At 36.8% G+C, this 226,317-nt stretch overlaps 11 protein-coding genes across 17 annotated transcripts; 6 read left to right on the top strand and 5 right to left on the bottom strand.

Moving 5' to 3' along the window:
* Window positions 1-34,673: 34,673 nt before the first annotated feature.
* On the bottom strand, window positions 34,674-42,383 carry LOC574954 (aqualysin-1). Its single transcript, XM_011683552.2, has 10 exons — window positions 42,282-42,383; window positions 41,355-41,483; window positions 40,679-40,801; window positions 39,677-39,812; window positions 38,826-38,935; window positions 38,227-38,365; window positions 36,990-37,174; window positions 35,854-36,025; window positions 35,379-35,491; window positions 34,674-34,861 (listed from the first exon to the last, which is right to left on the bottom strand). Exons 2-9 carry the CDS (start codon window positions 41,460-41,462, stop codon window positions 35,379-35,381), a joined length of 1,086 nt encoding a protein of 361 aa, XP_011681854.2. The 5' UTR covers window positions 41,463-41,483; window positions 42,282-42,383; the 3' UTR covers window positions 34,674-34,861.
* A 6,281-nt stretch (window positions 42,384-48,664) lies between these two features.
* On the top strand, window positions 48,665-51,491 carry LOC115924049 (HIG1 domain family member 2A, mitochondrial-like). Its single transcript, XM_030985649.1, has 2 exons — window positions 48,665-48,900; window positions 50,162-51,491. Exons 1-2 carry the CDS (start codon window positions 48,729-48,731, stop codon window positions 50,341-50,343), a joined length of 354 nt encoding a protein of 117 aa, XP_030841509.1. The 5' UTR covers window positions 48,665-48,728; the 3' UTR covers window positions 50,344-51,491.
* Window positions 51,492-58,333: 6,842 nt separating this feature from the next.
* LOC115918639 (ADP-ribosylation factor-like protein 3) lies at window positions 58,334-63,439 on the bottom strand. Of its 2 annotated transcripts, XM_030985647.1 has the most exons (5): window positions 63,229-63,439; window positions 62,944-62,955; window positions 61,404-61,572; window positions 60,744-60,925; window positions 58,334-58,597 (listed from the first exon to the last, which is right to left on the bottom strand). In XM_030985647.1, the coding sequence occupies exons 1-5, from the start codon at window positions 63,379-63,381 to the stop codon at window positions 58,430-58,432; spliced, it is 684 nt and encodes a 227-aa protein (XP_030841507.1). In that variant the 5' UTR covers window positions 63,382-63,439; the 3' UTR covers window positions 58,334-58,429. The 2 variants fall into 2 exon arrangements, with proteins under 2 accessions (XP_030841507.1, XP_030841508.1); XM_030985648.1 differs by lacking the exon at window positions 62,944-62,955 and having other exon boundaries at window positions 63,229-63,437.
* A 6,203-nt stretch (window positions 63,440-69,642) lies between these two features.
* LOC579119 (SET and MYND domain-containing protein 5) lies at window positions 69,643-85,646 on the top strand. The gene is made up of 12 exons (XM_030985646.1): window positions 69,643-69,719; window positions 72,979-73,227; window positions 74,215-74,336; window positions 75,116-75,185; window positions 76,167-76,271; window positions 77,077-77,139; window positions 77,723-77,793; window positions 78,764-78,870; window positions 80,975-81,031; window positions 81,379-81,473; window positions 84,166-84,236; window positions 85,409-85,646. Exons 1-12 carry the CDS (start codon window positions 69,672-69,674, stop codon window positions 85,542-85,544), a joined length of 1,194 nt encoding a protein of 397 aa, XP_030841506.1. The 5' UTR covers window positions 69,643-69,671; the 3' UTR covers window positions 85,545-85,646.
* A 2,264-nt stretch (window positions 85,647-87,910) lies between these two features.
* Window positions 87,911-98,719, top strand: LOC115924046 (WD repeat-containing protein 54-like). 2 transcript variants are annotated; one of them, XM_030985644.1, is made up of 9 exons: window positions 87,911-88,168; window positions 89,010-89,072; window positions 89,748-89,814; window positions 90,218-90,271; window positions 92,369-92,401; window positions 93,651-93,858; window positions 94,450-94,612; window positions 96,054-96,122; window positions 97,434-98,719. In XM_030985644.1, the coding sequence occupies exons 1-9, from the start codon at window positions 87,926-87,928 to the stop codon at window positions 97,563-97,565; spliced, it is 1,032 nt and encodes a 343-aa protein (XP_030841504.1). In that variant the 5' UTR covers window positions 87,911-87,925; the 3' UTR covers window positions 97,566-98,719. The 2 variants fall into 2 exon arrangements, with proteins under 2 accessions (XP_030841504.1, XP_030841505.1); XM_030985645.1 differs by lacking the exon at window positions 92,369-92,401.
* Window positions 98,720-102,610: 3,891 nt separating this feature from the next.
* LOC115924045 (coiled-coil domain-containing protein 125-like) lies at window positions 102,611-120,424 on the bottom strand. Of its 3 annotated transcripts, none has more exons than XM_030985641.1 (13): window positions 120,310-120,424; window positions 118,971-119,530; window positions 117,519-117,589; window positions 114,873-114,959; window positions 114,313-114,321; window positions 111,268-111,339; window positions 110,271-110,356; window positions 109,478-109,560; window positions 108,415-108,530; window positions 107,023-107,133; window positions 106,018-106,228; window positions 105,185-105,348; window positions 102,611-104,215 (listed from the first exon to the last, which is right to left on the bottom strand). In XM_030985641.1, exons 2-13 carry the CDS (start codon window positions 119,341-119,343, stop codon window positions 104,108-104,110), a joined length of 1,491 nt encoding a protein of 496 aa, XP_030841501.1. In that variant the 5' UTR covers window positions 119,344-119,530; window positions 120,310-120,424; the 3' UTR covers window positions 102,611-104,107. The 3 variants fall into 3 exon arrangements, with proteins under 3 accessions (XP_030841501.1, XP_030841502.1, XP_030841503.1); XM_030985642.1 differs by lacking the exon at window positions 120,310-120,424 and adding an exon at window positions 120,164-120,221; XM_030985643.1 differs by lacking the exon at window positions 114,313-114,321.
* A 222-nt stretch (window positions 120,425-120,646) lies between these two features.
* Window positions 120,647-131,990, top strand: LOC574566 (synaptobrevin homolog YKT6). Of its 2 annotated transcripts, none has more exons than XM_030985638.1 (8): window positions 120,647-120,855; window positions 122,357-122,655; window positions 123,098-123,180; window positions 123,695-123,795; window positions 124,972-125,076; window positions 125,575-125,640; window positions 126,974-127,075; window positions 128,234-131,990. In XM_030985638.1, the coding sequence occupies exons 2-8, from the start codon at window positions 122,552-122,554 to the stop codon at window positions 128,267-128,269; spliced, it is 597 nt and encodes a 198-aa protein (XP_030841498.1). In that variant the 5' UTR covers window positions 120,647-120,855; window positions 122,357-122,551; the 3' UTR covers window positions 128,270-131,990. The 2 variants fall into 2 exon arrangements, with proteins under 2 accessions (XP_030841498.1, XP_030841500.1); XM_030985640.1 differs by having other exon boundaries at window positions 120,855-120,962.
* A 1,836-nt stretch (window positions 131,991-133,826) lies between these two features.
* LOC115924044 (mitotic checkpoint protein BUB3-like) lies at window positions 133,827-142,150 on the bottom strand. Of its 2 annotated transcripts, none has more exons than XM_030985636.1 (7): window positions 142,113-142,150; window positions 139,070-139,295; window positions 138,437-138,506; window positions 138,106-138,257; window positions 136,768-137,031; window positions 136,018-136,190; window positions 133,827-134,074 (listed from the first exon to the last, which is right to left on the bottom strand). In XM_030985636.1, the coding sequence occupies exons 2-7, from the start codon at window positions 139,265-139,267 to the stop codon at window positions 133,951-133,953; spliced, it is 981 nt and encodes a 326-aa protein (XP_030841496.1). In that variant the 5' UTR covers window positions 139,268-139,295; window positions 142,113-142,150; the 3' UTR covers window positions 133,827-133,950. The 2 variants fall into 2 exon arrangements, with proteins under 2 accessions (XP_030841496.1, XP_030841497.1); XM_030985637.1 differs by having other exon boundaries at window positions 139,070-139,291; window positions 142,113-142,134.
* A 4,789-nt stretch (window positions 142,151-146,939) lies between these two features.
* On the top strand, window positions 146,940-160,847 carry LOC105439037 (putative pre-mRNA-splicing factor ATP-dependent RNA helicase PRP1). The gene is made up of 12 exons (XM_030985635.1): window positions 146,940-147,081; window positions 150,756-151,071; window positions 153,430-153,629; window positions 154,148-154,349; window positions 154,770-154,946; window positions 155,477-155,731; window positions 156,265-156,523; window positions 157,237-157,428; window positions 158,172-158,294; window positions 159,102-159,292; window positions 159,731-159,900; window positions 160,474-160,847. The coding sequence occupies exons 1-12, from the start codon at window positions 147,017-147,019 to the stop codon at window positions 160,574-160,576; spliced, it is 2,253 nt and encodes a 750-aa protein (XP_030841495.1). The 5' UTR covers window positions 146,940-147,016; the 3' UTR covers window positions 160,577-160,847.
* Window positions 160,848-164,290: 3,443 nt separating this feature from the next.
* On the bottom strand, window positions 164,291-169,876 carry LOC115924043 (BRCA2 and CDKN1A-interacting protein-like). Its single transcript, XM_030985634.1, has 7 exons — window positions 169,720-169,876; window positions 168,804-168,878; window positions 168,312-168,392; window positions 167,795-167,893; window positions 167,052-167,239; window positions 165,661-165,832; window positions 164,291-165,139 (listed from the first exon to the last, which is right to left on the bottom strand). Exons 1-7 carry the CDS (start codon window positions 169,861-169,863, stop codon window positions 164,969-164,971), a joined length of 930 nt encoding a protein of 309 aa, XP_030841494.1. The 5' UTR covers window positions 169,864-169,876; the 3' UTR covers window positions 164,291-164,968.
* A 1,897-nt stretch (window positions 169,877-171,773) lies between these two features.
* LOC586365 (uroporphyrinogen-III synthase) lies at window positions 171,774-179,392 on the top strand. Its single transcript, XM_030986382.1, has 7 exons — window positions 171,774-171,864; window positions 172,430-172,610; window positions 173,504-173,653; window positions 175,032-175,115; window positions 176,535-176,620; window positions 177,548-177,643; window positions 179,155-179,392. The coding sequence occupies exons 1-7, from the start codon at window positions 171,805-171,807 to the stop codon at window positions 179,287-179,289; spliced, it is 792 nt and encodes a 263-aa protein (XP_030842242.1). The 5' UTR covers window positions 171,774-171,804; the 3' UTR covers window positions 179,290-179,392.
* The last annotated feature ends 46,925 nt before the right edge of the window (window positions 179,393-226,317 follow it).

Here is a 226,317-nt window from a genome sequence, read left to right as displayed (position 1 = left end):
TACGCCATCAGCGTCTGCTGCAGTATTACTTTTTGTCCAACTATGGTCCAACGATTTGTCCAACGATCGTCAATGTGGATATTCGTAAAGGTGAAAGAGAAGGGGGAATCTGTTTATCTTACATTGCAAGACAAACCATGCAAACTCGATAATATCGTATTGATGTTTACTTCGCTAAAAATATTTTTTCACCATCCCCTCAAAAAAAAAAGAGAATTTCATATTTCCAGACAAGGGTTATGAAAAATCTTTTAACAAGAAAATTGTATGAAAAGGTCCCCTTTTCTTCAGCAGGCATTTATAATGCCACCATTGCAATATCGGGGGGGGGGGGTGGTGGCTTGGGGGCTCATGGAGGTCGATGTCACTCCATCGGGCCCCCTCATTCCTCTAGCAACGCCGCAGTATCAAAGACTTCTTGATCTATCAAACTTTGACAAAATGGAAAATCTAATAGGCTAAACAAGGTCATCGTTGAATATTTTCCATTTTTCATTTCAAGTTTTTTTTTCTTGGAATGTAATAATTTTACTCTCAGTGATGGTTCAAGAAATATTTATAAATTATATTACGATTTTTTTGTTTTCCAGGCTGACACGTTTATATGCGCGTAAATTAGTATGGTTTAAAGAAAATATAAAAATGTATGTAACTTTTAACTCCTTTCCAAACATAATTTCTCTGTCTGAATGCATCATACTTCAACAATTTTTTCCCTCCTTTTTCTTGTTCATCTTGACTCTTGTTACTGGAAAAGTTCAACTGAATCGTCGATCTGTGGTTTTGTTTCGACGCAGAATAACTATACAAATCGCGCTCAAGAGATGGCAGCAGAGACATTTCTAACCATGTATTTATTGACTACAGAATGCAACTGCTCTGTCATTCTCTGTCAAAATCGTTTATATATATTTATTAAAGAAACGGATTGAGAAGGTAAAAAGGAAGGAGAAGAAGAAGAAGAAAAAGAAGAGAGGGAATCGTGAATTTGTATGAAGAGGAAGAAGGTAACTGTTTTGAATATAATAGGTTACTTGAAAACAGTGACGGCTCGAACAAGATCACAGAGTCATATTTAATTTGATTAAGTATGTATTTTTTAAATTTATAAAATTAGCTTGTCAGAAGGGGAATATAGTTTTCATATAAATGAAATATGCATGGTTATAATCATTATATACTTCTCAGTCTATGAATATGGTGCATGTGCGTACTTAAATCAGTTACTGATTAATCTGATTTTACAAATGCTATATTCTACGAGAATACGTATTTCCCTTTCGTAAAATTCTGTATGTCTGCGATTTCATATGCAACGTTTATTCACTACGCCTAATATTCAGTCCAAATTAACAATCAGGGAAAAGGGAAAAGACCAAAATATCAACGCCCATGACGATTCTTTTACTTTTTTAAATTAAGTTGTTGATTACAATTGTATTAACGTGAGTCCATTAAGAAAGGCGTTTGAAAGACGATACCCTTCGCTTGAAGCTTTCAGTAATGTATTCTAAAATATCTCATCCTGTTTAAATACTAAAAAATAACAAGAGCGTCTTAACCACAATGCACTTCACTTGAAAACGTCTAATCTGCATTCTAAAGCCTCTTAATATTACCATTTCAGACACTTTCAATTTCCCTTGATAAATAGGTTACTATGCTGGAATGTATATGAAACTTGATTTAACAAGTATGTCTTAACCACCATACACTGCACTTGAATATTCAACAATGCTTGAAATTGAACAATGCATTCTAAAGCATCTCATCATATCCAATTTAAAACATAATACATTTCCGTTTAAATCAATGCCCATTTACATTTTATCTATCACACTGATAACTAGGAATATTTCAAATATAAGTTAAAATATTACATTCTTTTCTTCTTCTTCTTCTTCGGTTGCAGTCTAAAGCATCATCATGTTTAACAACAATGTTATTATCAGAATATTTAAAGTAAAATTTCTGTGTTAACTCTTCAGTCTGTATCATAATGTTATCTCTTCCTTCATTCGAATCATGTTTGTTTGTTTCTTTTTATTTCCGTATAAAATCATCACAACATACAAATACACGGCGGATAGCCCATTTCAGGCGTATTAACAAAATACGCCTGTTCTTCCATGGGGTCCTCATCATCATCATCATCTGCATTGTCAATATCATCATCCTTATAATTTGTATTTTCAATTACTTATCCATTCTGCTTGATAAATGTGTTAATCTATTTCATAAGATTTGGCTGGGGCTGTCTTATTTTAAAGCAATCTGCTTACAATGACAGTCCTTCTTCCGCAAATAATTGTATAATGTTTAATGAAATTTAGTATTTATGACAGTTTATGATTTCGTTTTTGAAAATAACAATTGTTATATATATTTGCTTATTTATGATGCACTGTCAGAAAAATACTTAATGTACTTTATATTACTATTGTTATCGAAAAACTGTGTACTTATATGAATGCAGAAGAAAATCAAATCAAATCAAATCAAACCAAACATCAAACAAACTCAAATTTCCATCGACAAAGTTAACGGTTACCTTTAAAATACATGACACTTGATAACAAGAGCGTCTTTAACCAGGGTGCTTTTGGCATCAACGCTTTATCTTTAAGGATAAAATGTGTCAGACGAAAGACATCCACTTCGAACGTGGTAATATAATAGACCTGATTCGTGTCGTGGCGGAGATATTGAAAATGTCACATGTAATACGTCTGCTTGCCATAAGAAGTGGGTTCTAATATATGTGATTCTCTTCAGCCTCTTTCGTGCTGAAGGAGAAACGATATCAAGATGCAATGTCTCCTCATCATGCAGAAACATGCATGGCCTAGGATATTGAAACGACCTACATATTTTCCATAAGGACATTTCCCTCTTAGGTATCAAGTCTCCATGTATGTTAAGCCTGCCTTCCTTTTCAGCTTAACGTTCTTTTTCCATACAGACATGTATTTTTATTTGATTAAATTAATGGCTTCCGTACGTTTTTCCCCCGCAAAAATAGATTTCCATGTGCATGACTGTGAATTAGATTGTACATTACACATGAAGAAAATGCATGAAAATCAAATTAACATGCTGGATCCATCATAATTTATGAGATTAGGGAGGGCTATTATAGGCTACAGCGTAAAAGTGTGTAAGAATCCTGCATATCTGAACAGTAAGAACACCTTCATACCTTTTTTTTGGGGGGGGGGAGGGGGGAGGGGGGGAGGGGGGGGAGAGGGGGGGGAAGAGGGGGGGGGGGGTGATCATAATTTTATTGGGTCCCGTGAAGAAGAAAACAAATCCTTGTACTTTCTTAAGTAAATATAATATATTCATGTATATTCTACTCGAACACTAAGAGAGTGAACGGGTCCATTATGTCAGTAAATTGGGTTCTTTCAGACTTTGAACCCCGATACTCCGTTTTCCAGACCCTCACTACATCATCCTCAGAGCATTATGCCAGCTATTCTTCATCGAGCCATGAAAGCCTGTTTATTCCATTTTCTTCCGCACGTTTCACGTTTTCCTTCCGCAATAATCCCAAATCTGACTGCAATATGCGTCCACTTTTGCTACTTTTTTATTCATATAATTTCTCCTTTTTGTTTGCCCTTTTAACGCGAGCATCCAATACATGGTGTATACTCAACATATGCAATTCCATCGTGCCAATTTGGGTAGCTCGGAGTTATTGAAGTAGTAAGCTGAGTATATTTGCTCACATACCCTTGCCATAATTATCTGGATAGCTACCATGGAAAACTAAGATCAATCATCCTTTATAGCAAGCGGAGAGGAGGAGGGTGGACATGGGAGAGAGGGAGGAGAGAGAGAGAGAGAGAGAAAGAAAGAAAGAGAGAAGAGAGAGAGAGGGAAGAGAGAGAGAGAGAGAGAGAGAGAGAGAGAGGAAGAGAAAGGGAGGCAGGTCTAGGAAATATAACGAAAATGCGACTAAGAGGGAAAAATAAAATACAAAACATGTTTGACCGAGCGATAGAATAGAGAAATCGAGGTTGTTACATGAAGACTATGGAATGTGTTTCCAACCAATCAGTCTGACAAATAAATACATGTAATTGAATAATCATCTCCGCTTGATGCCTAACATCAGTATGTATATGAGAGATCACATTGAATCTGAACAACAATAGCCTCTATACATAAAGAAGAAGAAAGATAAAAAATAACCACAAAATGAAATGAATGTTATATTACTACTACACAGCAGATATAGGTACATGGAGAGGGGGGGGGGGGGCTGACATGAACCAAATGTTGTGCTATTTCTTTTCTTTTGTTGAATTGGTGTAATCAAGTTGTTGTTTTTTTTTGCTGGCCGGGGGGGGGGGGAAGTGCCCTATCCCCAACCCGTAGCCCCCTCCTCTTGATTTGCCGCCACTTATTGAAGTTATAATACAGATAAAAAGCGGGTAGAACATTCAAGGAACGTTAACTTATAAGCGTTACTTATAATGTAGTGAGCTTTACCCATTACACCATCAAATGCCAGGTAGTTATCAACACTGATAAGTGGCAACACTGGAGAGTGGCAAATTTTGATTAATGTCTTGCCAAAGGGAGTTCGTGCCGGGCTGGGATTCGAACCATCAACACTTGGGTGGAGAGTGGCAAATTTTGATTAATGTCTTGCCAAAGGGAGTTCGTGCCGGGCTGGGATTCGAACCATCAACACTTGGATTGAGAGTCACGTGAATGAACCAATGTATCTTAATTGCGTAAATTGAATAAAATTAACAATTATAATTTCATACGAATTTATATCTGTTTAATTATAAAAGAGTAAAAAAAAGGATGTAATCCAAATTAGATGAAAACATGTTTCAGCTAAACAAAAAGTGACATCAGAGAATGTTTTACCTTCAAAAAGTAATCCACATTAGATGAAAACATGTTTCAGCTAAACAAAAAGTGACATCAGAGAATGCTTTACCTTCAAAAAGGCTAACCATGTTTCAAGTACAATTTTTTTTTATCAATTATTAAGTGATAAAACATACGCAATTATTTATTGGCATAAATTGTGATATAGAATTATACAGATAATACTCTAAACATTTGGAGCAAATGATTGTTATAACAAACATTTGTTTTTCAAAATGGCCACTGTATGTTACGAGCTAAACATGCCGCAGTGGAAAGTAATTAATTGGATTACAACCATGTACTGGCTGCTCTAATTAAATCTGTGGAATGAGCACGATATAACGGGCTGAGAAAGGATTTTATTGAAGGGATTGCGATAACCGATAACTAAAAGTAGGTTGGACAAGGACATTGGAATTTAGGGAAAGCTTGTGAAGAGACTGATCGTTATCTGTATGTTGAAGGAAAGGGGATGAAAATGATGGAAGCTGAGATTCTCCCTCGTGGCGAAAAGGGTGTCATGTCTCGAGGGCAAGCCACTTAGCGCAATTGTCATTCCTGAGTTATAATATCAGCATACTGATTAAGGCCAAATAACAACAATAACGTGTTTCTCGTCCCCACCCGCCTCCCTTTTTTTTTTTTTTTTAACATTAAAACAAAATTACTATTCACTATTTAGAAAAAGTCCCCCAAAGCAAAAAAAGTCCCCCCCCCCAAAGGCCGTGATATACATTTTGTATAAATAGCTTCTAAAATGATACAATTCATTTGTTTTGTCATACATTGCATCAGTATACAAACAAAAAACACGATAAAAAGAAAAACAAGGAGAGGGGCAAAGGGACGTGAACATTTAATTTTAGAACCCTTTCTATAATATCCCTACTTCATTATCGTTCTCTCGTATTTCAATAAAAAAAAAAGATAGTGCGAACTATTCAGAAAGTACAATTCATTACTCCTGTGTGGATTATTAATTATATTAACGATTACTAACGACAATGGACGTAATGGTAATCAATAATGGACCCTACACAATATGAACAGCGTTAACGTGGAATTGCTAATGCGTTATCCATGTAACATGCTTAATTAATTAGCTAGAATATTGTACACTTCTCTTATCCCTGTTGTTATCATTCTGCATTTATTTCTTCTTCGTCTTTTCTCCCTCTGCTTTTCCATTTGGTTTCTCCTGAAGTTCCGCTAGAATCCCATTTCAATACAGTTTCTTTTTGATCTCGATTATGATTATTATTTTCCATTCTCCATCTACCCTTCCTCTAACCTAAAGAGAACCTCTGAAAAGGACATTATAAATGCACTTACTTATTGCCATATTGCATTGTTATGTTACACTGGTTCCATGCAACGGTTAATGGAAGCGATTTAGATTCTATCCGTCTCTCTCTCTCTCTCTCCCTCTCTCTCCCTCCCCCTCTCTCTCTCTCTCTCTCTCTCTCTCTCTCTCTCTCTCTCTCTCTCAATCGTGTATGGATCTTTGTTGAGTATCCATTAATACCCTCTCCTGTTGAGTTTCTATTAATATTCTCTTTATTGAATTAGGATTTGGAACGATATATATCAATACAAAGCTGTACTATATAGCCTTGGGTGGGGATCAACCTGTAACAAATTGGATAAGATTCTTGGAATAAAAAAGAGATAATGTTATGTGCGCTCTGCAGCTCAGTATGAGTTATAGTTGATAATTTGCCTGTGCTTAATTAGCAAAATAACATAGCCACTGACTTAATTATCTTACGTCAACTCTAATAAAAAGGGCGTCCCACGTACCCCTGGATTTCGCCTATAACCACATCCTGCATTTGTATACATCGTTGACAGTGCTACAATCTGATTCTAAACATAGGCTGTATCGCTTTCAATTTAGAGCCATCGCATGCAGCTTTATGAGTGCTCAAACAATTCAATTACAGAGACATCTCCGTAATAGATCTCTGACGTCACTCCAAGTCCATACGACTGGCTTTTAAATCTGAGTTTACTTAATGCCCAAAAAAGACATACACGTATATTCATAAATTATGTTACACAGGAGAGCCTTTAAAAGCTTTCAGCGTACTATAGTTCTGTGTAAACCAAACATGGCATGCCCTTGATATCGTGTCTCACGCAATCTAAGTGAGAAATATATAAATACATAATGTTCTTTGCATTTTAGCAGTGTTGAAACACACACTAATCCATGGATCCATAACAAAAGCTGTCATTGTTGACCACCAAATTTACTCTGTAGATATCTTGCTTTTTACGAGCATTGATTGGATGATGATCCAAATCATGATTTTAACACAGAGAATAAAAAGAAAAACAAAATGTAAAAAATATATAGAAACTAAAAATGGTGTTTTAAACGTTTGTGCATGTACAAAACATATTTCAAATAAATTGTCAAGAATAAGTACCACGTGACCTACACACTCCCATCATTCAAATGAAATGGGCTATCCAACCGTTTGTCTATACTTTACACATTTACTTACTTTCTTATCGTTTGAAATGTGTTTTATATGTATGTTTTTTTAAAACTTGTATGTATATATGGATTTCGGAAATAAAAACAAACAAACAAACCTTATTGATTTGGTATTTTTGGATACAAATGACAGCTAAGGGAGGGGCATGGGCCAGTTTTCCTAATAAACGGGCACAAACAAATTGGAAGGGAAGACTGAGGACAGATTTAGGGCAATAAAGTAAAATGAAAAGAATTAAAAAGAAGTGATGAAAAAGACGATGAAATATCTCTAATGTAATGTAATTGATCTTTATTTATTTTATCATAAAACATATAAAATACAAAACATAGCGTACAAGGTAAAGAGAAACATTAACAATAGAATACAACAACAACAAAAATTTCATATCAATGAGGAGACAGCTAGGAAAGCCAAAGGCTATTGATTTTGCCACCTAAACAGTAATACAGTATAATATTGTTGTTTAAAAAGGTGATAAAAAACATAATAGAGGGGGAAAAAAAGCAAAAATAAAAGCTGACCATGTACAGAATCAATCTTTATTTATATTGTTGGATGAGAAACAGATTTTAAAGTTATATTTAGTCTTATTTTATATAAATGAAAATTAGAAGAATTTCGAGTATTATATGAATGCATTGCAGAATTAAGACAAAATTTGCTGGAAAGACTAATTGGTATAAAATTATTAAAACTTAAATAAATAAATATTGCAAAACTGTAATTACAAAGATCTAAGCCATTCAAGAGTTTTAATTTTAGAAATAAAGGTTAAGTATGAGCAAAATAATCGGCTTGTAAGACTAAACGAATAGCTCTTTTTTGTAAGCACAATAATCTACTAATTGCATGATCAGTTGAGGATCCCCAGGCAAGGTTACAATAATCAAAATAAGGAAATATAATAGCACTATAAATCGTAATCAAAATATTTGTTCTATTAGACCATGGACATACTATGGATGTTAATTAATCCCTCGCATTCTATCCTTGTTTGCACCCCTCCTCCTCATCCCCCCCCCCACACACACATACAATGACAGGTCTAAGATACGCCGCTGCTGCAGTGCATACCACATTTAATACGACACATTTTTTATCACAAAAATCGTGTTCGGAATTGCCCTGGGTTTAGTAATTGTACCTTTTGTTTATTTGATCTTGTCACTGTACGCATCTCTTATTTTTTTATTCGTAGGATCATCGCTCAACTGCACTTAATCAAATGAAGTAGCCATCCTATCAAGCACCTTGCTTGGGGCAATCTGAGGAAGCTTATCACATCTATCACTACAGCACATCAGCCTTTTTTTAAAGAAGTATTGTCTGGATAAGTTGCTCTCTTCTCCACATTTAATTACATTTATATTAAAAAAAAAAATCTAAATTAAAATAATTACCGACTAGAACATAAAAGAAGGCCGATGAAACTTTATGTTCATCTCCACTTTTATTTTGTTGCGCACAGTTGTCTAAACGAACGAATTTTGTTCCATGACGTGGATGAAAAACATATTTTATGCCAGTACTGCAAACTGGAACTTGTGTTTGGACAAAAAATGATTATGACGTCAATTTATCCAGCTTTCTTAGCATTTGACGTGTGAATTATATACGTTACAGTGTCCAGCTATTGACTGCACTTATTACTGATAACAATTATAATTATAAAACATAATGGGTTGTTCTAGGCGAGGCATTAAGGGAATAAAAAGATGTTATGACACAGGCAACTTCCCTCAGAATAGTATACATATTAAAAGGCATGTGTATTTGAATATGACCTTATATACTATACAAACTCTTCCCTATGAAAGATGATACTCTGTGACAAAATCCTAAATGTGACAGTCTTGTGCTGTCGAGATGAACAAAGAAAAAAGAAATAACTGTGTCTTGTGCAAAGAAGATTTACAATCATGTCTAATTATAACTTAAAGATAAACTTTAGTACTGGTAATGCGATTGCATTGTGAAAGAAAAGGTGTGGAAAGGATCAGAAACAGTTGATCATGTAGCATGTAAGTATTGGTGTGCACTGCAAGGTTCTGGAGTCATCAATATCATAATAAATTTGACCGAGTCTTGGTAAAGTAACAAGCACTCACATAGAAAGATATATATGGGACAACACACATGGTGTCGGGGCTAGTACTACCTTGATTTCCTTGTCTTTCTATGCTCATAACTCAGCCAGTATACATTTTCTTCCAAAATTGTTTGGCACATGTCATTTATTTGTAATCTTGAACATTCAGTGTAAGTTTCGTTTGATTCTGTGAGAATTATTATTTTTTTTTTTACCAGTACTGGAGTTTATCTTTAACTTTAGGCATGGCATCATCTAATATAAAACAATATCAACACTATAGCGTACCATAGTCAATTGTGTAGTTTCTCATATTTCGTGTGATAAAATGCATAACTTTGTGAGAAATCAGATTAGATATTCACGAAGTTGCCTTGAGCAGCACACATTCGACTCATTGAAACACTCGGGTGATGGCGACGGACAGTGCCAGATTGCAATCGCAAATGGGGAGGAGATTTCCGATCTGTTTTACGATAAAGCTCGTTTTTATCTACAGAAGGTGAGAAGAAGGAGAAGTGACAAGTTCATTTAAAGGCAATGCACACCAGTTTTCTTGTGGGGGGGGGGGGCGGGGCACAACCGACCCGCGCCCCTAATTTAAAAAACAAAATTTACCCAAAATAAATGTGCGATCAACACGATCACCAGGACTATAAAGATTAAGTTTAAACTATTTATAATTATGACTTACTCGGTGATTAGTAAGTAATATGTAATTTGAAGTGTGTTCAATTGACCTAACCATGTGAATAAAAGAATTTCCATTTATGCGGACAATAAATCAAACCAATCAGGACATCGAGTAATAAATTAAAAAACAAGTTTCAATACTCGATATATTGTTATTTACAAATCATGTTCGGATGACGTAATACGTCATTGTAATATTCGCATATTTTATATATTTGTATTTGTATTTGTATTTATCAACATTTATTTCCTTCTCAACAGCACAATATAAAACACAATGTATATATACATGATATATGTAACAATTATTTCAACATAGAGTATACAGTAATTAATTCAGATACGGAAGGAGGCGAAAACCCGGAAAGCGTAGCTTGAGTTGGGAACGCCCATAATAAAGTAACACAGTTACCGAAAGAACATTATAGATATTATTATGAAAATTACATTGTATATAACAGAACGTTGATAGGAAAGAAAAAATAGTGAAAGGAAGAGAGGAGAGAATTAAGTATAGGAAGGCATGTTCACTTATAGAGAGAAAGTTACATCAATTGGGCTGTACATGTGTCTGCGATTACATCATAAAGATAACGAAGTACAATTGTAAAATAGACAGCGGGTACATATCATTACAAACAAGCAAAATCATCAAACAGACAACAGCTTTATCCGACAGCATTGTCCTGGGAATATACAGATGGTACTAACAACAAGTTATCAAAGTAAATAAATAATCGGTCATACAAACATGTCATTAAATTCCACAAAAGATCATTTCACACATAAATACAAGAGAGGGTATCAATATCGAGCAATTAAATACATTTTTGCCTTACGGGAAAAGGTCTGCAAGGAGAGCGATTTGTGTAGAATAGTTGGTAAGGTGTTCCAAAATTTTGGCCCAGAGTATCGAATGTCAAATTGAAATCTTCGGGTTCTATGTTTAGGGAGACGAATGTTGGCAGCGCTTCTCGTATTATACGTATGGGTTTCCGAGTTGCATTTAAAATTGATAAAATCACTAAATTGTGATGAGAAGATGTTATTCATGCTTTTATACATGAAAATACCCTGTTGGTGCAAGTTAATATCACTGAATCTCAAGAAAATAATTTGTTTAAAGATGGGACCAGTATGGGAACGATAGTGCATTCCGGATATTATACGAATAATCTTCTTCTGTATAAGCTTTTGTATTTTGTACTTGCAGGAATTCGCCCAAACAAGATTACAGTAAGAAAAATATGGAAGTATAAGAGCACAATATAACATACGTAGAATGTGATTGGGCAAGAGATGTTTGAGTCTGGATATAATGCCAATGTTTTTGGACACCTTACTTTCAACTTCGTGAATATGGTATTTCCAAGACAAGGAACTATCTAAATAAACGCCAAGAAATTTGACTTTATCTACCCTTGGCAATATGACATTATCAAGAACAATATTGAAATCATTTAAATCTACATTCTTTCCATTGTGAAAAATCATATAATTACATTTCTTTACATTTATAGATAATTTATTAGATTTGAACCATTCACATATATATGTAAGACCTGCATTTACTGCATCCATAAGAGACTTCAAGTTTGAATCTCTGTGAAATATGTTTGTGTCGTCTGCATACAGTATAAAAGACAATTCATCAGCAGATTTATAAATATCATTCACATATAATATAAATAACAATGGCCCAAGCAGGCTACCCTGTGGAATTCCGCATGTTATTGTTCTAAACTCCGAAATAGAAGATTGATATTTGGTACATTGTAATCGATTGTTAAGATAACTGGTGAAAAATTTAAGAGCTACACCACGTATTCCATAACGATATAGTTTAGATAGTAAAATATTGTGATTAATTGTGTCAAATGCCTTAGACAGATCTATAAAAACTCCAATTGCAAATTCGTTCGCCTCAAAGGCGTCTATGACTTTACTAGAAAGACTGGTAAGAGCCATACATGTTGAATAATCCCTACGGAAACCATATTGATGTTTATTGAAAATAGAATGTTTGTCAAGGAATTCAATAGTTCTTTTATAAACAATGCGCTCGAATAATTTAGAGAAGACTGACAGTACAGAAATGGGCCTATAGTTTGTAAATTCACGCTTGTCACCAGATATTGATAGACAAAGCTTTTGAAATTAGCTTATCTTGATTTTTTTTTTTTGAAAATCTTTTCGGTCCTGTTTCTCTTTCACCATGTTTTAGTGTCCTGTCGAGTCGATATTTTCAAAACGCACCTGATAATAATATTTATAGTATTGACAAAGTATCATTATTGATGTTTTCATCGCTGATGTTGGTTGTCATTATTACTATTATTGAGATAATTATTGGTATAACAATATTACAATATTACAAGCTATATAGCGATCAATACGCCAAGGTCGAGAGAAAACGATTCCAAGGTCTACAGCTAATTTTGTTTCATTGACTGAAGTTATCGTTTAATCCATTGCCGTGACAAGCTCGTTCATAGGATTCCCGCGAGTAATTAAATTTAGTGCTCATGCTCCTTTGGTAATGTACTGACGAAAAAGTACCATGCATAATGGAGTGACATAGACGGACGACCCAATTGTAAGAATGTACTCGACTACAAATTATTGATCATGAAGACAGAAATAAAACACTAGCAGGGGATATGACGATACATGTAGTTATTTGAATGATACATTATCACATTCATCCTAAGTCACACTTGCGTACCACCGGCTGCCGATTTCTGACAACCAATTTGGAATAATTTGAATTGGGCGATCAGTTGCTAATCTGTTGTATTGATGTTGCCTATCAGTTGCCGTATATTTTGCCTTCACTCATGGAATTATTTGCGAACGTATGCTGGTTGTTCGGCGATTGTTCGTTGATAACAAACAACTGGTCGGAGATCAAAGGACGATGTTCTTACGACGGTTAGCAAGCTGTGTAATTGGGGAGCGGTATAATAACTGACGCAAACATGTATGGAGAATTTAGAATTCTTGGTCATTATCAGCAAATGTATTTGATTAGCAGTGGTATGATTTCATATAGGCATAATATATTTTCACTCTGTGATTTTTGTTGTAAATTAATAACTATTTTGCATTCAAGCCCATTATGATTTGATCTTGAAAACGGTAACCATTGTCATATTAAGAAAAGGGAGAGGTGGGGGGGGGGGGGGTACAGGAAAACGATGAAAACAGGATTAATTATTAATAAAGTACATATGTAGCAGTAGTAGTAGAAGCAGTAGTAGAAGAAGGAGTAGCAGTAGTAGTAGTAGTAGTAATATTAATAGTAGTAGAAGTAGTAGCAGTATTAAAAATAGAGGCGGTAGTAGTATTAATAGAGGCGGTAGCAGTAGGCTGTACGTAATATATTTTACACTGAAAGTAATTAACCGGGTCGAAATGGTATAAATTGTTTTAAATTCGTATATCTTTCAATTCAAGGGATTTAAAAGTGGATTACATCATTATTGATTATACCCATTATGCCGAAATGATAATAAAGCCGATTAAAGCCAGTCTATCACCATTCTAATAGTCATTAGACAAATAAGAAATAACGATTTAATCGCCTGAAAACGGTATACAGTGTCTTCAGCACAAAAACATATAAAGGCAGATTGAGAATGACTTTCCTGACGAAGGGCTAGTTCGTATTTATAAATGGGGATAATCCTCGAGAGGGCTGCAGGGCACGCATTTAGAAATAGTAAAACGAGATTTATGCCCAATATTGTTGCTAATATTCTACCTAAAGAGAGGATGCCCTTCTTTCCTTTACTTCCCTATATTGAATTGGAATGCACCAGTTGGATACTGCATATTTTAAGTTATTTGACAAATAAAAACTATGATAATGTACTTTGTTTTTAAACGAATAATAATCACAACAACTATTGCAGTATGGAACACATTAAAGATCATATGCTCGGTACGTGTATCGTTAAATGCTCACCAGAATTCAATTTTGATAGATTAAAACGAGATAACAGAGAGAAAATAATGAAGGCCTCCAGTTACGTTTACTATAATAGACACAAAAGAACATAAAGCAACATTTTTACTTTATATTTCTAAAAACAATTATTCAAATGTTGAAATAAATGTATATATTGTTTCACGCAAAATGGTAATGTATGTGCCTCATTTAAATTAAGGCGTGCCTTTTGCGTCGATTTCTTTCTCTAGTAATACACCCTCATGTATCTAATCAGTTACCGCATAGCTAATTCTGCACGAAGGCCCTCCCCTCTTGGCCAGACAAAGTGCTTTTGAAGCTGGAATCTATCGATGTGAATTTATCATGGGCATGTGCCCTCCTGATCTTAATTGCTCGACCCACAAAGGTTATGTTTACAGCTATCAATCAAACCGGTGGAGCGATCTACCTTTTACCACAAGATTGTTTATAGATGGGACTATATACGCGTCTGGGATCCGTATGGTACAAAAACGGACGTTACATACCAAATTGTAGTGCCAGTGGGAGGTCGAATGTTTGCTATGCCCTTTACTGGTGAAAGGAGTGTGTTTCTAAATTTGTGTAGCAACTAAAAGCAATAAGATTTAGGTAGCCTGGATGAAAAGAACCGTGATCAATCAAACATTGAGTACGTTAATAACTTGTTTCAAATGCCTTAATTTTATAATTATAACTGAAAGAGGGAGATGTGAGTGTTTTTTCCTGAATGAAATGTTGATTAATGCATGAACATTAAAAACGTATTTAGTTTTATACGACTAGGCCTATGTCAATTCATCTTCTTGCAATAAATGTTCTGATTATAGGTCTCTCAACTACAAACTACTTTTGTTCAAAATGTCAGGAGGGGGGAGTGGAGGGGGGTAGCCGACCGAGATCAAACACACTTTCTATCAAATTCAATGAAACTTCTTGACATTAAACGCATATCCAACAATAAAGACCCAACATTATATTTATATTCATCTTAAGAAATAATCTGTCATGAAGACCATGTAGCACTAATGTAACGCCTGTTTATCAAGCATCACGTTTTTTCAGGATTGCCCCCACTTTGCAGTAGAGATGAATTGACATCTTTATAAAAATAAGTCCTGTTAATCTTTGCTTTTGATTTCAATCTGCTATCTCCAAAGGTTACACGTCCCTCTAAAAAGTAACAACAACACCAACAAGTTGACTTCATACACTACAGTACCTTAAAAGTGACTCGGTAACATTGCCTCAGATTCTGAAACAAAATCCTGGATTCAGCTCATGCTGCAATGGTAATTATAAACCTTTCATAAGTCAGTCAGGAAACCAATGACTTTTACAAGCCGATCGCCTGTCTGATTATCAAGATATTTATGATTGGAAATCGAAATTTCATTTTCCGAAAGTTTTTTTATATCACTAAAGTCTATTGTGGGAAATGAGTATGGTAAAACCGGTCACTCAAAGATTTTTTTACTTTTTTCGGCACTTCATGATCATTTTTAAGCGCAAATTTGTTAGGGCTTCAATATTACACCATATCACAGACACCGACAACACGTATAAGGCTATGCATCTTAGATTTAACTTTGTTAAATGATGTCTTTAAAAGTCATAATTATGACTCTGCTGGAGGTTCTTTGCTTGAACACAATTTCAGGTAGGGCAACCATACCATTGATATTTCTATACGGAGTAAGGCAGAGTAAACTGTAGACTTGAAGTTGGTTTCATGTAAAAGGTTGACGGCGTTCTTTGTTAATAATGCATCTGTCCTTGTGGCAGTTTTCTCTGGGATCAATGAAAATAATGATCGTCATATCATCATCACCGTCGCTTTCCACAATCACTCTCTCTAATAGTCCAACACTGCGAGGAAGTACAGAGCATAGAGCATTAACTGATCGTGAACATGAGTGGTGGCCTTATAATGAAAGTTATTGATCCGCGTTAAAGACTAGACTAGACTATATCATATTTGAAGGAGAGGCAGGGGGTGGGGGGGGGGGAATCGCCCCTCCTGACCGATTTTTCGACGAAGAAAAAGAAATGCAGCTTCAGTAGGAAGCAGAAGAAACCACAGGAAGTCAAGAAACGCACAAAATGTAGGCATTATATTATAATATCATGTTAACAACTGAATTATTCAGAACCTAACCAGATCTGTAAGTACTATGTGAAAAATGGATTTGTCCCGATTTCCGTTTCTTGAAAATGACATATTGAATCTTAAAGTATTTAACAAAGACCCCAATTAAACCAGTCCATCTTTCAATTTTGAGTTACGAAAGAAACAAAGAACATCAAATTTACAAGGGGTATGAACAATTTAGTTGTTAGCTGTGTACTATCGACATAATTATCTAAATGCTAAGCTTTTCTATCTCATATAAGACATTTCGGGTGACCCCCCATCATTAGTCTAATTGATTTGCCCCCCCCCCCCCCCGAGACCAAGGCACGTTCTACATGTGACCCCATTTACATCTTGTGCTGGGGTCGCCATATTGCACGTACAAAATTCTGTCAGTGGTTGGGAAAGTATTATTTATTTGATTCATTTTCATTGTGGATGCCCGGCAAAGACTATTCTTTTGGAAATGGGCCAAAGCAAAATAGCAAGTAGTGCGCAGAGTTTTAATTGTTGAATTTAGGCAAAATATGTTAACTTCAAATCATCATCGAAATACGACAATTTATTATTACTGCAGTTGATATAGCCCATTTTGTTGAACAATTAAAACAGTTTCATGGCTAAAACCAAAGATACATACTTAAACACAGAGGCCACGTTCCCAAACTGGCAACACAACTCTACACCTGGGTCGTAAGAGTCAACAACATACAAAATTAGCCTCGTCATAAACGACACAATCACTGGACTACGAGTCAAACGCTCAACGTATTAGCCTCGTCATACGACATAACCACTGGGCGGCTACGAGTCAAACGCTAAACGTATGAGCCTCGTAATACGACATAACCACTGGACTACGAGTCAAACGCTCAAACTGCGCTCAACGTATTAGCCTCGTCATACGACATAAGCACTGGCCTACGAGTCAAACGATCAACGTATACTGGGTCAAAAATATAAACCTTTTCCCTGATGTGGTTGGAAAGTATTCTAACGGTGTTTATCATTCAATTTTAAATATTTACACGATACCCAACACTAACGGTTAACCAAATTATCGCAATCTAATTCTTTTCATTGGCAACAATAATCGCGACATAATTATTCTCTTCATACTCTTGGCGATTCCCAATGACAAAGACCATCCTTCGTAATTTTCAATTTTTTAACACAAACCCCTGTAGCACATCACGTGTAATTCCATTACTCATCATTTTCTACAGTTATGTAAATAATTAACATTCGCAGTCGCACCAACGCAGACTAATGAAATTAGAAACGATCTAAGTAATGAACTCTATTGTTATGATATTGAGTGTATGCGAGTCGATCCCAGACGGGTGTCACGTGGTATGCTTGATGACGTATAATTTTGTTCATAGTGGATTTCCCGCGCGATTGAACAGTGATGTAATCATGTAGTTATTAAAAGCATAAAGGGTTTTGCTAGGATTAAACAAAAGCATATTAAAGTAGTAGAGCAATGATACGATGAAAAGCTAAATAGATCATCAGTTCTGAAGATGCATTCAAACAGAAATCCTGGATACTATAGGCCCAGTGCTTGGCAAACCCTATGTATTAGATTCAATATTTCCGAGGTTGAGTAGAGTCAGTAGAACATTATAATGATTAACATCATTCTGATTTACATGACTTAAAGTCGCAAACATTACAAGACCCCTGTCTGCGTACAACCATTTATTATCAAGTGGCGGAACTAGGTTTTTTTTTCTAACGGGGAGGGTTGGAAAAGTAAGCGAAGAAGAAAAAGGAAGAAGAAAACCAAGAAGAAGAAGAGACAGAAGAAGAAGAAGAAGAAGAGGCAGAAGAAGAAGAAGAAGAAGGAGGAGGAAGAGGGGAGGAGAAATGAAAAAAAAGAAGGAGAAGGAGAAGAGAAGGAAAATTGCTACAGTTGCTGCCAGGGGCACAATTCGGAAGCATTTGTTTCTTTGAAGGGGGGGGGGAGGGAGGGGTACTTGTCACATAGATTAATATTGTTGTTGGGGTGCTGGGGCTCTTTGTGACCCTGGCTCCGTCACTGATAATCTACAATTTTATTTGAATATCTCTTACTTTAATTTGGAAATCCATGCACTACACACACAAAAAAAAATCTATCTTACCTCCTTTATATTCATTCCGTTCATATTTTTTTGATCAGGGTCAACCCAAATATTGATTGTTTCTGAAAATCCTCCGCTAGTGAGAGTATGAGAAAAACGACCTTGTATATAATTACAATCAACCTTAGCCCACGATGTACTTTAATTAGTATTGATCGTCCTTCGCAGTGACTGACTTTTTTCTTCAAAATACAGACATTGATTTTACTACTACTTTTATTATGGTATAGTGGATACGGCAAATAAATTCATCTCAATTAGTGCTTGTTTTACTTCGTTTTATCGTACTGTCAATAACGGTATGTATTGAATTTATGTCAGGGCCTCCCTCCCTCAAAACGGTTGATAATTTATAATCGGACACGATACATCGTAGACTATCATTATAATATCTCAGTCGGGAAACTCTTATTTTATTTTATTTTATTTCATTTCACTTTTTAGTGCACGACTGTGTAGAGAACAACAGTTTATTTAAAAATGCACACAGTTCAATAATCCATGCCGACAAAATTGAAGATTGATATAGTACACGATGTAGCAATGAATTTGATAAAGAAAAGTAAATCTATATTGCACATCGTTATCATCATCTCTTTTTTGTGGTGAAAGTTCATTGAATAGTTTGACGCTCCAGCTTTGATGTATAAAAAATCGGAGGTAGTCTATGTCCATTTGCTAGCCACCACCTTAAATTGGATAAGATTTCAAGCATGACGTATGTAGCCATATGCCATACTGAATAGATGAGAAAGCCAAAGGGTCCCTCGTGTAAAAGGCTATGTAATCTCAGTTGAATGGAACACTGCACAAAGGATAATGCTTCCTCAAAATCGAGAGTCTGCGATGCAGATGCGTTTTCTAAGCAATATGAAATCCTTTTAGTGCATATATACGACCCGGTGAACTTCAGCTACCCTTTAAAGGTGGGTGCGTGATGTTGAAGTATTCCATTTTGTAAGGTTTTTTAGTGTGAAAGATTATGTCTTTGTAATGAAGATTAATATATCTTGATACAGCAGAGGTTAAGAGGTGCGCGGCATTATTGTCCTATGGCTATGGCGAGACATTACTCTAAATTTGCCATTCTCCACCCAAGTGGAGAAGGAAGGAATTCCTTGAATGTTGTGAGCATCGAAAACGGTATAGCTCACTCGCTTACACACACATACACGCACAAACACACGCACTCTATTCTCTCTCTCTCTCTCTCTCTCTGTCTCTCTCTCTGTATCTGTCTCTGTCTCTGTACTTTGCCCTCGCTTTCTATTTCTGGCTCCACTAATGTAACAGTTGTCTGTGTCAAGTGCAAGTGACGTAAAATGGATACCTGGTAGGCTGGAATCTCCTGCATACATCCCATCCCATCGCCGCACTGTGATGGAGCCATGCTAAATCAATTATAGAAATATTTCCCAGCGCATGGCTGGAATCAGTGATGTGTTCTGCACCATACGAATCAATGTAAGAAAGGTCTTCTAATGATAATTTTAGCCTTATCTATTTTATAAAATCCACTTTCATTCAATATTAAACCAGTCCGACATGCTTCATAAAATGATCCTCTTATTGTTTCGCAAAGCCGAATATTCCCTATTGTTTTACAATTATTTACGTAAAGATGAACCAATTAAAAAAACTTACAAGATTCTCGGAAACTTGAGTTTGATTGACATTATCTCTCTGATTACCGGATAAATTATACCTTAGTTGCGATCATTAGAAAGAAATTTTGCATTGATTCCGCCTTTGTAATGATAAGGATGAATATGATAATCTATAATTTCTTAGCTACAGATTTGTTTTATTTATTGATTTTCTAAGCATACTTTGTTCGTGTTATATTGTAAAACAGCATCTGAGGAACTAACAGTTCAACAAGCTCTGCTTCTAGCCAGTTCCTCTTTTCTCGCGCTTTTTCTATTATTATATCTGTCGGTTCAGTACATATTTTTGTAATATAATTATTCATTGTATTATGTTTTGCATGAGAAATAAAATAATTTGAATTTGAATTTGATAATAAATAGGACCAAAAAATCTAATATTATCGGAACAAGAGTGGAGAGATAATACTTTCGATCTGACTCGACTTTTCGAACATTTTTCGAAAAGATACCATTTTGACACGATTTAGCATCTTAGGCAATCAAACATACCACACGATAACTATCTTTAGTAGATGTGGAAGCACACGATGGTTTCTACACTATTATGTTCTTATCATGACTTTACAGATAGGCTTCTTGTATCTCAGGTATGCTATACATGGATTGACAGCAATGTATAATAAGAACTGAATTTGCTCCCTTTCACCATCGAAGATTGAAAGAAGTATATCCCCATACGATATAGGCCTATATGTATGTTTGTATGTGTGTGCGTGTGGGTGTGTGGATGTGGGTGAGTGCTTATGTGTATGTCTATGTGAGAGAGAGAGAGAGAGAGAGAGAGAGACCAATTCAATTCTTTTCCCCTATTTTAACAATAGAAATAATGTACTTCAAAATGCCTTTACTCCAGACCGCTTTTTTTTTGCTCCTCATTATTTTATTAGACATTATGACTGATTCCGCTGACACACGTCATGAAAGTACTCATGCGTCTCTGTCAAGCCGGCTAAAGTAGACGGTTAATCAGCGAAATTGAAGTGCTAATAAAAAAAATGCTTTCCCCAGTTCATTGCATATTGCACACACTGTTAATTATTTTTCGGTGAGGACACTGTTCGTTCTGTTCATGGTCAACTAATAACGTAGCGTGACGGACATACTTACGCAGCGGGTATTCGTTTGCTTTCAGCAGGGGCGGTTTCAGAGGGGGGGGGGGGGGGGGGGGGGGGGCGAGGTGCGGGCACCCTCTCTTTTTTCAACAATTTAGCATGTACTTATAAGCTTTTACGCACAGAAGAAAAGACAATTTTATTCTTTGTACAATTCCTACGAGCCTGAACGCATGGAATTTGGGCACCTCCCTTTTCACAAAGTCCGATAACCCTCGCCATTTATGTTAGTAATTATATGGTTAATGGTATCCAAACTAATACAGTAATCTAATATAATGTGAATGTAAACAATTCACCTGTCTTTTCGGGGATGCAAGTTACATTAATGATGCCAATAAAAGAGTATTTAAGAAAATTATTTGCTATATAGGTCAGCATAATTCTATACTCCCGTTTCTCACATCTATTCATCTGTCTGTCTTGTTTAGTTTTTGTCTGTGTTTCAGTCATGTTGCTCGTAGTATATTCCTGTTCCTGTTGTTTATAGCCAATATTTAGTAGTCAGTATATTTTATTGTACTTATTTATGTTTAATATTTTCTCAGTTGTTTAGTTAGTTTAGTTTTGTAAGCATTTAAATGTACGTATTATTTTTATTTGACGAGTTTGTTCTTTTAGGACATACTCATAAACTACTCATGAGGGACCTTAAATCCACAAGGCTTGCTTTCAACCAAGGTCACCTCATCTTTCTATTGTAACGCCATATTCTGTTCACTCCTTTATATTCATGTCATATTTGTAATGTGTGTTATGAAAGAAAGATAAATAAACTTGAAACTTGAAACTTGAAACTTGTATTACCATGAGGGACAAACAAAACAGAATCGCCTCAAGAAATAAAGTTGATATTTAATGTCTGGGGTAACAAATTTTGATCTGATGCAATATACAGGCAACTATGACGCTAAAATTATAGCGAGATGAAATTACAGTCACTATAAGTTACAGGAACTGAAAATATAACAAAAACATATACGGAAGTCGATACAAAAACTCTGACTCTTTAAGTAGTCTCTGGCATAACTGGTCATATCACTTCTGGAAGACTATAACAATGGAAGTATCAACATTCTTTGAAGTACGTATGCTTTATTATTCCACTCGTTCTCGCTCTTTTGAATTCCTGTTATGGAGGAATCGTTATCATGGTTATATACTCATGTTTTAATGTTCAAAGCGTTCCAACTTAATAAAGGATCGGTCGATACCAGACTACAGATGTTTATTTAGCTACAGGTTAACATTATCATATTTTGTCTCGGCAATGCTACATCATTATGCTCAATGGAAAACCCCATGCCCTTGTGAATCTTAATACATCATACACCACCCACCCGCTGATGGGGTTACATATGAAACTCTATACAAAGATGTTAGGGCATGTATGCTGTTACCATTATGAGAGCATACACAGAAGATGTAGGGGAGAAAGCGTTACAATCTGGAGTCGAGTTTCATGTTATTGGGTCGTGTTTTTACTTGAGAATGTGATTCCAGGGTAGGCCTAATTTAAAATTTAAATCAAAACGTTCAGTTTGGATTTGTGAAGATTTTTGAAGAGAAAGATTTCAAAATTCCTTTTAGCTACGTCACTGTTCGGAAGTTTTGTGAAATATTGTTTCTATATTGTCCCAATAACGCTTACTAAAGCGTGAACAAGCCGCTTTTGAACAGCGTATCGTTTTCCTCTGTACGTGTATAATTACATCTCCTTCAAATCCTTTGTTACAGTTTACTCATTAGATATCAAATAAGACTTTTTAGAAACATTGATTATTCTTCTATAGTATGAACAAGATCGCAGTATAAATTACCTAGTTATGGTGTTACTTGTCATTACTACACATCTAGGTATTTGAAATGTTTATGAGTATTCCTGCTACCTAAACATTCTCATAATGTTGAAATCTTCCATATTACGGGAATATCAACTCTTACTTCTTCAGAAAGTAAAGTATATCACTTTAAAAATGTTTCATTATGCCCATAAAATCAAGTAAAAAAACTTTTATATGCGGCTGAAAAGCCATTTCTATTTATCGGGTCTTTTTTTGTCAGAGACATTTTTGCAGAATTGCCCCCCCCCCCCGCCCGCCCAACCTTTTGCGGAAGATTTTTCCGCCCCTGTTGTTGCAGTAGAGGTAAATGATATCTGATGGAGATATCTGAATTTTACAAAGAGCTTGATTCCATATGAGATCGGACTCACTGAACGTATAAATACGATGCTTATACAAGACAAAGTAAAGAGGAGGGGTGTGGGGTCGTGACACCCTCACAAATTTCTTTCAAGTGTGTTGTTATCTTTGTAAAGATTTGTTGTAATAATGTAAGATCTGAGAGACTTGTTCTCTTTGTACACTCAAAATGTTTCACTCCACCATGCCCTTCTAGGTATTTCCCTAATAGAACACCATTACCTTATTTCTCTCCTTGTTAACGGGTGACAACAACTACTCTAAGCGAATTTTACTTTGAACAAAGAAAAGAAAAAGTACAAAAAGGCCTACTCGCTGCCCAGAGATGTAGAAGGAACGGTTTCCAGAGTATTGATAGTGACTACAAATGGCTGCAACCCCACCCCCTCCTACCGATTCGAATGACTGTGCCTGTAAGACTAGAAAGCTGTTTCTCTGTTGATGCTTAATTATTAATACAGGCTTTTGTGTTTGTTTTGATTTTACACTTGATATATGTTAGATAATACCCATGGGCGCACATGAGAGAATGTGATATCAAACAAGTTAGTAGGTCAAAGATATTGATGCTCATATCGAGTGGTGGTACACAATAATACGTGCAAAGGCGTTGACTGGGAAAATGGCGTGTGTGTGTGTGTATTGGGTTTTTACAGACGTGTATCAATCAGATATGATTATTTACGTCTGGGACCGACCTTTAAACGTCACCATCCGAAAGACGTGACTCAGTTTCGAACCTGTGTCCTCGGCTGAATCAGTTTGTAACTTCCACTTTTTAGCTGGATTACAGGCGCACGCCACAACGCCTAGGAAAATGGCGTTCACGTCGGGGCTTTAAAAAGTTTTCACTTTCTTTTATTCTTATGCGAATGTCTTAACAATGAAAGAGCGCCACATCAAAAATGTTATTGAAAATCATTGAAAATATTTTAGGCAGAGCCCCACGTACCCATATTTGCGTACAGTGCTTTTGATTTATTGTAATTTTCAGAACAGATTAAGTCGTTGATCTAACTAGGAAGGCTCCTAAACCTACTGGTATACATAATCGATCTTATTCACTCAATAATCAACGACTTGACCGGTACCTTTAATTGACATCGGTGTCTAAGTTGTTATTCGTCAATTAAAAAGTCAAATCACTCTGACTGATTATTGTATTAAAGGGCCTTTCCAACAAGGCATGTGCTTTAATTTCAAGAATGATACTCCGAAATCCAAGAGACGTGAATATGTCACGTAGCCATCGATAATTAAATGTCATCTGTTACCCGACCGCTCCCCCTTTTCTTACTCATTCACCCCCTTCCCGCGGAGAAGATTTAAAGGAGGCTATAGCCCTACAGTACGGATATCCCCCCTCTATAAACAAGTACTCCGTCTTGCTCATCCCGCTTTTCTCTTCGAGCAAGCACACTTGATAATAGTATGGCTCCAACCACAGATTCGTTCAGATAATATTTATGTCGAGATAAACCTCCGCAAAAGAAGAAGAAGAAAAAAACGCCGCAGTTTTAATGCATGTATATTGAATGGCAACTGCGCGTAATAAATTTCAAAAACCGTATTCCCAACGGTTTTTTTTATAACACTAGTCTATTGGGGAAAATGAGTATGGTAAAACCGGTCACTCACAGATTTTTACCTTTTTAAAGCACTTCATGATCATTTTGAACCGCATTTTTTTGTTTGTTATGGCTTCAATATTACATTATATCACAGACACCGATAACACATTTCAGCTGTGTAAAACTGGAAATATTGTTAAACAATGCCTTTAAAATAAACTTTAAGAAAATGAGGTTGATTAAAAGAATATTGATAGAATCTGAACATAATGAATCGTAAATCTGAGATCTGGTAATGCCGAAATATGAAATAACCATTGAATTCAACAAAATTAACATAACACGTTCGAGGTCACAATATTTGTTGAAAATGTCTAGAATAATTGAACGAAGAGAGATAACGAATTCATGCTGGTATGACTAAATGAACGTCTTATACAGTTGCTCTTACATGTATATGATTCCCCCTTTTTTAGCTTTTAAAAATATGTTTTCAACAAGTTTTGAAGGGCGTTTAGGGAGAACAATCATTGCAAACATAAAAAGTCACACACTATTTATACTTCTACCTCTCGAAATGATGGTCCGTAATACAAAACAAATACGGCTACCTTTAAACCGAACCGCATAAACCGAGTAAACAATGAGAGTCGTAGCTTACTGCTGTGAGTGAGTCTGCCATCAGATACATCACATATAATTATCTCTTCTCTCTGCCAATTCATTAGGCATGCTTTAAATGGCTCACTTGATTACTTCGCATGGTGTAATCGACATTTCTCAAGTTGTTAGTTGATTAGAAAGCGTCTCAATAAAGACAATTGTCTGCAATGTATCACAACGTTCATGGTATAGTCGATGAAATGTATTATCATACATACCGTATTATTTATTTGTTAGATTCTTTCTTCGGTTTATATTTTTGTTATATGTTAGCAGTTCAGTCAATGGATGGTAAATACGAAACACATGTGTAGTATTCATACCAGAATGAATCAAGGCTGCAAAAATGAAATGGTTATAATATCATCATGATGGGAGAGGGAGATGGAAGAGATGGGAGAGAGAGATGGAAGAGATGGGAGAGAGAGATAACAGAAGAGTGGGATGGTGAAGGGGAGAGAGAAAAGGGAGGGAAGACAGGGGAAGTGCGCGGGAGAGAGAGAGAGAGAGAGAGAGAGAGATGGAGGGGGAGGGGGGGGGGATGGAAGATTCAGAGGCAAACAAACTAAAACTGGCGTGTGGATTATGCAGATATATTATGAAGATATTGATTACAGAAGTGACTGTTCTTTGAGGTGATAGAGCTACTATGTACATAGGTGATAAGAATGGTGAACAAAATAATGGCTATGATTATGTGTAGCACATACACCCACGCTCACAACTTCACGCACACCCATACCCAAACACGTACACACACGCACACAAATATATATTTAATAAATATATATAAATATATACATATATATACATATATATATATATATATATATATATATATATATTCATATGACACTCTTATATTCTATTCAAAATTATTTGTCATTTTAAAAGAACTTATTTAGACACGCAAATATACATTACAATCTGGACACCCCCCCCCCTCCATCTCTCTCTCTCTCTCTCACGTGCACTTCCCCCGTCTTCCCTCCCTTTTCTCTCTCCCCTCCGCCATTCCACTCTTCTCTTATCTGAGATGATACCGGTTAGTGTAACGATGAATATGAGATGATGTTGTTAATGTTTGCATACACTAAAATACCTCTTTTGTGAGTCGTAGCCCCCGCAGATCGAATTCCCGCAGCCGCCATTTTGTGCAAATTCCGATGATCAGCAGCAAATATTCTGATAGTCCAATTTAAAAGTCCTTTAACTCCGCAAGGGTCACCAGTGTGTGCCAGGGTGCAGCGAAAAGTCATGAACCTGTTCCTACTGCTACCAGAAAGAGTAAATGACTAGATGCTGGAGATCCTATAGAACACCATCAAACCTGGCTTGAGCGGCGTTTTAAGGCGATGACATCTGCAGTACGATGTTCAAATTGATCAAATTGGCGGGAGTTGCTATAGAAACAACGAGATGACATCAAGCGAACGAAACACCCCGACCAAAAAAAAAATGAGAAATAACTCCACGCAGTTCCGCAAAAGTGCCAATGTATGCAACCCTTCGTTTGTAAGTGTACTCCGCCGTTTGGATTGGCGTGAGGCTGAGAGATATATTTGGAAAGGAAGTAGGTGGCGGGTGTTGTGACTGCAAATAGTGCGCCAAATTGAAATGGTATGCCAGTCAGTGGTATGAGGCGAAGAGTGAATAGCTTTTCCAAAAATGAGTGGTCGAAGAGAAGTCAAATCGCCACATGCCGAGATTTCAACTCTTACCTGAAGCCTCAATTGAAGTGCGCGGGAACGAAAGCTATATTATCTAGGCCTGCTGGATGGGAAGATCGCATGCGATGTATATGCAGCGGCATGGAATGGGTAAAAAAAAACATGAACAGACGACCGATTCGTGCATTCTCCGCGGCTGAAAGCAGAAATAAAGCAACGGCTAATACTCACTCCTCCATTACGGTTAGCAAACATTGACGAGTGACCTCATTCTTCACTAGATCTCCTGAATCGTTTTAAAGGTCGAGCCAAACTAAATATGTTAACACATTTTTTGTATGCTTTAAATCTCCTTACCAATTCCGAAATAGATGGATGCCAGATACCAGAGACTTTATGAAATATAATTCTTTCCACAAAATGGCAAATAGCAATGTTATAAATCAGTCTATGAAGGTGGTTACATGCACTAAATTGATTTATAGCATCGCCAATAGTCAACGTTTACTGGATAAATTATAATCATCGTGAAACTATTTATTAAAAAATATTACTCTTTGAAATTATTTTACGCAGGCCAATACATGATAGTGTAGGTTATTGCTTGAGTACTGGGCAAGGGCGATGCTAGAAGGAGGGGCGTGCTAGGGTGAACTTTTTCTGTACCTGAATTTGGGATATCTGACGGATAATTTGAAAGTCTGAGTGTTTTCTTTCTTCTTCGTCGTCATCGTAGTTTTTTGATTTTTTTTGTCTTCTATTTATTGCTATAAATTTTGTTCCTTCTTCTTCTTCTTCTTCAAAGGCCTTTGCTGAGGCAGCAGACCGATCAACTACTGTCTCGAGTTCTGATTCACAGTGGGCCAGAAGGGAGCGATCATCTGCAAAGAGCAATTTTATTCTAGTATTAGCCCTTCCCCTGTCTTGGTGTGTGCAAACAGTCTTCGGAGGATGAAAACACTTCCTTCAGGGCCCTCAGTCCGGAAACTTTAGAAAGGCCTTCTCCTTGGCGTCCCTGTGCATCATCCAGGGCCCCGTTTCACAAAACTTGTCATCAGTGACAAACGACAGTTTTTGATATAAGCTACTGAAATCCTTGCTTCTCATTGGTTATCAGCAGATTTGTCACTGATATTTGTCATTTGTCATCGAAAAAAGTCTTTGTGAAACGGGTCCCTGTAGCAGATGGCAAAGAGAGCCCGGGCAAGGACGCATCTCTTTTTCACTCCGTTCTTGATGGGAAATTGTTCTGACCCGTTTGCGTGGTTTTTCACCTGTCCTGTGTGTTCTCCGTATAGCTGTTTCACGACAGTAAGGAGTAAAGACCAAGGAGCTTAGACCAAGGAACATCCAAGCCAAGTTGAGAGGATTTCCCAGAGGCCTTCCCTGCTGGAAAGAACACACTCATTCACACTCATTCACAGTGTGCTCCACAATTTTAAATTGGGGCGTTTTCACATTGTGGTCGATTCGTTTCACACTGTGGTTCACACTGTGAATAACCGGAAAAGGAAAGAACACACTCATTCACACTCATTCACAGTGTGCTCCACAATGTTAAATTGGGGCGTTTTCACACTGTGCTCTATTCGTTTCACACTGTGGTTCATAGTGTGGATAACCGGAAAAGGAAAGAACACACTCATTCACACTCATTCACAGTGTGCTCCACAATGTTAAATTGGGGCGTTTTCACATTGTGCTCGATTCGTTTCATACTGTGGTTCACAGTGTGGATAACCGGAAAAGGAAAGAACACACTCATTCACACTCATTCACAGTGTGAATCACACTGTGAATCACAGTGTGCTCCACAATGTTAACTTGGGGCGTTTTCACATTGTGCTCGATTCGTTTCACACTGTGGTTCACAGTGTGGATAACCGGAAAAGGAAAGAACACACTCATTCATACTCATTCATAGTGTGAATCACACTGAGTTTCACACTGTGTTCACAGTGTGAATGAGTGTGAATGAGTGTGTTCTTTCCAGCAGGGTTCTCTGCTGACAGTTCAAAGGCATTCGTCAGATCTATGAAAGCTGCATACAATCCTATATTGTGTTTCCTGCATTTTCATGAATCTGCTGGAATACAAAGATCATGTCTGCTGTTTGTAATTATTCTAGTTATTCTGTCCAGAATGACTCTGGCAAGACTTCGTCCTGAAGTGGAAAGCAATGTAGTGCATTGTGAAATTGCATTAGGCTTACAGTATCCTTCATGTACAGGCCAAATAAATTGACTTTGCTCACCCTAGCCCTTTTTGATATTATATCTCTCTCTCTTTCTCTCTCTTTCTCTCTACGTTTCTGTCTTTTAAATAATACTTTTCATCTTCTTGCTCTGGATCTCTGTCTGCCTGCCAGCGTTTCCTTTATTGTAAATCTTGCTATAGAAATGCTTGGGATATTATTATTGTTTACTGATAATGTTATTTTTAAAACGTCGAATGACCACAGAACCCTTTAAACATCTGTGTATTTATTCCGATGGATTCCGGTGGATATCTCATAATAATTATCTCCGATATTATCATCGTCAAGTTTCTGTTAATTGCTCAAAATCTAAATGTTACTAGAAAAGGCAATGAAATGCTTTGTCCATTCTCTCTTTTTTGTCTTCTGTTTTTCCCCACTCATCCATTTAGGCCTATCTTTAAATTCGATTTATTTTATGTGAGATGTGCAATATATTGAAGTTTCCATTATTATTATTGTTAAGTTGTTCCTTGAACTAATTTTTGATTGTTTTCCATACTGATGTATTTGTAATTTTTCTTTATATCCTTGAACTTTGTAATCTTTGTTTGTATCAGTTTCCCGACTGTTTCAACATGGAATTTTGACTCAATAAACCGAAATGAAATGAAATGAAATGAAAATAGGCATCGTGCACATTCTCGAAAAACGGTGGAGCTTTCATATTTCAAAACAAATTAAATCAAGATTATGATTAACATGGGAGATGCAAAATTTGCTCAGTGGTAGATTCGTGATTACGTACCCGGGAGGTCCTTGGGTGGTCACATTGGCTTTTTTCAATTACTATTTTAGTGACTGAATTAAATATATACTGGCGTAGCTACGTGGGAATCACATGGGGTACGTGCCCCTTGAGTGGTGAAAAGGGGAAGGAGGGGGTAGAAAAGGAGAAATATAAATAAACAGAAAAAAAATATAAAAGAGAAAAATACAGGGAGAGCGGAAGTGCAACGTAAAAAGAAGATGAAACGTCACCGTCCCCGCACTCTGTGATTTTATCTTCTCGCATTTCATTCGTTTGATATTTTAGGTGCCCCATTATCCCCTCAAGAGCTGAATTCACGCTACGTTACTGTAAGTAACTAGAGGATTAAATCTTAGGAATATCACCCCATTGTCCCCACATAACCTTACTTTTCATCGTAATTTTTACACTGATTTTTTTTTTCAACATTAATTCAAGGTACTTTCAGTAGTACATAATTATACAATGTACAATGAAAACATCAAGCCTGCATCTAAGTTTCGATATGCACAGCACATGAGACTCTAATTGCAAATCGATTTTCTGCTGACACAATAGTGAAATGAGGCTTGAAATTACGTTTTGACTTGCAAAAAATATTGCTGCAATTTCATAATTTCTTTACCTATCTAATAAAAACCTGGTGTAAAATTAGTGACCTATATCATGATGCACGCTCGCATGATAAAATCCACATTTGAAATTAAACTATAGAGGACAGACAGGCGATCGTTAGTGTGTGAATATAGTAGTAATATTTTCGTGCAAAGAATTTTTTAGATAAATGACATGTTTCATTTTGACTGCACATAATGAACTGATAAACCAGGGAACTTACCAAGTCCCTGGATAAACATACACAATTCCCAAAGAGCCGTAAAGACCCACAAGTCACCCACTTTATAGCAACTTTCAGCTTACAGTACTTTGTCAAATTTTGATTAAAAACCGTAAAAACGAACTACACTCACAAACAAACTAGAAAGAAGTAATTACACGGTTTAGTGAAGTGTTTTCTGTTTGTTTATCTATTAGTTCCAATCAAATGCAACATTTTTTGGTTAATTTACTTGATTACCTACTACATGATGCAACTGGCATTGAAGTTAACAAGTTTCACAAAATATGTAACACTTAATACAGAACGAAAATCATAATCTTTTCTTTGGGTATCTTTTTACATTTCCATGTCTTTTACTTATCCTGACTTTCTGAATTAAATTCGTATATGGTAAGAAATTTTATTCTTTTGAATTCAAATCATTCCAAGGCTCTCGAAAGAGAAGAAAAGAAAAGTACCCTGAAAGGTATAAAAAAAAATATATCAGCGATGATGCCATATTGGATGGCAACAATCGGGGATGCGCTGAGAGACATTATGAGTGTGTGTGTGTGTGGAGGGGGGGGGGGAGGGGGAAGGGGGATATAACCCGCTCCACCCACCTCTGATGACACCCAAGACACATGGGATAGTATTATACGACGGGATTATGATGTCAAAATCAGCGATGTGCGATGGGGTTATGATATAATGCTCACTCTTAATGCAATTACACGCAATGCAATGACGTCATAATCATGCTTCAGGAGCCTGGTCGTTTTGAGCAGGAAATCGTCAAGTAGAACACGACCTTCTTTCTTTCCTTTTCTAAAACGCAACGCACGCTTTTAAGATAGCTTTAGCAGACCAGCAGCAGCGTATGTGGCTAAACTTGACATAATCCCCGCTATACCCCAACCCCCCCCCCCCCCGCTAGCAGCTCAAAAAATAAGATCAATGATGTCCCTTATAACATTATTATCTTTAAGCGGGACTGCACTATACTTGTAGCTACGTGCGCCCTCTACATAGCAAACAATGCCTTAAGCGGTACCCTTTTGTCCCCATGATTCCCATTATTCTCATGTTAATTGAGAGCTGATTTGATGAGATAACCACCTCTCAGTGACCACGCAGGGAGGTCTAATCCCTCCAGGTCAAACTAGTGCAGCTAGGCCTATTATCCTCATTTCCGTCTTCATGAATTCGGTTATAAAATGCGTTAAAAAAAATAAAAAAAATAAAAATATGTTCCAAAACTATATTCTCATGACATCTGCATGATTCTTTCGTATTTAATTAAGGGTTAGGGTGTTTTCAATCGGATGGCACTCGAAATATTGATGATATTTATGCCTAAGAGGGCACTGGCTAGTTTCGAAAAACTTGCGAAAATTTGTTTGCGCAAAAACGTCTTGAATTGGAGCAGAGAGCATAATTATCAGGCATCCATTGCAGTTGCTGTGTTTACTGTCAATAATTGATTTAATGATAATTTTCAACAAAGGGGGAATTAGGGTACCCCCCGGGATATGTTTAAAATCCCTGCATTTCGGCAATCGTCTCTTCGTAACCCTCACCTCACAATCGGACAGGCAGGAGGAGGTCCAACTGTAATATTTGTTGTTGTTTCAGTATTTAATAATAATAATAATAATCGTTCGTCCTTATATTATAGCGCATTTCAGGACCGCAGGCCCTCTCAATGCGCTTTACATATATATATATTAGGCCTAAAATAAAAACTTGTTGCGTTGCCCTGGCCCCTTTGGGTGCCAAAACATGGGTCGGTCGGTCGGAAAAGATTTTTTTTTTTTAAACTTTTTATTTGTCGCCCTCTTTGGGCCGATATTTTTCAGATTTGAATGTTTTTTTGTAATTTGTACTGCCCTCTTTTGGCTGATATTTCTCAGTTGTTAATGCTTTAATACATGTGTTTCAACGTCATCATTCCATAGATATCTTTTTCACCTCATAATCATCCATAGTTAATCTAAAAAACGGTTAAAAAAAAAACTTTTTTATAATGCCGACCGTAGATTTTAAGATTTGTGGGTCGGTCGCAAAGGGCAATGCAACAAGTTTTTATTTTAGGCCTTATTACCCCGGTCATCGGATTCATGCTTACCAGCACACAAGGTATGCACATTCTCTACTCCCTGGGGAGCATTCCAGCCAATCGCATTTTAAAAGCGCCATTGCTAATCAAACCACATTAGCTTTCGCATCCTACCGGGTACCCATTTACATATCTTGTTATAAAATTCATTTTCCATGAAGAAAAATAAAGTGTAAAAATATTGTGCGCCCACACGATTTGAAGCCTAATACTTCAATATTTGGATGTTTCTTTCCAAATTCCATTCACAAATGACAGGTTGTGATTTTTGTCATGGTATACAAATCCAGCTTTGGCACAGAAAGCAAGCAAGCAAGCAAAGCAAAGCAAAGCAAACAAAACAAAAATCCCCAATTCTAAAACCTACCCAGAGAATTTTGAAAATGAGTTGACGAGGGTGGGAAATAGTTTTGAATGAGGAGGGGGAGGGGGCAAATGTCACATTGCTATCAAGTGTAGTGGAACCGTGTTATTCCAACTTCATGCTATCATGACTACAGCCAAGGGAGAGAAGCCAATTAACACAACAGCACTAATTACTTAAGTATTGACTATATAATGAGAAATACGAGCAATATTAATTAAGTGATGACTTAGCAGTCACTGAAGGGATAAAGTAGGAAATCAAAATATGTATAAATGTGTGCAAACTCTCTTTCTCCCCCTCTCTCTCTCTCTCTCTCTCTCTTCGTGTCGTTTTTTTTCCTTTCTCTACTCTCTCTTTCTCTCTCTCTCACTCGCTCTCTCTCTCTCTCTCATTTAATTTACTGTATTTCCCTCTCTTGGTCGATCTTTCTTTCTCCTTCGTCTCTATTCCTGTCTCGATCCTTAGGGCCTGATACAGACACACACGCACACGCACGCACGCACACACACACACACACACACGCACGCACGCACACACACGCACACACACACAGACACGCACGCACACACACGCACCCACACACACGCACACACACACACACACACACCCTCCTCTCTTTGCCATTATTCGCTGTCTTTCCTAATTTCCATCCATTATTAAGATTCTATTTCAAATTGAAATAATGGTTGTTTCCATAATAGACTACCCTTTTATTGCATCTTACTGAAACGTCTCTCTCATCACATGGTCCATGCTCTCATACAGTCTTAAAGATCCTTTTTTTTCTCTCTATCTCTCTCCCTCTCTCTGTGTCTCTCCCTCCCCTTCTCTCTCTCTCTTTCTCTCTCTCCCCCCCCCTCTCTCTCTCTTTCTCTCTCTCTCCCACTCTTCATCTCTCAGTCGAAGAACACAGGCCAGCTAGTCAAGTTGTAATGCTTTTGATCGAAATTTATTGAAACATTAAAAGATCTCGTGTCTTATAAGAATACAACACTACCAGTTAGGATTATGTCCCATTAAATGAAATACATTGAAATTATATAAATGTTTATTGTGAGTCATTGTTCTGAAATTCATTTCCAAGTGTGTGATGTTGAAGCGACTGGTCAAAAACTGCCTTAGACACTTAAAAACTAACCTAATTAATTAATATTGTCACGATTTTTTTTTTCGTTCTACGGTTCACGTTTTCTGTTAGATCCTCGTTGTGTAGGTTTCAGGATCGGTCGGTTTCATCACCTGCAATTCGAACGAAACAGAAATAAATCATCATCAAAAGTCATAATAAACAGACTTTTTATAGCTTGGTGTGTCAGGATGTTTTATTTCCTCTAATTATCGCACTGTGGGAAAGCATAATATGAACAAGAACAAAATACTTCCCAATGTGCGAGGGAGTATTTCAAAGTGCAAGAGGGTATGGCATGCTTTTTAAGTTTGTAAAATAAGTGTTGTAAAGGAGAAATAAAATATTACACTGATTGAGCGAGCCAAGTATTAGTCTCCCATGCTTTATAAGATAATAGTTATGATAAGATTTAATATCCATTTCACTGAAATCTATGTGACTAATATTTGGGTAGTCAGATACATAATTCCATGTTACTTTATTTTTTGTCTTCATCGAAGTGTAATTCTTTACAGTCACACAAAATAACAACAACAAAAAACAAGCAGTTTGGGAGAAGATAATAAAAGTTAATAAATACATTTTATTTAAAGACATGAGGTAAGAGCAAAGAAGAAAGATACGAACCTATACGCGAAGGAGAATGTTTGGAGACCCAGTTCCGACGTCGCTGAGGGCGTTCTGTGTGCCAGCGGCAATCAAATCACCGTCAGTGCTTTTGCCGTAGAGGGCGAGGGCACCTATGAATCACGACAAAGAATAACAGTTACTAAAATCGCGATCAGTTGTGGGTAATTTTATTGTAAATAACAACAGGAAACAAGTTGTAGTTTTAACACTATGTGCACCAATCTCACCCCTCCCCCGCCACAAAATAAAATGGGGAAGAGAGAGAAGTAGAGGGAGAGAGAGAGAGAGAGCGGGGGGGGGGGACAGTAAGACAGGAGTAGCCTTGATTCTATCTGTTATATCAACTTCAAACGAGATAAAATAATAAAAGGAGCAAATAGAGAAACAAACTGTGGCAAGTCATTACATACAAAATAAGCCGTTTCCCCAATCTTAAAAGTAATGTAGAAGATATTTCCTGCAAGCGCCTTACCAGCGACGTGGGGGCAGGCCATGGAGGTCCCACTGATGGTGTTGGTAGCACTATCACTACCGATCCACGTGGAGGTAATGGATGTACCTGGGGCAAAGATGTCCACACAGGTTCCCCAGTTAGAGAAGGAGGAACGTGAGTCTAATCTGTTGGTTGATCCTACAGTGGTGGCCTGTAATGTAGTTAATTGATTTAAATGTTTCCATTTTATCATTTTATTGTTTAGCACAATAATAATACTAGTATAGGACATTGGAACATCATTATTGTACCTTAAATGATTACAGAAGGCGCCCTAGAAACAGACGAGACGCATTAAGTAGGAAATGTCGATGCTTTGAAAGGGGACAATGCTTGTGCTCGTCAAAGTGTGTATGCGCGCGCGCGTGTGTGTGTGTGTGTGAAGGGGGGGGGGCACCCAACGCTTCACTGCTTGACACAAGTGGTGGTACTAGGGAATCTGTTTTTCTTAAAAAATTATCGATTTCTTCAGAAATAATAATATTTTAGTTCGACAAATGGGCACATTACGTAAGTGAAAAGGGCATTTATTAAAGGGAGGGGAAAAGGGTCACTTATCAGAAGCGAATAAAAGGAAAAGGGACACTTACAAAAAGTCAGTAAGGGCAATTTTCGGAAACTCAAGAAAGTGGGGGACACTGTGTCCCCCCCCCCCCCATGCCGCCTCTGCGTTACCGCTGAAGGACCAATTTAGCAAGTTGAGAAAATTCCGTCAATTTAAAGTGGCATTCTCACTCCAACGAATTGACTAATGAATATTCACAGAATTCCCGACAAATTTCCGGGGAATGGACGAAACAAAACAATAACGATCTTTTTTTCCTAATCAGTTGTGCACGAAGCATTTCTTACGCTAATCAACCTATCAGGGCATTTTAATAGTAACTCCACGCAGTTTTGTACTATTTATTTTGCAATCTCTTTTTGTTGGTATAATATGATGGTACTTTCACAAGATGGTTTCTCAAAGACAGCTCCAATCGCTAACGCAGTCCTACGTCCCTAAAATGGCGTTTGGCGTGCAAGAGACTTGGCACTCATTCAATCTTTATGATTGAATTGGAGGATCTTCTATCATTTAAATAAAAGAACTCACATAAATAAGTTAAACTTACCAATTCAGCACGGGCTGGAGAAGCAAAGCAAGCATTGATATCGCTATTACCGGCAGCCACTGCGCAGGGAACTCCTGAGCTGACCAAGCTGTTGACAGCATCATCCAGAGAGCTTGATGGGCCTCCTCCAAGAGACATAGATGCCACAGAATTTCCAGGAGCGTTTGCCTGTACATATTCGACTCCTGTTTAGAGGAATGACAAAAGTTACCATCGTTATTAAACGGATCACGGAATGTACTGTGGCAGTTATACTGGTTACTCGTATAACCTTTCTTTTAGAAAGGAGGAAAATTATTACGATAATGGTTCCAACTTGTGCACATTAATACGGTGTTAATAATGACCCTGATGACACTGTGATGACAGTATTGGTACATCTGCATAATTATGAAAAAAAAAATACAAAAATAATATCATACCAATAAAAGGTTTTCACAAAGGTAAGACAAATCATGGTCTCAGCAAGGGTTTAAACATTAACTTAATTTATTTAATTCGAGAAAAAAAATGGCAACAACGCGAACAAATAATAAGACTGTGGTAGATTATTGAAAGCTCTTGACTCTCATACGAAAGGTCCTGGGTTCGATTTATCTTGATTCTTTGATTTACCTCCATATTTTCAAGTGTTTAATTATATATATGTATTTTTTCTTGTGTTTCATTCGTCACATTTTATGTAAATCAAATATATTATATACTATTATTGTTGTTTGAATATTATTGAATTTATTTTTCAATAAATGCACAAACTGCTTTAAAAAATGGTTATGCAAGGAAATCGAACCTCCGATGTGGGACATCCGAAACCTTTCGCTATGCCATTGCATCTTCCATCAACGGGTGATGTATGTGCTTAGAGATTGCGTCTGGACGTGTTCTGAGCATAAAATGTGCCTAAAAGTGTACGGATGGTTCAATGGAAATAACGCCTTGTGTACACGGGCATAATTTGAAACAATCTGTGCATTCACAGTACAATTGTGTACGATGTCACGCTTGCATTAGGGACTTTTATAGATCTGCACGACGGAGAACGTGGACTGCCCTTTTAAGGCAATGTGGCGTCACTGCCAGTGCCTTAAAAGGACGTCACATTGCCTCAAAAGGGCAGTCCACGTTCTCCGTTGTACAAATCTAAAAGTCCCTAATATTGCGTCATAGACCACGTCAGCCGACTGGCATATGACGCCAGATATGCAGCGGAAATAAGAAGACAGGGATGATGTGTTACCTGCAATGACTCCGGCGGTGGAGCCAGAACCTGCGCAGTTCAGAACCTTGACTCCATAGATATTGACTCCTGTGGCCACGCCATATGTTTGGGAGCCGACTGTCCCAGCACAATGGGTTCCGTGTCCGTTGCAGTCTTCCTGAAAGAAAAAAAATAGTGTGTAGTTCATTTCAATTCAATTGCTTCATTTCAAAACAAACGGAACGTCAATTTTATTTTCCAATATGCCATCAACAAGACATAAATGGGGAAAATTATTTTATTAGTCTAATTTGACGTGAGTAGTCCATGAATTAATGGTGGAAATTATATCTTGACAGGATAACAAATGGGACATTCTATTACTTGTATCGCAAAGCAAATACATAAAATATGAAATATAAAAGAAAAATGATCGATGGTTTCCCTCACTTTTTAAATAGAAGGATTGGGAAGAAGGTATCGGGCACAAATTGGAGTCAGTGAATTTCATAACGCCTATTTTTATTGTTTGTGTACAGATATTATTATCGTAGTCAATCACGGAGGTATTCCCTTCATACAAATCGAAAAAAAATGCTCTATTTTGTAATGAATCCTGATTCTGGATCTATACTTACGTCTTCACCGTCACCGGCATAGTTTACAAGTTGAGATGTACGCCTTGCGACAAAATCGTTGTGGGATGCCATTACACCAGTATCGATAACGTACACGCTCCATCCAGAACCTTAATGTAGAAGCAAACAAAAATCACTAACCACATTTTCTTCAAATTTTAATCAATCATGAAATTCACCTTTTGATAATATTATAGACCCAAAAAATAAAAGACAAAATGATAACTGCTATTATTTCTGTTACAAGCATTAAGAAATTTCGCAAGGATCAGTGTTATACCACAAAAATAACGCGTATACTCACCCTATATACAGTCATAGCCCGTAGAATATGTTTTTAATGAATGGAAAAGAACAAGAACAAGAACAAGAATAAGAGAAAAAGAGGGAGAGAGAGAGAGAGAGAGAAACAACACGTTGATGCTGATTACAGGCCGCTAAGTGGAACGCCCCAAAATTATTATATTAGTGCAGGGCTTCTCAAAGTCCGGACCGCGGAGCATGTCAATCCAGACTGCCCGGGAGTCTCTCCTTTTTTCTTTTTCTTTTTAACCCTAAGCGTACCGGGAACAGAATCCACTTGGTCCCTATCTTTCGATACCAACTGTAATTGGTATTGCATAGCGTCAAAAATCTCCGAAAATGAACATTTCCCTTATAAGGGTGTATTGTACACAACGCAGAATTGTCACTTCGCGGATTAGTGAATAGTTAATTAGTGTTTTTTTTTAAACATTTGAGACATAGATATGAAACTTTATTAATATTCATGAGATACTCTATCAATATGCCCTTTCACTTTATTGCCGGCTAAAAGAAATATTGTAAACGTAAAAAGTTCTATCCATTACCGGTCCCGGATGGGTTATATTGGTCATTGAGTGGCAGACTGGCTTGGTCGATACGGTCCAGGCCCCAGGATTCGACTGCTGTGGCACGGTATACACCTTCCTGTTCTACGTACTCTACAGCATCCAGAGTGCGGACCTATGTCATAGATACACAAAATACAAATAAAATGATAGTACCGGGAGCCGAGAATCGAGGATCCACCGTGATGTACTCCATTGATTCAATATAAATCTTAGTTTTCACTAAAAAATAATCATTTTCATCTGTGCAATATATATATATATATATGTTTGTGTGTGTGCCATTGAGTAGCATATAGTCTCTTATGCAGAGTACATCGACAACGACGACAATAACGACAACAACAACAACAACAATAATAATATTAATAACAATGATTAGAATAATGATGATTATAATATAATATTATTATTACATGTACTACTAGGCCTACTACTAGTACTACTACTACTACTACTACTACTACTACTACTAGTACTACTCCTATACTACTACTAGTACTACTACGACTTCAACTATACAACTATTATTATGAACTAAATAAACAAATAAATAAATAGATAATTGCAAAAAATGAATAAATTAATGAAAAGATGAATATTGATTTAAAAAACATAATAGATCGGTAACTAAATTCCATTATCCGAGAACTACCGCTCTCCCTCCCAAGATCCCAGCGCCCCATTGATGGCTGGACCCACGTTACTAACCGATTATTAATTACTTGATAAAATCCCAATAGTTTTCCTCTAATCATTATAGGACTGCATTAATTCAAGGACTCCAGTCTAAACCTGGGACCCGTTTCACAAAGCCTTCTTTCTATGACAAATGACAAATATCAGTGACAAATCTGCTGACAACCAATCAGAAGCAAGGATTTCAGTAGCTTATAACAAATATTGTCGTTTGTAACTGAAGACAAGTTTTGTGAAACGCCCCCCTGGAAGCTTGTGGATAGTCATTGCAAGCTGACTTACAGCATCGAGCACTCGGTCTGAGAGATCGGCGGCGAATCCGTTGAGAGCGTGTCTGTAGATGTTGCGGACACGGCCACCTGAGAGACGGACAGTAGCGGAAATCTCATCGACGTTGATTCCATCCTGTGGGAGGTGATTCCAGATGACATTTTGAATAATTTTGAAACAAGTAGCAAAAGAATCCTTAATGACGAATATATGCACAAAGAAGACGAAAGACAAGATGCATGGCTGATGGTCAACGAAACGGAGTTACGTCTTTTGTCAACTCTATTTGTTGCTACGCCAGGCAACCAGTGAAAACGAATTAGTTTAATCAAATTATGGAAATGCAAGCATTACTTTAAACAAATAGAACTTTGTTATTCCTGGCTCATTTTTCCTGCTTGAAGTGTCATATATAAAGGCAGAAAATGAACTTTCTAAAAGTGTGATTTTCTCTTTGAAATTCAGATACCGTCCGCCAAATGACTTGTTGGTACACACTCTTCAAATTGTTTTCAATCACCCATGCGTGAAATTTGCATCATTATGAGTTGCATCAAAATGAAAGAGGAGGATCTAAGCTTAACAAATATGTGTCTTAAATTATGATAAAACATCAATAATTCTCGGTTTTGTTTTTTCTGGGTCGCATTATATAGAACTCGAAAGTTTTCCTTAAGAAATAACTGACCTTCAATTTAATGATGTACTTTCCTGGGATAGGCTCGATGTGTGTCAAGAGCGGGGCCAAGTTGGCACTGGCCACAGCCACGAGAAGAAAGGCGATGAAAGCACGCATATTGACTGAAATGAAATAGGCCTACAGATTTTAGAAGCAATATAGTACTGATGGTATTAGAAGTGGAAAACGCTTTCATGAATGAAGAATTCGATTCTAAAGCAGGTTGTCTCCATTTTTCATAAACCTTTTGTTTTTCTTCTTTCACTACTTTACGATACCCATGCAGTATCCACATACACTAACACTCCTCAAAGTAATAGAACATTAATGGGAGAGTATAGCCAACCGTGTTTTTTTTTTTAAAGTGATTTGATCCAAAAAATACTTTATACATTTCACTTTGGTTCTAAAAAATGCTATTTTTGGTTCATTTGAAAAAGGCCTATGTCAGAAACTGAAACCATAGAAATATGCTGCAATTTACGAATGGTTGATTAAGATTTTATTTCCAAAAAATGTTAAATTCCATTATTCCACAGATCTTTTTGAAATATTCTTCAATTGGACAGTAACATGGATTTTAAAAGAGTTATTTTATTACCTCAATCATGTCAAAAAACAAGGCATGATTTATCCTTAAATGGCTCATTAATATTGCAAAATTACAGATTTTTTTTTCAGGACTTGATAGATGAATAATAATGGGATGTTTTGGATCCACAGTCTTAAAATAAAATACCCTTAGTGGAATCACAGTCCATAAGCACAACACATAAGCACAACAATTGTACATTCAATTTTGAAATATTCCTACAGCTAATGCTTATCCCACTATCAATATGTCATATAGAATTGCAGAGCCTATTATACACATCTACATATTTAGATGGATATGCTGAATTATCCTTAATCTTCAATGAAAGATAATTGGATTACCTTAGATCGGGAACTGACGGTAGAGAGCTTTAGTATATCTTCAGATTGATGATCTAGTTGAGAACTGGACAGATCTGGTGATGAGCTTGGCGAAACGAGCTCTACTTAAAGTGTTTTTGGAGGAACAGATGGAACTTTCCCTCGGCATTGCGTGCCAAACTCTGATGCTGAAGATTGGGCGAAGGTGGGAGAGAGCCACGCGAACGGAAGTGCAACAAACTTTATGTTGTTTCCATTGTTATCATTCTCTTACCTTCATGAGTCAAAATAAAAAGTTAGGTAAAGGGCGAAGGAAAGGCATGCATGGGGAAACAATAACCCCTTAGGGTTTGATAAGGAGTTGATGACATAATAATATTATTATGTCAATCCCCATTGGAGGGTATATATTATGTAAAACAAAACGCAGTTTCATATTCTATGTAATGTATTTGATATTTATACATTGACAAATATTTATTGAGGATAATAAATTATCAGCAAAGCTGTTAACGTAATGGTCTCTTATTATGACAAAAAACATTTAATGTAATTGTGAGAATAAAAGTGGGAGCATTTGCACCAGAAATTAAAAATAAAGAGGTAAATTCTTAATTGAATTATAATGACCCGAATTCACAAAGCAATTAGGTTTGAGCTCAGACCAAGGTTTGAGCTCAAACCTTCTGTTTCGCCAAACCTCCTTTTGTTCTTTATAAACCAGGTTTGTAAAAAACGCGTAAAACGCGTCATATGACGTACTAAAACCAAGGTTTGTCGACAAACCTCCTTTGTGAATTCGGACCTGTATGTTTGGTAAACATTGGATATATTCATTCTGTCTACTCAATCTACTTTATTATTGGTGATGATCATCAAAATGACCATGATAGCCTATACAGACTGATGCACCCGAGGCGATATTTCACCACCAACAATTACTCCACATGGTTTTTTAACCCGTTGACTCTTGAATTATCTAATTGTCATAAGCTTAATACAGGGACCACCCGGTTACCATAGACAAGGGGTTAATAGATCAGGACAGCGTTTCACGAAACTGTCATAAGTTCGCCGACAACCCATTATAACGCTGGTATTAAATTTAACACGCGTTTCATTGGGATGTCGGTGAAGTTGTACTTGTGACGGTTTTGTGATACGATGCCCAGTTCGTAGGTAGCTTTGGTACCAAAATAATGACTATAAATATCCACAGATCTTTTACACATGCATGAGACGTCCCATTTTGTACATTTTAGATTAATCACTGCCAAAGTGAAGGAGGTGCTTCATGAATGCCTGTTTTTTTGCCCTCTTGAGAAGACTACTTCCACCTGTGTATCAGAGGATGTACCATCAGTGAATGAGTGAATAATGATTACATTCTTGAGCACAAATCCAGTATTCGTCTCAACGTTTTCTTTTTAATACAATTTTGTTACAAATCAAATGACCATTTATCTGCCCATGCAAAGATTGCATTTACGAACTGGCTTATTCAATATAATTCATGCAACGGGAAACAGTGAACAAATAGACCCTATACAGATAATGATGACTGCTCCCGGAGTGGTTACATCAATGTTCTTTATATAATTATCTCTTTGTGTAAAAAGTGCCAAAGGGCTATATTCGGACTATTCCGACACCTTGCACAAGGTCATTGCATCCTGCGTCAAGGGTTGCCTCTGTGGCTAGAAATTGCGCCTGGACCTATTATATATGCATTTTGTATGCCTGCAGATATCCTTGAGTGCATGGCGCAATCAAAATAACGCCTCGTACACACTAGTCAGACAAAATGTCCCAGTGAAAGAAGGGTGCATGATGCCTCTGTTCACCCCTCCCCATTAATCCAATCCCAAGACATGCCTCTCATTATGCTCATCGATTTTCAAAAGTTCGCAAGTCCAACACACGAGATGCTGATTCATTTGCAATGTTAACTTGTCAAACAAAGATACTTATTTTTGTAAATGCATATCTGTTATTATATTCATAAAGTTAAAGAATTCATATCCGGAACATCCTGAGAACATGAACAGATGCTTGAAAGACGTCCTTGTCCAACGAGTGATGCATAGACATGAATACGTGTCAGTGAAACACCATTTTGTGAATCGGTGTAGGTGCTGATGTTGATGTGATATGTTACAGTCTCTGCTTCTGAGGCTGCGAATGAGTGTGTTCACCTTCAAAACCAATAATGCAAGACTGTTCGGTGTTTATGTTACACCCAATTGTGATGCATAGACATTTACGTGTCAGTGAAACACCATCTTGTGAATCAGTGTAGGTGCTGATGTGGATGTGATGTGTTACATTCTCTGCTTCTGAGGCTGTGAAAGAGTGTGTTCACCTTCTAAACCGATAATGCTAGACAGTTCGGTGTTTCTGTTACACCCAACTGTGATGCATAGACATGTACGTGTCAGTGAAACACCATTTTGTGAATTGGTGTACTAGGTGCTGATGTGGATGTGATGTGTTACAGTCTCTGCTTCTGAGGCTGCATGTGAAAGAGTGTGTTCACCTTCTAAACCGATAATGCTAGACTGTTCGGTGTTTCTGTTACACCCAACTGTGATGCATAGACATGTACGTGTCAGTGAAACACCATCTTGTGAATCAGTGTAGGTGCTGATGTGGATGTGATGTGTTACAGTCTCTGCTTCTGAGGCTGCGAAAGAGTGTGTTCACCTTCTAAACTAATAATGCTAGACTGTTCGGTGTTGCTGTTACACCCAACTGTGATGCATAGTCATTTACGTGTCATTGAAACACCATCTTGTGAATCAGTGTAGGTGCTGATGTGGATGTGATGTGTTACAGTCTCTGCTTCTGAGGCTGTGAAAGAGTGTGTTCACCTTCTAAACCAATAATGCTAGACTGTTCGGTGTTTCTGTTACACCCAACTGTGATGCATAGTCATGTACGTGTCAGTGAAACACCATCTTGTGAATCGGTGTAGGTGCTGAGGTGGATGTGATGTGTTCAACAGTCTCTGCATCCGAGGCTGCATGTGAAAGAGTGTGTTCACCTTCTAAACCAATAATGCTAGACTGTTCGATGTTTCTGTTACACCCAACTGTAACTGTTATGAAGGAGGCAACGAACTTTTGGTATTGCTTCTCTCAATGTTTGTTCATGGGCCATGGTTTGAGATGAAACTAAAGGTGGTTGTAAAATTGAGACTCCATATTCTAAAAATTGGACAATCTCATACATAGAAAACTCTGAATTCGATACTAGAACGGGCTTATTATACAAAGATAATGATGTGCTGGGTTCTGATTTTATAAACAGATTCTCCTCTAGAGAATGTCGTAGAGATGTCGCGGTCGAGTGGATTCGTCGCCGACCTGTCGATCACAAGGTTCGTGGTGCGAGTCCCGTCCTTTGGCAAGACATTGATCTACATTTGCCACACTCAACACAGGTGATGTAAATGGGAACCTGGCAGGAATTAATTCCTTGAAATGCTAGAGCGCCGTAATGGCAACCGTGCAAAAGCCAGGGTATCTCCGTCTGCGCCTCAGAAGAGTTTATTAGATCGATGGCACATAGTATTATATCCTATATTATGATATTATGATTATTGTGTAATTTATAATTATGTATCATGTTATGGCGACCCCACAAAAAGCCGAGCAGTTAGCGCAAATTGAACAAAAACGCATGCCATTGATTAGATCACGGTTAGTACCAGGAGCATCTAGAATGGATGTACATTTCACGGGTCTTATGATTGACTCAGGGGCGGCGAACTTTTGGAAATTTACATGCCAAAACTCGGTACTGGGACGCGCTGACACCAATAAACAAGAACAGATGTCCATTTCTCAAAATTCCCCAGATATGAATTTTTTAACTCACCGAATTTGATAACCGAGATAAACGCGATATGCAATGACAAAAATATATTTCTTTGTTTGTATATATTGACGAGCCATCCATCTTGTTTGACACCCCACAAACAAACGGAAAAGATACGGAAAATTATTATATTGGCAATTAAAGAGTTGCACATTAATAAACAAAAATGTACTTTAAACTCTATCATTCCCCTCAAGTTGGATGAAAATGAATATTATAAAATGGATCATGCAAATTTGAAAGAAAATTACTCAAAAAGCATTATATTGATTGCAATACGATTAATTTGAAGAGCATCAGAAATTGACAGCGATTTTTTTTTCGAGGGACGGGGGGGTCGCAAACTGAGTTTAGTGGGGAAGATTCATATCGTTGAAATTATCGTATCTTGTTGTAGAGGGAGAGGGAGAGGGAGAGAGACTAGAGAGAGAGAGAGAGAGAGAGAGAGATGGGGAGATAGAGTGAGAGAGTCTGTACAATGCATTTTACTGAATAGTATATCTTATTACTATTAGGCCCATCAGATACAGAAATGAAATTAAGAAATGAAATTCTGACGATATAAACAGATTTAGGCCTTTTGTGTTCCCCTCAACATTTAAATTCCATATCTTTGTGAGTATGCTGTACATTCTCGTGATTTTCTTTACATTTTACTTCACCATTCACCGCGGGAAAAGCTATAGCGTTTTTCCAAGGATAACAAAATAATTTTTCATCATGCATTTGATTGAATTGAATATGTAATTTCCATCATAGCAAATGAGATGAATACCTTGACCGTACAAATCGTTTTATAAGCTCACTGCATTGAGCTGTATGATACTGTATGGGTGCAAAAATCAACCATGGCGATGTACAATCGACACATAGAGATAATATAGATGAGGGCGCAAACACACTCAAGATTCAAATTTCCAAATTAATTCCTATACATGTCACACCGCTAAACCGACTCAAGACCGACTGTTTTGGGGGGCATTGGAGGTGTCAAGTAATTTTTTTAAATGTCTGTAGAGTCGATCTGGTTTCGGTTTCGTTGGTGTAACTTGGGTAGGCCTACAAGCGGTGTAGGCCTGTGTAGCACCAATTTTTTAAAACGAAATACTAACTCTTTTGTGCTAATTAAATATTGTTTCAAACTTCAGAAATTTGACTAAAATTACAGGCGAAAACTTTGGGGCGACGACACCAATAAACAAGAACAGATTTCCATTTCCCAAGATGCTCCAGATACGAGTTCTTTAGCTTAGCGAATTTCAAAAACCGACTTAAACATGACAAAAGTTTATTTCTTTGTTTGTATACCTTCAGGAATTATCCATCTAGGCTTATTTCACACTGCACACACAAACGAAACAGATACGAAAAATTATAATATTGCAATAGAGTTGCGCATGAATATCAAAACGTGTTCTTCAAAGTCCATTTTCTGTTGTTTTCCTTTGGAATGAGATAATTATTGTAAATAGATCATGCAAATTTGAAGGAAAGTTGAACAAAAATGCATTACATTGACTGTAACAGGGGAGAGAGGAAGAAAAAGAGGGAGAGGGAGGGAGAGAAAGAGAGAGAGAGAGAGAGAGAGAGAGAGAGAGGAAAAGGGGGGGGGTCGATGGAGGGATCGAGGGAGAGAGAGAGAGAAAGAGAGTGAGAGTCTAGCCGTGCGTATCACAGATGTTAATGGTTTCTGATACTGATGTAATTTATATCAAAACTGCATCATTACAGATTGAAATGATGGTTAGCCTTACATTACATGAAGTCTCAGGGCCTATAAACAGGCCTACCTCCGATTTCTCATGGAAATGCGAAATAAGGGGATGGAAGTAGGATGTTTTTAATTTGTAATTTATTGTTTGTGATTAATTGTTCCCGGGGGATTTGTTTTGTTTTATTTTGTTTTTTGTTTTTCAACTTTTGTTTCTGCATGTGTTCTGATAATTATTGTTGTGGGCCCGGCTGAGCATGGGGCGCTGTGTGGCCGATCTTTGGGGCTTATCTTTCTCTTTGCCCTGTTTTGTTTTATTTTGTTTATGTTTTTCAACTTTTGTTTCTGCATGTCTTGTGTACGTGTTCTGATAATTGTGGGTACGGTTGTGGGGCGCTGTGTGCATGGCTGATCTTTGGGGGCTTATCTTTCTCTTTGCCTTTTGCAAAAGCTCCCTGATATTAAACTGTAACAATGTGTCAAACGGGGTGTCAAAATGTAGCTCTTATTATGAGCTCCATGATATCACGGGCCATGCATGGTAGCTCTCTCTAACTTTGTTGTTGTTGTTGTTGTTTGGTATGTTAAATTTGTCCAGGCGTTTGACTATTAGGTATGTTATCCCTAAAAATCATGAATTACGTGTTTTCTGTAAAAAAAAAAAATGTCTCGTAGCTTTGATGAATGAAGAAAAGCCATCGAGTAGAAATCATTAAAAATGCATGTGCTCTATAGATACAGCGTTTATGGAGCGATTATAGTTTAGCAAAACTACCAATACAACCCACTCCTTGAACTCAGGCTACGTCCGATCGACCCCCAAAATAAAAAATAGAAAAAGTAGGCCTAAAGCAAAGTACAACAAAAATACGAGAAAAATGGCAGCAATCAAGGAACCTGCAGTGCCCAACGGGCCTAAAGAGATGAGGAAATCATTTCAATATCCAGGCGATATACCCCTTGAGTTATATGACTGGGTTCCAGCTCAGCAAGAAGGATTCAGAGAAAAATTGATCAAGAAACTGAAGCAGAATCCATTCGTCCCAATCGGTAAGTTACGCAACCTGTCCATACTCGCTCATTACGCACTGGTATAAATGCACGTCCATCGTATGTGTGAGTGTGAGTATTGTATGCACTCACCCGCTAGTTACGGCTGCAAGCTGCAGGCGGTTTACATTCGCGTTCCATTTGCTCATGTGCGGTTATTTTTACCCAAGAGGAATGGTGGAAGGGCCTAAAACAGCGGGTTGGGTCACAATTTTTTCGCAATTTAAAGAGGTTGACTTACAATGTTTTTCGACTCCTCTGGGCATCTTTCCAACCACTTAAAATTATACTTCAAAAATGTCTTTAATGGGGAAAAAGGGTGATTCTTCGTCCTAACCCGACGATTCATTCATGTTGTATCGTTGAATATTCGTGATATAGAACGCTGTTCACTCGAAATTGCTGAATATGCAAGAGGTTGAGGAGAGCTTTGTCTCTTCGTTCACAATGTTGGTTCATCGGAAATGCAAATCAATGCAGCCTGCAGGTACAGTTTGATACTTTTACAACAGTAGTGGTTAGTGTAAAAAGGCGCATGCGGCTTACAGGGAGTGTTGCTTAATTTAGCCTAACAGGGAATTACTCAATGCTTGCGCATGCCTGCTTAAAAGCTAAGCTAATCGCTATTATTGATCGACAATATAAAAGAAATAACACATGGAAAATGTCAATGTTGTAAATTTTTGGAATAGAGCTCCAAAATAGTTTGAAAGTGTACAAATCGTGGCCCATGATCATTAAAAAAAACAATCATCCTTTGAATGTTAATCCTAATCCCTATTCCCTGAACAATCCCAATCTTGATCCGATCTATATCCTGCATTCAATATAAATAAACCAACTATATTGTACTAACCTTGCCTCTATCCTATCTTATCCTGGGATAATGATATGCTGTGTGTCAGGGTGAGATGCCATGGTTTATAGGGCTTACTTTGAATCATTGGCTCATTGCGTCCGGTCAGGTGGTCATGTCACATAACATTTTTTGAAAACATACCCCTATATTCACAAAACGTCTTGGCTAATGTTTGTGAAATAAACCTCTCTCATCTACAAATGGTCTGGTCCAATTAACCTGACAATTTGTGAAAATATCTATGAAAGGTCGCCTTATCTTCTTCTTTAGTTTCATGACAATGTGTGTTATGCGGCCTCCCGACTAGACGTGATGACCTGATGGTTCGAAGTAAGCCGTTTATAGCGCATTTGTAGTCTTGTAGATTAGCTTTTGACTCTTTATTTTTACTCTTATGTCCAGGTTGCCTGGCTACTGCGGGAGCCTTGACGTATGGACTGGTCATGTTCAAGCGAGGCAACACAGCCAAGTCCCAGACCATGATGAGAGCTAGGGTGGCGGCCCAAGGATTCACCATTGCTGCCATACTGGTAGGCGTTTTCATGGGAGCTGGAAGGACAACGCCCACTGAGGGACCAAAGTAAAGGACTCACTCAAAATTTTGCCATAACTGTGGAGATTGAAAGTTGGACAGCGTGAAGTAATTGTGCTTCCTTATAGACTGATTGACTTTTAAGAACATGTCGACCATCGGTCCTAATTAGGGGCTAAATAAGGGCTCCTATACGGTAGTATAAAGGTGATACAGTAATTGCCATCATCCACAGACCTTTTGCCATCATGTGTGTCGACATTTTCCTTGTTTTTATTCAGTAATCTAATACAAATGAGAATGAAGAAGAAGGTATAACTTCAGTGTTGCACTTATTTTCTTGACTATCACACTTCAATGCACCTTTTACCAAAGCGGATAATCTACATCTAAAGCTACATGTATAATAGAATTGGAGACTTTTAACAACAGCCAAAGGCAAACTCCAAATGTGTTTGGTCATCTTAATGTTAATACCGGTTAAGGTATCCTTTTGCCAGAGTTGGACTTCAATTGAGTGCAGCAAAGGAACTCTATGGATGGATGGTGAATAAGTGAGACAATATTACAACACTTTGTGATTTCAGGGCCCTGTCTTACAGAGTTGCAATTGATCCAATGTATTGCAACTTAACATGATAAGTATTTGGCATCACCTGTGCAGGGGAGAGGAAAAGCATACTGTTATCTTGTTTCTGATGGGAATACAAGCAGAAAAAGTACTTTACATTGAGTGATAATCATGCATTCATAAATTAAAAATATGTTGAACTGACATGATTTGGCAAATTAGATAGCTTTTCTTTTTCCTCAGTGCTTTCTTCCTACATGGGAGTCATTGTATAAAGGATGACAACAATTACAATTATATGTAAGGGACTTGCCTTGAACAGACAGTTAAATAGGTAACTTTACATTTATGAAGTGTCAAACTAATGTTTTGTACAAGAGCATTTCAGATTTTGATTGTACAGTACAAGAGAGATCTATCTACTATAATCTGTATTTTCTTGCTGTGAAACTTACATAAAGGTCTAGCAGATCTACATGTACATTCAACTCTGTTGTTCCAGCTGTGTCATTGAACATTTTAACGATAATGACATCTTTGACCTGGACTGATGGTGGTCACATCTTAAACTCCAATTTAAACCTGGCTTAAACCCTGCACTGTTGTGAGAATGGAGGCACAATTTTTATATTGAGGTTTACAGCAAAGTTTTTCCACCCATGTATTCACTTTAGAAAATCTGTCCGGTCTTTACAGTAGGGCGCTTTAGTAACGAGACGGTACGCACAGGAGACGGAGCGTTTAACCAACTGTGACGGGTCTCGCACTCTTGTTACCGTTGTGATGTTTAAGCGCTTTCGCTGTCTGCTAAAGGCGACGGGGACGCAAAGCCGCGCTGAACTGCACACCTGCTGCATTTTGGTGCTAGTGCTCTTGGGCCTCGAGGCTTGTCCGGAGCGCCGGGGCAATAGACCCGGCGGTGGGCTGTAGTGCGCAGCGTGCAGGCACGTCATGCATAACGATGAAAAAGGGCCCCCAAAGTAGGCCTAAACGGCCAAACCATCAATTTATTGTAGATTGAGGTATAGATACCGAACAGACATTGGAAACACTAGTAGATTCCCTGTTTTTATCTTCAGTAGGGCCCTGCATTGTTAGATCTAGATACAAATTATTTGTCAGCTCTCTCTCTTACGTCGTGTTTAGGGAACGAACGCTATGTTGGCCGATAACCGTTCCGAAAATCGACGGGACGGAGAGAATTCAGAATCGCGCATGCGCAGTTTGTTTTTTTCGCTCGCATTACCGTCTCCTGTGCGTACCGTCTCGTTACTAAAGCGCCCTAATATGCATGCGAACGGGTCACTTGTGTGTTATATAGCAGTATTTTTAAATATTAATACATGTCCTGAGACTACATAAACAAGTACCTTAATAACAGCGAAAGCTTAATCACGTATCACGGCAGATTTAGTGAACTATACACTTGATCACTTACATTTGTAGAGAATAAGGAAAGAGGTTCATGTCTATTTGTATGTTGCACAAATTTTTAGTTAAATGTTATTTTTTAAACATTATTTTTTATTTTAATATGGTGACAAATTGTTTTCATGCTACTTTCATCTAAAATTTCGTCTTTATTTCATCTTCGGTGGTTTTGTGTAGATTTACCTATCCAGGATGTACATGTAGCTACAGTGTAGTCAGGGGAGGCATGCACCAGAAGTAATCATTTGGGATCAGAAGTATGTCTGTCCCAATTAGAGAGATCATTCGAAGAAAGGTGAATATTGCTTGGCAAAGTGCAGTCCATTGTTAAAAAGCTGCAGTTTCATTTGCCAAGTACAGTTTTTTAGCTACCTAAAATGATCAAGACGTTTATTCTTTGCCTATGACTGTATTGGATCAATAGATATAGAGAGCAATAGACCATTTTTATAATGTAATCAAATTGAATGCAAAAATCAATGTATGTTAAAAGCCTTGTTACAAATTATTTTATTCACCTGTTACAAATAATTGCATTTTTAATAGTCAGAATGTGGATAGAATACATTACGTGTTGTTAAGTAGGACTAGCCATTATGTTTGTCCAACCTAGCAACTATTAATGTATGCAATTTGCATTTTGACTACTGAAATGCAATTATTTGTAACAGGTGAATGAAATGATTTGTAACGAGGCACTTTACAAAGATTTGTGCATTAAATTTGATAATACATGTATTACGAAAATAGTCTATTGGTTAACTTAATTCTCCCATCATTTTAATACGAGTGGATAGCAGTGAACATACATGTACCATTCACATGGAAATACAATTGTGTCTAAAATGATGTGCTACGTGTGTATTTTTAATGTAAATAATGTATGATTGTAAATGAACATTATCATCGGATTTATTAAATGTCACCTCCGTGTCGAGTACGACAACCTTTACTTCTCTGAATTTCTAACATGATATAGTCGTTTGTTTGTTTGGAATGAATTGTGATTGACTTTGGATGATATTGAGCTTTGGGGAAGGTGTGATTATGGTCTCAACTTACTAATAAGTGCTATACATATTGTCTTTTCAACTGTTGAAGTGTACCAATCACCTAAAAAGTATGATTTGTGTCAATTAAAGCCCCACTGCGCTACTTATAGCTACTTGCGCCTCTATATAGCAAACAATACCTAATCGGTTACCATTTGTCTCCCATGATCCTCTTTTTCTTTTAATTGAGAGCTTATTCGATGAGATAACCACCTGCCAGTGACCATGCAGAGAGGTCTAATCCCTCCTGGCCAAACTAGTGCGGTGGGGCTTAAAATGTATAAAACCGACCTAAAAAATCTTTACCGGTACTCAGCAATATAATGGGCTAATGTATAAGGAGTATGAAGAAATTGAAAGATATCATAAAAATGAAACCCAAGGCGGACTTTGGTTCTGTGCAAGTCATATCCTATGCAAGTGCATATATGGGTGCATAGACTACTCTCTTTGCAGGTTGCTCTTTTGTAACTTGAGAGGGTACTTAAATTTGCAATAACTCTTTCTGGAATTAATATTTTGAGTTTAGTACAGCAATATGGATATGGAACCCTTTACATCCATGTACAGAGCAAAAGGTTGTCGGGTGATCATACACTTAAAAGTAGTTTAAGTACATTGTATATGGATCAATGCCCTTCTGGCTCCAGACAGATGATATAGTGTAGCATACTGATGAGGTAATGTGTGCTGTAAAGGTATAATTAAAATTGACTACCGGTTCCTTGTTGAAACAAAAAGATACCCCAAAATATATGAAGATAACCCTGTTGGTGTCGTGTGTTTGCACAATTCAACATTATGTTGCGAAGCACGGTTGTTGTTTTTTGTTGATGAATATTATTTTGAATCTGTTTGGAGCCAAGAAGGCATTGATTCTGTGTGAAATCACATGATTTAATGCCATTTGGCTCCAAACAGACGATGTATTCTCGTGTCCTACAGTAAACAACTGATCAGGTTATGAACCCTCCCTTTCCCCCCCACCCACAACAATGCTACTTATTTACGGTGCATATCTAGGTCTAAATTTTGCCTCTCGGTGGTGCATTTTTGCTTAACTGCCTTACATGTATGTGGCAATAAGGCTTTTGAGGAAATTCTGAATTTAAACTTGTGTGTGTGTGTGTCATTTCTTAAAACCGTTAAACGGCAAGATCTGAAAATAATTTTGTCCAAACACCCCACAGTGCTTTCAAAGAGACGTGTGTATAGTCAAACTAACTTCTCTGTCAGAGTGCCATGTAAATATCTACATGTACATGGTTGGGTTCACCATAATGAACAACTTTTTCAGAATGCTATTTTTAACAAAGGTTTTCTACTTTTACACTAAAGTTAATAATTTAAAAGACGCAGAGTATGGTGTACAAAAACTAGCACTAGGATAAATGAAAAGGATTCATTGTAGGCTGATTGAAAGTTTAGTAACCTTTAGTACATGTACAAAACATCAAATAGACATCTGATATACATATGTAGTTTCTACTTCTTTTTACACTCACTGAACATTCTATTTACAAGATTCACAATACTTGGATACAACTCTATTTATCAAGATATCTGTTTGCCTACTAAATGGGAATATTATTAGACCTTCAAATGAAGATCTTGTAAAACAATAAACAAGACCTATACATGTACTCAAGATCAAACAGAACTATTTTCCGTTCTATCAAGAAAAATGCATCGTCTTCTGTGGAGAACCAGAAAGGCCTTAAAGAGAAGGTTGAGTTCTGGGAAGAGGTGAAAAATAATTTGTGAGCGTTACTCATTCTTATTATGCAAGTGTGGAAGAACATCAGATAAGATATGTTCCCTGAAAAGCATGGCTCTTCAAATGCCTTCATATTCTAAATATGCATGTAACATCGTAAAAATCGGGGGGCCGGCTTTTTACGCCACGTGTTCGTGTAGTCCCATATACATCTTTCTGTGTACAGTGTTTGTAACTTTACCAAGACTTGGCCAAATTTCTTATCATTTTGATGATTCCAAAACCTTGCAATACACACAAATTCTTATATGCTAGATGATCAACCTTTTCTGATCGATTCCACACCGTTTCTTTCACAATGCAATCGCATGACCAGAACTCAACTTCATCTTTAACTCAATATCCCTTTGCATTAAGTTAATGCCTTTCTGGCTCTCAATAGAAGATACGTGTAATTACTAATTAATGTGGTTTTCTTCTAATCTTACACTTGCACCTTGCCATTTAAATCAATACGGACTGATTTTAACTCACAGTCAAACTAAGTCAGAGTACTGTTCAGGTTGAGAGAGACGTGAAGAAAAGTACTCTTGACATAAATAACTGCAGGAAAGTACCTAAATCAATACTAGAAACCTATTCAAATAATAATTCCCTGTCACATATCTAAATCTGTCACAGAAAAAACTCACAAATGTGCACAATATATAGATTAAGATCTGGTTGTAAATGATATGAACAACAACTTCTCCTGAACATACTTTTACACATAACTTACATGTATGAACATCTCCAACTCATTTTAAATAATCTATTAAGGTTACTGATCAACTATTGATCTGTGCATCAGGTTAAATCTGGCAAGTGACAATGGTGGGATTTCATAGATTCCTGTTGGTACTCTGGATATATCTTAAAGTCTACCAGTCACCAACAAAACACAATTTGTTTTGCATGTTTGGCTTTCCTTGTTGCTACTATATACTAAATAAAATGAGCTTCAAATATTACTTCTGTAAAGAGATATTACAACTTTAAATAATAAATATCCTCTTGGTTTAAACATAAAAGCGACTTGTTAGAGGAATACATCTGAATGAGCTCACATAGAATAGGGCCTGACTTGGGTTCTGTGTGTACGGTTTTATGCTATTCTTAATTTTCGTCATAATTCTTATCTGTTGGTCAATAGAAAGTGAGGTAAAGTTTTTAAAGGTTGACTTTACACATTCTAGCTAGCTGTACAAAAAGTGTTTTTAGATGATTCAAAATGATTTAAATTCACTGACAGGTGAAATTTACAAGGGAGGAACTTCCAAATCAATTAAACATAATAGAGAGAAAACCAGGAATGTTGTAATGTACAGCACTAAAAACAATGAACTTAGGGAATAAAGGCAATTTAATTCACAGAAATTAGAAGTGAGTGCAGAAAGCAAAAGGACGAAATATGTCTACAGAAGAGAGATATGAAAAATTAGTCAAGTTAATCAGGGGATAGTGAAGGTTATAGGGGAGACAGAAAAACTGAGAAGGCAGAGGATCATACCAAAAAGAAAAATACAGTGAGAGGGGTCAGGGAGAGAAAGAGTGAGAGGTAGAGGGAGAGAAGGAGTGAGAGGTAGAGAGATACATGTAGAGAGCGAGAGCGAGAGCGAGATATAGATATATTTGGGTTCTTAAATGGACATGTGTGTTCTACAGCATTGAACGACTGAGTACACATGGATAGACTTACAACATGTACTCAATAAAGCAAGTCAAAAACAAATATAGGAATGCAATTTCAATTTTTAAAATGACATCAAAATTGAATTATTACCATTATTATGAATTATAAATGAATACAACTTAGCACAAATACACAGAAATAAAATCATGCATATCTTTTTCCCCCTCCAAAGTCACCTGAATCAGATTCAGTTATTTCATTTCCTACATCATCCTTACGTTATCCATATCAAGCATCATCAACAACAACAACAGCAATAGCAATAATAACAGAAAACTCTCTGTACAAAATAATTACAGGTGTATTTACATCGATGTGTTACACACAAATATCAGGTCACACAATATTTGCTCCAGCAAAAATTGCTCTGAACTATACATCGTCCACAATAAAAGGTTTAATAGATTAAGGATTGCAATTTGGTATGTAGGTTAGGTTTAGAGTTAAGGTTGGAGTAAGGTATAGTGTTGGGTCAATGGTTTAAAGGCCAATCCAACCTTTGTAATAAGTTCATTTGTATGAAAGCAGAAAACTAAGAAAAACAGAGTGGCGAAAGTTTGAAAAAATTGTTGGAACAAATGGGAAAGTTGTCTGGCACTACGTCAAAGTGACATTAACCCTTCAGCCAAAAATGCCCATACAGTGATTACATCTTTCAAAAATTCAAATTTCTAATTTTCTGTCCGATTTCATTCAAACATTTACCAGTCTGCTTCTCTGCTTTTTTTGCTTTCGTTTAGAGTACTTGTCTGTTAAAGTTGGATTTTCTTTTAACCCTATTTAGCCCGGGGGGGGGGCTTGAGAAGCCCCCCCCTCGACATTTTTCGCGATAATTTTTTAACGCAAGAAAATCTTGCACTGAAATTTTGTGACTTTTTTCTTTCGAGTCTTGCGCAACTTTTGAAAGAAATTTTTCGAAAATCGGACCTACCATTACAAAGTCACGTGTCCTTTTGTCTTCGCATGTCAGCCCGAAAATCGCTCATTTTTGTGATTTGTGTACAAAACATATGGAAATCTCATTTTTCAAATAAAGAGGTAAAACATTGGTTATTTGGTCTTGTTTAGATTTTAGGTGTTTATTTTGGGGTCAAAATAGTTGAATTATAGTTGGAAATGAAATAAAACAACAAAAACTATAAAATACATAAGTTAAAAAAACAAAGAAATACATAAGAAATTATCAAAACAATAGATAACATAAGGAATAACCCTGGTTTTTCAAATTTTTGTGTTGTATTATTATTCCAAATGGTCTAACAAATATATGTAGTGAGAAAGAATGCTTAAATATGAATAATGTCTGATTTATGGGCAAAAATGTGAATTTAATGACCTTATTTGCATAAATTACCATAAATATGCAAATGAGTGAATTTTTCAAAAAAATTGAAATTACCATAGTATTCTATACACTTCACTTGACATGTATGCAAATTTTCGCGGCGATCGGGCGTTTCACGGCCGAGATCACAGGGGGGGGCCTGAGAAGCCCCCCCCTGGGCTATGCAGTTTCAAAATAGCCCGGGCTAAATAGGGTTAAGTTAAAAATTTCCCTTGAAGAAATTGACCGCAGACAATAGTCGCTGGAGCATGCGTTATTCAATCAAATGACGATTGGATTCAAATGGAGTACTAGTTCTTTGAGAGGACGGACATGAGATCTAAGACTTCAGACATGTTGGCGCTCTTTTTCTCTGCTGAGGAGCTCACTTCAAGCAGATGGACATCTCTACCCTTGAGGGGTAAGACCAGGTCTAAGCTGGCCAAGAAAGCACCTCCTTTCTTAGCTCCAGGAAGATCCTAACAAAACAAATAAAGAATGAATGTCATCATGATAATAAAAATCATCGGATTCAGGCTTACCCGCACATAATGTATGTAAATTCTCCACTCCCTGGGGAGCATTCCAACCAAGCATCATTTTCACGATCGCACACTTGCTCATCTAACCACATTAACTTTTGCATCCTACTGGGTACCCATTAAACACCTGGGTAGAGAGTGGCAAATGCAGATCAATGTCTTGCCAAAGGAAATTGGTGCCGGGGCGGGACTTAGACTGCGGACCTTGTGATCCACAGTCAGGTGACATGTCCATTGGACCACGACACCTCTACATCAATTCCTCACAAAGAGTTGTCATGGTCTAGTGGATACAGTACCTGCTGCAGCACTAACGTCCTTTGGCAAAATATAAATCTAGATTTGACACTCTCCATCCAGGTGTAGGAAAAAATTCCTTGAATACTTGAGCGCCTTATCGTGGTAGCTTGGCTAAAGCAAGGGTAACTAGATGGAATTTTGACTGCGCGCAGTCGAAAATGATGCCTCCGCCATAGAGCAATTTAAACAAGTTTGGAGTTTAAATCTCCAGTGGTTCTTGAGATATCATGATAACAATCTCAATGTATGGAATTTCATAAGTTGACCTCTGTGACCCTTGACCTTTGACCTACGTGCTCCAAAATCTAATCAGATTGTCTTCCTATGGTGATACACACTATCATTAAGTTTGAAGTTTAAATCTCCAGTGGTTCTTGAGATATTATGATATGGTGATACACACTATCATTAAGTTTGAAGTTTAAATCTCCAGTGGTTCTTGAGATATTATGATAACGATCTCAATGTATGGAATTTCATAAGTTGACCTCTATGACCCTTGACCTTTGACCTACGTGCTCCAAAATGTAATCAGATTGTTTTCCTATAGTGATACACACTATCACTAAGTTTGAAGTTTAAATCTCCAGTGGTTCTTGAGATATCATGATAACAATCTCAATGTATGGAATTTCATAAGTTGACCTCTGTGACCCTTGACCTTTGACATACGTGCTCCAAAATCTAATCAGATCGTCTTCCTATGGTGATACATACTATCCTTATTAGTTTGAAGTTTAAATCTCAAATGGTTCTTGAGATATCGCGCTAACAAACTCAATACAAGGAATTTCATAAGTTGACCTCTGTGACCTGTGACCTTTGACCTACGTACTCCAAAATCTAATCAGATCGTCTTCCTATGGTGATAAATACTATTCCCGAGTCTTAAGTTTAAATCTTAAATGGTTCTTGAGATATTGTGATAACGGTCAAACGGGACGGACGTACGGACGTACGGACGTACGGACGTACGGACGGACAACCCGAAAACATGATGCCTCCGGCACCACCTTCGGTGGCGGAGGCATAACAATATGATTAAAGGGGCTCTTCAGGAGAACATTATAAATACTGATGAGGATAACCTTGGTAAACAAGACTTATTATCATTATTATTATCATTATAATTCAAATTCATCAGTAAAATGAACTATAACAATATGTCGTCATTCAAGATTCCCATTCACTTAAAATAGACTCTTAATAATAATATTCAGCTTTTATAAAGCGCTTAATACATCTCCAACGTCTCTAAGCGCTTTACAGATAAAATATAACCCTGGTCATTGGATTCAGTGCTTCCCCACACACACTGTGTGCACAATATTGCATATGGTTCAAAGGAGAACACTCATATTCCTCCATTTTGTTGATGGCAAATCAAAAGGCAATAGCCCCACAAGCGCTAATTTTGCAAGATACTTTGAATGTAACAAGATAGCACCAAATCTACAGTATCCTGAAAACTACCCCCAGGATGACTATATCCAGAACAGCCACCCCAAAAATGCCGCCCCTTGAGACAATTGCTCCTCAGAACACTTACACCTAGCCAACTATCCTCCAAGATAACCTCCATTTGAACAACTATTCCTTACATTATACTAATACCCATATTTTTTAAACATGTATTATACTAGGCAAGGCTCAACACTAACAGGTTTCGGGAACACATTGAGTATTCTTCCTAGAATATTTCCCATTTTTGTTAAGTTAAGTTTAGAAATCTTTTGTTGGCACTAAAACTCTAAAAGGGTTTACATTGATCTAATGTTCTTACCTGTTTGTTGGCAACGACCAAAAGTGGGACCTTTTCTAGGCGTCCGTCTTTGAGGAGTTTGTGAAGCTCTTCTTTAGCTTCAGGAAACCTGACCTCATCGGCTGAATCTACCACAAAGACAAGGAGCTCTGTGCCCTGCAAGAAGTTATCCCAATATGACCTCACATTCTTGGTTCCACCAACTGTACATAAAGGAAGATGAAATAAATGCTTATAATTGTGAATGGTTGTGAATGGTTGTTACTGTAAATCAAAAGATGTGGATAAGAAAAGCATTCACATCGTTGGAGCAAAATACCACATAAATTAAGAATGATGTTCATTCTGTTACTTAATAGAAACATAACATATTAGTGCAATGCTTAATTGCATAAATCTTTGCAAATATTAACCAATTATTACTAAACAATGGAATACAAAACAAATGGAACAATACTCCTTTACTTAAGTATTGTTCTTCAATGAATGTTTATGAATACAAAAATTATTGACTATCGGTACTTGGAATGTAACATTTCTTCTATCTAAATGAAGAAATCTGAAGTACTGGTACTGTAATTAGTAATTACTGTACTAGTTTTAACCAATTTACTACTCTAACCCTCTTGTACTTTAAACTGACAAGGCAATCCACGATAAACTATGGACTCTTGAGCATACCTTCCCAGACGTTGAGAGTTGTATTCTTGGCTTGAATGCACATGACGTTGAAGCCTTCTGTTGGCTCCAGCTTGCCATCTCCCTCTTGATGACTCAAACATTTTAGTAGACTGCTTTTCCCTGCTCCATCCAATCCAAGAACAAGGACTCTTTTTTCAGGATTCGCCGTCTGCCAAGGCAAGAACATCAATTCACTTTTGATACACAAAAGTCCAATGATTCAATTTTTTATATGTTGCAGATGATATATTCATATGACTTTGAGAAATATAACAATTTTGAGCAAGGTCAGATGATGGTGACCATGTTCATATTGAGGCAGTGTAATGTCTATGGCAATGAGGGAATTGACGTTGCTTTTAATAGAAGGTGCTAGAGATATTCATATTTCCCAAATTCCTATGAATATATCATCTGAACCATATAAAAAATGGAATCATTGGATTTCAATGAAATTATACATAGAAGATTCAAGAATCCCTTGATTCCCTTCATAACTCACTAACATAGAATTTGTACATTAATCTATTTCCTATGTTGAGGCCTGTTTACTGTCGAATTTGCAAAAACCTGCATGAAATACTGCCCTCTCAATGGGAAGCGATAGAAATGAAAGAGTGCTGTTTTTATTATGATTTCAAACTCTTGAAAATCACTGAAGAAACGGCCTGATTGGCATTTGGCAGAATAATGATATAAAATGGACAATGATATAAAAAATAAAAAAATAATTACATGAACGGCACCTGTGCTCAGTATTTAATAATTACATGTAGCTATGAATATACAAATGAAAGTAAAAAATAGGCCTACAGGGATTTGGTGAAAGATGTACAGTACCCCGACTTTGAGGGAAAGTAGTTTGAAAACTAGCCAATCAGACTTGAAACACCAAATAAACAATTTAAAGAGTGAACAATGGACGATTGAATTAAGTTAATGAGAGTATACCGAGATGTTGTGAATCCGGACAGTTGATTTAAAACAGCAATTTAATGAAGTTAACAAGCAATTATTATATTTCATAAATCTTCCAAGACTTAAATATGTTGGATATATTATTATAAACATGATAAAGGACGAATATTCAGGGAGGGAAAGTAGTTTGAAAACTAGCCAATAAGACTTGAAACACCAAATAAACAATTCAAATAAAAAACATAAGTAGTCTATACCGAGACGTTGTGTATTCGGACAGTTGATTTAAAACAGCAATTTGAAGAAGTTAACAAGCAATTATTATATTTCATGAATCTTCCAAGAATTATGTTGGATATATTATAATAAACGTAATATTAAAGGACAAATATTCATGACGGTTAGTTGTTTATTAGGCAGTAGGCCTAGATTCTAGAGTAGAGGCTAGACCCACTCCAGCAAAGCATAGAGAGTCAATGATAGACCCTAGACAGTGCTATTTGATAAATATATTCTGTTGAATTCGAAGGTAAAAGAGAAGTCCTTATGTTTGTTCAGTCAACTTCAGAATCAGTGTCCAGACGGCCAATCCCCCATCATAATTGACAAATAGTAGAATTACCATGGCAACCAACTGAAATTGAAAAGTGAAATGAAACAATAATTTTACATTTTTACATAAATTTTACTATTTTTAATTTTAGGAATCTGATTGATCGCAAATTAGAAAAGTAATAACTTTCTCATGTTTTGGTCGGAATTTGCTCAAGGTTTCACTGACCTATTCCTCTCATTTTCTGCTTCTATCAAAACTAACTTAACAAGTCTTGAAATCGCGGTGGACTTCCCCTTTAACAAACTTATAAATGAACATGTGGGGCAATATAATATAATTTAGTATATTTACATCTGCTCGAGTACTTTCCCCAGGTCCTGCAGTGCCACTAACAGCTAATCTTTTGTAGAGGATATATGTTCCACCAATTAGAGATGCACTTGTTCCAACAACAACGGCAGCTTTTGATAAGAAAGACAATTCTTGAAACCACGATAACGCCATTGCTGATCCGCTGAAATTAGACCTCTGAGTTTGTGGAATTACGCTTTTACGGTATCTTAGAAAATGCGGATAAATTAACAACTAATTTTGTTTAGAGAGGGACCGTGATACGCCGATTCTATCTTTAGTTAAACGGGTGGGTGATTTTTAGATTCCTTGACTCTGTTGGACCATCATTGAAAGAAAATCAATGAAACAATTTCAAACTTAAATTTAAAGCATTCACAATTAAATATAGATGATGTAGTCAGAAAATCACTGGAATGAATTTCGCCTTATTCAATGAATTTCTTTTTAAACAACCCTGAAAAAACAAATAATTCAATCTATTTCGTTTGGAGATGTGCTTCACAGCGCATCAAGAGACAAAATACTTATTTTTTTATAATCCTAAAAGCAGAATTTTTACCGTCTTCCCCATAGAGATGAAATCGTAATATACATTGTATTTCTATGGTCTACACAGGGGGGGGGGGGGGCTTCTTTCAAAGTGGGGGTGCCCAAACAAAAAGGCATTTTCTGAAAAGAAAGGGGAATCTACTAAGGGTAAACTCCAAGTGAAACAGTATTAGACGTTCCAATTAATACATTATCAGATGATGACCTTTCACATTATACTATATTTTGAAGTTGTGTGTGATTGTTGAAGATTCATTTGCAAGCGAGCAAGAATTAAAAGATTTATGAGGTCGCATTGTAAACAAAAAAGATTTTATTATTTGAATAAAATCATCGATCCCGATCGGGATTTTAGCACAATAAAAGTATGAAAGAATAAATAACAAATTAAACAATTACTTTATAAGCTTAGTGTTATCCTAGCTGGCGTAGCCTACCGAGTGAGCTTGAGAAAAAAAAAATTTAAAAAAAAATGCTTTCAGTCGCTCCAGGCTAAAGGAGAAATCTGTTATTTCGGGGAATGTGGGGTAATAAAAATATCTTATCATAGCATACCGTATACGTAGTCTTAACAAACAAAAAATGAGTGACTTTAATTTTTATAAATGCAGTTGAATGGAGAAAACCCCTTCATTGCTTTAACCTTTACATATTTAGGGCAATTTATCAGCTTGGTACTATTTCTATGATGGTCAAAAGGTCATGGGGTTTACAAGATGAGAGATCGGAAAAATGCCTCCTTAGCAATATGCTGATAAACTACTTGTATCCCTTTGTTGAGGAGGAGGGGGTGTCCCCTAAACAAACAAAAAAGAAAAACATGATTAAAAAACACAAAGTAGAAAGGCATAGCAGCGAATCGAACCGAGTACATCTGTATTGTCAAGCGATGTCTAATCCACATGACCACTGTGCTTCACTGATATTAACTTGTTCGGTTCAAGATGTTAACACTTTCTGATGTAAATGACTATAAAAAATATGCTGATAAACTACTTGTACTCCTTTGTTGAGGAAGAGGGGGTGTCCCTTAAACAAAAAAAAGAGATGAAAAAAAAAAGCGAGGTAAAAAGGCATAGCCGAGAATCGAACCGAGTACATCTGCATTGTGAAGCGATGTCTTATCCACATGACCACTGTGCTTCACTGGTATTAACTTGTTCGGTTCAAGATGTTAACACTTTCTGATGTTAATGACTATAAAAAATATGCTGATGAACTACTTGTACTCCTTTCTTAAGGAGGACGGGGTGTCACTGAAACAAAAAAAGAGATGAAAAAAAAAGCGAGGTAAAAAGGCATAGCCGGGAATCGAACCGAGTACATCTGCATTGTGAAGCGATGTCTTATCCAGATGACCACTGTGCTTCACTGATATTAACTTGTTCGGTTCAAGATGTTAACAATTTCTGATGTTAATGACTATAAAAAAAATATGGTGACGAACTTCTTGTACTCCTTTGTTGAGGAGGAGGGGGTGTCCCTTAAACAAAAAAAGAGATGAAAAAAAAAGCGAGGTAAAAAGGCATAGCCGGGAATCGAACCGAGTACATCTGCATTGTGAAGCGATGTTTTTTCCACATGACCACCGTGTTTCACTGATATTAACTTGTTCGGTTCAAGATGTTAGCACTTTCTGATGTTAATGACTATGCTGATGAACTACTTGTACTCCTTTGTTAAGGAGGAGGGGGTGTCCCTTAAACAAAAAAAGAGATGAAAAAAAAAGCGAGGTAAAAAGGCATAGCCGGGAATCGAACCGAGTACATCTGCATTGTGAAGCGATGTCTTTTCCACATGACCACCGTGTTTCACTGATATTAACTTGTTCGGTTCAAGATGTTAACACTTTCTGATGTTAATGACTATAAAAAATATGCTAATGAACTACTTGTATTCCTTTGTTAAGGAGGAGGGTGTGTCCCTTAAACAAAAAAAGAGATGAAAAAAAAAGCGAGGTAAAAAGGCATAGCCGAGAATCGAACCGAGTACATCTGCATTGTGAAGCGATGTCTTATCCACATGACCACTGTGCTTCACTGGAATTAACTTGTTCGGTTCAAGATGTTAACAATTTCTGATGTTAATGACTATAAAAAAAATATGCTGATGAACTACTTGTACTCCTTTGTTAAGGAGGAGGGGGTGTCCCTTAAACGAAAAAAGAGATGAAAAAAAAAGCGAGGTAAAAAGGCATAGCCGGGAATCGAACCGAGTACATCTGCATTGTGAAACGATTTCTTATCCACATGAACACTGTGCTTCACTGATATTAATTAGTTCATCAGCATATTTTTTAAAGTCATTAACATCAGAAAGTGTTAACATCTTGAACCGAACTAGTTAATATCAGTGAAGCACAGTGGTCATGTGGATAAGACATCGTTTCACAATGCAGATGTACTCGGTTCGATTCCCGGCTATGCCTTTTTACCTCGCTTTTTTTTTTCATCTCTTTTTTTGTTTAAGGGACACCCCCTCCTCCTCAACAAAGGAGTACAAGTAGTTCATCATCATATTTTTAAAGTCATTAACATCAGAAAGTGTTAACATCTTGAACCGAACAAGTTAATATCAGTGAAGCACAGTGGTTATGTGGATAAGACATCGCTTCACAATGCAGATGTACTCGGTTCGATTCCCGGCTATGCCTTTTTACCTCGCTTTTTTTTCATCTCTTTTTTTGTTTAAGGGACACCCCCTCCTCCTCCACAAAGGAGTACAAGTAGTTCGTCAGCATATTTTTTTTATAGTCATTAACATCAGAAAGTGTTAACATCTTGAACCGAACAAGTTAATATCAGTGAAGCACAGTGGTCACGTGGATAAGAAATCGCTTCACAATGCAGATGTACTCGGTTCGATTCCCGGCTATGCCTTTTTACCTCGCTTTCTTTTTTCATCTCTTTTTTTGTTGAAGGGACACCCCCTCCTCCTCAACAAAGGAGTACAAGAAGTTCGTCAGCATATTTTTTTTATAGTCATTAACATCAGAAAGTGTTAACATCTTGAACCGAACAAGTCAAAATCAGTGAAGCACAGTGGTCATGTGGATAAGACATCGCTTCACAATGCAGATGTACTCGGTTCGATTCCCGGCTATGCCTTTTTACCTCGCTTTTTTTTTCATCTCTTTTTTTGTTTAAGGGACACCCCCTCCTCCTTAACAAAGGAGTACAAGTAGTTCATCATCATATTTTTAAAGTCATTAACATCAGAAAGTGTTAACATCTTGAACCGAACAAGTTAATATCAGTGAAACACGGTGGTCATGTGGAAAAGACATCGCTTCACAATGCAGATGTACTCGGTTTGATTCCCGGCTATGCCTTTTTACCTCGCTTTCTTTTTTCATCTCTTTTTTTGTTGAAGGGACACCCCCTCCTCCTCAACAAAGGAGTACAAGAAGTTCGTAAGCATATTTTGTTTATAGTCATTAACATCAGACAGTGTTAACATCTTGAACCGAACAAGTCAAAATCAGTGAAGCACAGTGGTCATGTGGATAAGAAATCGCTTCACAATGCAGATGTACTCGGTTCGATTCCCGGCTATGCCTTTTTACCTCGCTTTTTTTTTCATCTCTTTTTTTGTTTAAGGGACACCCCCTCCTCCTTAACAAAGGAGTACAAGTAGTTCATCATCATATTTTTAAAGTCATTAACATCAGAAAGTGTTAACATCTTGAACCGAACAAGTTAATATCAGTGAAGCACAGTGGTCATGTGGATAAGACATCGCTTCACAATGCAGATGTACTCGGTTCGATTCTCGGCTATGCCTTTTTACCTTGCTTTTTTTTTTCATCTCTTTTTTTGTTTAAGGGACACCCCCTCCTCCTCAACAAAGGAGTACAAGTAGTTCATCATCATATTTTTAAAGTCATTAACATCAGAAAGTGTTAACATCTTAAACCGAACAAGTTAATATCAGTGAAACACGGTGGTCATGTGGAAAAGACATCGCTTCACAATGTAGAAGTACTCGGTTCGATTCCCGGCTATGCCTTTTTACCTCGCTTTTTTTTAAATCTCATTTTTTGTTTAAGGGACACCCCCTCCTCCTCAACAAAGGAGTACAAGTAGTTCGTCAGCATATTTTTTTTTATAGTCATTAACATCAGAAAGTGTTAACATCTTGAACCGAACAAGTTAATATCAGTGAAGCACAGTGTTCATGTGGATAAGAAATCGTTTCACAATGCAGATGTACTCGGTTCGATTCCCGGCTATGCCTTTTTACCTCGCTTTTATTTTCATCTCTTTTTTCGTTTAAGGGACACCCCCTCCTCCTTAACAAAGGAGTACAAGTAGTTCATCAGCATATTTTTTTTATAGTCATTAACATCAGAAATTGTTAACATCTTGAACCGAACTAGTTAATATCAGTGAAGCACAGTGGTCATGTGGATAAGAAATCGCTTCACAATGCAGATGTACTCGGTTCGATTCCCGGCTATGCCTTTTTACCTCGCTTTTTTTTTCATCTCTTTTTTTGTTTAAGGGACACCCCCTCCTCCTCAACAAAGGAGTACAAGTAGTTCATCAACATATTTTTTATAGTCATTAACATCAGAAAGTGTTAACATCTTGAACCGAACAAGTTAATATCAGTGAAGCACAGTGGTCATGTGGATAAGACATCGCTTTACAATGCAGATGTACTCGGTTCGATTCCCGGCTATTTCTTTCTACTTCGTGTTTTTTTAATCACTTTTTTTCTTCATATTGATTGTCCTTTTCTTTTTTTTGTTTAGGGGACACCCCCTCTTCCTCAACAAGGAGTAAAATTAGTTCATCAGCATATTTTTTAAAGTCATTAACATCAGAAAGTGTTAACATCTTGAACCGAACTAGTTAATATCAGTGAAGCACAGTGGTCATGTGGATAAGACATCGCTTCACAATGCAGATGTACTCGGTGTAAAAAAACACGAGGTAGAAAAGGGGTACTAACAAGAAAAAGCGGTAGGAGAGTCAGAGAAAGTAGGGCACCTATCAGGTCTGAATATTGGCAGTTATGAGAAGGGGGAAGTGACATTCAGAAAGGAAAAAAGGCCCTTATCTGTAGTAAAAATGGGCAATTTAATGGTACTTGAAAAGTGGAGGCCGGCACTGCACCCCTTGCCCCCCTTGCCCCCCCCCCCGGCAACTTCGCCCCTGGCCCTGAGTTATGTAGTTTTACCAGAAAACAAAATGTTGTGTGCATTAACTTGTTACGTAGGTTATGAGGAACGCCGTACTTATTTAGTAGGGCTTCAACCCGGCCCCCCCACTCAGTGTTATTTAGGGTACGCATATGCTCGTTCCCTATTTTTTAAAGCACCCCCTATCTGAGGACTGCCAACATTTTCGAACCCCCCTTTCGCGGGCTTTTCGCGGCCTTTTCCTGCTTTGGAGACCCCCCTTAATCAGGAAAAATGCTCAATGTACCCCCCTAAATTCGGAATAATTTCTCAGGAGTCCAAAGAGATGAGAAAAAAGAAGAAAAAACACCCCTTTTTTGAAGAAATCTCCGGGTGAAAGTCAAATACACCCCTTTTTTTACAATTCTCGGGCCGGACTTTGTCGCACGAAAAGTACCCCTTTACCGGACATTTTGGCAACACGCATGTGGTCATTCCGACCCCTGAGTGGGGGGGGGGGGGGGGTGGCCGGGGGCTTCAATGGTCTAGCAAGGTCACCTTGGAAGCTTATCGGCCGTCAGAATTAAATGCACCCTTATTGAGCTAGCTCGCGAGGCAATGTCTGTCTTTTTTTCTTCCCAGTTTGACTTTTCGAAGACGCAATGCTGCTTGTTTTGGCGACAATAGTCAAATCACTGACTAATCGCCAATAACTCAAAACACAACAACATTTTCCTTCTGCTACGTCGAACTCGAAAACGGTGCCATGGCAAACGAATCTATTGTCAACGTTCGCTTTATTGATGAATTAAAGGTAATAATTGACATTTGATTTTTACTATTATTGCATCATCATCGTTATTGAATTCGAAATATTAGCTGTGTCATTAGTAATGACAGCGCATTGACATATTTATGGCTTATGTCCCATCTTCATCTGCGCGCCTTGGAGATACACACGCAATTGCATACCTTTATGTGTAAGTAAGCGGAGCTCCGCGCTCACTTGGAGGCGGAACTCAATTTTCGATACCAGTTATTTTTTGGGCGCTTGTTCAAGATTCAAGATTCAAGATTCAAGATTTTATTGTCCATAATATAATACAGAAATTTGTTTTCCATTGGTATAACATGTAATACATAAAAACATAAGACAAAAACATGGTGTTGTGTGCTGAAACAGTGAAAGCCAGAAGGGCGTCAAGCAGGTCTAGATCTATATAAGAAAAAGTCTAGATCTAGAAAAAGCCTAGATCTAAGAAAAAGCCTAGATCTAGATAGGCACATTCATGGGGCACTAGAGGGCGCTTCGGTCGCGTACGAAAATCTGAATGGCCTTGCTGTGGTGGGTCGGCAATAATCAGCCCAAAACTTGGATAGGGTCTATGGGAGGTTGGAAGTAGGTATGTGACTAAAAAAATAAAAATTGTGGGATTACATTGTATCTTATATCATTGGAAAGGGCTTGACAAACCATTTAAAATGGTATATAAACCATAGCTCTAGGACAAATATTTAGCGAGTTATGATTTTTTTAAGATTAAAAATCTGATTTTATTATCGCCATTGTTTTACCATTGAGACCTCTCAAAATCTGTGACCGACCATGACCAATATAAAGGATGGTCTTATCAAAAATGTAAAAATTATTCATTTTTCTAGATAAAACCTTAAGGAAAGAACATGTGATAGGGGAAGAAAACCAATATTGTATTATTTGATGTACTATAGACCCTTCTATAATTAATTAGTAATTAGCAATTAGCAAATTAATTAGCTAATTAGTCGTTAATGAACTCACTGCCACAAAAAGACAGACAAATTTCCGTAATTTCCTGACAATCAATTTTGAGGAAGTAAAAAAACAATGATTGTATGTTCCGATTTGATTTATATTCATCAAGTAACGAGAAAAATGTATAAATAAACAAATTAAATTAGTTTTAGAACTATTAAAACTTATCTTCAGGGAAGATTACGATGGTAAAGATGACATTGAACTTTGACTTTAACAAAAATGCACTTTCACATGTCCGTTTCTGAAAATTCGAAGTCGAGGCGAAAGGAAATTTTTCCAATGACGTCATCAGACAAGCAAGCCAAATCTGGCGAGAAACCGCCGTTTCCACACGCAATCAAAGAGGAACCCTGCAGAGTAACTCGTATTGGGCGTGAAACCGCTGCCGGGTGCGCTGAAACCAAGCCAATGTGCGCGATAGTCAAATACCTATTGGAAGGATATATCTTTTTCATAATGTTATCCGGTCTTACCCTTAACCATCCTATGTTTAATCTTTGTAGGAATAACATGCGAGTATGATAAGAGAAACATCGGGACCATTACTGAAGTAACTTTTAAAATATTAGCCTAGAAATGACCACCAAACGGAAAAAATTGACATTTTTTCCTGACAAATCTTCATAAAATCTGAGTTATAAACAATTCACATCTAGGTACACTAATACAAATACGATTTTCTGAAAATTCAGGTATAATTTTTTAAGTTTCTTTCAAATATATTTCTGCGCATTGCAGCGCCAATATTCTTCACTGCTTCAAAATCACCCTTGATTTTTTTTTTTTGCAACGAATTTGATACGAGGTCCGCGAGTGTTCCCCGTTCCTTGCGTGTTGAAAGTTTGGTAATACCATAGAGATATATACTATGGGTAATACATAGTTTGCATTGACTCGCGCACGAAAAAATTGTCAAAAACAAAATGTCAAATGAAGAAATAAACAAGCTTTTATATAGTTATAAGAGTTCTACCGAGGTTTCTTTGTCGATTTAATTTATTATATAGTCTCAATTAGAATTCAGAATTATCTCACTGAAAAGTTAAGAAACCGACGATGTTCTCGATCGTAGTTATTTTCATTTTGCCAGCAGCCGATCTAGCGTTGTTTGGGCAAAAAGCTAGGCCGCTGCCTTCCCACCGCGAACCTTTCCGAGTCCCGCTAAAATGGCGCGCTGCGGAGCTCCGAAGCTGCGTTGATATCGCTGCAAACTCTCAGCCGGCTAGCTCCCCACGACGGACCATTCGCGGTATGGTGAGAGTGTGTGTGTGAGGTATGATTTTGGATTCGAGAACGCACGTAACGCAACCGTGCGCGTCATTTAGAGCTGTCGAATGTGTACGACCAATTTTACATGTACGATTTTTAGTACAGATACTTGGTCAGTTTTCTTCTTATATCTTTGGTTTTACAACATTTAAAAATATAATTTCTTCAAATCTGCTCCTGACTCAGTTCAGACTAATTGTCTGATGTGTTTTCAAGTCAATTTTTTGAATATATTTTTTTGCATGAATTTGCCTAATCTAGATCTATCCAAAATTTGACCCGTAACTCCAGCGTGGAGATACCCTACTAAAACATACCCAAAATGAAGTAAATATTCATTAAATGTCCAAATAAAGATCAAGAGTTAAAAGTCGTTATGTTTATTACCTGTTTCGTGTGAATTTTCTAGACATTTTCCATTTTCAAAGCCAAATCTTGACACAAATCATATCTCATAAATATTTGATAAATAAATGTTAAAACTATCATAGACCTCTATAATATATTATTTCATATTATTTTCTTAACTTGAAAAAAGTTAAAGGGTCTTACTTGCAAATTTCTGTTCGCTTGTCGCCAAAGCAACCTTGAGTTTCATCAATTTTATACATTCGTACATATCATTAGTAACACATGTTTTCATGCGAATTGGAAGTTTGTGCTACTGGTCAGCCTACCAGTAACTTAGACTTTTGATTTTTTAACAAGTTTGAGTGAAATTAAGCCTCATAATCTTATTTGGTAATTTAGGATAAAATCTGACGGATCGTGGCAAGGACTATATATTTCTTCTAGCCGATAGTATAGAAATAATTAATTTGTCGCAGATCATGGTTTTGTGGTACGGTTTATCCACTTCCTGACATCTCCGTAGGTTATGACTGTCATGGAGTTAGTTTCACCTAGCCATCTGAGTACTCAATGCCGTCCTATTCTGAGTCCTGTAGAAATATGCTGAAACATATTGGGTCACATGCTACTTTTTTTTCTAAATTCATTTAACTAGGGAAGAGGTCTGTTTGCTTCAAGAGACATAGCAGCGGGGACCGTACTTTTCGAAGAGAAGCCTCTCGTCTGTGCACAATTCTTATGGAACGAGTGCTACCACTATGAGGCATGTGAATACTGCATGAGGTCGATGGAAAATGCTGAAGAAATGGCCAGACGTCTATCGGCCAACCCTTCGCTGGTGCTTCCCTATATGGAGTGCTGTCAGGCGGAGAAACAGAACTTTGTGCACTGCCCCCATTGTCGGGTAAGAGTTCTTCTTATTTTATCTGCTGTCTGGGGGGGGGGGGGGCGACAGAAGAGTCGGGAGAGGAATTGGAACAAGATGATTAGAAAGAATAGGAAGGTTTAACAAACTAGAGTTCCAACAACTTCTTTGTCACATGGAGTGCTGTAGGGTGAAGAAAGGGAACTTTATTTGTTTGCTGTGCTGAAAATGGAGAGGAGAAGAGTCCGAGTAGGAATTTGGACAAGAGACTTGAAGAATTCAATGGCAACACAGTTATATAATTAAGATCTTGGATCCAGTTCTTTGGCTGGATTTCAATAGCACCAGTGCACGTATCATGTTCTTCTATCCAAGACCTGCCTACGATCAGAAATACCTGGAGAGGTTCATCGGTTTGGTGATGTAACTTTAGAGCTAGCTCTTCTTCTTCACTACCACCCAGAATAATTACCTATGCTTTTGGTAAGCTTTCATGATCGTACTGCATCAGCAATAGCGCCCCCTATGGCATGGTTCTGAAGAAGCTTGCAGCGCAGAAAGGGAAAGCTCACTGAAACAGGTACTTTCACTACTGATTGTGAAGAAAGATCTAATTCTCATTTAGAAATAGCAAATCTGCCCTTCAGCAGGCTTGCCTGAACTTCAACAAATTGCCTGTACGCAATTGGAAAGTTGTAATATGTGATTATTATTAGGGTGATTAAAGTTACTATGTGTGCATGGCAATATGATATGGTCAGAAGACAGAAAATGTTTTAGACTTGCTCTTAGTACTACTTGCCTTAAATGAATTTGTCTTCCTGCTTTCAAATACAGGTACTGGAATATAGCACAGATTAAAAAAAGATATAACTATGGCAACTTGCAAGTCAAGTTAGAAATATCTTTTAAATGAGATGCGGTAGCCAGTCTTACAAATGTTTTTGATACCATGTTTAAGTCCTGGTATTGCAGTAGTGAGTGTCAAGAGCTTTTATTTATCAAAGAATTCCTTTGCTGTTTTAGATCTCGTATTGCTGCAGTGAGTGTCGAGAGCAGGCGTGGAATCAATATCATCAAGTCCTCTGTTTATCTCAGCATCCTCCTGACCCAAATCACCCTCTAGTCATCCTTCAAGAAGTTTGGAAGTAAGTCAAGATGAAAGACCACGACCCATATTTACTAACCAGTAACCTGTGATTACGCGAGAAATTCAAGCAAAAATGGATTTATTTAGTGGGACTTCTTATCATTAGGTGTACATGGTTCCATGTAGCATCAAAGCTTTCCAAATGATTCCACTTTAACAAACTTTCTTTTCAATCAGTGCTGCGACACACTTATTATAGCAGGTTTATGGTGTTATTTGTTTGAATTTGCTTCTTTTTTTAATGTCAACATAGTGTATATTAAAGGGATTGGGTAACTTTGTCTCAGATTCTGAAACATAATCCTGGATTCAGCTCATGCTGCAATCATAATTATAAACCTTAAGGTCAATCAGGAACCCAATGACTTTTACAAGCCGATTGCCTGTCTGATTATCAAGATATTAATGATTAGAAATCGAAATCAAATTTTGCGTTTTCCTAACGGTTTTTATAACACTTCAGTCTACTGGGGAAAATGAGTATGGTATGGTAAAACCGGTCACTCAAGGATTTCTACTTTTTGAAGCACTTCATGATCTTTTTGAAACGCAATTTTTTTAGGGCTTCAATATTACACCACACCATATATCACAGAAACTAATAACACATAGGCCCATGCATCTCAGATTTAACATTGTTAAACGATGCCTTTAAACTCCACTGTAGTTTCAAAGAATCCAAGATTTACGTCCAACACATGTTATACATCTAATTTCATAGATTTTACTTAAGTATAAAAGCTAATAAACTATTTCTTTTTGTTTCTCTTGCTCCAGAACAATGCACTACCCTCCTGAGACTACCAGTATTATGTTGATTGCCAAAATGATTGCATCTATCAAACAGGTACAGTGAAACCTGTCTATAAAGACCACCCAATCAAGAAAAGTGGTCTTTATAGGCAGGTGGTCTTTATGTACAGGTTCCATCTTTTTCAAAGGAAACGAAAAATGAGGTCTCTGTAGACAGGTGGTCTTTCTATACAGGTGGTTGCTAAAGCAGGTTTGACTATTTCCTCTCATCTCCTTTTTGGAGGTGCTGACTTTTTTCATTCAAAATGTCTTCAATCTCATAAGATAGCAATTAAATGAAGAGAATAGATATCTTAATTGTTCCATTTATAAGAATAAACTTTTATTTAGCATTTTAGTTGATATGGCCAAATGCCAATTTGTGAATCTTTTGTTTTTCAACAGCTATAAAGACACTGAGAGCTTTCAGGAAAATGACTCCAAAATAGTTATTCTGTTTTACTGAGACAGGGGATTAACTATTTTTGCCTTGAAGCCAAGTAACCCTATTGCCTACTGGAACAGGATATTTCCTGTATGCAACGTATGGGGAAAATGAGAATAAAGTAAACTACAGGTTAAAGAGAAGATTGAGTTCTGGGAAGAGGTGAAAAATAATTTGTTTGCGTTATCATTGTTATTATGCAAATGTGGAAGAACATCAGATTAAAAATGTTCCCTGAAAAGCATGGCTCTTCAAATGCTTTAATATTCTAAATATGGCATGTAACAAGCATGAAAATCAGGACAAATTTTTATGCCACATGTTTGTGTAGTCCCATATACATATTTCTGTGTACAGTGCTTGTAAATTTACCAAGACTGGGCCAAATTTCTTATCTTTTCGATGATTCCAGAACCTTGCAGTACACATCAATACTTACATGCTAGATGGTCAACCTTTTCTGATCGATTCCACACCGTTTCTTTCACAATGCAAGAGCATGACCAGAACTCCACTTTATCTTTAAGAAGTAAATGTAAGTTTCCATGAGAGAGATGTATGGAAATGTTTGGGTTGATTCCTTACCTCCAGGCCAAGTCAAAGGAAGAAATCTTAGCATCCTTCAACCAGTTCTGCCATGTGCCCCAGAATGAAGAGAGACAACTGTCACACAAACTGCTTGGGAAGCAATTTGAGGTATAAAGTTTGAATCATTGCATTTCATACCAATCTTGAGGTATGAGATTTTGTGAAACTGAGCCCTGTCTAATGAAGAGTTGCCATTCATCCAAATTCAATCACAATCACTGTTACTGTTCAGTACAATAGCAAATGTTATTTGTATATAATGGATGTCAAACTCAACTTGAGTTGAGATTTAAAGGAGTCAATTAATAGCGATCAATCATATGTTGGGTCACTTCTCCAAATTAGTTTTGCATAACATTTTACTTTCTTTTTATTTCGAAAGATTTTTTTCAACCAGTTTCAGCTCAATTCAGTAAATATATTTCTGTGAGCATATAATCTTTGAACTGTATTTGCCAGAGTAAAGACGATTAGTATCATGTACATAATTTTTGATGAGTGGACGGTGTAGTTTAAAGATGGGAAACTTTAAAGGAAAGTAATGAGAAGAAACGACTTTTAAATACCCAGTACAGTTGTTTTAACTCATATCCTGCCATAAGGCTGCATGCACGCTACCGTTATAGTGCTTTGTTCACACGAGCGTGCTATCGATTGGCATGCTTGCATTCGTAATAGCAGTTATGCTCATTGTACTGTGCTGAGTGCTTCGCACACGCTATTGATCGCACCATCAGAATATCTCAAAATAAACTTGGCACAGGGGGGATTTGTGGCTTGGCACTATGGGGATTAGCCCTATGACACTGGGCTGTATTCATTATGGCAGGATAAGAGTTAATGGTAATATAAATGGAATATATTCATAATTATGGAATTATTATGAATTATTGTTATTTTGTTGTATTTGCAGGGTCAGTATGAAGCTCTTCAGCCTCTGTTACTCAATGCACTCCATGAAGAATCAGTTGCTCAGGTATTGTGCCATTTAAAGTCTTTAAAATGTTCTCATTTACTCACCATACTATTTATCTCAACAAAAAATTGATTAAAATATTTTTTTGCACTTTCTGCTCTTGCACTATGCATATTACCGGGTAGTTGAAAATGTAGCAATCTCCAAAAAGTATTTTTTTTTGTAAATTAGGGGTTCAATGTTGCTATGATATATTCCTAATAGACCTAGACCTCTAGGTAGACTTTAAACCATTTGAGGCTAAAGTGATGACTCCAAAAGGAGACTCTGTACAATAAACAGTTCAATGTCTTTCATTTAGAGGTGTCGTGGTCGAGTGGATACGTCACCAGCCTGTTGATTACAAGGTCTGCGGTTCGAGTCCCCCTGCGGCACTAATGGGTACCTGGCAGGAATTTAATTCCTTGAAATGCTTTAGCGCCTTATCATGGCAGCTCAGCTACAGCCAGAGTAATGATATGATACCTTGTATTAAGCGCAGTAGAGTATATTCATATAGTAGCTGCGCTATATAAATTGACCAATTATTATTACTATTATTTCATTCTCTAATCTTGATTCCATGCTTCTCTCTCCATTCTAGTGGTTTACTCCAGGGGGCTTGAGATCTCTGTTTGCTCTTATTGGTATGAATGGACAAGGGGTCGGGTCTAGGTAATGTAACTACTCAAGAGGTCTTTAAAAAGCTCACAAAATATGTTCTATTTGGCTTCGTTGGCATGTATTAAAGGGAAAGTCCACCCTGAAATTAAGTTAGTTTTAATAGGAGTAGAAAAATGAGAGAAACAAGTCAGTGAAAGTTTGAGCAAATTCCGATTAAAAATAAGGAAGTTAGGATTTTTTAAGTTGTGATCAATCAAACACAAATTGGCAACTCTATGACGTAAAATGCGAGCTCAACTTCCATTTGCTTAGTACTAAAAAAATCTAAAATTTTCATTTTCCCTCAAGAAAAATTTCAACCATACATGCACCCTAAATATAATAATTGCAAATATGTTTCTATACTCCCCCTGCAAGGAACAAATATATATTCCGTCATCAATAACGAAGAAAACATGATTTTATGGAATATTATGCACAAAGCAAATGAAGGAGAGCTCGTATAATACGTCACAGAGTTGCCAATTTGTATTTGATTGATCACAACTTCAATAATTCATAACTTTCTTATTTTCATTCAGAATTTGCTCAAACTTTCACTCACCTGATTTTCTTATTATTCTGCCTCTATCGAAACAAACTTATTTTTGGGGTGGACTTTCCCTTTAAAATAATCCTGAAATTCATATCAACTACAAATAACTACCATGAACATTTTCAATATTGTAGCTTAATATCTATGTTAGCTTACCATGAACTTGTATAGTCTAAACAAAAAAGTAATCAAGAGTTTTTATAAGAAAGGAAATATAGAAAGTGGAAGAAAAAAGTTGTCTCTAGTGATTCTAAATTACTGCATAATTTTATAGCATTATTTTGCTGTTCAGAAATATCTTCATTACACATAATCTTAGTATCTCATGAGTGCATTTGGACAAGTGTTCTTTCTTGGGTATGTGGTGGCATAGCATTCATTGACAAAGAAAATATTTTTTAATTTGTTTAATTTTATTTATTTCAGTTCTCTTAGTGTATATGTACACAATTGTGATGAGCTTGATTTGGAAGCAGAGGAAAGACAGAATCTAGACCAGTTTATTGACCAGCTTTATGTGGAAATGGAGAAAGGTATTGTAGACATCATGTTTGTACACTCAAAATAGCTGAGGATATTCCTTGTTTTAGTGATATTCCTTGTTTTAGTGATATTCCTTGTTTTAGTGATATTCCTTGCTTTAGTGATATTCCTTGTTTTTTTTGTATATTTCAGATATGCAGGGTAGTTCACAAACAAAAATCTGAACATGAGAATTGGAATGTGGAATAAGGAATAAGGACTATGAACTGATGTCTGTGAAGCACAAACTCCCATGAGGCTGGGTTCCGTTGCTTGCTTTGAAGTGACTCAGTAAAATTGCCTCAGATTCTGATACAAAATCCTGGATTTAGCTCATGCTGCGATGATAATTATAAACCTTTAGGTCAGTCAGGAACCCATGACTTATACCAGCCGATCGCCTGTCTGATTATCAAGATATTTATGATTGAAAATCGAAATAAAATTTTACATTTTCCTGACAGTTTTCTTAACACTACAGTCTATTGGGGAAAATGAGTATGGTAAAACCGGTCACTCAAAGATTTTTATTTTTTTTTGAGGCACTTTATGATCATTTCGAAGCGCAATTTTTTTAGGGCTTCAATATTACACCATATCACAGACACTGATAACATGTAGGTCCATGCATCTCAGATTTAACATTGTTAAACGATGCCTTTAAGGACTATGAACTCATGTCTGTGAAGCACAAAGTCCCATGTGAGGCTGGGTTTCATTGCTTGCTTCAAAGCTCTTGGGTTCTTACATGCACTCTGATGCAATCTGAGCGCCATTTGAAGCATTTCAAACAGTTTTTGTCTCCAATATTTCATGAATAATGTGGGTTGAGAATGAATATTAACTTGTTGCTGACTTTCGAACCTGTACAATTAAAATTTAAACCTAGAGCTGATTTTTAAATCTGTACAATCAAATTTCACACCTGTTGCTGTTACATGTTTAAACCCCTTGCGGACCTAACTGAAGATGTATTTAACTATAACTGTGATTATAAAGAGTTTGCTTGTCTCGGGTAAGGATACATTGGTCCCTGTCAAACATTTTCTGTTTTAATTTTTTTAATTTTTTGATCATCCCTCCTCCTCTAACAAAATTCACTGACTTTTTTCTCTTTCTTATTTATCAATCCTTATCCATACACTAGATTTCTCAATTGATGATTAATGCCTAACCATAATTGTGTTGGTAAGATTTTGTCATATAAATATATTGACTGCTAGGAGAGGAAGCATGCCTCGGTGGGGGGTTGGCTGCATACCTGCCAACCATCCCGAATAATCCGAGATATCCCGTTTTTCTGGATTTTTAGGACCCCAAAATGCGGGAGATTCCAGATTTTCAAAATTTCGAAATTTTTTTTTTTGTTTGTTTGTTGTTATTGTTGTTTTTTTGTTGTTGTTGTGTTGCTTAAGCCAAATTAAGCTTGTTTTATCATATGCCGCGATGTGAAAGTTCACGTATTGCGTGCGTTGAAGGGCTGCATGATTGAGCAGCGAATTTGTATTCGCTTTTTTGCACAGATTTATCGCGTATTGCCAGTTACACTGCCGCTGCATGTGTGAACGCCTGTTAAGGGTAAGGATTTCTTATTTTCGAAGACATACCGTGCTAAAAATTCTTAATTCTCATTTTCAAATGTTGGCAGGTATGTAGCTGGATGTAACGTCCCCTTGAGCCTATAAAAACAAATATGCCTTGAATATTAAAGTCTTTATATCTTTTATATACCGAATTCACAAAAAAATCTACAAACAATTCTTACCTTATCCTTTTTTTGAAGATTTGAGTAAAGACTGGTTAAAACATCACAGAAAATCTGAGATACTGTCTGTAAATCTTCGCTGGAAAGTTGCCTGAATGTTACAATCATTTGCATGCACTGTATTTTGTATCCGCGCTCGCACAAAGAAACTGTTAACACGTAAACCAATGGGGATTTTACCAAAATTTGTTTATGCAGCCCGTTACCCGGGGCAGCGGGCATCTTTAAAAAAACTATTGATCGGTAGGCGGCATGGCTAAAATCACGACTCCCATTTCAAACAATTAGATGGCTAGATTTCTAAAAGAGAGGTATTAAATACATTTTATTTCATTTTGTCATTTCCTTAGAATCAGGAGCATTCCTGAACTGTGAGGGTTCAGCTCTCTATAAACTCCAAAGTTGCTGTAAGTACTCGGATGCTTCTTTACTTATTTATTTTAGCTAATGAATTTCCACATAAACCAAACTTCCATGGAATAATCAAGACTGAATGTATAATAATATGAATGTATAATACCTGCCAATGAGTAATGAGGATATAGGAAACTTCACAAAATCAACTCCAGATTTTATTCCTAGACCCCAAAGTACACCTAACCCTAACCCTAAAATTAATCGGTATGCTAACTCTAAGTCTAACTCTAGCCAAAATCCAAATTAGATTTGTAATCTTAGTCCTACATTTTTGGTGAAAGTTGCTTGATCAAATGTGGCATTCATTTACATTCTATTTATCCATTTGTGTATGCAGGTAATCACAGTTGTGTACCAAACGCAAAGATTAGTTTTCTTCACAACAACTCCACCCTTAGCCTCGTTGCTCTCACAGATATAACTGAGGGACAGGTAAGAATATTTTATGTTCATTTATCGATGGCAAAGATCAACGTGTATAATCTACATTTCCCTCTTTCAAATTGGCAACACATATAGCTTTATATAATCAATGCTCCCCAGGGAGTGGAGATTGTGCACACAGTGTGTGCGGGCAAGTATTGAATCCAATGACATGGGTAATAGAATATCTGTAAAGTGCTTAGAGACATCATCGTTCGATCAAATCTGGACTTTTTGTTGATAGAGAGCTGTACCGCCGTGAATGCGAGTCATATTATGAGTGCATCTTCAATGCGAAGTCAGCGTATCTCAAAGATCTCATCAAGAATGCTGACACTAAAGAACTGTTTCGTCTTGTGAAGACACTCTCAACGCCCACTCAATCTTCACCTCTTCCAGATCATTCTTCTGATAGTGAACTCGCCAACAGATTTGCTACATTCTTCAGGGAAAAAGTCGCCAAAGTTGTATCCTCTTTCCCTAATGTAGTACCAGCACCAGCTTCAAGATCTTTTGCTCCAGGCCCTCGTCATGAACTCTCTGATTTCTGCCTTGTATCCCTCTCACAAGTCAGGAAGCTCATCACTTCACTTCCTTCTAAACACTGTAAGCTAGATCCGATTCCTACCTGGCTTCTAAAGGAAGTCCTCGATGAACTCCTTCCTCACATAACCAAACTGTTCAATCTCTCGTTATCATCCGGAATAGTTCCAGAGTCTTTTAAGACTTCTCTGCTTCTTCCCCTCCTAAAGAAGCCGAGTCTCGACACGAATGGACTTAAGAACTACAGGCCCATCGCAAACCTGCCATTCCTTGGGAAGGTTTTGGAACGTATTGTGTCACTACAGCTGAAAGCCCACATTGACAATCTCGGTTTGTTTCCAATCCACCAATCTGCCTATCGGAATCATCATTCTACTGAGACTGCAACTGTCAAGGTCCTAAATGACCTACTTCTAGCTGTAGATAAGGGTAATGAAGCTGTCCTCATCTTGCTTGATTACACTGCCGCATTTGACACTATCAACCACGACCTGTTACTCCATCGCTTAGAGAACGACTTCTCCATCACCGGCACCGTACTTCAATGGATTCGCTCCTATCTCATGCACCGAACTCAGAAGGTGATCATCAATGACACCAACTCGGAATCATTTCCCCTCATCTGCGGCGTTCCTCAGGGTTCCGTGGTCGGCCCCCTCCTGTTTATTCTTTACACCAGCCCTCTCTCAAATGTTATTAACCTTCATCAGAATATTCAACACACTATGTATGCAGACGACACCCAGATTTATGTAACTCTTCACCCAAACAGCAGGACAGTAGCCGCGAACAAACTCACCAGTTGCCTCAATGAAATCAAAACCTGGTCTTTTCAAAACTGTCTCTGCCTTAATGATTCAAAATCTGAAATGATTCATATTACTTCTAAATTTCGGAACTCAGACCCCTTTCCTGATCTTGTTATGAGTGATGGCTCTCTCAGTTGTTGTGCTTCTGTGCGTGACCTTGGTTTAAATATTGACAGCAATCTTACTTTCAAACAACACATTAGTAATATTTGTAAGTCTGCTTCCTTTGGTATATATAAGATCAGTAGAATCAGGAGGCTACTTGACCGACCCACAACTTCAAAATTAGTCCATGCTTTTGTCTCGACCCATATCGATTACTGTAATTCTTCTCTTTCTGGCCTCCCTCAGTCACATCTAGTCCCACTTCAAAGGGTACAGAATAGCGCTGCTCGGCTTGTGACTCTCTCGCGTAAATCAGAGCACATAACTCCAATATTGAACTCACTACATTGGCTTAAAATTCACCACCGCATATCCTTCAAAATTCTTCTCCTGTGCTACAAAGCTATCAATGGCTTAGCCCCCTCTTACCTTTCCGATCTCATATCCTTACGTTCCCGTACGTCGTCACGAACACTTCGTTCATCTTCCACATTACTGTTAACACCTGGACCCCGCACTAACACCCGGTATGGTGACCGCGCCTTTTCAGTTATTGCCCCCGCTCTCTGGAACAAACTGCCCGCCTTTATTCACTGCGCCCCCTCTGTATCTCAATTCAAATCTCTACTCAAAACCTATCTTTTCAAATTGTAAATTGCAGTTGTGCGTCGGTCAATGGAGGTGCGCACCATATTTGTCTTTATTTAGTTGATTGCCACTGTTTTTCTTACCTTATCTATGTTACTTTTGTATTTTTGCTTTTTCTTCTAATTTAATTCTACGGGTTATAGTCTTCTCTTAATCAGAACACTGTGCGCTTAGAAACATCAGTATTAAGCGCCTAATAAATGTTATGTATTATTATTATTATTATCATAGATTTACTTAGCGCTATATAAAAGCGGAATTGTTATTATTATAGATGTTATGAATTATGTATGATGAATATATTGCAAATCACAGAATGAGAACCCCAATTTTAGATGAAAAATCATCATTAGGTGTTGTCAATAGTTTTGTCAATGGTTTTGTAACCTGTTTTTTTTAAAAACTGTTATGAGACTGGATAGCAAGGTGTTTGGGGGATTGAATTAAATGTTTTAAAACACTCAAAATAAATTTTACTTTCTGTAACTTCATAAGATTCAAACTTGAATTTGATGTGAGTTATAACTCTTTAGTAGTTATTGTTCAAAAGTATGAAATCGTTTTAACACCTAGTATATATATATTCTTTCATATAGGAAGTATTAATCAGCTATCTGGATGAATGCTGTAAAGAAAGGAGCAGACATTCTAGACAAAAAGAGTTACGGTAAGTAGGCTTCTCGGCAGAAATGTTTTCGTCTGTGGTCAAAATTGAAGGAAATGAGCCCTGTGAGCATTACAGGGAGGTGGTTTGAGGGGATCAAAGAAACTTTAAAAGCTTTACTTCTTTTTTTACCCTCATCAGGCCCCCTCTTTGAGAGAATTTGCCCTTGGCGTTGTTTTATTTTGACTTGGAAGTCTCCCTTATTTAGTATGTACCCTGAGGGTATTATTATGGATGGGCAAGGACTCTGTCAGTGAGTCTAACCAGCTTAATTAGAAGTGAATCTTAATGTAGCTTTTTGTAAATTTGAATGAAAAGGTTACAAACAGTCCTATTCAAGTAACTGAATAATTGCTTCTAATACATTTTCAGTGCAGCATTTAAACACCATGTGATCTAGCGATTGTACAACATATGGTCAAGTGATAATAGCTTACAGACAATTTGTGACAGTTATGATCAAAATCCTTACTTCAAAACCTGGACCCAAATCAATCTTTACAATTCTTCAGTTTAAACTACTCAAAGTTGTATATAGTTTCAAATATATTTTTTTATTCAAAAGGATGCTTATCTTTGTTATTAAAAATTAGTTTTAGGTATGATGAAGTTTAATGCCACAGAATGATGTTTGTGTCGAGGTGAACAATTTAAAACATCAATTTGATTAAAAACTTTCCTTTCCAATTTTCGTTTATATGTGAAATTTGTTTGGGGTAAATTTGTTATGGCCTATGAGGTTTATTATCAATTTGAAGCTCAGAAGTAAGTATTATAATAATAATAATAATATTTCGCTTTTATATAGCACTTAATACAAATGTCTCTAAGCACTTTACAGATGTACTATTACCCCGGTCATTGGATTCAATACTTGCCCGCAAACACTGTGTGCACAATTTCTATCCCTGGGGAGCATTCCAGCCAGGCGTTACTTGACGTTAAAAAATTGTTTGACCAACAATGAAGGTTGCATCCTACCGGATACCCATTTAACACCTGGGTGGAGAGTAGCAAGTGCAGGTTAATATCTTGCCAAAGGATATTGGTGCCGTGTAGGGATTTGAACCCTCGACCTTCTCATCTCCAGTCAAGCGCCTTAAACCACTCGGCCACGACACTCCCACTGATGATGATAAATTTTATATATTTTTCAATTTTTTTTTTCTGCTCAGGGAGAACTACCTCTTTATGTGTGACTGCCCAAAGTGCAGACTCCAGTGTGACGATCCTGATGTAACATCCAGTGAGGAGGAGGAGGATGAAGAAGAGGAGATGGAGGATGGTGAAGCATCACAAGCAAAGAATTAATGCCCCACTGCACTACTTATAGCTACTTGCGCCCTTTATACAGCCAACAATGCCTAAGCGGTACCTGTTGATCCCCCTTGATGCCCCTTTTCTTAATTTCAATTGATGCCCCTTTTCTTAATTTCAATTGAGAGCTGATTTGATGAGATAACCCCATGTCAGTGACCGTGCAGGGAGGTCTAATCCCTCCATGCCAAACTAATGCAGAGGGGCTTTAAGATATAACGTTACATAGCTGATAGCTGATAGAATGCCACTATTGGAACTTGAATATGAATGGTTTAGAGGGATCATTCTAAAATACTATTTTGCCAATTGCTTGCTTTATTTATGGAGATGTAAGTTGGTCAGATGGATTTATCAGATATTTCTGTATGAAATCTGCTTGCACGTAGGATTTTGGTGACCTTTGGTTCACGTGTTTGCTCAATGTCAAATTACAAAAGCAAAGAAATAAAAAGATAATTCTTAGTTCGATCATAACATTTTTATGCTTAATGGTAAAAGATTAAAACTGTCAGGAAATGTTCTTGATACATGTTTCCAGAACATGGGCCACTATTCGGGTGACATCCACAGGGAAATATTTGGCTTACTGCTTTTCTGTCTACAAACAGCCTGCGCCCAAGTGCAGTCAACCAGGTAATGATCACTTAGTGCTATGGGCAATACCTCTGCTCTACCAATTTTCTACAGTTTTTGTCAAGATTAAATCAGTCATTGAAGAGGTAGTAGCAGAAACTCTAGTTGCAGATTTTACTAGTTGCACATATCCAAAACTTACAGTTATTTCATGTAACTGTTTTGTTTGTCACTTGTTATCATCTAGCATTGTATCATAATTCATATCACCAATCAGGCTACATTCATAGGCTAAATCTTCTGTTCTTTAAAGAGCTGATTCAAACAATTGGCATTAGGGAGTCTATACCAGATAACAATCAGCAATGGTTTTTACATTTGTACACTTGATTTCAATAATCAGCATTTGTTTCCGACTGATCATCCATTAAGTTGTTTCTAAACATGTAATTGATATAATTTCTCATATATACTGCAACACCTCCCTCTGTTATGTTTCTTTCTTTACATATAAATGAATAAACATTACATGCATTTCCATTATCATTGATTAGTTCATTTAAATATGTTTCACTCAACATTATTACATGAATATTTGACTGAGACGTGAATATATGGATTCTTTAATTTTCTTTGTGGGAGAAGCACAATATTCAAGCACAAAGTTCAATAATGAATGTACATGTAGTAGCTTGTTGAAAATGAGAACTACTATGAAATGAAATATATTTTGTATTAAAACATAAACAATTATGATTCTGTATAGATATGTCTTTGGTGTTTATATTTCAATACTTATGAATTCTGGTGGCTCTAAAAGCAGTGTCTGTTAGAGATGTAGTATTTTTGTAGTACTCTAATGCTGTGGTTCATCTTTATCTGGCAACTGTTTGCTATTGGCTAGCCTGATCTAGGCTAAAGGACTCGTAGCTATGTATATGGATGATTATAGATATGACATGCGTGTATAATCCTGCTCGGGCCTGTCCTTACAGGATATTGCAGACACAGTTCTTTCTGCCACTAGGGTTTGCCAAGTTTGTACAAATCTATTCCTTAAACAACGAAGGAGATGTGTCATAGAAAAAAGGATGGGGACAAGTGGAAAGAGAGAGAAAGTGAGAGATATAGAGGATAAAGAGAAGGAATCGGAAATAAGAAAGAAAGAAGGAAAGGGAAAGAGGGATCAAGAAAGATGGGAAAAGAAAGGTAGATTAGAAGGTGAAAGAGAAGAAGGAAAATGAAGGTAAGAGAATTATGAACGGTGATAAATTATGAGAAAGAAGGGAAAGATTGGAAAGAAAGGGAGAGAAAGAGAGAGAGAGAGAATATAAAGTATTTTTTTAACAATGGGGAGGGGGTCCTCCACTTATAGTTTATTATCAGATGATTATATTGATTATCAAAAAGGAAGAGAGGACTTTGTATCAAAAAGATAAATGAGGGAGAAAGAAAAACAACAAATATATTTTATACAAAACGGAAACAAAGAAAAGGGGGGACAACAGGAGAGAATGGGAAATCGGGAAAAACATTTAGCCCTGTTTGTATTACAGCGTATCTTTAGATTTGCCATATTAGGAAGCCTGAGACGATTTTCAGACCGCCATGAGCAACTTTACTTCCCGAGGTCCATGGGTCTGCCATCGGCACGCACCGTGTCCGAAATGTGTCTGTCGCCATCTGCGACGTAATACAGATAACCACCTCTTGACCCGATTGCCTTCACTACAGGACGCTCCTGAATGAATGACCCTTGTTATTGAGCCTGGGAAAGCTGAAATTGCACCTTAATCATCATGTATCATAAATCAAAATCAGTACATTTGAAGAGCTCTGCGTCGTTGAGATACAACAATCTTTCTGTTCTGTGCTCGCCGGAGCGGAATGTGACATGTTACGCTGTTGTTCACAAGGCGGTGGTGAATATCTCGAACTGTGCTAGCGAAGGAGCGGGGAGCGGTGTCAGCCCCAATGTCACACAGCGACAACTGCACTGCAAAGATGTGGCAGGCGTCACTCAGAATGCAGCCATCCTTGAGGTAGATTTATCTTGTTATGGAATCTTCTTATCATTGAATTGATACTCATTTGATTCACCAAATGACTGACAATCTGACTTATGTTGTCTTGCTCTTCTATTTATCTAGGCTCTAGCTAGGTTTAAAATATATGTTACAAGACAGTCAATAGCCTTATGATCCACAAAGTCGGAGGCACAACTCCACAAGCAAATTTTAAATTGAAGCCACACGCACCCCCAAAAAAGGTTACACTTGTCATTATTTATAATAATTTTGTTAGAGAACTTGGAAGACTATTGACTACATTGATGATGTTGGTTTAATAGCGATTCTTCATCGTTGATTGAATATATTTTATTTTGGCTCAAGCAAAGATGCAACATGTTTCTTAATTGTTAACTGGTTAATGAGATGAAGTTAAGAAAATGATTGATTGGACCAAAGGAAATTCAGGATTTTTTTTTTTTTATTAAAAAAAAAGGGGATCTAAACTAGGTCTACCTTTATTAAAATAGTTTTGTTCATTACAAATGCAATTTCACAATGTTCAATTAGATCTATAGGACATATAATTTTGAAAACTTATATATTTTCTAGAACGAAGTGAGAGATATTTGGAATATTTTTTGAATGTCAATATTCATGTTGATGTCAATTGAAAGTAGTTAAAATAATGTAGGTGAAACAAATAGATCTTGATCTATTAAATGCTCGGGCCTCTAGCTATCATGAATGTTTAGTGGTTCAGTTATTCTGGAGTTTAAACCTGAGCAATGTGTATAACTTAGATTGAGCAGATCCACTAGACGAATTGGGCAAAACTCTAGACAATATGTTTGTTCCTTTTTGCATGTTGCAGGCCAAATTCTGTGAATTGCCATCAAGAACTCTAATGGTGGTATGCTGTCAGAAAGGTGTACAGGTGAGAAAACACTATCAATAAACCAATACGTTGGGTCCTGTCTAATATAACAACAAGTTGTGATTGATTCAAATAAAATCAATCACAAGTTGATAATTGATATCAATAAAAAATATGTAATAAAATGAGTTTGTAAATGTGTGTGATCGAATTATAGAGGATCATCCATCACAATTTTGTTATATGACAGATCAACATATTTTTGTTTACTAAGCCAAACGTACAAGTTGGCTAAATATTTTATCTCGGCCTAAATATCAATTAAATTAAATTAAATTCAATTCATATTTATTGATCATGCACAAAAGAACATGTGAGCAAAATATTAAGTTGGTCAAAATATTCATATTTCTGATGTATTTAATTGAAGTATTCAATTAAATACTTGCTTGTACATGTACATGTATGTCTGAATATAAATGCCTTTTCAGTGCAGATGGGCTGATGCAGAGAAAGTGAGAAACTAATCTAAAGAATTTTGGAAGTGCATCTAGGCAATTGCACATTATTCTGTACATGACTCGTGTGTAACGCAGGAAAGAAGGAATGAAATATCATTAATTGATGATCATAGGTAAGGAGTGTGTGTACATGCAGATACATGTATATTTGAATGTATTGAATCTATTTTCTGTTTCACTAATGGTTTGTTTGTTTGATTTTTTATCCTTCTAGATGTTTGAACCAGATAGCTCAGCATTGGTCTTTTGGCATGCTCTATTCAACTCTGATGGCAACGATGGTAAATTAAATATACTTCATAAAATATCTTTAATTCATAAACCTAGCTCATCGAATACATAGCAACTAAAAAATAATTTCTGAAATCTACATCAATAAGTTTTCATTTCAATATGCTAAATGTGATTATTTCATTGCTATGTATTCTTTTTTATCAAAAATGTACATTGGAACTAAATAATGATGTACTATGCAGTGTCGACTTATATTTGATATATTTCGCTAAATTGAAGGTTAATATATTTGCTTATTTGCCCAAATAGACTATTTTGAAAGTTTGTAAAAACTTGACTGCTGATATCCAAATTCATTGGGCCATTGTGGGAGCTTTTGTAGCTGAAGAACTTTAACCTTTAATGATGGTATCTATACATATACATTATACTATTCTTGCTATTTTGCAGGCTTTCTATTTACCAGAGGGATAGCATCTGTGCTAGATAGCTTCATTGCAGTTGGTAAGGTTCTAGCTTCCTCTCTTCTTTAAAGCCCCACTGTACTACTTATACATATAGCTACTTGCGCCCTCTATATAGCAAATAATGCCTAATCGGTGCCTGTTGGTCCCCCATGATCCTCTTTTTCTTATGTTAATTGAGAGCTGATTTGATGAGATAACCACCTTTCAGTGACCTGGCAGGGAGGTAATCCCCCTGGCCAAACTAGTGCAGATGGGCTTTAATAGTTGATGATACAGTATTTAGATTGTATTTGTTTGAGATAGATCTATGTAGTACAGTACCGGGCAAATGTACAAACTGATACAGCAAAACTTGTATATAAAGACCGCTCTCGAGGGAGGCAAAAAAGGTGATCTTTATATAAAGCAGGAGCTCTTTATGTACATGCCCCCATTATTCAGGTACCTTTGTACAGGTATCAATGAGAAACTTTTTTCTTCTTAATGGAAACAAAGAATATAGCGATCTTTATATACAGGTGGTCATTTGAAAGGCAGGTTTGACTATTTAGAGGATTCACATACATGAAGGTAGCTTTTGTATTCATGATTGATTTAATATGGATATAATCAGTGTGGATTTATAACACTTTTGCATGCAAATCTATGAATCCCGGACAACTCGCCACAAAGACAACCCGCCCCAAGACAACCCGCCACAATACCCTGGACATCCCGCCACAATACCCTGGACAACCCGCCACAATACCCTGGACAACTCGCCACAGCCTTTTCGGACAACTCGCCACACTTTTTTCCCCTCATGATTTCTAGATCTAAAATCCCTCATCTTAGATGAAATTGTCATTTTTCATGATTTTCGTGCTTTTATAAACACAGTTATGACAGGAAACATGGAAATTGTGAGTATTTTGAGAGCTGTTCTAAAGAATAAAGATGATTTTCCTTACGCTTGCAACAAGAATCTATTTTGGACGAACCCAAGCCAGGCGTACTACGACTACGAGTTACGACTACGATTTTTAAGTTCATGTCTCAGGAAACTTTTTGATGGTAGGAATATGCTGCTATGTATCTTTGGCGTATCTTTACATTCTAATATTACCTGCCCCCCCCCCCCCCCCCCCCCCCATCAGTACGCCAGTGCTTCCAGTATCCTACCATAAAAAAATTCTGGGACAGAAAAATGCAGCTGTTATAGACCTCTAGATCAAAAGTATATTATTGTTACAAGGGAAATCAACTTTATTCTTTTTAATGACTGTTTATAAAAGCACGAAAATCATGAAAAATGACAATTTCATTTCAATATATATTATTGTTACAATTAGGGAAATCAACTTTATTCTTTATTCTTTGTAATGACTGTGTTTATAAAAGCACGAAAATCATGAAAAAATGACAATTTCATTTCATTTTAGATCTAGAAATCATGATGGGAAAAAGTGTGGCGAGTTGTCCGAAAAGGCTGTGGCGAGTTGTCCAGGGTATTGTGGCGGGTTGTCCAGGGTATTGTGGCGGGATGTCCAGGGTATTGTGGCGGGTTGTCTTGGGGCGGGTTGTCTTTGTGGCGAGTTGTCTGGACCCCCAAAACCCCCAAATCTATGATGTACATTCTAAACTATCTTGGGTGTAGGTGTAGTTGTAGTTGCTCGCAAACAAGGTACAGACCATGTTCAACTTGATTTATTTACCTAGATTCTCTCCTACATTACTTTCAAACACCATCTACTCTTGTGTGCAAAATGTAAATTTACAGAATTCATTGTTCTTTTTATGTCTTGCCCTCCATTCTTTAGGGGGTGCCATTGTACTTGCATTCCTATACCGGTAATGCTCCGGACAAATTTTATATCAAAACCTAAAAAATGATAAATTTGATAATTTTTGCATATATATTTCATTTATTAAAGACGAGGCAATTATGCTTTAATTCTCTTGTTATTTGATATGTGTCAAATTGAGAACATTATTGATATTAACGTATATATTATACTCCTTGAACTGTTAGGAACAAAACTTTTAGATTCCGGAAAATTTGTCTTGAATATAGTACAAGTTTGCACAGTGAATAGAATAGCACAAGTCAATCTGAATGGAATTTTCTTCCTTCCACTCAATTAACTGCGTTCAGGGGCTGCATTCGTTCGTGATCCCGAATCGCCAGGTTCGGTATTTGTGACTACTGAGAACAATTTTTGTCAGCACGGATTGCAGTTATACTTTTTGCACACCATTTTATTTACCGTATATTGTTTTTTTGTTATCAAAACACCTACAGGAGATAGGTTTTGTAGGATCGTACCAGTGTATTTGTATGTTTTGCAGGTTTGTTTTATTTCTTAGGATCCCTAAACTTATGGCCTTAACTGAGAGGCACCCATGACACATGGGTTGCCAAATTCTAACTTAAGACCCCTCGATTTCACAACTTTTGTTGGGGGCTTAACCCGGCTTACTGACTGTAACATTTTCAATCTACCCCTCCCCCCCCCCCCTCAAAAAAAAAATTGAATTCCAGTTACTTTGATAGAGGTGGAGGAATATAAAGATTTTAAAGACAAATTGTTACAAAAGAGAGGAAAGTATAAAACAGACATAGACTATTGGAATTGAATACCCTACTCGTAACACTACCACCATGACTACTACTATTACTACTTCGGTCTCTACCACTACTTCTATCACAGCAGCTGCTTCCACTGCAGATGGCGGGTTCTATACGTAGTTACCTTTTAATAAATGTACGGTAACTAAGAAACGTATGATGGTAGCAAAGAAAATAATTTAAAGATATGACCCTAGTCCTATACTGCACATTATGTTCTCCTGTTTACCTCTGTATACCTCACTTTCTATGTTTTACCATTTCAACTTTGTGGCATGGGCTCACATGTATGAACAGTGTTTCGTCTATTTGATGCATGTCTTGCTTAATTACCGTATTTGTATTTTCCCTTTCTTTACCTTTTGAGTTCTTTTGGGATGAATTTGACAGAACACTGTAAAATTAATATGTACATTGAATATGAGAACTTCCTGTCATGCAGAACATATAATGCATTGATATAGAAAAGAGTAACCATTGAAAATATTAAAATAAAATGATTTAATTCTTTCATGTAGTAACAGTACAATCACGTTGTGTCTAGTTTAGTGTTCGTAGTAGTAGTAGTAGCAGTGGTAGTGGTAGTAGTAGTAGTAGTAGTAGTAGTAGTAGTAGTAGTTGTTGTATTAGTCGTAGTACATGTAGTTGTATAAGTATAGTAGTAGTATAGTAACAGTAATACAAGTTGTAATAGTAGTATTATTACTAGTAATGATAGAAATTTTGTATTTTTGTAGTCTTTTTGTTTCATTATCATTTTAATCATGTAAATCCTTTGTACTCTTTATATTTTAAAATTCATCTTTAGGTACATCCACTGGTTCTGTACTGGTATTTTCCATCCCATCTCGAGGAACCAATGTCCAGCTAAGTGAGACACTGAGCGGTCACTCTTATCCCATCAGCGCAGTAGCCGGTGCAGGGGACTTAATGGCTAGCGGTGATGATAGTGGTTGCATCATGGTCTGGCAGGCTGGACCTAAGTTCTATCAGTTGACCAGGATCAACGGCGGAGGGTCAGTTTCTCTAATATCACTTGAATAAATACTATAAACCCTAATGGGCCTGTTTTCATCAGTTCACAAGCTAGAGTTTGCCAAATAACCTGCTATTTGAACTATCCCGATCGCAAATTATCCAGCTAATTTGCGTTTTCATCAGCCCGCAGTTGCAATTGGTGGTATATTTGGTCGAGAAAATATCCTGAGAAATCTTGGTCTTGTTTTGAAAATATCCCGCTATTTGGGAAATAGTTGGCTAATTTGTGCTCGTCTGAGCAAGTTTGTGATGAGCGTTTCGGTCTGGTGAAGACGCAATTTCGAGCTTCGGGATAATGTAAACTTGAGCTGATGAAAACAGGCCTACTGAGACCGAGTATGATAGAAATTTATGAGGATTGTGAAACGTAGCATAGAGACCCAGCATTTTGTAATGAATACGGGTATAAGACCTAAAAGTTTCATATCCACATATCCAGAGTACCAATCAACCCAAAATGTAATTTTGTTTTGTCCATTAGTAGATCCATGTTGCATTACTATACCGGTGTTCAGAATACCGGTATGAGCTTCAAATAATTGTGTTTCTTTGTTTATTTTGCTTTGCAGGGCTACATGTTCATCTCTGTGCCTGTATAAGAACCTGGTAATAGGAGGCTATGGGACCGGTCATATTCGTTTCTTTGATACACAGAAGGGAAACCTCATGACTGAAATATGTGCACACGCCAAGTGGATTCATGCTATGGATCTAGCCCCCTCTGTTGGCCTGGTCAGTAATTTCATTTCATTTCATTTATTTATTTCCACCTCAAGATAAAAACACTGAAATTATATAATCTTCAAAATACAAAAATATTTAATAAGATATCTGAAGTGGGAGGAATATAGTGTTTTTATGATCAGATTTTTTTGTCAAAATTTCATGTATTTATTAAATGAAAGTATATTTGAAATTGAAATCTGCCAATAATGAAAAGTAGGCAATTAAACATGTAAAAAGATTTACAAATGAATGTGAAATGATGTTAAAGTAGATATTCATTGATTTTAAATCTAGCTTTATTTTCATTATTGCAAAGTTGAAACTTTGATTCGACAAGGTTATCAAAATTCAATGCTTGGAAACATTCGAAGTAATGATTATTATAAATTACAAAACGCTTAAATACAGCCCCGGCATAGCACCTGAATAGCTCTCCGAACGCTGCTGAGATGTGTGAGATCACAGCAGGGACATGATTTGCACAAGCAGACGATGTCCCATGACATCTCACACATTTTCAGTGCCTGTGTTTTCATCTTCTCTTGAGTTCTTTCTCTTATTTCACTACCGTCAGGCTAAATGTATAATATATTGCCTCACTCTATACCCCGCGCATGCTTTTATTTTGATGACAAATGCAGCGATACAAAAATAAAGGAATCTGTCGCTTGTAAACAAAATAAGACGCCATTGTATATTCAGCTGCAGACACCGCGGTATGTTCGGCGTTTTAAGAGGGAACAAATGCCGTCCTTAATATTAATCCGGGGGCTTTTCAATTTGAAAGTCTGGTTTCTTTGATTGTTAATTAACCCCTATCCTGTGTATTTACAAGCAAAAGATTTTAGTTATCAGAATCGGGTCATGTCCCCTTTTGATCGGTTTGACGTGCCAGTACATTTATATACACTAAACTCATTATAATTTGACAAATAATATCTTTGCAATTATGTTCATTCTTTATGGGATGTCGTCTGCTTGGGCAGTATTGGTCCCTGTTGTGACGTCATTAAAACATCGTTATTTTTCTGGCGAATCTCTCGTATATCCCAGCTGCTATGGAGGTGGTTGTATTTTTATTTTTATAAATCACCCGATATGTAGCTGACCTCAAACTTGTACGATGGCCATCTGTTAGCTTACCAGTTTCTAGTGATACATTAGTTGACATATTTGTGATTTTCTTTGAATTTCACCTTTAAGGAATTTGAATTAACTTGAAATCTACATTATTTTTCGTTAAAGCTCACCCCCCCCCCCCCCTGGAAAGTGTGATAAAGCCCTTTAATTATTTCAGATCACATTATTGCTGTATTAATGAATCCTGAAAGTGGAAGCTAGCTTGCTAATGTTGCATGTATTCATAAGATCAATGACTTTTTTTTAAATATAAATGTGCTTTTCCAGGTTTTTAAGAACTTTTGTACCTTTTGATTTTGTTTTCCAGTTATTGTCCACATCCGAAGACACCATGTTGAGAGTATGGTCATTGAAAGCTGATGACAACCAAGCAAAGGTAAACACATTCTCCAATAACCCAACATTTTTGTTTGTTTGTGTGTTTCACTGTTTATTAAAGCTCATCTGTACTAGTTTACAGGAGCGATTAGACCACCCTGCAAGGTCACTGGACAGGTGGTTATCTCATCAAATCAGCTCTCCATTAACATAAGAAAAAGAGGATTACGAAGGACCAATGGTCACCGATTAGGCATTGTTTGCTATATAGAGGGCGCAAGTAGCTATAAGTAGTGCAGTGGGGCTTTGGGTGTCCCTGTCATAGTAGCTGCTACAAAGTTTGGTCCTGTTACAAATTGAGTAATATGAAGTTGAATTGGAAGTGCACGCATTTCCCTACCACTGGATGCTCAAGGCACTTTCAAGGTAGTAGTACTACCTTGGCGACTATAGCCAAGCTGCCAGAAGGCACTGAAATTATTATTTTAAAAAAAAATTAAAATTGCTACCAGGTACCATTCATTACAGCTGCATTAGAAAATGGTAAAGGTAGATTATTGTCTTGCCAAGTGGTATAGAGTTCTGAAGTTTGAAGTTTAACCTCTGACCATGTGATCCACAGTCTGGTGACTTATCCTCTAGATAGTAACACCTATAACGGCTAAAGGCCAAGTGAGTGTCAATATGAAATTGTAACATAAATGAATACATCATTTGCCTTGAATCTGGTAGGCATCATGTACATTTCCCCTATGCTTTGTGAGAGTTTTAGATGTCATCACAAATAGGTATCCAAATAATGGACCCGCGCTTTACTGTTAAAGTGATTTTTTGGAGACATTAGGGTGCTGCTTAGCTGCACAGGTTTCAGTCAAGTAGTCAACCTAAAAATGACCTGGATCACCTCATCTCATTAAATTAGAATGCATAATTGAAGTGCTCTATGGTTGAAAGACTTGCCTCCTGTTTCATCCCCTCCCCCTCTGCCCATCCTCTGGTATCCATACTCCATGGCCCCGTCTTATAAAGAGTGGGGATTGATTTGGATCAATCCAAGTCCTCCAATCAATCGCAAGTTTGCAGTCTTCATCTATTATGTACATAGTTGCGATTAATACAGTCAAACCTGTCTACAGCTACCGCCCAAGGGAAACACAAAAATTGATCTTTGTAGACAGGTTCCTTGAGTACTTGTTTCAATGAAAAACCATTTTCAAGGGAAACAAAAAATGTGTTTGTTGTAGACAGATGGTCACTAAAGCAGGTTTGACTGTATCAAAACTTCATGAGACGGGGCCCTCGTATCCATGCTGTTGTAATTTGTCTTAAATACTTACCCTCAATTTCTCTTTTTGAATTGTACATTAAGGTATCACTTGCGCACCAAGAATGCATCACCGACGTACAGCTATGCGGAGCTAAATTCCTTGACAAGGAAGGCCATTCCTTCTGCGTGAGCGGATACGATGCGCCGGAGGTTGTGTGTTTCACTAAAGGTTAAAGGTCATCATACATGATAGATGATGTCGTTTTAATCTGTATTCTCCTAATTTATTTAAAACTTGATCCTGTGTCTAAGATCACATTTAACGAAAGAAATTTTGACCTTAGAATAATCTCTTTTGCTAAACCTGATTTTGAACAAAAGCTCAAGACCAGTGCCTGGTTTATATTTGAGTAGATTAAGGGTTGGTGAGTTTAGAGGTTTACTGAACAGGGTTGATGCAAAAAAAAGAGTCTTATAAAGTGGTGGTCGGGTTCTGGTAAGAGAAAAATTGTGATGATGAGCATTCTATCAAATCTTAACTTCATATAAAAACAAGAATCCCATTTGGAAACGTGTTCTGTTTGTTAGGCGTCTCAAGACAACTCAGATTTGGCACAAACTTAAAGTAAATGAAACATGTGATTTCAGGTAATTAGTCCAGTGGGTTGCTTGTCTTGTGCTGATTTGAATTCATGTATGGCGTGTACATTTACAGTGAATGAGTTGTTCATCCTAGTGTATTGTACATAGAGCCTGAAGTTGTGACAATCATTGATTTGCTTAGCTCACTGAGCAACTCAAATGGCTATTGGAAGAATCACAGTAAGCATTGATTAGCTTGAAGTCTGCACAAAATGTGAACATCTTGTATTTTTTGTACAATTATGTTGCACATTACTGTTTTCATTGTGTGAAACAAAACTATGAATGGATTCATCATGTTTCGATCATTCCAGTGTATTTGTCCTTACCAGAACTCATCTATCATTCAAATTAAATTATTACAAGAGTTGGATTGCCCTTTAAGTATGTAAAGGAATACATACTTGCAAGCTCTTGCCAATAACCTCAGCAAATTGTTTAGAAGCATGATGCGAACAAATAAGTGTACATTTCTTGTATGCCTTATGCCAGGTAAAGATTAGTTGAGGTTAAAGGTTACCTGAGTGCTTAGAAGTGAAAGGCTCCAAACCGTGTAGTCCCAATAATGTGATCTTATGTGATTGAATGTACTGTATTGACAATGTCTAAAGTTCATCCCTCAGTGTGCTGTATAAGCATAGTGTAAGACTTGTTATTTTCATATCAGGTAATTTTAAAGAATATGGTATTTAAAATTGTGAAATCCGTTGAATTTATATTCTGTAATGTTCTGTAACATTAGTGGCATATTACATCAAATGATAATCATTCAGCGAGCACATTGTACTATTTCAGTCAGATCAAAGAACTTGCCACTAGCAGATTAAAGAGTTAAACTACTAGAGAATCTTTTCAGATAATGTTGAATATTATTGATATACTAATCATTAACTGTTATATATTGAAGGCTAAATGTATATGATGGAGGGACGCCATTTTAATACCATAACCTGATTTCAGGCTTTTTTCAAGCATCATAGTTTACAGCACATTTTTTGGACTTCAACATGCCAGTCTCTTTTCGGCAGGCCCATTGGGGTGAAACCAACTGGTATCCCTGATAATCCAAAATCTACAAAAAAGAAAAACCATGTACAAGATATGAAATATGGTTGAAGGAATTATAGTTTTGTGCCTTTATGCTCATTATTTCATTATTATATTCTTGGGATTCAGAAGCATACCAAGAATTTAGCCGTTTGTTTTGTGCTTTGAGTGAAAAATTGTATGCGCTGTATAAATACTGATAGATAGCAACTATATTATGCTTCTGCATTGGTATGAATATTAGCTGTATTTGCCATTCCCTTTACTATCTAGTTATGTTGAAATTATGTTAATTGTTTTCATCACAAACTTTTAGTACTATAATTGTTACTTTGTACTCGCATCGTATTTAAATTTGTCAACATCACCTTGAAATATTGTGGATATTGTAATTATTCAAAGTGAAATTATATTTAGATGAGTTATTCTTGCAGCTATGGCCATTTTTATGAAGCCAAGTATATGTATATTAGGATTTTATGTTTCATGTGGATTGTGGAGTATATGTATATGTGTAGATCCAGCAATGCAAAAGAAATGTTTGGAAATAACGTTATGGATGATATGTACTAGAAATTGTTCTCAAATAGATGAAGTTTCATAAGTATGCACATTTTTGCTCTAGATTTAGATATTGCCAAATTGCAATCCCAGTGTAATGGGTCAGCAGGTCACTTAGATTGGCAAAGTTCGGCCAACATATATGTATATTTTTTTATTTGTATGTCGGCCAACATATATTCATAGAGCTACACATTTTACTTAGTGTCTGTCTTTTGGCTTAATATTACTTGGGACTGTTTTAATAAATTAAGAATTTGACTTTGTTGAAAAGACTTTGAAAGAAAATTGTGATACACTACATTAGAAAAAGTTATTTTGTAGGGGCCATCTTTTGACATGTATTTATTCTCCAGAGTAAATGGAGGATTGTATACAAATATATGTCTCAGTACCATATATATTTCATGTATCCCCCTCCCTCTCCATGGCAGGTATTGCATACATATTTGCCATCGCCCCTTTATATGTACATTTAATTGTTCCCGTTTTTGTGCAGATTGAAATGGAAGTGAACCTTCATGTCAGCTTAGTTTTATTACCACAATAAAACAGAAAACATGAGAAACAGATCAGTGAATTCAAAATATCATGCCTTTCCATTATCAGATTTTCTGCAAACTTTCATTGAAACCCTGCCCCCTTGATTTTATCAAAGCCAACTGGATGCTTGGGTTGACTTCCCTTTAACAATTACATTCCTTATGCTTGTAAATTTAATGACAAAGATTTTATGCAGTGTACTAGTATAGAAATGGTCACATGTTTTGTGTTTTTTTCTTCATTATGACACTAGATTGATTAGATGTTTTGTAGTATTTCTTATGGAGGTGCAATCTATGGTATTTACCATTTCATGACAGAAATAACGTATTATTGAATGTTTGTACATTTCTTTTGCTTATTTTATGTTTGTTTTTTCAGTATATGAAAGTTTTCTTTTTGTAATTCATATTAGTTGAAAAGTTATTGTATACCACCTTGGTTGAAGCAAAAAGGCAATCACAAGACAACTATTATGTGACCATATGGTGTGGAATAGGTGAGCAAAGATTGTTATCATATATACAAATAAGTTTGTTTTTACAACAGACTAGTGGAATTGTAATGCAAGCAGTTTTTGCATTACCACATTTTATAAATCCATGGCATATCATATCAGGAACAAAATGCATTGTTCATGTGGTAAATGCACTTCAACTTTCACAAAGTTACAGACAAAAATATCTTATTCACCAGATAGTGCTTGTACAATGTATGTATGTGGTCTCATATTGTATTAAAGTAAACAAACATACTTGATGTCTCTTTTGATTGTGTTCTAATGAATGATTGCTGTAATAGAGCCGACAGTGAGTCTAGTATGTGAGGTATAGAATGAGGTTTGGGAAATTAGGGGTAAACAACACATAGGCAATGAGGAATCATCTGTATGTTTAAAATCTGGCTAGGAATATAACAAAAATGTGAGAAATTATTTTGTGGAAAATTACTTACTTGGTAGAAAGAATATGAGGAAAATTTCCTTTTAAAAGAGGGTTAAAAAAACGGTGTGATCAAGGGAGAGTTTGATAAGAGATGGGGAGAAAGAAGAGATGAGGAAAAAAGTCTGAAAAGATGAAAAACAGATTTATTTAAGTCCATCTTCTGTGCCTACAGAATCACTTCAAAAATGTAATAAACTTCAAGCAAATGGGAGAGAAAAGCAAAGACAGAAATTTTAGCTTGTTGAAGTGCACCAATATATTTATGTGGGTGGAGCTTTGGCAGAAGAACAAATACACATAAAAACAATGAAATACTTTTGCAGTGAATTTCACTGATCTTCTTAAGATGTTTTATTGATATATTTTTTCAATATTTTGATTTGCACACATGGTAACTTAATAATGCTGAATAGCTGGAAAGATCTGAACAGCCTCTTGATTAATACAACATGGTACCAGAGTAAAATATTTTCACAAAATTAATACACACTAACAAAATGTTACAAACCAGTGTAAAATATCAAGAGACAAAAAGAGAAAAGGCACAGAGATAAAGAGAGAGAAAGAGAGAGAGAGAGAGAGGGAGAGACCCAGACAAAAAGATGAATAAGCAGATGTGTTCTTTAAAATGCAGAATGTGTCATGTATTTTAAGTTTTCATAAAAATACAGAAGTACAGAAAGTGTTGTTTAACTGGAAGCACTTGCCTCTGCACAATATTTTAAATCTTCCTAAATTGATAAGGCTCCCACAAGAAGGCATGCACATTACATTCACATTCCAAACACCAGTTATTCACATCTACAGCACAGATGAAAGTGAAGTTAGAATTTACAAATAAATATAATAATACATATTTGGTATGTAAAGAAATTTGAATACACCTAACTTGGAAGAACATGTAGTTGAAAACGTTTCACAATAATACAATATTAAGAAAGACCAAGGTATGAAGAAGTCTATATAACAATAATAAATGAACTAGTACTGTAACTAATGATAAATGAGACAATTTAAATACATGAAAAATGCTTTGATTGGAAGCCAAACAAGAGGAAATAATTAGCGAAATCTTGACCACTAAAAAAAGAAATGAAAGAAAAAAAGGTAGATACTTGGATTACGATTTCTAATTTGTTCAAAGTTAATTCAGAAAAAGGTGTAAAGTTGTAACATATGAAAATGTATGACTTTAGTTTTGATAGCTCTCCTCTCGTAATACACTAAGTAACTCAGCTAGCCTCTTTAGAAAATCTGCAAGGCATGACAAATACTTTTTTCCCTTAAAGGTACTTGTTAACATTGTTCAGATGAGAGAAAATGGTGCTAAGGTAGTGACTTCAATGCTTGATGTACATTTAAAGATAATCTGAAAGTTTGAGCGAAAACCATTACTAATGATAAAAATTGGGAAAAAACCGATCTCATCGATTTTTGAATTCTCCCAACTATATTATTATAATTGAATTAAATTGTAGGTGAATGTAAATTGTCACAAGGTAATGAATCGGCTCCATATACCATTCCAAACATTTAAATGTTAGAGGGTGTCGCACAGTGACGCTTACAAAAAACCATAAATATCTTTGTGGTTTTGTTAAACATTTATAACTTTCATTATTTTCATCATTTTTCACTGCGAAATAATCATGACCTTGTTGTTATGAAAAGAAGGTCAGTATTACTTTGTGATATTTGTGTCTTCATGTCCTTGTTGACCATTAACATTGAAAAATGCAATTAAAGCTAACAAAAAAGTGAAAGCAACTGTCCATGAATAGAATTTTACAGAAAGGCTTGACAGCATATTTCATAATATTTAGAAATATCCTGTCACAAAGAATAAGTATTAATATAAATATAAAACATAGCCTGACAAGTAGAATTAATTACATCTTAAGAAAAATCAGCATTAGAGCCCAATGAAATAAGTACACACGTCAGTACAGGTGAAAATATTGTTACAAGCACATAATGCCAATATACGATGAAATAAATTCATCTTATGAGTTGAGAACTTAACTTGATGTTATAAATGCTTATTTATCACTGTTGCAATATGAATGTAATAAATATGGTGAAATTAAATAAACAGTCAGCGTATTAAATTAAAATTAAATATTGCGTTCTTCAGCAATTTCAGACCCCTATCTATTTCTTTTCTTTACTTTAAAATTCAAAATCTGTCTTCTATAGTGAATTACGATGGCATCATGCACAATTTGATCGACAGGATATGTTTTTTTGTTGTTATCATGCAATTTTGCCAAATCACTTTGAAAATATACTTTATATTATTTACAATGGCCCAGAAGGCCCAGTGGTTTAGTTTGGCACAATGATCTGTGGAACAGCAGATCCCAGGTTCAAAACCCAGTCAGGAATGTAGTACTCTATTTCAAGGTATCAATCCTCCATATCCTAGTCCCTCAGATAGGAATAAAAACTGAAGGTCCCATGACTGCCAACAAATAAGAACAAAGTTGCTTTCTTAGCATCCATCCTAACAAAAATATCAAACAATAATAGCACAATCCAAAAGCAAACGGTTCTCTTTATAGTTGTGTACAGCCTCTGTGTCTCCTTAGAATAAATGAATCAAAGTTATAAGAACAGGAAATAAAAGTATAAACACCAATTCCTTATTAGGCAAGCAAAGTATTAATTAACATTTAAATACCTGTATTTAGTCTGTTTGAAAATTGAGAAAGACAACCATGCACACAAAAATATGTTGGAGTATTAAAACCTGGTGTTAGAAAATCTCCAGTGTTCATATAATTCACCAAACTCACAAATGATATAATCAAATGAAAATAATCCTTCTTAGGAAACACTTTGGGGAAGGTGAATCTGATCTATTTCCCCCAAATATTGAAGTTTTCTGGAGCATCCTGGAAGCATCAAGGTTGCCATATTTCTTACAATTGAGTTACTTCAAATAAATAATCCTTCTAGGAAAAACTTTGGGGCAAGTGAATCCGATCTATTTTCCCAACTGTTGAAGTTTTCTGGAGCATCCTGGAAGACTGTTCTCACTCAAGGGTCACCATATTTCTTCATGGTGGCCTCTAGATCTTGAGTACGTCTGGCTAACATCTTGGTGACCAACCGCTGGTGAGCTAAGGCTTCACTCTTGTCATTCAGCTGAATCAAGAAGAAGAAAAGTACAAGCAAAGTCGTTGGTGAGGTTTATTTTTCAAAACTTTTTATCTATTTGTTTTATTTAAGCAGGGTAACTATATCAGTATTAAAGCCTGTCTGCACTAGGAGGGATTAGACCAACCAGTGTGGTCACTGACAGGTGATTATCTCATCAACTCAGCTCTCAATTAACATAACAAAAAGGGGATCATGGGGGACCAACAGGTACCGCTTAGGTATTGTTTGCTATATAGAGGGCGCAAGTAGCTACAAGTAGTGCAGTCCCACTTAAACAGGGCAACTCTATCAGTATTAAAGCTGTTATCCTGAGAGGCCCTGTACAAATTATAGCTTACAAATACGGAGGAAGTTGAACAAAGTTTAAATACATACATACCATATCATGGATTTTGTAATTTTATTTTTTGTTTTGTGTACACCACCAATATAAAGACATAAAAAGTAAATGTGTAAAAACATTTATCATTTCCAGCAAATATAAGCAATAAGCACATAATCTGTCATATCAATTGACTGATAAGGCTAAATAGATAGAACAATTGTCTTGGAAACAAGTTCTATAACACAGGTGCCAGCCATAATTGCTTCACTGTTGATTTCCGACACTTACTGAATTCTTAAAGTAGTCACCCAAAGAATCAAAAGTGTTTTGAATCGATGCAAAATTCATATCATTGCGACCTAAAACCCAAAATGAAATGTAAAGACTTAATCTATATCCTTGATGACATAAAGCCTGGAGCATATATGGATAGAGAGAACGTCAGAGATATTATACAAAAGGGAGAGGGAGGGAAGGAGAGAGAGAGAGAGAGAGAGAGAGAGAGAGAGAGAGATTGAAAAATAGATCCCCATCTGATGAATAAAATGAATAAATTTGTATTAATAAGTTAGAAGATTGAATCCATACACCCATTTGCTTGAGAACTAAACAAAATCACAGATTCCTACCAGTTCTGCCATGTTCCTAATCAGATCGGGCATTGGCTGAGAGACTTGAACCCCAACACTTCTTGACCCTTCGTGGTGGACCTCGTCCAATTCCCTGACCAGCAGAGCCTGTATGTCCATCGTCTCTGCTAGCAGCTGACCGACATCCTCTCTTTGGCAATGTCCTAGATTGGATTAGTTTGAACAATTATGTCAATATACATGAAGTAATGAACAGACTTAAATAAATCAACACCATTTGGGAAAATAGTTTGCTTTTGTTTTGCTACATCAACTTTTACCAACAGTGTAATACTTTTAAGTGATGGCCTACGTTTATGAACGGTTTATATACAAAATGTAGACCTAAATCAAAACAAGCAAGTCATTTTTACAACTGATTCAATAGTGATAAAGAATAATATGGGAGTAATTTGGTTGTATTTTTAATTTGTTGTTGTTACAGGGGACGGGGAGGGGGGGGGGGGTATGGACCTGATAGACTCTGTGTACAGTTGCATTACAAGTTTAACTGCACTGAAGAAAAAAAATTTGCAAAGTATGCCAGATGGAGATTTCTGACCAAAAAGACTATTGCATTAAATCCAGTCTGCACTAGTTTTTCCAGGGGGATTAGACCTCCCTGCAAGGTCACTGACAGGTGGTCATCTCATCAAATCAGCTCTTAATTAACATTAGAAAAAGGGGATCATGGGGGACCAACAGGCATTGATTAGGCATTTTTGCTATATAGAGGCCGCAAGTATAGTGCAGTGGGGTTTTAAACTTAACATCTCTGGTAATAAGAGATTGTTCTTTATTGTTGATACACCCATATAGAATATTGTAGATACCGTTCTTTGGCTGTGCTTTCTTCATCCATGGTAGCTGGAGCGGTCTTCGTCTCAGCCCGTTCTTCTCACCATCCTTCACGGTAGGATGCTGAGGGGTGCCGGCTAGATCTCTGCTCATCGTGGAATTGCGGTTGAGCTGTTCTTCAAAGGCTTTCCGGAAGGCATCGGCAACAAGGTATGCTTCCTGGAGGTGCTCATTTAACTTGAAATTCTGCATTTTCAAATAATAATATTCCACTTTTATATTAATATAGTGCACAATACATTAACGATGTCTCTAAGGGCTTTACAGACATATTATTACCCCGGTCATCGGATTCAGGCTTACCCGCACACAATATATGCACATTCTCCACTCCCTGGGGAGCATTCCAGCAAGTCGCCATTTACAAGAGCACACTTGTTCATCCAACCACTTTAACATTCGCATTCTACCGGGTACCCATTTAACCCCTGGTTGGAGAGTGGCAAATGAAAATTAACTTCTTGCCAAAGGACATTAGTACCGTGGCAGCTAGGACTCGAACCCCATACTTTGTGATCTGCAGTCGGGTGACTTATCCCCTAGACCAGAATACCTCTACAAAATTGAAACAGCACGAGAGGTGAATGTAGAGTGAGATAGCACGATGAGAAAGAAAAAAAAAAAAAAGGAAAAGGATGGCAGATAAAGGGGTATGGAAAAATAGAGCCAGGGAGAGATAGAGAGAGATATACAGAACTGGGTTCGGGCTTTACAATTTGTACATTTTTAATTACAAAGTTTGGACAAAATTTATAGAAGATATCTGTAAAAATTCAGCTCAATAATTTGTATAATATGCAATAATAACGTAATAAAATGAAATAAAGCGGCTTTAAGGCACTGAATGGATACAAATATAATAACATTCAAAGCGAGAACATTCAAGAAATGAAAAAGTCCTTCATTTTTTGTAAAATATGAACAGGAGTAAAGTGTCCTTCACATTGTCTTTGAATACATTTGCTTTAATTATTTCTTACCTCATCCTTAAGAACACTGTTATCTTTCTTGAGTAAGGCAGCTGTCTTTGCACATCGGCAAGGCTCTGGTTTGTTACCCCGACATAAGCATGACCCAAGAACGGCCATTTGCTATAAAGGAATATGAAAGACAAGGTTGACATGGTCAAACAAAATCATGTTACAGTGCATATAAAAAAAATGTACCCAACTTTGGTATCTAGGCTTTCACAGAACCTTGTTTCAATCCCTAGGATAACCTTTGATTATTTTGAACAGCCTACTAACTTCTTGTCTCTAGATATCTAAGTTCTCTCTGCTCACTTGTCAGCTGTGCCATTTTACACGCGTAAGGAGCATAAGGTGTTGATATCAAATAGCGAATGAAAACTCAAAGGTTACTAAACCAACATACAAGAACAAACATGTATGATGATAATTATCAAAGAATTTGACAGTAACCATTTTGTTTCACTCAATTAAAAGGGTTACCTTAAACAAGGGATGCGACTGAATTCAAGATTGTAATCATCATAACGAAGAGAATATCATAAATTTTGTTTCTAATGAGGATTTCTTTGAGCTAAAGTTGATATTAACTCCTTTAATCTTCAATTGCCTAATAGTCAACATTAATAAGTGAGCTATTGTTTATGGAATGAGATAACCGACACATAATGGTTTTGACCCACATTCATTGCTTCAGCCCAAACTTGGTACAAGTTGATTTTGACAATACTTTTTGAAAAGCCTGCCTCTCAGTCATTCGTGGCAGCACAATTATATATATGGCATCATTAGACAAGGTATTAGATACCATTTAACAAGATATATGATTCAAGGTCACATAAGTTATATATTTTTTTTTATTAGAAGCTACAAAAGTTTGGAACACTTTTTTATACGCACTGCACTGCAGTCTCTCATTATCATCCTCAAGCAACTGTTCTTCCCATTCCTACCTCTTATTCCCTCCATCATCTACTCTTCCTTTCATCTTCCTTCTTCAATCATTCCCTCAACCTACCTCAGATACAGAGTTGTTCATGCAAGCATCATTCTTAGAGGACCAATGTCTATCATATTGAAGCCTCTCATTAGCATCCATCTTAGCGAGCAGTTCATCCCCTTCCTACCTCATATTTCCTCCATCATCTACTCTTCCCTCCATCATCTACTCTTCCTTTCATCTTCCTTCTTCAATCATTCTATCAACCTACCTCAGATACAGAGTTGTTCATGCAAGCATCATTCTTAGAGGACCAATGTCTATCATATTGAAGCCTCTCATTAGCATCCATCTTAGCGAGCAGTTCATCCCCTTCCTACCTCATATTTCCTCCATCATCTACTCTTCCCTCCATCATCTACTCTTCCTTTCATCTTCCTTCTTCAATCATTCTATCAACCTACCTCAGATACTGAGTTGTTCATGCAGGCATCATTCTTAGAGGACCAATGTCTATCATATTGAAGCCTCTCATTAGCATCCATCATAGCAAGCAGTTCATCCCTCTCCCTCTTCAGAGCTGTAAGAGAATATCATCTTAACTTAAAAATATTTACTTAAATTTTGAAGCAAAATAAACTGCAAGCGGGATTCTATGTCTATCGAGGTATCACATTGTTACAAAATGCACTAGGCTGAATTACATATAAAGTTTCTTAAAGAGGGGGAATGACTCCAGCTGGACCAGCAGAAATATTTGTCCAACTCAAAAAGTTGATCAAAAAAATATACAAACAAAATATATGAAATGAATATGTAATTATATGAGATGATGGAATGAGAATCTGTAAATGTCACTCATTTACTATCGTACCAGTGTACTTTTTGAATGAAATTATAGAGCAACATACCGTAAATCTCCGTGTATAAGGCGCACTTTTTTTTTTTTTTTTTTTTTTTTTTTTTTTTTTTTTTTTTTTTTTTTTTTTTTTTTTAAGTTTCGATTTATGGCGCTATGCCTGGCAATGTCGCATATGTTTTCTATGTTTTCTATAACAAATGGTGTACCACAAGGTTCTATCCTAGGTACTCCATTATTAGAAAGATAGAGAATGCTATTCATATCATGCATGACTATTGATGTTTGGCATAGAACACAGAGCTTCTGCTAGGTGATGTGAAGAGGCTGGTGTGGGACACTTGGTATCATGAAGCCTTTGACTGTTGTTACTATTATTTGTGACAAGTTCACAACTTCTACTGCACTTCGATGTAAAATGAGGGTCCTTCCCCGCGTGGGTTTTCGGCAACAAAACAACAACAACAACAACAAAACAAAAAACGATTTTTTTTTTTTTTTTTTTTTTTTTTTTTTTTTTTTTTTTTTTTTTTTTTCCCCCCCCCCCCCAAAATAGGGGTGCGCCTTATACACAGGTGCGCCTTATACACGGAGATTTACGGGTACTTGTATCTTACGTTGACAGAAATGCTCCCCTAATAATACCAATCAAGCTTTTCACAACTCACCTGTTTTGTCGGCATGTAAGCGTCTGACCTCATCTGACCTGGCCTGAAGCGTCGCCATGAGGGCAGTATTCTCTATGCTTAACCTGACAAGATATCACATATTAAATCAATTTCTTTGTAAAAACATATCTACAAGATCGTTTAGCTAATCTCTGATGAAACTGTTAAGATTTGATACATCTTCCCAGAATAATGTTATCTAACCATTTTTCCTGAGCACAATAATGCAAGTTGGTACTCAATATCATCACATTTTGTTTCTAACTAGACAAGACCAACTCAATTTCGCTCCTTTCCATCAAACCCAAACCACTGAATCATTAGCCCGAATTCACAAAGGAGGTTTGTCTCCGAGACAAACCTCCTTTGAGGCTGAGTCAGATTCTGAAACAAAATCCTGGATTTAGCTCATGCTGGAATGATAATTATAAACCGTTAGGTCAGTCAGGAACCCTATGACTTTTACAAGCCGATTGCTTGTCTGATTATTAAGATATTTATGATTGGAAATCGAAATCAAACTTTGTGTTTTCCCAACGGTTTTCATAACACTACAGTCTATTGAGGAAAACGAATATGGTAAAACCGGTCACTCAAAGATTTTACTTTTTTGAGGCACTTCATGATCATTTTGAAGCGCAATTTTTTTAGGGCTTTAATAATACACCATATCAAAGACACTGATAACACTTAGGGTCGTGCATCTCAGATTTAACATTGTTAAACGATGCCTTTAAGCACAATTTTGGTAAACACATATGACTAAATGAATGTACGATGATCATCGTCTCACCTGTCGAATCTCTGTGCCCATGTTTGCTCACTGAACATGAAAGAACTTGACTTGGCATCCAGCTCAAACTGTAATGCATTCACCTCCTATAAGGCATTGTCATAGATACAAGGATGGAAAAAGATGATCAGAGATATGAGAAGGGGGTGTAATCAGAACATTTTCATTTTCAGTTTATTGTTTCATATTTCACATTTGCAATAACAAATTAAATGGTACAAATAAACGTGGATTCTATTAACATAGAATAAAAACAGAAAGTGAGTACCATACCTCATATCAATTGTTGGAATACATTACATTAAAAGAATGAACTAAAAATGAAGAGTGAAATATGGAGGGACCTATGGTTAAAGTTAAGCTTGTGACTTATAGGGCCCGTAGGGTAGTTAATTTTAAAATAGGCTTTACAAAAATAGAGGGAACAAGCAACTAATGTCAATCACAGAAATAGAATTTGTATTCCAAAAAATGGGCAATGTCAAAGTCACTTTCATTTTAATAAAATATCTAACTTCTGGAACAAAACAAAGCATGTAATTAATTAAATGTGCTTTCTAAATCTTATACAAGATTAATCTCTGTAGTTTTAGGAAGACATACATGTACAGTAAAAGAGACATGTGTGCACTTATACAGGACAACAAAATTATTTTACTGTGTTAATTCAATCTATAAAAGAGTGGCTGGTAAAGAAAATGACACACATACTGGACACATTGAGATGAAGAAACAATGAGATATGACACTGAATGAACATGTAGTCAATGATTTATGATATTGATAAAACATGATCGGAGAGAAAATGAGAGAAAGAGACAGAGAGAGAGAGAGAGAGGGGGAGGGAGGGAAGGGGGAGGGAGAGGGAGAGAGAGGGAGAGGGAGAGGGAGAGAGAGAGAGAGAGAGAGAGAAGGGGGGGTGGAGGGGGAGACGGAGAGGGAGATAGATAGACAGACAATAAGAGCTGGTGTAAAACAAATATGTATACATACATACCTTTTGAAGAACTTTAGCTTGGTCTTGTACTGTATTAATATTTCTTTGTTTTTCCGCATTCAATGCAGCCACCTAAAAGCAGAGAACAAGATCAAAATCAATGATATTATAACTTTTGGTATACCCATCTTTAAACAAATATTTTGCCCTATTTCAACTGGCTGCAAAACTGTTCTCTTCAAATAATATTCACTTACATGATATTTTCACTTTAATAGCAACAATTTTGTTTGTTTATCCATTTTCATCACTTTTTTAATATAAAATGGACTGCAATATATATGTGCAATATATATGTGGAAAATTAAGTTGATTTGGAGCCTTTCAATTCAATAAATATCTATTTGGGTTGCAACACTGTATGTTGATGAATTCAATACCGGTAGTTTATTTTTGTTTATAACTAGATAGAATAGAAGCGCAGCAATATGGTTTTAGAAGAAGTACAATCTTGTATACATTTACATAATGCAGATATGTACTGATTACAGAAAATAAATCATTAAAAAAAAAAGGCTCAATGAGTATATAAGGGGGATGAGGGGGGGGGGAAGGGGGGGGGGGGGTCTCTTACAAAATACAAATTATATCTATAAATACTTTTCTATGCAAAATCAAATATTTTTTCGCTAATGATCATTATGATGAGTTACAATTTCTTAGGTCATAAGCAAATCAGGCAAATAAGGTCATAAACTAAATTATCCATACCCTTATCAAGTTTTGTCAATTTTTAAAGAGAAGGTTGAGTTCTGGGAAGAGGTGAAAAATAATTTGTGAGCGTCATCATGATTCTTATTATGCAAGTGTGGAAGAACATCAGATAAGAAATGTTCCCTGAAAAGCATGGCTCTTCAAATGCCTTTATATTCTAAATATGTCATGTAACATCGTAAAACTCGGGGGTAGGATTTGTACGCCACGTGTTCGTGTAATCCCATATACATCTTTCTGTGTACAGAGTGGTAACTTTACCAAGACTTGGCCAAATTTCTTATCATTGTGATGATTCCAGAACCTTGCAATACACACAAAGTCTTATATGCTAGATGATCAACCTTTTCTGGTCGATTCCACATCGTTTCTTTCACAATGCAATCGCATGACCAGAACTCAACTTCATCTTTAAGTACACTGTATGTTAAAAATTGATTTCTCCAGGTCTATGTTTCTTGTGAATGTGACGAATTAAAGCTTACATCTAAAAGTATTTAACAAAGACACTAATTCAACCGATTCACCTTTCATGCTTGAGTTAAGAAAAACACAAAAAACATCACATTTGTAAGGGGTATTAATAATTCAGTTGTAATTCCTATATTTAAAAAAAAATGAACCATACATAGAATACATTTAAAGGTAATACAAAGTTTTGGGAAATTTTGAAAATTGGGTGGATAGTGATTCTTTACAATTTTGATATATTTGGATGCCCCTGTAGATGTATTATAAGCATGAGAAAATTTAGCCCCTAAAACACTTCTACTTTTGAGAAAAATTGAATATAAAAATTTACCGGTGCTCCCGGTAAATTTTGATCAATTTCAAATAGCGCCTACGGCTGTACAATGGTAGCTGCGACCATGAAAATCTCAGAATATGTAGTTGTAATATATAATTTCCAAACGGGAATAACTAATCGGTCGATTTTAGTCAAGAACATTGTTTTATAGCTTAATTAATATCTTGGCCTTGAGAGGGAGCTATGCAACATAAAGAGTTTATTATTTACAATTGCATAACTTTAGACTCGATTTCAACGCGACAACGATCACTGAATGTTGTATGATAGCATATGCTTCCAATATGTTAATTTGAACCAAATTCATGACCCCATACCAAAACTTTGTATTACCTTTAAACTGGAGGGGTTCATGTACATGCATGCTGAGCAATAGAAAGGGACAATTGTTCATCCCCAAGTAGACACTCATCCAATATCATTCTGGGGAGGGTATTCTGAAAATGATGTTATCTTTTATGTCAATAGTCATAACAAACCAAATTTTGAACAAGTCATTAGTTAATTAATAATGTTTGTGCACAGCTGGCCATATTCACAACAATTTAAGAGAAGAGAGAGACATTCGTGCAAGCACCAATTTTATGTGTAAATCTTAGTTTCGCAAAACATTGTTTGAAGAATGTGGTATGGTTAAATGATAAGATATGGTTACATGAAATGCACATTTACAACAATTGTGCTGATTTAATTCAAGATACAAAACACATGACTTATTTTCCCCCCTCAAAGTTAAATACCAGAAATGGATAATGGAAAGAAAATATGCAACAGGTGTGATAAAAACAAGAAAACATGAAATGAGCAAAACCAAAAAAATGTAGCAAATGTATAACCGCAAAAGAAAAGGAGTGGGCAATTTACACATTTCTTTAAGATATCATTTTTAACAAACAACCAAGAAACACTTAAGCCAGGCTAATGAGGCTATACATTATCATTACCAGGAATTAAAACATGTAATTTACATTCACTAAGTCAGGATCTAATTAGTACAAGAGAAAGAAATAAAGAGGGATCCCTGATGCCCCACACGACTTGAAGAACTGAATGTTTACTATTCACAAACATGCAGCAGAAAAAGGTAAACAGTGGGACCCTAGTGTAAATAGTATTGCATGCCTAACTTATTTGAAATGTAGTGCAATATGTAATGTACATGTATACAAACCACTTGACATCAAACATCTGCTTATCTTTAAATACCTCTCAGTATTCTGATAATAATTTTTCCAGCTACAAATGTATTAGTTAATATCATAGATTCTTGAATTAAAACAGGCTGATCCTGACTTGTTTCAATTACATTTATTGTAATGATTAATGCTAAGAATCTGCAGAATCTATAAGGTATGAGAAATATGTAGATGATATTGAACACTATTAGTTTTTTGACAATGAAATATATTTGATTAAGATTACTAAATGAATGACACTATGATTTTTTTTTTCTTCTTTATTTTATCTAAATGTTAAATTGAATGAAAAGAATCACACAAAATAAATGATGAGATAATACTTACATGTGAAAACTGTTGACAAGTCATAAGAGGGAAATTTGCCAGCATTATAAAGAAGGGAAACACAGACAAATTACTACAAAAAATACTTACCCAGCATAGTAGAGAGTTAAAAAGACATGTACTTTGAGTGTTATTAACTTTAAAAATATAAGCAAAAAAGCCCATATCAGAGACAGAACATTTTGTATTGTATTTGGTTCATATATAGAGGGTAGTTGCTTGGGACAAAATTTAAGTTTGAACCCCCCCCCCCCCCTACAAAAAAAAAAATAAAAAAAATTAGTGAGTGTAGTGCCCTGGAGAATTTTAAAAAAATTGGAGTAATCATAAGAACAATAGTTTGAGATTCAAGCACAATCGGTTCTGAAAAATAACTCAAAACCTGGAAAATTGTAGATGAGAGCAATTTTCATGACAGGACAATTTCAGAAATTGCAAAAACTTGGTGTTGTATCAGTTGTGATTCATTATTTCAAGGCTTGAAACTTTGTGCATCCGAACCACTCGAGGAAATTCACAAACATTTCTGGTTTTATGGTAGCTCTAGCTCTGAGTATTACCTGACTCTGTAGAATGCGTATTGCCCTGTACTTGCTATCCAGTTGAGATTGGGAAGCTTCTAGTTCACTTTGTAGTACGATAACTTCCTACAATTTCAAACAAACGAAGAAGGCATTTCATGAAATGATAACAAATACTGATTCAAAGTAGCTCCCCCATGGAAGAAAGTGCACTAAATAAGAGTTGAGTTTGTAAGCAAGTCTTTTGAAAACTTAAAATAGTTGTAAATATATTGTAATTATTGTCATAGTTGAGCAACAAGCAATAAACTATTCAGTTAGCTATTGAGTTTGACGGAAGATGCAATACTTCTCTATTGTTGCTATCGGGCACCCATGATTTAAATTTCATTGAATATTAATACTGAAATCAAATCTTAATAGAACGTATAATGGACACTGAATGTGACTGATTAATTTGAAATATTGAACATTTCAACTTACCACATACATCCCAATGTCTAACATAATAGTGTAATATGAAGGAGAGGATGAGTGGGGGGGGGGGGGGGGGGGGGTAGAATGAAGAAGAAAAATGGGGGAAAGGGATTGGGAAGGAGAGTTAGAGGAAGGGGACTCTGGGGGAGAGACAGAAAGAAAGGGAGACTCTGAGAGAAGGAAGGAGGGAGGGAGAGAAAGAGAGACAGAGACAGAGACAGAGATAGAGATAGAGATAGAGATAGAGAGAGAGAGACAGAGATAGAGAGAGAGAGACAGAGAGAGAGATAGAGATAGAGAGACAGAGAGAGAGATAGAGGAGGGGGGGTGGCAATAGAGAGAAGAGAGAGAGGGGGAGTTTAATAGTTTAATGTGGTACAGTAGACTTGTGTGTCATGATGTGTAATAATTTTGAGAATGAGAAGGTCAAACTCTATAAAAAAAACCTTTACGAGACCATACTGATCAACACCAGATGACAGATGTCCCTCCACTATTAAACAAAAGCCCCAAACTTGTCCCATATTGATTCATTTGATTGATTTAAAACACTTGAAACCTAAATAAATATCATGCATCCTAATTCCCTTGGACAGTATTTTTAAACAAAATTTATGTTTTGTTTTTCAATTACTATTTTGGTTTTTCATTTGCATATACATGTACTTGTGTGATGCGTATTCCATGAGTGAACTACATGTATTTGTTATGTGTATACAATAACTGGACACCCATCACATCATTATACTGTGCATGTACCGTACATACATTTTTGTTACAGATAGGGTTCTATTTCACTAAGTGTATGTACATGTACAATGAAAGTACCAGTATATATATATATATGATACAAAACGATCATTTAAAGATGAGGTTGAATTCTGGTCATGCGATTGATTTGTGAAAGAAACGGTGTGGTATTGACCAGAAAAGGTTGATCAACTAGCATATAAGAATTTGTGTGTATTGCAAGGTTCTGGAATCATCAAAATGATAAGAAATTTAGCCAAGTCTTGGTAAAGTTACAAACACAGTACAGAGAAAGATGTATATGGGACTACACGAACATGTGGCAAAAAAATCTGTCCCCGATTTGTATGATGTGACATGCTATATTAAGAACATTAGGCATTTGAAGAGCCATGCTTTTCAGGGAACATTTTTTACCTAATGTTCTTCCACACTTGCATAATAAGAATGATAACGCTCACAAATTATTTTTCACCTCTTTCCAGAACTCAACCTTCTCTTTAAACAGTGGTTCTTTGTTTAGTTTTGATCTTACATGGTCATTTTTAAAAGTGGTGAAAATTCATGATTTACAATCATTGTAAACCTACTTTTTGAATTTATAATGTGCACTGTACTGTATCAATAAGGATGGCAACTAGATTTTTATTTGATCTGATATTTAAGGGTCAATTTACTTGATTCGTACATACATGTTGGCAAATTACTGCAAATTGATTGAAGTCCTTGGTTCTTTTAAAAAAAAATTGTTATGCTTGATGGATAAACTTTAGGTTTTAAATTGTCAGCAAGTTTGATCCGATATCCCCACCTTCACCAATTCAAAATGGTTTAGCGATGACAGAATTATGCTAAAGGCATATTGATAACACCAACAGGAACATACAAATCAAAGACTAAGTGTAAAATCTTAGTGTTTGGTCATTAGAGCATTTAGGCCAAATAACAAAAATAATGTGTTTCTCGTCCAGACTTTAAAAAAAAAAGGAGGAGGCAGGTCATTACTATTTACTATTTTTCATTTTTTTTTCAATTTTTTTCCAAGATGGCTGCCATGCTAATTATAGCTGGCCAAGCCTATTTATTCACATATATTGTGCTATGTGAGTATACTGATGCGATGCATGACAAACAAAATGATTTGTATCACTTTAGAAGCTATTTAAACAAAATGTATATCACAGGGTTTTTTTCTTCTGAATAATAAACAGCAAAAAAAGAAAGCAGGTGGCCAGGACGGGAAACACTTCATTTTTGTTATTTGGCCTTACATGTATTAGAGTGATTCTATAGAAATTTGAGATTTCCACTAAAAGCAAATTTATTCTCTTGGAAGTTTTCCTGGTGCTTTTCTTTAGCTTTCCATCCCAGAACTCCAGAGTCCTACATATTTTCATTGCTCATTTAGTAAATGGTAGCTTGGGGAAAAGAAATCATGTTCCTAGAAAACTGACTTACATTCGAGGCTCCCTGGAGTCGGTCAACAATAGCTTGCTGAACAGCAAAGAATGAGGCAGGAATAGCTGATCCTGTCAACAAAAACATCAGGAACAAGTAGGTTAAAGGTAAAGACCAGTATTGGAAACGCCCCAATTTCAAAAAATGAAATGGAAGGTCTCATTACCAATCATGTGAAAGAATATGTTTTGACTAATACATGATGATACAAAATTTGCCGGGAAACCGCCTACTAATTCATATATTTGGTAAATTTGTTTCTCTCATGGTCTGTGAGAGATATAGGGTAGTCCCATATACATCTTTCTGTGTATAGTGCTTGTAACTTTTACGAAGAATGGGCCAAATTTCTTATCATTTTGATGATTCCAGAACCTTGCAGATGCTAGATGCTAGATGAACAACCTTTTCTGATCGATTCCACAACGTTTCTTTCACAATGCAATCGCATGACCATAACTGGTCTTTACCTTTAACAACATGACAAATATTGTATTTCTCTCCCTCTATAAAGTATATCTAGCAAAATCACAAACTATGCCTCTTTTTCATCCAATATAAAATTGTCTAACATCTACCGGTATGTCAACAGGGAAATTGAACCTGTTATTAGTAGGGAGCTCGAGTACCGGTAGTGAAAAATGCTGCATAAGATAATTGTATGTACTCCTAGCAGTCATATACTGTTAAAAGAAAGGTTTTTAGCAATTATCAATCTTTTATCAATTTACAATATACACAAAAATTAATTCTACCTTATCATTGGTAAAACAATTTCTTGTACTGTTGTACAAAGAAAAAAAAAATAGCTTAATATAGATAATCATACTATCAAAGGTATCAATAGTTTTTTAATACACTTTATTTTAAATTCAGTCTACATACCGGTAGACTGTTCAAAGAACAATATATTATAAAAAGGAACAATAACACTCTGACCAAATAATCGTCTAATTAAGGATTAAAATCATGGATGTAGACTACACATATTTTCAGTTTCACAGCGTTGGATATTGTTCATTCATTATCAGGTAATGAGGAGATCCTTATACAGTGGAAACTCGTTATAACGAGGTCCTTGGGAGTTGGGACCAAGGAAATTACCATGTTATATCAGGGTAAAAAACCAAAAGAATATAAAGAGCTGGGACCGACAAAACCAACTTGTTATATCAGAGCTCCTTATCATGAGGTACCACTGTACAGAAACTCGATTTATTTGGGTAATCAAGGCATTAGTTGATGGTTTCTTTTCTTTTGATATTGTACAACATACTTTGTTTTCGTGTATTCTTTGTAATCTACATTTTTTTATTGTTATACTCCTTTTATGTTCCTGGAAATAAAATAATTTAAAAACACAATAAATTTATCCTCACATTCACAGTTGGAAATTCAAGATGAAATAAAAAAAATTGTGCTTATCAATCTAAAAAATAAAAAGCAATGTACCTTTAATATCAGCTGCAAAGCTCAACTGGTCCTTTCTCTTTAGAAAGTCTTTCATGTTCTGAGAGTAGAGCACTTTCTGTTGTCTGAGCGACGTGCCCATTGGCACACCTGCGTACATGGGTATCTCCTCCTGTTCGTTCCCACCTTTTCTAAGGTCTGTTTTGACTGCTGACCCAAGACTATTGCTCCTTTTAAGTCTCCTGGTTGAGCCTCCATGCTGGCTCCTTCTTACACCTAACTCTGCTCCATGTTCTCTTGACTCGGATGAGCTTCGCAGGACTCGTTGCCTAGGCGATAGGTCTACATCTTCATTAGATGTAGATATTGCTCCAGGTTTCAATCCTCTGCCAAACCCAAGGTCTCCTTCCTCCATGGTTGTTTTTTCAATGTCGCTAGAGCATCCTTTGCAAAAACTAGCATTCAGTTAAGGGACGGCTCTTACTCAGCACTACCAGTATGTCAATTCCTCTTCTGAAAATGTACACAACTCCACAGCAGTTCCAACTTTCAAAGTGTCCAAATTGGTCCTGTGATCCTGAAGTTACGATCCCAACATCAAACTGCATTTTATAAAAAAAAAAAGAACATTACTTTAGAAAAGTCATTGATAATTAAGTTCAACAACTAAATTATTCATACCCCTTGAAATTTGATGTTTTTTTTTTATTTCTTTACTCACGAATGAAAAGAGGACTGGTCCAATTAGGGCTTTTATTTAACACTTTTAGATGAAAGCTTTAATCTGTTTATGAGTCACATTCTCAATAAACATAATAATGAATAAAGACAAATACATTTTTTGCATACTTAAAAGCTTGGTAAAGGTACAAATAATTTAGTTGTTCACCGTACTACAACACCTTTGAACAGCAGGTTGTTTTAGATAGAGAGGTCCAGACAGCATACATGCATGATGCAGTACAACTCTAGACCGAAAATTTCTGTTATTGCATGGGCTTCCCAGCTCAGCACGCTCCCAGTCACAGGCCAGGCCAGGTTTGCTCAACAAATGTGAAGTGACACTGACAGCTCAGATTCATTCATATTCTAAAATGACTTGAAGTTAAAAGTTGAATCTGGATTCTGGACTACACAAATCACAATCCCCATCTAGCATCTCATGGTCCCACAAATTAAGTCAATAAACTATTAAAATGGAAAGACAGTATTGAGATTAGAGTCTAAACCGGTACCATGAAAAGTGGTAATGAGCACTAGGAACACTCAATGCCAAGGTCTACCGTAGCTGTAAGCATATGGATATACGATCCCCGTCTGTTCGTGTGCTGTTGCCGCCGCGCCCCCATCCCACTCCGTATACAGTGTCCCCCCTACTCACCCTGCCTGCTCCGACCAACGAACTCAAACCTTCGATGGCTCCGACCTGTGATGAACGAAGACTCGGAGCTAGAGATGCGAGAGCAACCTAGCCGTATTTACGTATACTGAAAACAACAAGAACCCGGAAGTGTTAGGTTTTGTAATAAATTCATTTTCAAACACTTATTTATGGCTATTAAATACTATTTTATTATTAAAAATAATATTTAAAGAACTGAAATTATTTTAAAATATATAATTATTAATTTTTAAAAGTTTTTTTTATAAATCGAATTCACAAATAGGTTACATTTTATGATTGGCAACTAGAGTCTACCCTAAAAAGAAGAAGCTAGCTACACTCAATCTATGACGTGACTCACCATATCAATGCAGTGGGTGCAGTGAAATGACGTGTCGCCAGTACAAATACAATATAATGTGTTCATTTTTCTACCGTTGCTGCTTCATGTAAATCAGTACCTCCATCTGACTTGAAAGACCAAGAATAAATAGAAGCAATTTCCGGGTGCAGATGATCTAGATTTGCAAGAAAAAGGCTGAGGTGAGCGTTGTTTCCAGAACTGGAGTCCGCTGACGACTCTAACTTACTCTAACTTCTCAGAGAAGAGAGAGCAGTCGACAGTCTGCTGGCAGGGCAGTGTCGATGAAGTGAGTCTGACTCTGTCTGTGTGTGTATACCTGGTATACTGTGCAGCTGTGATGTGACAGATTGAAATGAAATGTTAGAAGTCTACTCTGACTTGAGTCTGACTCAGAGTCTGAGTGAATGAGTCTGGTCTGACTGGGCCTGGGGTCTGACGCACATGTCCGAGTCCGAGACTGAGTGTAAATTGTCTGCGTTGACTCATGCAGTCAACTGATTTCTGATTCTGAATCTGAAAATAATACGGCTCAACATTCCTGGTGAGGCTGAGCTCTGAGAGTGGTGGAGTAAAATGAGTAGGACTGAAGAGTGAAGTGCCTTCAAGTGTAGACAGAACCAACCGTCTGATATGGGTCATTTCTTTAATAAAAATGACATAGATCTAGAGCTAGATCTATGTTGACATTCCCCATAAACATAGAGGCGGTGGCGCTAGTGTAGTTACGTATCCATTTTTTTTTAGCAGTTTAATATCCATTCTTAGCAAAGGAAATTTAGCCCAATTTTTGACTAATTTTAATCATTATCATATATTGCATTTTCCACCTGAATTTGGATCACATTCGACATCGGGAAACCTTCGTTTAGGGCTTCGATGTCGACGTCGTCGCTCAGTACTGTCTCTACACTGCAGTCCTGTTCCTCAAACTGAAGCTATCAGTACACAATTATGCAGAATTCTCGTATGGTTTATGGTATCGCGCATACGAGAAGTCTGCATAATTTTGGACTGATAGCTTCAGTTTGAGATGCAGGACTACAGCGTAGTCGTAGACGGTACTAAGCGACGACGTTGACATCGAAGCCTTAAACGAATGTTTCCCGATGTCGAATGTGATCCAAATTCAGGTGGAAAATGCAATATATGTTATGATTAAAATTAGTCAAAAATTGGGCTAAAATTTCTTTGCTAAGAATGGATTTTTAAACTGCTAAAAAAAATGGATACGGAACTACACTAGCGCCGAGGCGGTCAGAGGAAGATGCAATCTCAGCGGAACAACCGTCGATATCAGAGACTGAAGTTTTCGGTCTACTTGAAGTGGGTCTGTGGGAAATCAAAATCTCAGCTAACATGAACTAATTTAATTGGAATTCTTGTGAAATAAGCTCCTGCTTATTCACTTTTCTGTTCTATCTATTGAGTAATTGAGTATTAAAGTTAAGATAAATCTGATGGATCATGATGACTGTTTCTTAGCTGATACTAGAGTGATGATTATAGATTTTGTGAAGTTGTCAATTTGTCATGGTTTTGTGTTTGTCGGCTTCATGACATATCCATTGATCGCGGACAAATGTAACTCTCATGGAGTTGGTTTTGTCAATTTTGTGAAACAACCCCTGGATTATAAACACGATAGTTCCATAACACGAGTGCACATTTTTCTCTTTACAGGTTTACATAAACAAGAGGCGACATCTAGAAGGAACGGCAGCATCAGAGGCCATCTTTTCCTCTCATGAGCAGAGCGTGATCCTTACTCTTTCGGCCGTTGGATAGATGATTTAAACAAGAAGGAACTATCTTCTAACATTCAGAGGTCCCAGTCCCGTTTCACTCATACCAAAGTTCCCAACTCCCATCATCACCATGAAGTTATTCAGTATCATGGTACTCTATAAAGGTGCCACGAAAGTGACCATACTGAAGTCAGCAAGCGATTTGTCTTCTTTCGGTTACTTCCAGAGATCAAGGTATTTATTCATCATGCAATGTGTGTGTTTATTGTTGGTGTTGATGATGTTTAACTTACTATGGAAACAAAGGTTGTAGCACATTAATGGATTTTAAAGGAATATTTAAATCTTTGTTGTATTATTCATTATTGTTTATGTATTAATTACACAATAAAAGTTTATCAATGTAATATACAAGTAATAGATATATTGTATTATAAATGGATTTTGTATACAGTTTGTATATGTGATATCCCTGTAGATGAATTTGATTATGAATGGTAACTGAAATCTAGATGGCATTGGCAAGTTGCTTTGTATGTCAGAAGAAAAACAAAATCTTTGGAATGTTGTCAGCCTTGAAACACAAGATGAGTGATCAAAAACACTTGGTATTCACTTCCAGTAATTCACGTTTCTTCCCTACTTAACCCCACCCCTCCCCATTCTTGTGTTTCAGTGTTCAGGAATTTATGAACTTCACAAGCAAAATTGTTGTAGAAAGAACACAACAGAAATTGCGGTCGTCTGTAAAAGAAAAAGGTATGTATGACTGATACAGCTGTAATTTGTAGCGTGTATAGTACTATTACTAAGATCCTAAAACGTATCGTATTTGATAGTTTGAACATGCAAAGAAGCTGCTGTTTCACAACAGAAAGAACCCATATATGCAACTTGCTTGTGATGTCGACACAAGATGAAGTCGGGAATACTGTACATATTACTGTTACATCATGTTTTTCAGTGGTTATAAATTGTAAATTTTAAAGTGCATTGAGAGGGCTTATGGTCTTGAAGTACACTATAGAAAAACATATACTATTATCATTACTGTTGGCCTGGTTAGGTCTCATATGTGTGAGAAAGGGCTTATATTGATGAGGGTTCATTAAACCCACCCCCCCCCCTCTCTCTCTCTCTCCTGTTTTTCAATAAATGTATTATTCATGTGCAATTCAGTAACTTGTAACTGCGATACATAGAAATGAATCAATAAGTATCATTTATCTTTCTATCTATTGAACCAAGTTTGTTTTTGTTGTTTCTTTGACAGATTACATTTTCCATGTCATGTGTAGAGAGAGCAACCTGGCAGGAGTGATCATCTCAGATTCAGATTATCCACCACGCGTCTCATTCACACTGTTGAATAAGGTGAGGGTGACTGACACATAGGATATGTTTGGCACTTTATTTGTAACAAGGTTCTGGGGCCAACCATAGGTTGTATCCAAACTGTTAAAGGTACAATGTCCCTTTTGCAGCCAACATCAAATTATGTAGAACTTTTCAGGAATTATGAATATGCCATGTATGTCCTATCTATGAAATTTAAACGTTAGCAGTGTCCTAATATTCAAATTATGCAAGGAAACCTGTTTACTAGCTAGACTTCACAGTCAGACACTATTGAGTTACTGATTGGCTTTTTTTCTTCTTTGGTAATAACATACATAACATGAGCTGTAAAGGGTACATGAGGATTTGTCTACATCAATAACCCACTTCTTGTAATGGCAAAAATGAAACTGATTGAATATTTGCCCAGCATTCGGTACAATTGTCTGAAAATCAGACTATTACTTACTGGCTCTACAGCTCTTAAGTCAATTCGACAACTAATGGTCGTTATTAACCCACTTAAATACATTTTCAAGCCCCCCCCCCCCTTTTTTTTTTAGGGAAGTTCTAAATTAGTATTATCTTTCAAATGCCGTTGGAATTTAACCTTTTCATTTTTTGGCTTGCAAATGGGACATAGGTTGAAAACAGGATACATTCCATTTTATACTCCACATATGACGGTTTTAGGTTAATGATTGATCGAAAGCCTGGGCATAAAATTTCCCAAGGACTGAATCCTGGGCTGTAAATCATTACAACTTGAGCTCCTCTGTGATCTCCAGACTGCACCCTACCCTTTAAATCTTCTCAAGTTCCTCAAGACAGTTTCAAGATCATTTTGTGCAATAGTTTTAGCCATGCCCAACAATGTAGTCAATATTTGTTTACCAATATCCCTGGGAGAATGAATTACTTCATTGAATATGGGACACAGAGTTGTGGCACTCCATGGTCGCCAACGTCTCAGGATATGGCACGTAGAGAGAGAGAATAACCCTGTGTCAACGATTTTGAGGGCTTGCATTTTGTGAGCAGCTTTACAAACTCACATGCACATATCGTCCCTATTTTCACGAAGTGACAGTAGTGAATGAAAATCGCATACAACTTGCGTGCAGATTTTCCTCACTACCATCACTTCGTGAAAATAGGAACAATATTAAAGAATAAAAAACAATAATCTATTTCATTATTTTTATTTTGCAGGTACTAGAGGAGTTTTCAAATGCTGTGTCACCATCAACTTGGCCGACACTCTCAGAAAATTCTGCAGGTTATCAAGGACTTGAACCATATCTAGTAAAATATCAGGTATGGAAATATTTATATCTTGCTACATTCAAACTGTAGGCACAATGGTGTTCTGACATATGCTCGGGGGACAGTAGACCGGTTTACTAACCTATTTAAATTGTATGCATACTGTTTAAATAAAGGTCATTCTTGACAACCTGAAAGCTTGCCCGGTGCTTGCCCAACATAGCGACAAATAATGTATGCAGACTGGATTCCAGGTATTGTGGTGAAAACAGGTTAAAGCCCCTCTAAAGTGAAGGAGCCCGAAGTATGCCAAATATTTGATGGCTAAAACAATGGTAAAGTTCTTTTCTTTTAAATATGTGTTTGTACTCTAATGGATTTCATTGAATTATTAATGAGTTTTATGATTTGCTATTAACATATTTATTTCATGACTCTAAATTGTAAGTTCTGCTGTAATTCAGCTGTGAAAGTGATTTTAGTACAATTAAATACCTTTTCACTTGCAATTGCAGTTTCCAAACTCTTTTGTTTTTATCTTTCAAACAGAATCCATCAGAATCAGATCCAATGATGAGGATTCAAAAGGACCTTGATGAAACCAAATTTATAATGGTAAGGCTTATCTTTCATTTTTTTTAAAAGTTAATTAATTAAGAACAACAATAAGAATAATAATAATAATAATATTGGATTCTTATATAGCGCACGTATCGACCTTGCAAGGTCCTCAAGGCGCTCCAACATTACCCAGCTATGCTAGGCTGCTGATTTCGACGCTCACAGCATTAAAGGAATTCCTTCCTACTGGTACCAATTTAACACCTGGGTGGAGAGTGGCAAGTGTAGATTAATGTCTTGCCAAGGGACATTAGTGCCGCAGCGGGACTCGAACCCCGAACCCTGTAAATCACAGTCCGAAGACTTATCCACTACGCCACAACACCTCTACACATAATAGCTATGAGTGGATATGTCACCGGACTGTGAATCACAAATATGTCTTGTGGCAATACATTAATCTACATTTGCCACATTCCACCCAAGTGAGGTAAATGGGTACCTGGTAGGATTATTCCTTGAAATGCACTGTGGGCTGTTAACGGCTGCTGGAGTTAATGCCAGGGTAATGATTTCCATAAGCTCTTTAGAAATGTTAGGGACGTTATAATGCGATATGTGGTATACAAGAATGGAATATTCATTTATTTATTTACATTAATCTTGCGCACATATCCATCCCAGGGGATGCCCAAGGTGCATAAGAGTACTATTATTACCCTAGCTTTAGCAGGGATGCCCGAGGTGCTGAAAGCTTTTAAGGAATAAATTTCTACCGGACGGTTACATATTTACTACACCTGGGAGGAGAGTAGCAATAGGTGTATAAATACTGACCAGCAGCACAGTCTGAAAGGGTTAGTTGACCAAGATATAGTACAATAAGTGCAAAGAAGTTTACATTAAGAGTACAAACAGAAAGTAATACACAAATAAAGGATAAACAATATGGAAAATACAAAGAATTCTACTTTACATCCATTTTTTTCAAAGAAATAAGGAGGGAGAGATAAATGTAAATAGTAAAGTAAGTGAGAAGAGGGACAGAGAAAGAAAGGGAGAGAGGGGGGGGGGGGGGGTAGGGGACAAGCTGAAACGATAACAACAATTACAGAAGTGTTCACTTTTGCCCATCTCCCAATATACAATTTTTTTAACAGCAATCGTGCATTGTAATAAATAATACAATACAATTCTAGAGACCAAATTTAGGATACTGGTAAAGTGATAAATGACTTTGTAAATATGTTATTATCTTGTAAAGTAACCATCTCAGTTTATACACCAATTTTTTTTTTAAATTCACATTTGATATTTATGCGGCCCTGACAACATAACTGTTTGTTATTGAGCAATTATTGTACTCTGTTTTTTGTTGTCTTACCAGCACGATACGATAGAATCGATGTTAAACCGAGGAGAGAAGCTAGATGATCTTGTAGCAAAGTCAGATGACCTGAGCGCCCAATCAAAAACATTCTACAAGACAGTAAGTACCCATAGAGTAGGCCTACTCAAAAATCACTAGTCATCTTTCATTTGTAATATTTATGATTTAGCACAATATGAATGTATTGCTTGTATCACAAGCTGTATATGCTTTGTGGGTTTTGAAATTGAATGAAGGATAAAGAAGAGTCACATTTTTATATTTTCAGAACCACTATTGTCGGCTAGTAAAATGATAAAATAATAAAAAGGGATTTAGGGTATTCTGTAAAATTACTCCTGTCCTTCCTAGAAAAGAAAAAAAATTAAATGTGTACTGGTGTATTAAAGGTAAAGACCAGTTATGGTCATGCGATTGCATTGTGAAAGAAACGTTGTGGAATCGATCAGAAAAAGGTTGATCATCTAGCATCTAGCATCTGCAAGGTTCTGGAATCATCAAAATGATAAGAAATTTGGCCCATTCTTCGTAAAGTTACAAGCACTATACACAGAAATATGTATATGGGACTACCCTATATCTCGCACAGACCATGAGAGAAACAAATTTACCAAATGTATGAATTAGTAGGCGGTTTCCCGGCAATTTTTTTTATCATCATGTATTAGTCAAAACATATTCTTTCACATGATTGGTAATGAGAGCTTCCATTTCATTTTTTGAAATTGGGGCGTTTCCAATACTGGTCTATACCTTTAAAACAAAAAGGAATTTTTTTCAAGGATTCAAGACTTGTTGTATATGGCATTGTTCATATAGTTCAGTGAGTTGAGTGCTTTCTTCATTTCAATCAGGACCCGACTGAGATATAATACGTATACTGGAATTTAAAACTTTCTTGTCTAACTTGTTTTTGAAAAAGGATGTGTGATATTTTAATACTGGAAGTATGCAAGATATGAATAGCTCTATTTGAAAATCTGTGAAAAGGCATATGGGAAAGTTAAACAGAATTCTTTACTTTTTGTTAGGTGTTTATTTATATTACTTATTTTTTTCTTCTTTTCCCTTGTCCATGTTGTAAACAATTATAGAATATATGGCATGCATATATCTCTGATAAGACCATCCGGATGGTTTACTATATAACCTTTTAAGTAAACAGTTAATACCCCAATTAAAATGTTCAGTACTATCATCGATACTACATGAGAAAGGCAAGTGCCAACATCATTTTTCTCCTTTTCTTTTTCACAGGCACGGAAAACAAACTCCTGCTGTGTTTTACAGTAAAGAATACATCTCTGTCATCTGCACCTTGTAAGCACTCATCGTAATGGATTTTGGACTTATTCAGCCATGTAGTAACAAGCATGACTTGTATCCCAATCATTGGGGTGTAAATGTGACGGCAGAAATTATGAATGGACAGCAAAATGAAACTGTTGATGATGATGATCTCGAGGCGGAGCGCCTGATGAGAGAATCGGATGATAGTAATGAAAATGCATTCTTACCTGACTTTTGAGAAAGCAAGTATATGCTTTTACAGTGTAGATAACCAGCCAGTGGACCTACAGCTTTAACGTCCCATCTGAGGGACTTGTGAGACTAGGATTAATGTCCTACCAAATGGCAGCAGTAGCACATCGACCCTCGACCTCCCGGTATGAACACCACTGCTCAAGCACCGAGGTTTAACACCTCTTTCAAAAATCTTGTAAAATGAAGAATACCTTGTAAGCAACGGGAGGAACATTGTTTTCCTCTGGCCAGGATGTACACTATGGAATTTGAGACTGTGCTCACACATGAATGGTCATCATAATTCTAATCCTGTTTGCTGTCCATACGGGGTGGGCTATCTGTGTGATATAGCTTTGCTATCCAAAATGGAGTCATATTATTGTTATCTTTATTATCTCTCTCACATGGTGCACCCACAAGCCTACTGTATATCTTTATTATTGTTGCAAATTCATGCATGAATGTGGAGAAAATTTACCATTGCTGTGGATATCAGTGTTTGTAATGCAATTAATGATAACTCCTGGAATAGGCTATGTGAAGTAAATTTCATGTGTTAATGCAATGAGAATGTGTTGGACCTTGAGAAAAGGGTTTTATCACAGTGGTTCACTTTTTATTGTGTCAGGGAACATTAAACCATCAGAGCCAGAAAGGCATTCCTCTTTTTATTGTAAAGTTATGAAGTTAATACTCATCTTTCTCTCGGCAAGCGATGTGTTAGGAAGCGATGGCCAGCGGTCGGATTGTTTATTTTGTCTGTTTGGAGTCAGAATGGCGTTAACCCTTTATGAAATGAGGAGTTAATGCCTTTCTGGCTCCAAAGTAACAGACATATTGATAACAGTATGGGGCTATTGAAGGGCTGCAGCATACAGCTTTGCATTGATATAATTTCAGAATGTCAATCATGAAAGGGAAATAAGAATTGAAATAGGCAAATGTAAGGTTTTCATGATTGCATAAGGGCCCCATATAAATTATGTGATATCAACCGGAAAGTTGCAATTTTTCGTTTAGAGTTGTGATTAATATCAAACTAAAGTTGAGTAGCGATGTATTAGGATTAATGACCATGTCCAAAGCAATACACTATGATGTTGAATGTCCAATTTGCTGAAGATCTAGGCATCATATCACGAAACCGTTGTAAGTACAAGTTCACCGACATCCCACTTGTACTTAAGATGGTTTCGTGAAACCTGCCCTGGGTTACTATTATGAAGCTGATATCACTTTGTGTGACCTGAAATGCCTCATTCATTGTGTAGGTTACATGTATCTGATAGTATTCGGATTTGTTGCAACCGTACAAGATAATAAAATACAGCAGCTTGATGCTAAATTAGGTATGTGGCTAATGGCTAGTTAGAATCATTATCACCATAACAGTTGTTATAATCTTGAATTTACACTGTTGGTACACTAAGTTTGTATGATGTTTTACAGCTATGAGCTATCACAGGTGTTCGGGTACCGGTACTTGGTTTACACAGTTTTGTATACCTGTAGTTTCATAGCAGTTCAGTGTTAAATCATTTTTTATCTCTGTTATATGAAAATGGTAGATTGTGTTATGCTCCTCCTTTTACCGATTATATTCTTTGCATTAAGAAAATTGGAATTCCCTATGTAGGATTAAAACTTATTTTGAAGAGTAAAGTTCTTCTGCAGTGAAAAGTTTGACCTAACATGTCTACTTGTCAGACAGAAACATACTCAGAATTCAGACAGATATTTAGAGTTTAAAGTTTACCAATCACCTAAAAAATATAATTTGTGTTCAAGTAGAATGTATGAAATCAACCCCAAAAAACATTGCCTGGCATTAGACGTATAAGGAGTTACAAGAACATAAAGAGTAACATAAATCCCTGCGTATAGGTCTTGCACAGAACCCAAGTCAGACTTCAGTTATGGGCGGCCCCCTATCCTATGCGAGTGCGTACATGTGCATTAACTAGTTTAATCAACAAGACATTTAGAGTGTATTTAAACTGCAATATCTTTTTATAGAAGTAATATTTGAAGCTTATATTTTGAATACAATATGGAACTCCTAACATCAAGATCATAATATATTTGGAGATAGCTACACTTCAAAATGAATAAGAACATCTAACTGTACCCAGTACCTTCGATCTTTTGTGGATGTACTTTAAATCACAAATTTGATTCCCCTTCATCATTTTGTTTATACATGTACTTGTAAGAAAATAAATATATGTACAGTATAAAAGAAAGTTGTACAAATATATATTGCTTATGCTTCATCACCCATCTATTTTCATTTGATATTTAATGTATTTTTGTATATTTACTCCTCTTTCTATGTTTTTTTTTTTTAATTGGGAACTTATCATTTACTTGAAACATCCTTCAATTTTGAAAGAGAAATGGTATTTTTCACTCACCACCCTTTGATGCTCATACTCCTTTTCATTCCATGTAAATATGGCATGTGATGAATTTGTTTTGTTTTCAATAGAGAAAAAAATGGTCCAGTCTACTAAAACGTTCACAAATTCTTCTGCATTAGAACTTGCCGTTGATATCCTTGCTTGTGAAATGCTTGCCTGACATTGCATCAAAATGTGCATGCAAGCTAAATTCCATTTACACAGGTGCTCTCACATAAAACTGGGGTTCTAGTAAATATGATCCATTTAATCAAACCATTTGAGGATTATGTTAATTCATATTAGTATTTTGTTCATTGCTGATGAAAAAGGAACTTGATGTTTTTCCATATGGCACGCCATGTTCACATTTCATTGTGTAGCACAGCAAATTGGAACACATTCAAAGGTATTTATCTCATAAATTTGGAATTAAGGAGCACATTCTAGACTTTGAAATAATTGAAAGAAGAGATGCACAAATTGGAGGAAAATTCATCTATTACTTTTGTAAACATAGATTTATCTTTGCTATGTCTTAACATTTTAATCTGTAACAAATCCTACATTGATGTAGAATGGAATTCTTTTCTGGTGCTTTCATGTCTTCCCCCAAACAGCATGAATAACATGTACAGGTAGACTGAAATTATCCCCTAATTAGAGCTCAACGGAACAGTGGAATCCTATTTTTTGGGATTCTGTCAATCTCTTGAAGGAGAAACACACTTCCTGTACTGTCCTTTGTATTTGTATGCTTGCTTGCTTCAACCAGACATGTATGTGGGCAGTGCAGTTATGGTGATCTGACGTTTGCTCTGGGCTTTATTTCATAAGAAGTATAGGGTTAGGGTTGCAACAGGGTTTTATATTAGGTTTAGGGTTGGGATCGGTATAGGGTTAGGGTAAGCTGTAGCACTGGGTCAAGGGTTGAAGTAAAGACTTCATTTAGTGTAGCAAGGTACTGAAGGGCAGTTGCTGCTGGAGCATATGTCGTATAACCACCCTTTTATTGTTCTATGGAATATTCTGTGCTCTTTTATTATCTACATGTATTGATTAAACATGAGCAAGGAATAATGAGTCAATGATTTTAAGATGAAAGCAATTGTCAAATGAACCAATCTGTGAAGTCTGAATAAATATATGTCAATATATGAAATTGTATCACGAGTCCCAGTGTGCCATTTTATTTTCAATGTTTGTTGTTGATGAATTCATTCAAGCACTCACTTCCTGGATATTAACATATAATGAATAAATTCTGCATTTATTTCTTTAAGATCAATGATAAATTGGGCTATGGCTGCTAAATCATTCCAGTATTTGATGTGTAGGTGAAGTGCATACTGAGACGCATGAAGTACTCCATAACTAAACTTTTCATCTTAACATTATGGGGAATAAAAATTAGACCACAAATCACAGACTTAAGATGAGGCAATGACTTACATTGTACTGGAAAATTTATTTACATTTGTACAAAATCTATACAGATCACAGTCTAGTGCATTAAAACATATTTACCCATAATTGGAGCAGTCCTACAGCATATGAGATATGAGAAAAAAAAGTGATGTTAAAGATTCACTTGTTTTCAGAAGCTTTTGAATATTTTTTGGGTTGTGTGTCTGTAAAGTAGCACTGTGAGTATTGTTTTTCATCACAGTGCAGTAGAGTATATTTATATATTGGTCCGGTTATTATTATTAATATCCCACAAGATTAGAAATTTAGTCACATTTAGGGCACTTTTAGGACACTGCACTCAGAAAGTGATTAACGAGTTTTAATAAGTGCTGCCTCCATACTAGACCTATTAATAGCCATAAGTTTAAGTTGTGTAATGTTTCACATATTTAATGTTCATAAAGTGATTATTTACTCACTATTTCACACATTCCTCTCAAATAAATTTCATAATTGGCAATTAAAAGCATGGATGCCAAATTTCAGAGGAGTACCTTTCAAAATTAAGGGCATCTGCCATCTTAATTCAGCTGATTGTTGACAAACTGAATTTATGTCTCATCACAAATATATGACATTGAATACTTTCTTTGTCATTACCTTTTTATGTTTGGTCCTTACATGAAACAACAAGTTATTTATACATGCATCAACAGATTATGGAACTGTACACAGACAAATAAACTTATTCATTTACACATAATTAAGTTTAGACACAGAAATCATCATACCATTTTTGAATTTACTAAAGATGCAGATAAAATATGAAATAAAGCCATTATCTCTGGATAAAGCCAATGGTAATTGAGTCGAAGATACTTGGAAGTGGGCTCTGATAGAGAATTTGACACCATTCACAGGTGTTGTCCATCACAAGGATTAGCCGGGATTACCATGATTTATGACCAACAGGGTAACAGGCCTTAGCCAAGCTCTGCATATTATACCCGTTCCCCTATATGGTAAAGTCATTATCTTACATTTTCCTCACCCAAAGTCTCTCTGAAAGAATAGGGGGTCTTTCTTGGGAGATGGGACAATGGGTATGCTGTGTGCAGACTTGGACACCCATAAGTGGTATCCACACTGAGTAAACTTTCTTGTTTGCAGCTATTACTTCTTACCCTCTCTTGCAATCATTTACATACTGGTATATCATAGATATTCAGAATAATTTCTTTACAAATTATTCGATAACTATGTTGTGAAGAAGAACATTTTAGACATTAAAGAATAAAAAAATTAAAAAAATCAGTCTGCAAAAGCACTTTGCTCCATGCTGGCTATTTGCAGGTCCTGGATTGAAAATTGTAGGATCTGTGTGCATGGGGGCCCCTGTTAACCCATTGCTTACTGGAACCTGGGGGTCCCTGTGTTAAGCCTATGGGAATTAGATAATGCAGTAGCCAACGGGTTAATAACAAATTTTGGGAGGTTCAGAGTTGAAATTTTGGGGCCCACGTACACCACCTCCCTGTTAAAAATGCTGAGGCCTAGGCTACAGATAACATGGTATAGAATTGAAGTTTATCTGTTATTCTAAGGTTGCTAGAAGCGTTTAGAAGATTAGATGCCATCTCAACTCTTTGGTTTGGTCTCTTGGTCTGATACTTTCCTGATGAAGACTGCGTCCTCTGGGTGCTCTATATCTCCCTCCTCGTATGTGTAAGACGATGCAATGGCAAGGATGGAGCCATCATTACTGTAGAAACAAGGATCAAAGTTTTGATTAAAAGTTTTAATACCACATTTTCATTTATAAACTAGATGGAATTCGACTGCGCGCAGTCGAAAATGATGCCTCCGTCATAGAGCAATTTTACAAACCGAAACGGAAGAAATTTTTCAAATTCAAGTTCAATTGTAATCCATTAACATGTTCTCAGAATATCGTGATTACAAGCAATTTCTCATAAACATATATGACCCTTTGATCTTTGACCTCATGACCCTAAAATCTACTCAGTTCATTGGCTCTGCAAGATTTCCTGAGTTAAATAGTAATCCATCTGTCAGTTCTAATGAGAATGCGTCCACAAGCTATTTTTGCATACATAATGAGCCCATGACCTTTGATCTTATGAACCATTCATTGGCTCTGCAAGATACATAAATGATCTAAGTTTGGCAGGAATCCATCAATCTGTTCTAATGATAATACGATCACAAGCTATTTTTGCATACATAATGAGCCGCATGACCTTGACCTTTACCTCATGACCCCAAAATCTAATCAGTTCATCAGCTCTGCAAGTAACATACATGACCAAAGTTTGGCAGGAATCCATCAATCGGTTGTTCAGATAACGCGATCACGAGCTGTTTTTGCATACATAATGTGCGCTGTGACCTTTGACCTCGTGACCCCAAAATCTAATCAGTTCATTGGCTTTGCAAGATACATACATGACCAAAGTTTGGCAGGAATCCATCAATCGGTTCTTCAGATAACGCGATCACAAGCTGTTTTTGCATACATAATGAGCCCTGTGACCTTTGACCTTTGACCTCGTGACCCCAAAATCTACTCAGTTCATCAGCTCTGCAAGATACATACATGACCAAAGTTTGGCAGGAATCCATCAATCGGTTGTTCAGATAACGCGATCACAAGCTGTTTTTGCATACATAATGAGCCCTGTGACCTTTGACCTTTGACCTACGTGCTCCAAAATGTAATCAGATTGTTTTCCTATAGTGATACACACTATCACTAAGTTTGAAGTTTAAATCTCCAGTGGTTCTTGAGATATCATGATAACAATCTCAATGTATGGAATTTCATAAGTTGACCTCTGTGACCCTTGACCTTTGACATACGTGCTCCAAAATCTAATCAGATCGTCTTCCTATGGTGATACATACTATCCTTAAGTTTTAACTTTAAATCTCAAATGGTTCTTGAGATATCGCGCTAACAAACTCAATACAAGGAATTTCATAAGTTGACCTGTGTGACCTGTGACCTTTGACCTACGTACTCCAAAATCTAATCAGATCGTCTTCCTATGGTGATAAATACTATTCCTGAGTCTTAAGTTTAAATCTTAAATGGTTCTTGAGATATTGTGATAACGGTCAAACGGGACGGACGGACGGACGTACGGACGGACGGACGTACGGACGTACGGACGGACAACCCGAAAACATGATGCCTCCGGCACCACCTTCGGTGGCGGAGGCATAAAAAAAAAACCCACATGTATTTTCAGTCATTACACTCAATAGTAAATGTGAAGAATCATCAAAAGTGAATAATAATTTCTATAGCGCCGTCTATGTAGAAATTCTATTCTGAGGCGCACTTATTATAACCCCGGCTTAAGCCTAGCTGCCATTTACAGTGCTCTAGCATTTCAAGGAATGAATTCCTCCCAGGTACCCATTTACCTGAGTGTGGCAAATGAAGACTAATGCCTTGCCAAAGGACATTAGTGCCGTATCGGGGATCGTACCACGACCTTTGAATTTCAAGTCAAGTGCTTTGAACGACTTGACTACGACAAGATGTGTTTTAAGGAAAAAGAATTTCCTCAAGAATTGAGTGAGTGAGCTGGGTTTCTAAAAATAAGTTTAACGAATAAGTTATAATAACAAAAGGCTCAGTAGTTTCATTCTAAGAGCAAAAAGGAGATTTTTACAAACCTGAATGCCAAAGAGCTGATACTCGTAGGATAGCAATGGAACTGACACAAGCGCTTCTTATTGAAACCATCCCATATGTTGACGAACCCATCACAGCCTCCTGAAGCGAATGTGTTGTGTCGATTGTGGAAGGCGATGGCATTGACTGGATAAATCTGCTCCACTCCGTCATTCTAGGTAAGTATGCGATGGAAGGAAAGGGGGGGGGGGGGGGAGGAGATGAAAACATGAAAGTTAAAAATGGCAACTATGTTTTTTTAGGTTCAAGTGTGAACAATAGTTGTGATCGTTTGAAAGTCTGATGATGTACAAACAAGGCACGGTCTAATTGTGGCAATATCACTGTACTGGATCCTCTGGCACACAACTCCAAGATCAAACACATTCTTAATACCCAATCCTGGGCCTGTTGCACATAACTTACCATTGATGGTAACTTTACCATCAGTAGTAACTACCATGGAAACCTTGATTTTGATTGGCTGTTTAGCCATGTTACCATGGTAGTTGCCATTGATGGCAAAGTTAGCATCAATGGTAAATTTTATGCAACAGGCCCTGGTGGGTTGGAAGTCAAGTTGCACTAAATTTTGTCATAAAGGGCACTACCATTATAACAAGGGTGTAAGGACTAACCATTTTTCTTTTTTTGTTGCTATTAACCCAAACCACATATGTCCACAACTATCCTAAATTGGACTATTGGCTTCTATTTTGTGGTGGTGACATCATTCACAAACGAGGGCTCACCTTTAACCTGTGACACTTGAAGGCGTATTTCTTCTTCTGGACCTCTGGGCTTGGGTCAAGGTATTCCACGGCCACTCGACCCTCGATGCTACTCAGCACATAGCCCTGACCATTGGGGAAGGATCTGATGCATCTGGTCTGGTACTTGAGACTGGACTCGCGCCTCTGCTGGACATAGCCCATGTTGCGGAGGTCCCAGACGAGGACCTTGCGTCCGGCGGTACCCACCACCAAGCGGTCACCTGTGACTGCCATTGTGTAGACCTGGCATTACATAAAAAAGAGAACAACAAATTATAGGGTGGTTACAATACCTTCTCTGGGGTTGAAATGGGTAGCAAGGAGGTTAATAATAATAATAATAATAAAAACGGTGCTTATAAAGCGCTTACCACCAAAGTCTGTAAGTGCTATAACTAACAAAATACAATGATAAACAATTACATATAAAACAAAACAAACAATTACAAATAAAGCTATAAATTACAATACATATGAAATATACATCAATAGAAATACATTGTCTTTGGTTGAACTCCATTTTAAATTTCATGCTTTAGCATGTGATTCATTTCTTTATTTTTACTTTTTTGGAATACTTGATAAAACTTTGAGAGTCCTTCTGCATTCCTGAATGTCACTTTCCTTTGGCTCTTAGAGACTAGTACTATGAATAGTAATATACAAACTCATTGCACACTAGAAATTAGGAAAAAATGATGCAAGACAATTCATCATAATATTGTTTATTGAAATAAAATCCAGACATGAGTGGAGTCTTATTAAAATTTTGATACAATTATTTGAGTTTGGTATAACGTGCATTTCCATAGTATCTGATCCAGCCAGAGTTAAAACTCAAGCTTAAAGATAAAGTTGAGTTATGGTCATGCGATTGCATTGTAAAAAGAACATTGTGGAATTGATCAGAAAAGGTTGATCATCTAGCATATAAGTATTGGTGTGTACTGCAAGGTTCTAGAATCATCAAATTGATAAGAAATTTGGCCCAGTCTTGGTAAAGTTACAAGCACTGTACACAATAAGATGTATATGGGACTACACAAACATGTGGCATAAAAATCTGTCCCTGATTTGTATGATGTTACATGCTATATTAAGAACATTAAGGCATTTGAAGAGCCATGCTTTTCAGGGAACATTTTTTACCTCATGTTCTTCCACACCTGCATAATAACAATGATAATGCTCACAAATTATTTTTCACCTCTTCTCAGAACTCAACCTTCTCTTTAATATTCAAGTGGATAAATAAAGAACACCGCAGGAGAGAGAACCTAGCAAAGTAGATTCTTTGGAATATGAACTAAAACTGACCTTGTCCGGTTGTGAGAATGACCCTGTTGACCTTCCTATCCTAGGATCCCATAGCTTGACCGTCTGATCCCAGCTACCTGTTACCACCACATTGACCTCTGGGCAGAACTCCACACACTTGATAGCATCCTCATGATTTCCAAGGACATTCTCTGTAAATTTGTTAAAAAGGTCAGAAAATTGATAAAGTGTATAGGTACTCTGCAAACTTGTTGCCTCTAAGAATCAATGCTATTTATTCAAACAAACAAAGAATTCACAACTGGGCAGAACTCAACATATTTTAGGATTACTAAAAAATAGAATTGATCAGGAATAGCTAGCTACCTACCTGTACTTGTGTTGATATCATACAGCTTCAGCATATTGTCTAATCCTCCGCTGTAAGTATGTGTTTGATCCTGAGAGAAAACACACAAAAATTTGATTGATTTCAGGACTAATTTAATTGTCACAATAGACATAACACACAAAGAAAATATTTGAGTAATTACTAGGGCTGGGACTCAGTAATGGGTATCCAGGTCCCGCATAAATTTTGGCGGGTACCCGAAAAAAAAGATACCCAAAGTTCCCAGCCCTAGTAATGACTGCACTTCATTTTCTAAAATCAAATATTTCATAATTACAAATTATCAAAAAGTAATTCAAAAATTCACTAAAAAAAAGAGTTACTTCTGACACAAATTGTCACAACATGTTGTAATTCATGGACAATACATGAATATCCCAGGCCTATCATAATAGTAAATTAGTAACATTAAATAGTATTAATAATGTTTCTAAGTGTTGCACTATTATAAAAGCATCAAGTACTAGAATGTGCATTACCGGTACTACATTGTATATTACAACAGACAACTGCATGCACATTACTTCACTTTTCCATTTCTACTTTGTAATTTCTCTGTCGAAACAAAAATACTTAATTAAGAAAAACAAATTCTGTAAAACGATTTCTTACACAAAAGCAGCAATCTAGCACAGGTCTGTCATGCTTGTACTTGGCCCTGAGCTGATTGGCCTGGACATCATAGAGTCTGACTGTCTCATCCCACGACGACACCAACAAGAACTGAGAGGAATTGGGTCCAAACTTGACGGCTGAGATGCCATCTTCTGGAGGTTGGTCCAGCTTGAATTCATTCACAGATTCGCCCATGATGTCACAAGTAAATAAGATAATCTAGCTGTCGATGAGGGAAAAGAAAAAAGAAGAGAACAATTTACATACTGTACACACAACACACATTATTCAACTTATTATGTAATATTAATAGCAAACATTAAAGGGAAATCCAACCTTGATAGCAGGCCACACTAGAGGAAAGCAGAAATCAGAGAAGTATAGACTGATGAAAGTCTGAATGAAATCTGACAAAAGATGAGAATGTTATGATTTTTTAAAATTTGTATTCAATAAAGGTATGGGTTCTTCAAATTGGCTTAGAAAAACTGTGACTTTTGTTTTTGTCCTCTTTGTTGATTGGACTGTGCATGTTTAAATTGTGAGTGTTACTGAATCTTAATAAATATAAAAGCCAATTATTGAATTAGATCTAAATTGACTCGATCAGTTCACTGTCTACTTTTATGGGTTGTCTGTCTTCCTGAGAATTTATCGCTCATAACGTGAAAGTCTCTGTCTGTAAAAAGTCAATGTGAAATGCATCAAGAAAATCATTGCAGAATCCGTTTTTCGCATCACCAAGACACCAACTTGCGGATTGGAAATAAGAAACGTCCATGAAAATGCGGACCATCCTTATTTTTGGAAACGTGTTTGTCCGCGTTTACAAACGATCCTCATTGTCGGACCAGCGCCTAGCTACTGCACTGTCTTTACTGATTATAATTTATATGAAAAATTATCACATTAGATTCTGTGTGCGTGCATATAATGATAGATTAGCATGTGACGTATAGTTTTCTTTTGAGCCAATCAAATTTAGCGCTAGTTTACTGTGCGTCGACCGTCTAGGACTAGGTCAAAAGAAGACGCCGCTCGGCTCTCCCATGCAAGCTAGGTGGAGCGTAGACCGAAAACTTCAGTCTCTCTAATCGTCGGTTGTTCCACTGAGACTACGTCTGGCTCCACTAGACCTCCGATTATAGAGACTGAAGATTGTCCTATCGGGACTGTACGGAACCAATGGTTCGGTTCGGCAGGACCGCGATGAATGAGATATGCTACGAGATTTTCACTCTTTACATCCTCACACATGCTGCAATATGACAATAATTAGAGTCTAATTAAAAATAACATATATATAGCTTATTTGACTTACGATAGCTTGCTCATTTAGATCCTAAATTAATGATTAATCCGAGAAAGTCTCGTCGTCAACATTATCCGTCTTGGTTTTAGTTGATGAATATTAATTTTTTCTTTTCGAACGTCCAATAGCTACCGTAGCTACATACGAGTCGGCCCGGCTTGACCAACGAACTCCCACGAAACGAGTGCTCTGATTGGCCATTGGCTATGTTTTGGTAGGTGGACCCGGAAATATATCGGCCGCCGGGTAATATTTCGAATGCATGAACGTAAGTGCTTCGCGGTTCTGAGGAACAAATTGGATAATTCATATAAGTAAGTCCGAAAATTTCACATTCTATAATAGGTTAGAAAATTTCGAAAACTGTAATTAGGAGATATATAGACCGAACTAATTCTACATCTGATTTAGACCGAAAGCTTCAGTCTCTATAATCGTCGGTTGTTCCACTAAGACTACGTCTGGCTCCACTAGACCTCCGGTTATAGAGACTGAACGACTGCCTATGCCAGCCTGTGTTGAACTTATTCCGCTAGATTTTAGCCGCTAGGCCCCTCCCACAAACTTGCCACGGCCGTATTGTTATGCCCCCAAAATCCCCCAAAATGTCATTTTACCTCGTCCATATCCAATTTTAAATTAGGCCTAGGCTATAATACATCGGTTCCACTTACTAATTTGATGTAAATAATCCGTTTAATGGTCCCTTTTAAGGAAATTATGGGTCAAAATCGACATCCATGTTGAAAATCTTGCAAGCCGTCCGTTAAACTCTCGCTGCCGTCAATCTCATCCCTTCTAGTCTACGCCGAAGGCAAAATGATAATGAAGGAAAAACTGTGCGCCATCTACACGTTCGTAATGGCGTTATCACAGTTTTTTCCTTCATAATCATTTTGCCTTCGGCGTAGACTAGAAGGGATGAGATTGACGGCAACGAGAGTTTAACACGGCTTGCAAGATTTTCAACATGGATGTCGATTTTGACCCATAATTTCCTTAAAAGGGACCATTAAACGGATTATTTACATCAAATTAGTAAGTGGAACCGATGTATTATAGCGTAGGCCTAATTTAAAATTGGATATGGACGAGGTAAAATGACATTTTGGGGGATTTTGGGGGCATAACAATACGGCCGTGGCAAGTTTGTGGGAGGGGCCTAGCGGCTAAAATCTAGCGGAATAAGTTCAACACAGGCTGGCATAGGCAGTCGTTCTGTCTCTATAACCGGAGGTCTAGTGGAGCCAGACGTAGTCTCAGTGGAACAACCGACGGTATAGAGACTGAAGCTTTCGGTCTACATCTGATTTAGAAATCAGGAAATTAGATCTAAATAAAGAAAATCGGGGGAGAAATGTCGGTAACGAAAAGCTGTTACGCTGTGGCTCTAATTCACCCCCACGGTACGAGATCTCTGGGTTGCCATCTGTATTGGGGAATGACAACAAATGTCAGTTTTATTAAAGAAATGACCCAAATCAGATGGTTATTGCTGTCTAGGTGGAGCGCCGCCGCGCGCTCAGCCTCCCGATCCCGGTGTGCTACTCGTGACAAGTCAGGTTAATCACTGACTTATTATCAACAATGATACAACAAAATACTCGTATTTCTAATTATTCCTTGAAAAATCAACCCTCTAAAATGTATTCATAATATAATAGGGAAAATCTAAAATACTACTTAATTTAAAAAATCAATCTATTCCGCCAAAAAAGAGAAACATACCGAGATATTTCAGCATTCGCCTTCAGCTTTCAAATTCCCTGCACAAACGGTTTATGGTATCTCTCATAGCTCAAGTCCAGAAGAAAATTATGATGAAATCTTCTTTTCTTCTTCTTCTTCTTCGTCGTACCTGTTCCTTTTCAGTTCTGAGTTACAGTGAAAAAAGGCTGCAAAAACACTCGTTATTCTTGATTAGTATATATTCCAGCATCTGGTGTATTTTCGCACTGGTATGGTATGGTGTGTGTACAGTGCTATTATATAGACCCTATGTGGATCGAGCTATTACAAAACAAAAACAAAAACCCTAAGCTTCTCAGTACACCGCATGCATGAGAATCACAATAAAGAACAAATCCGAAGGGATCACGGTATTTACAGTTACCAACTCAATTATTCATGCCCTTACCAAGTTTTGTAATTTATAAAGTATGTTACAAGTCTTTAATATTATTTAAAAGAAAATTGAAGCAACATATGATATAAAATATCAGTGATTCTTCATTTCTTGTACCATATTATACAGCACTGCTGTTTTCAAGCTTATGATTTTTTAATGATTATTTCCATTTATATTACCTGCCATTATGAAAGATGTCCCTGTCATGTTTTGTCAAGTATGTTTCTTTTTTAGTTTTGTTTATATATGTAAATCTCTTAAAGGTAATACAAAGTTTTGGAAAATTTTGAAAATTGGGTGAATAGTGATTCTTTACAATTTTGAAATATTTGGATGCCCCTGTGGATGTATTATAAGCGCTAGAAAATTTAGCCCCTAAAACACTTCTAATTTCGAGAAAAATTGAATATAAAAATTTACCGGTGCTCCCGGTAAATTTTAATAAATTTCAAATAGCGCCTACGGCTGTTCAATGGTAGCTACGACCATGAAAATCTCACAATATGTAGTTGTGATATATAATTTTCTAACGGGAATAGCTATTCGGTCGGTTTTAGTCAATAAACATTGTTTTATAGCTTAATTAATATCTTGGCCTTGAGAAGGAGCTACTACAACATAAAGAGTTTATTATTTACAATTTCATAACTTCAGACTCAATTTAAACCGCGACAACGATCACTGAATATTGTAGGATATGCTTCCAATATGTTCATTTGACCCAATACCAAAACGTTGTAATACCTATAACTACTGTTCGGGGCAGGCGCGTAGCCAGAGTTTGATGTTTGGGGGGGCACATACATGTAATCGATCGAGGTCAAAAAAAGAGGTCTACAAAATTTCAACCGATCCTGGAAATTTTAGGGGGGCACGTGCCCCCCCGTGCCCCCCCGTGGCTACGCGCCTGGTTCGGGGAACTATGCCCCCCCCCCCCGGCCCCCCGGCCCCCCGCAATTACCTAGGACATTTGGCCTTATTTTGTAGTTCCCTATTTTCATTTTCTCAGTATTGCAAATGCTTATCATTGTATATATCTTTGCATCGTTTTTATTGAAAATGGAAATGAATAAATTAACGAATTGAATTGAATCTAATTAAATGTTAAAATTTGATTTGTCCGGAAACTACCGATTAATATTTATTGAGACTGTCATTGACATAAGCTCTAATATAATAGAGCTTCATATGCATCCGATCCTAGCTAGTTCAAGTATTCAACCGAGTCTATGTTTCATTTTTTAGTTACGAAAATCACAAAAACATCAGTTTCCCAAGGATCCTACGATAGTACGAATAATATCGAGTTGTTAAAATGTATGTAGGATGCAAGTGAATTAAGATTAAAATGTAAACTAAGCGTCTGAGAAGACCAATCGTGTAGCGCCTCATATCGTCTTTTTGTTGCTCGGAAGCCCAATCTCAACCATTTATCTGTAAATCCTAAACCCCCAAATGTAAGTATTAAATAATATTTGCACTACTAACATGAGGTTATAGATCAGAGCAAGAGTAATTACGAGATTGATAGATTCGTTGCATAAAGGCATTATCCATCGACCTTGCATATCCTACGATTAAAAAAGATTTCGCACGCGGGCCGCGAGCGAATTTACATTGCCTTCCTACGATATAAATATTCGCATTGATATTCGCGTCAGCCATGATAGCCAAAGACCATTTGTGTAAGGACAATGTACTCTGAATTATTTTCGTAGTACGCATGGCATGCGAAGATTTCCTGTATCAAGTGTCAACGGACTCGAACATTTACGTTTGCCTCTATTATGTGAAAGCATACTCTCCTTTTTCTTGATATTTTATATCTTAATTATGTCTGAAATTTGTTGTTGTATCCCCTACTGTTAGGCCATATTGAGGAATAATTAAGTTAAAATACTTCAGATTACTTAAGAAAAGGGAGGGTCACAGAAGAGAGAGAAGCGGAGAGAAGCTATAGATCCGAAGAAGAGGCTATGAGAAGAAGAAGAAGAAGAAGAGGAAGAAGAAGAAGAAGAAGAAGAAGAAGAAGAAGAAGAAAAAGAAGAAGAAGAAGAAGAAGAAGAAGAAGTGAAAATGAGAAGAAGAAGAATTAGTAGAAGAAGAAGATTGAAAGTAGATTAAGCCGAAGAAAATCGGAAAGTAAAACTGAAGTATATCAGCATCGGACGACGGTTGAACAACATTCAGACACATAATTATGATTTTCAAACTTGTTCCTGTGAAATAGTACTGTGAATTGTAAATGTAAATATGAACAAAAGTCCTCTATGGACATAATAAAGAAATGAAATGAAATCCGAGAGCAACGTTGCCAATAAATCGACTATGCATGCTTTTGAAAGTCAGAGAATGATCGACTTGATCGCTTAGCTGTCACATCTTATAGGTTTCCAAACTGATCAAGTTTCACAAAATTTGATGATGTGGACATTTTAGACTTTAGGAAAAATCCGAAATCAAAATATATTAAGGCAGCCCCTCATAAATATGAGACTGACTGCATGCATGTAGTTTTGAAATTGCCGTCGTTACCATGAGACTATGAGCAGTCCCAGGTCGAAAATCCCATAGAGACCAATAGAGACCATTAGAAAAATTCTATTGGTCTCTAATGGTTTATGTTGGAGTCTATCGGTTTCTGTTGGACCCATAGAATTGAATCCAATAGAAACCATTCAAACCATCAGAAACCAATAAAAACTAATAGCACCCATAGAAACCAATAGAAATAGAAACCAATAGGACCAATAGAAACAAATAGGACCAATAGAAACCAATAAGACCAATAGAAACCAATAGGACCAATATGACCAATAGAAACCAATAGGACCAATATAAACCAATAAGACCAATAGAAACCAATAGAACCGATAAGACCAATAGGACCGATAGGACCAATAGAAAACAGAAAACCAATGAGACCAATATAAACCAATAGGTCCAATAGAAACCAATAGAAACCAACAGCTAAATCTATCTCATGCATATTCATGATTACTTTATACGTGTTCACAGAAAATTACATTTATCATAATTTGTTCAGCAACTTATGACAATGTACATCAATTTTGTGAATTCTATCTTATTTCGGCAACTAATGACCAATAGATTATTTGTTTAATCATGTTACAATTTCATTCACGTTTTAGCAATAGATATATTGATTATAATGATTACTAACCAAGAAATAATCCATGTATGTTTATTATATAGGAATAGTACAAGCCTTCAGTTAAAATAAAGGATATTCTTAAACTCACTTCAAGTGATCTATATGACGAAGTTACTGCAATTGAGTTTATAATATACTTTTTTTGGTGGGCAGTTGCTAAAATCGATTTTGATTTATCATTATTGATTTACCCAGGCGCGTACGCAGGATTTTTTCAAGGGGGGGGGTTTTAACATTTATAAATCGGTCCGAAAATTTCGCAACGACTCAGTAAGAGGACACATTTTTTTTTTTTTTGGTCCCAAAAAAATCGCAACGACTCAGCCGACCGCTGAATAAGCGGGGGGGGGGGGGGGGGGGGGGGGGGGGGGGGGGGGGGGGGTAAGAGGACACTTTTTTTTTTTTTTTGGTCTCGAAATTTGGAAATTTGACATTTTGCTTGGGGGGGGGGGTAAGGTCACCTTTTTAGGTCGGCCATGGGAATAATTTTTTTTTTTTTTTTTTTTTTTTAATAATTAAAAAAAAAAAGGGGGGTTTACACACAAAAAATTTCCAAAGGGGGGGGGTTTAACCCTCCAAACCCCCCCCCCTGCGTACGCGCCTGGATTTACCAATAAACCATTGGACTATTGGTTTCAATAGGGCATTCCGAATATGGGACCATTAGAAACCCATAGAAAAATCTCTAATGGACCAACAGGAACCCATATAGAAAATATCTAATGGACCAACAGAAACCCATCATAGAGGAAAATATCTAATGGACCAACAGAAACCCATAGAAGACATGGGTGGATGCTGGTCCAATAGAAGCTTTCTGTTGGTCCATCAGCATTTCTTTCTGTGGGTTTGTGTTGGTCCAATAGATATTTTCTAATGGTTTCTGTGGGTCCATCATTTCACTTTCCCTATTGAAACCATTAGACACCAATAGCTCTAATGGTTTCTGATGGTCCAATAGGATCGGATCCTAATGGAATTTCGACCTGGGGTAAAATATGATTCCCATTTTACTTAAAATTATGTACGACTCACTTTAAAAATTCAAAGACCGTAATAGGTATTATTGAGGCTCAAAAATTCCAATAGACGACGCATAAGTCCCAGAAAAAAGAGGCCAGATGCTGTTGTTTATATACCAGTTTTATTCGTTACAATATAGCTTTGTTACTCAACGTTATACGTGCTCCGGCCGCTTCACTGCTTGCACATGTACTACTACAATATGTTCGCGTGCTTAGTTTAGGCAGTAACCACTCATAGCTAGTATACTGTTTAGCAGGAGCGCTTGCTCGTTTGGCCGGTCTGCTGCTGAGAAATCTGAGCAAAATGTCAAAAAGACGTTTAGATATCGATGATTCATACAGTAAAAGGAAGGGAGAGTCAGACTATAGGTAATGATAATGATGAAATATTTAATTGATTGCGTTTTGTAATGTATAAATACTTATTTTATCTTGATTTCACGTGTTGCTGATCGGTGGTGTTGCTGCATTTATTTTACATTGACTATTGTATTGTAACCCGTACCCCTCATCTCACGCACGTTATTCATTCGATCTACGTGAATGGCCAATGCAGTGGCACTGGCAGTGGCATGCAGCATGAGTGATGACTAGAATGATGATGGATTGAGAATTTGAGATTCGACCCTTGAATGATGCTGCCATGCCATGGCTGTTGAGTGTTGATAGGCACATTCATGGGGCACTAGAGGGCTTCGCTCGCGTACGACAATCTGAATGGCCTTGCTGCGGTGGGTCGGCAATAATCGGCCCAAAACTGAGATATGGGAGGTTGGAAGGATATAGACCCTATGTTTTTTAAATGTTATCCGGTCTTACCCTTAACCATCCTATGTTTAATCTATGTAGAAATAACATGCGAGTGTGATAAGAGAAACATCGGGCCCATTACTGAAGTAACTTTTTAAATATTAGCCTAGAAATGACCACCAAACAGAAAAAATTGACATTTTTTCCCGACAAATCTTCATAAAATCTGAGTTATAAACAAGTCACATCTAGGTACACTAATACAAATACGATTTTCTGAAAATTCAGGTATGATTTATTAAGTTTCTTTCAAGTATATTTCTGCGCATTGCAGCGCCAATATTCTACACTGCTTCAAAATCACACTTGAATTTTTTTTTTGCAACGAATTTGATACGAGGTCCGCGAGTGTTCCCCGTTCCTTGCGTGTTGAAAGTTTGGTAATACATAGTTTGCATTGACTCGCGCACGAAAAAATGGTCGAAAACAAAATGTCAAATGAAGAAATAAACAAGCTTTTGTATAGTTATAAGAGTTCTACCGAGGTTTCTTTGTCGATTAAATTGATTATATAGTCTCAATTAGAATTCAGAATTATCTCACTGAAAAGTTAAGAAGCCGACGATGTTCTCGATCTTAGTTATTTTCATTTTGCCAGCAGCCGATCTAGCGTTGTTTGGGCAAAAAGCTAGGCCGCTGCCTTCCCACGCGAACCCTTCCGAGTCCAGCTAAAATGGCGCTCTGCGGAGCTCCGAAGCTGCGTTGGTATCGCTGCAAACTCTCAGCCGGCTAGCTCCCCACGAAGGACCATTCGCGGTATGGCGAGAGTGTGTGTGTAAAGTATGATTTTGGATTCGAGAACGCACGTAATGCAACCGTGCGCGTCATTTTCAGCTGTCGAATGTATACGACCAATTTTACATGTACGATTTTTAGTACAGATACTTGGTCAGTTTTCTTCTTATATCTTTGGTTTTACAACATTTAAAAATATAATTTCTTCAAATTTGCTCCTGACTCGGTTCAGACTAATTGTCTGATGTGTTTTCAAGTCAATTTTTTTAATATATTTTTTTGCATGAATTTGCCTAGTGTTGAAACACTTTTTCATCTCCAAGTTTGTTATTGAAAATTGCAAAATGATAAGATGGACAGGGAAATGAAAGCCTAGATCTAGAGTAAAGGAGCCGGTAATCGGCTAGACCGAAAGCTTCAGTCTCTATAATCGTCGGTTGTTCCACTGAGACTACGTCTGGCTCCACTAGACCTCCGGTAACCGGAGGTCTAGTGGAGCCAGACGTAGTCTCAGTGGAACAACCGACGGTATAGAGACTGAAGCTTTCGGTCTAGTAATCGGCCAGCTCCAGTTTTCGGCCGATTGGTTGGATGCAAGGTAAAATCACTCTAAAATACATCGCATAATAGCATAACACATATCCCACACATACCATACCATGCCAGTGTCACTGAAGAACCACATTTGCAATGGAAAATATATCCTAAAATATCACATTTTAGCGATGTAATCGCCGGTCCCGCTACCCAAATCTGAAAAATCGAGTATCTTACGCGTGTCTGTAAGAAATATGGGTACCATAAAATGAGCTTTATTTCAAGTATTTTTCAGATTTAGAGCCCGATTTTGTGCTAGTCGCAAGCTCAAAAGTATCTCATCGCATGTATTAAATCAATGCAGCCGCACACCGCGACGCACATACGATATCTCTGTCTAATTCAGATTCCAACTTCCGATCACCGCTGTGCCTGTCTTCGGCCGATTGGTTGGATGCAAGGTAAAATCACTCTAAAATACATCGCATAATAGCATAACACATATCCCACACATACCATACCATGCCAGTGTCACTGAAGAACCACATTTGCAATGGAAAATATATCCTAAAATATCACATTTTAGCGATGTAATCGCCGGTCCCGCTACCCAAATCTGAAAAATCGAGTATCTTACGCGTGTCTGTAAGAAATATGGGTACCATAAAATGAGCTTTATTTCAAGTATTTTTCAGATTTAGAGCCCGATTTTGTGCTAGTCGCAAGCTCAAAAGTATCTCATCGCATGTATTAAATCAATGCAGCCGCACACCGCGACGCACACACGATATCTCTGTCTAATTCAGATTCCAACTTCCGATCACCGCTGTGCCTGTCTTCGGCCAGGCGAGCACCAGGGAGCTCCGGCGTGGGATACCTGCTCCGCCCGCTTGTGCTGTACATCAGCGCGGAAACGCACGGGGCGCGCGAGCGCTTCCTATTGACTTTGTACATGCGGCCGTAAACTGAAACGCTCGGCCGATAACTGGCTCCAAAACAGTGAAAATTGAAATTAATATTGTCATGGCAATTCGTGATTTTTTTCTGGGATTCTTTTTTTGTTTAAATAATAATAATATTTGCTTCATGATTTGAACAAGAAATGATAATAAATAGGAAGTAAAGAGTCCTAAAAATAGGATTTTGTCTTAAGTGGCTGAAAACGGGCTCCTTTACTCTAGATCTAAGTTAGATCTAGGGCGCTAGGAACAGAGGAAAGATTGAAAAAGGAGGAAATATGGCAAATGTCTATTTTGGAAAGAGAGACAGAGAGAGAGAGAGAGAGACTCAGAGAGTGAGAGAGAGACACTGAGAGATTAGGAGAAAAACAAAAGAGAAAAGAGCAGAACTAGAAAAAGAACTTCCGGTTGGAAAGATAGAATTAGAAAGAGGAGAGGCCACAACAAAAAGTGAAATAAGTGGCATAATGGCATTATTGTCCCGTCATTTGGCATGTGATAAAGAGAAGAGCAAGGCATATTAAAAGAGTTTATAAATGGGGAAAGGAAGAAAGAAAAGAGGGCCGGGAGCTCTATTGTTAAAAATAGGAAATTGGGCACAGACAAAAAAGCAAGTAAATGAAAAAATTAAATTAAAACAAGAGATGAAATTAAGAATATTCATATTAGAATAGGAGACATTGAGAAAAGATGAAATTTGGAGAAAAAGAAACATACTGGGCTAATGGGATGGGTAAGATGGACAAAAATATAGAGTTATAGATGGAAAGAGAAACAGAAAAAAGCTTGCACAGGAGAAAATTTTAAAAGATGACAGGAGTCAATAAATATGTAGGAATAAGATAAAAAAGGAAAATCATATTACTAACTCAATATTCATTTTGTGGGGATACACCTGTAGGTCACTGTATGCGTGCCATTGATATGATGTCCTGTCTGTGCTCGGTTAAAATCAAATTGAAACAGACTGGTCAGTAAATGTCTTGCTTGTTCCTTTACCAGAGACAGGGATCGAGACAGAGAAAAGAGGGACAGAGATGACGATAGAGGGGACCGGGATCGTGACAGAAGAGATCGTGACAGAGATAAAACGCGATGGGAGTCTGCGGGGGTCACGAGTGCCCCCATGTCCATCCCAACCTCTACCGTGGCCATCAACCCCTTGAGCCTCACACCTTACTCACAAAGATACTTCACCATTCTAGCCAAGAGGAAAACACTGCCAGTATGGGAGTACAAAGACAAGTTTATGCAAATGCTAGAAGAACAGAAGATTATTGTGCTTGTAGGAGAGACTGGGTCTGGTAAAACAACACAAGTAAGATATAGTGTAGAAAAGCATGTCATTTATGTGCAAGAATTTCTGTGCATTATCAAAATAAGTTTTGTGTTTATGTATGGTTCAGTATTGTAAAGTGTCAAAGTGGTCCACAGACAAAAATTCAATCATGTAAAATTAGAACATGGAAGGAGTATGACCTGGGACCCGTTTCACAATGCCTTTTTTTAATGACAAGTGACAAAAATCAGTGACAGATCTGCTGATAATCAATCAGAAGCAAAGATTTCACTAGCTTAAAACACAAACTGTGAAATAGGGGCCCAGGAGTCATAATAATACTGTAAATTTATCCAAGCTACACAGAGTAGATTGCCATTGGTAAGATTTCAGCTCTTTCAAACCAAGCTAATAATGTGTATATCAGCTTGGCAGGGAACATTTAAAGATGAAGTTGAGTTCTGGTCATGCGATTGCATTGTGAAAGAAACGGTGTGGAACCGACCAGAATAGGTTGATCATCTAGCATATAAGAATTTGTGTGTATTGCAAGGTTCTGGAATCATCAAAATGATCAGAAATTTGGCCAAGTCTTGGTAAAGTTACAAACACTTGCACAGAAAGATGTATATGGCACTACACGAACATGTGGCATAAAAAGCCGCCCCCCCCCCCCCCCCCCCGATTTTTACGATGTTACATGCATATTTAGAATATGAAGGCATTTGAAGAGCCATGCTTTTCAGGGAACATGTCTTAACTGATGTTCTTCCACACTTGCATAATAGGAATGAGTGATGCTCACAAATTATTTTTCACCTCTTCCCAGAACTCAACCTTCTCTTTAAAGCTTATCAGTACTAGTTTACAGGAGGGATTAGACCGCCCTGCAAGGTCACTAGACAGGTGGTTATCTCATCAATTCAGCTCTAATTTAACATAAGAAAAAGAGGATCATGGGGGACCAATGGTCACCGATTAGGCATTGTTTAATATAGAGAGGGCGCAAGTAGCTACATGTAGTGCAGTGGGCCTTTAAGTTCAAGTTCAAGTTCAAGTTTATTCAAACCAATCAAACACAACATTTTACAATCAATTGACACAAAAGAAATAAAAAACATGATAGGTTTGGGACCCCGGAGAAGCAGAGCTTGTGATAAGGGGCCCCTTAAAAGGTACATAAACAAAAACAAAATAACAGTATTTAGAATAACCGATGACAAAAACATATATTTACAATGATAACTAATGAGTAAATATGGGAACAGAAAAAAAGATAACACACATACACATACACACCCACGCACACACACACAGACACACCCACATACACACATACACACATGGCTTTCCAGGATTTACTTTAACATATTTTGTAATCTCTCAAAAAGATATTCTCGACAAGTATGTTTAAACATAGGTAGTGTTGGACTGGATCTGATGTTTTGTGGCAACTTATTCCATTCTTTGATACAATTAATTACAAAAGAGTTCGAAGCAGTTTGTGTTCTCGCAAACGGCTGATGGATAAGATTTCTCTGACGTGTGTTGTACGAATGGACAGTCGAATTAACAATAAACGCATCTTTTAAAAATGAATTATTTTGAGCAGATTGAGATTTGTACATGAATATCAAACAATTCATGGAGACTAATTCATCAAGAGGCAACATCTGAAGTTGCACAAATAAAGGATTACTTGGACTTCTGTAATTTGAATTTGTAATGAGCCTGATAGCTTTCTTCTGAAGGACTATTAACTTGTTTATATGGCTCCTATACGTATTTCCCCATGCAACATTACAATAAGTTAAGTGAGGCATAATGATAGCATTATAAAGAGTTACTAAAGTTTGCTCTGGTAAAAAAAAGCGTAACTTAAAAATCACACCAACACTCCTCGAGACCTTGGTACAAACATTGCTGAGGTGATCTTTCCAAGTTAAATGATCATCAACTGTAACTCCAAGAAACCTTACATTTTGACTCCGGTTGATCAGATGACCACCTATTGTCAGAGGGTCAATATTATCTGGGATTCTTTTGCCCCTTGATCTAAAAACAACATATTGAGTCTTACTAGCATTTAACAAAAGTTTGTTGCAACAAAACCACTTAAATATATTGTGAACTTCATTATTTGCAGACAAAATCAGATTATGCATGTCTTTGTGGTGAGAGAGCAAGCAAGTATCATCAATTGGCTTTTGGTAGATATTTCAGGTATCTTTAGGTAAGATCAAACTAGTTTCTTTGTTCTGTTTGTGTTTTGTAATGGTAAGCTCTTCGAAGGGAATTGAGAAGAAGAAAAAAATTCTAAAAATAGATTTTTGATGACGTCACACTTCACCACTCTATATCTCCTCAACTTTTTTTTTATCATGATTTGGTTGACAGATCCCTCAATGGTGCATGGAGTATGTGAGGAAGAAGTTCCCTGTGAATTCTATGAAGATTGTTGCTTGCACCCAGCCGAGGAGAGTGGCTGCTATGAGTGTAGCCCAGCGTGTAGCAGATGAGGTCGATGTCGTCCTGGGTCAAGAGGTCGGATACAGCATCAGGTTTGAAGACTGCACATCGAACAAGACGCTGGTCAAGTAAGTTTGTTTTTCTTCATATTTAAAACAAAAATGAAATTGTTGATAACATTGTTTTCAAACAATCAAATTCTGCCATTCTTTTTTAAGTAGAAGGAGATAAAAAAGGAAAGGTAATTGTCTTATTGAGCAAATCTACTGTTGACAATTTTTGTTTGAAAATATTTCATGGCATGTCCGCCTACCTTTCAGGCATGCACATTTAGTAAGGAAAAAAGTTTGAACCATTATTCCTTGAATACTTAACTAAAAGGCTACTGTGATAGTTTAAATATTGTGAAATATTTTAGAAAACCACTTGAAACTCATTTTTAAATCCTAAACAAAATTAACATAGCTTCTTAGAAATGATGTTAGTTTGTTATGTAGTTGATTGCATGATTATGCTTTTGGAAGATCAGATGTACATATTTGTACATTTGCCTCATAAATGTAAAATTCTGATTGCTGAGAAAATTACAAAGGGTACAGTTTTATCGCCAGAAATAACAATGTCTGTAAACAATGTTGCCTTACAGATACATGACTGACGGTATGTTGCTGAGGGAAGGTATGACTGATCCCTTGTTGGAGAGGTATGGGGTGATCCTGCTCGATGAGGCCCATGAACGTACCGTAGCTACAGACATCCTGATGGGTCTGCTTAAAGAGGTGGAGAAACAGAGATCAGATCTCAAACTCGTCGTCATGAGTGCTACCCTTGATGCCGGAAAATTCCAGGTACCCAGTCAAATATATTACAAAACCTTTCTGTTACGTGTACTTCCTGTGATGAGGAATGGCTGTCCATCCCCCCCCCCCCCTCCATCCCCCTCTTACCAGGATTGTTACATTTCTAGTTGTCTTTCATTTTTGAAATATGAAGAGAAGCCTTGAGGTTATTTGAAATTAAGGAAAGGAAAGGGTATTGTGCTTGATGAAACAGCTATGCAAAAATGAGAGGCCACTGCTTTGTGGAGACTGGTTTTACATGTAATCTAAAGTGAGCATAATATGCAACATCATGCAAACAACTATATTCTTTTGCCTGCCTCGTCATATCCTCTGTTTGGAGCCAGAAGGGAATTAACTTATATATACATTAACACAGAGTTAATGCCCTTCTGGTTATGTTTTGAAATCTTGTGTTATCTCTTTCAGCATTATTTTGACAATGCCCCTCTGATGACTGTCCCTGGACGTACCCATCCTGTAGAGATCTTCTACACCCCAGAGCCAGAGAGAGACTACCTGGAGGCAGCTATACGTACCGTCGTTCAGATTCATATGTGTGAGGAGGTGGAGGGAGATGTCCTTCTCTTCTTGACTGGTCAGGAGGTAAGAAATATTGTAGCACTTTCATATCCATGGCATAGTAGGGTTGAGCGTCGTGACTTAGTTCACCACCAAAACCTATCATGTAGTAGTAATAATGGTGGTTATTTTACCCGACTGCCAAGAAAGCATAAATGCTTGTTAGTAAGCAACCAGACGGCCTACGGCTTTAGGTCCTCCCAAGAAACCTGGTAATGAGGATTAATGCCTACCAAAAGGCACCAGCGCATGGCCTTGGTTTCGAACCCGGGTCACCAGATTACGAGACCACTGCTCTACCGACTGAGCTATCGCCCCTCCTTATGAAATTAGCAGTATTCTTTCTGTTGTGTATTTTGGTAGAGTCTGGACTCAATATTGATACCAGGATAGGATATAATATAGCATCACTTTTAGCTTAGCATATCATTTAGTCAAGTTTTTATGGGGGGGGGGGGGGCTTGTTTTGGTTGATACTGCAGTTGATTTGCATCTAAAAAATGAATGAAAATGGAAGTTATATTCAAACATCAACATTGTTGTCATATCTGCAGGAAATAGAAGAGGCGTGTAAACGTATCAAACGAGAGGTAGACAACCTGGGTCCTGAGGTAGGGGACCTGAAGACCATCCCTCTCTACTCCACCCTCCCCCCTGCCATGCAGCAGAGGATCTTTGAGCATGCCCCGCCCAACAAGGCCAACGGAGCCATCGGTCGCAAGGTGGTGGTCTCCACCAACATTGCTGAGACATCGCTGACCATCGATGGCGTCGTGTTTGTGATTGATCCTGGATTCGCAAAGCAAAAGGTAGGAATGGTGATACAGTCAGACCTGCTTTAGTGATCACCTGTATATAAAGACCACCTGTCCACAAAGACCACATTTTTTGTTTCCCTTGAAAATAGTTTCTCATTGAAACATGTACTAAAGAAACCTGTACTTAAAGACCACCTTCCTATAAAGACCATTTTTCTTGTCTCCCTTGGGTGGTCTTTATAGATAGGTTTCACTGTATTATGACTTTGGACCTCCTTTTTTTATAAATAGACCTTGTCGTTTCATGAAACCAACTCCATGAGGGTCATATCTTTGGCGGCGACCTTACACCAACCGCTTGAAAAAGTAAAATCTAAGAGAGTGGTTGCACAAATGATACAAACGTCCAATTTGCATGAAAACGTGTGTTACTAATGACAATATGACATCAAAGAATTAATAATAATTGATGATTTTACAAAATTTACACGTTTGGGTTTAATCGTGAAGGACACTATTAAAATTTGATTTCATATCTGTGGCAAAGGAAAGATTGATTTAATGGTTATTTGATATTTTGGTAGGTGTACAACCCTCGTATCAGGGTGGAGTCTCTGCTGGTGTCGCCCATCAGTAAAGCCAGTGCCCAGCAGAGGGCTGGACGTGCTGGCCGTACGCGTCCAGGCAAGTGTTTCCGCCTCTACACTGAGAAGGCCTATGATAGCGAGATGCAGGACAACACATATCCAGAGATCCTGAGATCCAATCTGGGTACCGTGGTGTTGCAGCTCAAGAAGCTGGGTATCGATGATCTGGTTCATTTTGACTTTATGGACCCTCCAGGTGAGTGCACCTCTGTCTGTCTGTCTTTCCTTCTATTTTCTATCTGTATCTCATCCTCTCTTTTTCTGTTTGTATGTCTCTCTGTCTCCTCTCTCTTGCTGTCTTTTGTGTGTCTCCCTTTGTCTCACCATCTCGCTCCATTTCTAATTTTACTGTCAATGTGATTCTATGCTTGTCTTAATTCTTCATTCAAATTGAAGCCACTTTTAATAGTTATTAGGTTGTTGCAAAGGTACAAAAAGTATAAACTGGAAAATAATCATGAAACACTATTAGATTAGTAAGATTAGTGATTTATCTTCAGTTTTGTTTCTTTTTTGTTTGCTTAAAGAGAAGGTTGAGTTCTGGAAAGAGGTGAAAAATAATTTGTGAGCGTTATAGTATTATGCAAGTGTGGAAGAACATCAGATAAGACATGTTCCCTGAAAAGCATGGCTCTTCAAATGCCTTAATATTCTAAATATGGCATGTAACATTGTGTAGTCCCATATACACCTTTCTGTGTACAGTGCTTGTAACTTTACCAAGACTGGGCCAAATTTCATAGAATTTTGAAGATTCCAGAACCTTGCATTACACACCAATACTCATATGCTAGATTTGCAACTTTTTCTGATCAATTCCACAACGTTTCTTTCAGAATGACCAGAACTCGACTTTATCTTTAATAAGGTTTTTTTAAAAAATTTTGATCCTATTTCCCTCTCTGACAGCCCCTGAGACTTTGATGAGAGCCCTAGAACTGCTCAACTACCTGGGTGCCCTGGATGACAGTGGTGACCTTACCCGCCTGGGGTCAATGATGGCCGAGTTCCCTCTCGATCCTCAGCTGGCCAAGATGGTCATCGCCAGCACTGACTACAGCTGCTCCAATGAGATCCTCTCTGTCACAGCTATGTTATCAGGTAATGCATCGAGTGTCCCGTCTGAGTGAGTCCATCTGGTCTGAGTGTGTCTATCTGGTCTGAGTGTGTCTATCTGGTGCCATGTACAGTATGTTCAGTATTGTTCTCCTTTTGTTAGACAGGTTTAAAGATCATTGTCACTATTCCAGGTACTCATTTTCTCAAAATGCCATGTGTTATAAATCATACTTTGACTGATTGACTGACTGACTTAGTCATCACTGGTCAAATATAGGATACATGTTCAATATTGCACATAGCTGGCATGACGGGAGCTGAATTTTTTTACAACGATGATACAAACGCAAGCAGATTTTGAATGTTTGATATTAGCTGAATTTGTAATATAGATAGAAAATAGTTTATGGATGAACTTAACACTTTTATCCCGTTGAATACAAAGCATGAGATAGCTCTAGCTGGGGCCTCTGGGAAATATGTGTCATTTCGAATAAAATCTCATCCAACAGATTAATGAATAGCAGTGATATCAGTTCTCAATTGATTCTAAACAGGAGTGTGAATTGTGTAAGATTGTAGCTGCATTCAATGACAATAATAATGCAATTCCTTCTTCCCTTCATTATCACCATTATCAAAAAACAAGGGAATATGTTGATTGTATAAAGTGTTATTTAATCCATCCCCACCCTCCCTCCCCCTTACTGTTGCGATGCTTTGCTGCAGTAGTCTAAACAGTGTGGGGAATCGGCCGGCGGCCCCCGATTTCTAATTTTGTTTAGTCCCACAGTGCTTCCTGCGACCGAACGAGGCCAAGAAGCTCGCTGACGAGGCTAAGATGAGGTTCGCTCATATCGACGGCGATCACCTGACGCTACTCAACGTCTACCATGCCTTCAAGCAGAGTAAGTCATTCAAATCTGGGTAGCATTTCATGAAACCGTCGTAAGTACAAGTTCACCGACATCCCATTGAAACTTGTGTTATACTTAATACACACATTTCAATGGGATGTTGGTGAACTTGTACTTATGACGGTTTTGCGAGACGCTGCCCAGTATCATATCATTAATTTTGAATATGGATGAATGGCTTGATGCAATATTTCTGGGGTTAAATACAGAAAAGCAACTAGCAACAAATCTCCCATGTGTAATCACTGTGCTATGCAGTATAAGAACAAAAGGTGAAGTGCATTATGCTTATTTCATCAAGTTCTAACCCATGGTTTTTGTTTTTTCATTAAGATATCTCCAAATGAGCCTTTAAAAATGTGTTAATTTTAAAATAAGCAAACAGATACGTATTTCACATTCATCATGGCCAACAACAACAAAAATTCTAAGAGAGTATGAAGCATTACATTTTAGTATACACTTTATAGATTGCTGGAGAGACTTTGTTTATATCATCTGTTTTAAGTATGTGAAAAGTCAGTTAAAAAATCAAATTCTCATGTAAATGGAGGGTGACCAAGATGTTCATTTTGAATTTTTTGTAATATCTGTAGATCCAAAAATCACTTTTCCCATCTTTTTTTGTTATTAATAAAATAAAAACAATACAAAAAATGTAAATAGCGCTTGTGACATAAAGTTTCAAAGCGCTGTACACAAATCAAGATTACTTCGAGAAAATCAATATTGCATATTCCTTACTTACTTACATTGGTCTTTCTATTTTCTCATTTATCTCCCATTGCCATCACCTAGACAATGAGGACCCTCAGTGGTGCTACGATAACTTCATCCAGTACCGATCCCTGAAGTCAGCGGACAGTGTACGGCAGCAGCTGGCTAGGATCATGGACCGCTTCGCTCTACAAAGGACCAGCACAAACTTCAACAGCAAGGACTACTACCTGAACATCCGCAAGGCTCTAGTCAATGGATTCTTCATGCAGGTAACGGGCTTTGGATATCCTGTAATCTTGTTTTGGTTTTGTCTTTAATGTTTGTTCAGATTGGGGTGAGTTGGCACTTCTCTAATTGCTCTTGATCAGCCAACAAGTCATGTCATTAAAAGCCTTTCTTGTGTAGAAAAATAAAAAAATAATTGATGTTATGACCTCATTAGGGTTTCCTTTGAAATTTCCCTCCAAGGAAATCATAATCTATTCTTTAGACACCACGTGACAACAGTTGGTTTAAACCATCAACTTGCTTAGATAACATGTTATGATAAAAGCAAATATTAGCATCCATTTTCAGAGCAATCAACGTTTTTCACCATGTACAGTTAAATAGTTTTGACTCTGCAGGTCACATATATGTATAAGAGTTGAATGTTTATGTGAATAAAAAAGTAACGTTTGTCTCTTGTTCCTTGTGCTTCATTGCAGGTTGCTCACTTGGAAAGGACTGGTCACTATCTGACGGTCAAGGATAACCAGGTTGTCCAGCTTCATCCATCCACCTGTCTTGACCATAAGCCTGAATGGGTTCTCTACAATGAGTTTGTACTGACCACTAAGAACTACGTCCGAACAGTCACAGATATCAAGGCAGACTGGTAAGTGATTCTTTGTTGGCTGACATTATTCCAAAATTAATTTCTATACCCATTAATGACTGTAAATCATGCAAATTTAAAGTGCTGTATGACAATACGTAAGACTTCCTTTAATGTATGACAGGTTTGATTGAAATATTCAGTCAACATGTGATTCTGAGGGCGTCCCTTTTTATGAAATGAGTGTGAATAACATAAATCTTGTATAATATGAATGGAGCAACTTTTAAATTGACTTGAATTGAAAGTCAAAATGCATGTACACAGCCTGATGAAAATGTACTTTGTTCAGATTTTATCTATAAAGTTTGAAACTTGTATTAAAAATGAACATCAAGTGTTGTATTATTTATAAAAAAAGTTTCATCTTCAAGAAACTGAAGTTTTGAAGAAGATGGAGTAAAGTTTGTCATGAATATCACTTTCAAACTGACCTATTTTCGCAATAGACAATTTAAATCACAGTTGAATCTGCATAGTAAGACCAATAAGTAATAACCTATTTGTTATGAAAAGTCCAACTGTATTGTGTGAAATCTGAATGTGTTTTCTGTATTTCTTCCTCACATATAGGTTGATGCGTCTCGCTCCCCAATACTATGACATGCCCAACTTCCCCCAGTGCGAAGCCAAGAGGATATTGGAGAAAATCGCCATGAAGATACAAGGATGCTAGGATAAACAGTAATGTCACCTGATTGGATCATGTGATCGGTCACGTGACTGATCATGTGACCTGTTTCAGTCTGATGTAAATTACATGGAGATCCAAGAGACTTATTTTCTGTGAATGACTCACGAGTAGTGTAGCACAAAGTATGTGTAATGTCGATGTCTATGTAAAATTGTGTTTTGATACCATACAGGCATTTCAATTAAGGCTGTGCACAACAGTGTAATGAGGTACCCGAGTACACTCCCAGGCTTACAAGCGAATACTCAAATATTCGGACGCCATGTTTTTTTATAATTTTTTTGAATTTTTTTGAATTTTTTTGATTTTTTTTTTTGTTGCCACCACCATACCTTTGGAGCAGTATCCCAGTTCCGTCGCCGAAAACGCATGCAATTTTACTTCGAGTTGCAGTTGAAGGCGCCGATTTAATAATAATAATAACAGTAAACAATGCTGTTTTAAAAACCAAAGATGGCAGAATAATCCATTTTCCTTCAAGTCCAAACAGAAATCCAGACATTTGGTCCCAGTTTCTGAGTGGTGAGTTTGACAGTGCTTGAGTTGGGAAACATTTTTACCGACGGCACCATGCCAGCGGCCGCCGCTCACCCGGGCACGGGTAAGCGTCGGCCTGGACAGATTTTTTTTTTTTTTTTTTTTTTTTTGCGGCCGAATATTCAGGTAAGAGAAATCGTACCCGAGTAGTTGTCAACCGTGCGGGTACTCGAGCATTCGACTACACGTCGCAGCCCTAATTTCAATGTTGTTGGCGTGTGCTGGAGGCTCTTGCTCTTAGCTTTAAAGTTGCTCATGCCTGGGTATGTAGAGGGCAGCACACGGATATACGCACAGGAGCGTAATACCCATTGGCTCAATGTTATGTTGTGATCACCAAGTTGACTACTTCACGAACGACTATATACCCATGCATAAACATCTTTAACAGCTTAAGGTAGCTACTCCTTTTTAATCACCATTATGAGTAAAAACAATGTAAAGGAAGTGATATTTAGAACAACATACATGCTTCTCTATAACACACTCTCCATTGTTTATATATTTGTATGAATTATCATGGAATATTTACATCTAATTATCCTGACAATCCCCTGAAAACAAATTGCTATGAATGAAATGAAAGAGGGTGTTCAAACTTTTGTAATTTGTCTGAGTTGCTGCCCTTCTGACAATATATTCAATACCTATACAGTATAGGTATTGAATATACTGTCCCAACTTTCTCTTTAAACTTGTATAAGGCTATTACACAACCTCATTTTATAGTAAAAAATGTTAATCACCTCTCTATTGATCAACATATAATTTTTCCATCAGCTATTAAGAGATTACATTTGTGATTGTATTTCTGTACACCACCAAAGTTGAATTATTATACATCTGACATTTGCATTGACATCGCATGTGTATTCTAATTATACCTCCCTCCCACTCATTACATGTGGTATGCAACTTCTAGCAACAGAACATGTGTGCCATGTCTATGTATATATAATCTGAACTGGAAATCTTGTATTGAATACTAAAAATCAACATTTCAACCATTGCTTATACTGTGTATGGTTGATAATAAATTACTTGTCAAGAACAATGTTGCTTATTTCTTGTTCGCGACTTGACTTGGGACGAGACGCGACTGGGACGATACATTATGTTTTACTTGTTATTATTTTTGTTGTTAATAAACTCAAACTCGAACTGAAACTCAAAACTCATATGTTTATCATGCCTGAAGGTATAGAAATCATTTTGTATGGCATTACATTTTTTCTTCTTCTGTAGTTGACATGGTAGCAACAATTCAGTTATATTTATGTGTCATACAGATGCTATCTGAAGTAGGGTTTCAGGATTGTTTACCGGCTTGTAGATGGTTAGAGAATGGGACTCATTAATTAATCAAATCCCATTGAAATTCTATGTACAGTCATATTTGTCGGGAGGGAGGGGGGGGGGGGGGGGGTTCATGAGGCCAAAGAGGTGGAGAACCACATTTCTATTCCACATTTTTTTACAAAGTGGAAAATGAGTGAATGTATAAGAGTAAAATTTGTACAAATGAATTCTCAAACCAGTATTTGTACTACTTGTACAACCTTTAAATGCAACATGCAGATTGTTCTGTTATTGTGTTCAGATGAGAGGGCCTCTATTTGATTTACAGTAGGCTGTATCAATAGGAAGGTATCTGTACCAAATAACAGTTCAGTTTGATGAAATCATCCTGGGTTTTGTCTGTTGTCGCTAGTCACAATACTGTTAATAGAAAGATGTGTCTGTTGCAGTGTATGTAGAAATGGGCACTGGTTTTCTCACGGCTTTAAATGGAAATGTACAATACATGTGATTCATGTAATTTGTCCACAAAATGTTTGCTCTTGATTTATATTTCTTCTTTACATGATAGATCTGAAAGAATCATAAAATGAAAACACCTTATTTTCAGAGTGATTGTTTTAATATCTGTATTTTATATTCATAATTCAAATGATTATTACACAGTAAATGTTGCAACATACAGTGCATATCAACATGCTAACTGCAAGATAAAAATAGAAATGTACTTGATGTTCATATCAATTTCCACAATTACATTTAGGTTGATGTCCGTTGTCATTTTGACATAATTATGTAGCATGAGGAGGTATTGTACAACTAATGTATGTATGGATATGTACATAGTTCATGCTTTAGGAGCATTTCTTTGTTGCTTTTTATGTTTTCTATGTTTATTTCCTTTTTACGTTTACAATGTACATGCTGTCTAAGAATCTTGTGGCATTATTATGCTTCGTGTGAAAATTAGTAGAAAACAAAATAAACACCTGGAAACAACATTTTTGTCCGTTCATGATTGTGTGTCTTTGTTTACATCAGAAATTAAGTGATATCGTACAAATAGGTAGAAATTATTAAATTTAGAGAGAAACGAAGCACATAATATGCACATTGAATAAAAATTTGTATTTTAAGTAAGGGTGAAGCTATTTATCATTTTCTTATAAATGGTTAAAATTTACTAAAAGAATATGGCTACAAGAGAATCAGAGGAAACAAACTCAAAGCACACAAATAATGAAAATGAAACAGGAATTGATGTGGAAAAACTCTGCTTTATATTCAGACATGCTAATTGCTGTTATCTATGGTAAACATGTAGAGATGGGACATGATTAAACTTCATGATATAAAAAGTCAACAATGCATATTTAAAATTTGGGTACATATTTTTCTCTCTTCTTTGCACTGCTTGATGACCTCTCAAAAGCCATAAAACTAACTTTTAAAGCTGATAAAAAGTGAGACACGATTCCCAACGGCTGGAAATAATTAATTTTGTTAGCATGTGTACTGAGTCTTTAAAGTTTAAGCTATAAATTAGCAATAAGCTACAGAACCCATTTGCATACTGGTGAAATAAAAAGTATTATATCTCCAACTTCTGCAAAATCTTTAAAAATTAATGGATGTTGAATAAATCAGTTTGTATAATACTGGGGGGCTGTTCGTATAATATGACACCTAAGTCCAAAGAAGAGGTTCTAGTACCTGCTCCCATGGCAACTGCTCCATATCATACAGTAAATTAATTCTTAACTTCAACCCTGAACCAAACAATTGCTATACCTAAACCTAACCTAATCTACCCCTATATCTTAAAGCCTGTCTGCACTAGTTTGGCCAGAAGGGATTAGACCTTCCTGCTGTGGTCACTGACAGGTGGCTATCTCATCAATTAATATAAGAAAAGGGGGATCATGGAGGATCAACAGGTTCTGCTTAGGCAAATATATATTAGGCTATATAGAGGGTGAAAGTAGATCGAGGAGTGCAGATAGGCTCTAAACTAAATGAAAGAAAGGGAGGAAATGTCTCCATTCCTGATATTAAGTCATCTATTAGAGTAAACAATCGAATTGTCAATCTTTATTATAATCAGGACATCATGATAGAAAGGAAATAAGCAACAATTGGGCACGCAGCAATTGGCCCTGTAGATGGATGGAGACGTATCAATGGACAATAGCTTGCTGACTTGTTTAAAAATATGATATCTAACACATTCAATATTGATAGTCTATCCATGTAATCTCTCTTTATCTATCCTCTTGGTAAATTAATCTACATGAGCATTTTTTTAACTTCAGGAATTTCAAAGCAAGATAAAGGAAATGTTTTTGTCGGTTGAATGCTGTAATATCTCCTTTTCTTGTCAAAGGAAGTGCTTCGAAGTGTGAAGAGAAAGAGGTGTCAACCTTCCAAGCCTTCCAAGACGGCGACAACGGTGTAGCATCCAAGGAATTTCTTCAAAGCATTTTCTAAGAAAAAGAGTGATCTGTCTATAATCTGTTGATTGTCTTTCTATCAGTCGCATCACACAGCAAACACCTCTTGTATCTCTGTGAGGATATTGTTCATTTTGCTTGCAGGTACAACCATGACAACACGGAATGTTTTCATCTCTGCGTCGTCTTCCGACCACTTCCCACCCACTGCTCCGGCCTGGTCCATTTGGCTGGGGTAGTGCAGGTTTAGAACAGACTCCTGTAGTCAATACACAGATCATTGATAGAGAATTATCAATATGAACAGAGGGACATCAATTCTTTTGTACAACTACTGTACTACATAGACCCTGCAAAACCTTAGCTGAATAATTAAACTTTGATGCACATCTTTTTGCTAAATAGTTTTATCTTTTATTTTGTAGACTATTTGTGCCTATTTGTGCAGTTTGTAACCACCGATTCGAATAATGTACCTCTTTTGGCCTCAAAAGTCTTATTTTCTTTATGAAATTCATAAAGGGCTCATGAATTTGGAAGTTTGATAGACAGTGAATGAGGGGAAAGGGAACCACATTCTAAATTTGTCTTGTAGAATCTAGTTGTGATACAGATCAGCAAATATTTCAATGTTTATTAATTGTATTAGTATTTCTTAATATTCTTAACCATTTGCATTGATATTTCACCCTAGCATGCAAAACATATATTATTTAGTTCTGTATTTTCTTTGTGGGATTTCATTATAAAATTTCTTAGAAGGCTATTACATCGTCTCACCTTGAGAAAGATTTCGTCTTCAGCATTGGTGAAAATCCAGTCTATGCTATCGATGTCTGGAGTCTTTTTCTTCTTGGATGGGGGTTTGGGCTGCTGATAGGCTCTGCTCATTAGGAGATAGTAGTCAAACTTAAGATGAGGGTTTTTAGCTCCTGCTCTTCTGATGTCACTCCTGAAAGATAGAATAATAATAATACTAATAGTAGTGAACATTGGGAATGCGCCATGTCTGTCCAAATTTACACTCCTGGGGGGTGTTTCACAAAGATCCTAAGTCGAACTTAAACTCAAAGTTGGACTTAAAAATTATGGAGTGCCATTTGTAGCCTTAAAATAAATTATATTCTTAAGCAAAAATTCAAGTATTTTAGACTTTTCATAAATTCCACATCCGGAACATGCTATCTTCTTGATGACAGAAAATATGAATGATTTGAACAAACATTTTATGCCTTTTAAAATAACTTTTACACAATATTTTCAAAGATGCTTTCCATAACTGTTAAAGCCCCACTGTCCTACTTGTAGCTACTTGCTCCCTCTATATAGAAAACTTCCCTAATCGGTGCCTGTTGGTCCCCTATGATCCTCTATTTCTTATGTTATTTGAGAGCTGAGTTGATGAGATAGCCACCTGTCAGTGACCTCATTGTGTGGTCAAATCCCTCCTAGCCACACTAGTGTTGATAAGCTTTAAGTCCAACTTCAATAACTACAACTTAGAATCTTTGTGTCGTTGTGAGAAAGTGGTATAATTGTGGGCATACATCTTTAAGTAATTCGAGAAGGAAAATACCCGCAATGAATGAAAAATAGCCAAAAAGAATGGGGAAATAGCTTGATGAATGAAAAAAGCCATTAATTCACCTAATTTTTAGTTTTCTCCTCTTATTCCCATCACTCCATTTATTCATGTTTCTTCATCTTCTGCATTCATCATCTTCCCGACTTTTTTCCTCCTGTATTTATTTTTTCTTCTTTGACATCACACATGGTTGTACCACTAATTGGAAAATACCCCCCCCCCCCAATCAATACTGATTTATTTTTTCTTGATGACTCATCACGTTTTAATTAATTGATTTTTCTTTCATATGTAATGTTTTTTAATGATTTTCTGCCTATGGGTCCTGTCAATGTGAGTGCAATTACAGGCGTGTCAAGTAGTGTTCTAACAAGTCGCTTATACTTTATTTAGAGAGTACCTGAACTTGCAACTTCTTTTTACAGAACTAAACAAAAGCTGTATATGGACCCCCCCCCCCCCCACGCCCCCCAAAAGGAAAATAAAGAACAAAATATTGTTTTGTGATCGGTCCTTTACAAATCCGTTAAATCAAACAAGTACTCTTGAAACAATGATCTGATTAAATTTATGAGATGATACTTACTGGAGGCTACTGTGGAGAGGAGGAGCGAGCTGATGAGGTATGTTAACAAAGCGCTCGCACAGCAGAAGACCAACATTGTGTGACTCGTCCCCAAGAATCCTGGACAGTTCATCGACCTGTTCGACTGAGTTGCAGGCTGAACATTTATCCACTATAAGCTTGTGGATTTCTTGGATGCATTCAGTGTTCTGGGGAGATTGATGTGAAAGACTTAGTACTAAAAGATGCATCGCTTGGATGTGTTTGGGGGGGGGGGGGGATTGTGGGTGGTCGTGATCAATCCCTTCCCTTATTCAAATACTATTGTAAACTTTTGAATTTTCAAGCCTTGTCAATTAATTGATGACTTTCTTGCTTAGTTGTAGGAAATTTGGTCTGAAACCCCACCTCATCATAAGTGCTCTACTGATGCCAGTTTACTTTAAAAGAATAGCACAGAAACTGGAAGATTATATTGTCTGTTTGGCGCCAGAAGGACATTAATCTGTATACTTGATTATAGAGTTGACGCCTTCTGTCTCTCAATAGACAATATATTCAATATATTGCATGATTCTTCAGCATGAAATTAATACAGTCAAACCTGTCTATAGCGACCGCCCAAGTGAAACACAAAACATGGTCTTTGTAGACAGGTTCCTTAAGTACCTCTTTCAATGAGAACCATTTTCAAGGGAAACAAAAAAATGTGGTCTTTGTAGACAGGTGGTCACTAAAGCAGGTTTGACTGAAGTTTCATTTACCTTCTTCTCAATGATGTTCAGTACTGTAGTAAATCCAAACACATCATCATCATCATTATCATCAGAGTCACTCTCTTCTGCAAGTTGAGCATCACTTTGCTGTAAAGAAACAAAATGAGTAAAGATGATGGTCATAGCAATGGCTTTCTCAATATGCATCCCTCCGTCATGCACATACACATTCACAAGATGAACTTTTTATAAATATTTGTCTAATCATAGCAATCATACTAACAAAACAAAAAAAAATGAATGTTTCCATATTTGGCTTTAATATGTCATTTTCATGTAGGCAAGTTTAAGAGAAATATGGTAAAGTGAGAAAATAAGGAAGGCCTTTTTAACTCTACACATCATGAGGGAGAGGAATGACACAGATTACAAACACAAAGTACAACTAATATCTTATAGAAAGTCATTCATAAAGTCAGATTAACACTTTCCAAACTTGTTTTATAGCTGAGCGAGCCACATACACTGTATTAGTATTAAAGATATGTTTGAAGAGCGACATTACCTTTAATACACAACCAACATGATTCTGGGATAGTATCAGATCGGTAAGTTGACTGGTATTCACTTTGGTCTTTGAAAAAAGCTGTAAAACAGAAAACAGAAAAAATGAAAAATAATAATTAAATACAGCCTCTTTCAATGATATTTCTGCTGCATACGCTTCAATGATCTTACCCTATATCAACACTCAAGTTTAAAAGACAGCCAAAATATCAATTATAAGCTTAAGTTTGTTGGGTTTCAATTTCCTTCACCTGTTAGGATTTGTTTTTGGTTTTGTTGGTAGACTAAGAAGCTACTCATTCATCAAAACTTTCCAGATGTATTAAAAAAATGGCTATTTGGAGGAAGATGGGCATTAAATCAAATTCTTAATGCATATATGTAATTCCCTTCTAACTTTGAACAAAATTAAAGGTAATTATGGAAATTCACAGCAGTTCTTAAGACGAGAAATGGAATTGAAATGGAATAAAGAATGATCCATTCTTACGTGCTGCAACAGTCGCTTGATGCCATGAAAGTCATTATCTTGGGGAGGAAACGCTTCAAATTCTATCTGAACTTCCTGTGTTCAGAAAAGGGAAAAAATGGGAGAGAAAACAATGTTCCAAAATACAGAGAAAAATGTGGGAGGGGAAGTAGGGAAAGAGGAAGAGAGAGAGAGAGAGAGAGAGAGAGGGGGGGGGGGGGGGGAGTAAAACAGAACAGTCTCCAGTGTATGATTGTATTAAAAAAATGTATTTAAAAAATGGCTGTTTGGAGGAAGATGGGAATTAAATCAAATTCTTAATTCATATAAGTAATTCTCTTCTAAAAGAAATATGTGATTGTCTATCTTGACCATTCATTGTCGGGCGCTGGAAATGGATTCCGTGGAATAAAATACCCCCAATTTCGCTGTCTACTTTTACGATTTGTCCGTCTTCAAGTTCAAGAGGATTTATCGCTCATAACGTGAAAGTCTAGCCTCTGTACAAAGTACAAATGCAAAGTCAATGTGAAATGCATCAAGAAAATCATCACAGAATCCGTTTTTCGCATCGCCACCGCAAGGATCAGAAATAAGAATCCTCCGCGAAGATGAAGACGATCATTTTGGAGGACGCATCTGTCCGCATTTACGAAGACGATCCTCGTTCTCGGGCCAGCGCCCCTAGGCCTACTGAGTACTGGTTTAGTGAAACAAGAGGTATGATCCTTCTTTGTATGAGTTTACTGTCAGGCTGTGTATGAGTGCCTCTATGATATGAGTATGACTAGTCTATGTCTATGAATGAATTTCAGTGCCAGCCGGATGGGCAAGAAAACTATACATAAATATACGCTTGTGGGACCAATCACAATAATAGTGACTCTCACTCTCAGCTCAGTGCCTTTCATACAAATCACCCTCAAATCAAATTTACCTCATTTATTTCTTCATCAGAAGAATCACAATCTTCATCTTTATCATCTCCAATGTCATCATTTTCCATTTCGTCGTTATCATCACTGGAATCGGACTCCTTTTCCTCCAAGTCAACACGTTTTTTCTTTGAGTAAGTCGCCATCTTGTGCAATAGTTTGTCTCGTTCATCAATTTAAATAATTGTTTTTATCTTTACTCTATCTTTGTAAATTTTTATGAATAAATTAAAAAAAAAATATAATATTTATTTTCAACATATTTTTTAAAGGAATAAATATTAACTAATTTGGAGAAAAATAAATCAAATAACACAATAACAAACATACCCTGCACTGCCTGTTTAGGCTGTAGCAGACGACATCATCATAAACGTAACAGCTACAGTCGACTGTACACAAATCTGCATGCAAACAGTGCACAGTGCAGTGCAGAGCTCATTCTTCTTCTTCTTCCTGAAAAGTGCAGGCTACATTATTACTAACAATATTACACGTATATTGTACAATATATTGTATGGTGATGTAGCTGTAGCTGCATGTAGTCTAACTCTGACTTCTTAGACTAAAAGTAAGACTTAAATTAGCCTAGAGCTAGACTGTTATTCTCATCTTCTGGAACTTCAGTGACACTGACAGTGCAGTGGAAGCCATTATTCAATTCAACTTTCAAGGTCCCAAAGCCGCGGCAAAGGCAAAGAAATCAAGACATCAAGTAAGTAGATATTAGGATCATTAGCATGATTAGGAATTGGGAATACAATTATGTGAATTGTGTATGCGACTGAGTGATATTGATAGAGATTAGAGGGGTCTAAAATATGGAAATCTAGCCTAGATGTTCAATGAACTGATTAAAATGCTGGTTGATCATTGACCCTGTCCAAAGCCAAGGGCAAGGCAAAGTTTGCCATGAAGCGGTCTCTACCGGTAAATAATAATGTACGTCGTGCCTTGCATGGTGATGATGTCTGATCCTGTCTGATAATGATATGTTGTTGGTGGTAATGATTGTCTTGATCATGATTATGATGATATGATTACAAAAACAATGATGATATAACATCAGAAATGGTGATGAGGGGGATCATAAAGAAAGTTTGTGCTTATTGTTAAAAACTCAAATTGTCAAAATGGGTTCATGTCATGAAGATTAATGTCATCATCATTCATCATTATTTAGCATCTATTTCCCCATGATGTAGGTTTATGCATTTCGTTTCCCTTTTATAGCCCTTCTTGAAGCCTAGCTTTGGGGGAGTGTTTCATAAAGACTAAGATTGACTTACATAGTTGGACTTGAACTATTGTTCATGCCGCTGGTTGCTCTCACCATTCCTGGCATCTGTCTCCCAAGGGATACAAATCGTGGTCACAAATCGACGGAATTTAACATTATTTTTATTTTTCAATATTGAAGGAAAAAACATTTGAAGATCATAATTTTTAAGGTACTTTTTCCTCTTTACATCTGGTTCAAGACTTTTAAGGGCATAAATCGCCTACCGTATGTTATGATATCCGAATATCCGGTATCCGATATCTACCATAAAAAAACAGACTGCCGACTCTATTATTATCCTTAGTTATCTACCTTACTAAGACCCTCAAACTCGTCACCGTCATATAAGTCCAAGTCTTAAAATGTACAATTTAAGTAATCTTTTTCTTCAACAATTTACTATATTTCTGTAGATTTGAAGAAAGAAAAAAGGAAAAAAAAAAAAAAAAAAAAAATCGAAAATAGTATTTAACTAAGCCCCATTATACATTGATACCTGGCTGACCATGCAATCGAAAACCGGGCTGACCAGATAAAACTTATAAAAAAGTAGAAACACAAAGTTGCAAACCATCCAGAGACTAAATCTTTATTCTCAGTTTTGTTATGTTTAACTGATTTTCTTATAAAACTGAAGATATGGCGTATATTCAATACTGAATGAACGCCATTAAACTATTACCAACAACAACATTGATACTTGATACATGAAGTCCCCTATCATATAAGGCTATCAAGATCATCCTTAATAGGTGGTTCTTATGAATTCTTTATCTGTTTCATTTCAAAGGAGCTCTTTGCCAAGATGAACAGTTTGCTGCTGAGGTCTGCACAGGAAAATGATACAAAGGACAAGTATCAAGAGGTAAAAAAAATCTCTGCATCTAGCATTAACTTAACAACTTTTCACTTGTGATGACATGATACAAAATATTAGATATATTATTATGGGACTAAATGTAAAAAAATCAGGCATCGTGTTGGAAATGAAAATGATATTTTATTTTGAAGAAATTTAATGAACCACCCTTTTATTTTCTACTTCAATGCTTTCTCTTACTTTGTCAGTCACATTGCATATGGTCGTATACCGGTAATACATTTTTAAAAAAAATCAGTTATAATTAAGACAAATGTAACAAAACAACATCCAATGGTTCTATCAAAGTTGTGAGACTATTTAACAGTGCAAGGATATATGAACTTGACATTTGCATTTGTTACAATATGGGATATATGCGAATATCCCGTGTCCATCGTAGTTGAAAAAATAACATGGCTATCATAACAAACCAGTCTGCCAACTCTCTATTATCCGAGTTATCTACCATTACTAAGACCCTCAAACACATCAATATTCTTAAGTGAACAAGTCTTCTTCCATAGATAAGTTGATTTACTTTTTCATTGAATCGTTTCATCCTCTACAGGCATTTCAAGAAGCAGATGTAGACTGCGTCTCTCTGTCACCTATCGGCTTTGAGTTCATCGACCTGGATACCCTGTATGCTCACATATCCCATCCTGAAGACCATTCTGGACTCATCTTCTCAAGCCCCAGGACCGTCCAATCAGTCGCTCTCTGCCTTGAGAGGCATGATACGAATGATGGTAAGCAGAAATAAGCACACATAGCGCATCAGTATACATTGTGTGTATTAAAAACTGTTTAAATGACCTCTATTGATTCTCAACATTTCAAACACCACTGTACAAAACTCAGTTGAGTTTACTCAAAATCGGTACTTTAGTGACAAATGATGACCCCTAAATAGCAGTAAAATACAACCTTTTCAACTTACCGATGTTAGAAAAAATTATTGCCAATCAGCCACTTTGTATTCATTGTGTACTAGTGTGCAATTGATGCCTCTCAGCTATGCTTCGCTGGAGTGGGGATAAGGCCTTTCACAGACTCGAAAAAATGTGAGAGTTACAATTCAAATTTCACCATTTTTTGCACTGTGGGATCATGTGTAAGATATTCAGTTTCTTCTCTCAATTATGCTGTCCTTCGTTGTAAGACAGAAAGCTCCTCTGAATTCTGAATGTCTTCCACTTAGAATGGAATTGTAGATTGAGAGATGAATGGGATGAGGCACCATCCACAGACCATCTTATTGTACTCTATCAGTACTTATATTACAGGTGTCATAGTTGAGTGGTTTAAAGACTTTAATGGATATGGTGAAGGTGAATAGCTCTGGCACAGCACTAGTGTCCCTTGACAAGACATGTACGTATATACACATTTGCCACTCTCCACCCAGTTGTTGAATGGGTACCCAGTAGGATGCAAAAGTTGGTATGGTTGACTAAGCATGTGTGCGTTTGTGAAATGGAGCTTGGCAGAGTATCTCAGGGAACAGAGCATGTGCGAATGTACGAAAAAGCATTTGAATCCAATAACCGGGGTAATAATAATGACAATGTAAAGTGCTTCTAAACGTAGTATTAAATGATACGTAAATATGGCTATTATTATTATTATTATTACTCTATAGAATGGAATAGCAGATTGAGGGATGAATGGAGTAAGCTACATGCTTTCAGCGTAGGTACATCAACAGGAGGAGTAGTGAGGAAACTAGGACTACATCCCGTGGGAGAAGACTCAGGCAATGCTGAAAATCTCTGTAAAATCATCTTAGAAGGTAAATTAACCCCACATGTACCTCTAAGCAGTATGAGCAATCAAAGTCTGGGTTTTGATACACTATCCCAGCATCAATGTCCTTTAGCCAGAAACTACCGATAATCTACATTTGCCACACTCCATCCAGGTGAGGTAAAGGGTACTTGGCAAAAACTAAGTTCATTAAAATGTGCTAGCGCTGTAATGGCGGCTGTGCTAAAGCCGGGTAATAATAATGGAGTGCCAGGAGTGGCAATGTGCTAGATATGAGCGCTATACAAGACTCCACTTTTATTATTCTTAATTACTATCACAAATGTGATTGATTCATCATCAATGAAATTTCAAGAGGATTGAAGGAAGCCAAGCAAACAGAAGAAGAAACTATATATCAACGGCTATAGTGTGTTCCGGTCTGTATCACTTTGATGTTGAAGAATAAAACTAGCTCAAAATAAACATAACCACTCCCGGTACTTCAAGTTTAGCCAAGTTCTTCCAATCTAATTCGGGTTTCTTATAATCGTGATGGACCAGGGCCCCGTCTTACAAAGATTTATAATTGATCCAAATCAATTGCAAGTTTGCAGGCTCCTATCTCTTATGTCCATAGTTGCGATTGATATCAATTGCAAATAAGTTGCAATTGAAATCAACTCTTTGTAAGACGGGGCCCAGGTCTTCCTGTTTATTAAACATGGCATTCCCTAGGTTCTATTTCTATTTTCTCTGAGCACATCTATGTATGTTATGACTGGTCTTCCTCTGCCTCTTCACCCATGATAATGGAGTCCATAAGAGAAGCTGGAAAAACAACTTCATCTTTTCTCCTTTAGCAGTGGCCAGCAAGCTTCAATCTTCTCCGTCTTAGCTTTTCAGAGAATTGTGGCAGATGGCCTTATAGGTCTGCATTACTTATAATGCTACTATACTTTGCCGGACATTCAGGGCTGCTCTGAGCAGTCGGGTGTAACATCGATCTAATTGCCTCGTCTTTTTGTTGGTGATTGTCCCATGATATACACCCGTATAGCAGTACTAATTCCACAGTTGCTTGGAAGAGATTGATAACCACAGATTAGTACTTTTTCATAATTCATAACTCCATCCTCAGTCATGGGATTCAACATAAATTTATCTTCCTCTCACCCCCCTCCCCCCCCACCCCCTGCATCTACCTTCTCCCTGTTCTACTTATCATAATAAAGTTTCGAAAATTAGTTGGTGAGATCTAAAATTCCATGTAAATGTAACTTAGAGGGTGTCCATAATTTGTATCAGAATGGGAACAGAACTAATTTTTCATTTGATATTTGAGTAGTTTTTGTTCTTATTTGGATGTTATTATTGTGTCATCATTACTACTGTATAACACTCGTCTTTTTGTAATTTTTCAGCTGTCAAACCTGGATCTAAGCCACTACTCTATCCTTGCGGTACGATGAGAAGAGAAACAATTCCAAAGACATTGAAGAAGGAAGGTGAGCCCTGAGTGTCATAGAATGTATTAACCCCTTGCCTACTAGAACTGAGTTCCTGTGTTAAACCTAACGGGAATTCAGTGGTCAGTGGGTTAAGATACCTAGACCCTCATGTGGATTATTATTATTATCCACGGGACAATTACCCTCTGGGACCGAATCCCTTGGTCTAGGCCCTTTCAATGTACATTGCAAACTGATTCAAATTGATCAAAAATAATCATATGATAGTCCGTGCTACAGAGATAGAAGGGGCCATAATCTGAAAATGATGTTATCATTTATGTTAGGGAAAACGATGTTCATTGCCATAACAAAATGAAATTGTGAGGAACTTACACTTACCATATTGGTGCTTGCACAGATGTCTCTTTTAAATTTACGCAAACACAGCAAGATTTTGGCAGACATTACCCAATAACCCAATTTCCTAAGTTTGATTTGTTATGACAATTAACATCTTTTTACTAACATAAAATTTATCATCATTTTCAGAATACCACCCCAGATTTTTATGTTCGTGGTAGATTATGAAATTGCAATCAATTCATATAAATTGCAACTATTTATGAGACAGGGCCTGTAGATCATGCTCCTTAAGTAGTTAGATCAATTTTTTAAAACATGAAGAGCACAAATTTACGGTATTTACCCCCCCCCCCCCCCCCCCCCCAAAAAAAAAAAAAAAAAAAAAAAAAAAAATTAAATAAATAAATTAAATAAATAAATAATAATAATCAGAGAATTTGAAGGGGAAAAAAATCAAGTTTAACTTGAGCAGTTAAGAAATAAAATAATGTCTTTAAATTGTGTTTCTTATGTAAAATTGATTGTTTGGTAAAAGCTAATGCACCAAATGTCTTTTTTTGTCAGTACAAGTAACAAAATTGAAAAGGGATGTGAAGAAAGATATTGTTAGCTTCATTTTCATAGTCCTGCAGCCTCAAGTCCAAATTCTGCATGACTGAAATGTCGCCCTCTAAAGGAATTTATAGGTTACTCTTTCATGTGTGCAATATATTTTCCGTGCATGAAAAGAAATGTTATTGCAAATTATTGCAATAGATATGATGATGACCTGAAAGATGGTACATTTATTGTAAGATTTCCTTTGTTTGGATTGTTTTCACAATTATCTCCTCTGAGATTTAGTTATGTTGTATCTCTTATTTGAATATTGTGATGTGATGAAAAAATATTCACCCAATTCAGGAATGTAGTTCAACAAAATTGTCTAATTCTGCACGACTTACATTTTTAGAGAAATGTTATTGGACTGAAGATAATTTTTTTTCTTCTTCACTTAGCATGTGAAGGGGGGGGGGGTTCCTAATATGTAATCTTAACTTTACAGGTACATTGTATGTTTATTAGCCTTACTACGTTAACCCCCTGTCATCATTTTTTTTTCTTTCTCAGGAATTCTTTTTACAGAAGATGTAGCCTATCAAACAGTTCCCAACCCAGATCTAGAACAAGAGCTAGCCAAATACATGCAAGAAAAGGTGAAAGGATGTGTTGAAATGTGGAATTCCTATTTTATGGATACCGTCTAAAAATAATTTTAAATATTTAGCTACTTAGTAAATTTGAATACTCATATTTTGTTAGCCAAATATGTATTCATATTTATATATTTTCTCTAGATATCATTGGGGTTCTGTAAAAAAAAAAATTGTTATAAGTACACAAGATTATCTTTAACAGAAGAATGGGGGTTGAAGCATTGCTAGTCGATGAATGGGATTGTGAATGGGTAGATTCATATAGAGTCAAACCTGTCTATTGAGGCCACCCAAATGAAATAGAGAAAGTGGCCACTGTAGACAGGTGGCCTTTCTAGACAGGTTCTACAACACACATTGCTCTCTTGAGGCAGACAAAATGCATGACCACTGTAGACAGGTGGCCTTTATACAGAGTTCGCCACTTATTTAAGACAGGTTCAACTGTAAGTGGTAAAGGAAAAGAGCAAATGGTATGGGCAGGCGAATTAGATAAAAGTAAGTTATTTATCATGTCAAATAAATTTTCAAGTTTATTTGTCTTTCTTCCAACATGAATGTACCGTAATACAATTTAACAAATTTATTACATGTGACAGAGTACCTAAAAGGGAAAATTATATGGAACAAGTTTATATAATGCATTTTAGTGAAATAGAAAAACAAGGAGACCTTAAAGCCCCACTGCACTACTTATAGCTACTTGCGCCCTCTATATAGCAAACAATGCCTAATCGATGCCTGTTGGTCCCCCATGATCCTCTTTTTCTTATGTTAATTGAGAGCCGAGTTGATGAGATAAACACCTGTCAGTGACCTAGCAGGGAGTTCTAATCCCTCCTGGCCAAACTAGTACAAACGGGCTTTAAGAAAAGCTTAGCTTATAGATAAATAATACTCCTAGCATGTCATTTCTTCTCCTCCTAGGGGGCACCTTTCTGCATCGTTTTCTTCAGTCCGTCTGGGGTTCAGTATTCCAAAGAGGTGTTTGACAAGTTCAAAGCAGATCTACACAATACAAAGGTATGTGTAAACAGTCATTGTCTGGGGGAAATTCATCAGGACATCTTTATGGGGGGGGGGGGGGGGGGGAGGGATTAGACTTTTAGCGTTTTACATGAATTTGATAAATATGGAAGCCAAAAGGGCATTAGCTTTGTGTCAAATGCAATAGGAATCATATCACCCTTTCCAGCTCTCATCATATAATCGTGCCATTCACAATGATGCAAAGCTTGTATTCTCAACTTTTGTATCAAAACACACTAGCTCTGCAAGCATTTGGTTAATCTTGGGTCATTTGGAGGTCAGGTGTCAGGTGTGTGAGTGACCTACCGGTACTTTTTTCTAGGAAGATAATGCAAGTTAAATGTTTGCATATATGGTGTACATGTATCTTTAATTGAATTTTTTATATATGGGCTTACCCTCTAAACCAAGTCCTCGTTATAATTGGGCCCCACAAAATATCTTTACAAAAAAATGTTTATATTAAATCTCCTACTTCTTTCTATTTCTCTTTCTTTCTTGATTTCTCTCTCTCTCTCTCTCTCTCTCTCTCTCCCTCTCTCTCTCTCTCTCTCTCTCTCTCCTACCTCCTCTATGTCTCTCCCTTTCATCCACCTACCTCTATAATTCATCACTGTCTATGATGTATTTATTGCTCTTTTTCTCTAGCTCTCTCTCCTCTCCATCCCTCTGTCATTACATCCCCATTTTCCCACCTTAAGTATCTTTTGATTCTTGCTTTGTGAGTAAATCTGTCATTAAGCACTGTCCAGGAGAGGAGCTCCCCTCATCAATCAAACATATACCCCACATCAAAGATAGAATATATCGTCTGTTAGAGCCAGAAGGACGATACCTCTGTGTTAAAAATGAATGAGTTAATAACCTTCTGGCTCTCTGGAGAAAATATCTTTAAGTAAAAATCAGATGTTTGGTAGTTGTCATGTAATTTTAGTCCATATATTTATTTCTTTGACCACTGCGAATAACTGTATATATAATAAATTTGGTATTTCAAGTTATTCAAGTTATTTTTGGACTTCTGGAGGTAATATATCTCACATTTTATATAATGTAACCAGCATTCCAGTTTTAGTGTGATTGTCAAAGCATAGATATTTCAAAATATTGTTAAACTCTATTTTTTTTAGTCAACAGTATATGCTAGCCTCAAATGTCTTGCAGACAATAGTCGCCCTCTTTCAGCTTTTTAGTTAGACGCAGCTTCACGTTATATACCACATCATTCTCTTGACAACACCCATATCTTGCTTACTGCCATATTATGAATATATGTGAAATGTTAATTATTCAGGTATATTATCTTACTTGAACAATGTATCTTATTACAACTGTATGTTTTTTGGTTTACCTACTATGTCTTGCTTTTGTAAATCCATTGTTCTGCACAATAATTGATACTTTGTGATATATATTTGTATGTAATTCATTTGTACCCTCGGCTATGTTAATAAAACAAATGTTAGCTTCATCTAGTAATTAAATTATTATCATTTTCCCTCTAGCTCTTGGCTATTGGTGGGACTACACGTGTCGCAATGCAGGAGCATGGGTATATGGTAGCCGGTGTAGCAGAGAAGCCCAACCCCACAGCACTGCTTCAAGCAATACAACAATGTCAGGGAGGAACAGATGGATGAAGGATAGAAGGAAATGTGGCTCATCATGGGGGCGTTTCACAAGACTTGTCATCAGCAACAAATGACAGTTTTTGTTATAAGCTAGTGAAATCCTTGCTTCTGATTGGTTATCAGCAGATTTTTCACTGATTTTTGTCATTTGTCATTGAACAAATGCTTTGTGAAACGGGTTCCTGGTGTTACCTGGACTCCGATGTCCACCTAAAAACTGAATGCAACCTTTCAACAACAACAACAACAAAGTTATTAATTGTTTTTTTCTTCCATTTCATCGTGAACTTTCAAATTCTTTTATTTCATATTTTATATATATATTTGTGCTTCCACTCAGTCTAACTGTATTCTATCAAGTTTGAATCCTTCTATATGATTTATATATCTGTTTTTTCATACAGGAAGATAGAAAATAAAAATTGTCTATATTGTCTAAAAATATTTTAATTATACATCCTAGGTTTGTGATTATACTAATGAGGGTACAGTCTAGCTTCAGCTTTTAGATGTAAGATTTTTGCAATACATGCAATACATCTTATCAAATGTATTTGTTAAACAGCTCATATATCTGCCTATATAGTATGCTCTCTATATATCCATGATAATATTATTGTAATAAAATATTATGTTATTTATACAGGGTATCCATATTGTTATCAATACTACTTTTTGCAACCTCTGCAATTCTTGTAACCTTGGATACCCATTTAATGCACAATCAATGGTACCTCCTTCCATCAATCATAACTTTGATGGCAGCCAGATTGGAGATACAAATAGATTTGTGCAATTGGTAGTCAGTCAAGTTTGATATTACAGGGCCCAGGGGGGTGTTTCATAAAGCTGTGCGTAAAGTTACGAATAACCTTAAAAATGATTTGAATATGAAGAGCCAATTGGGATGCCCAAAGTTTTTCCTGACATTACCAGTATAACAAAATGTGACTGTATTTCCCATAATCTCAATTAAATTGTAGCCAAAAATACACTTTGCATTAAAAAGTTTTGTTAATAATGATAAGGTTAATCTACATCTGTGTATTTCAACTTTAGCTTATGCAATTAAAAGGATTTGAGAATCCCATTTAGCTCTTCATGTTCAGGTCATTCATAAAGTCATGCGTAACTTTACGAACAGCTTTATTAAACATCCCCCCCCCCCCCCCTGGTTCGAGAGGGACAATGTGGGCAAGGCACTTTGTCCAAGTATGTAAGAACCGAGCCAGGATCGATCCAAGGACCTCTCGTATGAGATGCTAGAGCCTTCATAAATGTACCACAGTACACCTTATGGGGTACATTAATGATTTCAAAGTGATCATGTCAGGCATATAATGTTGAGGAGGTTTGAACTTGGATAAACTTGCTTATTTTCTTTTGGAAGGATATTCTTTGATCAGATAAAATGACTTTAGATTCATTGACTTCAAGGTTCATTAGTCATTACCGGTAGTCAAAAACACTATTTGTAAATCTGAAAACTTTTGATTGAGCATAATGAATGATGTTACTAACAAATTTGAATGAAGCCGTATATACTGAATATAGATATATGTATATTTAATTAAATAGTATTCTCCTACATTATCAAGCTTTCCCTTTCACTAATTTATGCCTGTTCGTGAGTACCATTTCTTTAATTTTTGGGAGAAGATGGGTTGAAGAGTTCTTCCTTGATTTACTCAAATTAATTTGATGAGGTACTTGCCTATTACATTTGAGTCTTAATACAAAGAATTTTCACATATTTTTGTATGCAATGACAGGAATCAAAAGAAAAAGTTTATCAGCAGATAATGTACTTCTGATAGTGAAGCATAACAAACTGAAGTAACAGCTTTTGATAGTTTGTGAGTGGTGGCTAAAGAAAAGGGGATGGGAGGGAGAGTGATGGACAGAAATTGGCGTGGAAGTTGTGAGGAAATGATGTGAATGGGAGGGGCAGAGTAATGAGAGAGAGAGAGAGAGAGAGAGAGAGAGAGAGAGAAGGTGGAGGGAATTAGAGAGAGAGAAGGGGGCGGGGGTGAGAGAGACAGAGAGCGAGAGAAAGACAGATGATAAAGGGGAGAGAGGAAAAAAATTTGAAGGGTATTCCGAGGGTGAGAATGAGGGATAAATAAAGAGAGGGGAGTGTATATCAAGAGGATAAGTAGGCTAAGGACGAGAAAGAGAGAGGGAAACGATAAAGAGGGGGGGGGTATATCAAGAGAGGGTGGCCCAGAGAAAGAGAGGGGGAGGGGGCGGAGATTGGCAGTGAAAACTAGACAGGGAAATAAAGACACGCATATATAAATTGCTTGATTCCTTCTGTTAGTCATTGCAGCTCCAAGTCGACAGTTTGAAATTTTTTAAAAAATGGAGAAGATCCTATCATAATGTTGTCAAGCCGGAAGGGCTTATCCACTCTAAAGAAGACTTATTTTGTATGACTAAAGACATGGAAACCTTTTGAAGTCGCCGCGTCACGTCAAGATGACATCTAACCACACTCCACAGGAACATGTGATGCTTCAACATGTCTTAAAAATAGCATGAAATCAACCCGGTGTGTGTGTATGTAGAGATGACAATCATGTGTTATGTTTACAGAAGAAGTATAATCGCTCACACACATACAATTCATGTGCCCAAAATAGATGTTGGACAACTGTATTTTGGGATAATCAAGATGACTTTAGTTGAACACCTTTATTTCATAATCCGGCTCAATTCTTTCATTGACACCTGTGAAATCTAACGATACTTCGATATAATCACATTCGGTTTCATTTTATCACTACAATTAGCAGAGGCGTAGCTCTTTAGAGGATTCCGCCCCTTTTTTAAACTCGATTTTTGGATAAGCCAATGATATTGCCAAACCACTATAGCATTATGTTCTAGCTGTGTCTACATGGTAATATGAATATTAATGGTGTTCGATAACCATATAAATAAAGAAAACGGCACAAGGATATTTTTTTAAAAGATACATGTTATTCCCCTCCAATTAAAAGAAAAGAGTTTTTCTTTCCAGTCGTTAATAAAGAAATTGCGTCAAATCTTCCTCACTATTGGTTGCAACAATTACAAAACTAACCAGGAAGTATACCGTTACCCCGCATCGTTCGACTGTCTGTATATACCCCTGTACCCCCTACATACTGCCGCTATACCTAATTTCATCCCTGCTATTGCACCTGATTCCTCTAATTCTTCTCTTAACGTATTCCATTCATTTATTTGTTTATTTGAAGAAAAAAAATGGAGAGGGGGTTTAATATTTTGCAATTCTCACTTTTTTCTCTTTTTTGTAGTTTCAATAATCACTTTCTATCAATCTCTTTTTCATTACTCCAAGCATGTTCATATCAACGAAATAGAGTTAACGGTCTGGTGATGTAAGTCAGGCCTTAAAAGAAACGATGGTGTATTGCCCTTTGCGACCGACCCAAAAATCTTGAAATCTACGATCGGTTTTTAAATAATAAACAAAAATGGTAACCGTTTTTAGAGAAAGAAAAAAATATTAAAGCATTTCAAAAGTGAAAAATATCAGCCCAAAGAGGGGGAAAAAAAAAAAAAAAAAAGAAGATAAAAAAAAATTCCGACCGACTGACCCATGTTTTGGCACCTTAAGGGCAATACAACATCTTTTTTGTTTTCAAAGGCCTCATTGTGGTTATCTTGAGTAAATCGACAGCCCTAGAGGCCGACGGCCCACGAGACCAACAAATCCAGAAATACATAGGGAGATTAAAAATATCTGACATTCTGGGCTGTCGGTCTCACGGATCGTTGTTGTATAGGGAATCATTAAAATAATTGGTTGGCAGGCCTAAGAGACCGTCATTGCCTATCTATATAGAAGGTTATCCGTCTAGTGAATTTGGCAAGAGTCGAGTCTTAAACAGATGCAGAAGATGGTTTTGTAAGCCGGGGAGCCAACTTATTTTTAGAGATGTTTTAAAACTCTTTTGTTCCCATTTCATTTATGTCCTTTGCGGGGGTAAGGTACCAGACAATTAATATCATTATTGGACGTCCATCCATGTCAATAATTTATCATGTGACTTTATGTTGACAGGTGGAAAACATTTTATGTAAAGCGACCTTATTCTCTCTATTTCCAATTTTCACAATGATCCGCCAAATCTATTTATGTGGATAAATCTTTTACATCAACATGATGGGGGTGAAAATCTATAAATGAACAATGTTCCATGGTTGTGTTTGATTGATTCCTGCATGTAAAGATAAAAGAGAGAAGTGACATCGAGCAATTGATCTGTAGGCTCAACAATTCACGGGCGTGTTTCTTCCAGCGGATGGAGGATTATGTGAAACATAGAGGGATTCTCGAGAAATCGATTATACTGATGAGTTAATACTCACTGGCGTATCCAGCAAGGGGTCAATCCGGTGTACGCCCCTCCCGCGTTCGATAGCCTATACAGTGCGTCCCTGAAAAAACGAAACCGAAAATTATCGATGTTTTATCATAACTTAATCACAAGGTAAATGACACATATTAATTTTGTAAGGCTTAGATCCTCTTTTATTTGATGCAACTCATACATGATGCATATTTCACGCATGAGTGATTAAAATGAATTTGAAGATTTGATTAAACGAATTCGTTTTCACTGGCTGCCTGCCGTAGCAACAAACAGCATTAACAAAAGACTTATGTCCGTTTCGTTGACAATCAGCCGTAGACGAAAGACTTCATGCATGGCTGATTGTCAACAAAACGGAGTTAAGTCTTTTGTCAATTCTGCTTGTTGCTACGACAAGGAGCCAGTGAAAACGAAATCGTTTGATAAAATTATGGAAATGCAAGTACTACTTTAAACAACCAGAAATTTAAACAAACAGAACTTTGTTATTTCAGCTTATTTTTCCTAACTGAGGTGTCGTATGAAAGGGTAGAAACTCAACTTTCTAGAAATGTGATTTTCCCTTTGAAATTCAGATACCGTCCGCCAAATGACTTTTTGGTTTCCTCTCTTCAAATTCATTTTAATCACTCATGCGTGAAATATGCATTATACGATTTGCATCAAATGAAAGAGGGGGATCTAAGCCGTACACATATGTGTCATTTATCAATTATAATCGTGATTAAGTTATGATAAAACATCGATAATTCTCAGTTTCGTTTTTTCTGTGACGCACTGTATAGAGAAGAAAAAAGACAGAGGGAGAGAAAACAAAATCAATAAAACTTGCAGTTGGTAGAGATAGGGCTACGGCATGCGGGTCTGCCGAAGCAAATTTCAGCCTCCCCATCACGAGCAGAAAAGGATCCCCATATTCATATTTTTGGATACGCCCCTGCTATTCATGGAGAGCATTAACCATTCGAATAGTTGAACACATTTGGGAGCTTATAGGTGAAACCAAAATAGACGAGACTGGAGTGTCGTAAAGTCAAGAAACTCCTATGAAATAAAGAAGAAGACACTACGGACCACCAACGAAATGATCACCAGTGATTTTAACTCAAGTACTATTCCCCCTCCCCCCTTTAAGCAAATTATGTTAGAGGAAGAAAAAGGAGGGTCAATGATCCGTGTTTTAATCATGTGCCTTCCTTACTCTCAGGGGAGATTACCTCCTGGAAAGTTTTAATGAAAAGGTGTAATGATATTCATTCATGGGATTATGCCGAGCATTTCATCCCCCAAAAGTCTCTCGTCTTCGTTTCCGACATGATTTTCAATAAGTGTATTACAGGGGGAGGGGGAGGGGGTCACTTAAGGGACAAGACAGTGCCTTCATCCAAAATGGTAGAAATGATTATATAACAACAAACATATCCCAGAAGAGATAGGGAAATCGAAAGTAGAAGGAGCAGGATGAAAAGATGGCGCGATTATTTTCAACAAAGTATTTTTTTAATATTATTGATATCAATCTATAAATAATAATTTATAATATAGTGTCGGACCAAAGTGAAGAGAAATGAAAACAAAAAAACAACAGATTTGATGATGATTATGACGAGGTGGGAAAGGGAAGAGAAAAATTCAACATTATGAAAATAAAGGTCTCCATTGCTCCCTCCCCTCCCCCACCTGTTTTCTCCCTCTCCCCCTCCCCTCTCCCCCTCCCCCTCTCATCTCACCCTCTCCCTCTCTCCTCCCTCTCCCCCTCTCCCCCGCCTTCTCTCCCCCTTTCTCTCTCTTTCTCTCTCTCTCTCTCTCTCTCTATCTCTCTATCTTTCACATTGCCTTAACCGTTTCAGTTGGCCTTTATTTTCTCATTGACGTGCACCTTTTCAAGGAGTCAATTATTTGTTTCCACTTTGGGACTGAGGAGCCCTCGACTCTATCCTCCAGGGAGCTGATGTTTTACTTTCTATTCAATACAAGTGTTGCATCCTTGTCAGACGAACACAAAGCGAGAGGCAGAGATAATCCGCAGGGAACTGATACAAACAGAAACCATCTCTATTGTGCTCTGTTCCACCAGTTATCCGCACATGAGGTGCATCAGTTTACCCATGCATGATGTACCCAACAGCCGCCCCCATGCCCCTTCCAAATCCAATATGACACTCCTTGAGTAGGCCCTACACACAAATGCATTTTTTTGTTTGCATACCAGGAATTTTGCGAATTATGCCTACCCCCTTTTCCCCCTCCCGAATCATGGATCCGCATCTTTAACAGGTAGCAAGGTACATACAATACTTTCACACTTCTGGATAATATGGCTTTTAATCTCTTTGCAATTCTTTTCTCATATCCTTTAATTTCCTGTCTGAAAACCCGGGTCGGTTACCACAATAACTGAGTTAAGGCTGGGTCGAAGAAAACTGGGCTGGACAAGGCAGAACAACTTGATTAGTTTGTGCCCGATATTTTATACTCTCTCTCTCTCTCTCTCTCTCTCTCTCTCTCTCTCTCTCTCTCTCTATCTATATATATATATATATATATATATATATATATTTATATCGCATTCTCTTCCTCCCTCTCTCCTCTCCTTTTATGTTCACGATTAATTAATAATATTGGATGGGGTACGTACCCCCGTTACCCCGTAGATACGTCACTGACACCTCCAAGGTCGAACCCGCGGCCTTGCGAAACTCCCCTTTCATCCAATCAAAACGCGAGTAATAACGTGCTTGATTCTAATTGGTTAAAAGTCAAGTTGCGTTCGATTATGGAATGCATTTAATTGGAAACTGTTTAGCAATTAAGATACTTTTGAAACTACTAAACTACGTAAACGAGAAACCCGATCGATATCCAAGCTACTAATAATCACCATTAAAAAAACAAAATTTGACATTCAACATTCAGTTATCCCCCCCCCCCCCCCCCCCCCCCCCCCCCCCCCCCCCCCCCCCCCCCTCCTCCTCTCTCTCTCTCTCTCTCTCTCTCTCTCATCCTTTACAGTATGTCCTCTGGAAAGATTGTGCATACAAGACATGCATTATATGGATACAATGGGAAGGAAAGAAAAGAGGAATAAAGGCGTATCTTTTCAAAACTGCTTGCAATGTTCAAGTTACTTCCTTAACAATCATGTAATCAGTATCTATTTTCACCGACAGGAAATTAAAAGCATGATAATTATAAACAAGAGCCTCACTCTGTACGTCACAATGCTAAGGCAATGTTGTCGTTTTAGGGAATATTTTGAGTAGGGAATGTTTTTAGCTGACCGGAAATTTCAGGAGAACATTATTATCAATATCCTTGTGAATTTAGTCGTTTAAAATGCTATTCTCGGTGCTTCCGTTTCTGTCTAAAAGACTTACTGAATAATCTGAACTGTTCTGAAAGAATGTTGTTCAGAGGTGTCGCATGAGGAGGATAAATCATTGGTGGGGACGACAATTTCTTGTCACTTGGACCAGGGTCCGGGGGTGGGGGGCACATCCGACGAATCGTATAGACAGCAAAATATACAGTGAGAAGACTTATTCAATTGAGTATAAATGAATTATCTGAACTGTGAAGGAATTTTGTTGGATCTGAATTCCTTTTGCTATTTTCGTCTCACTGCCCTTATTTTTAGATCAAGTAAGTTCATTTCTTGGTAATACATGGTCATTGTTAATATAAAAATAACACACCGCTGATCTACGATGCTTCCGTCTAAGAGATCTCAAGATTCATATAATGGTACAAGAAAAAGAAATTATATATATATATAATGCAAAGAGAGAGAGAGAGAGAGAGAGAGAGAGAGAGAGAGAGAGAGAGAAAGAAAAAAAGAAAGAGAAATCTCGAATATCAGTAAACATTAAGTTGTTGTCGTTTTGTTATCCCTTTGAAAATATTCAAGTTTTTTTTTGTGCAGTTAAGTGTCGTGAGTATTGTACGACTTTATCTATTTGGCAGCTTTTGATGCATGCCCCTCCCAGATTTTTCTAAAATATTTTACTTAGGTGCCCATTATGTGATGAACTTAATTCTCTCATGATGAAAATAAAATTGCCCGATAGAGAAACGAATTTTTGAGCGGCTGTAAGTAGAAAGCATTCTAGAAAAGACCAATATTAATTAAAAATTTAATAACTTTCGGGCGAGGGCGAAGCTTTTCATTATAGAGGAACTTGCAAAATTACTTTTTTAAAGTAAAAGTAATTATGACATACATCCTGTAGGACAACTACCTCCCGGCTAACTATCCTAGGGGGTAGTTGTCTGGGGTAGTTGTCCGGGGTAGTTGTCCTAAGGGGTAGATGTCCGGGGAGTAGTTTTCCTGGGTGGTAGTCGTCCTAGAGGGTGGTTGCCCTAGGGGGTAGTTGTCCTAGGGGGTAGTTAACTGGGGGTTGTTATCCGGTGGCGGGGTGGATGTCCAGGGGGTAGGTGTACGGATACGGTTTAATGAATGTCACTTTCAAGGCGCGTCGCTAGATCATTTTCTTTAGAGAGGGTTCAAAAAAAGATTGGGGGGGGGGGGGACACATTTCTAACCCCTTGGGTACACAAGTTATCTTTTTAGTTTTGTTTGCCTTGATTGGATTTAATTCATGGTTCTTTAAGGCTTTTTGGTATATCTCTTCATTTACAAAAATGGTGGGCAGCTATGTCGGATTTGTCGACAGTGTTTCTTCTTTAGGCAGTTTTGCACCCCAGAACACCCCTCCACCTTAACTTCAGTGGAGGCTATATCCCTGGTTGTACCACTTTCATCAGTCCATGGAATCTATTTGCATGAATAAAGACTCTAAGACCAAACCACACATTTAAATAAGTATACCGAAAACCGAATTTAATCGCATCGAGTGTTTGTTCGTACTGTTTATTTTGTGGGATTTTCGCACCACGACAAGTTTTTATGATCGAAATAAGTACAAGGAGCGTAACATCACATGACTCTTCGAGATTCAGAAGGGGGTAGATAAAAGCAGAGAGGTTGCAAGCTGATAAGGGGTTCAGGTGAGAGTGGAAGACATTTCTAGGGGATCTATCTACTGAAGCAAAACGGTGGAGGGGTGAAAAGAGCGCTACTATCACAATGAATCGGTGTTCAAAAGAAGGATTGATGAAGTGGGATCGTGGTAGACGAAAGTGTGACGAAATTGGAGTGAAAAAAAGAACGACATCTAAAGAATGATAGATGTCTTTGCGAGGCCTTGGAAGACTAATTCAGTGCCATGCCTGCATTGTCCCCTTCCCCTTCTAGCCTACTATTTGGGTGGCTAAGATGTATTGTATCTTGCACGAGGAGGCATTCATCGGGTCCCTTCATCAATAATACCTGGAGATCTGGATACTCAGTTGGACTTCTACGATCGTGCTATGAATGATATCGGACTTCTTTCCTTATAAGAAGATGTTCAGCTCCTAATAATCACCTCATTTATTGCCTGGGACAGCGAGGAATAGAGCAAGTTGATCTGGATAAATTGGTCTAACTGTCGAGTTAGGTCTCAGATGAAATATACTGTATTCGACGTCAGTTTGTGAGCGTTTTCATCTTTGTATCATTTGAGGACAAATTGAAGAAAACAAATCTTGGACGAGTTTGTGATTGGTCAGCTGGAAGTTAGGTAAGTCGATTAAGCAAAGTACTTTATTTTTATTACTGTTTTCATATTAGCGTGATCAAGTTCTTATAATATATGTAGGGATTTCACAAAATTATGTGCACTAGTAACTGTTAACGATGGACAAATGTTCATAAAATATATTTCATTTTGTATTTGCCTTTGATTAGGCAACTAGATATTGGCGCTTTAAAAATACCTGGATTGGATTGGATTGGGCATTTCAAATCACTCATTTTCAATTTTGACGAGAAGTGTCTTAGTTATATATTGTTTATTTGCAAATGGAATCAATTTTGTTTAGCCTTATCCCCTACCAATCGTATCTGGTATATGTGTGTTGTTAATGTATAATATTATTGCGGGGAATATGTTATATGTTATTGTGGTTTTATTCTCCATCTCATGACATTCGGTATCTATAATTTGAGAAGTATAACTGCGGTACTATAATGTTGCATGTACATAAATAATGGAAGTGTGTAATTATTTTCAACGATAGCTTTTCTTTATCACACTTTAGCTGACTACTCTATACCAAATGTAAATAACTTTCATGAGCTTAACATGGCCGAACAACGCATAACCGCGGTCTCCTATTCACTATGTACAACATAATTGTTTTATTTTTGCTTTTCGGCGTGAATGTGATTTCCAGCCATTTATACATAATATTTTTACAGGTTGTTGGTCCAAACTCCCCAATGACTATTTAATTAACTCCACAAAATGTCATTAAAACACTTTCTCTCGAAATTCCTTACTAGATTAGCTTTGACAATTTGTAAACAACTATGTATTTACAACTTAAGCCTTGGATGATATGCTTTTCTGAGAAGTCAACTATACAAATGCTCATCATTATTGACGCCAAGTTAAGCCGCATGAAATGTTTCTCAAGTTTTCGATAGATTTGTCGAACTTACGCAGACATTATGTGGTTTTTTAAGAAATTGACAAAGAGAGGGGTGAAATTTACCACTCTTCTTAATTTAAAAGATGTTTTTATCAGTGTTCATGCTAGGCCTGTGAGCAGAGAAAGGGGGAACGCTGCGGTCCCGCTCCAGTTTGGTTACGCCGCTGATTTTACATTGTGGATCTCATTTCTCTTTTGATTTGATTTGATTTGATTGATTTATTCTCCGAATTCACAATAAAAACACGATTTATATACAGAACATTTACAAGATAATATAAATAGACATTTAAAACAAACATAGTATGCAATTTAAAAGAGAAAAGAAGAAGACGATAATGAAGTCGGAAGGGCATCCGGTTCAGTAAAGCCATAGAGATAAAGCTGTTCTTCCATGGGGTCCAAGATGATTGCTATAATATTAAATATATATTGTGTAGTGAGGAACACGTGACTAAAAAAAAACATTTTCAGTTTTCCTTGTTGAGTTACCATTATTTTGTCTTGAAATCGGCACTATTTATGGATATTTTCACCAGCAATACTACAGAAAGATAGTTCGGGGTATTTTCACATTGACGTAACAAAAGAGGTTAAAGCCCCTCTGAAACTGTTGAGAGCCTCAAAAAAATTGATGGCAAACTTTCATTGCAAGGATTTAAAAAAAACAATGTGTTTGAAGAAGAGTATTGATGAAAAATATAAGTATCTGAGTTTTCTGCGTACGACAGAAAACTAAAAATTGGTCTTAAAATGTATATATTTTGAAAATCCTTGCAGAAGTGTTTGTTAAAATAATGATATCCTCTTTCACATCTTTAATAATAATATTCTGCTTTTATATAGCGCTTGATACAAGTTTCTCGTGTTCCGCGTCGGCATTCGAACCCTCGACCTTCGCATCTCTAGTCAAGCGCCTTAAACCACTCGACAACGACACTCCTACCTTTTAAGTGAAAATTTGCTATCAAATATTTGAGACTCCCAACACTTTAGAGGGGCTTCACGATGCAACCATATCCATGTATAGGCCATATGAATTCTGTCAATACAATAAAAGATTATTGGTCTCTAATTAATTTGGTAACAATTATGAATAATATTTGATTTAACAATATTATGACATCAACATTTTTGAGCTGCGATTCATCGGATTCATTAATAGACGGCGGTGGAACCACACCACGTGGGGGTATGAGTTTATGTGCCCTAAACAATTTTAGAAAAATGAAAGAGAGGGAAAGAGAGACAGAATGAAAGGGAAGGGGAAACTGAATGCGAAAATATTATGATATGACCATTCCCACCGATCCCCGCTAGGTCGCTTTGCTCCCTCACATTTCACCTACATACCAAGACCCATGTCCCAAATTATATTACTATCACACCGGATGAAGCTAATCCGCCTTGACAAGGCGCCGCCGTTCAAGGAATTTCTTCCCGGGTACGCATTAACTTCACCTGGGTGGAGAGTGGCAAATGCTGATTATTTTCTTGCCAAAGGACATAAGTGCCGTAGCGGGACTTGAACCGTGAACGATGTGATCCAAGGTGTGGTGACGTCTCCACTAGGCCACGACACCTCTTTAAATTAATCACGGATTTTTTGGCCAAATAGACCATGTATAACTCTATCAATATAACTTAAAGGTACTATGTCCCATTTGCAGGCCAACAAAATGAAAAAGTGAAATTCCAACTGCATTTAAAAGATAATACTAATTTAGACCTTCCCTAAAAAAAGTGGGGCTTGAAAATGTCTTCAAGTGGGAAAATAACGACTATTAGTTGTCAGATCGACTTTAGGGCTATAGAGCCCAAAAGTAATAGTCTTGATTTTCAGACGATTGTACCGAATGGTCATACGTTTTATGCTGCGCAAAGATCAATCAGTTTAATCTTGGCCATCACAAGAAGTGGGTTATTGATGTAGACAAATGCTCATGTACCCTTTACAAATGTACCCTTTACAACTCTTTTCATGTATGTTATTACCAAAGAAGAAAAAAGCCAGTCAGTCACTCAAATGTGTCTGACAGTGAAGTCTAGCAAGTAAACGGGTTTCCTTGCAGAATTTGAATATGAGGACACTGCTAACGTTTAAATTTCACAGATAGGACATACGTGACATATTCATAATTCCTGCACAGTTCTACAGCATTTGAGGTTGGCTGCAAAAGGGACATAGTACCTTTAAACACCATCATTGCAGTGCTAGAAGACGGCACGGAAATATTGATTTATGCGAATCATTACAATTGTTATTGTACTATCAAAATAATGCAGCACAAGATTACAATCCTAATGTGGACCGACCTACTACGTAATTATCTGCTGGTACAAGGCCCCTGATTTTCATTACCCGTTACGTCTAGAATTGCATTTGAGTTAGGAAGAAGCCAAAATATGACAAGAAACACGTGCTTTGCACAATCTCGTCACTTCCTTCCGAACATTTAACACGTTGTTTTTATTTTATCACTTTCTCGCCAAAGTAAATGTCGAAAGATGTCGTACGACCTAAAATAGGGTAAAATGCATGCACTCTCTGGCTTGGACTATGACGCTATTGCTATATTATAGAGGTAACTTAGAAGTTTTAACAAGATGACTGCTATATGCATGCTAAGTCGTGAGTAAATATTATGACAGAGCTTAATGGTTTCGCTCTACTTTTCTGTTGAGCCGAATCCTGAAAAAAGGGCTATTGTTTACCGCCAAAGCTGACTCCCTCCACGGCCATTATGAAATTTTGACGAAATATTTCGGAAGTGAAATGAAAGAAAGGGGCCACGAAGGGTAGGTGTGAGAAAAATAGGGAGCGAGTGGTGGAAAAAGGAACAAGAAAGAGAATGAGAGTGTGTGAGAGAGAGAGAAAGAGAAAGAATTAGAAAGTGAAGAGAATGGGAGACAGAGAGAGAGAGAGAGAGAAAGAGAGAGAGAGAGAGAGGAGGAGGAGAAAGAGAGAATGATTGTACGATATGTGATTTTCGGGAAAATCAAATGAATTCATTTTGATGATACTGGGACCACAATATACACATAACATTGGTCTTTTGTTTTAACTTTAAAAATATTTTCATTATACGAGTTTATAATGCATGCTGTGGCGGACCCTACAATTTTCTTCCTGGTTGCACATGACCTAAATACCTTACAAATAATTATACGCAAACAAGCAAGCAAGCGAGAAAAAAGCAAAGAAACATAAACATACAACGAACAAACGAACAAACAAACAAACAAACTTTATAAATTCAAAGTATTCAAGCAGACTTCATCTCTCTCTCTCTCTCTCTCTCTCTCTCTCTGTCTCTCTCATTAAAATATCAACGTCTTAGAATATTTTAATATGCATTTACCAGAAATCAAGCCCTCCATTTCATCTACTCGTATTTTTCTTAGCCATGGCGAGATCACTTCTAACTTTCCTTTCATCTTTTCTCTAGAATTTTGTATCTGAGCTAAAATTTTACTTAGACCATGCACGTATACTTCGAATTGGTCTTTCTCAAAGTGCTCTCGTAGAGATGGTGATCAGTGATATCATGGGCGGATCCGGGATTTTGTGAGAGGGGGAGGGCTTATCACCGAAATATATTTGACAAGAAATAAAAATGGGGTTATCATATTTTTCTGGTGCTCTTTGGGTAAAAAATTGAATTAGGCTTCAATTAAGACACAATTAGGAGGTAGTCTTTTAGTGATGTCCCAAAGGGCACAACAAAAATGGGATTATCACGTTTTCTGGTACCCTTTGAGTCTAAAATTTGAAAGTAGCACCAAGACATGATAAGGATGCACGTTTAGTATAGTGGTGTTCCATAGTAACCCCCTCTCCCAACAATGACTCTACGCGGAGTGGCTATGTGTCCCAACACTGTCACTGATCTTTTCGCGGTTCTCGCCTTTCTAGGCCATCTTGCTTATATGCTATTTGATCACTTTAAGCTGTATTATAGTTTGAAAAGAAATAAAGATGTATTATTCAATACAGATTCTGGTATTCCACCATTTTGTTCAGAGCTCGGATGAGATGCAAAAGACACCGAATCCTTTCTATTGCTTGGTAATCTTCAATGGATGCATTGTAACTGAGCTTTTCCTATAACAGAGCACCCTTTCATCTTCCATTACATTCAGAGAGAGCCGAGATATCCTCCGACAATGCTCAGAAGGCCGCCTCGTTTTTGTGTGAGCTAAGAATAAGGTATAATGAAATAAGAGACCTCGACATATTGTAATTGCATAATCAGAAGGAAGAAATACAATCAAATCGACTTCCTCCGTCTTAACCCAACCCCCCCCCCCAAAAAAAAACATGATGTGAACAAACGCTTACATCCAGGACAATTTCAATTAAGGAGAACAAGTGTGTGGGTTGTGAACATGCACCCTCACCCCCCCCCCCCCAAAAAAAAAAAAAAAAACACGAAACGAAATAACATTAAAAACAATCAAACAAAAATCACAACATATTATATGTTATGATTCTTGTTTGATTGGGCAGTAAACTTATTTTTGTTTAATATTTCATTTTGTTTTGTCAGCTATTTTGTTATTTTAACTTCTCCTTGGCCAAATAGATTTGAATCTTAGATATAATGATAAATCTGATCATGATCTTAAAACTTAAAAGTGGGAAAGAAAAAATCACAGAATGCAAATTTATGAAAATTACAGAATGCAAATTTCTTGAAATCTTCGAACCGTATATCTATGTTTGTAAGGACAGTTGTTTAGTATACAAACTTAAATTAGATTTTTAATTTACCTCAATTAAACATTCAAAAATATACAAGTAGTAAGATTTTACCCCGGTCCCCAACATAGTAGCATACACGTGCTTTAGCAGTCACGCGAATCAAACACTTGCAAATTATTATTCAATAAAATCTGAGAATGCATACTATTATCCAAAAAATATTCCAACTTTATGAGCAACGGTGTACATGTATATGATTTTTGCTAGCTGTGAACTCACTCAAGGCACAAATTGATTTGGAATATTTTTAAAGAAACGGCTTAGCAGAATTGAGAAGGATAAGGCAATACCTACATAATAATAATGACACATGTTTACATTAAACAATTCTAATGAGATGTCAACCATTCAACCCAGCATTTGTTAAGGGGATGGTTGAGTTTTGGTATAGAGGGCGCTTCACAATTTTGTTTTTGTTTTTGTTTGATAATGAAAAGATGAGTGTCAAATTTGAAAAAGCATACGATTTGAATGAAAAATTCATCTTTGTTTGATAAAAATCGGTTTAATGACGGCTGAAATATTCCAAAAATAACCATTTCTAATATTCGTGGGGCCCTAAAAATAATATTCGATAATTTTGAATCAGCCTTATACGTTTTATTCCAGCCAATGCCAATGTTGGCTTTTTGTTGGCTTTTTCGTGTTGGTTATCATTCGCATAACCAGCCGGCCCGTGTATTGTTGTTATTATTAAATTATTAAATTTTAACGGTCACCGTATTTTTGTGAAAGTGGAGCTGAATCAGTAAAATGGGTATTAATCTAAATTTCACAATTTTGGGATCTAAAATTACCTTCATAGCAATTTTAGGTTCTAAAAGGGAACTAGAAATGTCATAAATAAGAATAAGAACAATAACCATGCACTTTGAAGGCATTTACAATCTTAAACAAGAGCTCAACCGTCCCTTTGACGTACAGTAGCGAACTTTCGATTTTAGGCACCCGACGTTTTTCCCACATTTCCCGAATAGTCCTGTAGAAGTTTTTCAGACCCGGAAAAGCTGTTAAGTACAAGGTTTTTTGGTTGATTTGTGTTCTAGATGGGTATTGAAGTAAATTCAGCCAGGTTGCCAGCTTGGCAACCTTGGGCAACTTTTTTAATAGCCATATTAGCATAATCATCTAATTAGCATATGTGCAATATGTAATAATGTTGCTTATCTCAATCCAGGAAGCCTGAAAACATGGATAATATGACTTTTCAAGGGTTTTATATGACAAGGAATTCATTTATGACACCAATTTTTATTTTTAAGTAATACAATTGTCTTAAATAGCATAATTAGCATAATATATACAATATATGGACTTCATTGTCATTGTTTATCTATAAAGCCTAAACATGGTGCAATGCAACATTGTAAATCACTTTTGAAAGATTAATCATTAATTCATGAGAAGATATTCCATGTAGATGTAGTATAATTAGCATAATAAGCATAATAATTTAATTAGCATATATATGCAATATGTAATATTGTTGCTAATCTCAATCCAGGCAGCCTGAAAACATGGATAATACAACTTTTCAAGGGTTTTCTATGACGAAGAATTCATTTATGACACCAATTTTTGATTCCAAGTAATGCAATTGTTTTAAATAGCACAATGAGCATTAATGAGCTAATTAGCATGTGTACAATATATGGACTTCATTGTCATTGTTTATCTATAAAGCCTAAAAATGGTGCAATTCAACATTGTAAATCACTTTTGAAAGATTAATCATTAATTCATGAGAAGATATTCCATGTATATGTAGTATAATTAGCCTAATTAACCTAATAATCTAATTAGCATATATGTGAAATGTGTAATAATGTTGCTAATCTCAATCCAGGAGGCCTGAAAACATGAATAATACGACTTTTCAAGTGTTTTCTATGACGAGGAATTCATTTATGACACCACTTTTTGGTTCAGAGTAATGCAATTGTCTTAAATAGCACAATGAGCATTAATGAGCTAATAAGCATGTGTACGATATATTATGGACTTCATTGTCATTTTTATCTATAAAACCTAAAAATGATGCAATGCAACATTGTAAATCACTTTTGAAAGACTAACTATTAATTAATGAGAAGATATTCCATGTAGATGTTGTATAATTAGCCTAATTAGAATGTATGTGCAATATGTAATAATGTTGCTAATCTTAATCCAGGAAGCCTGAAAACATGGATAATATGACTTATCCAGGAATTCTGCCACCAGCTTGAGCAACGTCGGGCTTGTACTCTCAGTGGTTCTGGCTTTGGTTAACATAGACAGATCATAGTTCGCACTGTTGTCTTCAACATCCCTGGCCTATGTACGTACCTGTCTCACCACATCATCAATTCCATCATTGTCATCTGCTTTAACCATCTTCAGTGTGTTTCCGACAGTCTCTCTAAATCTAATGACTGAAGCCCAACCATCAATGCGTATGATGACCTCGTAATTTCCTACACATTTCATGAGGTTCGACAACATTGCCTTAAGACCAAGATAACCACCACATTGGACATACAATTTGTGAAGCTAAATAGAGTCCCAAATAATCGATATTCTACATATATGCTAATTAGGCATATTAGTACAATAATTACATATTAAGCCAATTGCATTACTTAAAAATAATAAATGGTGTCACAACTGAATCCCTCGTCATGGAAAACCCTGGAAATTCATATTATCCATGTTTTCAGTCTACCTAGATTAATGTTAGCAACATTATTACATATGGCACATACAGTGTATATGCTAATTAGGCTAATTATACGACATTTACATGGAATATCTTCTAATGAATTAATGTGTAGTCTTTCAAAAGTGATTTACAATTATGGTGCATTGCGCCATTTTTAGGCTTTATAGATAAACAATGACAATAAAGTCCATATATTGTACATATTATGTTAATTATGCTATTTAAGACAATTGTATTACTTAGAGATAAAAATTGATGTCATAAATTAATTCCTTGTCATATAAAACCCTTGAAAAGTCATATTATCCATGTTTTCAGGCTTCCTGGATTGAGATAAGCAACATTATTACATATTGCACATATGCTAAATAGATGATTATGCTAATATGGCTATTAAAAAAGTTGCCCAAGGTTGCCAAGCTGGCAACCAAGCTGAATTTACTTCAATACCCATCTAGAACACAAATCAACAAAAAAACCTTGTACTTATCAACTTTTCCAGGTCATGTACATGGCATATGGTACCGTCTACTGGACTAAATAACACGTCTGGGAATTGTATGGGGACTTTCCCTAAATGACAGTCCCAAAGATGACGTCATATCTGTTACACAAATGCCCGTTGAATAACCTTTAGGGTACACTTCCATTACTGTCTAATATACAATGATTTCATTTTATTTTCAGTATTCATTTCATGATCACTTAAGTAAATTTGAATGGTTCAGGCCTTCGTATTCATTAAATCGTACCCTAATCCAACCAATTAATCTATAATACTGAACCTCCAAGTATAACTTGCAATATTTCTCTTTTTTTATCTGTAATATCAATGGTGGTTGAATACATTTCAATTATTTCTTGACATAATTCTTATAAGTAAAACAGAGTCAACTCTTTTCAAAATCATTCCCCTAAATGGGCAGTTTTTATGCCATTTTATAAAGGCTTTGAGGCTAAATATCTCCATATTCTAGCAAAGATGTGCCCGATTACCCTTCTATTTAACAGCGAGGTGTTCGAAAATACTTTATATCTCTTATATCAAAATTACATTTTTACCACGCTCGTTCGCCTCGTTTTCTCGCAAAATTTAGAAACAGGATAATTCTGTGCAATGAGATGGCCGAATATCCCTACATTCGTATATTGAATTAAGCGCACTTAATAATTTTTTAAATTCTTGTTTTCGGCACCGAGGCGCCCCACACTTAATTCTAAATATTATCTAGTGTGTTGATTTATAGTAAAAAGTAAAATTGTTATCATATAAAAAGTGTCATTACTGTTTTTGCTAGCTCGCTTCGCTCGCTCGCAAAAATTTAGAAACAAATGTGCTTGTTTGTACATGGCACTCGACGAGTGTCAGGGTGATACAAAGTTAATATCCTACTTATGAATTTGGGATTGGGGTGACACGGAACCTTTTATTTTTGAAAAGGGTGCCTTTACTTCAAAAGGTTGAAAAACGCTGGTCTAGTGGATATGTCTGCGGACTGTGGATCACAGCGGCACTATAATGTTCTTTGGCTAGACATTAGTCTACATTTGCCACTCTCCACCCAGGTGTTCAATGAGTAGGCTACCCGATAAGATGCGAACATTATTGTGGTTGTGGTTGGATCGGCATGTGTGCGCTTGTACAATGACACGTGGTCGGAATACTCCCCAGGGAGCGGAGCGCACGTGTGTAATATCACGAGCGGATATCAATTAAACCCAATGACCGGGGTAATAACAATATCAATGTAAAGCGCTTAAAGACTTAATATTAAGCGCTATACAATCGTGACTATTATAATAATTATTATTATTTGTGCGAAAGCTTACCCTGTCAATGTACTAACAAGTAAGGCAGACACCCATATTTGCTGTCTAGACTACATTACGTATCAAAAAGAAGACTTTATAAAAACAGCAACATCCCAACAGACCAATACTCCACACGATTGACAATGTTTGTTAGGTGAAAATCCAAGGAAATTGTGCAGAAGGCGCTTAAGACAAACATATATCGGTATCGGGGGCTTTATCCTCTTGGGCCGACAACGCGTCGCGACGGTATTATGTACAATGGTTTCAACGTGCCACCCCTGTCGCAAATTTTTTTTCCTCACTTTTCCAAGAACTCCAACCTTCTCTTTAAGGCGGCCAGACTGTCACGTTTTGTGGACCAACGTGTCAAAATGATGACAATAGCTTTACATCGTCTCTAATACATCGTCTGCTAATTAACACAGTACGTGACATCCGACCATGAGCTCGGTTCACATACGATCGTCGTAGCTTTTAACTTTTAGTTTGTTGAACCTCAAAGTTTTAAACAACGAGCCACTATAACTACGACCAGCATTCAAACGGGACCGACAACGAGTATTCGTACATGTAGTGTAGTCACCCAAAGAATCAAAAGTGTATTTAATTGATGCAAAATCCATATCATTGCGACGGGGAAGCCTTACTGATCAAATATAACAACTTCCCTCTTCAAAATCATCTCTCAAAAATGTTAATTATGAGATCCAGATTTTTTTGCCTCTTCCGAAGAGTGTCAAGATTCGTGACGTCACATGCGAGACACAGCTAGCCACAATATTGCATTTTACGCCTTTTCATGATATCTATTTGATTTTTCAGCAAATTATTCGTGTTTTTCAAGAAAAAATCTTTCCATCCATGTATAATTTGTCCATAATTATCAGTTGTCGTGAAATTTCTTCGGGCGACTACTTTAAAGCCGGTTAACCTCGAAGTTTATTGTGTACACCGTTTTTTTTTTGTAAAGATATTTTTTATTATTTTCTCTCAAATCAAATACATATTGTACAAATTATTCATATTAAACAACATTGTACAGATTCTTCATAACGAAAATGGATGCACTGTACATTGATATTTTGGCTTAAACATAAATTGCAATAACAAAAGAAAAACAAAAGTACATTTTCGTATATACTGTTTAGAAAACATTTTATATAATATATGATCAAAGAATAGTATACTTGAGAGAATGTATGTGTCTATTCTCCAACCCCCCCCCCCCCCCCTCACGGCACATAACACAACGTCAGACTTATGGCCATCTTACGAGTTTTCGTTCTTGCAAGATGGTCGTATGTGTAACTGATGGCATTCTCAAGCCATTCGTAAGAAGATCTTATTTTTTTGGTATATTTTGTCGGGTTGCAAAAAAGTAATGCATAAATTGCCCAAAAATATGTACGTTCACCTTAAGAGCACCTTACGAACGCCATGCGAATCTACATTCGTAAGGCGTTCTTACGAACGCCGTAAGAGCCCTCTATGAACAACTTAAGGCGTATTACGATCATCGTAAGAAATTTGAAGCTTCTATAATTGTCTCTCGACCCTACAAAATGTACCGAGATCTTGTGTGGTTCTTACGATATTATTACGACGTTTTTACGGCCGCCTAACGAAGAGAGGGTTTCGTACGAGGTTGAAAACAATCTTGGACAAGACCCTCGACCAGTCTGCGAACTTACGTATGGTTTCGTACGGCCTTTTTCAGAAGATCTTACGAAATGGTCTGAAAATCGTTCGTACGGCATTCTTAACAGTTCGTAATGATATTTGTGACCGAGGCTTAAGCTACAGTATGGTTAATAACCACGAGTGCGTCCGCACGATCCGTAATTACGAGATTGCCTGGGATTTTCAAACAACGACCTGAACTTTTAGTTTCCGGACTGTCGTGTAGACCTAACTATTCTTCCCTGTCTGTGTACTTATATCGTACATGCAGCAATTGTTCTCTCGAGATTTAGCTTCAGACGTGCCAGACGTGAAGAGTGAAAATGGCTGAACTGAACCGTATCAATCTCTAATAAAAACACAAACATCCCCCAAAATGGTAAGATCATGTTAGACAAAATCAATCACGTGCTAATCTCGATCACAACATCATCTCCGCTGTTCAAATACACCCCTCCGCCGGATTACCGATTATGATTTATGAAACTTTTCAGTCAATATATCGATGTGTGAGCATAAATCTATCGAGAAATTCTCGGAAATGTCTATGTTAAAGAGTTGCCAGCAACGAAATTATATACTTTTTAAATCAATGATGACAGCCTACTAAAAAAGTCCTTCGAAAAGTTATCTGTGGGTTCATTTAGGCCTGGTCTTTAGACCATTTTCTGAGCTTTTGGGCTGTTAGTGTCCAGGGATATCCCGGTTAAAACACTTTTTATCATGAAAAGAAAAGAAAGTCGACTCTCATGTTCTTCTTTTCTTTCTTGGGTTCTAAGTGCCCCCACAAATCATACAACAAGAACGGTACGTATGTTCCCAAGTTTCCATCCTTCTTGATTTATCATTTGAATCATTAAGCCTTTTATTTGTTCGACCATTCAGACACAAGGAACCACAGGTGCAACACAATGACAAGAGACGAGTAGATAAATAGTATGGAAAGAGAGGATTGGAAGCACCAAGATCCCGGGGTCAGTGTGCACAAACGTGAAACGGAACACTGTTGCCAAGTGTGTCGCATACGTGCTGATCCTAAAGGTGTCGTAGTCGAGTGGTTTGAGCCCTTAACTTGTAGTCCAAAGATCATGGGTTCGATCACCGACACGGCACTAATGTCCTTAGGCAAGGCATCAATTTGCCACTCCATACCCAGGTATTGGTGCACATAATGAGTGAGATTTTACTTCAAACAAGTAAAATATTTGTTTCTCTGAAGATTCCTTACCAGAGAACTAATAACATCAAATGAAGACAAAGAGCTTGAAATTTGAATTCACATGGTGTAATTAGGGGAAGTATGGGTAAGATTCTATCATCTTCTTTTCACGTTCTTTTCCCCCTCCCTCTCTTTCTTGTTTTCAATTTTCTCAATTTCCTGCCAATCGATAAAGGGGGCACTGGGATACTGACCCCTTTGAAGCGACGCCATTACATATTACGAACCTCTGAAATTACACATTTTTAGTTTGTTTAATCCAAAATTAAAACTAAAATCGTTGTTTTCATTACGCAAGCACCGCTCTCGCACCTTCTCTTTTTTCTTCTCGCTTTTCATTCTCAGAAATTGTTTCAACTCTCTTCCATACACTGACCTTGGTTGACCTATGAACTTCTTGAGGTCATGTAAAAAAGCAGATAGCCTTATCTCAGAGATAGCGAGATCGAGCTTTGTCAATCAAAGTATCTGGGCTAGGCAAATATTGAAGAAAAAAGAAAAAAGCCGACCGCTAAAAAACAACCTGTTCATGACAGCACATACACACACCTCCTCACATACATCTATCATACAAGGACTGATATAATATATGTGGCGAAACGACAGGCCGCACGTGCCCTTTCAAATCGCGAAAAGGGAAAAGAAAAAAAGAGAAAGAACGGGAAGGTGAAGGATTGTGATGATAGGGCCTCTCACAATGTCTCTGCCATAAAATCTAATGTCAAATGCGGTTCTAGGACACCTACCCCCTGGACACCCACCCCGGACAACCACCCCCGGACAACTACCCCCAGACAACTACCCCCTAGGATAGTTGATCGGGGGTATTTGTCCTAGAAAATAGGTTGTCGTAGGGGGTAGTTGTCTGAGGGGTAGTTGTCCGGGGGTAATAGTCCCGGGGGTAGTTGTCCTAAGGGGTAGTTGTCCTATGGGGTAGTTGTCTAAGGGGTAGTTGTCCGGGGGTAGTTGTTCCGGGGATAGTCGTCTAAGGTGTAGTTGTCCGAGGATAGGTGTCCTTGGGGGTAGTCGTCCTAGAGGTTGGTTGCCCTAGGGGGTAGTTGCTCTATATAGGGGGTAGTTGTCCTAGGGGGTTGTTGACTGGGGGTGGTTATCCGGGGGTGGATGTCCAGGGGTAGGTGTCCGGATACGGTCAAATGCAAGTAACCATACCAAAACATTTCCTTGTGATCTCAGCCTCGGGAAGCTAGGTGGCATCCCAGTAGACCGTCAGCCCACTTAGACTGACATCCCGGTAGACCGTCAGCCCACTTAGACTGACATCCTGGTAGACCGACAGCCAATAACCTTCACAACCCACAGGACCGACAATATTGGTCTCAGAAACCCTCTGAATAGTTGTCAGAAAAACTCCACAAAACCAAATATGTCGGTCTCTTGAGGTATTGGTCTCTGGAAAATCAGGTAACTTTTCAAAGACCGTCGTTGTCGCTCTCATGGCCTGCTTTCCGTCTCGTGTGCTGTATCCGTTTGAGACTCCAACGCTCATTCTTCATTTCAAAGCGAAGCTTTATTAGTGAGTACATTATTAAACAGACGGTTTAAACAATTACAAAGGATATAGCAACATTGCAATATTCAAATAGGTACTTTGATAGGGGATGTAAAACCTGAAATAAAAAGATATAGAAATATAAATAAGAAGAAAATATCCTATTTGGAAACAAAAGCACTGTATTTAAGGAGGAGTGGTATGGTACTATATAACAGTAAATTCTATACGGGTAGGGCGAATTTCTCAAATTTGGTGAGGGGTATGCATGGGGCAAGATGAGAGTGGGGCCACTTTTTGTCTGTAGGTGTGGCAACATTTTTTTGGGGAAGTGGAAGGGTAAAGACTCATGCCCCTCCATTTCCGGTTCCATTATGACTCAGCATTTTGTTTAACAGGTTATAGAACTGTAGAAAGCACGAATTCCCTTTTTTTTTTATCCTCAGACTAACTCGTAAATTTACCGTCTTCTAAGGGAAATCCCTGGAGTTTCGTTTCGAACAAATTTCCGGCCGAATAGCATAATTACCATTCTTTGCGCCCGTATAAAATGGCTTGCTTCAGCGGTGTCGAAATCTGATCGATTTGGATGACGAGAGGAGCAAGAGAGGACATTTCTTTTGACGATCTCGATTGCGATGAAGGGCATCAATAATTGAAAATCGTGTAAAACTGCCGTTGCCTCAACTGCGGTAAGTCTGACGAAATAAGAAATGCCAACTGGTTTGCTTGAATATGAATGACTGTATTAAGGTTTCAGAATAATATGTATTCCTACATATATTGTGTGTGAGCGATGTGCGTGTGTGTGTGTGTTTGCGTAGAAACATTGGTCGGAGACTGACAGTTATCACGATTTATAAGTGCATGTGCTCAAGGGCAGCGCGAGATGTTTTGCTGGAGGGGGGGGGGGGCACAGGTCTAGTCATCATTACATGAAGTGTTATATTTCTCCAGTCAATATCAAAAACTCTCTATGACAAGCAAAAAATAAAACAGAGAAAATAAGAGGTGTACTGATTTGGGGGAAATTTTTGAAGGCCTAACTACGGCTGCAATTGCCCTACGCCACCCCCATTAACGCCAACCATAATATATGTGCTTCAACTAAGTTATCAAGTACATAACAGCATGGGTTCTATAAAGGACGTCAATCTGGTTAGTCCGTAAAGCGGGATGCTCCAGCCCCCTTAAAAGCGCCCCTCTTTAGCGGACCATAGGACGCAAGGTGTAAATATCATTCATTAATGAAAATTATGTTTTATAGGAGTATAACTTATAATGCTTTTATTCGACTGAGAAACCTATATGTCTTTGATAAGGAAAAAAAACAGTAATTATGTTGAATGCAACTAACACATGTTGCCTTTATTGGAGAAAAAAATATTAACGTAGATATTGATTGTTCTACGGTATTCAAGCGTAATCTTGCACACATTAGAGAAAACAAATTGCGAGAGTTTAACTTGAAAATTGAAATTACTGTATAATCTATTGCCTGTAAAAATTAATCTTTTCAAATGGGGAATATCTAATGACGATGTATGCCCAAAATGTAGTATAAAACAGGATATAAATCACGCATTTGTGGAATGCAAACTAAATGAGCCCTTCTTTAAACACCTGAAAGAATTATTACGAGATACCCAGTAAAGATATTGACGTTCAGTATCGAACACTTGCTCAAAATAGATTGTGAAAATCATTGTACTTTATTCTTAACTATAGCTTTTTGGACCATTTACAAATTGATTGTCGATCGGAATATGACAGGAATAGACAGAAGAAACGTTGCTTCCAAACAAATTTTCCAAAGAGAAATTATAAACAGATTAGAAAGTCAGTCAAATATAATATGCCCAGAAAGCACATGTTTTTACCAAAAGTTGTTACGTGTTATTAAAAAAAGGGGGTAAAAAGGGGAAAAAACAAATTTATCAGTATAATTCTATGTTAATGATGATTTAAATGCTTTGCAAAACAAAGCTTAATTTCAATTCTTTGTTATGCCAATAATGATGCGTTTGTGATTATGTAAGTTTGACTTGTATCATTGTGAATGTAAACCATGTATACCTAATAAATCCTCTGATGAGGCAAACTGAAAAACAAATGTTGAATGCCAAAGTGACGATCTAATATCGGAAATAATTCACTTCGACTCTCTTTATCATAATTCCTTTTAACTATTAAACTTTCAAGAAGCCACGTGAGAATTTCACACACATTTATAGACATTAGATAGGCTATGTGAAAATCACTTTCAGTCGACCCGTTGCACTTTTTACAAATCCATATTTTCTTCAATAACTTGTAAATTCGTTATAGAAGACTATTCAGTTTCCAAGAAATTAGGAGTTAAAAATACCTCAAAGTCTAAATTTAGAAGGGCAACACTTCAGAAAATATGTATACAGGAGAGAAAGGAATCTGTAAAGTGGTGGGGAAGTATTCTTTCTTTTAACATGGAAGACAAGTCAAGAAGAGAAGAAGATTAAAATATCGAAACGAGACAGGAGGTAGAGTAAAGACAAATTCAAACTTTCCTTAAAATACCCGGCGAAAATGGTAGAATAAATAGCACCTTGGCCTTATTTCCAGTTAAAAGACTGTATTTGTGGACACCTATCGAGGTACTGTAGTGAATTCCTCGTTGAAAGCGCACAGGTGTAGCTCAAGGGTGTTTGGAAGTTATGTTGACGTGACATGACAAAACCAATTGAAGTTAATACGGTTCATTTATATTTGATGTCCGCTAAAATGCTGAAGGGTAGTTTAGGTCCAGTTTAAAGGGACAAATTTAAAGAAGTAGGTTGAAAATGCAGTTCAAAAGGTTAATGGAGCCGAAATGACATGGATAGTGGTGTATGAATTTCCTTCTCCAGTTCTAATGGTATTAATATCTGTGATTTTTCCCGGCAGAAATTCCTATTCCTATCGATAATGAACTCTAAATATTCTTTTCCTAAATATTGATAATTTTTCTTAAAACTTTAAACGACGATTTTTCTTATAATCTACATGATCTAAACCAAATTTGCAAAAAGAAGGAAAATAAAAGACTTTACCATTCATTGTGGATAGATAAATATATTTAGTACAGACCCATATTGTTAAACGGTACATTAAAGGGCCTTTTAAATCTCATTATTATGACGCTTAACCATAGTGACACTTAATTAGGACTAAAAAGTTTTGATGAATGTAATTATATCATTTACATGTATAAATAAAAGGTAGGAAGAAGTCTAAGGCATTACAGAATTATGTTTCCAATTATGATTGATAGCAATAATTTGAATTCTTTATTCATGATATTGATTTATGATAACCAATATGATATATTGATATTATTTTATCTGAGTTGATTCGGTAACTAATAGATTCAAAACATAATATAAATTAACACTAAAATAAGAACATAACTTCAAAGGACACCCAATAACAACTGACAATTGGGAAGATTTCAATAGGGTCCTATTGTGTTAGGTGACTGATTTCTCAATTGTAATTTAGTCATGGTCATCCTATTCAACCACATTTAAAATACAAATTTCTTTGAAGGAATATAAATCTTACATAGTCTTGAAAGTAGCTTTATGTGTATAATTCTGATCTTAATTTGAAAAAGTCAACGAAAATATGAAAGATAGGGTCCATGTATCGTTCAAATTATAAAGGCAAAGTCACATTCATGTTCAATGATGAGTTATGTTTGCAACCCCACAATTTATTTCCGTATCAAGAGGGGTCGTTTCGATGGACTTCATTACCATGATTATCGTCCATTATTATTTGTTTCCTTTAAGTTGTGGACCGAGTATCTCGACATGTTCTCTCAAGAATTTAAGAGTACTCCCTTTAAATAATGTATATCCAATATCAATTAAATTTAGAGAGATTTAGGCAACGAGAAAAATAGAAAGAGATATCAAAATCAATCCATTGGAATTTTACAACAATAGGATAAATGGATGACTTGCATCGACACAATTTATGAAAATGGAGAACGATCTTTGCAAGAAACTAAAGCACGATATTGTTCACACAAATAAGTATAATTATGGAGAAATACAATTTCCAGACTACTACGTTTAACATCACAATTTATTTTCATTTAAAGAGAAGACGGTTGTTTTAATACCGATATTAAAGAGTAGACTATTCGGTACATGATTGGGATAATGGAAATATGTATAGGGAATTTGTCATAGAGTGGTCCAAGACAGAAGCTACCTTTCAGCTGGTCTGACCTTCATTTTCAGGGGAAAAACCAAGTCTTTGTAAACAAATAAATTATTTTGAGAAAAAAAGTCGCCTTGCTTTAAGATTTCAATTTATAATTTGTTAATAGAAACATTTTAGTTACATACTTTCAAGAGGAGATGGCTGGTCTCGGCAAGGGGAAAAAGAGCTAATGCTATATGACCAGAAGAAATATGCCCCCTTCTCCTTCCCCTTTTCCTTTTTCGCATCGTAAACATGTACTATTTAAAAGGAATGAGATATAATCCAGACATTAATTTTTTATCATCATATTTTAAACAAAATAAAACCACCAAACTTAACCTTATGCGGTAAGTAAAGTGTAATTAAGGTCTTTGAATCTTTACTAACGTTTCCACAAATTCTAATTCTTTTCACCAAATACGGAACATCCAATATGAATTTCCAGCTTTTTCTCGGAAAAGGCGAAGATTTGAGAAAACTGTTCCCGCTGATTCACACCTTTCCACTGCTGTACCGCCATAGCCGCTGAGGGCGGCTGCTGTGTTTCCGATTATTTTCCTCTCATCGAACAAAAAACATAAAGGTAATTTGTTCGTAAATTCACCTTGAACAAATTTTCATATTTATTCCATTCCTATAACGTGACTATTAACCCCACCTTGATATGATTTGGGGATGACCGTCTGTTATCTCGTCAGGCTGCTCCATTCCAGGATAGAATTTCCAAGATTTAAGATAAAAGTGATGGAATCTTTCAAAATGTGTTCAAGTATTTTTGCCACTCGTCATCATTTTATGAGGAGCTGTCGACTCGACTAACATCGCGGAAAGTTTGAATTTCTGTTTTCAAATCAAACGACTTTTGGATTGCTCAAGGGATTGTTAACGTCCATTATATCTCAGGAGAATTGAGCATATTTGCAGACAAATCTTGCACTCTGTGAATGCACATGACGATCAACAACAAGTAATTATCATCGAATATCATTTAGTTGATTTTGGCCGCAGGATTTCGGTGAGTTTAATGGCATTCATTATTTATTTTCTTTACACGTGCTTTACACGTGTATGCATGTAAACTTTTGGGGCAACTTTTATCAGTAAGATTTGAAGCTATATTTATTCTTAAAGTAACATTTAATCTACATTGCTTTGCCTTTTTCATTAAAGCAAAATAAAAAGGCCCGGTAGCTGCAGCCCTCGTAAAATTGAACGGCGTGGAAGTATTTCTAATGTAATTGTAATTTTCAATTTTCCGTAATAATTAAAAGCTATACATGGAAACAAAAGGCTTAAAAAACACTTTAAATCTCAGCTAGATCGCTTTGCACACTTGCTAAACTTTAGAATTTAAACTGACAATTTATATCCTGGCCAGAGATATCAGCCCCCATCATAAATGTATCTGTATGTTATCACTTACCGTATCGTACACGTCCCAAATAGATGAAATTATATGTTAACTGGTGTTCGGCAGCTTCATCGTTATTAATGGATTCGGGCAAGTCCAAAATCAGAAGTCCCTTTGACCTTTAGTCAGGGAGATGTCTTCGAGTGACAGGGGTTTGAAATGACCAATTCATTTCTGAATCACACAACATCGAGACAGTGCAGAAAGGAGTTGAGAGGGAAATCGGTAATGATTCGGCTAATCGTTCTTGGGTAAGATTGATGTATTCAAAGACATTTGCATAATGTAATCAAATTTAATGCCTACGTCTTTTTCAAATACATCATTACAAATTATTTCATTCACCTGTTACGAATAAAATTGTATACATTAGTTGTTGCTAGGTAGGACAGACGTTACGGATTGCCCTACCTAACAAGACATGCTATTCAATTCGCATTTTCACTACAGAAATACAATTATTCGTAACAGTTGAATGAAATTATTGTAACGAGGCACTTAACAAAGATTTAGGCATTAAACTGATTACTTTACAAAACTGACCTATCGGGCAAGGTATTGATTTATGCACTACATTGCAAAAACTGAATCGGATAATAATAATAAACTGGTTTGCAGACTCATCCTACCCTTGTATGAAAGTGATTTGTATCAATAGCCAATCAGGTATCATTCCTTATCGGTTAACAGGTGTGAAATATGGGATCGTAAGGGGTGTGTCATTTAAGAGAGGGGTGCACGCGTGCCCTCCTATCATATGGAGCTGGTTCCTTGCCAAGCGAGAGGGTTGGGAGACAGTTCAATGCCGCATATAATATATCATGATTATTATCATAAACCGATAAAGGGCGTCGCTGGAGTATTTTGAATCGTGGGGGGGGGGGGGGTAAGGTAGGGAAGTGCGTCGGACGAAACTAGTATGCCTCTTTTTGTTAAATATGTTAACAAGAAGCAAAATATGATTGTTCAGTTATCCACATTCATCTTGTGGCGAATCCAGACAGGAGTGAAAATTGGAGCATAATCATAGCAAGTTGAGGGAGGGGAAGTGTGTGTGGAATGGATTTAGGCAGTACCACGTACACTAGGCCCTCTTCAATTTGTAATGTTTTTTCTTCTCATCAACGTGGAATGGATGCCTATCCGTGCTGAGTCAGGTCTTTTCAGGCCTGTATCATTAATTATCGTTAGAAACAGAAAAAAAATTGTGATGTGTTTAAAGAATTCGCAATTTGCCTCACTTGATTTCAACAGACCAATCAATGATGAACGGCTTTTTCTACTGTGCTGTAATCAGCATTACTTGAATATTTTGTTATTGATTCAAATGCGTTGCTTATCTCAAACAGGTCACCATCGTGAGTGGTAGAGCTTAAAGATCTCCTTTACTTTTAAGAACTATGCCCTCTCGTGTCAGCTTTTGAATTCCGCTCAGTTCCGTTCGCTATCCCCCTTTTCTCCAATATTTTGATCTCACAAAACAGGCATGCTAGACCGATTTTGTTTTTCTCCTCCTATTACGTTGATCGGAGATTTAATATGTTGGGTAGCAGCACTTTTAAAAAGACATTAAATAAAAATAATCGAGTAATCCTGGCTCAATAGAGAATAATAAAATAAGAGGTCCATTTGTATAGCGCAGCCATTATTATGAATATACTCTACTGCGCTTTAATAATACAAAGTGTCATATAATAACACTGTCTGTGGCTGAGCTGCCATAATAGGGCGCTAAAGCATTCAAGGAATTTCTTCCTACCGGGTACCCATTTACTTCACCTGGGTAGAGAGTGGCAAATGTAGATTAATTTCTGGCCTAAGGACGTTAGTAGGACTCGAAACCGCTAACCATGTGATCCACAGTCCGGTGACATATCCACTAGACCAAGGCACCTCCATATACACAGAGACTGGAGTTACAGGCACACAAACATAAATGAAGATTATGTTCTTTGAAATGACAAGCCTTGGTATTGTTATGCTTTAAAATACATCATACACACAAAGATCAATCATTAGCTATTTTTCTTCACCCGGATATTTTTTTTCTTCAAGATCAACATAAAGCCAATGAATCGAATGGTTTATTTTTCATTTCTTTCCTTCATTCTATGAGGTTTGTGTATTTCTCCTTTAGTCTCTAACCTTGATCGGACTGCGTTTAGAGGGCATGTCCAAGAACTGTTGACAAATCGTCTCGTCTTTCATTGGGGGGTTTTGCTTGGTATGAGGCTGAACAAACCTGGATCAAGGCGTGTTTCGTTGGACATCCTTGCCCAGACTTACGGGGGATCATCCTTGCCGACCACTGCCCCTCTCTCCTCCTCAACGGCTCAAATGAGTAATTTATCGGAATAAAGTATAGAAGATTAAATCCTGACCATGGTCTAAGGGAATGATTTCCTGTATGTTTCTCAGAAAAATACAACGAGTGCAGAAGCATTATATGGCTTTGTCAAGTTAAGGTGTCTGTCCGCACTTTGTATCTTTGTGGGATCTAACGGTGGTGGCGGGAGCTAAAAGATGGGAGCCGTCGTTTTGACTGGTATAGGAACTAGATGGGTAATGAAAACGCGGGACATTTTAAACTCAAATGTGTTATTTTATGTTAAAGGTAAACATCGGTAGTGGTAAAATTGCGTTTCAAGGTTTTTGGGTGCGAAATATCCATTCAATATTGTTTAAATATTGCCTTCAGAGGTTTATATGGCATTACTTTAACCTAAATTCGCAAAAAACAGCAGAAATATATGCCTAAATATTCAATGTTGAAGTGCATTCGCGATATCTATCCAGGTCGAATCGATATGATAATTTACCAAATATCAATTAGTACTAGTAGGCGGTTTCCCGGTAAAATTGTTATCATCATGTATTAGTCAAAACATATTCTTTCACATGATTGGTAATAAGAGCTTCCATTTCATTTTTGAGAGGGGGCGTTTCCAAAACTGGTCTATACCTTTAAAGAAGTCCGTCACAAAGGGAATCTGTCATTATTCTCATCTTAGCTCCACCTTTCCAGGTTTCTCTATCGCAACCTGTGTCTCCCCTTCTTCTCCCCCCCCCCCCTCTCTCTCTCTCTCTCTCTTTCTCTCCCTTTCTCTCTCTTTCTCTCTCCCCCTCTCTCTCTCTCTCCTCTCTCCATCCTATACCATCTCCACTTTTACCCGACTATCCATCCCTTTCTTCCTCTCTCTCTCCCACTTTCTCCCTCTGTTTTTCCCCTTTTATCCTCCACTCTATCTCTCTTTCCCTCTCCCCTCTCTCATGTTCAACGTCTCCCTATTCCACAAAGGTCCTGTGAAGGTGCAACTTGTCTTGATAATTAAGTGATTATCAAGACAACGTGCACCTTCACAGGACCTTGGCGGGTAAGATCCGATGAGAGGTGCAGAAGTGCACCTACATCTCTAAGAATTTGTGGTATACGGTACGTTTCCACACCCCTTCCTTCATTCCTTGGTAATTCTACATTCTACATTCTACATTGACACGATTGAGGTCTAGGTTAAATTAGGAGTAATGATCCTTGTGTCCGTGGTACGTACACTCCCAGTAGTCTTATCCATTGGTCAGTCAACACATCGGTCACTCCAGCCAGTCTCATGGTCAGAGGGACCAGACCAAAACGCCTGATTTAATCACCCATTAAGACCTAAATGACAATGTCAAGGTTACAAGGAGTTATTGTACTTTTTCGACATCTTTAGATTGTGAAAGAAAAACAGTTTCCACAAAATAAGTTCTTTAAGTTCTTTCTTGGGCATGAATGTTTTAAATCGGTTTCAACTTACGGTCACTCTAATTTTAAAATGTGTCTAATTGGTGGTCCGACATTAATTTTGTCGTAGGTTTAATTTAGTCAAAGATACAGGTTAGCTTTAGGTTTAGGATTGGCTTTTAGGTTTGAAGAAAACAAAAGGGTCGGATGTAGTGCCGTGTCCATGAATGCAGTTAGGAATTCGGCTATTGAAATTAATTGACAACATAGTAATAGTCGCTGCGGCATATGCTATAAAAAATAAAGAAGGGCAATTTAATTAATTCCTTTGTCATCGTCTCCAGCCGCATCCTTGCTAACTAATTAATAGCCAAAGTGTCAAGAATATGGTTAGAATTTTAACTCGACGCATTCATGTGTCGTATCTGCTCTTCTCGACGTTTTCTCTTAAAGTGACTCGGTAACATTGCCTCAGATTCTGTTGTAACAAAATCCAGGATTTAACTCATGCTGCAATCATAATTATAAACCTTTAGGTCAGCCAGGAATCCCATGACTTTTGCAAGCCGATCACCTGTCTGATTATCAAGATATTTATGATTGGAAATCGAAATATCATTTTTCGTTTTCCTAACGGTCTTTATAACACTACAGTCTACTGGAGAAAATGAATATGGTAAAACCGGTCACTCAAAGATTTTTACTTTTTGAGGCACTTCATGATCATTTTGAAGCGCATTTTTTTTTTTACGGCCTCAATATTACACCATAGCATAGACATTGACAACACATAGGACCATGTATCTCAGATTTAACATTGTTAAACGATGCCTTTAATTAGCGCTTTAAAAGAATCAATCCATCAATCAACTTGTCGTTGTTTATTGAGGTTAAGGATGGTCATAACATTAGTTACAGACTGATAGTGACCGTCAAAATGAATACACAATAACATTAATCATGTAGACGAACCGAGGGTCTAGGACCATAAATATCGATTGGAAAGTCGTTCAAATCAATTTGCATTCCTGTCTCAATTGTTTCTCAATGTAATTCAACCACAGGTGGCATTTGTGATTGATTTGCACAATTGTCTTTAAAGTTTTATGTCTAACCTAACTCTTGGCATGCAATCCCTTTTATATTTCAGTGAGTGAATCGTGCTCTTGTTTATCTCCGCGGTTTACAAATTACTGTAAACAACTCCCTTTGTAGTTCTTTGTTTTGATCAACAGCAACGAACCATTCTAGACGATTTGATCAATAGTGTGAATTTAAGGTTAACGAAATACGTACTTCAAAGAAATGAAGTGGAGAGATTTGATCGCAGTTACACAAGTTGGCGATGACCCAAGCTCTTACCTTTTTATCCCACTTAACAAAGCAAAGACAACAACAACGACGACAACAATAATAACAGCAGCAGACACAGTAACAACAACAGCAATATCAACAACTACAACAACAAAAACCGCAACAACAGTAGCTACATTATCAAATCTGTAATAATTGTAAAAACATCCTTCAATTTACCACCTGCACTTTCAAAATACTAACTAATTGATTTTCATAAGAGGCTTACCAGCGCGTACTTTGTAATCTTGTATAGAATGGCAAATGTGTCTTTCAATTCATCAACTAGATGTTTGAAAATGTTGACTAATTGGTTTGAAAGAGGCTTACAAATACCTTGTAATCCTGAAGAGATGCAAATATATTTTCAATTTATCACCTACATTTTGAAAATGCTGACTAATTGATTTTCAAAAGAAGCTTTACCCATACTTTGCATGCGCTGTTTACCCGTGCTTGTTTCACGGTCGTTTTTTCTTTCTTCTTCACGATCCAAAATAACTCGTCAGCCTGTCAAAGTAAGAATGTCTCCGAAGAAAAAAAGGGTATATAATCTAAATATAGGCCAGACTCTCAGGGACATGGATTATGTTAATGTCGTTTATTCGCCTTACAAAAAAAAAGACCAAATCATTTGTTTCCTTAGAAATATACCAGAAAATGGATTGTTGCGAGACTCGTTTATCTGGTAAGTCTCTTAATTAGTCATATTTATGTGCTAATAGTTATAATTAAGGTGAGGTTAAGTTCCGCCGAAGAACATTTGAAGGAGGGAGTGGTGGAATATGTATGTCGTTTTAGCTGATATCTTCCCCCATGACGATACATTTTCTCACTGTTCTATACTGTTTTGATTAGAAATCAAGGTATTTGCTCTGATTTTATGACCAAATACAGAAATAAGGATGTGGTGGCCCTCTCTCCACCCAATGATTGTGCCATTATCACAAAACCCGATGAAAATAGTGGTATATTTTGTTTACAAGAGTGTTACTGCATGCAGCAAAAGTATTCTTGTCAATTTAACGTTTAATGCAATACTTGAATATGGACCTTTATTTGTTTCGTTTGTGTAAATTTCTCCTTCTCCCTTTAAAGGTACTATGTCCTTTTTGCAGCCAACCTCAAATTCTGTAGAACTTTGCAGGAATTATGAATATGTCATGTATGTCCTATCTGTGAAATTTAAACGTTAGCAGTGTCCTCATATTCAAATTATGCAAGGAAACCCGTTTACTTGCTAGACTTCACTGCCAGACACTATTGAGTGACTGACTGGCTTTTTTCTTCTTTGGTAATAACATACATGAAAAGAGTTGTAATGGGTACATGAGCATTTGTCTACATCAATAACCCGCTTCTTGTGATGGCCAAGATTAAACTGATTGAATCTTTGCGCAGCATAAAACGTATGACCATGCGGTACAATTGTCTGAAAATCAAGGCTATTACTTTTGGGCTCTATAGCCCTAAAGTCGATTTGACAACTAAAAGTCGTTATTTTTCCACTTGAAGACATTTTCAAGCCCCATCTTTTTTAGGGAAGTTCTAAATTAGTTTTATCTTTCAAATGCAGTTGGAATTTAACTTTTTCATTTTTTTGGCCTGCAAATGGGACATAGTACCTTTAACAAAAACAAAAACAAAAAAAAATTCTCATTTTTGTCCCCCACTCTTTCTTTCTCTTCCACTTCTATTTTATTTATTTTTCTCGATTTCCTCTTTCTCTCTCCCTCTATTACCTCTTCTCACTCCCCATCTCATTCTACTCTCTCTTTGTGTGTGTTTTTAATTATTCATTATCTCTCATCGTTTCTATTCTCTCTTTCTTAAGTCCTCCTTATTATACTATCTCTTCTATCTACAGTTTCACATTGTCTCGTCGTTTCGTCATCCCTCACTTTCCTAAACCCATTTTTGTGTCGTTTTATCACTTTAATTCGTTTTTTATTTGACTCTCTTGGGTTTGATATTTTGTCGATGCAGATACAGTAACTTCCTCTTTGGTTGTGAAGCGTTTCAAATTGAGGTCCAACCACTAAAACCACGCGGAAACTTCCACGCGCATGCGCTACTAGCTCCGACGTCTCTGCCGAGCCCGAAGGAAGACGTTGAAGTTGGCAGAACTAATATTATTGAAAGTGGCATATTTGACCGTCATTTGGGTTTGGATATGATGATTTATATTTCGCCCATGAACGAGGGGGGGTGATACTATCGTGTGATCATGATTTATGGACCCTGAGGTGGTGCTGAAAGTTCAGTAACGGTCTATCGTTGGCTTAAGAGTCGAGTGATTGAAGTTGAGTGAAAGTGTCTTGTCCACCTGAATAAAGCAGGTGTTCTTTTTTATCAAATGTTGTTAGGAATGTAATGGGTTTTTCCAAGATTTCCTTAAATATTCCTCTTATACTTATTAAATTATTGATTCTTCTATTTGTTCGGTGCATTCTTTTTATTCATGATAGATTGGTAGTTAACAAGCTGCCTGTTTGTTTTGTTTTGTCCGTTACAATACCATTAAGTCATTATTATGTTGAGCAACTGAATTGATACAATTAAGAGGTGGGGTGGTGTATGCGTGCGTGTGTTCGTGCATGCGTGTGTGGGGGTACTGTGCAGTTTCGATGGCGTCTATGGAGAAGAAATGGGGGGGGGGGCGGGGCGGTACCTTGATTCGAGTTCTCAATCTTTCTTATTCTTCATTATCATTTTGTTTTAAAAGTATTATAAAACATTTGATATTTCTGACTGTTCAATGCTTTCTAGAAGCTTGTTAACAGCTTTCAAACAGATTTTATTGCCATTGCTGGAGTAACTTTAGCTATTAACAAAAGAAATGTCTCTCAGGTCTGTCAATATTTTCGTTTAAAGTTAATAGTAGTCGGTGACGTAAATATTTCTCTATCCCATGAGAAACCGTCTTTCCTGTCTATAAAGATTGTAACACACCCATCTTAAGATTGCTGCTAAGCATTATTTTCCCTCTCTTTTTGTCCAACAGTGTCTTGTTTTTCTTGTCTTGTTTTGGTAATTGTTGCACTTTCCAACTCCGAAGGGGTACATAGTTTGAATAGTGAACTCCGTCGTGTTCCTAAACATTCTCCGCCTGACCATCGGAGTGAGAAAGCCAGAGAAGTGTGGACAGATGGCCTTATTTGAGCGAGGAAATAACTTACTATTTTTCCTACTTTTTTTGCCCTTTTTTTCGACTGTTTCCAAGTTGTTTGTCTAATCAAATGAGAAGGAGTAATACATCGTATTTTGTTAAAGCGTTAAAGATAAACGAATGCTGGCTCGCACAGGGTATCGCCGTTAAGAAACCGGGTGGTCACGAAAAACAAGTAAATAGAGTTATACCTGCGAGATTAGTCACAATCATCGTCTGCTTGTACCCATATACCTGTGAAGGACGACTGATTTAATTGAAATGTCTGAACCAGGTTTTGGTATGCAATTAAAGTTATCAAAGCGAAGGAAACAAAGAAATATGAAATATGCGAGCTTCCGCCAGGTGTTTCAGAAACTATTCCATGTTGGGTTCTACTTAGTCCCGCTGCTTCCTTGGTAGGCCTATGGAGAAAGAAACACAATTAATCCGAATGACAAATTGGTTGTTATCATCATTTTAGAACTCGAATGTTTTGAACATCGATTAACTTTCCCTGGGTCTTTAAAAAGCAAGCACGCGTCGTTCCAAGTACTTTGCAGGGGATGACATTGAACGGACAGGTTTGTATTGGGCTATGAACCCGTCGACACTCTGGGGGAAAATTTCGAGCGGAAAATACGCAAATAGTACAATTCCGAATCCAACGCGAGTCCACTTAACCTTCGGTGCAGACCCTGACACGGAGTATTTGTTCCCAAATCTGTCAAAGTTATTATTCAACGTGTCTTTAAGTTTTCTCTTGAGAATGAATTCTGCGAAAGTCTGAAAAAGTTAAATCTATAGTTAAGAGTTTGTTTTAAAATGTTAAAGAAATATGATTTTTAATAATAGGGATGATTAAACCTTCGAATAGAACTAGCTGTATGAAGGCCTAAGTAGGGGCCAATAAATTCAACTCAAATGTCTATTTGTTAATTTAATTCATAAATAACTATCTTATTCAATGTCTGTTTCCAATCTTGACATATATCCCATTCTGTCATTTTGCAAGAACATGAAGTAAAAGATTTAAAGTTTCAATATATGTTTTATTTAAAGCTATTTTTGCGACAGTGGATAGCATTTTGCCAGTCATGTAATCAATAACGGTTTTAGTATATATTGTGGCGGCAGCGGTGGGATCGATAATATTTGATCAAGAATTAAGATAGCAGCCGCAGAATCGGTAAATGTTAAATCATTACTTTTGATAGTGAATAACATGGTAGCAGCGATGATATCGATGATGTTTGAGATTATGGATTAAATGGTGGCAGCGGCGGGATAAAAAAAATGTTTAATCATTGTTTAAGATTTTAGAGAAGCATCAGCCAATGATTTATATATATATATATTTATTATTGTGTAGGTTGATGATGACAAATGAAAAAACCATTAATATAGCATACAGATTATCAATCTAGACTAGTAGACCGCTAATTCCTCGACCTTTTGGAAGAAACGGGGCCTGTGGTTCTAGACTAGATTCGTTTTACTCAATGACGTTATTTTATTCGACATGTCATGAACACAGATGACAGAATATGAATAGCACGGATATGAATGGAATTCCATTCCTTAAATCCTCACCCAAAATATGTCGGCCAACCTTGCGCCATCGGGAGCTTCGTTCAATGGAAAGCCAGCCCCGCGAGGCTCCGAGATAGACGTACCTCAAACTACACCCGTCTACAGCTGCTCTCGCTACTTCGCGGTGCCCTTCTTTGTTAACCTTTGAAAATTGTTTGTTATCTAAATTGAATTTAATTAGTCCTGGCAAAATCAGACAGGATGATTTGTTTATCTATCTACAATGTTTTGAAACTCTGAAAATTGTTATGATAAAAGTCAGACTAATTTGAACTTGAAATGGTTTTGAACCCATTTTTGGACTAAAAAGTTCAGCTTGCGTTAGTGCTGTTGTCGCTATTCAGATTTTTGTTGAAAAACCCACTATAAAATGTTAATGTTATTATTTGCTTTAGAGCAAAATCACTTGACTTGAGATTTAAGAAATTGATTAATTCTCGTAAAAAACATTTTGTTGCCCGGTGTATAAGGTGATCTCTTCAAACGAACTAATTTATTTGACAAAACAAAATAAATTACAAATGATTATTAGAGATTCAAAATGCAAAGGAAATTTGTTTGCCTCCAGATAGTTTCGGATGAGTGAAGATTGCTTTTATTACACCGACTTGAGGCTCATAAAGACATGTAGAAATAATGCGTTATTCCCCAAAATCTTATAAATAAAAAGAAAAGTTGTGTTACACAAATCTGATTCATTCTTCGTGACTAAAAAGTATATCAAACAAAATTTGCAACAAGATGACGCACGAACTCTATAATTGTTATTTCCCACTGCTACTTAACCATGCAAAATGTATTTAGGTACAGATTTAGTGTGCTTCATTTCTATGTTGTTGTTTTTTTCCTTATGTAGTGGCAAGATTACACATATTTAAAATATTTTCTCTACTGCAAAAGAAAAAGTTAAATTTCAAAAAGTTTGCCAATTAATTTTCCAAAATGTTTTCATTTCTTACATTATTTTTCTATGAAAATTCATGTAATTCTTGTTTTACCAGTCGTCAAAAATGAGTATGTTTGCATATATACACACTGTACTCGTAAAGAAGCACTTTGGAATGTTCGGTCACAACTATATTTATATTCCAATTTTATACGATACAAACGATTACAACAAAAATATCATTTGGTAGAAAGAAATAATACTTAATAGAAATAATGCAAGCAAACTGATGTGGAAATATGATTGCAGGATCGAGATTTGACAATTTGTATAATTTGAGGGATGCGAAAAGTAATTGCACTGTTGCAGCTATGCGGAACTTGAGCGAAGGAAGGACATTGCTGAAAATTCCTGAGAAGTCATTGTACGAACCCCCTAAGTTGTATTGTTTCCGGTTCTGGTGCCCATTCGCGTTAGCGATGAGACGTACGCGCAACTGCGCACGCAGGTCGTTTTATTTTTGCAGAACGCAATAATTCGAACAAAGTATTATTAGTATCCCCTACTTTGATAAGAATGCGATAACTATTTGTTTTTCACTCAGCGGTATTTTAGGGGGAACAAGTTGTGAAGTCAGGTCTTATCGAAATACCTTTCCATCAGCACATCGTTGTTTATGAAGCACACACAGTCCGTCAGACCAACAATAAATGGACAGAGGGTCTCACTTGCATTGCCTGAACGAATTCGGGAACGAAAATGCTTCCGAACTGAATGTATTTCTTTTCAACTCTTTTGAAACCATTTCGAGGTTTATCTGTACACTTTGTGGTCCCTTTGTTTATAGAATGATCATCAGATTAGTTATACGGAGTATAATTAATTAGCAACCAACTGTTGAAATTGAGAACGCAATCTCTCTTGTCTAACTCGACAAAGTTTTAAAATTTGTGGGCTACTTAGCAAAAAATGTTTTTATTCAAATTTATTAAAATAGATGATAAGAATATAAGACATTAATGATGACACTTTGAAGATAATGCATTTTGTCCAACCTCGTTTTTATTTGCATAATTTGCGGAAGGTATCTCGTTCCTTACTCAAGGCACATGATCGGACAATGGAATATATATTAGGAACGTCTTCTTAGTCATTTTCACTCTTTAAACGCGGAAGGGCGTGTCTCATATTTAACACAAATATCCCTTCACAATATTACTATCATGTTCCTGAAGATAAGGGCGGCGGAACGATCACGTGCTGTTTGAATGACAGCATAACATGTTCTAAAAAATATTGAAATTCACTTTCTCGAACGTCGTTCAGTTCAAGTTCAACTAGGAAACATATCATTTATTTTATGCTTCTCTAGAGAGCTATTTTTTCTCGAGAAATAGGGAAAATACCTAAATGCCATTGGAACAGTTGCTTTACCTTGTCTTCACTATTTTCCCACTATTTATACTGTACATAATGATCAAAACATTATTTTTTGACTTTGTGAATTTATAGAGAAGCTGGAAAACTATTTAATGTAGAGGAGAACGATGGAATTCAAAGTTTACAAAAGAGACAACATAAAGGCACAATGTGACAACTGGAATACTGAAGAGAACAGAAACTGAAGAAACAAATTGTTGCACGTGAATGTTTTGGTGGGCCTATAATGGATTTTGGGGGCCTATGTAGGCCTGTTTTAAACTATCCAGTAGTCATGATAGTAATGATCTGATTCCAATTCTTCAGCTTTATATAGCTTTATAATCTACAAATAGATGTCTTTCAGCTTCTAGTCCACAAAAACGATAAGAATGCCTTTAAATCGCATTCCAGGTGAAGTCATAATATCTGTTTCCACAATCCGAGGTTATTCACGGTGTAGCTATAGAGAGCACTAGTCCACGGTTCGAATGTAGCGTTTCTATCGGCACTCCATGCACCATACTCCATGTCGACCCCGTCACCACCCCGAGGTGTGAGGGTGTGAATGGGTGGTAGGGGTACAGTCTTGTCGAGCTGTCATACACCCTGGTCCCCCTGGTCCCTGGGAGAGGGGTTGAGTGCTAGTGGGTTAGGATGAGACTGGACATTTCTCCTTACTGACTCGACACCAAAGAATTATATATTATGATTAATATTATAATAAAATTAGAAAACTTATATGCATTTAGGAGTTAATTGATAAAAATGGGCAGCCTATTAAATAAGTTAGAATGAAAATATCCCAAGTTGCAATGAAAAATAACCACAACAAAAAGGAAAAGGTAAAAGTAAAAAATAAAAACCTATAAGACTAACGACACCATTAATTATCGAGCTCCCCTGCACCCCCCTCCGTTGAGCTTACCTTCGGGTAGGTTATTGCTTGATACATTTGAGATTTGATATTTCGTGTACCACTCAAGGTGTCTCCCGCTGATTCCAGCGTACAAATAATACATTCGATAACAAATTCTAATTTTGAGGAATTAGCTTTGGAGGGGATTAAAAAACAAAATATAGCTTTATCTTTGAATTTGTCTCTTTAGAACAGATACAGGAAAATTGTTTTAGTGTATCATTATCATAATGTAAACCTAGCATTAGATCAAAAGAGAAAGGGATGGATGATTTACAGAGAGAGAGGAGGGAGATGAAAGATAAATATAAAGATAAAGATAAAGAGACAGAGAGACAGAAAGAGAGAGGGAGGAAGAGAGAGAGAGAGAGAGAGGGGCAGGATCTGCCAAGCGATAGATTATGCAGCATCATTTCTCTAATCTTGAATAGTAACAATGTTCACTCGGTAATGTGAACCACTGTTCAATGCCTTCGCCAAACATTGGAGCTAATATATCGAGCGCGAAAACATGGAAAAGGTGTGATAACTCTTTACAAAGGTTGCAAGTTATCTGCTATGTACAAACAGAACTTTGGAGACCATTTCAAGACATTCATTCCCGGTAAGATCAATTTAAAATCCTTCACTCGTAAAACTATTTTGTTTATAATTTGTAAGCCTACACCAGCAGACATCATTATTAACGATTCCTTTCTTCAATTTACCAATTTACCTCCGAGCAAGTTTCCCGACTGTTGCGAGCGCCTCACTTAATTTTTTGGTTAAAACCAGAACATTTTAAGACCCCATTCATTGTTATTGTTCCATGTTCAGCAGAGCTTCAACTCGTTACATTCCTTTTTACAATTTGATTTCTGTTTAGCCATGTAATATCATTTTACGGTAGATTCGTTCAGTCGTTTTTTTAAAGAACTCATTATCCCTGTCTAAACTATTTTTTAGTCATTGTAGGCCACATCGTCTAAAGATATATTTAAGAAACAACAGTGATTCTTATTATGATCTCAAACGAAAATGAGAAATGGATCAAGATTCACGATAGTTTACTACAGTGATAATCAATGGTGGGGTTAGAGTATAATTGCCCCAATTCACAACTCCTTTTACTTACGTGTACATCGCTTCTGCATCTAGAGGTTTGGATATTAATTTAGTCAGAAATGCTTTACAAACGTTACTCAAATGTAAAGCATGGTCCGATTTCTTCTGTTGAAAGTTGTTAAAGGCACAGCTTCTGAATTTTAATTGAAAAGTATTTGAAACTTTATGTTACATTTGCTTATTATGTACCTTAAATGATACCTGAATCAATTTGAAGTTTTGTGAGACCTGAGTAGATTATTATCATTAAAGATATGGTAATTAACACCATAAATTGAGCTTTAAAGCCCTTTGTTATGTCACTAATTTTCAACTAGGAAACTGAACCTTCAATTTATTATTATTATTATTATTATTATTTATTTATTTATTTTTTTTTTTTGGGGGGGGGGGGGGCTGTAGTGGGCAAATCAAAGCATTTTAAATTGTTTTGAGTTGAAATCGACTGCAAATACCACAACAAAATCTGGACATGTTATCGTTTATCACCATTCCAAACGATCTGACAACTATATCTCGACCCTCGGCCTATTTTTAGTTGACCAAATCTAAATGGGTTTCTATTTTCAAGAAGTTTTCTTTTCGTTTCGGTTGTGAGGAGAAACGGAACAAAATGACGTGACGTCAACGAAGACCTTCAAATGGGTCGCAATTAGAGAAATCTTAGATGTTGTTTCCTACCCATCCTATTGCTTAATGACCGAGAAAAGCCTCGCATTAATAAAGAAAACTACTTTCCAAGTCAGTTATTGTCCGGAGTTTTTGGGATGACCCTCACATACATTAAAGATGTTGGTTGCTCGACAGCACCATTAAATCGTTATCTATACAAGGGTTTGGATAAACAGTTTAACTTATATTAACGTTCATGGTTTTTTTGTGATATTGGGGGGGGGGGGGGTCTTCTTCTCTCCTAGTAAATGAATCTAATTCTGTATTTTCAGAAGCTGATGCTCAAGTTAACTTTATAAAATTTGAATAAGTAATTTGTTATGGCCTATTGGTATGCCCTATTGGTAACACTATCTTAAATTGGAACACTTGCTAACCTTAAATGACGCAGTTACCGTAATTTTTACCCGGATTTCAGGTATTTTCTTTAAACTTAGGGTATACAAATTGTAAAAGAAAGAAACAAGAAAAGAGAAACAAAAAGATCCAGAATATATTATTCATCTCTATTCTGGCTTGGTTTCGACTTCTAAATCGTTTACTCTTAATTGAAATCTTGGCGGCCACCTTTAAAGGCACAGTGAATAAAGAAACCTTACTAGAGAGGAGAGTCGGAGAGATAGAGGACTGAGAGGCGGCGAAGAGCAAGAGAGGAGGAAAGATAGAAAGGGAAAGGGAGGAGTGAGAGAGAGAGAGAGAGGGGGTGAGAGAAAGAGACAGAGAGAAGGAGAGAGAGAGACAGAGAGAAGGAGAGAGTGGGAGATCAAGACCGACAGAGAGACGAAAGTAAAAGAGAAAGACACAGAAACAGAGAGATAGAGAGGAGAGGTAAAAGAGAAAAAGAAGAACTACGTGTGTGTGTGTGTGTGTGTGTGTGTCACGGTGTGTGGGTGGGTATGTGCGCGTGCGTGTGTGTGCCTGTGATGTGTATTCGAGAGAGAGAGAGAGAGAGAAATGGAAAAGAATTTCATGGTCTCGTTGATTATTAGCTGTTCACAAGTAAGTCGTAGAAAGTGTTACAACTCGGCACCAACACGGCTCTCGCTTTTGAAGTCAATTACGTCCAAACAAACCGAAAGGGAAGGTTTGTTCCTGGGGCTATAGTTTACCAACTTTAAAAATAGATAACGATGATCATTCATTCTGCCCTCTGAAATTTCCTAATTTTGAGATCAGCTTTATAGTCACCCGAGAAAGACCTTTCTGTTGTAGCAGGGTTTTCTCGTCATTTATCATTATTTAAGTGTAAGAAGTACATTAGTTTGTACACTATGCCATTATATAAAAGTAATCGCTGTGTGAAAAAGAAGTTTCAGCTTCGCATTAAAAAGGAAAACAAGTTCGCAGTGTGAGTCCAAGATGCCTTAACTTCGGAATTCTGGTTGATCCAGATTGTCGGTTAGGTTTGTGACTTTTAAACACTCGTTAAGGTTGTAGTATTCATGGGGAACGAAAAGAAACCTTGCAAAGTAAATTAAACGTTTATATGTTGGATACAAATAATATCTTTTCAAGTCTGACCTGTAGTCTGATAACACATGTTTAAGTGTTTTGTATGAAATTATTCTCAAAATAAGGTTTAGTGAATCAATGTCCTTGTTTAAAATGCGATACATTTTTGCTTTGATTTATTTGAAAACAGTTGCTTTTGAAAATCAAGTTTGTTTTTAGATTTAATTGTATTTAGTTTAATTAGTTAAACCGTAAATTAAGAAAAGGGATTGCCCCGCCCCCAAAGAACTACCGAGGTCCTCTGTCACTCCTAATTCAACTTGAAAACATCTTAAATCACACTCCGACGTTGAAATACTTGGGTCTAAATCCTAGTTTCTCGGTACCGGACGGGATTGAAAATCGCCAGGTTCAAGGTTGATAAACACATTTACCCACGTCTATCAACTCCGCTAGTGCTAGTCTGCATGCTAAACACAGTCTTGTTCAAAAGTATACAGCATTGTTTCTAAAAGTA

The sequence above is a fragment of the Strongylocentrotus purpuratus genome, unplaced genomic scaffold (assembly GCF_000002235.5).
Source record: "Strongylocentrotus purpuratus isolate Spur 01 unplaced genomic scaffold, Spur_5.0 spur5_scaffold_15, whole genome shotgun sequence".
In the NCBI taxonomy this organism is placed as follows: Eukaryota; Metazoa; Echinodermata; class Echinoidea; order Camarodonta; family Strongylocentrotidae; genus Strongylocentrotus; species Strongylocentrotus purpuratus.
This window is presented reverse-complemented; position numbering and strand designations above follow the sequence as displayed.

Bases quoted from the DNA above. Each gene is read 5' to 3' on its own strand.
- LOC574954 (XM_011683552.2), bottom strand. From the start codon at position 41,462: ATGCGTGCTTTCATCGCCTTTCTTCTCGTGGCTGTGGCCAGTGCCAAC. The intron at 40,802-41,354 runs GTCAGTTATTTC...CACCTCCCACAG, and splicing joins AGTACATCATTAAATTGAAG to GATGGAATCAACGTCGATGA. The intron at 36,026-36,989 runs GTAAGTTTAACT...ACTACATTACAG, and splicing joins CTCCAGCCCGTGCTGAATTG to GCCACCACTGTAGGATCAAC.
- LOC115924049 (XM_030985649.1), top strand. From the start codon at position 48,729: ATGGCAGCAATCAAGGAACCTGCAGTGCCCAACGGGCCTAAAGAGATG. The intron at 48,901-50,161 runs GTAAGTTACGCA...TCTTATGTCCAG, and splicing joins GAATCCATTCGTCCCAATCG to GTTGCCTGGCTACTGCGGGA.
- LOC115918639 (XM_030985647.1), bottom strand. From the start codon at position 63,381: ATGGCGTTATCGTGGTTTCAAGAATTGTCTTTCTTATCAAAAGCTGCC. The intron at 60,926-61,403 runs GTATGCTCAAGA...CTTTATGTACAG, and splicing joins AACTCTCAACGTCTGGGAAG to TTGGTGGAACCAAGAATGTG. The intron at 58,598-60,743 runs GTAAGAACATTA...TTGTTTTGTTAG, and splicing joins TGGTCGTTGCCAACAAACAG to GATCTTCCTGGAGCTAAGAA.
- LOC579119 (XM_030985646.1), top strand. From the start codon at position 69,672: ATGGCAAACGAATCTATTGTCAACGTTCGCTTTATTGATGAATTAAAG. The intron at 76,272-77,076 runs GTATAAAGTTTG...TTGTATTTGCAG, and splicing joins TGCTTGGGAAGCAATTTGAG to GGTCAGTATGAAGCTCTTCA. The intron at 77,140-77,722 runs GTATTGTGCCAT...TCTCCATTCTAG, and splicing joins ATGAAGAATCAGTTGCTCAG to TGGTTTACTCCAGGGGGCTT.
- LOC115924046 (XM_030985644.1), top strand. From the start codon at position 87,926: ATGTATCATAAATCAAAATCAGTACATTTGAAGAGCTCTGCGTCGTTG. The intron at 92,402-93,650 runs GTTCGGTATTTG...ATTCATCTTTAG, and splicing joins TCGTGATCCCGAATCGCCAG to GTACATCCACTGGTTCTGTA. The intron at 96,123-97,433 runs GTAAACACATTC...TTGTACATTAAG, and splicing joins CTGATGACAACCAAGCAAAG to GTATCACTTGCGCACCAAGA.
- LOC115924045 (XM_030985641.1), bottom strand. From the start codon at position 119,343: ATGGAGGAAGGAGACCTTGGGTTTGGCAGAGGATTGAAACCTGGAGCA. The intron at 117,590-118,970 runs GTACATTGCTTT...TTTTGTTGACAG, and splicing joins CTTTGCAGCTGATATTAAAG to GATCAGCTATTCCTGCCTCA. The intron at 104,216-105,184 runs GTAGGAATCTGT...TTCTTGATTCAG, and splicing joins TTAGGAACATGGCAGAACTG to CTGAATGACAAGAGTGAAGC.
- LOC574566 (XM_030985638.1), top strand. From the start codon at position 122,552: ATGAAGTTATTCAGTATCATGGTACTCTATAAAGGTGCCACGAAAGTG. The intron at 123,181-123,694 runs GTATGTATGACT...TTTCTTTGACAG, and splicing joins GTCGTCTGTAAAAGAAAAAG to ATTACATTTTCCATGTCATG. The intron at 123,796-124,971 runs GTGAGGGTGACT...TTTATTTTGCAG, and splicing joins CATTCACACTGTTGAATAAG to GTACTAGAGGAGTTTTCAAA.
- LOC115924044 (XM_030985636.1), bottom strand. From the start codon at position 139,267: ATGGGCGAATCTGTGAATGAATTCAAGCTGGACCAACCTCCAGAAGAT. The intron at 138,507-139,069 runs GTAAGAAATCGT...GTTTTCTCTCAG, and splicing joins TGCTAGATTGCTGCTTTTGT to GATCAAACACATACTTACAG. The intron at 134,075-136,017 runs GTTTGTAAAAAT...TTGTTTCTACAG, and splicing joins ATCAGCTCTTTGGCATTCAG to TAATGATGGCTCCATCCTTG.
- LOC105439037 (XM_030985635.1), top strand. From the start codon at position 147,017: ATGTCAAAAAGACGTTTAGATATCGATGATTCATACAGTAAAAGGAAG. The intron at 154,350-154,769 runs GTACCCAGTCAA...TATCTCTTTCAG, and splicing joins TTGATGCCGGAAAATTCCAG to CATTATTTTGACAATGCCCC. The intron at 159,901-160,473 runs GTAAGTGATTCT...CCTCACATATAG, and splicing joins ACAGATATCAAGGCAGACTG to GTTGATGCGTCTCGCTCCCC.
- LOC115924043 (XM_030985634.1), bottom strand. From the start codon at position 169,863: ATGGCGACTTACTCAAAGAAAAAACGTGTTGACTTGGAGGAAAAGGAG. The intron at 168,879-169,719 runs GTAAATTTGATT...TTCTGAACACAG, and splicing joins CTGATGAAGAAATAAATGAG to GAAGTTCAGATAGAATTTGA. The intron at 167,894-168,311 runs GTAATGTCGCTC...GTTTCTTTACAG, and splicing joins ATGTTGGTTGTGTATTAAAG to CAAAGTGATGCTCAACTTGC.
- LOC586365 (XM_030986382.1), top strand. From the start codon at position 171,805: ATGAACAGTTTGCTGCTGAGGTCTGCACAGGAAAATGATACAAAGGAC. The intron at 175,116-176,534 runs GTGAGCCCTGAG...TTTCTTTCTCAG, and splicing joins AAAGACATTGAAGAAGGAAG to GAATTCTTTTTACAGAAGAT. The intron at 177,644-179,154 runs GTATGTGTAAAC...TTTTCCCTCTAG, and splicing joins CAGATCTACACAATACAAAG to CTCTTGGCTATTGGTGGGAC.